Raw genomic sequence first — 288,358 nt, forward strand, 5'->3', positions numbered from 1 at the left:
CCTGACGCAGAGCAGCTCTTATCATCACAAGACCATGCTTTAACAGGAATTTCCTTACAATTTTTCCCCAGAATCAGGCTCAGGCAAGCTTTGAAAGGTGGTGACATCATGACCCAAGTTAGGAGCAGATGAAAATTGCTCTTAGAGAATCACACTTTGCATGAACCTTTTTCCAAAGATGACAGATCAGGTGTTTCAGATGGAGTTAAAAACACTAATTAGAGCAATAGCAGTAGTTCAAAATGTGACAGGCCTTTTATAGCTTGTTTGTTGCCATAGATCACAATGTCAATATTGCAAAAGTATATTTTGTTTCCATCATAATCAAGTTGTCTAGCACTGAATAATGGACTAGTGGAGGCTGCCTCTTCTTATCTTGGCATGCACAGAGCTCAGCACTGTGTGTGTCAACACTGAGAACACTTGAAGGATTGCATTGCTTTGTCTGCTTGGACCCAAAAAACACAAGGGCTTTGGAGGGGATTCAAGCTGATTTGTAAAGTACCTGCTCTAAGCCAGCTTACCCCCTCCTTATATTGGCAAACTTGCTTATCTATGTCCTGGCTTTCAGAAGTTAGCCCTCCCTTTCCTCCTATTATTCACCTGGATAATGAAATCCGTGCTGTGTGGAAGGGGCAGTGATACACTCTGCACGCGAACTGGCAGAGGTTTCCATCAGTGCGTGGCTAACCCCAATTCTTTCAGTATTATATAAATGATATCTTTCCCCAGCCCCTCTGAGCAGGGGCTTCAGTTTAGCTGTGCCAGGTGCTGTACAAACAGCTCAGAGCTTGAAGAAATAATATATTAACTGTGGGACAGAACCAAATACATACACTTAAATCAACTTGCTCCTGCATGACCAAAGCGGAGTAATAGCTCTGGTGAAGCAGGCAGTATTGCGTTCAGTGTCCCTGAGCCTGCACTGGGAATTGCAGCACCTGGACTCCCCTTTGGGACACAACTTGGCTGTTCCTACTGATTTTAAAGAAGGGATACCTATGGAAATGATAGGACAAATAAAGCACATAGAGTCCCAGCACTGACCACAGTCCCACCCCTCTTTTAGTCAGTTAAGCATTTCTTACAGAATAGCTGCAGATGACACATGAAGTGCAGGGCATGCCCTGCTCCCTCCCTGCCAGAGCAAGTAAAGCAGTGCAAGTATTTCCATGAAGAGATTTAGAGAAAGGCTTGTTCGGGGCTCCCCTCTGACATGCGTGATTTTGATTCACGTCTCCTGGACATCTCCTGGGAGCTAAAAGCAGTGATTACAACATCCATGACTTCCCATGGGAGATTCTTGCAGGACATTTGAGTTTTCACTTTTTTGCAGAACTGAAAGTGGTTCAGAAGAAATACTGATAAAAGCTAAACAAATGCTTTTCCTTCTCCCCCTGGAATTCATCTGCAAAACAACTCACAATGCAGCTGATTGAGGCCAGAAAGGTTCCTCTCGGAGTTGTGCCTTTTCCTCTTGAGAGCAATTGAGGTGATTTCCTACGAAAGGCTGTTTCTGCCAGTGTCTGTAGGGGTGTTTTTCTTCTCAGAATAGGTGACCACACACATTTGTGGAGACCACTGGTGCACTTGCTGATGGATGTGCCATAACGCCCAGCCTGGGATGGGACAAGGTGTCCCTGTCCACATGGATGGCACACTGATCTGCTTCTAACACTGCTAACTCAGCACCAGTTCCCTGCATTCCCTTGCTCCTTGGAGCGTCCTCAGCTGTGCAGTCTTTTCCATGTCAGAGATTTCTTTTCTGCTGCTGGATGTTTCTCATGTGGATTTAAGAGGCTGCTGTATACTCAGACCAGAGGAACGGGGGGGGGGGGGGGGGGGGTCAGCTTCCCACACATTATCTCTGGTTGACCAGGGCAGGTGGGGAAGGGAGGCTCTGGGCTCCATCCAGCCCAAAACCTGTGGGATGGCTAAGGATGGTTACTATAATGATGATAATCTACTTCCAGAGAAGACCAGAAGAATGTGGTGGGTGCAATCTGGGACACATTCCCACACCCGCCTCTGTACACTTACACTCATTCAGCTTGAACATCCAATTAAGCTTGATGGTAGCAATTAAAAAAAGCAGCCGTATCTGTTCTTACTCATCTGTGAAAACCAGTTAGCGAGATTTTGTTACAGATGATCAGTCAAATTTTAAGCTGACTGGTGAAGTTAGACTCTCAGGATAATTCTGCGTTTTGGAAACGCTGCGCGTGTGTGTCAGTGTAACATAGCACAGCCCAACACAGGCAGCCTTCCAGCAGGGTGAAGTTTAACTACTCACTACAGAAGAGAACGGGTATCCATTCTAGGAGTAAAAGTGTGCTTGTGCGAGTGTGCACACGTGTAGGTGACATACATACACACACTGGACTAACTTTGCAAGGGTGAATGCCAGAACATTAGAGAAGATCACAGCATCTCCTTGAAAAAGGCTTCTAGTGGTATCGTAAGAATAATGAAAGCTTGGAACTGCTGCCATTTGTGGGGCAATTTCTGTTATTTTTATATGGGATTCCCACTGGGAAAAAGGCTAAGTCCATTTGTTTGTTGTAACAACACAGGAAGGGAAGAGGTTTTCCTTTTATCCTGCTATTACAGCTACCTTTGTCATCATATCCCTTTTCTCATCTGGTTGAGGTCTGTATTCAAACTAGCAAAGATCTTGCCCATAGCTACCATGCAGTAAACAGTAACAAGCTACAGCCAGCTTTTATCTAGATTGAATTAAACAAGCAGCAGATCAAGGCTGTAACATGCTTAACTTTCCTTATGCTAGTGCAGGAAAGGGTGTATTGGACCCCATTAGGAAAGGGTTCCGATGATAGAAACTCATGGCTGCAGCTGATCAAACAGAAAGCTCTTGAGTTCTGAGCTAAAATGTCCTAAAATGTGGTTGACGAGCTTCTGACGACACTAGTAGTGAGCCCCTGCTTCATTTGGGCACTAGCATCAGTTCAAATCCAGAAATGATCCCAATCTCTCCAGACTGTTACTATTTGAAAATGTCATCAGATTTTCAGATCTGGAAGTGCCCCGAGGCAATCCTCGCTACGGACTCTCATCAGCCACCAAAACTTCCACTAAGCCCTTTCTCCTTTTGGATAAACAAACCACCCTTTGCCTCCCTGATCCTCATATAGCAGAACAGTCACTCCCGAAAACGAAAGCAAGCTAATTTACTGATCTAAACTGCTCATTTCCCAACATAATATTCAACGCCGTGAGTCATCCAGAAAGACTCTCCCCTTTTCCGTTAAGGTCAGAAGCAGTTTCAGCGGGGAGCAGGCAGGGCACGCCGCCTGGTCACAGTGCCAGGCTGACCTGGCAGCACCGGTGATGGAGTCCAGGTGAAGGAAGGTTTCCTGCGTCTGCCTCTGCCACAGGTCCTTGCTGGCACCGCTTGGGGAAGTGTATTCTTTGCATCGGTAAATTTGATTATCAGCTCAGTTACACTGTGGCAAGGCAAGAATAACTCCACTGGAATCAAATGCCAGAGGAGCATAAATAAAATCCAAAGGCGACCGTAATCTTAAAGGAGGTCAGGTGAACAAGATCAGTAGCATTGCCTGAACCTTCTTTTTTAACGACTCTTTTCGGATGCAAATAACTCAGTTTAATAAAGGTAGGTGCTGCCCTAGGACACAACGTAATTTGGGTGACAAATGAGGGATGGCTGGGAGGCAGGGAGCTTCGGGTAACTTTAGAAACAGTTTCGTCTCTCTCAGAGCTGCAACAACAAGGAGGACTTTTCTTTGTCTTTCTGTCCTCAGACAAACTTCCTTTGTTCTGGTGCAGTTTCTCCTCCCCTGGAATTTGCTGTCCCAACTGCCTCGCTCAGTCATGCTCAGGCTTGCTCCAAAGCCAGCATCTCAGAAGCCTGATGAAACCTTAATGATCCCCGCTCCCCTCATACGCCTGTACCCAGCCACCCAAAGAGAAGCTGCGGAGCCTTTTCCTGCAGCAACGTTGGCCCAGCAGCACCATGCGGGGAGCAGGAACGGAGGGATCACACCTGCTGGAGCCGGGCCTTTGGGTACAGATATTGAGTGACTCAGATGTCCAGAGTGGTGGTTGACTCACCAGGAGCATGGGAGTCTCATCCGAGTCCCGTCTTCCCTGATGAGTGTTTTCATACCCAGGCACACCTTGCCCGGAGTGGAGGACAGGGAGCCACCCAGAAGAGCCACCAGCCCAAGGTTACGGCACTCCCTTGGGAGGGCGTTCGCAGCCTCCAAACTGACGAGAGCAGGAACGTGAATTAAATCTTCCACTCTCACGTGGACACCCCAACCACCAGCACCTGCACAGGCTGCCTTTGCTCAAGCTGGCCCTATTTTCGGCTTTGAGCGGGGCCGGGGCAGAGGCTGGGGACGTGCCTGTGAGTTCTCCTTTAGGGTGTCCAGCTTGAGCTGCTCCTTTGCAGGAAGTCAGCGCTTAGGTACCTTGGCACAGCCTGGTGAAAGCTTGGGATTCTGCTGGGTACATGGACACCCTTGAGCGAGGAACCATGGCCTAGGAGCCCAGCCCATTCCCACCAGCTGAGACCAGTCGATCAGCAGTCTCAGTGGCTGACTCAGCCCAACTCTCCCATTTGACTTTACTGAGGAGCACCTCTTAAATCACGGTGTGACTTCAGACTCGGGTGAATCAGACACTCAACGAAGGAGTCACTCTAGGATTTATGGATTTGAGTGCAAGCTTAACTAACTGCTGCCTTAGTCTGGGGTCATTGCCTAGAGGGCAACACCAAAATGCAAAGTCTAAGGCAGAAATATGCCTGCTGCAAGCACCCTCCTCCATTTCATTGCTCCTTGTGGAGCTGCGCAGCCATTTCTTCACGCAGAATCAGAGCAGTCTGAAAATCTCCTGCATCATTCTTAACTCTTAGCATGTGCCTCTACACATAGAAAGTCCTTTTGCAACAGGTAGGATCAAGCCTAGAGTCAAAAAGCAGCCCTGTGTTCCGCAAGGGAATTCTCACTGCTAGTGTCAGAGCCATGTTGCTCAAAGGGCCAGTGTGAGGCCAAGTTTTCCACGTTAGATAGGAGCTGGCATCATTGGAGAGACCAAAGTTTCACCCGGAGATGTTGTTTCCATCAATGCTGCCTGCACCTGCCTGTGTGATACCCACTACGAAGTTACAAGGAGTGGGAGCAGGAAGGGACCGGGCTCTGTCTCCAATCGATTCTGTGTCTACGCCCTTGCTTAGCTTCTTGCTTTATTCTGGTTTGCATTTGCTCCTGTGCTTTGTGGGAGCAAAACTCAAGTTTCAGGAAGCGTCTCATTAAATTTTCCGTATTTTGAAATGGAGTGACTCACTCTTACCTAGCCAGCTGCTGTTTTGTCCTTGCTCTGTGTGCTGAACTGAGCACACGACTCGCCCCTGCCCCACGACTGGCCCCAGGAGTCCAGGGAGCCGTGGGTCCGGTCAGCAGCCAATGCTCATCACCTTCCCCCTCAAAAAATGTCCCTTTGTGGCTTTTAGACACAAACATGAATGTACATGAAAGGGCAGTGGGTGGGGGTTTGTGCTGAATAATAAGCAGCAGCCAAACAAGTTGAGCAGGTCTGTGGAAGCAATTCAAGGCAGGCAAGCCAAAAAGATCGGTAAGGTGAGATGTAATTATAATCCCTCTAAGCTGGGACACGAGAAGCCAAAGGATCCACGACACAAACATCAGCCTTGCAGCCCTGTTACACCAAAGGGAATTAGGCCCCAAGTACCAACATGTTTACAACTTCACGTTTATCCTGGCCGAGCCAGCCCCGTGATGACGTAACTGTGAGCACGTCGTACCTTGGCCAGGCCAAAATCTTTTTGGGTGTAAAAGGAGATGGGGAAGAGGGACACAGGGACATAGGGCAATTTTTTTCTTCCTTTCTTATGTCTTATCCTAAAAATATTTAATTGGAGAGCAATTTATTCAGTATTTTCCCCCTGTTTTCCATTGTGCGTCACGTGCTTTGCTGGTGTATTGACAATGAAGGCACTGCAGAGCAACAGCTCACATCCAGCAAAAGTAAAATGAAGGTTCAGAGCCCAAGTGAATGGTGCCCAAACCTCTACTACCCTGTAGATAACAAAGAGGCCAAAAGGTACCTTGGTTTTCACCAGAAAATAGTCTATGGAAGCATCCTGCTCATTAAGCTATCCCTCACTCGTTTTCTTTCTTTAGCTGTATGAAGTTTACAGTCTTTGCTGCCCAGTGGCACAACATGAAAGGACGAAGGGGTGGCCGTTGTGAGCCAAGTGCCCAACCAAAAGCTAAAAGAAAACCTTACGCTATAGCCAAAGACAAAGCTTAACCTAAATGAGCATCATCATCAGAGTAAAATAGCAAAAGCGGGAGAGTTTCAAACTGTCCAGTCACTTCAGATAAGATCTGACTTTCTACAGCTAAAAAAGGAAATAAAATCAAAGAAAAAAAAAAAGAGAGAAAGAAGCTGGGGAAATGCTGAAAGCTTTCAGGCTTTGTTCTGTCATCACAAGAAGGAAAAAAAGAGGGGCACGTTTGCCCCCTTATAAGTTGTATTTAAGAGCTAGACCTTTCTTCATTTTGAGCCAAGGGAATTTTTGCTTTTGAGTTTGAAAAAAACAGAATCAGGGTTATGATTTTAAAAAAGCTTAAATCCCAGGCGTGTTTTAGAAACAAATTCAAAAGCACATGCTCACTGCAATTATCTACGCCTGCGGTATTTTCGGACATGTGGACTTCAGGAAAACAATAGCCAGCCCTGTTATCAGCACAAAGGAGGATCAGTTTGGAATTACTGTACCTGTAATGTCGGCAGCCCTCAGCTCTGAGGGTTTCCATTCCCACTGTTGTTCAGCTGTGAATTTACTTACAACATTCCTGGAATTAAAAAAAAAAAAAAGGGGGGGGGGGCATTCCTGACTGAAGTGTGGAGCAACTGGGAGAGCTGGCACCCTCTAAACAAGAATTCTTAGCACAGGTCTTGCCTAAAACCAGGGGGATATTCTGCCAGTGGAAACTGATGGCTTTTGAAGCAGGAAAAAAAATCAGATGGGGGGGTGGTATCTGAGCATTGGCATGCTCCAGTTCAAATGCAGGCACTGCACAAGGGTAAAGAGGTGATGGATATGTCCCTGGCTGCAATATTCCCCTGTACAGGAGCCAAGACTGTTTCCATCCATTTAAAGCACAGGACCATGATGAACCATTGCAGCCCCAGAAAATGGTTTAATAGAAAGGTTTGGAGATGGTGGCAAATATCCTGATGCTACCCAGTGTGATCACTCAGAGGCACACACATCTTGGGCAGCTGGGTTGGGCTGGTGAGGAAGTATCTCTTGGAAGCCCTCAGCTTGTTATTTAGGTTAACTACATGTGACTCTCGTATGTATTTGAGTTTAACACTCCCAAGGATAATATTGTTGAATCTCAGAAAGCTGGGTGGGATGCAGCTAGGCATGGGCAGTCAAGCCTTAAGGACTAAGCTGGAAAAAAAAAGAGGTGATGGTGGAAGTTTGGTGAGTTTTAGCAGGTTCTGGCTTCCCAGAGTAGGAGCTCCAGAGGAAGCGGTCCCTCTCTGCTGTTTGCACTGCAAACTATGCCATGCAGGTAGTGACGTTGCTTAACAAAAGTGGCAGAAACGTCTTAAAAACATCTTCGAGATCCTGGGTCTCTATCCCGAGGGCTGCAAATCCTCTGTGGCCTGGGCCTCTATGGTGTGTCACCGTAGGGTGATGGGTGACCCTGTGGGTGGCTGCTGTGGGGAGCTGAGCCCGTGGCACCTGGCGAGGGGAGGGGGGGACAGACACCGGTATCTGTGACAGCCATCTCGGCTCCTTTCGTAATCGATGGGGAGAAACCGGGAGGAAGGCATGATTCACCCGACGTGCCTGACACTCCGCCCGAGCGCCGCATGGGTCGCAGCCCTTCTGCCTGGAAACTGCCCTGCCAGACTCTGCCGGTACTCCCCTGCCTGCACGGCATGTCACCCACACCCCGCAGGGCCATGTGCGTCCTCTGCTCATGGCCCCCGAAACGCAGACCTGGGGCAGGAGGCTGCAGCCTCCCTGCTGGCACCTTGTGCCGTGAGTGCCGGGCCAGGGCAGAAGCCACAAGGCAGGGCAGCACCCTGCCTCCTGCATGGGTGATCCCTTGGCACCTTGAAGTAGGAACGAGGCTGTGTCACTCTTATCCCCATGATCTCAGCTGTGTGTTCTGTTTCTCCATCTGCTAGAGGAGGAGCTGAGATTGGCACCAGCTGTGATTCATGGGGACTGCAGCCTATTTGTGCCATTACTATGGGTAAGCCCCGTGGTGACCATTAGCAATCACTTATATAAAACACCAGGTTTCCAGGGTACTGAGTATGCATGAGCTACAATAAACTGCAGGCAGAGCGCTTGGGAGCTCCTGGACCCTTCTGGCAGAGGCACCTGTGCACTCCCCAGACTAACCAAAACTGCGATGTTGTGTGGCAGGGAGCCAAGGTAATGGCCCTGCCAGAGGGCTTTCCCCGTTGTGGGGAGTGGATACTCAGCCATCCCTGGCAGGCTTATCTTGAGAGAGAACCAAGCCGGCAAGAAAGGACTTGGGATGGGGAGGAAGTAGAGGGGGTGATCCTGGAAGGGAGGAGGTAGGACAGGCTGCAATGAAGGGGGCATTTGGAGAGGGGGGAGTGCTTGGAGGCTTGGCTGGGGAGGAGAGGCCGGTGAAGGTGTAGGGTGAGAAGGTGACAGTGGAATGTGGGGACTCTGAGAGCAGCCTCGCTGGGGTGATGGGATGGAGCTGGGGGAAGAACCAGTGGAGCAAGGCTAATGTAGCAGATTGTTTCCTAGCTTTCTGCAGCAAATGAGTAGAGGTGGGAGAGGCTCCGAGGACAGATATGGAGATTCAGCTAATCTCTATCAAGTTAACCCTTCTCTAAAGACTTGCTGAGCAGGCAGCCCATCCATGGGGCATGCAGGAGCCAGCCCTGATGCCTCATCCTTCTGCGTTTGGTGGAAACGCACCGCTCACCGCTAACTCAGCATGTGCAGAGACCGAGTGAGTCCAGGCTGATGGCAGTGGGATGAGAGTGCCTGGTGCCAGGCTCACCCCCCCTCCCAGGCCTTCTGGCAGGGACCACACTGAGCCTTGATGAAGCACGATAACAGGGTCTGGGTGAACTGGTCCTGCAAGGAACCCGGCAAAGCCCAACAGCCGGCTTGTACTGGGCTCTGCTATGCACTGCTTAAAGTCAGCTCCATTCTCGGCCAGAAAAACCCTCTGATAAATAAGTCACCCAGCTGTGTATTTACCTACCAATGCCGGCCAGCACTGACATGCTTTGCAGAGCCAGGCCCAGCTCCAGGGAGAGGGGGAGCGCCCGGGAATGCTGTGGCAGGGAAGCGGGAGGATTTATAGCTGTTTGCAATGGGGGTCGGGTCAGCCACCTGAGCTGAGGGGGCCTCCCAGGTCCTTTATACTCCCTTGCCAAGAAAGGCTTTCCTTGTTTGGCCTCCCGGATAGTTGGATCCTGCAGCCCGCTCCTGGGGTGCGGGGTCACTTCAGAGCAGCTCAGTCTGGGAAATGAACCCACGGGTAGGGCTCACATCTCACAGGGAGCAGGATCCTGCCACTGCCGGTGAGGAAACGGGCTTGGGGAGCTGCAGGGAGCTCGGCAGAGAAATGAGCTGGTCTGGGGTTATGTTCTGTATGGCTGAGCATTCCTCTCTCGCCAGCTGACCACATCTTTGTACACCCCCACCCTTCCTGGCTGCTTCGCACTAAACAGCAAGAAAAAAAAGACATTTTTCAGGTGAAATGAGGCTGATGCCTGACCTGGGAGGGGTGTGCGGGGAGAGGCTGTTTTCTGGGTGCAATGGCTTTGAGAGATTAAGTGTCTTACCAGCCAGCAGAGCACTCTGCAGGGACTGTAGCACCCTGATGTTATACCCCCTGGACTGACACATGTGTAGCTAAAGCTGAACATCCCCCACCTCTGCTCACACCACCATCGGCTCTGCTCACTTGCTGTTTTTTTTTTTAATTTTATTTTTTTTCCCCCCTTTGCCAAGAATGCAGGAACCTGCTGTTCCTGGACGGCTCTGAGATGAGTTTCCGCTTCAAGCGCTTCTGCTTCCAAAGCAAAGCTGAGAGTGCAACCAGCCGAGCTGCTGGAGACCTGCGCTCTGACAGGGAAGCGCTTGGCAGAGGCTGCTGGAGCACCCCAAAGCACCTGGAGCAGCCGGCCTTGCATAGGGAAAGGACGTGGGGCTGGAAGGGGAGATGTGCGGGGAACCCCTGGGGTGTGGTACGAATGTAGAGGACCAGGGGGGCATTGCCCTGGCCACTGCTCTAGGAGAAACTGTGTGGGAGGAGGGATCATGATAACAATTTTCCATAAAACTGGAAAACTTTGCAGAGCGTTTCATGGCAATAGGTGGCATTTAGGTTTTTCTGTTGAGAAAATTTCTACACTTTGGGAAGGAGTTTTTGCAGGAAAAGAAAGGTATCTGAGGAGGGTCTAGCAGGATCTCCCGTAGCCAGACCCTGGGGACAGGGTCAGTCTTTCTGGGTCAGTGAATATTGAATATTTATGCTAATTGAAAAGCCTGGCAAGGCGAAGGCTGCCTCTACAGCTCTGGGTGGTGGTAGTCCCACTCCCCATCTTAAACTGCTCAGAACACGAATTTCAGCCTGTTTTGTAAGCAAATGCCCTGACATTTGGGTTAGTGGCTGTTGGTTTGAGTACTTCTGCTGTTGGCAGGGCTTCTTTTTCCCCATCTCTGGGATTTCTCCCCCTAGTTAGGAAACCGGTTGCAAAGCGTCACCCGATTCCTCCAAACACAACTGTTTCCCCGCCTGCTGAGCCCCGACCTTCCCGTGCCAAAGTCTGTGGCCGGGTGAGGGTCAATGTGCTCCCCTCCACCCCTGCCTTGCCGCCTGCCTTACCCACCACCCACCCGGGCTTTGCAGGCAGGAGGGTGCTGCCTGCAGCCCGCTGCTCTGCCAGAGCCGCTCTCACAGCTCCATCTGCAGGTGCTCAGCCCGGGCTGTGCCTGCACAGAGCTCACTCAGCTCCCCGGAGCGTGGATTTCCAAGCGGGCTACGTTGATTATGCTGGGCTTGCTCAGCCCGTTGCCGTCTGGCCCTTTCCGTCGGGTTCCTGCCCTTGGTTGCGACACCGGGGTGCCGCTCCACCCGGCTGTCCTACTGTCTGCCCCGCCACGCGGTGCGTTCTCATGCTTCGCCCTCCAAACTCTTTGAACCGGTCTAGAAGATCCTTCTTATCCTCCTTCAGATCTTCCCTCGAGACGGGATTTCACTAGGACACTGAGGAGAAATTCATCGTCTAGCTATGAGGAGAGGAAGGGTGTGTGGTGGTATCTTTAGCTCCCGTCCCTGCTGGGACATGAGCTCCTGGTGTGATGTGAACCATTTGCCGACGTCCGTGTTTTTAAACTCTCCAGCAGTTGTTCTGCTCACTGCTGGGTTTTTCTAGAGAACAGGACCACAAAGCCATGGACAGCAAGTCCTGGGAAGGTGGTCTAAGGAGCATGCAGAGTGTCCTGTCCCCATCTGCTCACATTGCCCCCCAGCACATGCACCTGTCCCTGGAGAAGGCAGGAAGGTGTATTTGGCATCAGTGCAAAGTCCAGCAACAGTTAAGCCAGAGTCTGTAACAGTGTTTTATCATCCCTGTGTCCCTTTTCACTCAGTGCTCCTCAGGACATGCACAGGACAGTGGCAGCCTGCTCCCAGCTTCGTGCAGGGCTGTGGCCGGTCCTTCTGCACACTGGCAGTCTCTCCCGTGGAGAACCCACACCATCCACAGACCAGAGCAGCTCTCACTGCTCCTTTGGTGGCTGCAACAGTTGTGATGGTGGCTTTTGTATACCTTTGAAACCACAGCCATAGGGTTACTGCATTGACCCAGATGGTGGATGCTAGGATTAGTACTCTGCAAGGAGAGGATATGAGGATTGGGAAGACCTTAAACACCTTCATCTGCAACTAAAACTGATACCCCAGGAGCAGCCGTGACTGAGGAGGGGCCTTCTGATCTTGCATTGTTAATAACAGCAATGCAAAGCTCATTAACAGCAATCCTACAAAACCTAGTGTGGGGCTTACATATGCAACTCATGTCCTGTTTGCTGTGCTTTGTGAAAGGGACCTGCTCCAAGATGTCTGTGGGCAGAGCTCAGCAAACTCTCCACAGGTGGAAACACTGAGATACTGGAGCAGACTCTCGAAAAACTGCCCAGGAAGAAAGAAGCTCCTCAGCCCAGGGCTGACTCACTGTCGTGTAATATTTCACGGTAGCTGCTGCTGTTGTACAAGATTACAAGATAAACAGAACACTGGCCTACAAGGATTTTAACTTGACGGTTTTCCTTGGTACATGAAAACAAAGATGACAAAATGAGCCAGAGGTGCTCACTCCATTGGGCTTCCAGCTCTGTTTGAAGAAAAGCATTCAGGCTGGGCTGGTCCTGGGATGTGTGTTGATCCCATTAACTTAAGAAAACATGAGCATGGTCCCTCCTGTCAGCCAGATGAGCACTTTGCACCCTGTCTCTTGTGCCTATGTGCACAGTCCTTGCTCACCCATCCATCTGGAGAAGACAGCGGCAGGGACAGTTAGACTGACCACCAGCCCAGAGTCTGAGAACTGCTAGCTCTGAAGTTTAGGCTTGGAGAAATCCCACCACCTGTGATATATAAAATGGGGGTTAATGATGCCTCAGCAAAAGTTGCTTAGAGCTGTTATGGGGATTAACTAGTTAATCCCTGCAAAGTGCTGTGGGTATCTGAAATGCAATGTTAATATTACTGCCTTCCATGCAGGCAAACAACATTCACTTAATTTGAGAACTTAAAGCTGACTACTCTCATTAAGACTCCCAGAAGAGTTTTTGCAACCTTTTGTGTATATGACCTTGTCAGGGCTGATGTGACCAGTCTGTGTGAAATAAACTGCAGTGATCCTGTTCACTTTTTTTAGCAGTCAAGCATGGCTCTTTCATCAGCTCATTTGTCTGGTGCAAAGACCGACGTGTGGGATTTCAGGCCCCTGGACCAAGCCTGGTGCCTTTCTTGGCACAGCAGGCCTGCTGTTGGCCTGGCTTCACCTGCAGGTTTGCAAGTTCTCCATACTGAGTAAGCTGGCAAGAAGCACGTAAGTAGCATCAATCCACTTACGCTTTCACATGTGGTAAATCCAAGCAGTACAGTCTGGAGCAGAGCGCGCCTTGCTCGCTTCAAAACTAGAAGAGGGCGATTGGAAAGATACCACGCGATGGGAAAACGGCTGTTGCGCACAGCTGAGAAAGCCAGCAGAGCAAAGAGGATGTCTGTCTCTGAGAAACCCCAGGGACGTGGAGCTGCTTACCAGCCTCGGGACAGCTTTGCACAGCTGGTAGGGCGGCTTTTTTGGCATTGCCAAGGAGCCGGGAGGGTGCCTAGGGAGAAGCAGCTCGGGGGGCTGCAGAGGGACCCGCCAGCCCCGCTGCAGCGGCCGGGCGCGGAGGTGAGGTGAGGAACGGCCGGTAGGTGGCGGTATGATACTGGCACCTCTCCGTGGCGCCGCTGAGGCCCCGAGGATGGAGCGCTGCGAGCGGAGCAGGAGCAGGAGCAGGAGCCATCGCCCGGGTTACCGGGCTCTCAGCCCAAAATCCTGCCACGCAGAGCCCTGCGCCCTCAGCTACAAAAAGCCCAGAGACCCAGAAGTCCACCGTATCCCAAACAACCCTGACTGCGCGGCTTACAGCCGGTCTTTGTTCTGCCGGGTCCCCGGCGTTCGTTGCCCAGCCTCTAGCAGAGTGACGGTGCGGAGGAAGGAGGGAGGAATTCGCCTACGAGCCAGCTGGTTCTGACCTTCCTACCATTGCCCCTTTCTTCCCCGCTTCAATGCAGGGGTGGCTGCACACCCGCCTTGCAGGGAATGAAAGGTCGGCATCAGTGAATCTAGAAGGGAGGCATTGTACCCTGCTAATCCCCTTGAGCTGACACTTGTCAATAAAAGGCGTGACTTTGTTCTCAGAGCGTGTTTTCTGCCTCCTCGGTATAGCCAGGCAGCTTTGTCCCCAGAATGCTGACTGGCCTTTTCGAGAGGCTGCCAGCTAGAACTTCAGATTTCAAAACAGGACAACCCTCTCTGCCTCGCCTGTGCTAGCGCTCCTCTTTTTCTTTGGGTTTTGTTTGCCTTATACCACATCTAGCTCTGTTACACAAGAATTACGCAAACTTAATCCTTATCCTTCCGCCAAATTAATTTGCCTTTTTATATTTCCCTATTACAGCGAGACACTTCCCAGGTGGCAAGAAGTCGTCTTACTCCTCCAAGAAGGGATGAATTCAGTGCTGAGGCACTGCTGCGTTTCTGTGGGAGTGGATGAGATACCCAAGAGCAGGGGGATGCGAGGAGCAGCAGCCTGTCTCCTGGATGCATTGTTACCGCTCTGGCAGGATGGAGCAGTGCTGGTGGGACAAGTGCATGGGAAGGGAAAGGGAGGGACTTACTACCATGGGCTGGTATTTTTTGATCTTTTATTATAGAGCCTTAAATTCTCCCAGGATGGGAACTTGGGCAAGCACCCCCACACCTAGGAGTGGGGAGGTCTGCCTTGTGGTCACCTCCTGCGTGTGATACCCTAGGTTTTCTGTGTCCCCTCAGGTTTGCCTGCACCCAGCACAACCCTCACACTTTCCTCTTGGCCATCCTTATCCCTCCTCTGCTCTGGCATCAGTTTTCAGCAACCTTCCCTTGCACTCCAGCCCCAGAGGAAGAGCTGGGAGGAGGGCAGCAGGGTGGGCAGACAAGGAGCTGGGGCAGGAGTTAGGGAAGAGAAAGATCAAGGAGACCATAACTTCTCTCCAGTGGTTCATTCTCCTGCCATGCTCCCACAATCACTGCATCCCAAATTTCTTCTGCAATACAGACCCCTTGCTCGCTTGCTACCCTCCATGTCCTCCAGCAACTCCCCAAATACTCCCTATATACTCCTATACCCTCTCTATAACCCTCCTATACTCTCCTTCTTGCCCTACCTCCTGTTCCAAGGAGAGAAGGGAAGATACTCTCACTGCTCCAGTTTACAGGGTGCTGTATCCTCCTTCTCTGCCGTGCACCCGTCGTAGCCAAGCAGCTGAGGACAAGGTGGGTGGGAAGCGTTCAAACTTCCTGGGCAGCTATAGAAATTGTAACATTGAATAATACCCTCCCATGCACCCCAAGCCAAGGGCTGCTCCTTGCACATGCAGCATGCTGAAGAACCTGGCCTTAGTTTTCAGCACACTTGAGGCCAAATCCTTATTTATTTACGGCAGTTTTCCAATCAACTGGAGTAGATCAGGACTTAGACCAAGACACACAATCTTGGTAATATTTCACATAGCTGTACTTACTCTTGCAACATGATGGTCTTGTTAGTAGTTGGAAGGCTTCAGAATGTGCAGAACAGATGCAGGTAATTTGGGGTTTCCAGTCCTGGGAATATTTTGTGCCCGTTGAAGTCAGTGAGAAAGCTACCACTACTTCCAGTGGGTGCTGGAATGCCTCTGAGCTATTTGGCAGAATAAATTTGACTGTCTTAATGAGTAAAGGAGGACTTAGGTTTTCCACTGGATAAAATAATCAGCAGCAGTGAGCTCTGAAAATGGTTGTGTTATCACTTAGGTGTCTTTCATGCAAAAAAAAAAAAAAAAAGTCCTGAATGCAGCAAAAAGAGAAAAAAAGGAAATTTTTTTCTTAAAAGCTCTTGGCATTCAGAGCACCATGAGTCACCTTAGAGCACTGACCAGTTTGGAAATCAGGGTGTTTCTTAACCCCAGTTTGTTACAGGAACATGGAGCCTGGGTCAGACAAGCTGGTATTTCTGTTCTGAGCAAAGAGCTTATCTGGCAAATGAGCCAAACTACCCAAAAGGCCCGTGTTTATCTCACTCCTATGGCGCAACAAGGTCCAAGTCCCACTCTGCAGACTTACGCAGCTGTGTATGCCGCAGAGCTTGTTTGAGGAGGACTTTTGAGATGCAGATTTCCAGCAGCTCCATTCTACCCATGGGGTGCTTCTTTCCCACATCATGGATGTTTCCATGCCCCCAGCTCACACGTTGGACTGCTGGAGGCTGTGTCTCCTCCCCAACTACCCAGGGAAGACTGCAACCTCAAAGGCTGACATAATCAAACCTTTGCTGCATCTTTTCTTCTTCTGGTTTGTTATGCCATGCTTTCCCTTCCTCCAATGAGGAGATTACTTTTTTCCCTCTGAAAATGAGTTGAGAAGAGGGAAGAAGAGCCCTCCATGCAAAAGCCAAACCTCTTGCATGGTGTGAGGCCAATTCGCTGCCTCTTGTTACACTGATAGGTAACAAGGGTGTCACCTGTGTGATGGGGGGGATATTCCCAGGAGAGCTTAGGAATCTTGGACTAGATACAGAAATATCTCAGTATGGAAATTTTGTTCATTCATGAGACATCAGGGGCTCTTTAAAGAAGTCATGAAAGAAACAGCCCTTTGAGCTTGTTGCTCTGGGAACTGCATGTTTTCCTAATGCGGGAATAAGTGACGGAAAAGCCCCCTTTCATTATCAAATCCTTATAACTGCCCCCAGCTAGGGGGGTGTTTTCCCTGTAGCGTATTTTCCCTTTATATTGTGTTATTTAATCACTTTAATATCCCTTGCTTGTATTTCTTCAGTTCATAGCTACAGAAAGTAACTTCAGCTGTAGCTATCCTGCAGCCAAACTGATGTGCTCCACATAGGAGGCAGTACCCTGTGGGTGACCCTATGGTGACTTCGCTTGGTGCCTCACAGTAAGCTATAGATACTGATGCTGTAAAAATGGTTTTGTGAGAGGTATAAATACAAACACCATGAGATCACATATTCCAAGCTATAACTGAATGCAGACTTTTGGAAGAGAACCGACTCAAAGCCCTCCTGGAAAAAGCTGTCAAGCACAGCACACTTCATAAATTTTTCCGCAACCCCAAATGTACCATGCATCAAACAGGCTTCTTTTAGAAAGTGGTGCCCTGAACCCCACGATGCCTGGACATTAGTTAGATTACCTGTAATCCATCCAGGATGGGGAAGGGCTATCATCTCAAGTCCACTGTTCTCATGGTGTCCTGAGATGTCCTCCGGGACCTCCATGGGAACCATTGTGCAAGACCATCAGGAAGGAGTCAAGTGCTTGCTCTGCAAAATGAGCCTGATGGCTTCAATCTTGTGCCATGTGGCAGCTCCCCTTGCCCAAGGAATAATAACCAACCTGGCTACTTGAGGACAGTCCCAGCAGTAAAGCCGGTGACTGAGCAGATCATGAGATGGGCCCACCCAACCCAGCGTTGACCCTGGGTAACGAAGACGCATACTGTGCAGGAAACTGTGCTGAACCTCTGTCTTTCTGGACTCAAGTGCCATCAATGAATTTGAGATTCATATACATACCTACCCACCAGTTTAATTTTTGCTGTCTTTTCTCTATACTTCTAGGCAAGCCAGAGCAAGGACAGTCCAAGCAGGACTCCTAACAGCTTATTACCCTTTCTCTGGAGCCATCATCCTTCAGATTTCGTTCGAGAAGATTAACCATCGTGGCAGATGCCCCTGCTTGCAGCCAGAATAGCCAACATCTGCTGTGCACATGATTTAGTGACAGTTAACCTGGCTGTAAAAGGTACCATAGCAATGACAATTACAGCATGGCCACAGGGATCTCAGAGCTCTTTACATCCCATCTGACACTTGTCTATTAGTGTCTGGTGATGTTGCAAAAAAGCCTAGAGCGGGCAATCAAAAAGAATTATGCATTTAATTAAAAACCACCATGACCGTTTAATGAGGCGTAATGATGCTATCCGACCTGGAATTTGCCCAGCACTCAAACACTTGCTATTTCAAATGAGTAAAAATGGCCAGAAGTTGTTTTACATTTTGGGGGAAATGACATGTCCAGTCCTACCATCCCTCTAAATCCATGCCAAGGCCTTGGTCCAGCACAATCTTTTGTGCATGTCCCATTGTACCGTAGCCGGGCACCGAGCCACCCTAGCACAGCGCCTGCCAGGAGCGGTGGCCCTGGCTCAGCATGCTGCACACCAGCCTCTGTTACACTGCATTTTTTTCAGCATTTTTTCTTTCCGGCTGTTGCTCTTTCATTATTCACTGGAGCAGGGACTGGATGCTGTGACAACAAAGTTTGTGCCACAATCCTGCAGAGTCCCTCCCAAACCAGTAAATAGTTGTTGATATTGAAAATAATCCATCTGGGCTTCTGTTCAGCGTCAGAGGAGGAGAATACAGATGCTATACGGGACCTCCACTGCCACCTCCTACTCATGCTGCTTTTAATGAGGTTTAGCCACGCTTATCAAGGGTCTGTCTCAGCAAGGGGCAGCGGTGCAGGAACATCTGGCTTGGGAGGGATACCAGAGCTTACCCATGACGCAGGACCCCATCCCTCAGCGGGGTCAGCCCCGGTGACTGCTGCAGCGTTGAGCCCACAGGCACCACAGGCACTGAGCACAGACTGGGTGCCCACCTGTGCTTATAGGCAGCACCTCCCAGCAGAAGACCTTCCTCTGCAACTCTGTCAAACACTCTGAGCTAAAGATTTCCATGTGGTCTGTTTGCCTCAGGCATTTCCGTGTTTTTGGAAAGTTTCAGCTATAATTGTCCTATTCTCTGTGGCTAAGATTTGGGACACTTATGTAGTTTTGAGCATTCTTGTCTCTGGTTTATTGAGAAAACAAAGTGCTGCCAATGTCTGGAGGTTTGGCAGGAGGTGCCCACCTTGAGTGGGAGGTTTTCTGCTTTCCCCAAATTGACTCAGTTACAGGTATCTGAAAACCTTCTGGTAGCACTTGCTTAGGGTGATGGTGCTTGTGGATGCTCACTCATGCGGCTGATGTTAATAGAATTTGTGTCCTAGATATATTAGATATGCCGTACCCTGAAAAATCAGCATGTTGATGCCTTGGAAGGCACACCAAAATTTGTTGCTATATTTCATCTTCATTTTGTGTGGATTAATTTTATACAGCTATCATGGAGCTAATGGTATTTCCTTCTTGCGCAAAGAAATTAGTGAATGGCAGAGCAGCATTTAGGGACAGCATAAAATAATCAGAGAAAAGCTTAAAGTGAATTTGTGTCCTCAGAGCAATATTTAAATGCTTGCACTGAATAAGACCTGAAGCTGCATGCTGAAGAATGAGGAGAATACAAAACAAGAAATTATTTCATATGACATGAATGTCTGCTCTGTGGTCTGAGCAAACCATAACGCTGAGGGGTAAGGAGGCAGAAAGAGTAAATAATGAACAATATGCCCTGGAGGCCTCCCATAGTGCATTTATCTCATGGGTACAGCAGGAAGCAAAATAAAGCAGCCTTAGCTCTTATACCCCCTAATTTCAGAGTGTTTGGCAGTACAACAGTCACATTCTCATAATATTTTCCTTTTTTTTATTCAGTGAATATACACAGTCAAAACTTTTTGCCTATGCCTCCCAAAAATATTTGTTTGCTTGTCTGGAGATGTATAAAACCCATTATTCTTCCATTACTACATTCACCCTAAAAATCCACTCTAGGTGTGTGTCTGCAAAGTGGGGTCTCCACTCTGTTGCTCCTCTCCTTGTGAGGGGACCTCGTGACCTGACCAGGTCTCTCCCACAAAGAAGCCACCTTTGCACAACAATAAGCTTATTTTAATAAATTACTCCCAGGCTTTTGGATTACTGTGGGATGGGGAATGGGATGGGCCAATGTAGGAACAGAGAACTTCCTTGCATGACATGATAAAGCCATTTATTTGTGGCTTGCTTTCAGTATCCCCAGCTCTTTAACCTCCCTCGGGCTTGCATTAATCCTGTCTATCTCAGAGGTCCTATACCTCTTTCAGAAACCTGGCCAAGCTCAACCTTGATGTCTTTTCAGCTTTCTGGTATACTAGATGAATGTTGAAAACACCTAATCTATAACTCACTGTGGGGTTCATTCCCCCCTCCCCCCGACATGGCAGGGGAGGGAAGGGAGACGGAGGCTGGGACCCTTCTCCATAACTCAGGACTGGGTGGGGTGATGGGAAGAGGGAGGCTTCCCTTGGTTTGTTTTTCATCATGAACCCATGACTCTGGATAGCAAACCTTTCACCCCCCTTCTGCAAAGGCAGGCCAACTTTTGAGTAAGTTCACATTAAGCTCCTGAAGAGCCTGGGTTGATTTATAGGTTAGTGTGGAAGTCATGCAAACCCCTATGCTTTTTGGCACAAATGCAGGCAATATCACACCTATTGGCTTCCAATTAGAAACAGCATTTAGCACATATGTAGCACCTGCAGCCTTCAAAGTGTTGCTCAAACATTACCAGAGTCTTGGGAATGTGGTTCTAGAGAGGTAAGAGGCTCATGCAGAGACCTGGCCCTGAGTCTGTGCTCTCTGTCTGCTGGCTCAGATGCACATAGCAGACTTTCCCATATAACCATGATCTTCCTCTTTCCAACTCACGCCAGACTGCCTATTCACAGCAGGTGTGGCACAGAGAGCAGCAGTCTTCAGGTAGCAGCTACTAATCTAGTCAGCCCCATTGCAGCAGCTTTATTTGTCCTTTGAGAGTCTGGAAGATCTTCGTTTTCTTTTGTGTTAAAACCCTATGGAAAATTGCTTGTTTAAGACTTGACGTCTGAAGGCTATACTAATAAGTTAGGTCTCATCCTAAAAGTATTCCTAAAAAGATTTTGCTCTCCACCTTTCAGTGTCCTAGTCTGTACATTTAAATAACACCCCAAGGCCAGTCCCTACACAATGCTCTCAACTAAAATATCTGCTCTCACCAGCTAGCAGTCCTCCTGTGAAACCAGACCTGACTGCAGACACAAGGAAATGGGTGCCAATCAACGTGGTGAGTAAATCAGATGAATGCTGGTGTGGGATTTTTTTAGGCATCACAAGTTTCTTTTTTATCTGCTTTTCTCTGTGTCTAGCTGCTTTCTGGTTTTATGTTGTGAGATCCTGAGAGAGGGGACTGTTTTTTTTTATTATTATTGTGCATTTGTACAGCACTTTGCACAAGTCCTGAGTGCTGCTGTAACACATATATGTTCTAAAAACTCCTGTGTATGTAATAGGTTATGTTGCTTCCTGGTCTCACGATGAGGTCCATGATTAACCTATACATCTAACGCTTGGACCAGCTCCATAGCTGATGTAAACCAACATAGCTACCTGGTTCTTGTCCTGTGGTAGCAGGATTACTATATTTAACCTGACAGTCACTGAAATATTACATGTGGCTAGAGATTTCTGTCTGAATTTTCACACATGTACCTGTCACTGTGAGAGATCACTTGGTACTGGGCAATGCTGGCTATCTCTTACCAACTCTCAGCCCTTCAGGGAGAAGTGGCTGCTCCAGGGACCCGATCTCAGCTCTGATTCACCGACCTTGCAGATTGTGCTGGAAATCAGCAGAAACCTCTTTGAAATAAATAGGTAGCACCGATACATGATAAAAATCTGGCTTAAAGATGTTTAAGCCAAGGGACACCTTGACCTTTTCTTTCCTAGCTGTTTGGATAAAGGAGGAGGAAAAAATAGCTATGACACATATGAGACAAATAGGATGGTTGGAGGCATGGGGATAGAAGAGGGCGGTCTGTATTCATGGGTGCCCAGGCACTTCCCCTTTGATATGAGGAGAGGCAGCATCTTAGTTCCCAAAAGCAAGGATTTATTGTCTCAGTGTCAGATTGCTGAATGTCACTGAAATGTCTCAGTCTCATTTCTCTTGTATTTGGGGCTAACTCTGCCCACTTCTGCATTGACCCTGCTCTGTGTTCAGGGCAGAAGGAGCTCAGCCTTGACATAGCGTTTAGGCTGGACACGTGCAAATCTCAAGTAATGCATTCCTGAGCACAGAAGCTCACTCTATTCACACAGAAATGTTTGTGTGTGTGTTGGGGGTACAGCGTAGGGAAGAATGAGTTGCTGTGATGTTTTGTGATGAAAAAGCGGACACACGGTTAAAGAAAAAAGGTCCCATTTTCTCCTGGCCAAGGCTCATTGGGGAAACTCCAACAAAATCAGTGATGTTTGGCCCAGAAAGTGAGCATGTTGGCATAAGCATAAAACGAAGCATCCAAACGCTCACAGATGATTTATGAGAATTCCTAATGCTTTTACTGCCATTTCCTCCAGCTGCCCAAACTCCTTCCACACCATCTTCCCATCTGAGAGCAAGAATTAGCCTCCTTTTTCCTAAATGCTAAATTTGGGGAAGACGTCTGACTGAGCAGGCCCTCTCTGCAGATGCCCATGGGGATGGGTTCAAATATCGAAGGGTTTCTCTTAAAATAATCATGCTAGCCCAAGCCCCCCTGGAAAGGCAAACACCTCCCTTGGGCTCCTTTGGCAGGTGGTGTTTCCCCTCATGGAAGCACAAAGTCTGTGTGTAATGGATACAGCATCAATTAGGGAAAATCTAGCACCAGCAGATGGGCTGCATGATTTGATATCTCCCCCACTGCGACATGGGCAGTGTTATTTTGCCTCAGGTTCTCTACTTGTTTGTTCATCTCCTCCTGTCAATTTGATGCTCACTTTGCCCCAGAGCTGAAGTGTGCTTTTACATAGGTCCTTCTTCAGCCTCCATCTACATCTTCTGTTCTCAGGGCAGGGGGCCTCTGGGGCCTCTGCAAAGCCATGGTTAATGTCCTGCAGAGACCTGCCGCTATTTATAAGGGAGGAAGATGGTCACAGACCTTTGCTGTTCCTGTCAACCTGACCATCATGACCTTGAAAAATCAGTGCAGCCTCTCATTTCAGCTGGGGCACTGGGCTCCTGGTAGATCTTACTGACTCCTCATTTCTGGGGAGCGGCGCTCAAAACAAGCATCTTTGCTCCCATGTAACCTCCAGCTGGACGTGTGCCGTGCTGAGGACAGGAGCCAAAGGTGGTGTCAGTTTTTAAGTAGCTGGGGAGTTGATGGTGGCTTACTGAGACCACAGGCCTGGAGAGATGCCCTTATTCGCTGCTAGCTGGCACTGACCCTGATGTCAATGGCAACCCTCAGCACTGTCATCGCAGCTGGATTTGCTGCCTTCTCTCCTCAGGCTCTGTCTCTAGTTGCTGTGCTGTCCATGAGCCATCCCACCTGGCCTAGGGACTGACCCTTGCATCTCTACCAGGATGCTGCTCTTTGGGGAGAGAGGGATTGAAGAAACAGCTGTGCGCACAGCCTCTCCATGTGCCACTGATATGCAGGATCCCAATCAGCAAGCTGCTTTCATGGCAAGTGAGAGAAAATCCCCTGAAGCCCCACCTGGCAGCCAAGCTCTGGCCAATGCAGTGTGAGCTGTTCTGGTCAGATGGTTAGTTGAGAGGGGGAAAAGTTTCCCAGGGATGACTCACAAATTCCTAGTGATGAATGTGCTGAGGTTTGTCTGAGATGAGGTCAGCCTTCATAAAGCACAAATGCTGCAGAAGGGGGTTAGCTGTTGACTTGGTCTCCGTCCCATATGCGTACAAGGAGGCACCGGCAGCAGCCCCAGTGAAGAGTCCAGCACCGGCACTCACCCCTCTCCAAGGGCTGAGTAAACACAAGAAACTCTGCCAGCCTCTCCTTTGCCATCTCTCCCTACTGGATTAATATCTGCAAACTTGTCTGGAAGCAGAATATGAGCGGTTCCTTGGGATTTGGTCAGTGCTAATAACCAGCAATGTAGCGTGCTTATAGGCAGAGACGGAAGCAGAAAGAAAAACAAGGAAACACTGCAGGCAGTGCTAACATCAGACTTGCTTTTATTTTAGCTTTCAAGGTGGTTTTCCAGATTTAATTGTGTTCAGTAGTTAAAAAGCACATTCATTTCTTCATTACCTGCAGCATATTGGACGCCCCTGTTCTTCAGTTGTTTTGATTTCTAGGTATTTGAGAGTTTAATAAGGTTTTGTGTTTGTTTAAGGAATTATTGCCCACCCAATTGAAAGATAATGGGACGCTGTAGCCTTGCCAAGTGTTTTTATGCTTCAGTAAAGCAACAAGCAATTTACACAAGGCAATAAAACCGTACCCTGTGTCCCCAATGAAGAAACACAAAGCAATGTTTGAAATTATGCCTAGCTCAGAAACTAAATCCACCTTTACTCAATGCACTCCATAAAATTAACTAGGTACAAAATCCCCCATACGGTCTCCTTTTCCCAGAAGTTTGGAAAATTAGCACAAGATGTGCTTAAAAATCCTGTAACATATCAGCATAATTTGTCCCAAGGTATGTTGCTGTCTGCAAAACAGGGGCATAGGTTTGATCATATATTCCACCATCCCTGATTTCTTATTTCTTTGGGGTCTGTCATTTTTAAAACCGTGCCTGGTCGCATGAAATGCTGAAGGACCCCATCCAATGTAATGTTATGCCTCTTTACCCACTCTGCTGCAGGGCTTAGGTATTTGGTGGCATTTTCTACACTGGCATTCAGAAAATTTTGGAGGTTGTGCTGTCCTCCTGCCCTCTGAGCAGCTCTTCTGCCACCTCTATCCAAGGGCTGAAAGCATCCCTGAGCCCTCAGAGTGGCCTCTTGCCTTGCCTGCTTCTTCCATGGTGGCGAAGGAGGATTTTGGAGTCTACCCATGTCACAGTGAGCACTTGCATCCCATGGAGACTGATGCTAGCAGGGAAGTAAGAGCCCTGTTCCCTCAGAAGTGTGCTGTCATGCGTCTTGCCTCAATTTGAGTCTTGAGCTACAAAACCTTGCCTGGAGCTCCATCCAAAAGACCTCCTGGCCATAAGGATGCTCTGCTCTGCCCCTTCAGGGACTGCCATAGAGAAGAGATTTCAAGTTCTGTCTTGACTAAAGTGGCAAGAAGAGGTCTGAGGCCAAAACTGGGTACAAATCCCTTCTTGTTCTCACATCCTGCTTACTCTTGGCAGAAAAGGGTTTCTGCTGGCTGTTCCAGTGGGAAACGCCACAATGAAGCCTGAGCTTTGTATTTTGCCTATATGCAGGGAGTTGCTGTTGGTAGTGCAGCAGGGGCACCACTGATGAATAAAGGCTCAATTTTGTCTTTGCAGGTGCCAACTGAGCTGAGGTCCTGAAGCACAGGATGGCAAAAAGCATGGTAGAAAGTCATAGCAAAACTGCCCTTGATTACAGCTGTGAGCCCGAGGGGAAACTCGCTTTCCAGGGCTGTTTGTGAAGCCCCTTTCAAAAACCATCAAACCCAGCATTTCCAAGCATGCATCGTTTCAAAAGCTTGTAGTCATTCATAACAGCACTAGCTCTATTGGCACAAGGCACCCCCCAGATCAGCATCCAGCTGCGGCCAAGGTCCTCCCGAGATGCTTTTTAGGACTGCATCTTCACCTAACCAGCTGCTAATCCCTTGGAAATACCCTACACCCTGCTTGGAAATGCTCTGCTGACCTTTGCTTCGGGGCACCTGCCAGCCTCTTTAGCAGCTGCTGCTCAGAGTGACCCTCCTGGCTTATAACAACGGAGGCTGTTTAAAGAAAGAAATACACAGTCCAGCTAGTTGCAAAGCCAGGTTCACAGGAATCTCTCCTGACAAATAAGGTCAGAATCTTCTTAAACAGAAACACACCCTGGCACAAAGATTAAAGCTTTCACATATCTCTTTTGCCATTAAAATCCCACTTCTCATGAGAAACCTCCCTCCTCCTCCTGTAAAGGATCCAGCCTGTTTGAGCCATCCGCTTGTCAGAGTATGATGGATTAGGGCAGCAAAAGGTTGCTGAAGATTTTAGCTCTCCTTCTCTGGCCATATACTTCAAAAAGAACCCTTGGCCTGGCATACTAAGCAAATTTTACTCCTAGTCCTGAAGGCTTGGCCAGAGGGATGCTTGTGAGACCAGATCACTGTTCTCTGCAGAAATTACAGGGGTCAAAGAAGTAACCACACTCTAATTTCTAACAGCTGAGATCTTTGATGCAAGGAGCAGATACAAAAGCAGCACTGTCTGTGGCTTACTTATTTTTCACTAGAAGCCATATTACAGAAATGAGAAAATTAAGGAAAACAGAGTCCTTGCTACTGTATTCAGAGATCTCCTCTTGGCTACCCTCCTAAATCTTTTTTTGGACAAGTCCCAAAGGTAATGCAATCTAGGAGAGAGGGAGCGAATGCACATTAGTGTCTATTTTTAGTGATTACAGTAAGGCTGAGATCTGTTCACTGCCCCAATCTGTCCTCAGCCAAAAAAGGCCCTGGAGAAACTGCTGAAGCTGTAATGAACAGCCTGTGCCAGTGACACCCTCCCTGCTGGGGCACTCTCCTTCAGTGCCTGACCTAGCAAAGGGTGTTCCCACATGAGGTCTCAGGGAGGAGAGGCAGGAAAGCTGGTTCTGTCCGGAGTGATTTCAGGCCACCCACTTCCCTGCTTGGGTGCACAGCACCTTGCGTGCTGGGGATCTGCTCCCCTTGGGGAAACAGCCACTAATCACAGCTACGTCAGCTTTCACAGAGCACTACACTACAGGGAACAGAGAGGCAATTTCCCTTCCCATTCTTCAGCAGCGTTTCTCTTCTGCAATTTCTCTAATTATAGGGAATGCTTCAATGAGACAGGATATTTGCTCCTCTCCACTTCATTATCACCATCTGGATTTGCTGTTCTTGCCATATGTTCCCCAGCTGATGTTACAGTCACCCTCTGCAGTGCCACCACCAGCTGGCGTGCAGCTGGCATCCCTGGCGCTTGGCATCCCTAAGAAGGGAAGGAGAGGGTGGCACAGGGGAGCTCAAGGCAGATTCTGATCTCGCAGGTTGATCTTGAGCAAACCGGAGTCACGCTGCATCCTTACACCACTGCTCCACCATATCCTACAGTTTCAATACCCAACTGTTTTGTAATTTATACCACTATGAAACCAGAGCAAATATGCTGCTTCAGGGCGATTTGTCCAGCTTTACTTAGCTTTAACAAAGCCTAAAAATTAGCCATAGGGGAAGAGAAGGAAAGAGAAAAGGGAATGAGGGAACATGCCATTGCTTGGATTGGCAGAATTGTTCCCAAACTGAATGTTTTCCACTGGCTTGCAGCAGCTCTGCAAATAATGATGTTATTCAGCCACCCGTTCTAGCCTCCTTCTTCCACTCACCCCTTCCAGCCCTCCCAGCCCTTCCTCCAGCAGGAAGGGCCCTGCAAAGTACCTGTGCAGCGTCCAGCTTTCCCCAGTTATTGATACAGGTACAAAGGACGGGGTGAGAGGAGGAATGATGGTGCATTCTCCTGCACACCTCAGCTGGCCACAGCCCCTCAGTCTCCTGATTCCTTTTGGTTGGGCTTCTCGGTTGGGGCTGATCAAGTGTTAGGAAGTTTCTCATGGTTTGGGGGCCAGGAGGTACCCCCGCTGCTGTGTGTTACCAAGCTGGTGCCAAGCAACGCAGAGTAGCTGCTACAGACTCACCCCCAGGTGAATCTAGGCTTGGTCCGTTGCACACTTACAGCCCACCTCTGAAATCTTGGTGTTTCCTCTCATTTGCCCCAGGGCCACGCAGTTGGCTTCAGCGCTCTGCCTCCAGAATTACATCTGTGAGGAGAGACTAGGGCCCCCAGAGGTCTCTGTATTACACAAAATGTTTAAGAATTCAAGTTCTGCTTCCTTTCCCAGGGGTAATTTCCCTTAAGACAGGATTTTGCTGAGATGTCCTGGGTTGGTTATTCCCTTCCCACATCTGGGTGGGAAGCAGTGTGCCAGCAACCTGTCTGCCTAGCAGCTGTAGTGAAGTGAGTTTTATGTGTATAGCATTAGCAGAGCATTTTAGGATTCTCTAGGATGAAAACTACTGCCTTATAAACCTAGCACCTTGCAGTAAAAATGATTCTGCCAAATGCACTTCGGAGTATATTTAGTTTTAAGCACCTCTGGGCCTCTCTGCATGCACAGTATGTCCATGATCTGCCCCCAAATCACTTCACCCTCATGAAGAGTTTTGACTTTTAACCAGGGCAGATCTTTGAGGAGATCAGGGAGCAGGTACAGAGATACACCGACTTATACTTAACTGCACACCATTTCTTCCAGTTTCCCTCGTGTTGTAGACGATCGGCCTGTGGATGTTGATTTATGCCTTTTGGTCAGATTAGTCAGAACTGCATTAATATACAAGAAAGATGGACTGTGAAAGGGGAGCCACAGGGAACCTGATACGTGGGAAAGAAGTGAGCTCAATGTCTTTTATAGTCTCTCAACCCCCTGCTTTTTCACTGAACCACAAAAACTAAAACTGGGGAAGACTGGCAACACGAGAGCCCCTGCTCTGCCTCTGTCATGCCGCTGGCAGCGAGAGCCGCTGGTGTTTGCCATGGCCCTGCCGGGGAATGGCAGCGCTCCCGGTTATCACCGCTGGCGCTCAGCCGTGCCTCTTCCAGGGAGCTCCTTTCTGCGGCGTGCATCCTACCATTGCCCAATTTGTTTTCGTTTCCTCAGTGGACTTTCTCTGCCTCTTGGCCTTCCCCTGCAGCTCTCTCCCCTCCTCCAATTTCACAGGCAGGACGTTGGGTTTCCCCCTGCGGCAACTCTCCTTTCTCTCCCGTTGGGTTGCCCTCCTAGTGGGCCTCTTCCCCCTGCCTGGCGTTTCCTTCTTTCTTCCCACAATAAGTCGGGGTCTGGCTCACGTGGAGAGCTCTCTGGCGAAAGGAAATATTTACTCTTGGAGACCCAGTCTCTCACTGCTGGGCAATGCGGGGAGAAATGTCTGTGGATAAAACCTTGCTGTTTGCAAGTTATGCTTTGGGGTGGGGTGCAGCATCTACCTGAGCTGGCTCAGCAGCCCTGTGGCTTTCACATAATCTTATTTTTCAATGTTTTCTAAGTGCTGAATGATATTTTGAGACCAGACAAGAACTGATAAAGGGAATGACAAAAATAACAAATGCAGTAAGGTGCCCAGATTATGAATTAATGCGTAGGGAAAATAAGCATGAGGTCATGCAGAGGAAAATATGGCCACACTGGATTTGAGCGTAGTTATACTGATTTTAAAGGGGGTTCCTTTGACATTTCCACTAAAAGACACAAACTGTTTCAGACAGCTCTTGAGGGGCCCTTGAGTATTTTCCCTCGTCCCACTTTGATGCCCACATCTCACTTTCACGAACTGTGATTCTCCCATGTCACACAACAGCAGCTCAGTCCTCACACTTTCAGCATGAACAGCCCCGTTGCAGGCAGCAGAGCTGCCAGCACAAGGAAACCTGGGAATCAAATCGACCAGATGTTTACCCCCAAAGGTTTTCATGGTCATGGTTTTCACAGGGAGCTCTTACTTGGAGAGATGGTGAGTCCGCAAACATCCATGCCAGCTGCACCGGAGCCTGGGCCACTCCATCCACACACTCTCATCTCCACCAACAACCTGATTTTGGGCAGGAGGTCTGCTATGTGTGGCATGTCTCCGCCATGCCCTGTCTGTCTTCTCCCTTCACACACCACCACAGGGTACTGTAGTCACGTCGGAGAGCCGCATCACCTGTGGCTATACACTTCCTAGATGAATTTCATGTCCTTCAAACCTTACTCAAACAGGCCACTTCAACTAGCCTGTCCCACCCCCACCCATCCACCATGTGTGAGACCTCCTACAGCTATAGCCAGACTCCGGCTGTGTGTGCACACACTCTACGCTTGACCCATCATTTTGGCAATGTCACTGACTTTGGTCCAATTACAGCAGTCATGAATTGGACCCTGTTCACCCTCTGAAACTGCCACAGCTTACAGCTAAAGTTCAGACTGTTACACAATGAAACCATTCACACGTCTCATTAACTCTGGACTATGCATTGAGAATAACTGTGTCATGATTAAATTTTCTCAGTTTATATCATTTATAGGTACCTTCCTGTTCATAACAGCAACTCTTTCTAAATACGTAAAACTTTTTGTGCTGTCACTGTAGGAACAGTGCTATGTAGAGCACACTATAGTAAATCCTTAGTGTTATTAATTGTTGTCATCCTAAATAATATAGGCCATGGAGGTATTTTAAATCCAAGCTCAAAGATACAGGCATGTGGCCAACCCCTCCAAGACACCAGTGTGTCTGTGGTTGTGTATTTTGTACTTTTTGAACTTTATTTTTATTGTTTTTTTAATTTATAACAGCAGTAGAGTCCAAGTTTCCGAGTAAGCAAAGTGTACAGGCACTTGGAATTTAATAAGGTTATACTGTTGCCTACACATGGGAAGACACAAGGATCTTCTGCTTATGTGATTTATATGATTGCATTTCTGCTGAGTGCCAACAGCAAGCTTTGTGTTGTATTTGTCTGGGCTCTTGTATTACAGTTTTTGTAACAGATCCAGCACAGGGGTTTCTGTGTATCACAAAGCGCTTGCAAACTAAAGCACATGTCCAAAGCCTTGAGAGGCACAATGGAGGGATCATCGCAGAGATGGCTTCGGGGAGTTAGTTTTGATTTGTGCTGCAGTAGAGAAGCGATGGTAAATTCTAGAGCACAAAACCTTATCCAAAACCGACAGAGATACAATAACTCCCATGAAATGAAGCAGAGAGATAGGCCAGACCAAGAAAAGAATGAGCTGTCGAGGCTGGTATTAATAATGAAATGTAGCAGAGAGATGTGAACAAGCCTGGGCACGTTACTGGATGCTGCAGAGGAGGATGAGACGACCTTGACAGCGTGTAAGGAAGGATACAGAAGTGGGTTACATACTTAGAGCAACATTGTAAGCAAAGCTTTGCTGGCAATAATTTTTTCCATCTGCAGAGGTCAAGAGGAAGTCATAAAAAAAAGAGGCTGTCATCAGCAAGATATGAGATGGACATGCTTTGGAGAAATGTAAGGATAGAGGCCTGCTAGGACAGAGGACATCCTGGGTTCTCCTGATTGTAGTTTATGGAAGAAAAACATACAGCATTTGATCACAGGTCAGATGTCTGTTTGGGAGAAAACAATAGAGTCAGCTGCTCCCAGGTCCTGAGCCTACAGAAATATTGCTAGAAGGAAGTAAAAGTGAAAAGGTTTAGGAAGAAAAATTAAAGGCCTACTGTTCACCTGTGCTGATCTCAAGTCATCAGCGACCTATCCGGAACAGAGGCTTAAACATACAGTGGAACAGCTGTGGGGAAGCAGATTTGTAAGTCAGCAGCAAAGAAACAACAGGTACAACCTGGAGCGGGTGGGGTAGCATCCCCAGCATGCGCTTTGTATTCTCTCCATCCATATCCTGCTCTGTTGCAATGTGCTACATCTTGCTATAACAAGAATAATAATTTACAGAGAAAATTCCTGCTTGGTCACTCATTTTTCACCCCTTCCAAACGTAGATTAGTTTTATGTGACTCTGATGATGGATTTTTCCTCGAAGGAGAGTCCCAAAATGTGGCGCATGATTATTATTGCAGCACATCTATTTATTTGGTATGAATTTCCTGACATCTACTGACATTCACAATCACTCCCACACCTTCTTGAATAAAAAAGGTGTTGGGTAGATGGAGGCATTCTACAGAATTCAGGTCTGGATTCGGGTCTAAATCATGAAGCACTTCAGTAATGGTTTTGATATATTCGATAAACTTGGACTTTTGTACATGAGGCAAGGACCAAAGCCCTTCAGTGAGGGTATGTTGTACTTTTCCATCTGATTCAAAGCTCACTCTCTCACGAAGGTACAGGTTGAAGAGGTCACCTGTGTTTGATTTGGGAATTATAAAGTTTGCCCATGAATTAAATACGAAGGCAAGTCTACAAATGAAACAGAGAGGGCTTGAAACTTAGGTCTGCTTGTAAAGTGCATGTTGAAAAGCCATTTTGAAAGGCATTCTAAAATTTGCTCTTATCTTGTTGCCAAATCATCAGTGGTTTGACCCACATATCAGAGTTTTCCTCAAGAAAAAAAAAAAAAGCTTCAGATGAATCTATTTACGTAGGAAAAGGTCTTTCAAAACAACTGCACAGGGGCCAGGATCAACATCTGAACACGAGCTGAGTTGTTACATTTTTAGAATTATTCCTTTCATTAGAGGCATGAGGGATATCTCAGGCATCTTGGGGCCTGATTCAGAGTTGTAACATCCGAAACTAGTAATTGCTCTGTTGGGTGAAATCCTGCCCTTACATGTGCAAGGCTTCTAAACCCAGCTCCTTTCCAACTCTAAGGCGGCAAGCCCACCTTGCCTACCATGCTGCCTGTAGCAGCTGCATTGCTGAATTGTTGTAGTTCAGATCTTCTGCAAGAACAAGACCCCCAGTCAGGGGACTGGCAAACTTCTTTCCATCTGGTTGCTGCCTTTTCATTTAGGCAGTGAGCAGGGGTATAAAAATAAGGCTGATTGCTCAAGCAACTGCACTGAACGCCCTAGAGATATCCTGTATTGAGTGCCTTGTATGTGCCAACTATTTTTGAGCTCTTTGCTGCAGTTAGGTAGCGGTGAAGCATCAAGGTGAGGGAAAGCACAAACTTTTGTGAACAAAGCAAGCACGACACTAGGCAGGAGGACTGCAAAGCGGGCGTAGTGGCAGTCTGGTCCTACAGCGAGTGGGTGCCTACAGAGAAAACCCTGGAGGAAGTGCAGCAGAATTGGGCTGCAGGGTGTCAGAACTAAGAATCTTTTCTTTACTGTTTCAAAAAGGTCTTTTAATGAAAGAAACATCTGGATCAGAAAATGCAGCAGTCTGAAATAAAACATTTTGTTTGACTTCATTCTCTCTCCAGTCATTCATGTGCTTTCTGCATTCCTTCCTATGCAGGGCCTCAGTGTTATCACTGCATGTGCAGTGATGTTGCTGACTTGGAAACAATATGGAATTACATACAGCACTTCTGCAAACAGATCATCTGAGGTGCATCCTTCAGCAAGTGCACCCAAGGAGCCGGGTGCCTTATCTCTGTGATCTGGGGCAGAGCTGACTCCCACTCTAAACTTGTGCAGTCACCACTGGCACCTCTGTGACCCTTGAGAAGGTGGAAATAGCCCTCTCATAACGTCACCTCTGTTCCCAAGGAGTGGTGATAAACCTTGCGTTGCTAAAGGCTTTATCTGGACCTGAGAACTCCTATTGCACGGACAAGTGGTTACAGCATGTACCTCTCTCGCTGGAGATCTCCATTCAGGGTGTTTGGTTCCCCCATTGTGAGTACCCTCCCCAGCACACCAGTCTGGCAGGGCAGAAGGATGGCAGGCCACCCAAACCTTTAAAACATTTTGTGCCTATTTGTAAGAAAGCAACAAGGAGGATCGTTAGGAAATCTTTGCCAGATGGGAAAACTCTTCACCAAGAACTCTAGTAAATCTCTAGCCATGCGGAAAAAACCTTCCCTTATGTGAAACTGTTGTCAACCAGACTCCATAATCTGATCACTTGCTCAAAGAGAGGGTATTGAGCCCTGTTTCTGGTCGTCGACAGAGCGGTATAAACAAGGCACAACTTAATCAAAGCCACTAAAGCAGCAGAGGGGAAAGCCCAGCATGACCGTGAGGAACATCTGGCTTGATGCAGTAACAAAATCTGGACCAAATGGGTTTCAACCATCTCCCATGTGCAGCTATTTCAGTCTGTGAAAAGATAGCCAGCATCTATAGAGCTATTCCTGAGATGTCTGAAAACTAAGGCCACAATCCCTTGTGAGAGACCCTACCGAGCACAGTGCTGTACGCACAGACTTTGGAGTACTCGAGCCCAGTAAAGCATCTAATGGGATCCAGGATTTGCCCTTTCCCTCTCACTCAGGAACAGCTGATTTCATCCAAATTAACTGTATTAATATGAAAAACTTCTTGCTGACAGGTGTTCAACACTGAGATTATTTAAAATGCCAGCTAACATTTTTTTTTCATGTGTCACTAGGCTGCATTGCCAAACGTCTCATCACAAGAATGCCTCAAAATTAATGTAAAAAAAAGAGTAACATTTCTGGCAGGGCAGGGTTTTGCAGCATCGGAAGAGAGAAACCTTGGAGGAAGCGAGACAAACACACAGCTGGGAGCTGAAAAGGCTTCACCGGCCACTCACCGTTCCCATCCCAGACGATTTATTTGCAGAATTCCCAGCGGCGGGAGGCTGTCGGGGCAAGAGGGGCTCGGCGGTGGAGAACCCAGCGAAAAATGGCTCCAAGCAACAGCCTCTCAGAGGGACAAAAAAAGCATCCTCCGAATAACGACGCCAGACGTGGGGAAGAGGGAGGAGGTGTGTGGCGCGGCAGGGAGAAGAGGGAGGAAAGGCCGCTGCTGCTGCTGCTGCTGCTGCTGCCATTTAAACCACCCGGGGCGCTTTAACTTTCACGACGTCATTTAAACCCCCCTGGAGCCGCGGAGCGGGGATGCTCCGAGCGGCGCCCGGCCGCTGGTTGCGCCCCCTCCGCGCCACCACCACCACCTCGCCGCGGGGGGGCCGGGGCCGGGGCCGGGGCGGCGGCGCGGGGCCCTTTAAGAGGTGCCGGCGGGACGGGAGGGCGGCACAGCGCCGGGCGTGCATGGAGCCGCGCCGCGGCCCCGCTACCGCCTAGGGCAGAGCCGCAGCGGAGCCCCTCGCACGGCCCCCGGGCCCCGCTGCACCGAGAGCCGTTGCACGGACCCCCGGGCTCTGCCGCACCGCGCTCCACTGCACGGCCCCCCCCGGATCCCACTGCCCCGAGATCCGTTGCAGGGTGCCCGGCTCCCGTTACACGGACCCCCGGACCCTATCGCACCGAGATCCGTGGCGCCGTGCCCGGCTCCCGCCGCACGGACCCCACCGCCGCGGACTCCGCCGCGCGGACCCCCGGACCCTACCGCACCGCCCCCCATTGCAGCCCGCCGCCGGAACCCCATCGCACCGAGCCCCGCTACGCGGTGCCCGGCTTCCCTCCCCCCCCCCCCCCGCTGCACCGGACCCCCGCGCCCCATCGCACGGACCGCCGGTGCGGCGGGCATGGCGTCCGGGAGCCGGCCCTGGGGGGCCCTGCTGCTGCTGCTGCCGCCGCTGCTGCTGGTGCCGGCGGCGTGCCGGGCGGGCGGCGGGTGCGCGGGGGAAGGCGGCCCGCTGGAGCCCTTCGACGCGCTGTACGCCAGCGGCGTGGAGGCGTACTACGGCGGCGACTTCGCGGGCGCGGCGCGGTGCCTGGAGCGGGCGCTGCGCAGCCGGCGGGAGCTGCGGGCCGCGCGGTTGCGGTGCCGGCGGCGCTGCCGCGGGCAGGTGCGGTTGGCGGCGCCGGGTCCGGGCGCCGGCGGCGACCTGCCCTTCTTCGGCTCGGTGCTGCGGCGCGCCGGCTGCGTGCGGCGCTGCGAGGAACCGCGCCTGGGAGCCGCCTCCCGCCACCGCGCCGCCGAGGAGGTGCGCGCCGACTTCCAGCGCAGGGTGCCCTACAGCTACCTGCAGCGCGCCTACATCCAGGTAGGCACCTCCCGCCCCCCCTTCCCCCTCCGAAAGGTTATCTGCTCTTCCGTCCTCCCGAAACCTCCCAGGTGTGTGTGTGGGGGGGGTGTCCCCCGCTTCCATCTCTCTCAAGCCGCCCGGGCATGGTCCCCCTCTCCGTTCTCATCACCGATGCGTGCGGTCAGTGGTCGTGGCCTATTCCCGACACAGAGCATCCTGGATGACAACTCGGACTCTGTCCAGCCTTGGCTTACCTGTGCTTCTCCTGGGTTGTTCTTTGGTTTGGGGGAGCGATGGTTTTGTTTGTCTTTTGGTGCAGCCTAGTATAATGCCGAAAATGATCTGCCTCAGTTTGCAGAGAAAAGCTCCCCGAAACCCCCCAGTAACACCCCGGTGCCCTCTGCCAGAGGTGTTTCCCTTTCAGACAAACTGAACTGATGCTGTGTTCCAGGAGCTGGGAGTGTGTGCAAAGCTGGGAGGTATATAACCTCTGCTGCTGGGATCTGATGGTCTTTATCCTGTCGTGTGATATGAAATACTTTGCATAACACTGTGCGGTCAGTATTTAGCAGCCGCTGACATCTTGAGCATCATCCTCTTATCCCAGTAACTTCTGCCTTGTAGCTGTTACCTTCCCTGAGGAAAACAGTGTTATTCTTTGAATTTCCTTGCTAAAAAGAAGAAAAAAAACCCAACAAAAAACCCCAAACACCCCACGCCAGGATAGTTACTGGTATTTTTCTTTTAGTTCAAGACTTGTGCTCTGTCAAGCCAGGTACCTGTAGTAAGTCTTCCTGTTCATGACTAGTAAGGACAGAAACTGTGGGAATTTTCTTTCATGCCAAGCTGAATGTTTAAAACAGTTCTGGAACATTTCCCTCTGGATTTCTGCTTTATTTGAGCACACTTGTAACCTTTTAGTTGCTGCAGGCAGCTTAATAGGTGAAGACCTGCACAGCAGAGGATGGGGAGGGTGATTCTGCTGAAATCCATTTCTAGTTGGAGAAGCAAACATCTGTCCCAGGCAGTGCCAGTGCTTGTGTGCAGTGCCTACACAGCAGCAGATCAAGGAGGCAAATCATCAGCTACTGCATTTTAAAACCTTTTGGAAAATCGTAGCTATGTTGCTTCTTCTGTACTTCCTTTTCTGCCATTGCCTTAATGTAATTTTTACAAGTCAGGGACTAGAACTGCATTGGCTTAAACTCTGGTGTCCATGTGCTACACAGAGTTCCTGAAAGAAGTCCTGGGAGTGAACTGGGACTATAATTTGGCTCATATGCGATCCCAGTGAAGGTAGCAGAATTTTCCTGTGGTCCTTACCCTGAAGGATGCTCTGTGTAATGTCACTATCTGTGGGAAGTGACACTAAATTTGTCATGCTAAAAAATTAAGTGATTTCTTCTCCTGAATTCAAAGCCTTTCCCAGAGTCACAAAGGTTTGCTCATGTCCAGCTCATCAAAAAACTTTCTTCTAAATTAGGGAATGGGGTTTTTGTCTCCCATTTCAGTAAAATCGATACACAAAAATCCAGATGATTGTGGGGGTATGGTCTGTTCTTCCATTTCTGCTTCTATTGGGTCTGAGGTTTTTATTTTCCTCATTTTAAAATGCATTGTAAACTTATCAAAGTAATGTGTTGAAAACAGTCTTTTTTCTTATGTGTGACTCATCTTAATTTGCTTTTGTAATGTCTGATGATTTTATATTCATGCTAGCACTTTGATTTTTTCTGCTCTCTGACTGAGTAGCGGATGTTCTTGCTATCTGCGTGGATGCCCGGGTTTTGGGCACTGTAGCCAAGGGAAGGTATTCTTTGAATAGAGCTGTTTATGTTTTAATACCTTGTTCTTTAACCCTTTCTGATGCTCTTGGGTTTTGTAAGCAGCACTCTGATCAGCTTTGTCCCACAGAGCAACCCGTAGTGGTTTGTCCACATCCTCACCTTGCTGCTGCCTGAGCATGAGCTCTGTTCCCAGGATTGCTCAACAAGTCTGTGCTCAGAAGAAAATGCCCCACATCGGATTTGCCTGCACTTGCGCAAAATATGAGGTCTAATTTCTAGCACTTACACACACTCGGATGTGGACCATTCCCTCGTGCCAAGGCTGAGTGCCAAGGCTTTGGCATGTTCCCGCAGGGTTGTGATGCATCGGCACACGCACCCTCCAGGGAGACCTTGGCTGCAGCATCTGCTCAGCCTTGTGCCTGAGAAGGGGAGCTGCAAAGTGGGGCTTGTGCAGAGCCCCCCTACCTTGCCGTGGGTGTGTGGGCAGGCTGCACGGCTCCAGCGGCGGCTGTTTGACCCCCCTGTTTTGCTCCTTGAAACCGAAAAGGAAATGAGACGAGGTTAAACATCCTGCTGCGTATCCTGTCCGGCCCCAGCCCGGACTGCGTGGGGAGGCCTGGATGCTGGGCACTTGCGCGAGGTGCCGGCCGGGCTGGACAGACGGCAGGGGTTGGTGGCATTTGTGGTTTGAGAGAGGAGGAACAGCCTGGAATGTGCTTCCCACCTCCCACTCCCGCTGACTTCGTGCTTGTTTGTTTCTCAGGAGGGGAGAAACACATCCCTCCGGGAGGGAGTGACAGAGCAAGGAACAGATAAAAAAAATCGAAGGGTTTGGCTCTTGTGCAGTGCTTTGAAAAATGGTGCTGAATAAACATGAGCTAATTGTTGCAACACTCCTGTGGGGTATGAAAAGCAAAGGGTTTTAGTCCTGCTGGACAGATGCACAGGCCAAATATGTTGGCCAGGACCGTGTGTGCCTCTGCCACTTTTGGGGCAGCAGAGCCACCCTGTGTGCTCTGGGAGCAGGCTGGGGTCTTCTGAAGACCGCTGTTCCATTTCACAGATGTGATCTGAGTGTTTTCGGTGACTCTAGCATGATGTGAGGGGAGAGTGTGGTGCACTGCAAGACTGGGACAGCTTGTGGATGCAGCTCAAGGTTTGTGTGGACTTTGGGCTCTGGATCAGGCCTCTGAGGTTGACTGCAGTCTCTGCAGAGACTGGAGACAAATTGCATTGAACAAGCAGACCAAGTCCAAATGTGCTTGCAAGTCTTTGCAGATTCCAAATATGTATTGTAAGTACGAAGACTCCTCCTTTTCCTAGAAGAGCTGATGTTTTCAGGTAATTTAGAAATATACTGGGTACAGCTAGCTGAGGCAGTTAGAGTGGGATGGGCTTTGAGAAGATGTGGAAACAGAGAAGGTGATGAGAACATGGGATTTAACTCTTGTAGTACATGTAGTGGGCTCTCCAGCCCACAGAGAAAAGGTCCTTCAGTGGGTTTCTGATGTCACGTCCCGTGGGCAGAAGGGCAGTTTGCCTTATGCTGGTGGCTGTCTGCTGTGCGCTGGCTGCTTGGTCTTTGTCAATGAAATACCCTCTAGGCTTGGCAGGTGGGTGTGGGGGGGATCTCTTTGCCCTCTTAAGTATTTTATTAATCACATCCTCCTCGCTTTGCTGCCTTAGTCATCTTGTTTCTGTTAAAACCTAGCCTGCAGGCCATGATGTTTCTGACCCCCCTTTTGGGGGAGTTTTCTAGCTCTGAGAGCAAGTGGAGAAGGAGGAAACAATGTATACCGTGGGAACATTTGCTGGCCACGAGCTGCTGACTCAGTAGCTGTGTTGGAACTTGCTGCGGGCGGTCTGCTATGAACCCTGTGACAGAGCATCACTTCGAGTCCCCATGCTGACTCCTGCAAGTCAGCTTGGTCCAAAAGTAACAAGAAACCTGGAAAAGTTGATCGCTGTATCCATTGTGAAACCAGGTCTTGCTTCTCTTCTACCCTACTAACGCTTCCCTCGAGGTCTCTTTCCCTCGTTTCATCTTTGTTCCCAACCACAGCATCCCCTGGCCTGTTTGCTGGTTTGATCGCTATAGCCCATTTTCATTTTCTCTGTATGTTGGTGTGCTGCTACTGAGCACTTGCTCCCATTTTGTAAATGCTGACTCGCAATGGTCTCATCTTCCCACTTGCCTGCAGGCCCTGTTGCACATCAGTGAATTGTACGTATGTAGTCTGTAACCACCAGCCTTGGATCTAGATGAGGAAAAGCCTTTCGGTCTGTGCTTGGGGTTTAAAACAGTAAATGAAACAAGTCTCCAGCACGTAGGGCATTGCTCCTCTCTTACTAATGTCAGATCATAGGTGGAGCAAAAGGGGCAAGAGTCTGACTATATCTGGCTTATTCTTTGTCTTGAGTTCCCCCTTGCTGTGTCTGAGATGTGCTTCAGTTCTGTTATCATGATTTCATGTGTTACAAGCATAAAACAATAATGTTTAGGTTTTCTGTGTTGTAGGAGAGGCTGTTTATTTGTTCTTTAAAGCTGTTTCTTTAAAAAAAAAATCTTTTTCTGGTCACATAAACTTTGTACAAGCAGCTTAATCTTTCTAGTGGCCTTGTTTGGGGACAACTTTGACTTTGTACCGTTATCTTCTCTGCCGGGCCTTCCACGCTGCAGCTGATGGGGGGCAGTGCTAGAGGCACCGCTGGGCACGTGTCCTTGGGTCGCACCATGCTTTCCTGCCCACCCATGCCACCAAGATTTCTGAAATGCAACACAGACACAATAATGACTTGATAAAAGACCATAGGAGGAAAAAAAAAAACCAGAGTGGGAGTCCAAACTTCAGAAACATTTGTGATACAGATTATTGCCCTACTCCAGTTCTGCCTTTGAAAACTCCCTATTTATGAGAATCCAAACTCAAGGGAGGAGACTTGGTATGTAAAACCAGGCCTCTAACCGCTCCAGACTGATCATTCTGTCTTCTGCCAGTGCTTACATGAGCTTACCACCAGCCATGCTTGGGCATCTGTCTCGCAGCGCCTGTAGCAAGCCTTGGGATGGTTGTTAAGACCTCTCCACCAAATTCTTTCCACCTCGAGTAACTACTCGCTGCTGCCCATCTCTGCGCTGTTGCACTGGGCCAGAGTCTTTTGTCTCCTTGACAGACATCTGGATTACCTACCTAGGGATCACAGTGATTTCACTTACGGTGTCTCATGGGTAGTGACACAGAATAACATGCAAAACCCTGCTACTTAAAAGTCTTTGCGGGAGCAGCCTACTGAGGCTATTTCTCACCACAGTCACTACCTGTCCTGTGGGGTCGGTCTGGTTGGTTGGTCTTGTTTTTATAGGATTTATATGACACATCCTAGACAAAGACCTATAGTAGGACTGTCAGATAATCATTATTATTTGGATTATTGCTATTAGCGGTGTTTATTTATCTTTAATCTTAAGAATTGGTATTACTGAGATACTGGATAAATAAATAGATCCCAGAATTAATCTCTTGGAACGTCTCTTTATTTAGATTTTCTGAGAGAGCATTCCTAGTCCTCACCAGAGGGTAAATGTTAGTGCTCAGAAAGTTAACATTATGTAGACAAAAATAAACTCAGTTTATGGGATGGAAAACTCTGAGTCTTGATGGTTGGGTCAGTGTCCCGGGTTTTGGGCAGGACTAAATATCCTGCCCCAAATCCAGGACACTGACCCAACTGCCCCTGTTCTTGCCAACCACTTCAAATGAAAAGTTTCTGAAATTTTGGGTTGAAAGTATTATCAGAGGGGGAAAGAGGTGACCCAGTGATTCGATACTGACACTAGCAAATGCAGACTAGGCACATGTTTTTGTGGTGAAGGTGAGCTAGCAGTTGAAAACAATGTACCAAGAATTACACTGGACTCCCTCGCTGTCTTCACTGGAGACTCAGTCTTGACTTTTTGGACTTGACTCCAGGCTGGTGCTGTACTCAAAGTTAGACTAGATGGTTGTAGTGACTTTCTGCTGGTTTGGGGGTTTTTTTGTTGTTGTTTTTGTTTTGTTTTTTTAATAGAGCAAATCCAAAAGCAAAACTGTGGTGTTTGCAGATTTCTACATCATTTCAACTGATAGTAAATTAGCACAGCCCTGCTCAGCACCGCTGCAAATCAGGACACAACCAGTTAGCACAAACTGGTCTTAGACCCACTAAGCTCATTTCATACAGGCTAGTAATCAGCCATTTGATGGCCAGGGCTACTTTTTTGTCTTACCAAATTCCTCTTTCTCACCTTATATCTATGCAGTCACACCAGGGCTCCAAAATATACCGGTGGCAGGTCCCAGCCTGTGAAATTTCTCAGTCTTTTGGAGAAAAAAGGTAAGCCTGGATTCCTCCTTATTTCTTGGCAACCCCTGGTGCCATGGCTTGGATGATGGAGAAGACAGTGGTGTGACTCACACAGTTTCACTGGATCTTTTGAGGTCTTGATCTAAAGTCATCCCAGTGCATGAGCTAGGTTAACATCCCAACTTGGGCAAAACTGGGCACCAACAGCGAGGGAGAGTCCATTGGCTTTGGAGAACAGACTCCTGCTGCTGTGCTGTAACCTGGGAACCTGCCCCTTCCCTGTTCTTTTATCTCCTTAGTTCCCTGTGGTTTTTTGCACCTTGCTCTTCACTTGTCTCACGATGGCTTCCTCTGCTGGCTGCTCCTTGGCAGAGCCTTGCTGCTGAACTGCCCCGTCCATGTGCCGCATTGCTCTGGGATTTGTTAAATGGCTTTTTGCGCTGCCTGTTAAATCTCATCCATACGTGCTAGCAAGCTCTGCTCTGGCTTCTGCCGAGTCCTTTTGTTGTCCTTGGCCACAGGAATAACTAATGGCAGCTGATAATGAACTGCATGTGAATGAGCAATGCAATTTAGCCCTGCTAAGCAAACTTATGCCCAGTACTCACTAGCTGTGCCTGAGGTTTCAGCAAGGATTATTCCCATTTCCTCGTACAACTGGTGATTTCATCGTGGATAGCGTGGGCAGTAATGAGAAACCATCGTGTCAGTAACTAAGCCATTTGCTGCCAATCTCCTGAGTGTTGCAGGAGCCTTGCTAGCGGGACTCTGGGCTCGAAGCAGTGTTTGACATCTGGAGCAAGGGATTCAGGGGTTATTTATCTTAGTTTTTTCCTTTGGAGGTGGTATGAATTAGTCATTGTGATTGGGTTTGTTCCCGAGGAGTAGGGACCCCTGTACTCTGCACATGGCATATTTCCATGTGTGTAGTCTGGACCAAGGCCAGGCTGAGTTTGGATAAATCGATATGAACCCAGAGTGACCCAGCTGAGGGCTGTGGCGTTTCTCTGCCTTTACACTGGGGAAACTGAGATCAGGATTTGGCCTGTGCTTTTTAACAGTAACTGATGGCAGGAAGGAGGGTGCAAAGTTCCATGGATGCTTTTGTTTCCAGCCAAAGTATCGGCAATAAGGTATTGACATTTTTATTTCTTGGCCATGAGCTAGTGATGAATAATGAAGGCAGGGGGTCTGGCTGTGGGTGGGTTCAGGCAGCAAAGAGCTGTTCCTTGTCAGCCTGTACCTCCCAACCAGTCCTTCTCCTTTCCATGACAACTGGTCAGTTAAGCAGACCCTCCAGAGCTGACGTCAAGGGTCAGGGATTTGGTCACCAAATAATTATAGCAACAAAAATAGCATCCCCTCCCCACCCCTTCCTTCCCACATGCTCCTGCTGAATCCCGTCTCATAAATGTCCTTTTTTTCCTTTCTTGGATGGGAAGCAAAGCCCACATGTATTAGCTGGAACATATGGCAGAGTTTGGCTGCAACCCATCGGTTGTGAAGGCCAAATACTCACTTGTAGGTTCTTGTTCACTTAAAAAAAAAAAAAAAAAAAAAAAAGAGGAGAAAAACACGTTCTTTCAGGATAAGATGAAGGGCTGAGTCTGTGCTCATGCTGAGATGGGAAGCAGATAGGGTGCGGGACAGCACGCTGACCATGCTGTCTTGCTGAGGAATGTGTCCCCTTGCAGCGCGGAGGTGACAGGCTGGCCATTGAGAGGTGGTCTGGTGGCAGCTGCCACCACCCTCTGCCCCCTGCCCTGATGCTGGTTCTCGGGTCAGGCAGAGTTTGCAGACGGGCTACTTGGGAGAATGTCATTAGCACCAGGGCACAGGGCGGCTGGGAGGTTTTAAATGTGGCGTAGCCATGGACAGGAGAAATGTCTGGCTTCGTAGCACTAAAGGTTTTATTAAGGATGGGGGGCACATCTGGGAGACGGCAGAAAACCCTTGAAGGAGAAGCAAATGAAGTGACGTTGTCAGAAATGGACTGTCTGCACCACCAAAATGTACCTCTGTCCCAAAAGTTTCACATCAAGGCACTAACATCCGATTTGTGCAGTGAATGGTTTCCCTGAATGTGCTGAATGACAGGGGCTTCTACGGGAGATGCATTCAGTGCTTGAAAACTGGGATTTAGGTCCAAAGCCAAACTCGTGTTTGCACCTTTAAAAAAATCTTGTTTCCACTATAGAAAATTGCATCCTTAGGGTATGGAGTTATAATTTGGTAGCAGATCAGAAGCATGTTTTGGGGATGCTGTTGGCTCCAGGGAGCAGTGCGAGGTGCTTTGCTGCCTCTCTCCCGTCACTGGGTTAGCTCAGGGTGAGACCATGCCGTGTGCAGTTGCCCTCCAGCACACATGTGCCCAAGCTATCTGTAGCATTGTGAGTGTGGGTACCACAGCGTATAGTTGGTGTAAGTGGGGTTGGACATGACATGGCCATCGGGAATCACTGTGGCTGCAACAAATGGCAATTGATGGTAACATGGCTGCTCGCTGACCCTCACAAGGCTGGTGGGTTTCTGCCCTGGCAGAGCCAAACCTTTGCTTGCCACCTTGCCAAGCGGCATCGCTTCTTCCTTTGCATGGAGATACTTTGCCAGGTCCTCTGCTCCTCTTTGGTGGAAAGCCACCCTGGGCCTTGCACGTGCTCCTCTCCCTCCCAGCACACAGGGATTTTGCAATGGAATTTAAACAAAAAAAAAATCAGAAAAATCACAAAAATGGTTGTTGGACACCAACATGCTGCTTTTCACCATGGTTTTTCCAAACCAGCTGCAGCGATGGCCTTGATCTCACATCGTGTCCTTGCAGAAAGACGAGCCTGAGACCGTGCTGTGTCCTGTCAAGGTCAGAGGCAGGAGCGCTTGAATCCAGAGAGCCTTCTGTCTGCAGCTTTGCTGCAAAAACAAAGAAGGGTGGGCAAATCCTGGGTGAGAGTATTGCAGGTGGGGCACTGCCTAAACCCACAGCTCTTTGAGGTCCGGGCTGGACGCCCGAGGGTGTGATGGGGAGATGTGCTGAAGTTCATAGGCCAGGGCTGTGGGTGCAACTTCTTTTGAAAATGGAGCCAGCGGTATCCCTTCCCAGAAAAGATCAGTGTGGTACAGAGAGAAAGAGCTTGGAAAATATCCTTCAAAATATTTGCTGAAGGTGTTGCTGTGACTGCCCAGGGACTGAAGCAGAGTCTGTTGGTTCCCTTGCTTAGAAAGTGCTGTTTTTAAAGTGGTTTTTGCCAAGGCACTGCCTGTTCTAAGGCTTATATATATTCTGGGGCATCCGTGTCCTGAGTTACTCTGTCTCTTTGGAAGCAGATGAGAAACTGCAAAGTTTCATTGAAATAGTCTGAAAGGAAGAGCATTGCATTGACTTGCGGTATGTTGTACTGTGCTGGTGCTGGAAAACACTTACCTATGCACAGCTGCCAGGCTCATCCAAAGATCTGTGATTGAGCAAAATATTTCAGTGATGGGGAGGAAAATGCGTTGTGTCTTATCCCCATTTTCCTTACTTATAGAGCTGTGTAATAAGTGGATTTTTTAGTGCATTGGTATTCCTGAGATGCTTCATTGAACAAAACTTTTCATTTTGTTCTTGAGAGTCTTTGTAGGGATAATCTTGGAGATGTGTGGGTACATGATAGGGGATTGCTTTTTTTTATGGACTCTATTAAACCTCATTCTATTTTAAGGAAGCTAGAATTAGTTAAAAACCATTATTTTCAGAGAGTTCACCTTACCCATGTCCCTTTCAGGTGCGTTGCAAAGCATCCTACCTGCCAGGACTGCTGGTCTCTGTATCACAGGGGCTGAGAACAGACAGGAGTTGTCTCACATGTGGACAGCACCGATCACTGCGAAGTGTTTGCAGGCTGTTAAACAAGAGTTGTGAGATGCACTGATCTCCAGAGGTGGGTGAGGGAAGGCTGTTTGTTTAGAGGGGAATCACATCGCTGTTGGGAAAGGCTTTTATTGCTTGGTGGTGTTCCCGAGTCTGGCTGATCTCTCCTGCTGAGAGCAGGACGTTGGGGCAGGGTTTGCTGCAGCCTGAGCGAGTGGTGCTGGTGCATCTTCTGCTACGAATGACCGTGTTGTGGAGTCAGCACACTGTGTGTGTGTAGGCACTTCAGGATGCTGCAGTGACTGCAAATCTCCGTTGTGGGCTGCTGGGGAAGCTGGTCTGCAGCCTGGAACTGCTCCAGCACTCCCACTCCTCGGGCAGGCAGGGGGTACCCATTTCACACAGCTCCATGGTCAGCATGGTGCAGAAGGTGTTAAGCCCACCCAGGTTGTCTCCAAATGGGCTCAGCTGGGGGATGAGTGGGCCAAAATGCAGCCCCCAGCAGCAACATTGCTGGTGTCAGTGCGGACTGGGGTGCCTAACAGCCAACACAGCCTCCTCAAGCAAACAGCATGGCAAGAGTTGATATTGCTCTTGCGTTTGGTCACTTCTATTCCCTTTGCTTTAAATACTAATGTCTTTTGGCAGCTGGTAGTTCCCCTTATGCCTTGGTTGGCAGTCTCACTGTTTCCTTTAACGTAAGCATTGCATCCTGGTGTCCAGATGCTGGTGGCTCTGCTGCTTCTCCAGAGTTGCTGCTCCGGGGTCAGTCTCAGATTCGCTGGCTGTGACTGCCCGTTCGAGTTTGTCTCTTCCTCCAGCCAGCTGCCTTGGCTCACTAGGGTACTGCTAATAAAACTTGATTTCAGACTGGATCCTTTTATAAGGCAGGCAAATAACAAACAAAACAGCAGTGCACTGCTTTAGGAAGCAGTTTGTCCACTCAGCAGCTGTCAGCTGCGTGTCCCTTCTGTACAGCTCAGGCTGTGCTGCAAGCTTCTGGTAGCTCTCTGCCAGCATGTTCTGCGTGTTGTGAGGATGCAAAGGACATCCTCAGGCTCCCAGCCCTCTTTACATCAGGCAGTCAGCTCCAGCAGTGCCCATACAGCTTTGCCTCTCTGATTTGCCTGCATGCTCTGACTGAGCTGCCCACGCATCCTTCAGTCCCCTCTGCCCGGCTGCTGTGGCAGACCAGCAATGCCCTGTTTTATCTGCATGTGCATCCACTGGGCAGTTACTCAGCTCTAGGCAGCTAACCCTGTTTCCCACAGAGTTCCTTCCCCAGGTAATGTCTGTGCCTGGCCTGTAGCCTTCAGTTGGGTTACAGCTGAAGCCTGGCTCGGGCAGGCTTCATTGCAGCGCTTTTGCCTGCATGGGAGAGCTGAAAATGTTGCACCCCTGGCTCCCATCAGCACAATCCTCGCACTCTCCTGCCGCTTCTGTTTCTGTGTGTTGTGCTTTCCTGGCCATCCGTCCTGCTGCTCAGGTTTGCTCTCCGCCACCCAAACTGACTGAATCTTTCTCTCATCTGAGCATCCCCAGATCTGACTCACCACTGTATAAAGGGGCAGATCCTATACATACTCAGTGCTTTAATGTTGGATTAAGGTCTCATTCCAGTAGCCTCAATGACTTGGATGTAACTAAGGCACAACGTGCGACATCAGTGCCTGGTTGTTCCCCAGTGCCCGAGTGGGTAGTTCAAGCCTGGATGATGGGAAGGCTGCAGTGAGCAGAGTGAGAGGAGGTGCCTGGGGGAGGCAGCTCTGCAAGACAGCGGTTTGTAGAGGTCAAGGCTTGTAGCTCCCCAGCTGCCTGGGTTGTGCAGGAGAGTTTTAGTTTTGGCAGCTGGACTCTCCAGTATGACAGCTGAAGCTCAGGGATTTGAACTATTCTATGATTCTTTGAATGTTCCCAAGCTCAGGTCTGAGCTTGACAAAAGAGATTTCCCCATCTTGGGGGACTCATTCCAGCCTGATTGCTGTTTGGGTTTTAGATGTTCAGCAAAACAGTCCCTTGAAAATGACTTTTGCACTGTAGCACAAGGCTTCCCACAGTGGTGTTTTTAACTCCAGATCACTGTTATTTTAATCAGCATACTTCTGTTTTCCAAATCTATTTTTGGATCCTTGCTGTTAAATCTAGTTAGATTATAGACTCCTAAATAAACAATTTTTAGCCTCTAATGTTTTTTGAATCAAATCAAACCAGGTAGAGGGACCTGAATAATCATTTGCCTGGACTTTTTCTTTGAAAGTTACAGCACTTAAAGCTGTCAATGAACTGCCAGCAATCAGTGTGCTCAGTTATCTTGGAAAACGCAGTGTAGAAACCATACTGTCCTTCATGATGCTTTTGAGAATTATTAGATACGAAAGGTTTGCATGCTTCAGGCTTATTGTTTACATTCCTGTTCCTTTGCTGTTATTTTACGCAGTGGAAGTTAGTTCAGCTCCCAAGTGGAACTGTCAGTGGAGTCGGGCGGTGGAGCCATGCTCAGAAAGGGCTCCAGGTCCTTAGGGATCTTCTGTGCTGCTCTTTGGGGTTGCCTTGGTATTGCAGCCAGCCTGTGCTGAATAGCAAAGTCCTGCTAAGTAGGATTGACGGTTGTGCTCTTGCATGCTCTAGGTGTGCATCATAGGCTCTTCTCACACGCACAGATATGCGTGGAGCTGGGGTGATGAAGAGGAAAACCCTACTGGTGTTTGCCTGTGCTGCACACCTGAGGTGGGAGGGACTGCTCAGGTGTAAGGGCCAGTAACGCTTGGCCCTGTAAGGGATTATTTCACTGGGCTCAGAACGTACTCAAGCCTAGAAAGAAGTGTTTTTGGGAATTGATCAGGATTACTGTGCCAAGTGAAGTAGTACACTGGTGTAGCTATCAGTGCTTCTTGGTGCCATGGTACAGCTGGGTCAAAAGTGCATTATATGAACCACCTCACTGTCCATGTTATTTAAGTTACTTAATGCCAGGTTTGGAGGTTACCCTCTACTATTGAAGGAGGAGAGCCAAGCGCAGACAGCTGAACTCTCAACCATATTTAATTTTGCTCTGTTTGCTCTTGGGGCTAGGAAAGATGGAGTTTGGAGAAAAATAAGGAAGGGAGTAGCTGCTTCTCTTTTCATAGCGTTTCCTATGTGTCAGGAGGACCATCAGGCTTTTTGGAGTTTATCCTTGTAGATTCTCCTGTTGCAAAACTGCAGTAGATGTTGGCTGTGCTATACTCTCCCTTTTATGTGCCAGCAAGCTTCACCCTCTGCTCTTATATACACTTAGTGCTTTAGCAGTCCTGAGCATGGGGAACTAGATCTGTTTTTACTTAGCATTAGGAGTTGTAAGGCAGTGCTCAGCTATCACTTGTTTCAGAGCCAGGATGCTGCTCAGTGCAAGCAGAGACTTTGTTCCACCAGTGACCGGTGACAACAGAAGGATGTCAGTGCTGGGGAATTTCAGGCAGAGGTATGTACCAAATGCTGCTGAAAATAGCATGGTTTGGAGCCTTCTGAGTTGCGCACTTTGTTTTTGGTCCACCCTGAGGACAACTGCTCTGGCTGCCAGACTGCACTGTAAGTTGGTGATGGATTTAGCAGAGTGTCCTCACACATGTCTGGATTTGAAATCTGGTCATATTAGCAATAAAACTTGCTGGTTTATACTGTGTAATGGCATAGGTGTATCTGTCCTTTAATCTGAAAGCACTGAGCTGGAGGTTGTTAGTATAAATGGAAGGGAGTGTGACCTAGCTTATGCAGAAAGAAAAAGAGTTAGCCGAGTTAGTACTTATACTTTCTGTGGACTTATTTCAGTTCTAATGGCTCAGGTTGATGCCTGATGACTTACTAAAGCACAACAACTGCATTGTGTGTTGAACCATGTATTCTGAATACAGTGTGTTGGGTTTCCATTCTGCACAGCGCTCAGGTGCGATCTGGCAGACCTCATGCTTATACGTAGCAACTGCCTGATGGTCCCAACTGTGTTTTATTTGGGAGTGTGTCCCCCAGACAAGAGCTACTGTGGCCATCAGCAATAGTTTGTGAGGCAGGACAGAAATGGCTGGGTTTGGTCCTGCCCAGCACTCCATGTCCTGATTTGCCCATCTGCAGAATGAGTTTGATGTGCAGTAATTATACACCAGGCACTTGGCATTGTAAGACATAACTGACATCACATGTTTGGAGAGTGTCAGATGCGCTGCGTGATATCTGTGCACTGCGAGTGAGCTCCAACGGGAATAGCATGCATAAACAGCACATTAATTAAAGATGTCCTGTACTGCGAGAGAAAAGCCCCCTTATGGAAACAGTTTGCTCAGAGTTAGTAGTGCTGCCTGGCTTATTAGCAGCACATGAGCTAACTATAGTCTCAGTGGAAACTGATAATGCAGCAGTATGAACAGTCACAACTGTCCTACATAGGAAAGAGGAGACATATGTGACAGCCATGCGGGTCCAGGATGGGTCAGCTTCAGACATGACCCTTTGTTAAAGTTCCTTCGCAGGGAGCAGTACAGTGACTGCGTTTCAGCAGCCCAGCACTCCATGCAGCAAACATTTGTGGTTAGGTATTCCTCATTACCTTTGCAGAGATCTTTTTGACTTTGGGACCTTCAGTATATTTTATTCCAGATGTTTTTCCCTGAGTTGCTACTGCTGTTTAAAAGGGCCCTCAAAACCTGATGACATCCCTGGGATCTGGGGGAAATTGAGCATCTCGTATGAGTGTGAGCCCTAAATTATTACCAGGCTGCAGAATAATGGTTCTCCTTGTTTTGGGCCTTTACAGCCTGATAGGATCACTGTAGGAAACATGATCCAAGGGGTTTTTTTGGAGTTGGTTCTTGAGTTACAAACACTTTCTGGTTGGGACCTGGACTGAATCTGGAAAGCCAGCTGCCTTGTCCGGGGCAACAGCTTTCATTTCACAGAGCAGGACGGATCTGGCCAAGGATGAAAGGTGAAGTGGGGCTCCTCAATGTCCTGAACCCAATCCCATCCCTCTGCAACATCACCACACCATGCCATAAATCCCATCCCATCCTCACACCACAAATGCCCCTGGGAATCTGCTTTGCACCTCTATTTCTTTCTGCTGAACCTCATCAGCAAAACCTCTACAATCAGCATGAGCTAGTACAAGGAGAGTCAGACCCATCTTCATAGCCCAACCAGCCATGGGGCTGAGCAGGGCTGACAGCTCATCCTGTCTGCAGCTGTGCTGCTCGAGGAAAGTTGCTGAGAGTGACTCTCCCTTTGCAGCAAGACTGCATCTATTTTTTGTATTGCCTTGCTTTAAAATAAAAAAAAAAATCACTGCTGGAAAAATAATTATTTCAACATCCATTGAGAGATTTTTGGAAAGTCGATTATTCTGCTTAATTTCAAATCCATGGAGTGAACTGTAATCTCAGCTCTGGAGCATGTTTCAGTTTGTCTTCCTCCCATGGGAGAGTCAAAAGAGAAATGCAAGAAAAGTGGGGCAGGGAACAGAAATGGCAGAGGAATCAGGGGAAATGAGTCACAGTGTCAAATGTGCTTCGCATACTCCAGTGCCAAACCAGAGGAGGATGTCGTGAGGATGCTGTCATGTTGCGGGGCACTCACCTGTAGCAAGTTTTGAGGAGGATGCGTAGTGGTGGGATCAGTTTGTTTTGAAAGGAGCAACTTGCAAAAAGGTTGGATTTGAACTTCTTTGTGTGGAAAACTGGAGCAAGAGTTCGTGCTGGGACTGTAGCAGCCAGGCAGGCTCTGCTGCAGCTGGGAAAGAGGGAGCTGATGGTAATATCTTGCAGGGTCTCAACCCTGCACAAAGCAAACGGCGGTCATTCATGTCTTTTAACTTGTCAGGTATCTTGTCTGTGTCGCGGTTTTGAAGGCTGTGTAGCTTTGCTTCTACCCCCGTAAAGCCCATGTGCCAGGTGTCTGGCAAAGCCAGCACTGTCACGTGGGGGATTTGGTCCTTCCCCCAGGAGGGACAGGTCTTCCAGGCCAGGTAGCTGGAGAGGTTTAACAAGGGGTTGCTCTCAGGTAGCATGTGTCAGGTTTTCGTGTCACTGAAGCATGTCCAAAATTTGATAATTTATTTTTTTGTGTCTAGATCCCACTAGAAGATTTCATATTTATAATCTTTCTTTTGTAGGGCATTGGTCTTCAGCAGCAAGCGTAGACGCATTTCTTTTCTGAACTACAGTTACATTTATTGTTATAGAGGAAAATTCGCAACAGAGCTTGTTGAAAATATTCTGATAAAGAAATTAAAATCCAATTATATATATATAAGAGTTTGGTTTGATTAAGAAGTAGAAAATTGTGAAACATAGGTATGGGAGTGTTAAGTTTGAAATGTAGTCATAGGAACTTAGAAACTTTAGGAACTGTGTTATGTGTGACTATAGGAACCTTAGTATTGTTAAGTTTGAAATAAGCAAACCATAGAAACCTCACCAGGAAGATACTGGTCTTTCTATGTTTTGTTTCAAAAACTAAGGAAACCGTCATGGACACCAGTTTGCTGCTTGGAAACCCCCTTACCCTTCCCATCTCGTAGAGTTAAGTGAAATTGACCAATGATTGTTTTAACATCGGAATATTAATAAGGTGGTATGATTAAAAGACCAATCATTGAAAAGGAATTAACATTTTGCTTGGAAATCTAGTGAATGTGTATAACAGGTGTGTATTTAACTGTATTGTTAGACAAGACAGGTGCACACGATAGGTGGAGCAATCCCCCGTGTGCCCAGCGCTGCAATAAAGGAGTGCCTGCTTCTTAACTTCTCATTGTCGTTAAGGAGTTTTATTCCGGATTTCGGCAACAAGCTGATTGGTCTTTTGATGGCTCCCAGGTTAGCAATTGGGAGCATCTTAGCCTGTTCATAAACACCCTTTCTACTACAAAGTGAGGATTTCCAGGAGCTTTTGGCTTTTGCTTTAGCAAAAGGGATATGCTTACCTGGCATGTGATGCAGTACCCCAAACTCTGCTTTGCTTGAGACATACATCTTTGTATCCAATTACACAAGTGTTAGTATATTAAACTGCTCTGTGATGTCTTCTGCAGAGCTGTGCAGGGCACCTTGTGGATTTGGGAGATCTCAGAGCTTGCTTGTGCATACACACTCATGTGCACTCATGGGTGCAGAGCTTTAGGAAAGAAGATAGCAGATGTATTCCTTAAATCCTTCAGAGTTCCCCACTGGAAGAAAACTTGGCAAAAATACGGCATCTTGAATTTGTAAATGTTTGCTTCTTTGTTCACATTTGCTCATATCCCCAGAGGAATGAAGTCATTTATTTGATTTGCCCTGCTGCTTCACACTCCTACTTATGAATGGTAGGGAGCAAGACTGCGAGTATGAATAGCCTGGCCGCATGTGGTTTTGAAAGACGTGTTCGCTTGCACATTAGTGTCCGAGTAGAGTAGCTGGCTCTGAAATCCTATCAGTAAGGCTTTTGAGTAACTTAAAACCTTTCTAGTAGATGCTTAGAATTTCTTCCTCTCTGACATTGTGTAAGCCCCTGTTGAAGTTTCATTACCTCAGTAACCACAGAAAAGCAGCCAGCCTTTTCACTGAAACCTTCTCCACAAAGGTCTGGATTCATTTTCTTTTTTTTTTTTTTCCTTTTTCCTTGAATGCAGAGCACAGCTTATTGTAGATTAAATACAGGGTAGAAGGCCAAGATCCCATATGGATCTGGGTGGCAGTTGTGCTAAAGGTGGAGTATGAACGTGTCTTGTCCCCGGCTACGTCTGTGCAACTTTGCACTAAATATGGAAGATGACCCATATAATTTTCAACATAAGTAGGATATTCAGTGCTTTCTTTAGAGTAGCTTATAAAAGACCAGTCCCAAACAGCTGCCGTTTCATGGGCCATTCTTGGTATTTTCCATGCTTTAAATAACTCCAGAGCTTCGTGTCGTGCTCTGGTAGGAGCTTTCCCCACTTTTTCTCTAGAAGTTGTTCCAGAAGCTTCTGTGTTGCTTCAGTGATTTGCCACTGGGTTAGCAGGGCATTGTGGCGTGGGCAGTCACAAGATTTCTCTATCACTCCTTCTCCTGGGTGCAGGTTTCCCGGCAGAGGGACTTCAGCCCTCCCCAGAACGGCACGTGTCCTCCTCGGTGCAAGCATCCCCTTCCTGCGTTCACCACCAGGCCCTATCAAGGTTGCTTCCAACCTGACTCCTCCTGCTACTGGTAACATAAATCAGAAGAATTATCCAGGAACAAAAAATGTATTTTTTTGCCCAGCTTTTTGTTCTGGCTGGTTTCACACCAGCAGACAGTGACAGTGTATGCCACTGCTATGTAGAAAGTTTAAAATCTCGTCTTAAAAATTTTAGGCAAACCTCTGCCAACTGCCAATACATGGAGCTGCTGAGGACTTTTTCATGCAGTGGGATACTGCTAGGACTTGGGAAAGATTTTAACTTTTGCCTTTTTTTCACTTTTTTTTAAGTGGCCTGACCCCAAACAACTGAAATCAGTGGCAAACTGAACATCAAGTGAAAAAGGATTCTTTATCTGAACCCCTGAACTCTCAGTTTAAATCCGGCCAAGTTCCACTTGCTGACGCTTGGAGAGAGGCAAAGGAAAAGACCTTTTTAGACACCAGGCAATGCATTATATGTGCCTTCCCAGACACTCTCATTTTCAGTTCTTTTTTTTATTCAAACACCTATAAAATTAAGGGTTTGTTTTCTTTGGCACAAGATCATGCCTATTTTCGGAAGCATCCAGAGCTGCTCCAAATGCTGCAGTTACTGCTGCTGGGGGAATCGGTGCCAGGCAGCTGCTCTTCATTTTTAGGGAATTTAAGAAAAGTTCATAGTGCTTAGCTGGTGTTTTATGTTTAGTAAAGCCTCTGTTATCTCCCCCAGAGGTTCATTAATCACACCATTTGTTGCTTAAGCAGCAAGGTAGCAATCAGACAGAAATGACTGATGTTATTTGCTCATATCTGATACAAAGTTGTTGGAGTATGAAAAAAAGATGAGAAGATTTCTCAGTCCTGAGAAAGAAAAGCTGTTACTTCTGTCTGCACTGTGGGGGGTCCAAGGCAAGAAGCTTACCTTAGCTGAGCAAATGAGCACACAAAGCTCATCTAACAGCTTTCCTCTTTCACGGTGGGGATGGCTTTTTTTTTCTCCAGCTAACGATTTTTTCGTGTGTAATCTGCACAGAGCCAGTGTGTGATTCTGCTCCGTGCTAGCGGATGGGATGCTCAGAGCCAGTAACAAGCATACAAACTTCTGGAGTTGATGGACATTCATCTCAAAGAGCCTGCAGTGCTTGCACTGATGTGGTAGATAAGTTACTGAGAGTGTTCAAGTTCAGCAAGGTGAAAGGAGGAACAAGAGTTCCCTGCTCTTGGTTTGTGGCTGTGGGCAGAATCTGCTGCACATCAGACACCCACCACCCCAATAAAATGAAAAGATATGAAGAGGCTAGAAGTTTGATCATGTGCTTTGCCACCGATCACATCATGACTTGTTAGAATTATTCAGTTTAGAAGACTAAAAGGCCCCAGTAAATTGCCTTCCATAGAAAGTTAAAAAAAAAAAAAAAAAGCAATGTATGACAGAAAGGTAGCAATGGCAAATGGACTGGCAGGGCTGCTCTGTGCCCTACTCCAGACAGCATGGGTCTCTCCAATGACCTGAAGTCCATCCCTCATTCTTAATTTTTAAATTAATTTCAGTCATGTAGGTACAGCTGTTCAAATTTGCATGCAGGAGGGAAGTTTTGCTCTACATGTTTTCATTGCAGATAACTGCAGAAGGAAGAGGCTTCACCGCACCGTGGGGCTCAGGCAGAACTGTGTGTGTTGGCAGGCGGACAAGAATTATCTCTTCATTAGTGTGGCAGTACATTTGCATCCGTAACAATTAGCAAGCTCTGAATGTTTGATCTAAACTTGTTGTGGGGCAGCAGGTGTGAATTGCCACCTGCAATTCATGTTGTGTTTCTTCTGTATCTCCTTCCCACGCCAGATGCTACCTGGTTCATCAGCACAGCCACTTGTTTCCACCCTGTGCTTCTAGTTAGGCCTAACCAAATCCACAAGTGGGGTGTAAGGGGGAAACAACTCTTGGTCTTTCCTTAATATTCTCAAGACAGAGGTTTGCCAGGTCTTTCAGTGGATGCCAACGTTGCCACCGGGTCCCTTTCTGCGTGATATGCAGTAGACAGGGCAATGAAATCATTTTACCATAAAAGCTGTGGTGCTAGAGCTGCTTCCCTGAGACAGCTGACATTTCACACTCCCTGCTGAGAAAGTCTTGCTGTAATCTGCTAGATAAGGGAAGTATTTTTATTTCACCTCCCTTTCACCTCTGAATACACTGTTTGCTAAGAATCTGGCTGTGCCACAACGGCACATTTTTGCAAGGGGAGGAGGAGGCTCTCCGTTACCACAGATGTTTGTCTTATCCCCTTACAGCTTGCTGAGTCAAGCAGATGCAGCCCAAAGATGACATAGGTTGTATCTCGAACTTTCCAGGTTTTTCCACCCTTGCAGACCTCCCAGCTGGTCATTGTGGTTTCAGCTAAAAATAGAATTAAGGGAGTTGATTCATCCTTCAGGGAAAGAGCAGAGGAAGGACCTGGATTTTCATGCCTTTTCCATGCAGGAAGCATGGTTGATCCTATGGCTTCAGGAGCTCATCACCTGAAGGCTTGCAACGCATGGAATCTGGGAACTGCTTCCAACTCTTAGCCCCTCACTGGGATATGGGGATTGCTGTACTGGCACTGTGTCAACAGAAGTGACACTGAATAGGTCAGAGTAGAAAAACCAACATGGCTTTGTCTGGAAGGTCACAGAACGGATGAAACTCTCACAGAGAGCCATTTGGTCACAACATTTTGAAACCAGGAGCCTGCAGTTTGGCATCTTGTCCTGTAGGAGAGCAACTGAGTAAGTTTTCAGAAGCTCTGAGTACTGACAGCTGCCATGAACCTCACACTGAAGTTCCAGAGGCAAACGTTGGCATTGGCCTCTTGGAGAGCTGATCGCCTTCCTGCTTCAGCCTTGGGGAGTCAGGACACTTTCTGGCTGTGGTGTTTCGGGCTGTGAGGCTGGCTGCTGCCGGCACCTGGAGCTGGGAAACCATGCTGGGCTGGGAAGTTACTCTGGTGCTGATTCAGAAAGGCAAGTGGGCAGGATGCTAGAAGATGCCTGTATTGTGACATTTGTCCAAAAGAGCTTGTTTCCGGGAAAAGAGTTGCCATACTTCTTTCACAACTTCAGTTATAAGCAACCAGCCTGGAATGGAGCCTGAAAATGTAGAGAATCATGGGCTTTTTCATTCTTGGTTGTACACAGCTGCTTCATCTTGGCCCTTGAGAAAGGGCAAAGCTCTGGTTTATTTTCCAGCTCACAGCCAAGGCAGACTAGTCTCATGGAAACTGGATCCTTGCAGAAGAAAAATGTAGAGGTTGTTGGTTTGTTTTCTTTGCCATTTATCTTGCTGGAGAAGAGGAAGTGAAGGACTGGAAACGAGACAGGTATATCATCCCCTGATTAATGTGAATTTTGGGATGTTTTGGGATGAATCCCAGTTTCCTTTGGTTATTTTTATCCTAAAAGGTGTGAAGTGCTAATCTGAATTTCATCAAGTGACTTGTTGATGCTTCTCATGCAACAGATGCTTCAGCTGAAATGTCTCAGCACGAGCAAACAATCAGAGGGTCTATGGGTGCTCTGGGGGAGAGCAGTAAATTAGGTTGAAGCTTGAGGTACCAGCCGAGGAGAAGGTTGATGAAGGCAGTGGTGCGTGAGTGGCTGCCTGCCTGTGCCTGATGCACTGATCTTGCACTACAGATTGATTTTCTGCTCCTGTGTTTTCAAAGATACCCATGACATCAGTCAAGCAACTTTTTTTCATCTTTCTCTTTCCCGGGCCTATACAATAGGGTGCCAAGGAGCAGCATGAAATCAGAGGTGACACACTGCCTGGCTGACACAGGGCTCCTTTGACTTCTGGTTTCAGGAGGAGGCAGAGTTGGAAGAGAAGCAGTTTCCCACCTGGAATTTCCTGTTTGGGTGCTGGGAAAGTTGTTAGGGATTCCAATCTTAATTAGGAATTTTTTGTTTCAATTAAGATCCTTTCCAGCTAAACTCGAGCCTCATACCAGATGTGTCATAAACTCTTCCCTGCAATTCTGCTCCTCTGAAGCTCCTTGCAATAACACACTATGGATGTGCAGTGCAGAAACCACATTTGGATTTTTCTAGTGAGAAAACCTATTTGTCCCAGGCTCTTTGCTATTGCTGTTGTTACTCTTAGTAACATTATGTGCACTAGAAAACAGATGATTAATGGTATGGTGGGAGGGGGAGGTTTGTTTTTGTTTTTTGTTTTTAGGCAACTGACACAAGAGCAGCTGTATCCAGTTAGAATAAAGGTCCCTAAGAGTGGCCGGCACTGGACACTCAAGGAAGGACAGAAGAACAGCGAAAACGTAGTGGCACTTGCCTCAAATGCTCACCCAGCCTCCAGAACTGGTGGCTGTGGGGCAGCCTAGATCTGAGGTTGGTGTCTGTGCCTGTGAGAGCCTCCACTGAATTTTTCCTCTATGAATTTGTCTGCTTGCTTTTGAACTTTCATAAGGGTTTTGCATGCACTGACCATTCGAAGTGTAATGATGCTCTGTGTGAAGACTTGCCACCTTGCCTTTGGTCTGAAATTGTCACCTCCGTCCTCTTGCTGCCCTTCATTGTAATGTATTTGTTTATTGGTGACTCAGTCAACTCCTTCAGCAGTCTAAAAGTTCTTGAAAAAACAGTAAAAAAAGAAGGAGGAGGTGTCACGGTGTAGGTGATGCTAGTTAAATTGTCCTTTCACGCAGATGATTGACATATAGATTTCTGTGCTGTATTAATAATGTCCATGTGTATTTGTGTGGGGGAAGGAGGCAGGATGGGGAGGTTGGTGGGGTGGAGGGGTCACAGGGCAGTGTGGGAAAATCAAAATGCCAGGAGAAGGCTCTGTGATCCACCCGACAAACCTGCAACAGGGTCTGCTGGGAGCTGGAACTGGGCAAGTTCAGAGCACAAATAGGATGCTTATTTTCAATATTAAGGGCAGTTAGCAATTGCAATGGTTCATTAAGAACTAGGGCAAATCGTATGTCCTGGGAAATTTTCTGAACTAAAAGTGCTCAAGATCTTTCAGAAATTGAAATTAATTCTGAAAAGTCATAGATTTGTGCGAAGGTTGGGTTGGGAGGCACTTTAAAAACTTACCAAGTCCAACCACCTGCTGTGAGATAGGTACACGCCAGATATTTGTCAGATGTGTTTTTAAAATCCTCCTGAGAAGGAGAATCCCGAGTTCCCAAAGGAAAATGTCCTTGAAGTTGGGAACTTTTTTCTGATACCTAGATAAACATTTTTGCATGCTACAAACTAAGCCAGTGGATAGACCCTGGCTTCTCATCACCTTTCTTTTTATATATCAACCTTTCATACATTTGAAGGTTGTTTTCAGCTCCCCTCTCAGTTTTTTCAAATCTAGCTTGAGAAAACCCACTATTTTCAGTCCTACCTCCTGGACCAGACCTTCTAGAGCCATTTTATCTCTCCCTTCCTTCCCGCCCCTGCCTCAGCTCTGCTGGATTCTGTTTAGCTTGTGTTCACTTTTCCCAAAGCATAGACCTTGCATTTCTTGCTGCTCATGTCCTGTAGTAGGACTGCTAAAACTGATGTTATTGTGAGATACGCTGTATGCAAGAGCAGCCCACATTCTTCTTATTCTAGCACTTACATTTCTGCAGAAATCAGATTATTTGCCATGCAGGTGTATCCTCCATATTTGTAAGTCCAAGGCTGGGTTAAAACTATGCAAGGCTAAAGAGGTATTTTTTCCTGGAGACGAGTGCTTGTGGAAAGGGCTCTTCCTACTGAGGGACCTGTCACAGATACAGACCAAGGGGGGATGACGCCTACTCAAGAATGCTGACAGCAAGTGCAAATGAGCAGATGTTTCAGAGGTGATAGGACGGACAAAGGCAGCATTTCCTGTTAGAGATGGTTGATTTGCTGAGGAAGTTGGATTCGGGGCCAAAAGAGCAAGAGCAGAAGAACCTCGTGGGTGGTTTCTTGTGGTATTTTTCCAGAGGAGATGCTGATTTAATACTTCCTGTTGTTCAGTGTTGCAGTGGGATTCTCCAGTTCCCAGGGCAAGAGAGTTCACGGTGCTGAGCCCTTGCTTAATGGTATGCAGGGCAATGGCTGCATGTGCTCTGCCATGCCAGCAGACGTGGGAGATGCTGGGTGCTGCTGCCTGTCAATCAGGTTGGAAAACACTGCTGAATTCATAAGGAAGGGTCTAGAGAGCAGGGGCAGAGCTGCAGGGTATTGCTCTGGAAGCAGATGGCATTCAGGGAGCCTCCTGCCTTGCTGGGAGCTGGTTAACGGGATAAAGTCATAGCACGGGGTCTGAGCCAGCTACGCAGCACCATGAAGCTGCAACTAGTGTTGAAGACAGTTAGTTCCTTAGTGTCTTACTGAGTTGCCGGTGGTCACCCTTATAAGCAAATTCCCCTCCACTGGGTAATGAATTATCAGATCCAGACAGAGGAAGTCTCTCATCATTCTTCTCCTCTGAGGTAACTCAGATTCTTTGTAAATTAATTTGTTTTACAAACTGGAAGCACAGGATACAAGAACAGTGGGTAAGAATCTCCTCCAAGTAGTACTTAAGTGGATAGAAACTTAATATAGGTCAGATTGCTATGCCAAATTCCAACTATCCAAATTGGCGAGCTGACTTTCTGCTTTCCTATATCCCTCCTCAGATGTAAACATCAATAAGCAGCTCAACCCATGCGTTTCTTACTACAATCATGTCTATGGATAAAGCCCCACAGCGTATGTGCTCCTTCAGGCTGCAGCTCTTATATGAGCTCTCTTCAGAAAACTGGAGATGTGTTTTCCACCTTTCCTCCCTCACTCTGTTATCTCTGACTCCAGAGAGAGCTGATTACCTGTCTTCCCCTCATCCTGGCTTCATACTTACCATAAACTGCTGGTAGACAATAGCAGGCCAGACCATAAGTGTGCTATCACTCCACAGCAGGGTCATCATCATTCACCACTGCAAAGAGCAAAAGTGATAGGTGTCTGATACCATTTGCTCTTACCACGTCTACCACGTTGTAGTATTGATTTCAAAGAGCTTTACATATGCCCTTTTTATTCTGTATGCATTTGGTTTTACCAGAGTTACATGGTTCTAGTTAAAAAGTATAGAATTTTAACTTCCCTTCCCTTCCCTTCCCTTCCCTTCCCTTCCCTTCCCTTCCCTTCCCTTCCCTTCCCTTCCCTTCCCCCGTCCTTGTCGTGTCCTACAGTGGAGTTAAAGTTCATTTGTTCATGGCTGATCACATTTTGTCAGCCTTCCAAGCAGCAAGTAGTGCTTGGCAGGGTGATGCTGAGACTGTGTGAGCCAAAAATTATAAATACATTGAAATTAAGCTTGTATGCTCCCAATTTCAGTTTTTATAGGGGAAAAAGTATTGCTTCATGTTACAGAAGGAAAGTGGAAGAAGTGGAGAAAATCCAGTGCTTCAAGCAAGGTTTAATCCAAGAAAAGAATCCAAACAAGTGCTGTCAGCTTGTGGCCTCTACAAACAGAGGTAATTCCGTAAGAGGACGTGAGGTCTGCAATGTACTCCTGTGTCCGGGGACTTGGCTCTGCTGCTGCTGGAGTATGGGGAGAAGGGGCCAGTGATAACTTGAAGATGCTGTTTCCAAAATGAGGAAGCCCTTCACACTGATTAGGTAAAGATTTGGGGAGGAGATGGACAGGAAAGGGTGTCCTCCATAGATGACATCTGAGAGTGGTGACAAGTCACAGAGAGGAGGGTGCATGCAGGAGATCCAATCTGGAAAGTTCTTCCTATGAATTCTGGATTGCAATGAAACTTAGGTGGGAGGAGGGCACATGTGTGTGTGACATTCAGCCTGCAGAGTTTTGAGACACTCCAAGGTCATTCTGGAGTGTCGACTACCTGGATTTATGCCTTGGATGTTAACCACTGAAGTTCTTACCAAGCGCATGCCTGTGCTCCACAGTGTCTCAGTGCCTCACTTGTAAAATGAGGCTTGTAGCTGTACATAAATTCATTGTATTTGGAAAGTCTCATAATGCATACATATTAAAAAAGGACAGATACAAACCTGCATTAAATTCTGAGTGAGAACTGTTGGAAAGAAATTTTGGAAGATGAGCAGTGATTTAAGAGAGAGACAATAGTAGTGATTATGGGAGAGTTGAACTGATATGTTCCTAATTTGTTAATTGAAAAAAGATCCTGTGGAGGAAAAACCCACAGTAAATTTGTGTCAGAAGCTGGACACTGACATTTAAATACCCGCTTTGGTTTTGCCCTATGGTGTGAGATAGCAACCCCATTCAGCAATATGTTCTAATTAATGTGTCAGTACCCTCCTCTGGAACACAGAGATCAAAGGCTTTTAGAAAATGCTTCCTTCCCGCATGGAGGGCTATTCCTAGCATTATTTTTGGAACTGGGGTTACCAGAAGTTTTCCAGGAAGAAAATTGCAAATCTCAGTGCTCCGCGGGCCATCTGCTTAATTTCTTCTTTTTTATACATGAGACATTTTGGAGCCTGTACCTAATCAGACAGTGGTGTTGACTGATTCTGGCGTGTCGCAGAACAAACACGTTGTAGCCTGGACCAGATGTGGGGAGGCTAATGAGGTGTCTGTAACCAGAGTGTGAAAACCTGAAGCTGCAGCAAAGGTTTGGAATTTGATACCTCTTGAGGTAATGGAAATTAGTGCTTTAGGCAGAAGAGAGAGTGCAGATTTGGGGAAAAGTGCTATTAAAAGCAATGAAGCAGTACATGAATTAGAAATGAGGGATGTTACTTTGAGAGTTGACTGGCTAGAAAGTGAGGTCCCTGGAGAAGCTTTCATGATGCTTCCTTGTATTTGATTATTTTCGACTGCTGAGAAAACACAGCTTGCAAACCTGTAATTTAAATCCATAGTCTGCTTTCACCTGGAGCATGTTTTTGTCCCTTGCACTGAGAGCCTGAGCAATGCTTGTAGGGATTATGATCTGAGTCTCTGTGCAGGGTCTGGAGCACAGGAGTGGGTGCTGGTTATGGCTGGTTATGAGCTGTGAGAGGTGATGCACAGCCACTTCTCTACGTTGGTCACATGTAGATGGAAATGGGGATGGTTAGAAAAAGAGACTCTTTTGGAAGCTACCAAGGGATGCTGGATGTTCTTCTGCCTTGGCAGGAGCAAGAAAACTCAACTTTCCAGCTGTGTGCAGTCCCCTCAGACCACTATTGCTCATTTTGATGTGCTTTGTCCTCCAGCCCTGTAACTCAGAACTGTTGGTGACCATATTTTTCTCTTCACTTGATCTTTTGACATCTCCCTTGGAGTGTGACAGCCTGTTGGGCAGCACAAGTGGCAAGGGCAGAACTAGCCAGTCTCATAGCTGGAGATGTCGCTTTGCCTTCACCTCGCTGGTACTGGATCCTTGAAATGCACATGGTGGGGCACGTCCCACCCATCCCTGGATAGTGGGGAGTCTGCATGCCATCATCTCAGAGCTAAGGCAGGTCCTCCATGCTCCCAGTACCCATTACGTCCTTGGGAACTGAACTCAAGGAGTGGTACCAGATGGGGCAACCTGTGGAGCACAGGACATGCAGTGCATGCTGTTGCTCACGTTGGCAGAACCAGGGCTGTTCAGTGAGGTGACTTTTAATCTGGAACTTGCTATTTGGTGTTTCCAGTGATTTCAGGCTCTAAAGCCCTCCCCGTTCCCTGAGGTGGGATTCCTGCCCTGGCAGGTGTGCTCTCAGCATAACACGGGTATTGTTGGCTGGACTGGGGAGAAGCCGCTTGGGGCTGTCCTGGGGCTGCCAAACTCCCCTCAGATCTGTAAAACTGTGTTTAATTTTGAATGCAAAATTTTTATGGTGGCATTCTCCTAAAATAGCAGGGAATGTTTTACCACCCCTTGGAAATAAAGGGAAAGCCCACATTGCTTAAGCTATCTTGCTAGCACCCAGGCGTTGCATGCGTTACCACTATCTAGACAGACAGGAATAACTATTTTAAATCATCCTTCTTAGTTTAGGGCTTTTGCTTTCCTTTGGGACATGGCTTTTCATTTATCTTCCTTTGGGAAACTCCATATGTTTGTTTTCCTCTGGCCTGTTTGGCATGTTGAAGCAAAATGATGTGATTGACCTTTAAGGTCACAGATGAAGCCTAGTTTCTGATCCTCGTTAATTTAGGATAGCTGCAGGAAAATCTCAGAAGCACTATAGATATTATAGATGAAAGCAGAAGCTGAGTGTCTTGAAGAAGTTCAGCACTTTGGAAATTTGTAAATATTCAGCTGAGAGAAAAGTGGAGCATGTGTGTGTGATTTACTGGGTGTCCTTGGCAACCTTCACCCTTATTGAAGCAGAGGAGGAACAGCCATTACTTTTTTTTAAAAAACAAAACAAAACAGGAAATCTTTTTAAATTTTGCTTGCGGCTTCCTATAACACATAGGTTAGATGGCCTTGCTCTTACATCCCAGCAAAAGCCAAAGGCATGGAGAGGAGGCAAAGGAGGCAGAGTGGCAGTGCTGCCTGAGGACCCGTGCCGGCGCGGCTGTTCCATGTGGCTGCTTCCCGGTGGATTACAGCTGGAGCCGTGGCACCTCGAACGTCGTCCTTCAGGCATCGCTTACTTTGCAGCTGCTGAACGCTGTCTGTGGGAGAGTCACTCAGCATTTTTCTCAGGGATTTTGGAACATGTTTTCAGCACCATGTGGATCACGTGGAGTCCCTGGTTCCCAGTGGAGTGAGGAGGAAAGCTGGGTGCAATTCCCTGCCAGTGTGACCGAGTCCTCCCCTTCCCCCTGATCTGCTAGGTCCCTCCCAAGTTGTTTCTGAGGAGGGGGCAGCAATCTCTGAATTCAGCTCCAAAGGACTAGGAAAAAACAGCCTCTCTCCTGTGGAATCTGCTGTAATAAATGTCAGCCCAGAGCCTGTGGGACAGACAGGTAAATCCTCCAAGCCCGTGCTGAGAGGGACCACTCCATGTAACTGGCTTTTGCTGGCTGGGTTTGTACAACATTAAATATTCAGCGAGGCTGTTCCTGTTACATCTCCTGGGCTCTGGTTTAACCATCAGACAAACCCCTGCTTCTTGCAGCATCCCTGCCTGCTCACCCTGCCCCTAAGGAAGTTGAGGCTCTAATGGAGCAAAGCCACAGCAATTCACTCTAAGGCATGGGGTAATTAGTGACAAGGCTGTTTACATATCAAGCTTCCTCTTTCTGACCCAGTGATTTGGCACTTTGAACACAGCTGCTGGTTTAATGCTGAAGCCAGCCTTTTTCCAAGGAACAGCAAGCTCGGCTGTGAGAGAACCGCTTGAAAATGTGTTGCCTAATTGCTGTTGCTTAATTAAAGGAAAGAGCATGCCAGCTCTGCATTCTGGCTATGCTAGGGAAGGGAGGCAAGCAAAGCTGGGGGGGGGGAGAAGCTCAGAGGAAGCCTGGAGCAAAGTGGTTTTGTGCAGGTCTGAATGATCTGTCAAATGCTGCTGAACTTTTTCACTGGGCTGCAAAAGCTGTTAGAAATTTTTCTTCCTCCTGTCCCTTCTTTTCTTCCCCATACAGGTCCAACTCTGAAAGCCAGCAGCTTGCTATGGTATAGATTGGAAGGAAAGGTGTTGGGCTTAACAAGTCCTGGAGGTTTGTTTCTATCCCCCAGGGTGCTTTGAGCATGTGGAAAGCGGTTGTCCTGTGGTAGCTAGCATTTGGGCCAGCAAGTCAGCATGGAGCAGTACAGCACCATGCAGAGTTACCTGCATGGATCTGCAAACAGTAGGGTTGTGTTTGCATACTGCTGTGCCCTCAGCTGAGAAACACTCCAGGCAGAACTTGTTTCAGCACAGCATCCTGGCAATGTGCTTATTTTGTCCCAGCTGCATTGCCCTGGTGTCTGGACTGAGCAGTCCCACTGCTTCCAGGTCTGTGGTTAGTGTGTCTTACATATGGTCATGTGTGTCTGCACCCGTGGGATGGACATACCTGGTGCTTCACCATTCTGATTCTTTGGCTCTTAATTTCATAGGATTTTTTTTTTTTTTGGTAGCCTTTTACTACCTTGTGCTACTGGACTGGACTTTGAGGTCTAGAGGTAGGAAAGGCTTGTATAGTCTTGGTCTCTTCACCGCCTGTGGAGGGGTCCTCTCCTGGGAAGCTGGAGGCTGAGCATCATTGGCCTGGCTACGCTCTCCGGTGGGAATTGCAAACAGGAAGGTGTGGATGTTCAAATTCAGTAGCCAGTTCCCAGCCAGCTCGTTTGTAGCATTAACCATCTGCTGCAATGGAAAGGCTGTGTTCAAGCAGAATATCCATATGTGGGTCTTGGATGACAGTGAAATGAGTCAGGGTATGAATGAATGGGTGTACTCTTCTGCTGCCTGGAGGTGAATACATGCAGCTCCTACCCTTGCGAGTTCAGAGAGCAGTTTAGATCCATCTGCAGAAATGTACTGAGCCTCTGCACTGGTTAAATGGCTGTTTAGACTTGGAAGAAAGGATTGGAACATAAGATCAAAGGTAGATGGATGAGGCTGTGGGTCTCTGCCATCTGCTAAATGCATCGCAGGTAGCAGGGCTGGCTGTGCTGCAACATTAAATTCCCAATGCCTCTTGCAGAGGAGAATTCCCATTGCCTGCATTACATCGCAGCCCAAGTACGCAGGCTGCGCTGCGCCGCAACAGCGTTTAATTCTTTTTCCAGACCAGCTTTTAATCCACTTATTTTTCAGTAGGCCTGTTTGAACATAAATGAATGTAATTAAATGTGTGTTTCCCAGTTGGACAAAGGCAAAGTAGAAGGTGGCAGCTGGCCTGGAAGGAGGCACAACAGCTTTGAAACAAGCTGCTGTGAGGTGCTCTGATGCTCTTTTTGGAGTTAGTGAGTATCCAGTGAGGAAGATGCTGGGGAAAATGTGGCTTATACCCATGTGAATTGCCTTGATCAGAATCTTCCTGTTTGTTATGGAAGTGTGTGGGACTCGGCAGGGGAAGTGGTGAGAAAATTAATGTCTTTGAGATCTCAGTTATTGCTATTGCATATATGTGGGGGAGTGTACACGTTGTGCTATTGCTGTAGGTCTGTTGCAGTTGTATCATCTGATGAGGTGCTGAGCAAAGATCTCTTAAGGTCAAGGGGTATTGGTGTCATTCAGTGTTTTGCAGGATTTGACCCACATCAGTAAGCTAATGAGATATACCTCAGCGTGTGTGTCTGTTATCACTCCAGGACACCAATTGCTTATGAAACATGGCCACCAAACTCCTAAAGGACACTGCCAGGTGACAGAGACAAAATGAGGTGAAAAATACCAAGTCAGAAGTCTTAAGTTTCTTCTCAATTATTTCCTCACCCCATTTTTTTTGCAATTCCAGTTAAACAACATCTGAGCTTTCAAATTAGAGGGTTATAGTAGAGTCGTGTTCCCTTGGTGCATGCAAGAATGGGTCTGCACCTGCGTCTGAGCACAAGGAAGAGGCGTAGTCCCATCCTGGTCTTTTCCAAGAACCCAGCAGTTAGCAGATTTACAGGACAGAGGAAAATCTGCTATGGCGAAAAATAATTCCTCCTCTGTGACCAACTGGGAGTGGCTGTCTGGCTGGCCACCACATCACCACTCACACCATTGTTTGGCTTGAAACCTGGAAGGTGGATACGCTGTCAGGTGTCACTCTTTTTGAAACATGAGGGTACTTTCTGTATCCTACCAGAGGGTTCAGCCTAAGCTGAACATCCCTTTGCCTGCCATCTCCTTGAGGATGTGCTGGGAAGTGTGTCTTTTGGTAATGCAGAAGTTGCACACCATGCAAGGTCCTCCTCTACGTTTACACAGGAGTTTTCAGGGGTGTGAGAAGGAAGGAGCTGTGGTTATGCCTTCCCAGGCAATGTTGTTTGGGTCTGTTCTTAGCTGTTAGTTATTACAAAATATTCAAATCTGCTTGCTTCCACCAAGAAAAGGAAAATTCTTGGAAGTGCTGCTTCCCAACTGCTGCTTGCCTTCATGTGGGGGGTATTGAAAAGATTGTGGGTAGGTTGCAAGTTTGTTATTGATGTAGGATGCGGGAGGACCCAATGAAGATGTGAAAGGGAGCATCTAGGTGTGAATGCAGGTCAATTTTAATTCTGACGCTGCTACGAAGGCAATTCTTCATTTCATGTTGAAGTGCGTGGTAGATTGAACTGGACCAGTGGCAATTCCCTCAAGTCCTTTGACTGATGTGATAGTGGATCTCAGTGCCTGCCTGTGATCAGATACAAACCTGAAGCCTGCTATGTGGACCTAGGAAAAGGAGTCCCACAACATCTGTCCATGCAGCTGGAGTTGCTTGAAAGTACCTCCTAGAACTGAATTTTTGGTTTACTTGCCCATCATTTTGGGAGGTGAAGTGGGATGTAGTTTCAGTACCTGAGTTCAGTACTTTCAGAATAAGACTGTGAAGATTTTTTGATGAAAATCCGCTGGAAACTTTAAAGGAAAAAAGCCAAAATTTACTATCAAATCTTCTCCCCAGAACTAGGTTCCTCCCTGCAGTGTTCTCCAGCACGCTCCCACTCAGGTTGGCACCAGATCAGTTTGATGCTGGGGGAGGCTCAGGGTACTGCTGGGAACAGGTCAGTGGCCAGCCTGTGCATGGGGAACATGGCATGGACGCAGGTTCAGCTACTAGAAGGGAAGGTAGCCTGAAGGTTAAGGGATAAATAAACTGTTGATACCCCTAGAGTCCACTGCTGGCTGGTGGAAGATGATGCGTGTGTCTTAAGCTCTGGATTTCTTTCTCTTTTCATGGATCTGATGCTAAAACATTCATGCACACTGAAGAAGCAGTGTTAGGGTCATTTCTCAGGCTGCAGAGGACCAGTTTTGTTTCAGCTGGTGGCTGGCAGCTCCTGCCCATCAGTGGAGCTGGGAGAAGGAGCAGGAGCAATGTTTTTGAGTTTTCGGCGATGTGGAGAGTAGCTGGCTTGCTCCTTCCCTCCCCAGGGCAGCTCAGTGGGGACAGAAGCTGTGCTCAAAGCAGTTTGCTCACCCCCATGGTGGCAGCAGCAACATCAGTCCTGCGTGCGGAGATGGAGAACAGCTGCTCCGAGCAGGTGAAAGATGAGAAAGCTCCTATCACGGCCTCCCCAGGCCTCTCGGCACAAATCCCGGAGCTGCTGCCTCAAAGCAGTAAGGGGGGACGAGGGCAGGGGATGGGGGGTGCGGAGAAGCCATGGGTCCACGAGCTGGGGCAGGGTGAGCTCAGAGCCGTCCTGTCCCCTCAGTGGGAGCAGCAGGGCAGAGAGGGGAGTCAGTATTTCCCGTCTTGGCTTTTACGCTTTATTACAGCTGCTTTCAGCAGACTTGTTTGGTGGGAGGAGCTGTAGGGGGGCTGCAAACAATGGCTGCTCACATTTTCCAGCTGTCAGATACTTAATGACATTAACTCCCCAGCCCCCTATTTTTTTTTATTTATTTAATTTATTTTTTTTCTCTCAGGCACAGCCAGCTGAAGTGCTGCCAGCAGCCAGCTTGACCTGAATCCTGGCTCTGATTGCTGCCCTTCACGTCCCAGGGGACCCCACTCTGCAGGGCTGTCTTCCAGCAGCAAAGGGGCTGCTTGCTTGTAGGGAGCAAAGTGCCGAGCAGGCGAGGTGCAATGGGGGTCCCTGGTCTTTCCCTCCCCTTGAGGAGCTGTAAATGTGCATTAACTAGATGGATGTGTGGGAGGGAAGTGTCTCCTCCTTCAGAGCAAGGAAATAATTTGTTTTGTGTATGGAAAAGGCATCTGTTCTCTGCACAGACTACTGAAAGCACCAGAAGCCATCCGGTCTTAGCATCCCAGAGAAAGGGAGGGCTCAGGGGAGAACTCAGGGGTTTGCTAACTTCATCATCCTGCTCACCCACAGCCACCAGTGTCCCTACCTTTAACCCTTTGTAACCCCCTTCCTGCAAAGGGCAGCAGATTCACATTGCTCATGCGCTGAGCCTTCTCCCACTGTCCCAGGCCCTGCATCAATCACTGGGCTGCAGGTTCAATAGAGCTCTGAGCAGGCTGAGGTTTGAGCCCCACAACCTGGGTGTTTCCAGTCACTTTCTTGAGCTCTGCTGGTGCTAGTTTGGGGTTGAAGGGCAGCTGAGCTCGGGAGTGTGCTAAGCCTTGCTGCAGACAAGTTTGTTCAGTTATTCTTGTGAATTAGCAGACAATTTACATTCAGCCTTTCCTGGGAGTAAGGGTGATGGGGGAGGAGACACTCAGGACAGAAGAAAAGGAAAAATACCTTTGGACTCTATCCAGCTCTCTGAATTCTGGAGCTGAGGTGCATTACACCACCTCTAAACCGATCCTTTCTGCCTAGCTTTGACTCCAGGCATACAGTGTGCCCTTGTTATGATGCATTATATATAAGTGCATGTAGGTCTGTACAAATATTGTACACAGTTTGCATGCTGTCACAACATGCCTGCTGCTGTGTATGAGCATGCTTGTGTGTTTAGATGATAAGAGCTCTAATGCTTTCAGGAAGCTGCAGCCTGGGAACATCCTGAAGATTTGCAGTGCCTTTATCCCCTACTGCAGTGTACCTGCTAGGTATGTGCTCTCATATACGTGCTGCTTCCATCCCATCCTGTGCTCTGGGTTTTGCACAGGATCTGCAGGGGAAAAAAAAAAGCTAATTTAGGAACACTCTACAGAGTTCCAATAAGTTGCTTCAATTAATTCTTTGGTATTCTTGCTTTTATTTATTTTTGCTGCCATAGCAGTAGGGATTCACAAAAGGTCAGTGCTTTAGTTTGTTGATCAGTGTACTCGCATGTTACCAAACCCTCCCTGCCCCAGAGAGCCCAGGCTCTGTCTGGGCTATGAGGCAGGTGGAGTGTGATGGACCCAGCACAGGAGAGCCAAGGCATCGAAGTCTGGCAAAGTCTAAGCTGTCATTCCGTGTAGCAGCAAGAAGATGTTGTCTGCAGGTTTTGATTTAAGAGCTGAGAGCCTACAGGTCAGACTCTTGAGCCACAATTCATTATTGGGGTTAAATGCCAGCCAAAAGCATTTTGGCTCCCCTTTGCACTGAAGAAAGTGCACTTTAAGGGCTCTCGGAGGCAGAAAGTGAGGATGTCCTTCCTCCAGCGCATCAGAGTGGGCGAGAGGACCACCCGGCTCGTGTTTCCCAGGGGCTTGCTGTACCTTGGAGGAGACACTTGCCAATTTACCAGCAATGCAAAGGCAGGAGCGTGGGAGGATTCCCATGCGGTGGTGAGTAGGAGTTGACAGCTTGTACCTCACAGACCTCCTGATGTGCAAGAGAAAAACTCAAGTATTAAGGGCACTTGAAGGCTGTCGTTCCTGCAGACACCACATTATTCCAGTCCACTTCACCTGCGGCTTCTCCTTTTTGCACCATTTCATTTTCTGCTTGACTGCCAATGAAAGCAATATGCTATTTTGATATTATTAGTGATAGAAAGGCCTAATCAGACCTTTTCTTTCCTTGACAATATCTGCTCTGCCTGCCTGGGAGCTGATCCAGCCTGCCTGGCCGGTCATGCAGCGGGATTTCCCAAGGGCTGTGGCACAGCATCATCTTCCCTTTCCTGATGCTTGTCCCACTTACCAGGCACAGAGGGCTGTGGGAAAAAGTGAGCGTGACTTTGTCATCCTTCTTGCTCTGAACTCACACTTCCCCAAGTTATTGACTTGGCTATCAAATCTCAGCCGTGGGCTGAAACTTGGCAAAAAAGGTTTTTGGGCAAAGTGTGTGTGTGGGACAGGATATAATGGTTTTTCCTGTAGGAAGCATCCTGGATCGGGGACATAAGCACAGGCAGAGGGTCAGGTTTGACTTGGTTGTAACTGCTCCAGGATGTGTATCCTGTAATGACTGTGAACCCCAAAAGCAAGGGTCTGCTTACTCCATCAGCTCAGAACTGGTCCAGGCCCATTCCCATGGCCAAGCCCACTTTCTCCTCGGCTTGCAGACTCAACCCAAGTGACTCATCTCAGTTTCCCAGCAGTCCCAGTGACAGCTTTTACCCTAAAAGTTGGCTGAGAGAATTAATAGGAGAGGTTCCGTGCTGGAAGCTCTGGCTGCTGATGCTTAGAGATGCAATTAATTGTTGTGCTTTATTTTGCATGTTAAACTCGAAGTTATACTGGCAAATGCTGGAGTTGTAACATCTGCGTTTATGTTGGGAGCTAGGGCAGGTGAAGAGATGTGGCACTTCCCTGACCAGAGCTGAGCTTACTCTGCGCACTGTCCTCACTGGTGTTGAGCTGATGTGACCAAGTCCTGCTGGAAGAGCTCCTAGGCCTTACCAGCATGTGTCCTGGCATCGTGCGTGCCACAGCTACACTGCTGGGGGCTGGCATCATGCTTGGTGCTGACCGCAGCCATGGGCACTGGTCTCAGCTCCATCCTCACTGAGTCTGTGGACGTGGCTCGGTGAGTCCTAGCACAGTGGTTTCTTGAGTCAGTATGGTGGTTGTAAGACCAAATCACTGGCACTCATATTTTTTTCTAATCTTTATTAGTAGCACATTATAGGTTTAATCTGCCTAAGCAGATTTGGTATGCCTAAGATCAACTTGGCGTCCCAAAAAAACCCAACACAAAGCAGGAAATTATCTTACAAGTCTAATGCCAGCCTGAACCATCATCACCATCCCTCCAGCTTTCTTCACGGCAATGTGATTTATGGGCAGGGCACTCATCCTAGTTTCAGATTTCTTCTGCCAGTATTTGTGGGCTGTGCTTCATGCTGATCTGCTGTACCTCCGACCCCTTCTTGCCAGCTAAATGCATGGTTGAGTCTTGTTAGGATCATTCATTACAGTGGTCAAAGTACAGTAAGAGAAATATGGATTTCTCCCTGGGAAACTTAAAAAGTTTCCCTCTCCCCATCTGCAGATTTGATATAACCATCTAAGTAAGCTGTGGAGTTAATCCTTGGCCACAGAGGGCAGAAGGTGTGTAGGGACCGCTGTGACCCAGCCTGTCCATGGTGATGCTCAGAGGTGGTGGTGTCTTTCTTGGGAGGGTCCCCGCAGCGAAGAAGGGAGAAGCGTGAGCTGGAGGGGAGCAGAGCCATCGGCTGAGCACCACCCAGTCTGCTTCTACGCGCCTGTGTCTGTGCTGCAGCAGGAGTGCCAGCCTGGCTAGCACAGCAGCTAGCTATGTAGCCAGTATGTAAGAAACAGCTGCATTTGATCTGCCAAATTGAGAGAGGGCTTGGGGAGCAGCTTTGAAGGGATAGGCAAACCTGGAGCATCTGGGTTTTGGGCCACTTTACCTGTGGTTGTATTTTGAGCTCCCCTTAGTGTGAGGAGATTTGCCATTGACTGTAGTGGTTCTAAGTCTTGATGCTTTCCTGCACCTGTATGTGGACTCAAAACCATTCAGCCTTATATGTAGTGGTGGGGGAAATATTCGGGGCATGTTTTACTTCTTCTAGTGTTCTGCGGCGGAGGGTAGTGAGGGAAACCCACCCAGCACCAGCATGGTTGGCAGCACCCTACAGAGCATGTTGATATGCCCATACAGTGCATTGGCTCGCATGCTGTGTGCCAAATGGCAGCGTGGCCACGGTCATCGCTCCACTAGAGCAGGTGGTAAAATGCTGAAAAGGGTGTTTTACTCGGATAGAAGAAAAGGTCACTTGGCCAGAGCCCGTCTCTGTGTCGGTGCAGCACCACGCCATGCTCTGACATCTCTCACGCTTTGCATACCCTTTCCTCTTTTTCCCTGCTGGACCCAAGCAAGGAGAGCTGAGGAGGATTTTCTTTCATTTTGTTTCACCAGCTTTCTGATTTAAGTCTCCCTGTCTCTCCAAAACTACTTCTTTGGCAGGGCCAGGAGAGTGAGTCACGGCCATGGCCCAGGATCCTGCCTCCTGCTTTGGCCAGCAGCGCTGCGGCTGGTTTAGAGCAGATCTGCTGGTGATGCTCGTGTGTGCCGGCTTGCTGCAGGGGTTGGAAGTGCTAACCTGGAGAAGGGGGGTCACTTTGCTGGTGTTGAGTAAATGAATAGGTTAACAAGCAAAAATGCTTACCCTGATGTATAAGCCCAGACCGTTTCCTAACATGGTGCTTTCCAGGGAGAGGATTGTGTGTGCTCACTGGGTAACTCCAGCAAACTTCTCCCAAAGGCAGGATCACTCTGAAAAGCAAAACCAGTGGGAGATGCATCTACACAGAGGCCGTCTCTAACATTGTGGGCTGGGAAATGAAACCAGGCTGTAAATGAAGATGTTCCTTAGCGATTGAATGGGTTTTGCAGAATTTGTGCTGAATAGGGGTAGCCTTTCCGTGAAGCTCATAGGGAACATAGGTTTTGTTCTTTCTGCTGATATCTGAGTATGTGTTTTGTGCCGAATCTGCTGCTGGAAGCAGAAACGCAGTTCCAGTTGGCAGCACTATGAAATCCAAGGTTTCCTGGAGATATCCCTCCTGGTTTCCAGCATGGCAGGACCCTGTGGGCCTCAAGGATTTGGCTCCTGCATCCCACTGCTGAAAAAAAGCAGAGAAAGTAAATATGCAGACCCTTAGAAAAACAGCCCAGCGATTTTGTCGGTGAAAATGCCAGTGGCTGCTTCTGATAAGAAAGAGAGGGAGAGCAGCAGGAGAGGGAGGAATGTTTTGTTTCTGGTGCACAATGTTAAAAGCAAACAAAAAGCCCCTCTTAAGGATAAAGGAGACTCTCAAAAGTGCTGTAGCCTGCTTGAGACATGCAGAACTTTGTCCACAACCTTGAGGACTTCCAGGCTAGCTTCAAGCATTGTGTGTGCCGGCCAGACAACAATGAACCCTTTGAATGCATTTTGGGTCAGAGTACTGTTTTCTTGGAGGGGGAAAGGGAAGGGAGGCTGGTGCTTTGGTCTTGTATCAGCAGCCGTCTGTGGTGAGCCCCAGATGCCTTCTGTGGATGGCAGGCTGGCTGTGGCTCCTCTACACAGGCTGGTTCCTGAGGGACTGAGGTCTCCCACAGCAGCAGGACTTCTGCAGAGCCATTGCTCTGCAAGACTTGAAGCTCCTCTGCCCTAGCTCTGCAATTTCGAAGAGGGTTTTTACAATAACGTGGGAGTCCGTGAAGTTATCCTGCTGCAATGTGTCAGCTGTTGACACAGCAACATGACAGTATGTCATAATTTATTTCCTGCTTGAAGGATCCTGAAGCCTTTTTGCATGATTTGGGCCCATCTGCTTTCCAAAAGCTAGGCTTTATTGTATCCTTCCCATCCTCACTGTTCTCTTCCAGACTTGGTGTCTGGCACCTTCCCTTAACCTTGTTCATAAGCTCTCCGGGGTGAGGGCATCTGAAAGCCCTCACTTGACTTGGGCATGGGAGAAGGAGTTACCCACCTTCTTGTACATGTATGGGGCAGCCCTGGCCAGCTGGCACAGAGGGCCCTGCTCTGAGATGGCTCTTTGGACCACTGTCATCAGACACATAAGTAACAACTTTTCAGTGGTGGTAGGGCAGATGAAGAGGACTATTCTCCTGTGCAGTTAATGCGCATGTAAATCTGACCCCTTTCCCTGCATAGCCTGGGACCAGAAGTGCTTGCAAGCCAGCTAACCTGTTGGGCACATGAGAAAAGTGTGCGATATGGCATGTGAGTGAGACACGGCAATTGCTTTGCAGCCCTGGTTTAAGGCATCCAGGCATGGCGGGCAGCCCTCAGCCCATGCCTGAAGGAGAGTTTGAATCTCGAGCTGCAGTGAGAAGTCCACCCTGTCCTGCCCACAAACCTGGGCAAACCAAGGTGCGCAGCTATTAAGAAGCTCAGCTGGGGCTCTGGCCCTTCCTGGTGCTTCACTCAAAGCAACTCTGTTTTTTCCAGAGCAGTTGAAAGCTGCTACTGCTGTTGTTGGTCTGGTGTAAAATCCAGCCTGGAGTTGCCGGAAAACTGGAGTTTGGTGTCATCCCTCCTGACCCATCACAAGACAGTGCTTTTTCTGCCACCAGTGCCCGATAAATCAGAGCCTTTTCACCTTGCTAGTACAAGGACAGGTCTATGTGCAGTCGGGAATCAGATATATGGATGGTCTCATGGTAAACCCTTTGGAGAGCTGCTGAAGATGGAGCTTGGCCCAGGTCTTGTGTCAAGTAGGATGAGGAAGGGAAATGTCTCCAGCTTGTTTGTGGTCTGACAGCCAGAGATCTTTCTGCTGCTGTCACTGGAAACTAGGTTTTTTTTACGTCATTCCTGGGATGTTTCTGCTGCACGCACCTGTGCCGCAGCCATCAGCGTGAGCTGAGCACCCTCTGCCAGACCTCGAGGGCTTGCAGGTACAGCCCAGGGCCCCGAAACAGGCTCCATCCAGGCTGAGCCCTGCCATGCCACGCTTTGCTGGGCTTTGCAATGCAACCAAGAGACCTGTGCCCTCTTCCCTGTTTCATGGGCTTGCAGAGCGGCTTCAGCTCAGTGAGCTGTGCTTCCCCACGCAGGGAGAGGCTCAGGAGCATCCTGCGCCGGGGAAGCTCTCCCAAAGAGCGGGAGGGGAGGGATGCTGTTGTCATAGGAAACATCTGTAAATAATAACCCAGAGGGCTGAATGCACTACTGGTGCTAGCTATGCAAGTGTGTCCATGCCTCTGTTTGCCAACCGAGTCACCATTTAGGTTGTGCGGATTCTGTGGCCCAGATTTATTTTTGGATGGAAAGCCACATGTTTCCAGTGAAGTTACACCTGTGGTGATTTATGTTTTGAATTAACCTCAGCAATGACCAAAACACATTTGTCAAAAGTTCTTCATATCTGTACTTTTTAAAGCATCTTTTACTTTACTTTACTTAATTTTAGAAGTATGCTCTGCTTTTTTAACAGTAGTCTGGTCTGGGAGCAGATGAATGTTTTTCCAACAGCTTCTTGAAGTGAACAGCTGTTGTGCACTAAATCAAACAGAAGGACTTTGTGGAAAGTAAGTCCAAAGTGATTCTTTTTAAAAACAAAACCAAAATTAAATGCAATATTATGGTTAGGTGCATGTGCCAGGAGGCTAAGTGAGTAAATGAGACAATAGACTTGTGACTTGGTCTCCCCCCTCATATTTAATCGATCAGTAGCTGGCTGTAAATTTATATTTAGAACAGAAATGTTGGAAAGTGGTGCAGCTCCTGCACTCTGCAGCATGGGATGCTCCGAGGTGTAGTTAGTGGTGCGTGGTGGTGTGCAGGGCCAGGGAAACATACCATTCACGGCATGGTTGGTGGTGTACCATTGCCTGCTGCAACCAGGATATGGGTTTAGTTTTTTGGGGAAGCCATACCTCCTGGTTAGGCTCTACGTTTTGTGGATTACTCAGGCTGAGCAACTGTTCTTTGGATCTTATGAGAGATGAGATATGAAGTTATAGATGATTTCCTAAGTGATGTCTTAAAGTTAATACTGGAATAACCCCTGAGCTGTTTCTAAGGGGCTGCTGTACTGGAGATGCTGTCTTTGGACTGAGATGCAAAATGCAGATCCTTCTCACTGGTCGTGATGGGATTTCTCAGGGCTCATGTTTTCCACTCAGGTGTTTGGGACAAGCCCCATCGGATGTCATTATATCCTGGCTACCTCGCTGCCTTCTGTGGCTTCTATTTCAGTCTCTGCCCCTCTCAGTTGTGGCCCTGGATCATCTTTAACCAAGTTAAAGGACCTTTGTGAACCAGATGATGATTAGGATCTTACCAATAAGGTTTATTAACATAGATAGCCATATTTTTTTCAAAAAATCTCTGCATTGACACATCTGTTTCTTTAAGCATTCTCTTCCCCATGCCAGGGAAAACCCAGACTTGGAACCAGACAGAGAGAGAGCAACTGGTTTGGTTCTGCTGCTCCAGGACAGGGAAAAGTTAGCAGCATGAAGTCTCCTAAATGGCAGAGTTCCTCTGCCTTCATCCACATCATGTGCTGTCATTGCAGCTGCTTGCAGGTTTTATTTTCTAAAAATAAATAAATAAATTCTTTTTTGAGGGTTCCTGAGTTTCCAAATTGGGTTTTCAACAAAATGGAAACATTTGCAGAAAGCAAGGGTGAATCAACATCTGGCAATTTCCTCAGCCACCAGATATTTTTCTTTCTAGTGGATAAATGCAGAAAAGAATTTAAGTGAAGTCTTTGTGCACATAAAACCCTCACTGTCCAAGTGTGATTGATTAGGGACGCTTGCTATTTTCCTAATTCTCTTTCTTAATCTTGGCATCATCCGCCTTTTCCGTCTTAGCTATTTCCACTGGAGATGAAACGTTTCTTTGCAAAGGGGCAGGAGTCACCCACCCACGTCGGAGGCTCCTTGGACAGACGGGCTGCTGTTCCTCATGGATCGCGGGGGGAGTGGGAAGCCACCTCTCCCTGGCTGCAGCTCAGGGCAGCAAAGCCATAGTGAGCCTGACCCTATTTGACTTTTCCTTTCTAGATCTCAGTCTCAATAAACAGCCTTTTATGGTATTTGCCTTTGAAAGGGGAACCAGGGTGTGGATGGGAACAGTGACAAAGAGCCACTTATAAGGATTGAGTGAGCTCTTACAGGAGACCGGTGCATAATTTTAAGATCAACAGAAAAATCTTGCAATGTCTTAAGGCCTGAAACGTCATCCAAGGTATTTGAATGCTGTCATTCAACTTCCCCAGCAGCCTGGGCCAGAAGGTTCATACTCCTCTTTAACATGGAAACTGAGTCATGGAGATGCTTAGTGACTGGTAGAAGAATTCCCAGTAAGTCAGAACCAGAGCCAGGAATTAAAAGCAGAAACCCAGACTCCCCTCGGAAGTGTTCGGAAGACACTGGTTTCTGGCAGGAGCATGACTTCAGCCGTGTCCTCAGCGAGGGCAGACAGCTTCTCATTTTTTGCATACTAGAAAACAGTTTTGCCCCAGACAGCGGGTAATGTCTCTCAGACTGCCAGGGTGACATCAGTGGTGGGGCTGCAGCTGGCAGCTGGGATGCAGAACGTGTCGGTGCTGTGAGTAATAACAGCTTGTGCTCGGGGGGGATCCCTGCCAGCATCCCTGTGAGAGACACCACCACCCGTGTACACCACTGCACGGTATCTGTGTCCGGCTCCCCGCAGGCTCCAGGCTGCTGTTCATCCCACAGTTGCTGGTGGGGGTCCCTCTCCGGAGGGCTGCCAGCCTTTGCTGGAGCCACGCCAAGCAGCTGCTTTCCCCATCTCAGGCAGGCAGAGAAAAGCAAGCAGTAATGGAAGAAACACCTGTGTTCTGCCTACAAATGACACACGCATCCTTTACGATGTTGCTTCCTGGTGCTGGTGAGAGCTGAGAAACTGAGGAGCCTGTGCTTGGATAGGAGACCACCACCGCGGATGCTTTTAAGCCCCTGATGTGAAGAAGGTTGTGGAGGAGTGTGTCTCCACAGGGTTTCCCGTGAGTAGGGCCATGGGAGTGTCAGAAGTTGGAGCTGAACATTGTATGTGTTTAAGTTTGTCCAGGTTGTGGCTGGCATCCAGCTTGGCTCTATCCATCTGTCCCCAGTACAGGAATCTGTGCAGACCAAGCGTTTATCTATCTGCTCAGAGGTAGATGTCGGTGTATTTTGTCTCTGTGTTTGTTCCAGCGGTGAACACAAGTCTTTCTGAAGCCCTGTTCTGCAAGCAACTGTTGTAGATGTCCCTGTGCCTGAGCAGCAGCCCATGTGGGATGCAGTGTCAGGGCTCAGCAGCCTCCCTGCCCAAGGACTGAGCTCTTCCCCCACCGCAAAGCACTGCGCTCCCAAAAGTGTCGTCTGCCGGCCTGAAATGGGAAGACCCGCATTGCTGAAGGGCCACAGAAGTTGCTACATGCATGGTAGAGCTGCAGGGTCAGGACTTAATACATCAGGGGTAAGAGGTGCTTTGCCAAAGCACCCAGAGCCTGTAGCACTTCCCTGGTGTGCTGGATCTGCAGGGAAAGTCCAGGCAGGCATGCCAAGGAAATACAGGCACAGGCTTGCAATCTCCAAGCCATGTGAATTATGTACTGTGGGTTCTAAATAAACTGCATCACTGGCAACGTGTTTGTGAGAGAGGCCAGGGAGGATGGTGGTACAAAAAACCTCAGCTCTCTCTCATTCAGGCTGTTCAATGCTTCCAGTTTGGTGCTTGGTCACCAACGCTGGAGCGATCAATGGGAAGTGCTGGCTCTGATGCTCTGGCCTCCCTTCTGGATTATACCAGTCCCCAGGAGTCCAGTCTGTGGACTGCTCTTGCCCAGAGTAATAGGTCTGTGTCTTATTTCTAGCTTTTGGCTGGGAGGAGGAAGAAAGGTGAAGGTACATACTTGTAGGAGAGCAACCCAGAATCAGAAATGTGGGATGTGCTGCTGATCATCCCTTTGCAGAGGGCACATCTCTTGGTTGCTTTCAAGGAGAGACACCTGCCCACTTCCTCCTGGGTCACCCCTTTGGCCACACATGCACTGGCCAAACTGGGAGCTGACACATCCAACCCATGCCATTCCACCAACTCTTGCAAAGAGAAAACTGCAGCACTGGGAGGGCCACCAGCTCTGCTCTGCCTTTCTGTAGGCTCTTTCCTGAGCCAGGATAATGGGATTAGTGAGACTGCCTGGAAAACTCAGCCAGAGGAAGCACAACACCTTAGCACAAGTCTTCCTTGCCTTTCTTGCCCAAGCAGGTTTGCTCTAGGTCGCTTCTATCGGATGTGGCACACGCAGCCACTACTTGGCTGCCCGCCGGGACAGGCGGCAGCTCCTGGGCAGCTCACAGGGTAAAACCAATGCTGCTGCTGCAGCAGATCTTGCGATTTGGTGCTACTGTGCATTTGTAGGGGGTTTTTTGTACACTAATTAACCAACAGTTTGATCTGATGGTGATATTCTGAGCTCTATTACAAGCGGGCGATTGTAACTCAACATCCCAGCCAGCCCCGTGGCACAAAGGAGGGATTTGAAAGTGCTGCTCTGTGTGCAGCACATTTGGCAAAGGCTCCTTCATCCCACTGCTGGATCGAATGTCCTGGTAAAGAAATGGAGCTGAGGGGGCTTGTTTTACTCCTTCGAGGAATGGCATTAGGAGCCGGCGACCCTGAGATCTGGTTCTGATTTGCCATGAGACATCGGACTCCTTACCTGCAAGCCGGGGAAAATGATACCTCTTTGCAGGGGCCTCACAGGGCTCAGCTAAGATTAATAGGGGATGGAGGGGAGATGAAATGGCTGTGACATTTTATTGTTGTTATTAATGATGTAGAGTGAAGCCAGGGCATCTCTGTGAATAATCACTGCAATTTGCCTTTTGAGATTTGGCTGCATTTTTCCCTCCTCTACCCTCTACTAACCAGAGCAAAGTTTGACTTTGTAGGAGGAGGGCTCAGAAACCAACATTTCTCAGTGTCTGAAGAAAAAGCGGAGCGTTTCCTGGTGTAATTAGGTCCAGGCTCTCAGGAAATGAAGGCCGTCTAGTTGATAAGTGTTTAGTAATGATTACCAAGCTACGGCTGGGGAAAGCGAGCAAAGTGTTTTCATTTCAGAAGCAGCAAATCCAGCTGAGACTTGTGGTGTGTGTCATGTATGGAGGCAATTGTCCAAGTGGTATGTGGCTTTGCTCGCTGAAGCACGAGCCAAATTTGCCCTGGTGTAACTCCACAGGAGATGCTGGAGCTGCACCAAGAGGCTGAGCAGCAGTGTGCACTTTTCCGTAACGTGCCCCTGGGCTGTCGGAGGTGTCATTCTGGAGGCTGGTGTTACTCTTCTCTCAAAGCCAGCCATTCCTTTCTCAAATTAGTAACAGTGCTTATCAAAGCTTGGGGAGCTGGAGTAGGGTAAGAGTCACATTTGCAAGGGTAGAATTACATCCTCTCCAAATGAAATACATGTTTCTTAGGTAGTGCTGGATAAACTGCAGGTGGAAGTGCATGAAAGTGGGTTCTTCAGCTTGCTTTGACTCCCTGTGTCAACCTCAGCTGCACCAGTCACAAGTTCTTAAGAAAGAGGACCTCTTCTCCAGAATTTGCAGGGTCAGATTTTGCTGAGAACAGGCCTGGCAGTTGCTACACTGTGAAATCAACAGAGTCCATCTCATGTCAGCCTACTCATCCTGCCCACTAAGAGAGGACCCTTGAGACCTGTTGTGCTCTTAGTGTCCTGGATGAGAGGGTGGGTTGTGGGCCCCCTTCCCTGCCCTGTTTCATCTGCCTTCATTTCAGAAGATACATTTTTGTGGGAAAACCCATCCCCATTTTACTCAGATTGGTTTGTGTTTTAGTGTAATGAGTATTGGAGGAACCCAAGGAAGTTTGCAGTGCTGATGCAATGGCTCTTGCTTTCCAGGTGTGCAAATCTGTGTGCAGATGTATTTTGCAGCAACCCCCATGTCTTCTGAAAACTCTATCCTAGCCTAATAGTAGGTCTTTCTCAGCCACATGTCTCTTCCGGTGAAAATAATATACTGATATCTTAAAATCTCCCAAATCCCTTATTTATTGCAGTTTGTATAAATGTTCCCCAGAAAGGATTACACAGCTCCCCAGAGGACAGGTCCATCAGTGGCTTTTAAGCACAGTGGTCCAGAGGCAAATCCTGATTCAGGAAGCCTGTAAGCTGCTGCTTTTGCTGATGATACCCTGTGTGTGAGGGTCACTGTGTACCTGCCATGTCCTTACGCTCTGCCCATAAGTGTCCACCCCTAGCCACTGCTGGGGGAAGGTTCCTGGATTACATGAACCTTTGGCCTGGACTAGCTTGGCAGCCCGTACCAGTAGTGCCCCTTGCAAGAGCTTTCCTTTGCTTTCCAGACCAACTGAGATTATGTTGCAGAACTATAGATATATTTTCACTTCCCTCCTTGTACTTTCTCCCTTTCTCTGCAAGCTTTGCTTCCAATGCAGTGCCTTGATGCTGGCCCAGTAGTGGTGAATCTATCAGATCAGCACAGAAGTTTCTTTTCAAAGATGGTAGCAGTTTTCTCCAAAGTCACCTAAGGCATAAGCTCAGTTTGCTTCGCCTTGGTATCAGTCAGTTCCCCTCATGGTGAGCAAAGCCCACCCCTGATTTGTAGATCTTTAGTCTTTGCAGAATGCTTGTTGAATTGGAATGGTGATCTAATGATTTATTTAATCAGGTCTGCAGTGCCCTAATGTCCATCACAACTGTTTCCAAGCATTCAGCAGTTGCGAGTCGTGATCCATTGGTTTATGACTTGAGCCCTGGAAAAGGTATTCCAGAAACATTGTGTCTGGAAAAAACAAGGTAATTAAAACCATCTTCTTGAAGACTGGCAAGGGTTTTGGGTGAGGGGACAATGCATAGATATGCTATGAGTCTGTTTTCTTCCTTGTTTTCTGGTTTGTTTGCTTCTCCCTTTGCTGTCCCATCATAGCTCAGGGCAGACGGAGATAACAACCTCTTTCTCAGATAGCACAGTCCTGTTTGCAGCCCGCCCTCAGGGCTATGCACTCTGCTTTTCAAACAAACGCTCTGGTGTTCATAAAATAAACTGACTATAATCACTGTCAGAGTCAGTCAGTACCTTCTTCAGGAGATGACCTTTCTGTTGCTGAAGGGAAAGGTAGGGAGAGGCAGTCTTCAGGCTTGGGACAAGGCTTAGATAAGTCATTTGACAGAACTCTATTTACATCAGAAAAGGGCTGCAAAAAAGGAGGATCATTTTATCACCAGTTCAGTGTGGCTTCCTGGCTCCAGGATGGTCATGAGTAATCCATGCGTCCTCTCAGAAGGGCGTTTTCTAGGGGCACGCAGAGCTGTTTGGATGATGTTGAGTAACAGCAGACCAGCAAATGCATTTTCACAGGAACCTTTGGCTCCCAAAGGGCATTCAACAGCTCATAATGTCTGCCTCTTTTCAAAGGTGCTGAGCCATTGCTAAACCCTGGAAAGGGAGGAAAGTTTATTCTGTAAGAATTTTTCTGTTTATCTCAGATTTTTCTGTTGTGTTTTTCTTAGATATTTTAGTAATTATTTCTACAGAGATACCAACATGGAGACAGCTTGGTTAGGAGTCCGCCCCGGTGCCTATGTTATCAACCAGTGCAGCTCAACTAGTTGCAATGTCCAGGGAGGCAGGTTGCTAGAGAAAATTCACATCTAAACTGTAAAGCTGCTGCTTTATGGGTCTCAGAAAGGGAAGATACATAAAAGCAGGAAAAATGCAGAATCTGGAAAACAGAGAATATGTGACAGTTCTGCTAATTTTGGATCCAGTCTCTGACTTCCATTGCTGCATTCTTGCAAACATACTGGAGAAATGCCATCGATCCTTTCCAGGCAGAGGTACTGGTATCCAGAAGTTTGCCAGAATAAGGTGTTGCTTTATTCTTGTAGGCACATGGATGGCATCAGCCTGTCATGAACAGCCCCCAGGTTATTCACCATCGCTTGTGTAGTATTTGTTAATCAATTCAGTCACAAGTGTATAACTTGCATCCACTCATTGGGAGAGGAGGTTGTGTGTCGCTGTTGTTTTAATGAACTCCTGTACTGATGGGAAGTCTTTTGGTAGAGATGTGCTGCAGCGTGCTTTGGCCTTCATCCTCCTTGGAATAAATACTGTTAAGTTTATTTCTGTGCTGATGACTGTTGTGGATTATACTTGTGTTGGGATCTTAGACACCGTGAGACTGTCTGCAAAAGCACCGTGCAGTGATCCTCTCCTAAGCGTTCCTCATTCCACCTCCATGTCATCACTTTGTTTCAGTTCTTTCATCACAGATGAGTTTGCTTTGTTTCTGGCCCAAATCAAATGCCTTCAGGTTCCTAAGGCTGGAAGACTTTGTGGAAACGTAGAGTATTATTATGTTCCCGTGGCATCTCTGCTGCTGGAGAGAGTGGCCTGTCTGCTTCCTCCTGTGACTCACGCTTACATGATGCACCCCTCAACCCTTTTAACTGCCTGCCAAGTTTGTTGTTTTCTGTTTTTCCCCTAAAAGCATGCGATCAGTTTTAGCCTTAATCAGATTGAAGCATTCCAGCCTTGACCTTCCTCCCTTCACGGGCAAAGGGCTCCATTGCTCCTTGCCAGTGGGTTTAGCAAGGTTCACCTCTCTCCTCCCAGGTTATTTCCAAGACTCTCTGCAGAGGACCACCTGCCTCTCTGTCAATTATCAGTCAATATATCAGATGAAAGCTCATTATTTGTCTAACAGGCTGTGGCCCACAGTATAGTCACATACTGCTTGTTCCCAGCTGCTTGATTTCATTAGCTTAAAACACACGGGCTAATCTTTGACTGATACTTTCCGAGGTGTACAATGATTGGGGCTGCCACAGGGATGCTATAACAACAGGAGGAAGGACATGCATGAGAAAACCTCCACTCTGGAAAGCCTGGCTGGCTTTACACCCCCCACCTTTTGGTATCTAGCACTGCTTGTTGCCATTAGTCTGTAAGTGTATTGGCTTCTCCCATGCTACTCATCTCCAAGGCCCACTGGCTCATCTCTAATTACCTCACCGAGGAAAACTCTGGGATATAGGAGCCTCATGGGTAACCATCTGCACAGATTCCTGAGGCCTGAATCCATCCCACCTCTTCCAGTAAAAATTATAAGGGAAGCTCTTACTTAGCTTTCAGATTATGCTGGCATCCTTAAAAATAGAAAAAGACCCCATTTCTAGCCAGACACAGCTTTTGGAGGAGCTGCTCAGAGCCCGTGGTCCAGGGTGCAGGGTGTTTTGCACCACTGACTGTGGCGTGGCCATCGTGTTGGCAGCATGGGTTTATGTTTGCAGCTGGAGGGAAGGGGACAACTGGCCAGCTGTCAGCTGATAGAAATGACTTTTTTTGCACAGAGTAGTGTGCTGAAATCCGGGTACTGCCAGCTCCTGTCTGTGATCTCGGCTGTTGTCTACTGGCATGGAGGGAAGAATCCCATCTACAAGGGGCTTCTCACCCAAGCTTTGAAAACCCAGTTCTAGGGGTTTTGTTTTTTTCCAGGAGAGCCCGCACTGCATATTCTAGGAATTTTGCCTTGTCGAAAATACTGTTTCACAGACAACTTAGCTGTCATCAGAATATGTTAGACAGAACCGAGTGTTTACACAGGACAAAATCTGGCTCAGATTGTTTTTCACCATCAGTCAGATCGAAGGTTCAGTAAACACAAACACATTTCCCACTGCTTGCTCTGTGGATGAATCCTGCGATGGCTCAGTGTGTTTGAGATTTATGGGGAAAGGGTCCTTCCTGCTGGGAAGTGGTTTTGCAAGTCACTTGCTGTGAGTAATGCCCTGCTCCTTGTGCAGTATCTGTTACACCACGTGTGCACTGAAGCATACAATGCACAGCCAGTAATGTGTGAAAATCTTCATTCTTACCTGCCTGGGAACAGTTTAAGAGGAGCATGTCAGAGAGGGAAGGAAGGAAGTGTCACAGACTAATTTGCTTTCTCAATGCAAAATGGCCTTTTCAGGTGGGGGGATGCAGTCAGTCTGCTCGGCACATACACATGTACACTTACATAAAATGCTGCCAGCATGTCTCAAATGAGAGATTGGTTAGGAAATCTGATTTCTGTCTTGGTTAATTGAAAGAATTTGTTCCATGAAGAATATTGAAGTGGTTTGTTCAGTTTGGTTTTAAATTTCCAAGTATCTGCCACTTTCTGGAGACTAATTCAACGTCTAGTCAGGTCTTTTGACCATGTAGCTACCAATCCGCATATGTTTGTGTACTGAAAAATTGTTTGTTGGAATAACAAAAAAAACCCAAGCCTTGCTAAGTTTCCTTTCTCAGGAGAAGTTTCCCTGTGCCAATTCTCTTTGGGTCTACCAGAGCGACTGGTGAGCAGCAGCACACAGTGAGGCACTCTGGGGTGGTCTGAGAGGAACCGTCCAAAGCAGATTGGAGATTGTCAGCTTTTTGCAAATGGAGAAGACCTCTGAAAAGATGCATGTGGAGCCTCCAGGAAGGCATCACTTCTGCCCCTTGTCACAGCAGTAGCAAGGACAGGGACCGACCCTATTTATCTTGAGCTGGAAGACAAGAAACTTGTAAACTCTTTGGAGAGCAGAGGATGGTGTATTAAAGAACTCAAAGGCTGCTTCACATCTTTGTCACTTGGTACCTATTCCCTACACTTGACTAAGGCCCTCTTCTGCTATATGCTTGCCTTGCTCTCTGATTTTAGTGCTTCTGTGGGGTCAGCGGGTGCCGTTGTGGGCTACAGACAGCTCAAGCATCTTTCTGTGAATGTGCGATCCCATCAGCAGAGGGAAAATTTCCTGACTAACTTCTCTGGAGAATTTCTTCCTTCTCTATTTGCAATAATAAAATAGTTGAGACAAGGTCACGTGCTATTTATAGTCATCTCACTGCTACTTGCTTCTACTCACCCAGGCAGTAATCTCTGCATAGACACAATGAGATTAATCCTTCATGACACTGAACCTTTTATTTCCCTTGTTATCTGTGCTTACCGACTCCAGAGCCTCCCTCCTCTGCAGAGCCCAGTGCACTAAGCCTTTGATACAACGCAGCAGCAGTGGAGCTATGGAAAAGTTTAAAAAAACAATATCTGTTCAGCAAACCAGGAGTTGTCTGGGAGGTTTGAGACTTTGGTTTCTAGGTCAGCTGAATGGTTTGAAATTTTTTCTCACAAGCTCCATGCCAAGCTCATGCACTTAGCAATTAACTGAGGTTATGTGCAGGTAGGTCCAGTCTTGGCATGGCAAAAAACGCTGGGGTTTTGAGGGATCTGACACATTTTTGAGTGTTTAAGCCTTACTTCTCTTCCCCTACCTAAAAAGAATTTTCAATTCAAACTATATCTTATGTGCTGAAGATACTTTAATACAGAAACAGGTTGGATTACAGTCACAGAATGCATGACAGTTGCCAATATCTGATAATATGTTCAATGAAATGGGAACTCATTGTGAAAAATAGTCTGAGGTCTTGGTTATGTCATGCCCTGTGACCCCTTGTCTCAGGCAGTCAGAATCAATATTGCTTTGGCTACATTCTCTCTAAAATCCTCTGACTTTTGCACCTCTTTTGTCCTTGTTTTTGCCTTGAAAACTTCAGGGTGAGCTGGGAGCACCTGAGTACCTGTAGATGTTCTGGCTACAGCTGCTTCCCCCCATAAATGGCACTATGTCAGTGTTCAACGACAGCAAAGTGGTGGTGGTACGGCGCACCGTGCCGCCTGGCTGCATGAGCAGACTGTGAAGCTGTGTGATGCTCATCTCACAGACCTGGTACGGCACCTGTTCCACTTTGTTGTCCCCACTGCCAAGCACCAGAGAGCAAACTTTAAGGACTGCAAGTTTAGGGTCATTGTAGCTAAACCACAGTGCTGTTGTGTGGCGTATCTCCTAGGGAAGGGGCTAGGGGTTTATGCAAGCTTGCTGAGCATCTGGCATGAGAGGGGCTTTGGTCAGAATTCAGCCATCTGCAAATAGTGAGGGCAAATGTGAATTCAGAGCACATGCCTGCATGTGGAGCTGAGCCAGTCTGAGCTGGTTTTGGGTGGGCATTAATGATGAGGTGAAGCCGCTGTGTTTCTCTTTGAGGGACGCAGCAGCCGAAGTGATGATAAAATCAAACACCAAGTTAGACATGTTCCAGTGAGGCAGTTTATTTCCTAAGCACGGCAGGTTGGTGACAGCGGTATTACAGGTACAAATTAGATTGCTCAGCATGGAGTTTACTGGCTGATACATGGCTTGGCAGATGCCAGAATGACAATGAACTATTAAGGGACTGTTAACATTATATTACGTGTTTCATCATGCAGCCCATGAAAGCTCCATAAAGGATTTTCTCAATGGCTATCAATGAGAATTGGCATCAGTTGTATAGTGATGCTCAAGATGTTCACTCAAGGTCCTTTCTCCAGCCTGTGTTTGGTCCTGTCTAATGCTCCAGTTAAAACAGCCTTCCTAATCCAAGCCACTACAGCAAGTTGAAAGTCACAGTCCCATTGAAGTCCAGGCCAGCACTGTCCCAGATGGGAATAAAACTGAGCATTTGCAACTTGCTGAAATTCTTTAATCTGAGGTTTTGCTGCTTGAAATAATTTCCCTGTTTTTCTGTGAAATGAAACGCTCCTTACATTTGAATGAGGAAAAAAAATATTTTTCAGCATCAAAACACAGAAGCACTTAAGTGTTGTGTTTTCCCCTTCTTGGCTCTAGCCATTGGCATGGTAAGATCAAAACGGACAGGGTGTTCCCGGGGCTCTCTCAGTGCTGCTGTTCTGATTTTGTGTGTCCTCTCTGGCCAAAATACACAGGGTTTGGTGCAAAGCTGCAGTGATAGTCCAGCAATCTCATTCCAGTGGGGTGAACAAGCAGACCTTAGAGCACGAACTCAGTTTGTGATTCTACAGTTGTCATTTTTTCCTTGCTGATTTTCATTCAGTGACAGTTGTATGAAGATCAAAATCGCCTTGTGTTACGTGCTTGCATATGCTTATGGTCCCAGAGTTGCTTGCCATCTAAATAAACAAAATTATTACCCTGTGGGAGAAATGCTATTATTTTTATTGTTAGTCGTTTAAAACAATGGAAAATCAGGCACAAAGAAAACAAAATGTTTTTTTCCAATGGCTGCACAGTGAGATTGTGACAGGGCCAAGAACTAAGTCCAGGTGTCCTGAGTCCCAGCCCAGACCTTTAAACACCAAAATATCCTACTCCTTGTGAATTCAGAGTATTTTGGCAAAAGTTTCCCCAGAGTGTTTCATAATGAACGTCAGTGCTAGGCTCTGAATGTGTCTTACCAGTTAGGAATTTGCTTTTATATACATGCATCCACTTAAAAACTCCCCAAAACTTAGCAGCTGTTGGCTTCTTTGTGTTACTGGAATGTTTCTAAGGCAAATACGGGACATGATAAATTGAAAAGTGTTGAGTTGAAATGTTCTGCTTTGAGTCCACTTAGCAAAATCCAAAGGTCATCTCTGCTGTGAAGAGCCAGCAGGACTAGACACAGTGTAAGCCTTGTTTCAAGGGTGGGAAAGGGATTTTCTGTTGTGTCTAGAAATCATACTCTTCCTATCTCACAGGTGTGGTTTTTTTCCAGGGAGAATTAAGCCCATCCTAGGATCTGTGACAGTTTCTGACAGCTTTCTGGAAAGGAGCTAGAACCAAAGGAAGAAGGATCATCCCACAACAGACTATTGCAGCTTGCCTCTCGAGGGACCAGTTCCCTTGCTGAGATGCATTTGGTCCCTTTTAAGTCTGCACAGACAGGATGCTGTCTGTGAATAGAAATCTGTGGTGTGGCATGGGAGAATGCAACTCTCCCAGGCAGCTCAAATAGTGGCTTAATAGCAGTCCTCTGGATCAGGTCAGCAGCTCATATGTCTCCAAGAAACCTCTTGCCCCATCTCGACCTCTCTAATTACCGGCTGCAGTGGCAGTCCCACCTACACTCAGCATGACCTGAAAATTCCCATCATGAGACGCTCTGGTCAGTCCTTTATCCTGTATCAGATGCTGTCCAGCTGCAATGAGCTTTTCCAGGATGGGATTAGCTTGAGATGAGCTTTCTCAGGATGGGATGTATGTTTCTGAATAGGAACGTCTCTTTTTAAAAAAAAAAAATATTTCTAGGGGTTTGGGGTTTTTTTGTGCTGTCCTGGGTAAAAATTTCTTACAGTCATTTTGCTCGCCTGCTTGGAAGGCAAGGTGTTATTCTGGAGAGTGATGTCCTTAGGAAAACTCCAAGCGAAGGACTGGAATAGATCTTGTTTTTGCAGTAAAAGCTGGCTTCCCTACATATGTTGTCAGCACAGAGCTAATCCCTAAAAACTTCTGAAGTTTACACAAGGCAAATTTTTTGCGTTTCTGTGGGCATTGCAGCACAGTGGTGCTTTAGTGTTCAAAGGGCAGGTCTGGGCAGTGGGCTGAGATGCCGTCTGGCCAGAGCTTTCATCTTCCTTTTGGAGGTATTCACGCGTGCTTCTTTGGCCAGCTCTGCCCTAGCCTTTCTGGGAACCACACAAGCAATTTTGGTGTGCTTGAGCAGCGGGAGCAGCAGAGAGGGTTTAGGAGAGCACCCGCCTGGCGTGGGTCTGGCCCCGTGGCAATGGCTGGGCTTTTACTCCAAAAGGTCTTCATGTATGGGGGCACCTGCTTTCAAAACGTCCCCATGCCCCGATGAGCAATGTGAGAGCATGTCCGGAATGGCTCGTCTGATATGAAAATGCCAATTTCACAAATCCCCTCATAGATTTGGGTGTCTGCTCCCATTCAGTGTCTCCCTATCAGAATCACCCAGGCATCCCTGACACGCTCAGCCAGTGATTTCCAACAGCCGTTATGTCTCCAGTTGCCACCAGTTTGACTGACGGTAGCCCCCTTGTTTGCTCTGCAGACTAGGTTTGCGCTCATCCTAATCTGAACAGCCCAGATGAAAGTGCTGGGCGCTGCTCTAGGGGATTCGCTGCATGCCGGGAGGCTCGGTGCGTGTCCTACTGTGCTCCACATCTTCCCCGCTTCCCTCGCCTTTAAGCTGGGCTCCCAATCACCATCATCTATATATCTATCTCCTTTTTTTAATGCAAAAATTGTTTTCAGCAGCTTGCTGCACTTTCTAATTCCATCTTGTTTTGAGGAAAAGCCAAAGGAAACCTGTTACAGTAATTTTTTAATATTTGCCACTTGGAAATTGTGTTTGAGACTAGAGATTCAAAGGGCATCAGCTGCTTCCTTCACAGCCAAAACATGCTCCCTCCACGGCGCCCTTAGAGAAGGTTACCTCACAAAAATAATGCATGTCTTCACCCTGTATTTTCATGAGTCTTGCCAAGCTTTACATGCAGTAGGAAAGGAGGCAACATTCTGCCAGTTAAACAACTGGGGTATTTTATTAATGCTGGCAGACAGCTCCACTTTCCAAATAGGAGCAGGTTTGCCGAGTGATTTGGTATGGACTCGATGCTTCCACGGGGACTCTCCTTGTCCAGCCAAATTGAACCTGTCACTTTTGCTGCACTCCAGCTAGTCCTGCTCAGAGCACCTTTTGGCATAAAAAAGGACTTTTGCCATGCTGTTGCTCCAGCCAAGCGCCCTGAGCAAATCCTTTGCATTTTTTCCTTTAGTATTTCACCACAAAGCTTTCACAAGCCGCACATGCAGAATTGCCATAGGATATACATACATAGGGGCATCCTTCAAGGAAAAGTCCCCATGATTTCACCCAGATGTCAATCCCACTTGGTTCAACAGGAGTTCATGTGTTATCAGATGTGTATTTTAATTTTAAAAATGGTTGCAAACACTTCTGCAGAGGTAACAAGCAACCTGCTGATGAGGTGGCTGCTCAGACAATTGACAGTTCAGCCACATCTCTGAAGATAATCATATATCAGAGATGAAACTAGTTATTATATGCCTGGCTGGTGATGAATGTTTGTATGCGCTCTCTGAGCCCCCAAGAAATGCAGGTTACTATGCAGTTCAGAGGGACTCACTGAAAGAGGTTTTGGGTGTTTCTCATGGCTTGGCCGAAAGGCAAGCTATAGTTGATGCTTATTAAGTGCATGCAAGTATTAATCTAGTGTTAAGGAGCCCCAAGGAAGCCGCCGTTGTCTCCTGGGGATGAGCAGGGTCTCGAGGGCAGCCATGGCCTCACCTCACCTCACATGGCCTCTCTGCCTCGCTCCAGATGTAGGATAACAGGGTGCAAAGCTCATGCTTCTCTGCAGGTCTCTTTTTTCAGTTCTTGTCATTTTGCCAGTCAGGTTGTCCAGTGGGTATGTGTGCAGGTTTTTGCAGGTGAGCTGCTGTACCATGACGGCAGCATAGCATAAACATGCCTGAGCTTGCTGGCTCCGATGCCTCAGGAGGAGCCTAGCAGCAGTGGCACAGGGTTCATTGTGGGTTTCGCTATCAAGGAGAACACTTGGACACAGCCTTGCCAGGGCTAGCATCAGCCTGGTCCTGGCTAACAATTTTGGGTGAGCCTGCTCAGACTGCAGACATATCCCAGGTGCCTGACTCTGCACCTTGCTGGTACTCAGTGGTGTTGGCTTTCTTTCAGGAGCAAGTGCATTAGCTATGGAAGTGGCCTCTGTCCTGCTAGGTCATGCAGATGTTTCACCTGAACATCTGTCCTGCTCCCTGAGCTCCCGGCAGCTGCTGTGGGTGTGTTTAGCACTAGTATTTCTGTTTGTTTACGAGGTTTTCTCCAGGGTGAAACTAATGTCTGGTCTCAGTTCTGAATCTCTAAATCCAAAGTAACTGGATATACCAAGATAAACTCCTCCTTATATCTCTGCCACTATCAGCAGAGTCTGGCCTTTTTCAGCTATACACAGCTGAGCTTAATAAATGGTCCCAAGACCCCATTTACAAGCAGAAGCCCTTAGCCTGGACATAGCTCAGCCTCCAAGGCTTGTAGAGAGAGCAGTCTCAGCAGCTGCTTTCCCCTCCTCTCTCCGTCTTATATCTCATGAGAGCATCTCTCCACCTGGGACTGTGCAGGGGGTTGGAGTAGCTGAGTTCAGAGGATGTGCAGCTGGAAAATAGGCTGGACCCCATCATCAGCCGACCATGTTGCAGACAGATAAGTGACCTGTCTGATTCTTGGGAACTCCACCTCTTCTGATTTCCCTTGCACTGGGCTTTCCTCTCATTTCAGCTGTTTTCTTTAGCTTCTGTGTTCAGGTTTTCCTTGTTTATCCCCTCATTGCCCAGCACAGTGGTGTCAAAAGGGTGTCAAAGGTATAGTTGTCAGAGGGCGCAGCATAAACTGATGTGTTCACTGTCCTACATCACCAATTCACTTGGTCTTTCATATCTTGTTACAGCTGAACAAGTTGGACGAGGCAGCAAATGCAGCTCACACCTTCTTCATGGCAAACCCTGAGCACATGGAGATACAGCAGGACATTGAGAACTACAAAACTACAGCAGGGAAGGTCAGCTTGGTCGACCGGGAGGCCAAGCAGCACATGGTGAGTCTGAGTGGAAGAGGTGCCTGGGTTAAGTGTCAGGCAGTCTGGAGAGAAGAGATTTAGGAGGCCAAGAGACCGTCATCTATGAATGGGGAGATTCTTGCCGAGGTGCGCATTGCAATACAGCTAAACAAACTCTCCCTTTCAGCACTCTCCTTTAAGGCAAGCCAGCTCCTGCTTTTTCAAGGCACTCTCCGCTCTTCGTTTGATGGCTATGTCCTCAGCCTGGTCCCTCTCTTCAGGGAACTCTGGGGTCATCCATGGCTGTGAACACACACCAGCAGGCAGATTTGATGGATGCCTCCATGGGCACTGACAGTCACATCTTGGCTTCTGTGTGTTTCATTTGAGCCGGGTTCTCCCACCTGGGCAGGGTGGCAGGCTGGAGAGTGACAGCTTTTTCCACCTCCCCAAGGCGAAAGCCCAACACAAATGCCAGGGCCACCCCCAACTTTCTGATTGCTCAAGACACAAGGAAGCAAGACTGGCTGTTTGGTGTAATTAATGGAGGTGCTCACTAGGGCACCCAGACAGATCTGCCTGGGTCAAGAGCAGTCTTTTCCATTGGCATTCAGCATAGTTGTTGGGTCAGAGGGTAAAAACAAAGAAAAGGAATGTTTTTTCACATAATGCATAATCCAGGATTCCCTAAGTATGGAGGAGTTCAGAAGAGCATTTAGGCAGGTTTATGAGGTTCCACTGGTCCAAAAGTCCATTGATAGCTTAAACATGGTTTGGTACAACTGGTTACATCTGGTAGGTACCTGGGGAGATCGTTCTGTCCCTGCCTGCTTGTACCTTCTTTTGAGAGGCACCTGCAGTTGGCAAGGGCAGGATGCTGTGGTCCGAGCAGCATAGCCCGCTCACAGTCTTGTCTTCTGCTGACCTACTTTGCAGGAGGACTACAGTGCTGGAGTAAGGCACTACGATAAGGAGGAGTATGAGCTGGCCATTGACTTCTTGGAGCGCGCATTGAAAGGGTACTACTCCGAAGATGAAGATTGCCAGATCATGTGCGAGGGCCCGCAGAGATTTGAGGAGCACGAGTACCTGGAATATAAGGCTGGCCTCTACGAAGCTATTGCAGGTGAGATCTTTTTGCATCTTTAGGGTTCTCACCCTTGGCCTTGCAATGTTTTTAATTATTGAGTTTGGGCCTTTGGCTGGATTTGGTGCAGTGTCTTCCCTTCTATCACTGCTGCTGGTGAGTAACTCTGCAGGAGGCACTTGGGAGGCTAGAAAATGCAAACCCAGAGGACAGGGAACTAGAACATCTCATTTTGGTCCTGAATAGAAGCTGGGCTAGAAGAATTGCATTTCCAGATATGTGGAGCATTTGCACCTTTCCGTAAGAGCTGGAAGTATAGGTGCTTTAACATAAACTACCTCGGTTTCCCCCTGTACACAGTCTCACATACCTCACTGGAATCTTAGACATTGCTGACCTCTGTTTATATTGTCTCTGTTTTTCAGTGCATATGAAGAGAGCTGCAGAGTCCTCTTGGCCACACTCCAGATGGCCAGGAAAGTTGCCAAAAAGGCTCAGAACATAGATTACCTCCCCATCCAAAAGGATGAATTTGTCATTAGTGGAGGCCCACCTAATTATGATCTTGACTGAAATCTCTGGAGAGAATTGAACATTGCTACGTAATCTTCAGATTTGCACGTGTGGCTCTGAGCCAGACGGGATTAAAATGGTTCATTCTGAGTATAAATGAGATTACATTTAATTAGTTGTAAGGGAAAGAAGAGCAATAAATTAAGGTTTGTTTGGTGACAGAAATCTTATTTATCTGTTCATGGTCTTGGAGTTGCATCAAGGTTTGCAGTTTTGCTTCTTGTGTGGAAAATACTTCACTTAGATGCAGATTGGTTTTGGGGGTTGCATAATTCTGTTTGTGTCGAGACAGGAAATCTGATTGAAACAACCAAGATGAGAAACCACCAACATAGCAGATGGGAAGCTGCCTTTGTTGGGTTTATTTACCCATGCAAAAAATATGAGAAGTGTTGTAAAAGGGCTGACTTGGTACCAGTGTAACTGTCAGCTGATCATGTCTGCTTTTAAAGCCATGACCAGAACACCAAGGGTCATATCAAGCTCTCCAAGAGAGCAGCCTTCAGTGGCAAAGAAAACCCACCTTCCTTCTCACTGAAAGCTGCTGCTCATCAAACAGGTTTTGGTCTCTGTTAAATTGTTTCTGTGCTGTGCAAGTCGAGTGCAGCCCCAGTGAGCAGAGATGTTTCTGTGCTGGACCACGCAGAGCGCAGACGTGGTCATGGTGTGGTGGTCCTCAACCTAGCACATCACCTGGGAGTGAGAACAAGCCAGATGGTCTCTGCAAGTGCTGTGACTTGGCTTGGCCAGATATGCCCGGGAATAACAACTCCAAACCCTAGGGCTGTTCAGGCATCCAAAGAAACAGGGAAGCAAGGGCACACCGAGGGAAATAATACACGTAATGCAACTGCTTTGCTATAGGGAACTAAGTGGTTCCTTACAGGACAGCATAATCCAGAGTTTACCCCTGGGTCCACGGCGCTGAGCCCCAGATGTTTCAGCAGGGAGTGGGAACACTAACACACCAAGAAAAGAATTTAAGTTTCTTCAAAACTCATTTCTCTTTTCAATCCCAAGCTGATTTGCTGTGCTGCTGCATGGGGTTGAAACACTCTCACCTCTCCACCCCAGGGACAGATGCATTTCAGTGAATTGATTTCAGTCTATATTGCCTGTTTCTAGGGTACCTTGACAGTACCAAGAAAAAGCAGTGCTTCTCAGTGATGGATTATTCCAGGTCTAGGATGATTAAATATGTTTAAATTACAACAGAATTATTTATGTCCTTTTCCTTCTTGCTTTCCTTAATGTAATACCCTGGATGTATATGGTAAATCAGATATAACTACTCAGACTACCTGCCCAGAGCAAATGGGGACTGTTTTGAGTTTCCACTTGATTTCATTGCAAATTCCTCAGGCTGTTTTTTTGGCAGCTCTGAGAAATGCTTTGGTAGCAGAGCGCATGTTTTTTTTCAAGCCTGTGTTTGTTTCTTAAGGTTTTTAATGATGTACAGAGACAGAGCAAGCAGAGTAGATTTGTAAGTACATTACAGCAAAGGCTCCAAACTGGAATCAGATGTCAGCATTGGCTTCGAAATTGTACAGCTGATACAACGCCTGTATTGTGGACTCCTACCAATTAAGAAACTTTGCTAATGGCAGATGTTTACCACGTGCTTGGGTTTCCCTGGGAGATATCTCATCTTTGAGAAGCAGCAAACATGGGGATTTTGCTGCCAATATTTACACCTTAGACCTTTTGGACTTGCGGTGCAGATGCCTTGCTTGGCCATGCTTGAGAAGCTGCACAGACCCCTCTTACCTAAACCTCCCCGTGCCCTCAGGAGCTTTCTTGCTGCAGAAAGGAGAGGATTAAAGACGAGCTGAAGGAAGGGAGTGTGGCAATGGCTTTCGTGTGGCAGCACGGGGCCACCCTGTCTTCACATCTCCACTTGCTTTGTGCGTGTCCTCGCCTTTGGTTTGGCTCTCGGGGTTGAAGAGCTACCTGCCACCTGCACGTCCCTGCACCCATCTGGCTTTCCTGAGCAGAAGCAGCAGTTCCCACCACACAAAAGAGATGCTCAAGCTCCCTCTACAGTTGACAGACGGAGAAAGGCATTTCTCAAGGGGGGGCAAAAATGTGACTGCAGCTCTGCACTGGCTTTGGGAAGGAGCCTGAGCTCTTTCTCTAGGTGCGCACTTGCCTGCTGGGCCAGAACAGCATGAGTTGCATGTCCTTCAGCTGGGGAGACTTAACCCCTGTCTGTCCTCATCTCAGCCCCATCACCATCCTTCTCAGTTCTGACGGTCTTCTCCCTCTTTTCTTGGCAGATCACTACATGCAAGTCCTGGCCTGCAAACATGACTGTGTCCGAGAACTTGCCACACGTTCGGGCCGGATCTCGCCCATCGAAAATTTCCTTCCCCTCCATTACGACTACTTACAGTTTGCTTATTACAGAGGTAAAGGCCGTCTTTCTGTTCCTCATGGTGCTTGCTGAGTTTTGTTACATTTTGTACAAGTTTGAACTGTTTCACGTGGAAATCAGGATATTTCCCCATGATGTCTGTGCTACAGTGATGCAGCGGCATGGTCTGAAAGAGTCAGGAAGCAAAGGACATCATTGGCAATTGTCTCTTCAAAAGTCACGTTGACTGAAATGAAATCAAGTATTTTTGTAAAAGTGTTTTAAATCATCAGTGAGGTTTTAAAAGACCAACCTTTAGCTTAAACATTATTATTCTTTAAATAAATCATGCTTTTTTAGGGTCCTTTCATTTGCCTTTTGATATTAAAGTTCTGGGGATTTATATGTTTCACATTTTCTGAAACCAATTGATACATTTTCTAAGTTAATATATAACAGATACACAAGTTAGCCCAAGCTTATCTCAAGGTGCCAATTTTTGCTAATTACCAAATATTTTAAGATTCACAATAAAGTTGCAGGAGTTGGCAACATTGCAAAATATCAGGAGTTGGCAGTGCTATAAAATACTGCCAGTTGTGTGGATCTGTATGGTATTTTATTACGTTCCGTTATGTAAAAGAAAATCTAGGCAAAATTCTGCTATCTCAGGCTTGTGCTAAGAGCTCTTTCCTGAAAAGGGCAGAATGTGTGAGGGTCAAAATTGCTACTGAAACCTAAAGCTTCTTCATTCATCAATGCAATGGGAAGAAAGCTAGAGCAGTCAGCAGCACTTCGTGCATGGTGTACAGGCTTTTTTATTCCTCTGCCCAATTAGAGGTTTAATGTGGTGGGTAAAACCCTCCAGAGCCCTGAGAGATGCTGCACAGAAGAGAGGCAGTTTGCTGGTGGACAGCATCCACATCCAGCCCATCCAGTTGGATCCAATTTGGATACCATCTGACCTGTGCATGACCACAGAGAAGTTGTGTCTCTCTGCCTCAATTTCCGTGCTGGCGAAATGGAGGGGTTAAGACAAAGTTGCATCAGAAGAGCCTTGTAAAGTGCTGGGCTCACCCTTCAGCTGATGGAGAGCTCAGGCTGTGCCGTCCCTCTCTGCAGGCTCCCCTGCTCGGCTCTGCCCCGCCGTGCTCTGCGTGAGCCCCCAGCACCGCCGGCGGGGCTGTGCCCTCCTCTGCCCCCCCTGACAACTGTTGTGTTGCCTCCCAGTCGGTGACTATGTAAAAGCCCTGGAGTGTGCCAAGTCCTACCTCCTCTTCCACCCGGACGATGAAGATGTCTTGGAAAATGCAGGTTATTACGAGGGCCTGTTGGAAGGTACAATGGATCCAGACACCATCAAACCCAGGAAGGTGAGAGTGAATGTCACCTAAGAGCCCTCGGTGGGAGGCTTTAACAAAAGCATCGGCTGGAAATAAAAGCAGCTTGGCAGCTTTCCCACAGTGGGACCGCTTTGGAAACAGATGTGGAGATGCTGGACTAGCTGGTGATGCTAATTGTCAGGGTGCAAGTCAAGAGTCACTGGCGTAGGGGAGAAGCTGGAGGGCAGGATCGTCTTTAACTGGGGACTTCAGCTTAGCAAAGCCCAAGCAAGGGCAGGGAGGGTAATGACCGAGTGCCTCAACAACATAAACCCTCCTCTCATTCAGTGCTCCGGAGGAGATGTGGAGGAGGAATGCAATGAAGCACTAAGCAGAGGGCAACCTCCGTTAAAAGGGGGCTGAGAAATATTTTCCCAAGGGGAGGTTGGGATGTCAGCGTTACTCTCAAGTCACTGAGCTTGGAGTTCAGTGCTCAGCCTGTTCTGCGGGGGTAGCTTTGCTATCACAGGGTTAGGATGGGGTCAAACAACCAATGCAGAAGAGGAGAAGTTCCTCCCATCCCATCACAGCCCTGCTGAGGCTCATTCCCCATTCCATTCCCTTGGGAATTCCTTGATTTCTGGGAAAATCAAGGTGAATCTGGTAAAATGCTAAAAAAGAAAAGGGAAATGATAGAAAAGAAAACAAGAACAATTATTGTTTCTCCTTGCAAAGTGAATGTAGGTACAAAACTGAAGTTGACAAAAACATTTCATTGTTTCAAGTGTTTTGAAGTTTTCTGTAAAAAAAAAATTTGATTTTTGCTTTGCAAAGTCATTTTCTAGGAGAAAACCCAGTGTTCTGTTTACAAATTTTTCATTCAAAAAAAGTCCTCTGATGGACTATTTCCAGCTGGCTGGGCTTTGTGGTCCCCGTCCGAGCGCCCTGAGTGCATCCCAGGCTGTGATGCTGCAGCCCACCCACTGCCAGGCTATATGGGCTCCGCGTTGCAGGTGGGGAACCAAGGCACAGCCCAGCCAGGGTCCCTGCTCCGCCAGCCTGAACCTGCCTCCCGTTCTGCAGCTGGGGCTTCTCTGGCCAACCTCTTGCCCAGATATTTAGAGGCTTTCCAAGGTGCTCAACACTGCCAGCTATGAACATCTCTTTTGGGGATTCAGGCTTCTTGAATGAGTTGCTGAACACCTCCCCTTCTGTAATGTAGTGAGCGGCTCAGCCCTGAGTCCAGGGTTGCTCTAAGGCATGACCCAAGCATCCCTCGCCCCATAGGAGTCTGCGGTGTTGCGTGAAAAGCAAACCCTTCTTGAAGCAGAGATGTATTGCCTGTGTCTTGTGAAAGCTACACGTGCAACTACTCCCCTTTTCCTCTTCTTTTCAGGAAGCAAAAATGCTGCTGCGGCGCCATAAGCTGGAGTCTCACCTCTTGCAGGTGGCTGCGGCCGGCCTCGGGTACACCTACACAGAACCGGTAATGCCTGGGTCCGCTACGGCGAGGACCTTTAGGAATTCACAGCTATAGGACCAGCTTCCCCCCCTCCCCTCTCCTATAAAGCGAGTCCTGTATAGGTGACTCAGGAGCTGGGTCTTGGCCTGTTCCCTATGGCATAATGGTGATGGCAAAGCAAGGAAGGCAGCCGTTCCCAGGGTGAAGGAGAAGCAGACACAGCCCAGTCCAGCTCCCTTGCCGTGGTGTCTGGCTGTGTCTCAGCCACTGCCATGGTGGTCAGGTGGGACAGAGAAGGCTGGGCAAGCCGGGCTCCCTCTGTACTTGTCATACGATGCCAGTTTGGGTTGGGGTTACATTTTCAATTTGGTGACCCCAGGCAATTGCCCAAAGTTGTGTGGGTTGGATCCATACCAGAGAGGCTGGCTGATGTCCCGGGGTGCGAGGCAGAGCAGGTAGATCCCTGGCTTTGGCTGGAGCATTAAGTTAAGAAGCATGACCTCTCTCTTTTCCCGCAGAACTACTGGAACAGGTACGGCGCCCGCCAGGATGAGCACAGGTGAGCCACCACCCGCCTCAGCTGAGCCCGCAGCTTCACCAGTCCCCTCAGTGGGGTGAAGGGGATGTGCCCATGATGGGGTACCAGCATGCCACTTGGGGGGGTTGCTGCCTATGCACCCCAGAACACCATCGTGGTTGAATTAGGGCCCTTTGCCCCTTACCATTAGAAACATTCCCACAAGCACCTTATTTTAGCTGAGTGCCTCAAAACCAGCGATGGTCTAGAGGCAACTTGGTCTGTGAGGCAAGTGGTGCTGTTCAGGTTTGTTGGTGTCTGTGCTTTGCTGGTGGAAACTGTTGTTTCCATTACCAGAAAAACAGTTTGCCACAGGACAGGGTGAGGCTTCTTCTACCTGTATGATTGTGACATTTGTACAAAGTACCAATTTGCCCATTTTTTACATTTTTCAATTTTTTTCATTGCGCCAGTTTCCAAAGGGTGCAAAACAGTACAACTGCCAGAACTGGAGACCTGTGGCCAAAGTCACAATGTTCCACTTCTCTCTTGCTCCTCAGTGTTCCATCAAGTATTAGCAGTGAACCAGAGGATGGTCCCCGGCTGTCCCTGGCAAAGAAACCCATGCCAAAACCAGATCGAGAGTTGAAAGAGGGTAAGTCTGATAAAGATGTTTCAAAAAAATCGGAAGGTTTTTTCCTATTGCTAGAGACTGCAGACTGCAAAGGCTGGCTGCTGAACAATGAGGGCCAATCCTACCTGAAGGGGTTGAAGTTTTAAGAGACAGAGAAGTCTTCGATGCTGCCACAGCATTTCTGGGCCGGTTGGGTCTGTGGATCCCACCAGCACTGCTCTGCTCTTGGAGTTGCTTTTCCCACCTGCTGAGCTGCTCAGTACAGAGCCCTAAGATGTGGAGCTGGGAGGCTGGGTCCTCCTCACGGTGGGGAAGGTGGCACCAGCAAACAGTAGTCTTTCCCCCGAGGTGCTTTCAAGATTAAAATGTTCCCTGTTGTCCAGGCTGCAGAAGGATGTATGCTGGAGGTACTAGGTTTTGGGAACTCCAGTCCTGATGCTTTGCTAAATGTGCTGGATCACACCATATTAACAGCCATTTCTGTTCGCAGACTGGCTTGCAATTTCACGTCTTGGCTTACATCAAATCACTTGGTTTTAAGGCCTTTCGGCAGATATTTCAACTGATTCCAGCACATTTTTGTCAACCACAGAAAATACCATAACTTCTTCTACTAAAGACAAGATTTCCCCCATAACAATTTTGAAAAACTATATTGTAGCCAAATACCAAAGCATGATCCTCGCTGCAAAACAACAGGATCTCAAGCCAGGAGGTGTCTTGTGTCTCTAGTAGGCCAGCTCCACAGCAGCAGGCAATTAAACCTCCCTGTAATGCAATGGATGGTTGCACTTTTGGGGTAATTTCACAGCTTTCCACAGCCCAGGTTCTCTCCAGCTGCTCAGTGTCCTGTTCAGAGTATTGTTATCCCTTCTCTAGCCATACATAAAATAGGCAAATAGCATAGGAAGATCCTGAAGAGCTTGCTTAAGGCAAGAGCTGGTTGATTTATATTTGTTGGCCTGTTTGCCTTCTATAACCAAATAATTTCAGAGCGTGTCTTTCTCTGTTTTTAATTCTCTCTATGCTTTTATTCTGGTTTAGTTGCAGAATGTTTTCAAGTTTACAAAGAAAACTGAAACCATTCAAAAAGAAAATGGGATTTTTTGTCCAACCAGCTGCTTCCTTTCTCTGTTGTCTTTTTTTCTTTCTCTCTTTTCACTTGGAAAAAGAAGAGAAAAGGCCAAAAGAAAAAAGAAAAGTCTGTTTTAATTTTGTACTTCTCTTCTGTACTTCTCTCCTCCCCCCTTTCTCCTTTCTGCCAATTCCTTCACTCGCAAAAGTCCAGAGAATTCCCCAATTTCTTTGGGGTGTTTTTCACAGAGCGTACACACAGGAAACAGGTCTCCTTCTCTCTGCTGGTGCTTAGAGGCGGTGGGGGCAAGGAAGGCAGCCAGGAGCGCGCTGCTGGTCTGGGACAAGGGTTCAGTGTTCACAGCACAGGGCAGCCCCCCCAGTTCCTTGGGAGAAACAGAAGGAACAGAGGAAGTGGTGAGTGATGCCTTCCAGGTTCATCTCTCATGTGCCTACGGCTGGGGAAGAGCAACATCTGAGCTGGAAAACTCAGCCCTGAGTTGGAGTATGCCAGGAGTTTGGATTTCAGAGACCCATTTCTGATCCAGCTGCATTTATAATAAATGCTATTATCAAGCAACAAGAACAGCAAAGTGAACATGAGGAACGTCCCATCCTTTCCATTGCCAAGAAACCTAACTCTTGAGAAATAAAGTCATGGGGCTAGTGGCAGGGCTCTTCCCTCAGGGTTACGTGTCCTCCATAGGCCAAGGAGACCTTCCAAAAACACACAGTGCACCTCAACAGACAGGAAAAGTAGTAATTATAAAAGCAGTGTAACAGAGAAGTTTCCTTGTGCCACATGGTGAGAGGAGCTCTGTGGCTCTGTTTCCTCTGTTTTATTGCAGCTCTGTGACAACAGATAATTTTTCCCACAATTTAGATGCATTTCACTGTCCTCCTGGAGAAACATTTGGTTTAGGTTTTTATTGTTGCCATTTCTTTCATTCTCTCTCTTTGAGGAGATGGGGGGAAGAGGCTTCAGAAGATGGTGGTGTAGTGGCCTCGCCATGTTTTTCTGCTCAGGCAAATTTGATGGGGATGGATCCAAATCTCTTGTAAAGAGCTAATCTCTCTCTTCTTGTCCGTTCGCTCAGCACGTGGCAAGGCTCAGTTGCCCCATACCAGGCAGGAGCTCAGCAGTGTGCAAGCCCAGCCACGGTTGTATTCCCGTCCCAGGGATGCTACCTGGGACCTCCAAAATGCAGCCAAGCCATTGGCTTCTGGCAGGCAGAGAGAGGCAGCTCAGAGGAAAGGAGCAAGGGATGGCAAGGATGGCCATGGCAGCTCCTTTGCCTCTGTGGAGGAGGATTGTCCTCAGGGTCCTCCGGCTCGCCCGCTCCCAGCCCCCCTTCTTGGTGTAGAACAAGTGATGCTTGCTGCAAGCTCAGCACCACATTAGGTTTTCTATGTGTGTAACCCACTGATGACAATTGGAGAGAGTGGCTTTGCATGTCAAGCCGGCAACATCCACACAGCGCAAACGCAATGGAAACTTACGGCCTCCATTGATGTTGGCTGCTGGGCAGGACAGCCACATTAGCTGGTGTCTCTCATTGTGTCCCATTGGGTTTTGGCATTTTCAGTCTGTGTTCCCTGCATTTGCAAGGCAGCTAATGAGAAGGTGGAAAATGCTGATGCTTTTGCAGCAAATTGATTTCATCTCCGGGTGTTTCCTTTGCTTCTGTTTCTTTTGTTGCTGATATGAGGCCAAACTTTGCTCTCTGCTGTGAAGCTCTTTCCCTGGCAGTGCACCCGGGTGACTTCAGCTGGCCCTCAGCCATGGTACAAGATGTCAATGAGGCCATTGCATGTTCAGCAGGGTTGTTTTCTGTCTCTCTTTCCATCAGGAGGTCCGCTTCTCTACAGCGATGTGAAGTTTGTCTACAACTCGCAGCAGCTGAATGGCACCCAGCGAGTGCTACTGGATAACGTCATCTCAGAGGAGCAGTGTCGAGAGCTTCACAGGGTGGCCAGTGTGAGTAGGCAATGCCCCTGGTGGGGACGTGACTGTCACCTGGGCTGAGTGCCTGATGCTTTCCCCAGCATCTGACTGGTGAGAGCTGAATGTGTGATCAGCCCCTGGAGAGGCTCTGGGTTCATGTCTCACTCTTGAGTGTTGCATCTGTTGCCAGGATGCCTGTGGAGAGCAGTCAGACACTTATCTCCATAACACACCCATAACTGCAGCACAGGAGCTGCTGCTCCATCTTGGGCTGTTCTTAGAAACATGCTGCAAGACAGAGCCCCTGCAGAAATAGCTCTTTGCCACACGTTATACATAATCCCAAAAGATGCTCATCCACAAGCCTGGTTGAGCCTTCTCATTCATTGTCAGCTGAGCCTGGTAGGGGACTGAGGGTGCCTGAACATCCCCAGTAGGGAGGGGGGGTGGCTGTTTTCCAGCATCTCAGAATGGACTGTGTTCATGGACAGCTGGAGTGCCTTCCCACCCAACTCACCTGTCCCGGTGAATGCAGCCCTGGGAGATTTGGGGAAGAGGGTTCCAGGTGCTTCTATTGCAGCTCCCCCTCTCCTGGGGAACCAGTTCACGCCTCACCCGTGTTCGTGTCTTTCAGGGGATCATGTTGGCTGGAGACGGTTACAGGGGCAAAACCTCCCCCCACACCCCGAACGAGAGATTTGAAGGAGCCACCGTCCTCAAAGCCCTCAAGGTACATCTCCTTCCCTCCTCCTCCTCTCCCATGCCCTCCCTCCCAGCTGGTGTGTGGCACTGACCCTCTCGCCCCTTCTCTTTGCCCAGTACGGCTATGAGGGCCGTGTCCCGTTGAAGAGCGCCCGGCTCTTCTACGACATCAGCGAGAAGGCTCGCAGGATCGTCGAGTCCTACTTCATGCTGAACTCCACGCTCTACTTCTCCTACACCCACCTAGTGTGCCGCACCGCCCTCTCTGGTGAGGGCTCGGGGGCCCAGTAGTGGGACAGGGCTGGGAGGGCAGGAGGGGTTCAGCCCTCCATGGAGAGTTTACGAGTGGGGGACCCAAGCCTGAGAGTAGCTCTGTTTTGCCTGATGCTTAAACTGGTGGCTGAGGGCTGGGCCAAGTCACCGTCCCCACAGCAGTAAAGGGTCGGCACTGCTGTCCCAAAGAAGCTAATTTCTGGGGTGTCTCTTGTTTTTCATGTCTCCAACTCTTCCTCTTTTCTCCTCCCTCTTTTCTTGCCTCCTCTCACTGTCCCTTCTCCTTTCCACCCCCCCAGCTCTCCATCTCGCTTCCCTGCAGTAAGGAACAAGCAGGGCTGTGCAGATCTGAGTCCTCAGATGTTGCCTTTTCTCCCCAGCCTTTCCTTTCCTCCTTTCATCTGTAAACACCACCCGGAGTGGGGTCGGGGCAGGGTCCCCACCATGACGGATCCCACAGAGCATGGCATTTCCATCTCATCCACCCCTTCTCCCCCTCCCTTCCTCCACATGGTCCTGCCTAGGCCAGCAGGAGAGGAGGAATGACCTGAGCCACCCCATCCATGCTGACAATTGCCTCTTGGACCCTGAGGCCAACGAGTGCTGGAAGGAGCCTCCTGCCTATACCTTTCGAGATTACAGGTAGGAAGGAAGCGGGGGGCTGCCGCTGGGGACCCTCCAGGCATCCTGCTCCACAGGCTGTAAGCCCTAAAGCTGGTACATCCCAGCCATGGCAGAAGTGAGATCCAGCAGGTAGTTTCTGGTGGCAGCAAGCATCGTGGCTAAGCTTCAAGCCAGGTTTAACTGTAATGGCTCTGTGATATTTTAGGGTCAGGAGAGTCCAGCAGTGGCCCACAGGGCTGTGTCTCTGTCAGGTGTTTTTGGTGCAAAACAGGAGGGTGAGAGCTCGTGGGAACCAGGGGATATTTTGAGAATTGTACCCTAGCCAAGAAGAGATCTGCTGGTTCTCAGCTGTGGCTCCAAAATGAGGGCAGTTTGGGTGGCCCTGACAGGCCCCACAGCAGGACCTCCCCTGCCCAGCAGCCCCCAACCCCCCGTCTCAGTGGAGCGATGCAGATCCTGCCTCGGAGGTGGGGGTCAGCCCCGAGCCCCCCCTGCTGCTTCCCTCACAGGGGGTCTCCTGCTTCCTCCTCCAGTGCCCTCCTGTACATGAACGCAGATTTTGAAGGAGGCGAGTTCATTTTCACCGAGATGGATGCCAAAACTGTGACGGTAAGTTGGTGCTGTCAACCAAATGCCCTTCCTCAGCAGCCTGTGCTGGGGCTCTGGGCTTCCCCAGGCAGCCTATGGCTCCTACCTTGCAAAGAGCCCATACAAAATCCTGCTGGCAGAGGTGCACAGACCTTCTGTGCCCTGCCCAGAGACTGCGCAGAGCAGGAAGCCTGCAGATCAGAGGGATGGCTGAGAGTTGTCCCTGCCTGGAGGACCACTGAGCTCCCACCCCATCTTGTGGCCAAACATGAAGCAATGCCTCTGGACCTATGCAGTGTCTGGCCCAGAGCAGTTCATGGTGGTGGACATCGGTCCCTGAGAGGGATGGGGCTCAGGTAGAAGCTCCCACCTCTGCAGGGGGCCTTTTGGGAGGTTGGGCACCCCCTCTGTGGTTGGACAGAGCAGCTGGGCACCATGCTGGGGCTCTGAAGTCCAGTAGATGCTGGAGGGTACATTGCATCTACCTGAGACCAGTGCCAGAGGGTTGTTTTGGTTCTGCCCCTGAGGTCCTGTTGGATACCAGAAGAAAGGCATTTCACAGCCTGTGCCAGGGTTAGCCTGAACCTTCCTGGAGCTATGCTGTGGCCGTTTTGCTGTAGGTGGTCACCTACAAGCTTTGCAAGGAGTCCATGCTGCCATCTCCTTTCTGCATGATGGCTGCGCAGCTGGACCAAGCCTCACACCTCCCTATTTACCCCACACAGTTTTACAGCCATGCCCAGAGCTCTGCATGGCCTCCAGAGCATCTCACTGAGTCCTGGGGTGATGCAGGAGATGCCCAGTAAGATTCCAGGCCCTGGGCCACGACAAGCCCAGACACGGCCAGTGCGTGCAGCCATGCTGCTCCTTGCCACCCTGGTGTCACCTCTTTTCCCACAGGCCTCCATCAAGCCCAAGTGTGGGCGAATGATCAGCTTCTCGTCGGGCGGTGAGAACCCCCATGGAGTGAAGGCGGTTACCAAAGGCCAACGGTGTGCTGTGGCTCTCTGGTTCACCTTGGACCCGCTTTACAGAGAGCTGGTGAGTCCCTCCACCGTGATGTGAGGGGAGCTAGGGGGTACCCAGCATCCTGGATGAACCTGGACCATCTTCAGCCTCCAGTCCCGGCACATCTATTCTCCCCCCCATCACACCCCATGCAGCAGCGTTCCCATCTGCTGCACCACAGGGACATAAGCTGGTGGCCCCGGGACCAAACAGTTTTCCCTGCTACCCATGCTCCTGGGCACCATCACCCTGGGCCCATGGGGTGCAGGGCCGGCCTGGGGTGCTGAGCGGGGTGCGGGAGGGCTCTGCACAGGGCTGGGCTGGCCATTTCTGACACCTAGTGGCAATAATCTGAGGAACGGGGAAGTCCTCCACAGCCATCCGCAGCTCGGAGGCCAGTGATGTGCGGCTGCTGCCAGGTCCTCAAAAACAGTTTGGCAGCCTGAAGTCCATGCGTCTGGGCAGCTGGATGCCTTGGGAGATCTGGGCTATGGTGCCTTTCAACAGGCAACCTCCAAGCAAAATTAGATGCAGGGAGAGAGCAAAACCCTTGTCCCTTTGCCTTGTGAAGCAGGTGGGCTGCGAGGTTTTGGGAGAAGCTTATTTTCAGAGAGCTTTACTGTCTCTCTGCTTTTTGGCACTAGCTGAAATACCTCTGTGTTTGGTGCTTCTATGGTAGGAGATCAGCCCTGACCAGGGAGCTGGAAATCCACGTCAAGCGGAGGGGACAGGAGGAGGGTACGCTGTGGCAGTGGCTGCTAGTGAAGTGTGATAAGGGAACAGCAATACATCAGCTCTGCCCCAACCATTGCAACCCCTGGAGGGAGGAGGGAATAAGGGATTGAGGTGCAAAGTGATTTGATTAATTTTGCCCAGCAAATCCCCAGCTCAAGTCTCAGGCTGTCCCTTGTCCTCTCAACTACACTGCTGGTCCTTGGATGAACTGCTTGTTGTGGGTCCTCCCAGCAGGCTGAGCCGTGCTGAATAAGCTGAGAGCAGGCACTGAAGCTTTGCTGTTACAGTTCCTTCCCTTCCCCTCTTGCAGGAACGAATCCAGGCAGATGAAGTGATCGCGATGTTGGACCAGGAGCATCTAGGACCCAGCGAAATGAACATCAACCCAAAGGATGAGCTATGAACTAGGACAAAGACTTTTTCTATCAAATATTTATTTAATATTGTTAATCTTATTAGAACCCTTCTATTTTTGTACAGAGCCGCTGTATAAATTAACAAGTTAATATGATTGTGGAATGTCAGGAGTGCCTCTTCTGTGTTTAGCCCAGCTCTTGCTGGGACCCCTTATCTCTGTGCCAGCATCTCCTGCTGCGACTGACTCTGCCTCTGGGATTCCCTGTCCTTCCCTAGCACTTCTCAGGACTTATTCAGGCCCACTGTACCCCCTTGGAGAACCCCTTTTTTTCTTCCTCAGCCAGAAATAGCTGCTTCTCTTCAGACTCTGCTAGAGAAATGCCTCAGGTGTGATAACAGACCAGTCTTCCTGCCCCCGCTAAGTGCTGGCTGAAGGCCCGGGCAGTGCTGCCCTGGGGAAACCTGGAGCACAAGTAGCACAAGTCAGTTATTTCCATCTTAGAGCCCTTCACCATTTGAAATATGCTTTTTAGGGGAAAAAAAAAAAAAGCAAAACGCAGGTCCTAGAAAAATGCATCTCTCTCTGTAGCTGTACAAAGCTGACGTTTGGGCATTAATTCTTAGCAGAGCTTCCAGAAATCACCTGCTGGGCAGGGGCTTGAGCTGTGCATGGGCAAGAAGGGGTTTGATTTGCAGCTGGCTCTGGTGAAATAGGGTCTGTCACTCATGTTCAGTCCCTGCTCTTGCTAATGGCTTGGGATGCATGAAAGAAACTGCTTCACAGTGCATCCTTTGAGCTTCCAGCCCAGTGCTGCTCCTGGAAAAAAACAAGGTTAGAATTCATCATTTCCAGGTCCATGTTGGAAAGCAGCTGAAAGGCTCAGGGATGTTACAGTGCCACGGTGTTGGGTGATCATGGAGCAGCTTTGTACTCTGGAAGTCCTGGCTGTATCCTCCCATCCTGACAGTGCAGGAGCACGTGTTCATGGTGTGTTAGTACGTATTATTTCCTCAGTATTTCTGATCCAGTCTGAGGGTGTTGCAGTGAAAGTACATGCTGCTTATCGTAAGAGATTTACTATGCCAGTAACTGCTGCTAAGCTAGTACATCATCCCTCTCCCACCATTGAATTAACTCTGGCACCTTAGACCTTCAGACTTGCTGTGCCAGTGCCTTGCTTGGCTGTGCTTGAGAAGCTGCACCTACCCCTTTGTGTGTGGGATCAGAGCAGCCCCTACCTCAGTCAGAACTAACACTGAAGTCACAGAACTGCCCACATCCCACAGCCCAGACACAGGGACAGCTTTTATCTTGACCCAACAGCTGCTTCTGCTGCTAGAAGGCAGTTCCTAAAAGGCAGGTTGCAGCAATCTTTGCTGGTGAATTTATTGCAAGGCTGCTGTCTTTCCAGAAAGCACTGCAGGGAGCTTGGCTGGCATTTGCATCCCTGAGCGGCTTTTCTCAGCTCGCTGCTGCACTGCAACTTTCTCAGTCCTTTTCTGCTCCCCTCTGCCAGCTTTGGCATTTCCAGGACTTAAAATCTGCAATAGGGAATTGTCTTTTCTCTTTGTTCATGCAGCTTGTGCCTACCCAAATCTTCCAGGCTCATAAGAACTCTCTTCTTATCCAGTCACTGGCTGCAAAGGCCGCAGACAAGGATGGTCCTTCTGTAGAGATCTCCTCAAAAGCTGATCCTGGGTGAGATAAAGGGGATCTCGGTGCATCTGGAAAACCAAATGCCCAGACTGTGAAGGGGGCACCATTACTGCCTAGAAAATGATGAAAGGGTCATTTGCTGCACCTCCTCCAATGTGGAATCTGCAGGGGAGAAAGCTCTGAGTGTTTCTAAGCCACCAGTGTAGCTTGTTTCTTGGAGGTTGTATCTCCCTTCCTCATAGACTGTTGAAAAGATTCATTGTGTTGGCTCCCCAAAGAACTGCCCACAGGTCTCTGCTTTCAGAGACCCTTTCCTGCTTAAAAACACACCTTTTTTTAAATAGCCGGAGGAAAAGCTGGAGGGAAGAAGTGGAGGGCAGCAGGAGAGCTGAAATGCCAGTTGTGTTGTCCCCCGTCTGCACCACGCTATTGCATCCAAGGCTTGACTCCTACATGCCGCACCTTCAGCGTGAGTTTGTGCTGCCATCCCCCTGACAGCCACATCTGCCTGAGCACATCCTGCAGAGCTGCCCCCTCTCCAAGCAGCTCGGTGCAGACCCTGCCCTCCCAGGGGCTGTGGGGATCCCACCAGCAGGTCCTCCTGCGGGAAAGTGGGAGGGGGCATGGCGGGTAGTGGTTTGTTTGCTGCTGTGGTGGTTAGCCAGAGCTGTGTCTAAATCCAGGGGAAATAAACTAAACACAACATCTGGGCCTCTGTTTGTCTTTCTTTAGCCAAATACTGGGGGGGGGGTATGCAGTTTGTCTCATGATGGTGCCTCTCCCTTTGGGGTTTCCTGCCCCAGTCTCTAGAGCACACGCACACACACACATCCCCCATGCTAGAGGAGCATCAGAGACACTGATGTGGACAGGATTAAGCAAAAAGTCATGTGTGTGCATTTGCCTGCCTGTCCATCTCCTTTGCTCTGCATCCAGCCGCCTAACAACTTACACACCACTGGCACACTTCAGGCAATTTGGAGAGCAGGAGGAGGGTGTCACAGCCCCTGTGTGCTGCTGGGGTGTGCAGCAGGCTGGGGAGCGAAGTGGGGTGCTGGCCGACTTCTGGTGAAACAGCAGCTTTGGTGGAGAAGCCTCAGAAGGATGCAACATTTTGGGACAGTTGCAAACACAACCCCCAAATCCCCAGTAAGGGGAAAGACTCGAGACTGCCTGGGCTGTGCTGCTCACCGCACTGCTCTGTTGCTGAGACCTGCCTGCGGTCCATGCCAGGCTGAAGCCAGGAAACAGGAATGCAGTGAGTCAAAGGCGCTTTTCCTGTTTGTTTGTTTTTCCAGCTCTCTGCTCTGGCAAAGTCTAGCTCAGACGTGGATTTGTATTTCTGCTGCAACAGCAGAGGTGGTTGCCAAATTTATTGGCACACTGTAGACTCAACAGGAGCAAGTTCTAGAGCTCTTTGGGATGTGCACCAAAATACAATGTAGGCTTTTGGGTCTCTTTTGTATCTGAGTGGGATGGGTTGCCACCAAGGTGGCTTGGCCTCTGAGAAATGAATTTTAACTCACATTTGATGGAGGGGCCTGGCATCTGCCAGAGCTGTCAGGGTCACATCCAGACTGCCCAGAGGGCACCCACATCACTGGAAAAAGGAAGCTAACAACAATACCGAACATATACACTCCTCTTTTTGGTCAAATACGCCCCAGGAACAACCTTGCACACTAACAAACATTTTTGCTTCCTGCTACATTGGCTCATGTTGGTTATTCCTCTCTTGCCCCGCAAGTCTGGTAATTGCTGCTTCCCAAAGCCTCCACATGAAGGAGCTCCCCAAGGAGGCAGTGCCTGAAGTCACACCACTGTGAATAAAGCTGATGTGCATTTCAGAGCAAGCCTCATGGCTCCCAGGCCAGCTCTGCGCTCCTCTAGCCAAGGCTTGGCCACTGAAGGGAGCCACAATCTACTTAACGTGTTGGCCATTTGTTATATGTGTCCCAGCTCTATCACTGGCAATAGGAGCGGTTTGCAGATGGAGATGCTTGAACTGTGTCTTAGTTCCTTGTGAACTCTGGTGTGCCCCTCCTAATACTAATAATATATGCAGGGTGGGATTAGCAGGGTTGATTTATGACAGTCAACAAGAAAAAAAAGAAAACAACTCATAAAGGAAACATAATAGAATTAAAAAGTATTTAAAACCAACTGAAGTGACTCTGTGTGTGTGTGTGCACATGCGCGTGTGCTTGGGTGCGGCAATTGCTGTGAAAGCGAAGCTGTACACAGTGTTATGCAATGCCAGCGGATCTTTACTAGCAAGGAGCTTTGCTTTTGTTTTGACATTCAAGTGGGCCCAAGCCAAGTTTGGTTGCCCCTTGCACAAGGCTGCTGCTAGGAGTTGTGCGGGGGCTGGAGGAGTCCAGTCTGTGCCATAGGCACAAGGAGTCATTAATGTTTCCGGAAAAAGTACAGATGAAATGGATGCCTTGGTTAAGGAGAAGATGAATCATTGCACTTCACAGTCAGGGATGCAGCAGCAGAGTGTGCAGAGCCGGCGGCAGCGAGGGCACTGGGCCGTGGGGAGCAGCACCCAGCAGGGGCCATGGTAGCCCAACAAGGCACCTGACACCTCCTGCAGAGGGTAGGAGCGTGGAAAACACCTTGTACAAGCAAAGAACCACCAACAGGGGCCAGCAGAAAGTCTGAGGCTGAGCCCCTTTGGGCTGTAAATGCCTTACTGCAAGTGGCTGATGAAAGTTTCCCTCCAGCCAAAAGCTCACCCCTGAAACCTCACCTGAAAATAAGACTTGTGGGTGTTTACAAATCCTTGAATCCACAGTCAAGGCTAAAATACCTAAAGCCCTTTATGTCCAGTGGCTACAGAGTCTAATAAAACCTGGGCATGCCCGTAAGCATTAGCCTGCGAGACTTTTTGCAGCATTAATTTTAAGCAACTGAACCTCACCAACTTTGCTGTGGAGGCTTAGGGCCATGTGGACAAGTCAGTCTCCAGCAGCTCCACTGGATGATGACTAATCCCCATTGATTCCAAGCTGGGGCGTGGTAAGCTTATAAAATATGGTGTATTTAGACCTTGTATGTCCCCTTTATTTCCCAGGAGCTAGACTGACAGCCCAAAATACAGCAGCTTTGATGACTCTTGGTGACCCAGTGACAAGCCCTGCAAGCAGCCAGCCTGGCTGAAGAGCCTCTTCTGCCACTCCATCCCACCCTGCAGCTGTGTCCCTCTTGCTGTCTCCTCACCCTGCTGCTGCTTGGTCTCTGCCCCAGTGATGGACAATTTGGGTGGCACCGTCCCTGCCAGCTGCTGCACCTAAGGTCGGCCAGTCCCTGTGCAAGGGTCTCCCCACCTCAGAGGCACTGTGGTCATGGGTGGGAGCAGAGCCTGGACTAGTTTGTCACCTTTGCATTACAGCTGCTGGCTGCCGGTGAACTGCAGTGACTTGGCCAGAGGAGAGATATGAGCGGAGGAAGGAGATGGAGTTTACACTGGGCACTGCTCATCCCTCCTGGTTAAACCTGGGCAGAGCCAACCTGAGTACTCACAGACAGCTGAACAACTTCCCGTGAAAAACTGTCATCATAAAAAAAAAGGTTGTTTCCTCCTGTCCACACCCTTGCCCAGCCTGGGGAAAAAAAACAAAACAAGACAGCTGGCTCTGATAGTGCTGGCAGTGAGATAAAAATGGGCTAGTCCTGCTTTGGGGAAGAACTATATTAAAAAAGGAAAGAAGCATGCATGTCTTTTGTTTCTGCAACTGCTCCTATGCCCACACCCCACCAGAAGAGCCACCTTTTCCTGCGGGAAATGTTGCTGCTTGTCTATACATCAGGGTATGACCGTGGCTGGATCTCACAACATTGTGCTCTTTCCCAGGTGTAGATGGGCACATGTATATGTGTGCTTTTCCTCTCGCTACCCCATTTCCAAAGCGGGCACCCAGGCCCAGAGTATAAGGTGCCTTGGTGTCGGCGACAGCACCAGAACCAACAGAGTGCAGCCAAGCGTGAGGCCAGATCCTGCACCATTTTCACCCCAGGCACAGCCCTGCCTTCACTTTGGGCCTGGGTGGTCCACATGGACAGGTGAAATAGATGTCACTGAGAACAACAGGGCCCCCCCATATCCTCCCGGGGCCCAGCATAGTCATTCATCTGTCCTCAGAGCACACACCGCACCAGCAAACTGCTGTCTCCACAGGTCTAGTGGATGCCATGACCAGCCCAGCATTACTTTTATCTTGTTTTAAACACACAGTGAAAGCTGGCACTGAGTTTGTTTCCTTCTCATTTAGCAAAACATTGTTATGCAAAAAAAAAAAAATCATAAATGTCAACATGTCCCAACCCCCTGGCCACCATCCAACCCTGCCAAAAATAAGTCCAGCGCACTACAGGAACTTGAGAAAGCAAAATAGGCAACTCGGAGAGCTGCCTGGCCACCCTCACCTTGTTTCTGGGACAAGGAGGAGCGCCGGTGAGCTTCAGGGGAGCGGGGTTCACCCTCGGTCCGGCTGGGCGGCAGCGGGCAGCATGCGAGGCCACAGCAGGAGAGCGCGGGTGCAGGCAACCGCAGTGCGTGCCATAGCAGGAGCAGGCAACAGGAGGGCCCCGTGGGCAAACGGAGCCGGGCTGGCGAGTGGACACACTTGGCAAAGGAGCAAGTCAGCTAATGATCATTTCCAGGGGTGGTTTGGATAACAAGAATGGCAGTTCTAGTAGGTATTTCCTGAGGTTGAGCAGGGCAGGGCAAGGGGAATTAATATGAGCTCAGCTTAGCTTCTACCCCTCCTTTATTTGTAATGAGATTAACAGCAGAGATGGTAGCGGCACCATCAGTCTGCTGCCACGATGGGGTGAGCCGATAAGCAGCTCCCGCGCTGCCTCGCATGAAAGCCCAACGGCTCCAGCACACAGGGAAAACCACCAGAAAAAAATACCCCTTTTATCACACATGGCTTTTTTACAATGGCCTTAGGGTGGCTTCGCTCCCAAGTTTGGGGCAATCACATTGCATTGGACTGGCCTGGCTGCTCCCGGCAGTGCCAGGAGTGTGGCTGACCGACCTCTCAGCATCATCATCCTCTCCTTGCAGTGCTTCTGCGCCTGGTGCCGGCTGAAAGCGCTGGTCTAAAGGCTGGTCCCTGCTTTGTCAGTGAGAAATGAGGTCACCGCTTGCCACCAATGTGCTTTGGACAGCTCCAGCGCGAGAAATAAAACCAGTTGATTTGACTGCAATGAGGCAGAAGCTGGAAAGAAGTGTGAATGCCCTGCAAGGCACCTCCAAACTGCTCACGGGGCTTTAACTGGACCGTAGCAAAGGTGGAGAAGAAACTCTCCTATGATCTCCCTCATGAGAGGAGAATGTGGACCCCTGGCAAGTTTTGCAAAGATTTTTGTTGCACCTGTGACAAGGTTTGTTCGTGGCAAATGTAGACCCACCTCTGAGTGTACATAGCTCTAGTAGGGGAGTATTGGCTGGAAAACCACTGAAACAAAACCCCTGTATTTTAAAAGACTCATATTAGTTGCAGTAACCAGACACACATGGGCCAAGTGTGCCCGTTCAGGGCAGGGGCCCCAGCTGCTATGGGGCACCTTGGCACCAGGCTCATCCCTGCAGGTCTCTCTGAAGCGGCTGGGCACAACCAAGGTGATGCCTGAGCCTGACGTCCCCTTCATCACGTTGTTAGTCACTGGCCGCATTGCCCCACGCCAGGATGCCCACGAAAACCATCTGTGGTGATGTGTATTTCTGCATGAAGCCCTTCTTGTGGAGCCCCATCAACATGTGCCCATGGCCCAGGGGTGGCCAAGTGCCATGGGGGGCAGCTGCCCAGTGCCAGGGGGATTGTGAGCGGCTGCTCCCACCACCAAACAGGAAAAAAAACAACCCACCAGCATCTTAAAACCAGTTTGCTGCCCCCAGGCACCTGGGGGTTGTTTGTTCATCTCCTTTCGTTTCGACACCTCGTGTGAGAGGCTGGGAGCTGGCATTCACTGCTCCTGTGGTGCCAGCTCCGAGATTGTTTTATTTGATTTGCCGGCCAAATTGGGTGGATGGGTGGAGACTGATTTTCCCCTTTATTTTTGTTTTCAAAAAACCCTTCTGGCCCTGGGTGAGGCAGGAGGAGCTGAGTAGTTTCACGTCCATCTTCTCTGTGACAGTTACCTGCCTACAGCAGTGGGGCCACAGCCCAGCTCCTCCGAGTGGAGGAGCTGGGTGTGGGGGGACAGACTTGCTGGCGGGGTGGGGAAAGCCCTCAGCCACCTCACATAGCAGTTTTTTATTCCTGCCCCTCCCCAAGCACACTGGAAAAAGCTCTACTGTAAGCCCATCCTTCCTTGCTGTGCCCAATGGGTCAAAGGAAAAATGAAGCCTTTAATATGGCCAGCCCGTGGCACTGGGAGAGGATGGGGCAGGCAGTGAGGTCCTCAGCAGCAGCGGAATGAACGCTGAAAATCCCAGCCTTGTAGTCTGGCCTTATTTCACACAGCTGTAAGGAAGGGGTTTGTCACCGAAGGTCCCCAGGGAAAGCCCTGAGCCATGTGCGGTTGACACCCGGAGGTGCTCTGAGCAAACACTTTCAGAATAACCGTCCCCACATCGAAACATGGCCCCGGCAGCGACTCTTACGGATGGGATGAAGTATATACAGACTTTCTCTGGAGCCTGGCTGTGCCCTGTGCTTCCCCAGGTGACTCACCCAGCCCTCGCAGCACCTCTGCAAGCAAAGCAGCCCAGGAGGGTTTTTCCCATCTCACTCACGGCTATGAAGAGAATGATGTTCACATGCATTTTCCAAAAGCTCAGCCACGAGCAACCGATGTGCTGTGCCCAGCAAATGGCCAGGTCCACCCTGCCAGTCACAAGCCCACGGTGCTTCCACCAGGCTTTCCTGGCAGTTTGGGCTTGCCCACCTCTCTGGAGCCACCTGAGAGGCTGCAGGGAAAGTAAACGTACTCGCACCAAACCCAGGCATTGCATGGAGTGAGAAAGCCTGGCTGATGAGCACATACCCTGCCCTGCTCAGCTGGCACCATGCACGTTCCTCCCTGTTTGCTTGAACATCTGCACCGGGAGCTGCGGCAACCGTGACCCGCACTCTGCCCTGAAAGCAGCCTGACTGCAGGATTTGCATGGCCGAAAGCTGCCAGCACACCTCGGCTGCTGGGACCGATCACGCTGGCTGGAGCTGCTAGCATCGCTGCTTGGGGGAAATCAGGCCAAATCTACAAATTGCATTTGCTCCGGGAGCATAACGAATCTTTAGCAGTTCCCCTTGAGCTGGAAGATGCTACATCCTTTCTCCCCTTTCAGACTAATTACACTGAAACAAAAGGTGAGATACAGCATAACAGGAACGTTACCAAGCCTGCGAGTCCTCCACCCAGCGGGATTAGGTGGGAGCTCCAGATGGCACGAATACAGATGCCGGCAGCCAGCCTCCTGCTCCTCTTGCTCAATTGCTGGCGCCACCAGACAAAAGATAAAAAACATCTCTCCTGCTCTCGTGATGGGCCTAGCAGCAAAAGAAAATTTCCAGGTCAGAATCTCCTGCTGGATAGCCCATGCTCCAGGCTATGCGGAAGAGCTGCCATCCCTCAGCACCTCTTTGCCCCAGCTGTGAACGCTGTGTGGTACTGGCAAGTAGGGCAGACCTCAGTGCTGCACACCCGAGGCACTGCCTTGGGTTCCTCCCTGCTGTCTTCAGACTGCATCTCACTTCCACCACTTCCACTCTTCCCAAGGGATGACATGGCTGCTGCCGATTCCTCCTAAATACCTTCCAGTTTTCAGGAAAACCCAACAGGATTCTTTGCTTTCCCCTCTCTCGGCAGCTCTACAAGTCATCAGTCGCCATGCTGCCAGGCCATGGTAGTCTGAAAGCAGCTCTGCCTTGCAGGCAAGCTTGGTAAAGCAGGTATTAAGGCATCAGAGGGATCCTTCTGTTCTAACCTAGGAGGCGGAAAAGGGCAGAGTGCTGCCTGGAAACACAGGCCAGCTCTGGGAGCACCACCCAGTCTTTCTCCCCCCCCCGTCATGCCTGGCCATGCTGGTCAGCATTGCTCTTCTCTCACTTGCAATGCGGATGCTCACAACCAGCTAAAGCAGCATGAATGGGAAGAAAATCAGGCTTAGGAAATTTGCCTGTATTAATATAGACGTCTGTCTTGCGCAACCTTTTCTGCAGCCTCACTGGGTTTGATTTGGCTGTCTCAACTGGCTGAGAGCCTTCTCAAAGGTATTCCAGATGCCCTGGCCAAACCAGGCATGCAAGGGTTAACCAGCATGCTCCTTGTGCCCAGCATCACTTCAAATGAAGCAGAAGGAAGGCTCTACTCGTTCCTTCTGAAGATGTGAAAAAGAGTCAAGTGCTGAAGTTTGTGCACCACGTCTTCCCAGCCAGACTCTCTTGCTGGGCTTCATCTCCAGTAAAATGCTGCAGTAACTCTGTGCTGCTTCCTGGCCATGGGGGCACCACTACAAAAACAACAGAAAAAATTTAAAAATCAAATTTCAGTCAGCTCTCTCTGCTCCTGAGACCCCTCTCAGGAGCTGCCAGTCACAGCCTGTGTGGGACCCAGAGTGCCTTTGCCTTCACCTCCTCACCTGCCCATCTTCCTTGGGCTGCTGGCATCCCTGGCAGGGCTTTCAGTCATGTCCAATTTCCTCACCTCCAAGGCAAGGCTGAAATAATCTGAGACAGCTGCTGCCCATGGCCTGACTGTAACGTACTTGCCTTAATGGTTACTTGCTAATATTTTACCCTTGGGTGAAATGATAAGGTTCAGGTCCAGGTGGAACACGTTCAGCCATCTCTTCTTTGGGGCAAGCTGAGTCACTGCAGTTAAGTTGTGCAAATTGAGTTTGTGTGTGGTTTTAGTGCATGTGTTTTTACCGTGAGCCCTTAACCTTCAATGCACAGCACAATCCTGCCTGCTGATAGCTCCTAAACACTAGCTTCCTTCTGTTCAAGTCACTAATTAAGCAGGAATAAAGGCTAGTATATAAACTACAATAGAAGTAACTGTCTTGCTACCCATAGCACTTAAAGCTGGAAGAAAACCTTTCTATAGGAAGAGCAAAGAGTGAGGTCTGTGTCCTCCAGCTGTCACCCTCAGTGGCAGGCAGGCACGCACCATCACAGGCTGCTCCTCTAGAAAATGGAAGCCCCGCTCAGGACTTTCAAAGGATGTTGTGGGTTTGAGGCTCGGGCCAGAGCCTAAATGCCAGAAGGGAGGGGGACTGGCTCGCACGTGCCGATGCTTAGGGCTGGGTATTTGCTCAGCATGCAGGAGCTCGGCATCACCCTTCAGAGGGCCAAATACTGCCCTGGGGGAAGGGTGCTGGGCACTGTTCTAGAGCTGGGCTTCATACACATGGGTATTGCAGTACCTTCTAGGCACATTGTGCTGGAGGTGACCCGTTACCTCCTGTTTCTGTGAAAAACATCTCCATGAAAATACTCATGTTCTCCTTCAGGTTGGCAACTCTCTCCAGGTTCAGTATGGGCTGCTTGACCGTGTCCTTGGAATAAGAAATCAATGCATTTATCTCGTATTTCACCATGGTGAGTGGATAATTTGATGCAATTGTGTAGCCACCCACCTTTAATTAATCAAAGAGCTTTTCACGCAGCACTGTGCAATATTTTGTTTCCTAACATCCCTGCTACAGAGTACTAGGATCTCTTGTAACACTTCTTACCCAATTCCAGCACTGAGGGCTACGCAGCCAAGAAGATGGATCACATGTAGAAGTCTTCAGCATTCCCTCCACAGGCAATTTCCAAGGAATCAGAAGCTGAATTAATCAGAGGCTCACAGAGGGATTTGGGAAAATAAAACTAAAAAAGAACCAGCCAACAAACAAAAACAACCTTAGGAAGAAAATAGAAAGAAGTCAGCAGATTCCCCAGTGTGCCGTTTAGGAAGCCCAGGAAAAACTGGAGGAAATCAGGGGCTCTCCTAGAAAACACCTTGCCAGAGTTCACCGTTCTAGGACAGAACTGAAAATCCCTTCCAAGGGACCACCCCAACATCTTCCCCTTCAGACCTGCTCCTGCCCAGCTTCATGCTGCAGCTGCTGATGGGGGAACAGAAAGTGCAGGTAAAGACTGGAGATGGCCAAGTAGGAGAGCGCTTGGAAATGCTTGGACTGAATGCTAAATAACTGAAAAGAAATGCCTGTCCACACCAAACGCTTGTCCACACCTGAGAGCCGAGGACTCAGCTCACACCTTTGTGCGCAAATGAGTGGTTTGGGCACGCTTCCCTCCGGACTCCCTGCAGACCGTGGTGACCCCAGCCAGGAAAGCTGGGCTGGGACCTGGAGGCCAGGGCAGGGGTGAGCAATGGGGGCATCTCGCTGCCAAGCAGAGAGCCTGCGTAGGCAGAACATGGCCCTGGAGCCCAAATCCCACACAAGCGCTGCCCGTGGCTCCACCATGGCGCTCCCCTCCCCCCCTGCCAACCAAGGTGGGCGCCGTCCTCTCCAGCTCCCCAGCTTCTCCTTGGGAGTTGCAAACTGTCTCCATGGCCCAGCCCTGAACCGTGGCGGGTGCCTGCCCAGTGCTGGGGGCTGCTCTCACGTTTGGCCTCCCGTGGGGCAGAACCACATGTGGGCCAAATGAGCGGGGCGAGCTTTTAAAGCACGCACCAGCAAACTGAGCAGGAGCCAGCTCAATGCCTCCGAGCCAACAACCCGCGGGGAGCCCCAGGGGAGAGCCCCCCTCCGTGCGCAACACCCTGCGGAGCCGCGCAGGTGCACGTCGGGGTGCCGGGTGCCGCAGGCGGGTCGGCCCTGGCGGGGTGCCGGGCTCCCCACCCAGACTGGCTGAGCTGGCTGCCGTGGCAGCGTGGGAGCCCAGAGCCGGCCGCCGGTGCTCCAGCCAGGTGCTGCTGTGGGAGTTCCCGGCTGCGGTGTGTGCTGCCTGCAAAATACCTGGTGGTATTTTCTCAGCTGGAAGGAGAGATGTGTATCGCTTTAGCAGGGAAGACTTTTGCAGCCAAGGCTCTGTGTGTGTGCATAGAGGGAAGGTGGAGCACCTCTAATGCCCTCGGGCAGGGCACGCATGGTGCTGGGAACCCCAGGGTGCTGCTGCACACTGGCCATGGGTGCAGGGTGTTGCAGCACAGAACAACCGTGCAGGGCTGCTTGCCTCTAATGCGCCTCCAACGCGCCTCCAACCATCCTCCTGGGGTGGGTAGGCTCTGGCTCTGGAGACATCTCTGGGCAGAGGTTCACCAACCAAGGGCGCAGCTTCAGGTTTTTTGCACCCAAGAGCTGCCTGGGGTGAGAGCAGTCGTCTCTCCCAGTTTGGCAGGTGATGGGTTTTGGTCTTCGTCTTCTGAATTTCTCATTTGTGCTGGTGTTGGTTGGCATGGGCACAACACTGGGGATTCCCTGGGTGCACAGCAAAGGGCAGGAGAGCAGTCGCTTTCCCAAGGGGCAGCTACAGTAAAAGTTGCTCTGAAACACCAATAAGTCACTTGCTTATCCAACCCATGCAAAATAAACAAAGGAGAGCTGCTGCTGCAGCTCTTACATGTGGGATGCAAGTGCAAAGGTGTTGAAAAAGGCAGTTTTATAAAATTCATGCCTATGCTGTGAGCACAGGAGCCGTTTGGGAGGCTGAGGGGGTCACATGGGCTCAGTGATTCGGCTTGCCCTCCCCTGTGCTGGGGAACATGGAACCACAATGGCAGAGGAGGAGGGCTGGCACCATGAGCCTTCATCCGCCCCGGCCCCGCCAGGCCAGCCACGGCCTCAGCCACAGCCACCCGGAGCCACAGCAAGTCCCTGCACCCCTATTTGACGCTGCCGGCGGCAGAGCAGCCCCCGGTGCTCAGAGCGGGGCCGGGCCCGGAGCGGGTCCCGCTAGAGGGCAGTGGCTCCCCGGGCAGCGCGGCCGCCGCCCGCCCGGCGCGGCTCGGCTCGGCTCGGCTCGGCTCGGCGGGGCTGCTCATCACCGCTGCCCTCCTTATTTTTATACTTTTTTTCTTTTTTTTTATGAAGCCAGCATTACAAATCCCCTTGACAGAAGAACCAACGCGGGTGGGAGGTGATGTATACGGACGCTCCTTGGCTTCAGTGCAGCCATTTCTCCCGCTGTCTCGATTTTAAAATATTTTTTTTTAAGGCCAGGTTGGATTTATAGTCTTTTTTTTCCTTCCTTTCTCGCTCTCTTTTTTTTTTTTTAATCTGCTGCTAGACATTCATTTCGAGAGTGCTGGCAGGTAAAAATAAGAGGAAAAGCACCATCTCTTCCCCAGGTCTGCCGATTTATTTTGTTTCAGCTTTTCCCTTTTTCCCTTCAGACCCCGTACCGGTTTCTTTGCTGCACACAGAGTGCTGCAGCTGGTTACTTGCCCCTGGAATGCACATGGCTGTGCCATGAGAGTGTCTCTCGCAGTGCAGCCACAAGCCTTAGGAACTCGGCAAAGCTGATTGCATGGACAGAGCCATCCTGCTTAATATTAACGAACAAGCTTAGTCTTCCCTTGGCCTTGATGCAGGCAATAATGAGACCACATCTTCCAGGGCATGATTCAGAGTGGGAGGCTAATATGCTCTGAATGGATCCCCAGGGACTTTCTTGCCACTCATGATGCAGGAAGCCTAATCTCCTACCCTAGGCAGTTGGGAGAGACAATGTAAGCATCTCCCTTGCATTCTGTAATGGTTGGTATCAGCCCAGCTGCCTATGAGCAATTGCTGAGCACGCCAGAAGGCACCCACCTCCTGTTGGAGCATGTATCCCCATCGTCTGGGGAAGTGGCACAGCCAAAAAAGCCACTGGCTGCCGTGCTCACATTTATCACTGCACGCAAAGGGCAGTGCACTTCAACGGCAGTGAGACAATCAGCTGAATGGTGCATGGGGACCCTCACCAAACACTTAATCTTAGAGCTATCAAGTTGAAATTCAGTTGCCCACAGGCCTGTGTCTGACGTTGCTGTGGGAGCGGAGCGAGGCACGATACTACTGTGACTGCAGCCACCAAGGCAGAAACACGCTGGGTACGAGCAACATCCTCAGGTGTGTTTGGGACCGTTCAGCCCTTGGCTTCAATGCTGCAGGCACACAGTCACTGTACACCGTCCCTGGAGATGCCCCTCGGTGCTTGCCCATACCCTGGGGCTGCAGCTGCCGCCCCCTTGTCCCACCCCAAATCCTGCGTCTCTTGCCCCTCCCAGTCCCACATAGCCTCTCCTTCACTCACCAGTGGCCCCAGGCGTGTGGCTCACTTCATGAAGGCAGAGCTGATGTTTCCTGAGAACAAAACATATGACATTGTACGAGTGTTTACAAGGAAATCAAAGCATTTTAACAAAACCAACTGATCCCCCCATCTCCCCCAAAAAAGGACTTTGACTAGTTTGAGCCGAGGAAGCACACAGCCATGCTGACCTAGCAGCAGGGCATGGCAGCAATGGGCAGCCCTGCAACATCCACAGGCAGACGGAGGGGGCTCCAACTCCACACTGAATGAAAGGCACCTACTAATAGAAACACACAAAACTAAAAACACCTGGTTCCACAGCACTGATGTCAAGGCCTTGTGCTGAAGGGGTAGTATATATGGTTGGGAGAGGCTGGGCATATAAGGAAAAGGGATCAGTCCATGGGTCCCAAATCAGGAGAGCAAAGCTGTAGCAAAGGGCGACCACCATGTAACTCTGAGTAAAATTTTGGCTCCTTAATCTTAGGGAAGCAAGCTAGGAGAAAGCTGCAACCAGACCTTGCCAACAGAGCATAAAGATTAGCTTCCTTACAGTTTATTTGACCCTCATGGCCAGGTATCCAAATAGTAATAATAAGGCTCCAAAACTCCAGCCTCCACCCTTTGCTCTGTGCTCGGGAGGACAATTCACTGCTGTCATGGGTCGCAGAGAGCCAAAACATCTCAGGACCTAGAAACCACCAGCTCGAGCCTGGCAGCCAGGTGAGGCTGTTTGCCAAACCTGCCTGGCAAAGGCTCAGCACAGGCACAGCCCATACCCAGGTGGCCACACTCCACATCTGGGTAGCAGCTGTGCACTGTCACCCCACGGAGCAGACCACACAGGGGAGCTCTGCAGGGCCTGGCTTAGCTCCTCACTAACCTTCACACAACAGTTGATAGAAGCTACACATTTTATAGCTCAGTAAATCAGAAGGCCAAACAGCCCAAGCTCCTACCTGGTGCTAGGGTTGGGCTGCCCACATGGTTTTCCTGCTGAGAAACAACTTGCAAAGAGGCAGTGTGATGCCAGGTCCTGCAATCCTCCCACCACAGCACAAGCAGCCACTTTGCCATCAGGAAGGAAGGGGTTTCTGCTAAGCCATACAGGACTGGAAGAACATGATGAGCAAGACACCCTTCACAGGCTCCACTCGGCCATTTGCCAAGTTTTGCTGTGTTTCATTCCAGGGGACTGCTAGCTTCAGCACACTTAGAACTAAGAGCATAGAAGGGCATGCACGTCTTCAGAGGTCCACCCAGGCTTGCAAAATACAGCTGGAAGCTTGTGATGGATCCCTGCCCTGAAAACTTCGTGCGTGCATATGAAGCATCCCAATATCCAAAGACAAAATTCCAACGGGTACGGGTGGAGGGCAAAAGGGAGAGCGCCAGCTTGGGATTCCTCAGCACTGAAACCCTTGCTGTAACATAAGCAATGCAAAAGTTCCCTACTCCGGCAGTGCATCACAGCAGACAGCAATTGCAACCATCAGCAAACATTTCAAGCCTACCTGGTTAATGGAAACTGAAATCCTATTTTACTTGATCCAATTTGCTCATCTAGAGGCAAAGAGACCATCAGCTGAAACAGCAAGTTCTTACAGCCACTGCAGTAGCACTTCTCTCTTTGAGGGCAACCTACTAGTTTTTAAGATCACATTCAAGCAATCCCTGACTGCCAGAGTGGAGCCAGGGGACTGATGCCTCTGGATATTGATATCCAGAGACAACTGCTTCTCTAATTCTTCGGCAAAAGGGAAAAGAAACAGTCATCAGAACCAAAGAAATCAGGCAGGCATTCCCTCCCCTAAAGCTAAATGTGAAATTAACTCCCAAGGGAAGCCATGGCCTTTTCTTCTTCTGAGATCTTTGTGGGTTTTGTTTGGACTCTCCCCATTCCCAAGGATCCTCCCCCAACCATAACCCAGGAAAACTGTAAGAGGCAGACATGGGCCTCACAGAAACCACTGATGAAGCTGGGCTGTTAATGTGGTGGTCCATGGACAGACTGAAGCCCCCGGCTGATGGAGGTGACTCCATCAGTTTCAGGACAGCCACCCTACTGGCTCTGAGCTGCTCTTTCAAATCCTTGGAAGAAGAATTGAGATGCAAAGGAAAAGGAAATGGTTTTGGTAGGAGAGAGGATGTATGGGGTGATGCACAAAGCCTTTGGTGTAAGTTAAATAAGGACGACAAACCTCCCAAAGCTCCGAGGGGGATGGGGGTGATGGCTGTGCAAGGCTATTTCACAAGTGTGGAGGTAGAAAAGGGCAGCACTGACCCTGCCTGCTCAAAGCGCACATTCCCTCCCCCCGAGCCAGGGCACACAGCAGGCACAGCTCCATCATGTTTGAGCAGGACATTGAATGCGGGGCACTTCCCGGTGCCCCGCTCAGAAACAGAATAAAGAAACCTGATGAAAGGGCAGAAGAGAGCCATGCAAACAATGCAAAAGCCAGAAGACTTCACAGTTCAGCAAGAGGCTTACAGGTGCTGACCCATTTGATCTGCCAGAAAGAAGGCAGATGGGGCTGCGACGGCAGCTTATAACACACCCTTGTGACACGGACGGTGTGGGGATGAGAAAACTGCACACGTGGGCAAAAGCGACACTAAGCCCCAGCTGCTCAGAGGAGGAAGCAGCAGCAAAGACTCCTGCTCATTTCCAAGAAGGCGCACAGGCAAGAAAAGAAGTTGTTTGGGTATTCAGTGTCATTTTCAGTTTGGCTTTTATTTTCATTGACTTCAACAACAAGGTGTTCCAAAACACACACAGGTCTTGGTGCAGGCAACACTGTCATTGCTACAAGCATTGGCAGATTCTCAGCTCAATTAACCCATACGCTTTGATGTATCAAAACAAAACAAAAAACAAAAATCACAGCTCTACAGGGGAGGGTAAAAGCTACAGCAGTTCAAACTCACTTGAAGATTCCAGTATTACAGAAGTGGGCTCCATAGTGGTATACAGTAGAAAGAAGGTTTTCACAGCATATATTTTAATCATTAGTGATGCAGCAGAAAAGCTCCATCTTACTGCTGAGCTGAAAAGCAGATACTGAAGTTCTTGCACCCAGACTCTGGGCACAGCATTAACTGCATTAACCTTTTTAGTCAGAAGCTTCCTAGTTCCTAAAATGACGGTATTTTTGCATCAATATTTGTACAATACTGAAGCAGCTCAGAAAGATTACACAATGGAGATGCAAAACCTTGGAGGTGAGAAGGGCACAGCCTAATTTACCTCCAGGAATTTGCAAAGTACCCGCACTAACACTTTCCCCGCACTAACACTGCCCCGCTGAATTAATTCTTGCATTGAGTCAAGAGCAGGATGACTCGCTTCTTTTGTAGCATATAGAAAAAAAAAAAAAAAAGACATAGTAAGTTTTCACACTGAGCATGTTAAATACTTTGAAATCTAGGACACTGCTCTTTGAAGTGTTACAAAATAAAATGATAAAACAGGCTTTCAGTACCTGCCCCCTCCCCCCTCAACTGCAAAGTAACACAGGAATCTCAGTATGAAAAATACAAATATATTTCTCCAGTGGCTAGTCGTTTGTTACAAGGTATACTGTAAGCGTTCTGCATAAAAATAATAATTAAAAAAAACAGAAAAACAAACAACATTTCATTGTGGTTCTGTCAGACCCGGTAGCCCAAGAAGAAATAAAAATTGGCATGTTATGCTGTAAGGAAACAAAAATTACACATACAAAAAAATATTTATATACACACACTTTACAGGGTAACCATCTTGCATTACCATTTAGAGCTGTCCAAAATAGGCTTGCACAGTTACCAAAAGGCAGTCTTTGAATGCAATATAGACCTGGCACAACAGACAGATGGAGGAGGATGCTAACAATATTGAACCTAGAATGAAATACATGGCACACAGCAGGGCCCAGAAAACAGCCACTGCATTGAAACGAGATTAATTGGTTGTAGCAAGGTAGGATGACAAGTCATTTAAGCTGCTTTTTTCATCTTTCCCCAGACAAGAAAAAAAAAAAAAGTTAGGCTTACTGTTAAAAAGAGCAAGCCAACCTGAAAGCAGCTGTGCTGAGCTGAGCTGCTCAGTTTAGGTTTGTATATGTTAGAGTCTCACTACCTTGGCCAATATAAATGTGAAAACATGCGCTCTGTTCAGTTACTTGTCCACAGGATACTGGCAGTCAGAGGAAATGCCTCAGAGCACAGCTGCTGTAGAACCAATAAAGAAAAAAACAGAGAAAAATCAATTTCTCATGTAAACATGACTTTTTTCAGTAGCAACACTCATATTACCAGGAACTAGTCCTTGTTCCAAGGCAGCTGGAAATTTCTTTCTTTTTTTACTCTCTTTTTTGCTAGTTGCTCATCACTTAGTCTATAGTCACCACCAACAAACCGCAACAGGCTCCAGCCTATTACAGAAATATCTAAAGACAGTTCTACTTGACTTGGCAGGAAACCAATCTAGCATGGTCTAGATAAAAGATTTTCTGGGTTCAGGATAGCTGAAGCCCTACAAATCAGTGTGCAGCTCTCAGCCGATCCTCTGTTCAGCTGGAGGCTAGGCAGGCAAATCCTTATGCTAAACTAACCAGGCTGCATATGTGGCAAAGCCTAATTCTCTAGCTTAAACGTCAGTAGTAGTACAGAATGGCTAAAGGTTGGGTGGGGGGCAGAATTCAAGAGTGACCAATGGCTATATTTGCATTTATATCCTGAAACAAGCAAACCAGGACATACACATGAATGTAAATTCAAAACAAGAAGAGACAGCAGTTTTGGTTTTTCCCAGAGAAGGCGAGGGAAAAGGAAAAAGTGGGTTGCAGGTGGCCCTAAGTGCTGGCCTGCCCAGCAAAGTGCATGTGCTGTCTCCGCTGGAGAATATTACACATGAACAGAGCACTCAGCTCCGTGGGAAGAGGCTGTTTAAGTGCAACGTTCAGCAGACCAATTCCCATTTATTTTTCGGATGAACTGCCAGTTCAAGGTTTGGTGGCTTTGGGTTTTTTGCATTTGGTTTGGGATTTTGGGGTTTTTTTGGCTTTTTAAAAATTTGTTTTAACCTTCCCGCTTTCAAAAGCGGGATCGCTGGATGAGAGAGACAAGTTTGCAGGTCAGGATGCCCACAAGGTGTGTGAGGATTCAAAAGTCAAGAAAAGAAGCCCTCTCCCCAAAGGAAAACATGAAACAAGAACAACGCCTTCTTGAGAAGGTCAACGGCTTTCAAGGAAATACCACCCGCCTTCCCCCTTTGCTCAGCTCTTCCCCTTGAAAGAGCTGGGGTGGAGGTCGCAGTCCAGGAGTATGGCCTAGACAGCATCAAGGGTATAACCTAGCATGAGTGAGCAAGAAGGTTCCCTCCGCCCTTCGTCCAAGGGTGCAGTACCAAGCTGAAGGAAGACAAATGAAGGGCTGAGCAGTTTGTGGCCGAGGCGGGGTGAAGCGGGGTCCGCGGACCTCACTCCCCTTCCTCCTTGATGCGTTGCTGTTTGTTGCGCCGGGCATCCATGTCAAAGTTGAAGTCGTTCCACTCGTCGCGGGGCGGGAAGGAAATGGTCTGCCGGAGTGTGAAGCGGACCGCGTCAATGACCCGCTCCCCCCGGGTTTCGCTGGAGCCCACGCTGACGGTGGAGGCGCCGCTGGGGGTGCGCAGGAGGTGGGGAGGGGAGGAGAAGTCATGGAGCTGCCGGTGGTCCAGGATGCCCTTCCAGATGGCGTGGCGGAACTGCTCCGGGATCTTGAGGCTCACCAGATCCTGCAAGGCAAGGTGGAGGGCTTAACGGGGCAACCCCTTGGCAGGATGGGCTCCGGGAGCAGAAGCAGCCTCTGGGCCACCCTGCAAATACCCGTTAACCAACAAAGCTGCTAAAATCCAGGTAGCCATGATGCACTGTAGAAGACAAACCACTGATCCTGAACGTGGTGGTTCGCTTCTGAACAAGCATGTGTAGCCAACGAGGCAGCAAGGACTAATCACACAAGGTCTGTTTTGAAGTTACACAAAACACATATTCATGCATAAGATATGGTGACCTAAAACTAGATGTTTAACTCGACTGCAAGGCCTCCAAGACAACCTCAGGGAGATCTGCTGGTTGTCTGTGGTGGGGGATGCTGGGCTGCAGAAGTTCAACAGCTTTGAAAATTTCCGTGTTTATTTCAAAACCTGCAAAAGGATTTTAGAATCCAAGTCTGAGCTCCAGTATTTGAAGCTCTGGGTCTGACTCTGTAGGAACTGCCTTAATTACTTGAACATAACCAAAATCTAATCTTAGAATAATCTTAGAAAACTCGGACTTTGAGGCCCCATCATCTCTGGTGAAGTACCTGAGGGTAGCATTACCTAAACTCTGGGAAATGTGATACCAGCTTCTGAAAAAATTAGCAATCAGCTTTGGTTAATTTGGATCAGCTTTTCTAATTAGCGCAACAGCAGAAGGCAGGCAGCCCACACTAGGAAGCAAAAGCGCCACAGCCTTGCAAAGTCTCGGGGCAAAAAAACAGGACAGCCAGCTCTGTCTGAGGAGAGCAATGGCACAGGAGAGGAAGCAGAAACCCTGCAGCAAAAGCCATGCAAGAGGAAAAATCCAGCTGGGCTGAGATGCCAGCAGCAAGGGAAGATCGTTAAGGTAAGGCCAGAAAACAGAAGCAGGGAGGGAAAAATACAGACCACTTCTGGACAGCCCACTTGTCTGCAGGCGAGTGCGTGTTTCAGTGTGGTGTAAACTGAAACCAAGCCTTGCAGAATTAACAGGCGTGTGGGCTGGGGCCACTTCGGGGGCTAAAATGCACAGTGGTGGGGACGGGGAGACACTCTTTCTCTGTGCCAGGCAAGGCAGTTACAATGCTGGCCCCAAGTCCAGCCTCTCTTCACCTCACAAGAAGTCTTCTCTGCGTGCAATAGCCTTAAATCAAACTAATCATATAAAAATAAAAATATACTGAGACTGGGTTTCTGACCCATTCCTACAGCAGGGCCAAGAGTGCAAACAAAGGAAATGGTGAGGAGTTACTTACATCCATGGAGTAATGCTCAATCTGATAGATGGTGGTCAGCCCCTGGGTCGTGAAATAATCCACACAGGATGAGCAGCCCAACCTCGCTAAGAAGCTGCAGAGGAGGAAGGAAGGAAGGAGAGAGAAAAAAGGATCACCCTGGCTGCAACAGCCCAAACCACAGAAAAACCAAACACTCAGCCAACCTGCAGCAACAGGAAACAAAGCTTTCACCCTTGGCTTGACCTTCTCCAAGACATCCCAGGCCAGCAAGCCACATCGCTGCCACATCAAACAAATGAGGGAGTCCTTCAGCTTGGCTGCTAGCAGACAACCCTCATGGCAGCACCTTGCCTTAGTCAAGAGCCGGTGCTACACAGCCTGGATCTTGGGGCAGGAAGGCTCACGTGGACCCTCCTGCCAGGTCACTTCACCCAGAAGGTGGCTGAGCCGGTGGCAGCCTGCTGCATGGATAGAGGGCTTCAGCAAAGTGGTGGGTCTGGGGGTCAGACACATCATGCACACAAAGTACTTCAAATCAGCACATTCCTCCCTAAGCGTAAAGGATTCCTCCTTTATGGGCAGCATCTTTCAACCTGTTTGACCTCACAGAGGGCAGAGGGACTTCTGACCCCAGCCATGGCTTGTCAAGTAGCCAAAGGGGTGAAAAAAGAAAAAAAAAAAAAAGAAATGTTTGCAAGACTGCCTGGTGCCCTCACGCTCCACCAGTCCAATAGATGCTGTATCCCTCGGCTTTCTTGCAGTCCTAACGTCCCTGTTTCTCTCAGGTGCTCAGAGGTGGGGGTCTGAGGCTCGGTGCCCAGAGGGTACCAGCCCCAGGACTACCAAGACCCATTGGGATCCAGTGCTCCAAGAGAACGGGGCAAGGGACCTGACAGGACCCTTCAAGGCTCCCGACACGAGGCCTCCGCTCCCTGCGGGTGGGAAACGTGTGCTGGGCAGCCTGCTCCCGCTCACCTGACGATGCTGCAGTCTGTGGGGTACGGAGGAGGGGGGGTGCAGTGGGATGTTGAAGGCATGGAGAGGGGAGGAGGCAGCGCCTGTGTGGGGCTGAGGCCATTCATGTCGCCGGTCATGGCCATGTGGGTGCCCATCATGGGAACTGGAGGAGAGAAGGAGGAGCACATTGTTACCCAGGCATCCCCAGACCCCCGCTTTGCCCCCACCACAGCACCAAAGGACAGCACCCGCAGCTGAAGCAGCCTTAAATCCCCTGCAAAGCCCCTCAAGGAGCAAGCTCACAGGGAATTTCAGGCAGGGCCACAATGACTGCATGAGGACCAGATGACAGACAGTCCTTCAGGAGCTCTCCCCTCACTGGACCAACTGTCGGCAGCGCCGCCGAGTCACCCTCCCTTACAAACAGGCTCAGTAGAAACTTAAGCAAGCCGCAGGCGTCTCGGCTTTCCCTGCCGCAGGAGAGGAGCGGGACAGAGCCAGCAGCGTAACCCAATACAGAAGCCAAACAGCTTTGTTTTCAGAGACACCGAGAGCACCCGAAGGGGATCAGCAACAGGTGTGGGCAAGAGTCCAGCACTTTTGAAATTAAAAAAAAAAAAAAAAAAAAAAAAAAAAAAGACACACACACAAAACTCAGCCCCCAGAACCATGTCTGTCATCCCGGATTTACAAGGCTGCTGGGCACTCTTCAGCAGCCAGAAGGAAGCAGGTTACCAAGCTGCGAGATGCAGCTATTTCCTTTGAAACTAAGAAGTGTCTTAATTGAACCGAGGGGAAAAAGTTTGCCAACATTTGCATCTCCTCTGCTGGGAAAGGAAGAAGAAACAAGTCCTGAAAGACAGATGACAGTGCAGCCAGCCAGATCTGCAGCAAGAAGTAGCTCTGCTCACCCCTGTGAGGCTCAGAGCAGGATGCTGAAGCCTTGCCCTGTGGCACAGCAGCGAGCAATATTTGGCTCCAGGTTCCCAGTGAATTACTCTAGGCTCCCCAGCCTAACACTAGCCACTTGGAGATGCCAAATCTCCTTGCCCAGACTAGTGGGGAGCACACATGGAACAGAAGGAGTGAGGGTTTCTTACTGTTGGTTCCCATGCCGTCGGGGATGGTGGTTGGGGTCAAGGCATTGCGCTGCTGGGGGTTAATTAGCTGGCTGACCGAAGGCAACTTGTTCATGCTGTTCATTTTGCTGAGTGGTGGAGAGTTGGAGCCGTAGGATGACTGTGACTGCATGGAGGTCCTGCAAAGCAAGGAGGTGTTAGGACAGGAATCACAGCAATTGGTTGGTAGGAGTGCGCATCCAAGGGCCTACATTTTCTGTTTGTGGCAGTGGTGAGCTACTGTTAGTGAAATCACTGACACCATGGGAACATCGCAGATAAAGATCATTGGAGAGACAGTCAACAGGAAATAAGTTTCCCAGATATTCTGGGCATTTAAAAAACAAATGGTGAAACACCAACAAAGGGAAGCTTCACTTTCGGTTCAAATTTTTTATTTAAGGAAAAGTTTCTACGTAAGTTTTTCGGTTGAAAAGAACATAGGCAAAGCCAGCAAACAGCTGCCAAAACATGAAAAGAGTATTTTTAAGTTAAGCTCTCCTTGTGGTCACAGACTTTTTCTTTTTTTAAGAACAAGAACTGAGGAAACCATCTCAAAACCATCCTGACTACCCCTAAAACCTGACTGCAGAAACAATTTTCAGATCGGGTCACAGTTATCAACCTTGGTGTCTCCAAAATTCCTAGTTACGCGTATAATCAGGTTGTTATCAGGTGTATATATATAACAGCCAGAGGCTCTTTGCTCAAGACAGACTCCATACACCTTAGGGACTACTGAGATGGTCAGAGCTGCCTGGGCGCTGACATGCAGCTTTTGCTGGTGTTAAGGAGAACCTGGTATCCAAAACCCACAGGCTGCTTGCAAAGAGTATCAGATTCCTACTACCACTCGACAACAGCACTAGCCTCCCTCAAGTCCAGACAGCCCCAAACTCCATCCAGCATATCCATGAACCAGGCCAGAGACGCTTGCTGGCGAGCTCCCCCCTGCCCAGCCCCGAGGGTCCCAGCTGCAATCCCGCCTCGTAAGCGATCCAGAGTGCAAAGACCAGACCGCTTCTGAATGGCAGCCCAGTTCCCAGATCGAGTTACAGTTGTGGCATCCCATCTGGAGTGGGGTCTTATTTGGGATATGCAGAAAACGATCATTAAAGCGGGTCCAGCAGCACAATTGGCAGAGCACCACCATGCTGCGAGAGAGCAGGTTTTTCTCTCTCCGACACCAGGAGCGCTTGCAAGACTGGGCAAAGGCAATGGGGAAGCTGGCACGCTTCCCAAACACGACGTACCCTCGCAAGCCGTGCTCGCCCAGCAGAGTGGAGGTCGCCCGGCTCACTGCAGAGCCCAGCACTCATTTGGCAATATCACGGTGACCCCACGGTGAATGTGCAAGGGCACATTCCCATCTTATTTCCCATTGGGAAACTTGTTCGTCTGGGTATAACTGGTTACACCAATTCCTGCGAACTGGCTTTCCTTCTATGCAAAGACAATAGTTATTACTTCAAATAAGTGAAGTGTAAAGGAAAGAAAGGGCTTATTCCTAGATAATTTATTAAAACCTTCAGCACTCAAGGTCAAGTTTCATACAATTACATTGTCTCCAGCTTCCTGCACTTTTAAGACTTGCAGTGTTGGGTGGAGAAAGCATCTATGCTAACAGGCTAGAGTATCTAAAGCCCTGAAGAACTGTTACCTAATTACACAATTACAGGAGGTACAGAAGGGTGTGAACTGTCCTTTGGCAGTGAAGATGCAGGACAAGATCCAGCAAACTTCATAGACTCAAGGAAGTGGAAAGCACAAGAAGCTTCACAAATTAATATTAACGATGGCAGCAACTCCCAAGGGGAAGTGAAACCAAGCCATGAAGTTCAGACCCAAATTTTCAGGGTGAAGGGAATGATTCAGATCTGAGGTTTCAATTCACCAATTATAAAAGTTGAGGCCAGCCATGAAATTCAAGTCAGGTTGACACCACCCTTAACCTAAGAGGCTTCTGGATTTAGGACCAAAATGAAATTTTTCTACTTTACAGGTTCAGGCACCTATCCTAACTATGCTTCAGCTGAAATTAATACACACCTGAGTAGTCTCTTAGAGCAAAATCTGCATGATATGCAAATGAGGAGGTCACCACATACACAGTGAAATTCCAAATCAAATTAACAAAGACTTCCCAAAAAAGATTTAGTTGCATTGTTTAAGCTCAGGACAGATTTTATTCAGAAAGCTCATGACTAGAAACTCTTTTTTTTTTTTTTTTTTAAAGGATACCTGTTGCTATGAAACAAGATCATTCAAGGAGGTCAATAGTGGGCCTAACTTTGCTATCTCCACCACCAACAGTGATCTCAGAAAAGCTAGTTAGGAGACTACAAAATACTTTGGGGATTAAAAAAAAAAAGCAAGCAAGCAAACACAATGCAACCCAAAGCACACTATAACAGAGAAAACAAACGCATACTTTAACATATAGCTTAAGGACTCCATTCTTATCTCATTCATACTCATAAGAATCAAGATTAAGACAATCAAGCTCAAGTGAATAAAACAGGAAACAGCAGCATTTTTCTTTGTACCCATACGTGTTTCAACTGAACTATTCCATCATATGAGCAGATGTGTAAAAGGTCTAGAGGAAGCCATCTAGCCAAAGAAAAGTAGCAAGATAAACCAAGATGCAAAATTTTATTGAAAATTAATGTCACACATCAATATAGCAACAGCCTCAGAAACACAAGAAAATGCTTTTGGTATTAAACACACGGACTACATGGTGTTTGAGGATTCATTTAAAATATATTGCTTTTTTCTCAGGTTTTTTTTTTTTAAACAGGTACTATAAGAATGTCATGCACAGTGATTTTCATTAAAATTATACTTACTATGTCTCAAGAAAGATTAGAAGTAGAAGCATTAACATTTCTTTGATATCAATGCCAATGAAATGCATTTTAATATCAAGGTATAAGGACTTCAATTAAGAGACTATTATACTTCTTGGAACAGTCTGATACGAAAGGCACTGAGTCACGTTCTGCAACTGATTTTTCTCTCAAGAGACTATGTAATTATTTAGCCAATAACATTTGTAGTTATGCAAGCTCATATGAGGGCAATCGCCTCTCATGCTTCAAGGCATATACAGATCATCTCAAGAGGTCAGGAAGGAACTTCCTTCTCCCACATATGAAGCACAGTTCAGTTCACAGGTTATGTTGTATAATTCTGCACTTTCCCAGCTCACTGGATATCAGCCCTTCACCAGAGGTGGGAAACTGCTTGGAGAGACCAATTACCTGATTCAGTAGACAAGTCCCACAGTTGTCATTCACATTAGATGGGCACACCATCATGTAAGCAGCCTTAATGCAAATGACATCAAAGGTTCATTAAGTGCAAGAATAGGGCAGCTCAGGCTCGGAGAGTTTAAGATTTCACCCAAGCCCCTATGCCTACAGTTTGCTATCCCTGAAGACCTAGAGCTAGTCACAATGCAGAGAGACCCAAGTGGAATCAAAGCTGTCCAGTTCTGGGCCTACCTTTCCTTACAACAGCCACAGCAAGTGCAGCAAGGATTACATCCCAAGTTCACACATGGTCAATGTGCCCATCGGCAACGTTTTTTTCAAGAAAGATTGCCCACTGGGCTGCATAACACTGGGATGTCACTGATGTAGTCTAGTATTGGCACACAAGTGACAGAGATGATGCTCAGTTGCACTCATCCACTTTTAAGGCACGTGAAGCAGGACACTAAAAAACAGAGAGGTGCCCTTGCTCTCCACATCTCAAACAGCTGCTATTCTAGAGCAAGCAATAGTGCATGTTTTCAAGAACGCAAGTGTTTTGTAGGCTTGGTAAATAACTGGGAGCATGGAAAGGAGGAGCCCTGATTGTCACTATGAAGACAGCAACTACAGCACAGGGACAAGGGTGGCGATAATGACTCCCCTTAGATTTCAGGTATGGGAATTTCCCAAGGCAGGCAGTGGATGAAATCTGCTCTCCAGGGAATGGAGCTATAATAAAGGGAGTGGATATACATCAACTAGTTGACATAGACTGGTATGACCTGACTGACTGATAAGGCCCAATTAGTCCACTTGATTATTCCTTGAAAGGAAAAGGCTTACTTTTCTGAAGCCCCAGAACTGACAAAGAAGCAATCAAAAGACAGTTGGGAAAAGGTTTTCTTCTTTTATCTGCAGAGGATGGACTATGCAGCAACTCCAATTGCTTCCAGCTCCAGGTTATTTGATTAAAAAAAAAAAAAAATTAAAAAAATGCACCTTCTAAGATAACCACCTTGTAGCTGGGGAACAAATCAAGTCACCATTAAGACCAGTTTCACAATCGTCATCCTCTTATAGGTAAGGAGGACAAGTCACAAAGCCTTTCCAGAGGATAGTGGGATACAAATTATTTACATTCTTGTTTGGTGGAAGTCCCAGGTGCTGTATTGCCCATCATGGTCCAAGAGATTTCCTAGATGTCAGACCAGATGATGATGAACTGGAGCGTGAGCTGAAAACTCCCAGTGCGGGCTCTGGATGCCTTGTATCTTCTGGTGGGCTACCTCCTCTAACTTGCTGGTGGACAGGACCTGGAGCAGAGCTCTAGATACAGATTAGCGTGTCCCTGTTGCAGTATTTCTGAATTGCCATCCACAAGCAGACAAGACCGAGATCCAGGAACAAACCTTCATTGGAAGGACAGACTGACAGTGCCAAGCATAATCCTGCATCTGGGCTGCATTTGCAGTTCAGATTCCCACCTCTCCCAGGGAAAGGAACAGCATTGTCTGTCTTCTCCCAAATAAAAAGGCACAGAGCAATAGTTATCTGCTTTGTGATCTCGAAGCACTTCCTGGAGTTTTCAGGCAAAGAGGCACTTGATTTGGTTAAATTTACACAAGGAATGATGGTAGAGCTGCAACTGTATGAAATAATCACTGCTAGTGTTTAATTAGTTATTCTTTATACTTAATCACAATTTTGGAGGCTCTTCTCCATCAGCCCTCCCCCACACTGCTATGGAACAACAAGTCTTGCTAAGACAATGAAGGAGATATCCAGAGATGGGATATGGCTCTCAAAGGAGATGTTAGTATGAGTCATCACCTGCTCAGATCACAGCTCTGCTGCCTGGAAGCGCATGATGTGATGTTCAGAGATAAGAGTCTGCTCCCACTGCATCAGGCTTTTTTCCTTGGTGGGTGGCCAGGAGGCCCGCTCTGCATTTGGGAGGCACCTTCTCTTCAGGCTGTGCCTAACCACAAGTGTGTCAGAGCTGCGTACACACCTGCCCCAAATAAATTCAGCATGGACTGCACTGCAGGCACAGAGGTCCCCATCAGTATTGATCCAGCCCCCTGTGTTTCTCAGGGGCTGCTGATCACTGGCATTTGCAACCGAGTTCTGCTCCCCAACCACCGCTGATCTGGGCAGACACCAGCCTGCAGGGAGCACCATTCCGGGTGTACCTTCAGTAACTTCTTCACATTTCTATTTCCTGCAGCCATGAACATCAGAGGGTTCCTCAGGAGAGATGCCACTGCCTGAGAGCATGGGTTGAAGGACATTTCTCTACCAGCATTAGGGGCTGTTCATTATGTAAGGATGTTTGAGCACCTCTCGGTGGGGAGAGCCACAGCAGGCATCGTGGCCACCCTCATTACCAGTATCCACACCTAGTGCCATGCTCAGCAATGCCAGGTTAACTCTACAGCATGTTACTTGCCTGTTGATCGCTCCTCCTTCGTGCTGGTCTGGGCTTGACACTTGGAGATGGAGTTTCCAAATGACTCAAATCTTCCCTGTCAAGCCCCATACGAATGGCTTTCAGAGGTGGAGTTTGAGACAAGCAGCGTGAGGAGGATTTACAAGTCCTTGCTGAGAAACAGCCTTCTGTGTGAGAATTGCTAAGCCAGGATGCACTTCACGGACACAATAAGCAAAAGCCACTGGTTGCAGGATTAATGCACAGGGTGGGCATGGCCTGAGGCCACTCGGCTGAGTCAACTGCAACATATGCTGGCACCACTTTCCTTTGAACTACGAGGTTTGTAGTGATGGGCTAAAATTAGTAGGGCTGATGAAAACTCTAAGGCAACATCTAATAACTGCTGAACATCTGCAAGGAAAGGGGCAAGCTCCAACCCCATTTCACAGGTAGGGCAATGAGCAGTTTTGGACACTGCCCTTTACACCCTCAGCTGCAAAGGGACAGGGACACTGGGCACACATGGATGTCATTACACAGAAAGACTCAACCTCACATTCAACTTGTGCAGCTCAGCCCACCAGCTTGGACCAAGCCCACAGAGTCAGAAGGGACCTTCCTAAGTTCAGTAAAGCTGGATTAATGCCAGCAGTGCTGGTGCAAAGTCAAAGCCACCCAGTCTTCCCTACAATTTTGATGTATTTTAGATCAGAGCCTTTAAGATTAGAAATAAGGGGAAACAATTCGTGATACCAAATTAGCAGACATTTCTACAGGAAAGAAAAAAAAATTCTTACTAGTGTCAATTCATGTAATGATTACCTCCCTCTGTCCAGCAGTACAAATACTTCAACTACTTGCACTATTACTGCATGACCAGCATTAAAACAGGCCAAATTGACTATCACAGACTGTTTAAACACACACCCCCTTCCACCCCCCCAGCCCATGAACACATTTTTTAATTTAAACAAGACAAGAGGCATTTTTAAAATTGAGACCCGCTCAGAGAAACCCCGCTGAGTTTCACAAATACAGAAGTAAGAGGAAAGAGTATCAACACGTTACAAAAACAGGAAGAAAACGTTACACCAAGACAGACGACATTGTGGTTCCTGACCTCCCAATGCTATGGGCTACGGCTAAGAGGTCTGTAGAAGTGTCTGTTGTTTTTGCAAAGTTTGAGTCCCTTCAGAAGATTACTCTCGCTATTTACTCTGTTGCTATCAGGCTGTGTATTTGCCACTGTTCCTAGTCCTGCCAGCTGGGCAAAATGACCCCAGCAGCTTGGTTTATGGATATACTGATGGGTTTGGGGGGCTGGAATGTTTTAGGATGGCATCGGTCTGTTTGGGAGGGTCTCTCCTTGAGTCCGTGAGTTCACTCCTGAAGCAGGCCGAAAGGAGACTGTAGAGAAGGAACCAGAGAAAAGAAAAAGATGAATGTACAGGATCCTTCACCAGCCACCAAGAGAGAAACAGTCACTTTCCACCTTCATGATCACAGTATGGGCTTTGAAGGAGGGGAAAAGCAGATGTCTTAGCACCTACAGTAAGGGTATGTGACAGGGAGATTTAGAAAGCTAGAAAGCCCCAGGTACAAGCGAGTACTTGGCAAGGAAGAGAAAACAACTAGTTGATAGGGTAATCCAATTTCTGCATCCCAGTCTTATGGGTACAAATGGTGCGCTGATACTGTTCCCAGTGACAAATACAAGAGGAAAAAAGCACTCAGCCAAAGGGGAAAGGAGAGAAGCAGCTTCCATTGAGCCCACTTCAAACTTCAATTACTTAAGAACCAGAAGCTGGTGCTAGGGAGAGAGGATGGTGCCTACTGTGAAAGGGCCATATTGATTACATCTCAACTACTCCCCTTTTCTACTCCCCTTTTCAAAGCCGGGGGACCCTCTGCACTAAAGCCAAGGAGTCCCTAGGGCTGCCAGCCAATGCAGAAGACACTGCTCCCTCAGAGCCAGCAAAGCAAACACAGCATGTCTTCATATACCTAGTCACACGCTTTTTCTTGCTCACTTTCATCTTGGCAATTCTCTAGTGGGAACACTAGCTGAGTGCCTGGAGTTCACAACACATGCAAGCACAGCACTACAAAACCAAACCAAACCATGCAAAAATCCAGTATTATCTTCCACACCAAAAATGAGAATAACTAGGTGGAGATATGAAGAATACCTTTCCCACCAGCCCCCTCCCTGCGACAGCAAGTGCCAGGATCGTTGCAGCTCCCATCTCAGCTGGAGCACTCCAGCCACTGGGTAGCTCGGCTCTGTCATACCTCACTTAGGAGGTTAATTCCTTCTCATTTGGGTAATGAACTGTGCTATTGACTAAATTGAAAGGCAGCCAGTGGGCTGGTGGGCTGGTAGCTGCTGATATGAGAGAAACACTTGCCAGGATATAAGATCCCACTTGGACATAAGAGCCCTCTTCTTGGTAGCCCTTGGAAGACTTCGTGAAAGCCCTTCAATCACGGGAGTTGGACTTGATGATCCTTATGGGTCTCTTCCAGCTTGAGATATTCTATGATTCTATGCTACAGCCAATTGAAATAAAGACTGTTCTGAAAACAGTGCTCAGCAGGGTGAAACCCACCACAGGCAATTTTGCTGAATCTGAAAAAGTGTTTTCCAGTGAAACCCTATGGAGATACTCCCTGGGAATTTTGATGGTAAATGTATTTCACAGCAGAGTATCGAAGAAACCTTCCCTCCCCAACAAAGCACAGACCACCTCTGGTATCCCTGGCAGCAAGGATCTTCTGGCAAATCCATGTTTTGAACAAATGGTGGCAGACCATGAAAAGGAAGTCTTCTAAATAAATGTGTGTGCTGCTGTTCAAATATGGGCCCCAGGATTTGGCAGTGAAAAAGGAAGAATAGAAACTGCAGCAAAAAAACCCCTTCCCACCTGTGATCATGAAGGTATTTGGCATAACAGTAAATAAGAGAAAACCATGCACAAAGGAGCAAACAGAGAGAGGAGATGAGACAGAGAAAGATTGTAGTCTGGCACAACGTGGAGCATTGCAGTATTTTGGTCATCTTGTGGGACACAAAGCTTTCTGATTGTCACCAGATTTGTCCTTTTTATTCCAGAACAGTAAGACAGTTGCATCTGCTGGCCTGCCAAATGCAATGCTGGTCTGTATGTGCATGAGAACAATTATGTAGTTGTTTTCCAATATGACAGATTTATATTTTTAAAACTACCTTTCACCATGATAATCTCATCCTCGCTTTTCCCACTCTTCATAAAAGATGAAGCTTTCCATGCTGTAGGAATGAAAGGGAAACTTCTTCCCACACACCTAGATAGCTTTTCTACATTAACCATTGCTCAGAAAAGTGAACCGAAAAATCAAGCAATTCCTCCATCAAGGCTTGACTGAGGAACACATGTGGATGCAGCTCCATTTTCAGAAGAAAGAGCAAAAAGCAGCTCACAAACATCCTGGTCCCACAGAGCCTTGCTAGGATCTACAGCCTCCTACACATTCGAACTTGGTCACTGCGTATGCACTTTCCTAGCTCCCAGTTCTAAAGTACATTTTGAACGAAAGCAAACCGAGACTGAGTTTTGAAAGTACATCCCTACTTAGAAAGTGAAAGGCATTTGCTTCTAAAGCCAGAACAGACTTGCAAAGGAGTCACCATGCTGCTGAGTTTGGACAGCCTGACAAGGAAGCAGTAGCAGGACATCTCCCAGCAACCTGTTTGCATGCAATGTTGTTCTTACCCAAACCAGTTCCTAACAACGTGTCTTCTCTCCCCATTCTTACATCGAGACCTGAAGCCCGTTTACAATTCTTTTTTGGGGTGCAGTTGCGTCTATGAGCATTTTTCAGCCTAAATGCCCCTTTGCCCTGAACATGTTTCTTCAGAAATGAAGTCATACCCTGGATTATTGAGGAAAAAGCACCAGAACCCAACTGCACCTAAGAAGAATTGCCTGGACATGCATTTCAGCACAGAGGACCCTGCTTGATGTCAGGCTGTCAGCAGAAACAACTGCAGCAGCTCTGGACAAACACTGAAAGTTATTTTTCTTCCCACTCCTGGCATCCTTAAAAGCTCTTAATCTTTCTCCCCAGTATCTGAGCACACTCAGCAGCTGAGAAAAATGAGTATATAACTGGACAAGTGCCAGGGGACATGCCGAAAGAAGTTTCATAAAATTAAATGGCTGGACATATACATGCTGGTCTTAAAGGTAACACAAATACCAACCTCAGTTGCCAGGAACCCATCCTATTGATATAGGAAGAATGAAAACAGTAATTATGGCAAAGCAACTGTCAGCACCAAGTGAAAGCTGTCATCTGCTGCCATCCATTTCTGCTTACAAAACCATTTCTCAACTGAAATGGCTGTAGTTCAGGTGGAGCTTTGAAGACACGCAGCTGACCGCACAAAGGCCGCAATGCCTAGGAGCTAGTAAATACAAGCTATACGATATACAAACAGTGCAGATGACTGATAAAAATAAATAATAATAATGAGAATTTTAAGTGCCCCAAAAAAGAGTTCAGAGCCCCTGGATGCTCCAGCCACTCTGGCACAAGGCTTTTTTCACACCTCCACAAGACTCCAGCTGACACTAAAAACACACAGGTCGAAATGTGAACACATGCAGAGATCTGGCAGAAAGCCGTGGTATTGCAGAAGTCCTGAGACAAGGCCAAGGCACCGAAATAAATCCCTACAGGCTCAAGTGGGACTTATGTGGTGCCTTGGCCTCGTGCTAACCTCTGCAGAGGAATGACTTATACCCACAGCCTCTTGACGCGTGAGCTTACCAGCAGGAACGCACGAGATCCTAAGCACTACCGCTGGCGGCTACCTACAGCCTGGGCGGCTATTTTCTGTCACCCAATACAGCAGGTGAAGCAATGTCCATGAATGATACTGCTTACTGTCCGTCTGTAAAGTCATTCACTGACCCAGTCTCTGTAATTGCAAAGCTTTGGGAACAGAGGGGAAAATGGAAACCAGACACTTATTTGGCCCTTCTTCACCCCATCCTCCTGGCACTTACACCACCCAAAGTAATTCTGGTGCAGCCCTGCCAGCTAAGTTCAGATAGGGACTACGTCTGCCCAGATGGAAAGTTTCTCATGCGCAATGTGGAGAGTCAGTGACAAAGTACAGTTTTTAAAAACACTTTAAAAGGGCACGCATAGAGTCTTTCTTTGAAGCGCCCACTGGTCACAAAGGAATTCTTAGGTGTTTCACCCTCGCTCCTAACTTTCAGCTTCCCATTTTATAGCTGAGGAACCTACAGTGTTTATATCCCACCGAGACACCAGCCTTCCAACAGCACCAGAGACGTGTAGCAGTGGGGTCCAGGCACTCAGCTAAGCCGGTGCTCACAGTCCCAGCTTCACATGCTCTTGGCAAGGTGCTCAGATGGATGCCCTGGAGAAGGCATGGAGATGGCTCTGCATTTGTTGCCATTCCCATGGAGCAGACAAGAGAAGAGCACACCCACCCTGTGCTCCCCAGCTCGGGCACGCACATGCAGCAGGTTTTTGTCTGCAGGCTGTTCAATGGCACTGCCTTGCCGCACTGCGCCTTGGGCTCTGGCTAGAAGCCAGAAACGAGGCACTGACCTTGTCCTCATTCACCCTCCAAAGCCAAAAGGTGAATTGTGTGGGATCGGAGACTAGAGAGGGACCTGGCAAGCAGTCAGGACATGCACTTGGGGAAGGAAGACTGCTTTGTCCCGTCACACAGGTCATGAAATCTGGATCTCAAACTTGGAGTCTCTCAAGTTCTGTACAGAAACTTGGCTTTGGCCAAACTCCTGGTGTCGATTTCTACCAGTTCTGACCACAGGCTTAACAAGCAGCTATGCTGTTGGAAAGGATTTTGCCAATGCAGTACTCTACAAGTGCTTGGCTCTTGGTTGAGCACCATGTCCCTACAAACAACTGTGCAGAAGCCTTCTGTGTCTCTCTCCTCTCTCCCCCTTCCCCACCACCCTCACTGCGCAGGTCACTGCAGGCACACTCATACTCACTGCTTCTGGAGCAAGTGCTGGTGCTGCTGCTGCTGCTGCTGCCGGTAGGTCTCAATTGTGTGCTGGGGAAGGTACTGCATTAGTTCCAGGGACTCTTTGATCTTTAGTAGCATTTCATATGTCTCCCGTCCCCTCACCTGGATCATGGGAAAAGGAAAGGGGGGAAAAGAAAAGCCTTAAAGGGCTGCATCTGTAGACCTTAGTGACAGCCACCTTAGCGAGTTTTAGATAAAGTCAGGTAAACAACCACAGCAGGATGCAAATACTCTGTTTATATACTATGCATACGCAATAAAACCGCTAAGCCTTGTGCTAAAAGTACAGCAGATAATGTTGAAGAGCGATAATCTGACACTACAGGCTAATGAACATCTTGGGGTTGTCATCGGCTCAATGTAAATCTGTGCCAACCAAAAGCAATATTCTGATCCAATCTGTTAGACAGAAAATGTCTTTACCTGCCTCAGATGTAAGCAGATCTGGTGCTGAATCTTACATGCCCTGAGGAAGAAGCGTACTTGAATTTGGGTGTTGGGTTTGGATCTCCCTTCTCCTCTAAGCACACCATGGTTTGTGATTTATCCAACTAAATGTGTCTCACAGGGAAGCAGCTGAATGGCCAGTTACAGATACTTCTTGCCCTTTCTGATCCTACATTTAATACAGTGTGTATTTCACTTCTATCACTACATTACAATGATAACACATATAAAAGCCACAGAAGCATCCACCTTCGTAAGATAACACCGATTACCTCTAGAGAAAGCTCAAGTGCCACAGACCCAGAAATGATAGAGGAGAAAACCCTGTTAGGTCTCTAAAACAATGTTTCCACCAGGACAGACAGATATCTTGGGATATTCTCATATGCCTTGCACAAGCCACTCTCAGTCAGCAGCTAATGGGATTTTTCTTTTTTTTTTGTTTTTTTTAATATGTATTTAAAATAGGTAGCTCTGGGGATTAAAAAAAAAATTAAAAATTTCCACATCCCATCCCCATCTTCAGTTCTCTCTGACGTCTAGGTGAGCAGCTGACTTGCCTCAAGTCACTGGGGAAGATATTAAACACAGGGTAAACACAAAGATAGAGAGAACTCACCGGCAAGTATAAGAGCTCATCATCTGGGGAACGTCTTTTTTTGATAGATGTCATCTGTATGCCATGAGTTCCTTGTCGAAAAGCTGGAAGTGAAACCCCAAAAGCATCCCATTAAAAAAAAAAAAAAAAAAGGCAGGGGGGAAGAAAAAGAAAAAGGAAAAAAGAGAGGTACAAGAGAGACATGAAATGCATGGCCAGCTCAGATCTTCAGATCTGCAGTGCTCTGAAAGGGTCTCTGCCTGAGCCACCCCAGAACTGTGCTTGCAGCTCCTGGCTCCATAAGGCAGACGCAACTTTGCAGACATTGGGTGGTCATACTGCTTGGGGAAACACATCAGCCAAGGAGCGCTGGATATATGGCAAAACCCCAGCAAGCCATACCTAGAACAAGCACTGGCTTTTTGCAGGAAAGACTGCGAGCTTTGGTATTACAGCGCTCTTGAGCTGTTGGTGGATCAGTGATCTATGAAGGTGAGACAACAGGCAGGGAGCATGCAGAATTCACTGTGAAAACAAAGCCCCCCTCCAATCTGCCTCCTGTTAAAACCTGCTGCCTTGCTGTTAAGCCTAGTGCCATCATCGAGCGTACGCAGGAAACTAAAGCTGGGTTCCCACATCTTGCATGTCTGATGAGTACATTGCACTCTTTAGAGCACAGAGAGAGGCCGCTTGCCAGACCACCTCCGTGCACAGCAGGGTTTACATGCAGTCTTAATCTAGATCCCTGTGGCTGGAAGACGCATGCCACAGCACAAGACACAGCTAGAAGGAGCAGAGAATGACAGCACAGTCCCAAACAAGCAGTAAAGGTTCAAAAAGTGGTTACAGAGTCCCAGCCATGTACCTTGAGGGTGGCAAATAAACACCCCCTCCAGCCACTGCTAGCAGGGCTAATCTAACACAGACAGCACTGCAAGGGAGCCCGCAAAAGCAGATTGTCAAATGCTGTTTTGTGAACACCAGCTCATTTTTCAGGCTGATTCACCCTGGGAGAACCGACATCTAATGCGTTCCTGCCTCCAAGCCCACGCACGGCACTGCTCCGTCCCCGCGGCACAAGCGCCGGGGTCACACCTGCAACCGGTGACAGCACGATCTGCAATCTGCCCAGCTCTGCCAGCTACTTACGGCGCTTCGTACCATCACCATTCTTTGTGCTGTCGGAGACTTGCTGCTTGCGGATGCTGTCCTCGTCTGCTTTGCGATCTCTGCCTGGGCAAGCGCAAATACGGGCTTCGAAACATCGGCGGCCCAAGACTTGCCCACTGGGAAGAGAGGTGAGAGGAAACGTCAGCTGGCAGCTCAGATGCAGGCCAGCAGCATCCCTCAACTTCACACCAGACTATGCACAGACCAACCCAAGCCTCCCATTTCCCGATCAGGATGCCCCAGGCGTTGTGCAACTCCCACCTGCAAAGATTTGAAAAATATCCCGTGGCCCCTTACATCAAACGGTCCCTATGGATATGCAATGCTGCGCTGAGCAGAAGAGGAGCCAGAAGGCCACCTCTCAAGCAAAGGGCTACACGCGTGACGCACTACTTACTCTCTGGTTTCCAGTGTGACAATGATGAGGATCGGGCGACGGTTCATCCCTCCCACGCAGCTACTGTTACACATGAAGTTGTACAAGACTGTCGTGAACTCCGTACCAACCTGGATGAGACAAAGAGGACGAACAGAAGAAATGGTGGATGAAAAGCTCTGCTTTTTCCAGGCTCACCTCTTGTACTTCCACAGCTGTGCTGCAATCAGACTAGCATGAAATAGGCCCCACCACAAGGCTTCCTTAAAAGAAATTAAGGACTCTTGCTCCCAAGGGTTAAAGAGGGTGTTTAAAAGCTCATTTCTGACAAAGAGGAAGAAGGGCTTCATTGCGATGAGGATGGAGAAAGCATAAGGTCCCGACTCCTTCGACTAGGGTTACAACCCCCACCCCTTTGTGTGCCGGGATGCCACCACCCTGAGCTCACAACGTACCTGGGGCGGCTCGTAGGGGACCAGCACGCTCTGCCTCCCGGTGATGGGGTCTTCTACATACTGAGCATGGCTGTTCCCTTCCACCCTGATCAGGTGGCTGGGAGGCGCAATCTGCCCTGCAAGGGCAAGGAGGCAAAAAAACAAGAGACACCGTTCAGCGAAGCAAGGTCACGCACAGGGCAGCAAGATCTTCCACCAAGGGAAACGCCCGCACCTGGCCCCAAAGGTCTACCAGAGCACACGCGTGCCTCCCAGCCCTTAAAGCATCCCTTCCAAAGGTTCCGGCTGCCAGACATCAAAGGCAACACAGGCTTCCTCAAACTCACACTGGACACCTGCGAGTAAACCTGAACGTGGGCTTCCTGAGATCCCAGAGTTAAGCTAGCCCGAATGTCAACTGAATGGCAGCTCACAGCAACTCTTCCAGCAGATAACTCCATGTGGATTTTCACACCAGCTGAAAGCCTTTCTTTTCCTCCCCCTAATGCATACACAAAGCAAATTCCTTCGAGTCTCAATTCCTACTCTTTTCCCCATCAATTGCTAGCCCTCTTCTGTTCCCTCCCATCAGTCTTGATCCTAAGGAGCTAAACAAGATTCAAGCAGCAAGAGAAATATGCATTTAATTAATGGTCAACTTGAAAAATCACGCTTGCTTACAGCAGTGGCGGAAAGGAACATTATCTTCTTTGTTTCTAGGCCCCTTTCCAATAATTAAAAAAAAATAATTTCCTTCCTGCAAATTTTCTTCAGTGTTTCTACCACACACAACTAAATTCTGATGAGTGAAGCCTTTTATGGGTTCGTCTTGAGAATTTGTTTTGTGTATGAACTGTTCATTTCTTATTCAAAATACAGCATATTTCTAGAGAAATAATTATTTCAGAATAAGAATTTATAGTTTTAGGTTTTTTCTTTCTTAAAACTCCATTTTTGAACCAGGTATCAACCCTCAAAAAATGCGGTTCTGTCAGAAAAGCAATTTCTAATATGAAAAACTATTTCAAAGAACTGTCTCACTCCACTCTGATTTTACACACCCAAGTCCTTGCTTATTTCGGGGCTTGTCTAGCTGGCTGCACTGTAACCAGCAAAGGTATCCAGGCTTCTAAGACATTCTGCTAACTGACACCAACCGGGTTTTTTTACAGTAGGAGATAAATAATGCATGCAGAATAAAACAGATGCTCATCTGAACTTATGTGAACTGAAGTGGCCAAGGCAAAAACAGAGCCCAGCCCATGAGTTTGCAGAAAACCCCAGGACGTTTTTAAAACAGCCACTACTTCACTAACACGAGAATAAGCAAGGAAAAGATTAAAACATTAATACTGAACCAATAGCGTTAAATGTACAGGAAGGTTGCCTACAGTTGATGCTGGCACTTAGCGTTATCCTGCTAGAGATAAACAGCCCCTCCGTCTTTGAGGCGTGGATTAAGGACTGGAGATGATATTGCATCCTGTTACTAGATCCCTGTCCCAGCGACGTGGAAGCTCATTCCTGAGCACAAGAACAGCTGCTTCTCATTGCAGGAGCAAAAGCAGAGCAGGGACAGGCTGCCAGAAGGGCATGGCCTGCCACGGGGACAGACGTCCATCCAACCTGGGCAGGCGTGAGGTTTATTTCGGTATTTTCTTCCCAAGGACACGCTTGCACAGGGACAGCTAAAGTATAGTATGAAGCTTCCTGCTAAGCACAGGAGATAAAAAGCTGCACAAGATGTTGCAGGGACGTCTGCTTCCAGCAGGTTTACTGCGAAGCTGCCGTCAAATCCCCACACTGGCCACTCAGCAGCCAGGCAGCTTTGGAGAGGGACTGACAACAAAGCGCTGCCCTCCTTACCCTCGTTGAACTCCCGGCTCAGCTCGTGGTTCGGGCAGCGTTTGACCACTTCGGTGACATGTTCAGCTTTCTTGTAGACTGGCATAGCCCTGATGACAGCTCCCTGAGGTGGCGGGGTCATCACTTTGATCTGGATGGGACATGTCTTGGCGATCTGGCAGTACAGCTTTTTCAGTTCAGTGGAATACTGGAATGGGGAAAAGAGCAAGAGAGAGTCAGGATGTTCAACTAGAGATGGAGGCATGCCAGAAGGATGGAAATGGGTTTGCAGAGATAACTGAATGCACCAGCTACTGTATGTGCATTGCACTTGTTCACACAACAGGCACACTTCCAGACAAGCAGCAAAAACCCTGGACCTTTACCTGTTATTAGAATAGCAAAATATAAATCTATGTCTTAGCTTTCCCAAAGGCAAAAAATCTTCAGATAAAGAGCACTGCTTTTACATGAACACAGACAGTCTTTATTTCTCTTGGGCACGCCCCCCCTCTTCCAAGGGACACACATTACCCACCTAACAAAAAGGACACTATTCTTCTCACAGCACCCTGTAATCCTGGAAACACTGGAAACCACATATATAAAGTGTTTCATCCTGTTTTCTAAGAAGCCCTCCTACTTTTGCAGAGGGTTGAAATAAAACCATGAACCTTGGAATTGAACAGTACTTGAAAGCAAGACCCTGATCAATTTGAGAGTTGTACCAAATCTGACATCTGTCATCTTTTAAAAGCATCTCACACCTCTGCAGCAATCTCCACACTTCTAAACTCAAAGCATTATGTCCATGAAAGAGGTAAAAAATAAAGTAATAAAGGATTTCTTTTTTTTTAAATAATCAAAGGTCAGAAGAGTTGAACAGCCCAAAGACCAGGTCCATGGTGAGATCTAGAGCACAACCCAGTAGCTGGCTCCAAAGGGGATGTTGTGACCATGCAATGAACACCTGGAGCAGAACAATATTTTCTTATTCACTGTGCTAATTTGGAGCATATTAGATTCCCTCTTTTAAGATGTTCCCCACTAAAGCAGTAACACTGGTGTAGTATTTTCCTGAAGTGTGTTCACATCTGGAAACCTTTACTCAGCAAAACATTGAGGCATGGGCTGAAGTCATTGGTTTCTGTTCAAAAACCCTTACTGAAACAAGGGCATGTGCTTAGCAGGAATGGTTGCAAGGAAACTCTTATGCGGTTTAGTACAGTGTAACCTGAACCCATTTTTCTGGATGTCCCCCATGAAGGAGACTCTCCAGTCTCCTCTGCTGTACAAGGTTGTTCCAAAATATGGCAGTTTTCATCAGTACCCCACTCCAGAGGCATTCAGTTTTCTCCTGGTGCTCAGACATTTGTGAGCACAGAGCTCTCTCAGTAACTCTAACCATGTAGCCCACAGGAACTGCTGGCATTTCCCCACTTCCATCTCCAGTTCTTGGAGAGAAAGGAAAGTAAAAGCCCCAAGGTGGTTGTTTTCTCAAAAAACATTTCTAGCAGCCATGGCCGATATGGCCCTGGTCCCAACTGTTCAAACAGAGCACTGACAGGTTTGTACTGGTCAAGAGCACAACTTGGCCATCCACTCTGATGGGATGGGAAGAGCTGGTGAATGCATGGGTGGGTGGCGGGTGATGTGGCAGCATAAGGATTAGCTAGCAAAATTCAGGGATTATTTGCATTTCAAAGCGTAAACATTGCCAACATAGGAAAAAACAAAGTTGGGAGAGACACTAGGGAGGAGAGAGGGATTAAAAATAAGGCAAGCTGGTCCCTTCCCTCCTCACTCAACACAACCCTGCCATATGGCAGAGAAGATGCTACAGGTATTTAAGCTAAGGAAAAAAAAAATCTTTATAATGCAAAGGCCAAATTGTGCAATGTATTTTATGTGCCTGCAGGCTAGAGATTAAACCCACAAAGGATTTACCCAGCCCGCGGAAATGGGGAACATGCCAAACAATTAAAAAAAAAAGTTGCGAAACAGATCTAGATGGTGATTTATATCGTATATCTTTGTAACCTGAAATTCCTTATTGTTTTTTAATTAAAAAGCAATTCCTTACTGACGGTAAGAGTGAGATCACTATATTGTCTCTTCATCTCAAGAGGTAGGAAAAGAATCACTTACATTTGAAAGAGGAAGAAAATTTAGAAAGCATTGTTTCCCTCAAGACATCAGTTTGTGCATAGCATTATGAAGGTTTCAAGGACAGAAAGCCTCAAAAATCTCAAAGAGCCAACTAATTGCTTGGATGCCTTAACACCATTGGACTGTAAAGAAATTGGGCACCCAAAGGCAATGGGCAGAAATGAAAGCATAAATATGGAAGTGCGATGGCTCAGGGAGGGCACAGCACACACCAGGAGCCGTGTCCGGTGTCTGCAGGCATTTGGAGAATTGAACAAATGGAAGGAGATACACGCCCCTCAGTCACAGATCAGGAGTCTTGGTGTTGACTGTAGTTTTATGTATAATATCTTCAAAGACAGAAAGCTGGGGTTAAAAGAAGGGAAGAAAAAAAAAAAAAAATCACTGCTTTCAGAAGGACAGAAGAGGTGCCCAACACCAGCATGAATACCAAGGCCCCAGACCAAACAGTGTGGCCCTTCTTCCAGCAAAGGAAGGGATCTGGTCCTTGTCCACCCTTCAGCACCCCAACTGTCAGATCCCTTTGGCTACAACCAGCAAGGAAGGCATTGGATCTGCAGCTTAAATTCACAGAAAGCAAATGGCCAAGGGCTAATAGGTTATGATGAACAAGCCTGTCCACCAAAGAAATATATATATGTCCCCAAAACACAGGGCAGACTCAAGAGCTCCAGGCTCTGGCCAACACCTTGAACTTGGCGTGTCAGAAAAGGAGGGTGACCAGGAGTCCACCTCTGCTTCAGGGCATGGTCAGGGCACAGGGAGGGAAGCTGCAGTTCCCAGCAGAGCCGGACGAGACAGCAGGAGGGCTGTGCTGCCTTTTTGTCACCCGATTGCAAAAGGACTTCAAGCCTCACGGGCACTACACAGGGCTCAGAGACATGGCATACAGCCACGATTTCACATCTACTCCAGGCACAGCCGCCTGCAAGCGTGTAATCACTGAGCGGCTGGTCATTTAACACCGGTGTAAATCTGTCTACGGGGTACCTGCTGTCAGACAGTAAGGGGCTTGAGTTTCCCACCCTGCCAACTTTGCTGCAACCGTGGGTAACCTGACGCCCAGCCATCTATTGGCATAAATAGATGCGAACAACTAGGTCATGGTGACTTCGTACTGAATCAGTGATAATCACTATATCCACAGAGCAAGACAGGATATTGTATATAGATTTCAAAGCAAGTAAGGTTCAGAAAAAAAACCCGAGGCAGGAGCTGTCTGTGCATTCAGAGAGCGCCTGCAAGCAAGGTTCACCCCTCTCAGCACAGGTGCCTCCCTCCAGTGGTCCCCAAACCACCCCACCTTGCAGGAGGTGACAGTGCCCCTTGCCCACCATTTTCCTATGGGAACTGGCAGATGCTCACTGTATGAAGGGTAAGATCACGAGACAAGCAGGTCCCAGAAATCCAGAGCACAACTATTAATCAATGCACTTGTTACTTGTTTCAGTAGGAAAACTAAATTAATTTGGAACAAAAATACCAAAAAGAGCTTGACCCAATCAACAAGGCTATCATTTCACAAGGCGACAATAGTCATTATCTAGCAGCAGGAACAAAAGTTGTGCCAACAGCCTGAGGAACGCAAACATTGCTTCTACCAGATGTACAGACCACAAAGTTATTTAAAACAAAAGAGCAGAGCCTGGTGATGTGTTATCCATCTAGGAGGGAGAGGAAAGAGCTTTGGCTCAGACTTTTCTTTGGGGTTCAAGTGCTGCATGTCATGCCCAAATAAGCAGACTTCAAGAGATTGCTAAGAACAACAGTGAATTTAGCTTTTTGCTTAATAATATGTTTTAAAAGGAAAGAAGAAAACATTCCAGTGCCTGCAGCTCTGCCCTCCCCACCTGCCTGTGCAGACATACTGTATTACCCACTCTTGGCACCCTGGCTGGTAATTCAGTATCACAATATACACATGCCAGCTACCATCAGGCAACACCTGTCCGATTTCTCAGCAAGCCCCTTCTCCAGAAGGTGTGTCAACAAAGAGTTTAAAGGAGAAAACAAAACACTTTTCACCTCTCAAAATGGAGAATTTTTGCTAGAAAGGACAGAAGTCTCCCAGAAGTAAGCGCTCAGTGCAATACAAGCTGCAACAGCTTTTCACTGAGCATTCAACTGCCCTGCAAAACTCTGATGCAGCAAAATCCTCCAAACACTACTTTGGAAATCTACCTCTAATATCTGTTTTACCATCTGATCTAGCTGAGGGATTATGGTCCCTAAGTCTTTAAAAGGAGCGAGGTTCAGTCAGCTCTACAAATGCTGACGGATGTCAACTTGAAGGTGATCCCAGAGGTTGGCTTATGGCGTGACAGCTCCCTGAGCCCCTTCTGCTCAGATCAACAAGTCTTTCAAATGTTTTGCAAACTTCTTTCAAGTAGTCACGTTTTAGCTCAACTCGGCTAAACACTAGATTCATTTTGCTTGACATTTTCAAAGCCATCAGTCAGCTATACTTTCTTCCCTATCAAACTAACTCCAAGAAGGAGAAAAAAAGAACAGGTTAGAAGAGTGGGAAAGCAACATTTACTTACACCAAAGTGTTCACAGATGAGAACAAGGAGAGTCACAAAGAAATAGAAAATCATCTGCATAAGGTTTATTCATTTAGGAGAAAAAAGGCAGTGGGAAGAAAGGAAGCTACCTACTAAGAATAAAAAAATCTGAGATTTACACATGCACCTTAAAAGTCTTTCCTTTGATGAACAGTGATTTAACTTTTCATTCACGAAAAACTGTTGGGGGCATGGGGGCGGGGGACACACCAGATACACACGTGTGCACATGCACACACACTCTTAGGAACTGACTTGTACCCAGAGGACACTCAGCAGAGGAGCCCAAGACGACCTCTACCAGGAGCGCTGTGGACATAGATGTCTCCTGCCAGATTTAACCTTCAGCTCAGCATAACCTTAACCCCACCAGTTACTAGCTGACTTGTTGCAGCTCCAGTTTGAGGTCCTCTATCTCATCAGGCTCCAGAGAAAAGCAGACCGCTTGCTGCTAGCGGCCGTAGCAGACATTGAAACCACGGGCACGACCGGTAGGTCCAGCAATCATCAGCCCCAACGTGCCTACAGATCCACCACGCATGACAACCACCGTCAGACTCGCAGTCCACCGCACCAGCGAGACGCACCTGTGAGCATCCCCCACCTGCAGGGGAAACCACCATGCGACACTGGGGAGGCTGGGAGCGGGAGGAGATGCTGATGCGTCCCCACCAGTGCTTTGCAGACATTTACCAAACTTCTCCGCTCCGGGGCGAAGGAAAAACCACGTCTCCCTCTTGAGGAAGGGCAGCGATTCACCCAAGGGCATCCGCCTTTGCAGAGACTTAAACTTCATTTTCCCCTTGAGCTGCTCTGCCCCCCTCCCCGTCCCTGCCAGGCGCGCACGACCGGTGCTGATGAGCTATTAAAATCCTTCCTCCGAGCGCTTTTCCCCAGGAGCCGCAGCCAAAGGCCGCCTGTTGCCACCTGTCAGTCGCAGGGATTAATTACCTGCGCCGGGCTGGGAGCGGCACATTCCTCCCCGGCCTCACCCTCCGAGATGTTGACATCAGGCAGGTGGGCCCCGCGTCCCCCCGGCCGGCATCGCGGAGGGGACGGCGGAGGGGGGGACGCGACCCACGAGCTGCGTGGGGACACGCAGCGCCGCGAAAACCGCAAGAGAAACGGGAGAAGCGGGGAGGAGCGTGTCGGTGCAGCTCCGGGCTGCCCCGGGGCAGGCGGCACTCCCAACGCCGGACCGGACGCCGACGGCAGCTGGTGCTGCGCCTTGGAAACCTTAGTGGGGGGAAAAAAAAAAAAATTTAAATAAAAAATATATATATGTGTGTTGACCTGCTTAGGTAAACGGGGAAGCGGGAGGGGTGGCAGGGAGGAGAGCGGAGAACCGTAGCCTGCGGACAAGGTTTCAGCGGAACGGTGCCTCGTGTGCTGGATCCCCTCCTTGGGTGCAGCCCCGCGGCGGAGCCGGCTCGCCCTCTCCCCACCGGCCGTGGCTAACCGTGGGTCTCAGCCCACGGGCAGGGGTTTGGGAGAAGCGGTGCTGCCCACCAAGCCGCTGAAAAGGGACACTTGCGCTCGGCTGAGCTGGCACGGCTCCTGCGCCACGCTATCGCGCAACGCGAAGGGAGGGAAAAGCAGTTTTTTCCCTTCTGGCAGATGCAGAGCTGTGTGCACAACCACCTACTCGCTTTGGTGGAGGAATCCAGCTCCGTGTTCCCCCCTCCACGTACGAATCCCCACGACTTCCTCTGCACTGCACTCCCGTCCAGTTCCCTACCACCACCCTGCAAATACCCATCCCCAGCCATGCACCCCATCTCAGAGGACAGGGCTGAAGCAGGCTGAGAAGAGTGTGCACGGGGACATGCATAAGTAGTCATGCCGTAGGAGACCCCCTGAAATTCCCCAAAATATCGCATTCGGCGCATCCCCTAGATTCTCCCATCTTTAGGAAAATGAGATCATTCATTCATGCGACAATACTTCAGCATCTCGCTTAAGGCTCCCCAGAGATTTTAATTCAAAACTACCTGGTTCAGGATTATCTGTTTAGGAGTGCTCCTACCTAGCAATGAGAGCAAAGCCACAATGATAACAGAAATAACACTGATATTTTCCCACACTGCTTTTGCACTGTGAAACAGTTGTAAATTTGAAAACTTTATATTCGAGGGCTTTTACATTTCAGTTTCATATCTACAGACTTATTTCATCAACAAATGAAGACCTCTTGAGGTTTGGCTTGAAAACACTTTTTTTAAATCAACAACAACAACAAAAAAAAGAATTAACTGAAAAGTGCCTTGTTTCAAGAGAAAAAAAACTCTGCTGGAAAACATCAGAGGGAAGCTGGGAATTATTTTACGCATGTTTTTTGATACGAAGTGATGGCTGTAAAGGAAGGCTTTACTATTGGATTTTGTTAGTTAACTTCTCTTCCTGTGCTACCCTTTTTTTAAAAGGTTTTGAAACTAGTTTCTTTACAAACCAAAACCATAAGACCACTACAGTCAAGTGACCTTACCTTGCCTACCCAGCTCACACTCTGCTCGTGTATCGCATCCAGTTTCTCTACCAGTTTCTAAACTGAAACTGTAGCAGTACCAAATAAGTTTCAGATGCTAACAATATCTAGTAATTTGCATTTCTGATAGACTACTTTGCACCAGAAATTTTGCAAGTGAGGTGAAGATATGAAACGAGAGCAAATGTGCTGAAAGGCAAAGCTGAGAAATGCTGAACAACATCTTCCCCTGTGGGTCGCAGTAAGTGCCCACTGACAGCGGGATCCCATGTTACAAAATAACATGGGAATTTTCACTGAATGAAGTAACTTCCACAGGGAGCATTTATTTTATGTTATTATCCAAAGTCAGAGGTACATTCTCAGATGCCTTCTTGCAAACACAAATTTACACACATACACAAAACACCTGAAAATTATCCTGACTGTGGCACAGTTCCCTCTGATGCAATGTAACTGGCCAAAGCACATGTGCTTTGCAAGCATACCAGGCTCCGGACGCCACGTTGATTCCTGTAGGATCAGAGTGACTCCCAGCTTGTGACCCTGCATATCCCTGTGATGTTATTTTCATAGGCTCTGCTGATTAACTGACATTAACACAGCCAATTCAGAGGCCATCAATAAAACACTAACTGTGTGGTATCTCCTTCCTTGAAGGACTTTTCTTTAGGATGATTTTGCAAATAAAGCCTCCCGTGCATGGGATCTCATGCTGCGTTGTTATACTTTGAGCATTGGGGGGGGTTTGGTGGTTGGTTTTTTTGTTTGTTTTTGTTTTTTTTGTGGGTGTGCGGGGAAGGGCTGGACACGGGCTCTTTTTATCCTGTTCAACTCTCAGCCTCTCAAGCTGATATCTAGGCCTCCCAGTGACTTCTGTATTACAAATGCACAACAACATAAGCAGCCTGTTTGACTACCAAAGAAGATACAACACTAAGAAACATACACTGTAGGAAGTCCACTCTCATGGTACCCAAACTCGCCTAAAGGCTATGAAGTGTTAAAATTTTGCAGAATAGTGAGGAGTGAGCAAAGTTAGGCTGAAACATTAGTTAATATTGGATTTGAAAAACATCCACTTCAATTATTGAACATTAATTAGTGAGCCAATAAAATTTGACAGCAAAATTTTTAATCATTACAGTGAGTGCAGAAGCAGCTCTGTGAATAACTCCATTGCATTTCTTCCCTCCTTTCACAGCTCCACTATCCTTGGCTGCTTTACATCCTCCTATCAGGAGGGGAACCCACCGCAAACTAAGTGCTACACTGAAGTTACAAGTATTTGCATCTACATAAAATACACGCACCTACTTGCAGGTAATGCAAGTGAGTGTACAGTACATATATGACCACATGTGTTTGCTTATATGAAACTGAGTTGATTAGCATGACAGCGTCACACCAGCTAGACACTGTGACAGTGACTTAACTAGCAATAGTCATTCCAGGCAATTCTACTCATTACACCAGAACATATACACCAAGGCTGCGGGTAAAACTGCAGGTAAAAACCTCCGAGACTTGATTTAGCAAAAAAACCCCTTCAGCATATGCTTAACTTTTGGCAGCACTATTAACCACCACGTGCTTAAGTCAGTATGCCTCTGTGTAAGGCCATTTGTGAAGCTGAACCTGAACTTAAGAAAGGTCTGATTCAACTTGTATTTTAAAGGAAACCAGAATTTTATTTTAAAGGACTCCACAGATGAACTGGAAAGAACATATTCAGGCTCCCGACAGCAAACCCACCCCAACATATACTGCTCCCTACTCAGGTGCCTCAGCTTCAGACATTGAGCACCAGAACCTGTTCTGTTCATGGACTGCTTTAAGTAAAGCCCAGGTTGGCCATTTCAAACCTCCTCCTAGCTTGGCATGGGGGATTAAACCTTACAATCATCTGTCTCAGGTTCAGCCAAAGAGGAAGGCTGCTGTTTGTTTCCTATTAGCCTCCCAGATCTCACTCGTTTCAAGTCCGCATGTTCCAGCATGCTCCATCCTACCAGCCAAACTCCAAAAACTAACCAGCCAGAGGAAACATTGTCTGGAGTAATCAGACACCAGCTTTCAGTGCATCTCCAAGTCACTTTTGTCCCCTGCTGAAAGTCAAAGGGTGATGAACTCAACCATAAGGAGGGAAGAACCACAGCAGCACACAGAGGTTGTCCCTACTGATTGTTTCTGTGCATGCTCAATTAAGATAAGCAAATGGCAAGGCAAAAATCCTGAAGCTCTCCAAAATAAGCCTGCTCCCACCAAATCTAACCTGGTTTCATGAACATGAGTCAGCTGTACAAGTCCCAGATGAGGTCAAGCCTTGCAGCACACCCCCCCCCCCCCCCCCCCCCCCCCAAGTAGACACAGGCTTTGGGTCCTCAGCAATTTGGGATATAGTCACAAGTTCAGATAGCTCCACACCAGCTGAAGATCAAGGGGAGGAAGCAGGGTACAAGGAAATGCCAGATGTAAGACATAACTCCAAAACTCTTGTTAGTTCCCTCATCTACAAATAAGGGGATTTCAAGAATATCTCAGAGGAAAGTAAATGAGTCCTTAGTACAGTATCTGTTACACCAGAGGGAAGCCAAGCTGGACAAGAGAATACAAAAAACAAACAAACCAACCCACCCCAACAACACAATGGAGTTGTTCTGGCAACGTAGTCTTTTCAATCAGCAACATCCCAAGCCTGCAATTTAGGGGCAGAGTCAGACCCAGAGGTATCAGGCACTCTGCCACAGACTGCACCAGCCATTCAACACCCTGGAAAGCAGGACACTTTGCTAGATGGTGACAGGTTTCCACCCAAATTCTGGCTCATGCCAAAGGACTGACTGACTTGCAAAATGCCACAGGGTCGGCATATTACAAGACTAAGAGTATGTGTGCAAATATGGGCCCATTTTCCTAGTTGGGTCACTGGCAGGCTCAGAGGAGATGCAAGCTGGTCATCTTTGCACACTCATTCTGATAGGTGGCTACAGGAGAGAAAATCCAAGCGATTCAAAGCTAAAAGCAGGTTTAATGTCTTCTGACCTCTCATACTTAACACCTTTGCCTAGATATATTTTCTTTCATGTTCACTCTTTCTTAACTTAGGGTTTAGGTTCAATTGACTCTACTTAAAAGACAAATAACCCCAGAAGAATTTCAGATAGACATGGCTTGTATTTTTTCCTTGCCTTCCTAAAGCGCTACTGAAGACATCATTGGACTTGTGTTACCTATTAAGCCTTGTGCACATGGCCATAAGAGATCCCTTTTTCATTCCCCCATAACCCATGTGGAGGATCAGCTTCCCTACTCATTTCAGATGGCCCAGCAACAACCCTCCTGCTGGGGAGCGCATTACCAACACAAACTGCAGGACATCTCCAGACAGCATAGTTCAGCGCAAGCAAGGGATGCCAGATTTATTTCAAAGGGAGCAGTTTTCAGCAACATTCACCCAGAGGGAAAGCTGGCAGGTCTGTCCGAGCACTCCTCAGATGGTGGAACACACACCGTCAGATCCTGAATTTGTGCACATGACAGCTCAGATCTCTCCCACAGTAGCTCTCTGTAGCTCTTCATCCAAAGTTTCCATCCAAAGATATAGGTCGGTCAGAGCCAGTGTGAGAGCTCTGGGATATCACAGCCCAGCTCATCTTAGAAAACGTGAAAACATCCGAGACCACCCCCTGTGAAACACGGGGTTTATTACCTATACTAAAATCCACAGCCAAAACACATTAGGTCTTTCCTGAGCAAAGAGCAAGACACTCTGCCTCTTCAATGGACTGAGCAGGTTGATGACTGCGTGGGTAATTTCTTGGCTGGGCATGCCTACTTCAGTGTCGTGCTGTGACCAAGTGCAGGACTGCTGAAGTGGGGAACCAGCCACTGCACCCCATGGAGCAGGGCTGGTAGCTAACCAGGAGGCCAGCGGTCTCAGCTGTGAACTTGAACGCTCCGATAGAATAAGGGGCCACCAGCCAAGTCAGTCAACGAGTGCTCTTCTGTATGTGCACTCTTGACAAAGACTGAACGGCTCTGATGGAAAAAGGTGATCCCCTTTCTCTCCTGCTCACCTTCCTTTTCCCCCGTTTATTCCACCTGAAGGAAAGTACAGATACTTCTCCACTTCATCCTTCTAATAATAAAGTATTAATCACACCTATGGGAGGCGATGGAAGGAAAGACAAAGTATTAAATCTGACAGGCTCTCAAAGCGGCAGTGCCAGTGAAATGCATCATTAAGGTGAGTAATTTTCCTGTTTACTTCATAGGCTCTGAGCCCCCCCGCCCCTTCCTCCCCGCCTAAGATGTGGGCAGGACCCATCAAGGCAAAGCTTTGGAAGCGAGCAGCAGCGTCCCCAATTTCTACATAAATGCTGCAGGCCAAAGAGCAAAGGCAAGTTCCAACTGAGCCCTTGACAGTAATCAAGCACTGCGGCGCCTCTGGTCTTGTCTTGTGCATACCTTGCAAGTAGCATCATGTCTTCCCGCTGAGATTTCACTGGCAGCGCACACAAGCGCCTTGTTCCTTGGCTTCTATCTCAGAAAAAGAAAGTCCTGAACACACACACACACACACGCCCCTGCCTTTCTGCTCCAAGGGAGACCATTTCCCTCTAAATCTTCACCGTACTGTGAGCAGCCCTTTCAGAACAGATTTATGAATTTGCAAGAAATCTCTTTTGTTCCCGTGCAGAAAGGTTAGCACCAGTCCCTTGCCAAAAGGGCATTGAGTTTTCTCTATTAACGTCCAGGAAACTTTCCTGAGTCAGATCTTATTACATTTGAAACAAAGTGCAGGTACCAGCAAGTCTCTTCCATGATAACAGCCCGGGCCTGTCCCATTTCCTGATCACATTACGCTCAATTTCCAGCATTACATCTATGCAAATACTGTTCTCCTGCTTGCAGAGCATTTCATTGATAATTACAGTGAAAAGCCAGCAAAGCTTTTCTGGCCAGGGTGGTGAGTGAGGCAACAAACTAACACACAAACACCGAGCGGGGCAAATTTTCTTGCTCTGTATGAGGACCATCTAAGGGCCCTCTCCTCCTAGAAGACAGAGAATCCAAACTGAACCAAACCGTTTCTGCAAACATCCCTCTGTTTTCTGGATTTATCAACCCAATGAGGTCATACTCTAGTTCTGGGTCACAGAGAAAACAAGGATTAGGAAAGACAAAAATGACACCTAACTGAGCAAGTCATAGTTTTACTGAGAACATAAAGATGTAGTAACTCAGATCTAAGCCAGATCAATAAAGCATGACAGCAGCTCCAGCATACTTAGGATGAATGGTGACTAAGTCAAACATTTAAGCTTTTTATTCATACAATTAAGCTTTGGGGATGAATGGCAAGAAAGTCAGACAAGAACACAGTCACTAGCTATTACCAGCATTTGCAAGGTTCTGGGATCTGTATTTCACCCAGATCCTCCTCTCTCTCTCAGCCCTTTCCTTCCATCCTCAGTGACCTAAGCACAGTCCTTGAGTCAACTCATGTGGTTTCTCCTGAGCCTACTTTCAAAGTCAAGACATGATTCAGCAAGGTGTTTAAGCAGATGCCTACCTTTAAGGATGGGAGCAGCCTTGCTGACTCCAACAGAACCCAATAGATTTCACAGGGAATATTCACGTGCTAGAGGTTATGCACTCGCTTGAGTGCCTTGCTGAACTGAGACCTTGATTTTTCCTACATACCGTGGGAAACGGCTTGTCAGGAAGCACACTGAGGAACGTAGTCGCTGCTGCAGCCATCAGGCCATTGAGACATCCCCAGCTCCAGAACACAGCACCTCAAGCCCCAGGCAGCTAGTGAGGTCAATGCTGTGGCATCTTCTCTGCTAGGAAGAGCAACAAGCCCATCCCAGGCTTGGGGCATTCGTCCGGTTTTTCTCATGCTCTCCAGCAGCCCTGAAGCAACTGCAGTGGCTAAGGGAAGACAGCCATTCTGCAGAGCAACATTTAGAAAGGGAGGAAGGCTTGCAATGAGTTTGGGAAATGTTAGCAGCAGTCCTTCCTATCCCTCTTGTAAAAATCAAATTCTTCAGTTTTGCATCTTATACACCCCAAGAAAAGAATGGAAAACCACGTCCTAGTTGACATGCAAGCCAAAGATGTGCAATATCATATCACATGAGAAATGGAAGGCTTGAACACAGCATAGTCCACACCTGTTTTAGCTGATTCTTAGGTTGCTTTATAATTTCAGCAACAATACACAAGTGCATAAAGCAAGCTTGCATGGACCTGGATGCACTTTACAGGCAAATCTACAAGCCTGCTAAGTAAACTCATCAGGAATAATTGCCCAAACACTCCATGACATAGTTACAGAACTATAAATTACTGGAAACTTATTACAGCGAGTCTCTCAATACCTAGCAATTGATTTATTTCACTTGGTAACTGAAAGATAATCATATCATCTGCATGACCTAACTGGAAATATGGCAGGAATAAATGTGGATTTAGATGTAAATCCTCACGACCACAGTCTGAACATGGCTTTCCAAGAAAAACGCCAAACAGCTCTTTGTCCCTGCAGACCTCACTACCTCTGCACTGCTCCATTTGCAAACTGCAAGTTCTGAAGCCCCTAACCACGGATGCTTTGCAAGAAGACCTATCCCATTCAAAGCAAGACTGCTTTCCCAAACAAAAAGCAGTCTTCGTTACTGGATAACAATGAGAAGAGGAATAGTTCCCTGGGAAACATAATTTTAAAGTCAGATTTCCCAACTAACCACACCCGATTAGTAAGTAATGTCATGTTTTTGAGTGATTATGGAATCCCAGCAGATTTTTCACCAGTTTCAATTCTGTGATTTCCTCCATCTTCCCAACAAAAAAAGCAAGCAAAACCCCCTCACAATCTTATATGGGTTGAAGGTGACTAAAGGCAAGGCCCTTCCTCCCTAAAAAGAAATAAAACAAAATGGAGCAAAACAAGACAGAGTTGCAACATCAGAAGAAGTTATTGGCTCACATTGTCCGGCACTCCCATTTTCCTTACAGCTCATACATGATGCATCAGAGAAAGGTGCAAAGCCTCCATGGACAGAACGTGCTGTTGCCCTGCACGATGCTGCGTAGATGAAATCCTGCCCTTGCAGAAAGCAAGCTTTGTCCTGAGATAGCTACCATGAATCTCATGAGCTAGCACCGCTGCAAGTGCTATCAAGGGTAAGACTTAAAAACATCCCCTTCGCAGCTCTGAATTTAACGCTATCCAAACAAGAAGGTGGGAGGAGGGTTGGGACAAACACTGACAAGCCATTTGCAAGTGTAGCCTACTGAAGACAATCAACTGGCACTGAAGAAAGCAAGGACTTTGAACCTGCAGAAGCTAACTACCCCTCCAGAATTTTATCAGCCACCACTATATAGAGTAAGACACCACTAAACTATCAGCATAACCCGAAAGACTCTTTCCATCCACCAGCTTCACAACTGAAAAACAGGAAAGAGTCCACAGGGAAACAAGTATTTAGCTCTCCAGTTGCAGACATCAAAGTGCCAGGGTGCCCCCCTCCACCCCCCACCCCTAAATAGGGTCAGAGATGACAAAACACACCACAAGGATGTGGCTGTGCTACTGCTATGATGGGCATTAGGGTCATTATCATGTAAAGTAGCGTGCAAGGCTCCTCTGCACAAAGCAGCAGGTGAGGAGAAATAAGCCCAGTTTTACAAAGTGCAGAGGCAACAGATTGAAACAATCCAGAGGGAGACACTTGGGAAGAAGCAAGCTTGTGAAGGAGGAGAAGCTGTGGTCACAGCACACCAGCTACCTGACCCTGGAGGACAGCAAATGATAGAGGCCCAGCTAGACTGTAACTGTTGCCACATATTTCTTATTTAAATGCAATTTGTTTAATCTCAGGTCAGATTCAACCATCAAAGGCTCTCTTCTGTAGCACACTGACAGTTCACTCTAAATCTCTGCACCTTTAATCCTTTAATTAGCCAAGAAAAATGCGATCTCAACTCTTCCACCAACCTAAGCTAATTTTCTGCATGGAGCTTCCACCTCCTGTAGGTTACAGGCTTTAGCTGCTCAGGTAGTCAAGGGGAAAAAAAACCAAAACACACACCACCACCCCCTTCATTCCCACACAGGCTGATGTGCTGCCTCTCGAAAGGGCAAGCTCCTTGAAAAGTCCTTGCAAAAGCAAGAGGGGCCCATTTTCACATTGCAGTAGTGGGCTGGGGGGCATAATTACATCACACAATTCACAGAGAGCAAACAGCAGTTTCGATATGTTGTACAGGGGTGGCTGGAGGAATCTAGGGACAAGGCAATGTTTGCACAGGAGAGGGGTAATACCAGAGAGTTAAGTCAGTGCTTGAGTGAGAGAATGTCATTCCCACCATGTGGCTTTGGCTACTTTCCTCAGTGATTTTGGTATAGGAGCTCTGAAGCAAGCAAACAAAACCCTGGATAGCTAACCATTTTGGAAACTCTCTCTAAAAGAAGATTTCTCCAGAGAGGAGCTCTGCTGTTACTCAGGAGTGTCACGACAACACAGCTCTGAAGGCAGAAAAGGAAGATCGCATGAGTCACCAGCACATCAGGACAGAGACCCATTCAAGCAACTTGAATTACACGTCAGGTTTTTCAAGCAGTCCAGCAGAACTAACTCAAGGAAGGACAAGAGGGCCACCTAAAGCCCTCGTCTAAAGCCCTAAGCACGGGGAGTGAGGTACAATCTGCACCTGAACACAGCCCTGACTGCCTCTCTAAGTCAGGATGCTCCTTTCAGGGCCAGGCAAAAGCAACAGGTGCTCTTGCACGAGGCCTGCTAAAGGCATGCCCATAGTGAAGCTGCAGGGACTGCTGGCTTGCCACATGCTAACCCAGGGTGTGACACGCAGGAGAAAGGAGTTCAGACACGGCCGAGCCGTCTCTACATAGTCCCCAGACCGTCACACTCGATTTGCAACAATGAACCCGACCCATTGCTGCAGCACCACACAGACACAGCAGTTCTCTTTCTAGGTGCAGCCTGGCAGGTCCATGACGTGTGGCATGGAGCCTAAGGCTACCCCTAGCATGGGTGTCTACCTGCTGAGCATGGACAAGCCACAGGAGGCCTTCCTGGTAGCCAGCCAGGGAACACAGGTGAACAACAGCATGGAGAGGCACTAGGGACTTGACAAATGCACGAAAACACAGGAGAAAGAGTAACGTCACTCTGATGAGCAAATGCACAATGGAAGAGCCCTGTCTACATCAAAGGCAGAGGACAGGCAATTCTGCATCTTGCAGTTCCTTAATTCGTTTGTGTGTTGGGGCCTTGAAGAACATTAGCACATGACCAGGATTGCCTTGCTTAAGCAAGCACTTTTGGCAAAGATGCAGCAGGATTTGGTGCGAGGCAAGGGGAGGGAAATTAAAAAAAAATTTTTAAAAATTGTAGCCTGCTGGTTTTAAGCACTGGCAAAATACTACCCAGGTAGTATTACAACCCCATCTATGTAGAACGGCACTTTGAATGCACGCCCCTTTCCTCTGGTAGGATTTTAGAGGTACTGTGTTCACATTCTCTACCTTACTCAGCCCAAATCAGTTCCCCCCAGCTCCCCAGCAAGGAATCCAGCCCATAAGACAAGGAAAAAGATCTGAGCAACAGTTGCTACACTCCATTGACAACAGATTCCAGTCACACGCAGTCTGCACATTCGAAACTCACATTAGTTATATACGCAAACCTGAAATACAGCTGCATGTGCATCTCAGGGGTCGGCTTAAAAAAAAAAAAATAAAACCACAGAGCTCAGTATGATGATGAGAACCATCAGTATGACGATATGAGGACCTCAATATGAGAACCTCTATTACCAACCTCACCTCTTCAGCAGCTCCTGAGTCATGTAACTGTTCTATGCTGCCACAGGCCTTGAGAAAGAGACATTTCAAGTGCACAATTAAAGGCAGGCAAACAAGCTCTGCAAACTGCAGTTGCTAGATGTTCATTCTACATTCAGTTCTTACAGAACAAAGAGGATGGGAGTAGCTGGCAAGGAGCATTTGACTGGGAAGCTGCATTCTGGTGTCCAGGCAGTCAGCCTGGTAACTGAACGTCTGCACATTCTTTGATCAATGTATTACAGAACATCCTTCCACTGACAGTCCTCAGGGTGGGTACGCAAAGGTAGCAACGGTTACCAGATTTGCTCCAGGCCAGAAAGCAAGCTCATTTTCCAGCACCAAGATGAGGTTTGTTTTTTTTTCTCTTTTCTTTTAAGAAAGAAGGGGGGGAAGGATTCAGCAGTGCTCTGAAAGCAGCTAATCAAATTATTAAAGTGCCTAAAAGTTTAATGAAGAAATCAAAGCTATTAAGCAAACATTCAGCTTGATGTCTCCTTCCCTTCTTACCCACCCTTCCTCAATGCATTCAAAACCTCTTTTTGCTGTGCTACAACATGTTTGAACAGGTACTGAGATACAAACAAGTCTTGGCCCCATCTCATATAGAATGGATTGGTTGCAGATGTTCTCCTGCAAGCTACATCTTGCCTCCTGCAAGAGCATTCATCTCCAAAACACATCATTTCACCTACTTTGCCTGAAGCCAAAACTCAAAGGTTATTTAATTTTTATTTTTTTTTTTTTATTAACTCTAACATACCTACAGCTGTGCAAGCAAAACCCCATCTGGTTTTTCAAGGCGCAAAGAGGCAAGCAACTAAGTTTAGATAAATGTAACCAAGTTGGGGCAGTCATCTTTCTGTTCACCTCTGCAGCAGCCAACCGCAATGTCAGGGGTGCAATAAAACAAAAACCTGCTATATTTCAGAGAAGCCTGACATATTTCACTATCTTCCTAGGACAAGTCAGACATGAGCTCATACAGTGGCAGGTGAGTCAGTGACGAGTCAGACAAGAGCGCCTTAATTAAGCTTTAGGGGCAGATGATCCCTCGAAGGTGTAATCAGATTGGTATGGCCAGTGGAAAAAGAAAAAAAAAAAAAATTTAAAAAAAGCTGAGTGAACTGTTAACACCCTTGCTGAGCCATGCCAGGCAGGCTGAAGGCAGCATGCTGCACAGAGCCGGAGAGCCCCCAGCACGCAGGAATACCTGGCCATCCTGCATCACTCCCTGGCAGTCAGCACCTGCCTGCATGCTCAGCCCTGCTTCTCCCAGGAGCAGAGAAACGCTGACTTCCCCAGCGAGCAGGTTACGCTGGGGTCACGCTGTGGATGAGGCATGATCCTGGGGGTCCAGGGTAAGGTGCGCCCCAGGAGTTTGACTTTCAGAGGCAAGGGGGTGGTTGGCAACAGCTCAGACCTGTGTGGCAGAGAGGGAAGTGGTCACAAGTTAGTCATTCCCAACCACTAACCAACAGAGTCAATCTTGGCTATGTGCTTTATCAACCCTTAAAATCCTTCCAAGCTACCCCACTTAAGAGAAAGACCCCACAAGTTCTGTGTTTAGGAAGCTTCCCCAAAATAAGTTGTACAACATGAATCAGAATATCAGTGTTTGAAACAAAATAGCCCCATTAAACTGATTGTGATCAGCAGGGTGGCTAACAGCATCAGAGCGTTTTTGCACTCGTGGTGTCAGACAGACATTCAGCATGGAAATGGTTTTCTTCCAGCGTGTCCCTGCAAATTCAGCCTGGAACCCAGCTCCCCTACGAAGCTGCTCTTCCTGTTAGCCAGGGACCATGCTGCAGCGCTCCCTCCGAACGCCAGCAGCACCAGTGCAACCCAGTTCTCCCTATCTTTATCTTGCACCGATCAGTTTGCTGGAAAACAAACCCAGAAAGAAAGTCTTGAACCTCAGTAGCCCTCTTGAGGGGCAGGGTAAAGGAAATTGGCAAAAATGACTCAGAGAAGTCAGCACACAAAGAGGATGCCAAACAAAGGTCAAATTTATTAATGCCTTATAGAATCTGTATTGCAAAGCCATTGTTCCACATGCTTTGTCTTCGTTAAACCTTACAGAACTAACGATGACTCTTCTGAAGCTTTTCCTAGGGGTCTCACCACTTCCTTTATGAGTGTCAGTACTGTAAGAGATTTTACTAGGATATCTGGAAATGCATGGACTAGTTTTTGTTGGAGTCCCCTTTGCTCATATGCCTACAAGAACACACCAAGTATGGGTCAAAAAAAAATGACTAAGAATGAGTAATATGAGCAGTTTGCAGCAGAAGAGACAGGAGACAAGGAACTTATCGCAAAACCAGCCACCACCTTGCTGATTAATGAACAGGTGTCATTCAGTGCTCAGCCACCCAGCAAACATGTCACAGGAAGACTTTTTCTCTCCCACCCATGGTGATGCTGACGCTCAAATGCAAACAGAATGGGTGTGCTGCCTGCCCCGCTGCCGGCTCCACGAATACCCTCCAGGCTGGGCACCAAGCCCAGCAGCCCTGCTCCTGTCCCCTTCCAAGGGAATCCCTTCCAGGCCCGCATTTTAAGGGGGGGTCCAAGGAGCTCTAGGTGCAGGTTTGATAGTAAACTGGGGCTCAGTCTGCTCCCATTGCAAGGAGGTCAGGAGCAAGTCAGCTCCCAGTCACAGCTCATGTGGTTGAGCTAATAAGCCCTTACAAGCAGTGGGGTGAGTTTGCTGAGGCTCAGCACCGCAGCTAACATAGCAGTGCTGGTACTGCGTTGTGCTCCGGCTACATAACAGGAAGAGGCTTTCCTTCATGCCGTAAGCCCTCAAACAGCCTCTGCATCAGTAATTTTCACACCTGGTGGGCCTGACACTGGTAAAGCTTGAGATCTCAAGCAGGGGAAGCAATAACCCAATCGGCACTCGCACAGTTTCAAGCTTTAGCCTGGAGATACGTTTTGGTTCCTTCAAAAGTTAGTTTGTGAAAAGACTTTAATGTCCTCTAAATAAGTCAAAATAAGAAGCCTGAAAGCTAAGGCTAGTGATATAGGATGCACAGCAAGCAGCAGTCCCCAGCTGTCACCCCCAAGCATTTCACATCAGGGGTCTAAGTGCTTTACAACACAGGATCATGACGACACAGTCCCAAATCTGAGGATGGGTGTGTGGAAAGGGGGAAGAGGGAGAATGGAGGCAGAGGGAATGACTTGCACAACATTACCTAGATTACATCTAAATCACAAGGCAGGAGGAGCTATGAGGCTGGGCTCAGGGCCAAATCCACTGCTCATCCATGCTGCTCCCTAGCAGGGCATCTCCGGGCAGCACGGCTTCTCTCCCCAGGAGGAAAGCATGGTGCACCCCAGGGCACACAACAGGCAGGGAGGACAGCCCCAAGGCAGCATGGCCATCATGGCTAATGGGGAAAATATCAGAGCCAGAAAATTTAGACCCAAGTCCCATCTTATTCGTTCAGGAAAGACAGGTCAGCCTTTGACTGCTGCTTTCCTGCGTTTCCTCTAGCACATTTTTCGGCTTTCTGTAAAGCTGAATTTCAGCAGCTAACGTGTATCAGCTGATCATAAAGCACTCCTTTTTATCAGAGAAGTAATATTTTGCTCTTCTTAAAAAAAACAAAACAAAAACAAAAAAACCCAACAACACAAAACACACCTCTTAAAGAATACATCTGAAAAAGTGAGAAAGTAGCAGCACTCTCCTCCTGTGGCTCCACCAAGTTTTGCTCCAATGTTTAAGTGTTATCTTTAACAACTGGAAATGATAAAGTTTGTATCAATACTCAAGTCTATTTGCAAGAGGATCTAAGCTCTTATTTGGGTAGCTATCCTACTGTGTTTACAATAACAAATCGGACACACCTGCACATAGCAAAACCTCATAAAAAGATTTCCACTGAATAATAAAGTTCATGCTCTTTCTAGACAGAAGCCATCCCTACCCAGGATGCTTTTTTAAACAAAGTAGGAATTTCTTCATAGTGTATGGTCTGCCAAGCACTGGATCTGGACCCTCAGCATACAGAGCACCACCAATGCAGCACACACAAAATTATGCTTGCTTCAGCACACCACCAAACTGCTGCTTGTTCTGTATCAAGTTGGCAGGGAAATAATATCTATGACAACTGCAGTATTTCAGCTGATCTAAGGAAAGGAATGATCATCTCCAAGGGCAGTCTTTGTCTGCAAGGTGAGCAATACATTTTGCACCAGCCTACCTGAAAACCTTCACCCAAAAGTTACTTATTAAACAGTCACTCAAATATTTTTTGCACAACCTTTTTTTGTAGGGTTGAAATATCTTCTAACAGTGCTCAATTGATGCTGTTTAAGTTATATGGCTCAACGGTATGGGGGAAACTGGCAACTTTTTAGGAAGCCCTCCTTGCCCTGGAGCAGGCTGCCTCCCTTCTGGCCCAGCTTGCCATGACCTTTGGAAAGGTAAGGAGGCGACTCTGCCGATGCCTCGTTTGAGCTCTGACGGGCTGCTTGGCATGCTTAGCACTTATGAAATCCAGGAGAGCTCAGCAGCTTTTACAAGCCAGCCTAGAGGCAGTCCCCATGCTGAACACTACAAAAAACCCAAAGCATACAAAAAAAAAAAAAAAAAAAGGGAGGGGGGTGGGGTGCAAAAACCTCACTCCAAAAAACCTACTAGTTCGGAAATTTTGGCACTTCTGGCACTTTGGTTTCCCTTCTCTAAAATGGGGACTACACTCCTGATTTGCTTACCAAGCAAAGGTGTTTGCTGATTAGGGAAGTAATGTTTGTGCAGCACTTTGAAGATTTAAAGTACTACATTAATCCTACATGTTGATCTTGGTAGAAGCCAATTTTTAACTAAGAGGAGGAAAAAAAAAAAAGAAAAGGTAATTTAAATAGTGACCCTCCCCTACTTCAAGATGTTCACTCATCTCCCAACATCAGCTATTCTTATCTGTAAATGTTTTTTTAACCCTTCCTCCTCATAGTTCTCAGAAACCACAAGTCTCATTCAGCTTTTATTTGAAAAATGGCTTGTTTCCAGGCTGTGGCTGTTTCTTGTAAAGTTAATTCCTTTGGTAATACTGCTGGAGGCGCATTGGTATGTTTGGTGTGTGTGTGTATACATATATATTCTCCCCCTTTTCACACGGTGTTGTTTTTATATATGTGTAGTGAAAGATACCTAATCCAGGATTATGATTCTCTTTATTCCTTTCTCATGAAAGTAGGTGGGGCTTTTTTGTGCAAGTTGCATTGATGAAAATTATCTTTAATTAACATTTTTTCCTCTCCATGTAGAAAAAAAATTTCTCACTAGGAACCAAAAAAAAAAAGTTTCTTGCACTTAATTCTCTCCCTCTGAATTTTTCTTCAGAAGTAACTAAAAACTTAAAACAAATTTTCTGAACAGGAAAAAAAAAAAGTAAGTAAAAAAGTGTGATGCCAGTACAACTAGAAAGTGCTTGTACAAAACAGCTGAGGGATCTTCTGCCCCTGTGGAGGACACAACCCCTCCCCATGACTACTTTCTCCATCCTCCTATGTCTGACCCTAATGTCTCAGTGTTTTTCACTTGCAGATCCTGGGAGACCTGTAGCGAGCTCTAACTCATCTCCTGTTACACTGGGAGAGAATCAGTCACAAACATAGCAACTAAGAGGCTAAATCTTTATTGAAAGAGAAGGACATTCACACCATCTGAAGCCTGCTTTCTCTCAGCAGGTCAGGCATGCTGGGTGCCCAACACTAACAGGGCTGTTTGAAGAGCAGAGCACACACCACTGCAAGGCCAGAGACCCAAATTTTCTGTTCCCAGTGCTGGCAAATACCAATTCATATAATAAGTAAGTAACTCTCATCCTTCCTGGGCATCGCTAGCTGTGTGGGGTACAGACTGCTACTTACAGTGTGCTCTTACACCACAACACAGCTCTGTCATCATGGAGCGTGCTGGTCTAATACAGAGCATATAGCAAAACTCCGGTTCATATAGGGAGGCTATATTGCCTTGGTAGGATTTACAAAACAATAAGGGATACAAAAAGGAAAAGAAAAAAATAAGACAGCTCATATCGTAAGACATTTTCTGGAAACTATTACACAGATCTGTACAGCTGCTTGTAAGGAGTAACAGAAGAGGATAACTGCTAATAAAAACAAAATACACATGACAAAGAGATTAGGGGGAAAAAAGCACAATCACATTCTAATGGGAACCTAATGCACTCAGATCTCCTTTTACTCAAGCATAAAAACCCAAACAGAAGCCAGCAGGCCCCTCCTGGCTGGTTCTCACAGGTGAGCTGGCTCTTCCCAGCTTCACTAGCTTGAAAACACCTCCCTGCCGTGAGAAAGGCACCTCCTTCAAAGACAACAAACCCAGCTCCTCTCTTTCCAAGTAGATGACCTAGGACAAGTTACATATGCGTCAACAGCCTCGGTGTTAGGCCCTGTAATATCACACAGAGGGAAACACACTCCACAAGCTCTTCAAGCAGGAAAGCACGATCACAGCCTCTCTGTGCACGAGAACGATGGTGGCAATCAACACCCGCCCTGCCTGCTCCATGCCAAGAGGCAGTGTGTGCTGGAAAGAGCCTCTTCAGGCAGGCACGGCTGCAGAGAGCTTGAGGAAGCCAAATCTTAACCACTTCTCACCTGAGACAAATGCCCAAATATGGAAGCGCTCCTGCTTCGCTGAGATCAGTGAAGAGCCAAGCCCTTAGCTCACACCATTGCATCAGCTCTCCTTACAGCACGTGCATCCAAAGGCTGCAACCCCGTCTCCTCCTCCACTGCCTTCTCCTTCCAGACGGCTTCTCTCCCTTTCGATTACAGGCATCATTTCCCTTCCTCACTCCTGCTGTAACAAGGCAGGTTATCACCAGCAAAGCCTACACTTAGAAGCATGAAACGATTAGCAGAGTGGCCAGCAGGTGACCAATTTTGGTGCTCGACAAGGTCTGCAGGCCCTCCGCACAAGTGACCCTCTTAGAAGGACCCTTCTCAGCTGTCCCATGCAAACAGCTAAGGCCTACATCATTGCTGACTAGGAACCTCTGAGGACAGAAAAATTCAAAATCCTGTAACAAGACCACTCACTCCCTTTCTCCTGATAGCTTTAAAAATAATGTTAAAAGGGTAAAACTGGAAAGTTCAAATTGCATGGACCAACACACCACCAGGGAATAACAAAGCTAAGATTTCACATGAACACTTAGCACAGCTCCACATGTATGTTCATTGGGAAAGTCACCAGACTAAAAAAAAAGTTTTCATGTATGATGCAGAGAGACAATCAGCAGCTGGGACAATACTAGATGTTAGCAGTGTTATTGAAACAATTATTTAAGAGAACACTGAACACATAATTAAGGACTGTTGAGTCAAGGCGATGCGCACATCTAATTGCTCTCTCACTGCTTCACTATGCTTGTGCACGGTCCTCTAATTCATTTTATAGAGATTGGGAAAAGATTCCCAATTTTACCAGGTGGTTCAGGACACAGAATATATTTAAAACAAAAATGGAATTAATCAAATCTGAAATAAAAAGACTGAGATAGCCCAGCCAAGGAATCTGTAGTCTCAACCACAGAAACCTGTTATTGCTCGCGTGGACTAATTTAAGTGCATTCCTTTCACCTTCCTTCAAATGCAGCTTTTCCAAATCCACTAACCCCAGCCAGCACAATCCATTTACTTGCTTTCATGCATGTTGCACAGGCTGTTATCCAGCTTTACTAGCAAAGACTCTGAAATCTGAGCATTTTCTGATAGCTGTGGGTACAGCTGAGTTTATTGAGAACAGGAGAACCAGTGAGCCTGACTGGAACACAGATTGCAGCTTTGCAGAGCTCCACGTTTCATAACAGAGCCCTGCAAGGACCAACCCAGCTCAGCTCCAACCTACTGCAGGGCATGAGAATAAACTGCTAAACTCAGGTATTGCCAACACCTGAATTATGCAAGTCTTGCAGGGCTGGGTGTCTGTCTTCAGAAGAATCAAAAATTTGCAAATAAATTTCAGGTTTTATTTAAAAACTTAAAGGAATTTCTGCCTTCTTTTTCCTTAACCCTCGTGAGCACCAAAAAAAGCTTTAAAAGATTTAGTAGATGCACCCTAAAGGCTCAAAAACCTGCGGGATAATAAGAAGAACCTGTTTGTCTTTTAAAAAGAGTCTCATGACTTATAAGGTGGTATCTTGCTTATGGGGATGGGTGGATCCGATTCATTTTTTGATAGCTCGCATTTGGCAGTAATGTTAACTTTTACTTACCTTGACATACAATTTTAATTTTTACTTTCCTACTGCAGTCATGTTCTTCCCCATGTAACAGGTTCTGCTAGTGACAGGTGATTGCCAAATCTTTTTTGGGGGGGAAAAGCCAGTGCAGTTGTTTGTTTATTTATTTGCACTCAGAGTGGGTGGGGAAGATCGGCACACAACTTCCACAAAGAAAAAAATCTGAGGTGGCACACTTTTGAAATGCCTTGTTTTCTTCTGCTGCAGAAACGGGAGGAGATATTGCAAGGCATGGGAATATGGGAATTCTCGCGGAGGAAATATCCCACAATAAGTGAGACACAGTTCTGCATAAGTTCTTATTTCACCCAATTCATAGGGCTTCTCGTTCTACCTCAACAACCTACTCTCTATCTCAGCTTTACAAATGATAACTGCTTGTTCCTTCACAGCGTGGTTTTCAAGAAGGTTTTCTAGTATTATGAGTATGCAGGTGAGAAACTTTGTTCAATTTAGACTATTAAGGCTTTTGTTTTTAAATGCTTCAGTACAGTTTCAATCGTTAAAGATTTTCCTTCTGAAAAGACTGATTAACCTGCTTATATTCTTACCTGCGTTCTCAGATCATTAATAAAAAAAATAATCAAGGATGCTTATAAAGTCCTCTGCAATCCAATCTCAATTTGTCATCATTAATTAGTTCAACATTGCATACAAATGAAGACCTAACCTGATTAGACAGCATGTTTTACTGGAATTCCTACTTAAGGTCATGAAAGACTTCAGAGGGAAAATTTGTAATATTTTCGAAGTGAACTGCTTGTAGATATGAAATCACCTTCTCACCTAGCAGCACCGAGTGTTTCTCTCTGCAAGTTTTGGCCATTTCCCCCCCCCCCCCTCCTTTAACTAGGAGCCCATCAGAAACCTGAGCAGAGAAGTAATCCTGATGTTACACTTATCTCCCTTCCAGCCTATCCTGTACAAACACTGCTGATTTGGCAAAGGGCACTCACTGTCCTAGGACAATAAACCTGCCCCATAGAAAGAGTCTGCAGAACTTGGGGGGGGGGGGGGGGGGGCGTAGGAAAAAATATGATTCCAGGGCTGTTTTCAGAGACATAGCATTTAGCTACTCAGCAAGTACCCTCTCTCCTTTCCCCCACATCCAACAGAAGTAACTTCAGGATCTACACGTGATTCCGGATTGTTGCCTCTAAAGCACACAGATTGGGAGCTAAACGCACAAAGTGGCTGAGAAATCTGAAGCATCTTCAGAGGTCTCTAATCCTCCCATGAAAGAAGCTCTTGCTTTTCAGAGAAATAACCCAGTCCTTTTACCAAGCCCACAACCTTCGCTCCCATGACCTAATCTGACATGACTCAGCCCAGAAGCTCAGAGGAGCTCCAGTGAAGCGCACTGTCAGCCAGGACAGCAGATCCCCTGCCAGTCACCACCGAGCCTTCCCAGCAGGGCAAGGTGGGTCAGTCTGGCTCATCCTCTCCCAAACAGGGGAAAGTGCGATACAATGGATTTCCTTACTTAATACTGTTACCCTGGGGAACTGCAAGAGGGGAAAAAAAGAACTAAGAAACAAGGCTTTCAAGTTTTGGACTCTTAATAAGGGTGGGGCCATCAAGTAATTAAACTTTTAATAGGTCACTGAAGTGGAAGAAACTCTTCCAGTTGGGTAAGTTCCTAATCCATCATTAAAAAAAAGACGACAGGCATTAATCAAAGCATATGAAGTCACATGGGGGGGGATGAGCAACTCCGAGAACTTGCTCTTGCTGAGAGGATGGGGCAATCACTCCTCCTTTCATCAACATTTCATGCATGTTTCCACATTTCTCAGGACGGCAGCGGGAAAGAGAGCCTTCACGTCCTTCCCCACCCACCCCACTGATAAAGCTGTCGAACGCATATTACCAACCGCTCAAGAGCCCATGTGAAACGAGTTGGTGGATTAATTAGCAGAAGGGCAGAGCTCCGAAGATGGAAAGATGCTCTACTGTGAAAGGCGTATTGATTGAAGGTCCCCAGCCACCACCGCAAGGCTGTCATCATCCAATGTGAACATACAGCACACTGCCAGCTCTGGCACGAACAGCTAAATCTAGGTCACTTGTCTCAGCACAGGGACACCTGGACCACGCTCACTCCTCCCTGATCAGAGAGCCACTGGGGAGCCCATTCCTTTAGTAAAATACATGGACTTATACCTAGACAGACTGCAACAGGTACAGGGAGCACACCTTCATCTGTTGGTAGCGTGGTCCACATCAGGGCAAAAGAAAAGGAGGGAGCCTAAACGTGCCTTCCCTCATGCTGCACACGTTTGGTGGCTGTAGTCACCAAGGAGTAATTTTATTTATTTTTTAAAGCCAGCATGCAATCTGATCTTTGACTACTACCCAGAACCACATTAAAACTCAGCCTCCACTTCTACCCCAGAAAGCCACTACCACTACAGTGAAACATTTCAAGTGCTTCCTTAACTTTAAGCTCACAAGTAGTTCACTCGTCTTCAGCTCTGCTGGAACAGCCTACTACATACGTTCAAACCTCATTTCAAAAGACCACTTTTCATAGTTGAAAGGACACCATCAAACGCTCTGGTTCCCTGCAGCTGCGATAGATAATTCTTTGTACCATACGTATCAAAAGAGAACACCTTTTCATATCTCCTTCAAAGGACCCTGTCCAGAACAGCCTGCAAAAATCCAAGGGCAGCATTTTCTTGCTCTGAGAAATGGAAAGTAGAGCTGACCAACGATTTCCTTACCTAAAGGGAAGTGAAAATAAATACTGTGTGTAGCGTAAGGGGAGAAACCTGGACATGAAAACAAGCGTGAACTACAGCAGGGCATCACTCCCAATGCAGATAAGGAAAAGGTGCAATTTCAACCTCACTTAAAAATCCTTCACCCTTTTATATATGTAAGTAAATGAAAGATTTGGTCTCGAGCAGACCTATCACATTTTAACCCCATTTAACACTATTTTCTGAACAAAGTTATTGTTACTAGTTTTAGACAAGTTTTACTGGAAAAGACTTTTAAAATATAAAGGATGCAAACTTACAGTGGTTTATTGTTATGTGGTATCTTTTTCCAGAGTGGAGCACATGAGCTCTGCTGCTTTGTTGGCAGCAGTGGCTGGGAGTTTGTTAGTTGCAACTCCAGCTAGATTATATTTAAATTTGAGATTGAAGTAGTTCCTCGGATTAAAAAAAAAGAAAAAAAGCCCACATTATTTTAATGCTCCTAGCTTTTTTGTAAAAAGTGTATCTTTTTTGCTTTTAAAAAATAAATAATAATAATAATAAAAAAAAATCGAGTCCCTGCTTTTATTCAGGTAACATGGGGTAGACCATAATTCATTGCACCTACTCCAAGTACCTGAAGGAGAGGAAGGCAAATACTGGACATCTTTAAGACAGCAGTATTCTCCACTGCAAACATCTGTACTCTAGAGCCCTAAACCACAACAGGACATACAGCTCCAGCAGTACTGTGTCCTGGGCTACAAAGTTTCTAGAGCTTGAACAATGAAGCCCTGCTCTTGATTTTTGGTGGAGCTGGCTTGAATGTTTCAAGATCCATACTTTTTTTTTTTTTTTTAAGAAAGGTACTATTTTGAGAGCAAGAGCAAAGCATTAAGTAAAAAAAAAAAAAAAAATATATATATATATATACACACACACACACAAATAATCCAAGTACCGCAGGGCTGACCTGAGCTGGTGAGACTGGGGTTCCCACACGAGCTGCAAGAGGGGAAGGACATGGAGAACGAGAAAGCCCCACACTCCATGGTTCAGAGCAAGGAGCACCACCTCTGTCCTGCTGGTACAGCCCCGCATGCCAAACCTCACACAAACCCATGGATGCTGAAGAAAGCCAAGGGAAGCACTGAAGCCATGCTTATGCCCACCCCATGTTTTACTCCAGCATACCTGCTAGACCCAAATGGAGAGCCAGTTTCATCACGCATGGTCTTTAGGCAACTGTCATTTTGCAAGGCATTTTGCGCACCTGGGATTTAGTGATATTATTGAGGGTTAAATTCCCACCACACCCTCCCAGAGCAGCCAAGACAGATCTCTCCTTTCTATGTGACATGTCACGCACTGAATAGGACACGGGTCACTCCATTCTTGCGCAAGCCTGGACAGGCATCATATGAATAATGTCACTACTGGCATTGGGACCAAAGCCAGAGAAGGAGCAAAGTGATGCTGCATCCTTACCGTCCACGTTGCTGACTTTGCTGTGCTAGACTGCTGAAATGATACATCGAAGCTGTGAGGTCCTGGGTAGTCTGTGTTGGAAGGGATGGCTGGGGAGGGCGAGAGGGCGTCAAAAGTCGAGCTGGGCTGGGCATAAGGTGAGGGGGCTGTGACGCTGTTCTGCGCGTGCTCCGTGTTGTAGGGACTGGTGGAGGAAGAGCCATTCTGGATCTGCTGGTCCATGCTGTTCAGGAGCCCCAGGTTCGTGTACTGCGGCTAGAGGCAAAGAGATGCACAGGAGTGTTACAGAAGCAACACTAGCACGGGCTGGCTAACAGTGGCATGGCCTTCACGATGGAGGATGCACAGCATAATCTCAGGACCACCGTACATGTGGCACACCAGGAGGAAGGAGATTTGCAAAGAACATACCCCTCTTTACATTGGTGACTGAAAGAGAAAAGTAAAGCTTCTCACAGTCACACAGTGAGTCAGTAGCCCAGTTGGGGAAAAGAGCTTGCATGTAACAAGGAGGCAATTCACAGGGCAGCAAGCCATCATGAGAACACAGGCTCCCTATGCCTAGCAACACCCAGGCAGAGTCTTTTTGGAGGGACTGCTATAACCTGGTAAAAATCACTACGTTCATTGCAGTGCAACCGGCTCTAACTTGTACAAGGAAACATTGTCTCTGACGGCCTTGCGCTCTACACGACTGCTCCTCTTCTTGTGGATCCAATCCTGCTATGCACGGTGATATTTGGGACCTCTAGCTCAGGTAGTAACTGCACTAAAGTGTGACTTACTGGAGAAAAGGTTCATAGCATTTAACCACGTTGCACCATGCACTCGATTCCCAGTGACTGGTCACAGACAGTAGTAGAGAGGAATTAAAGGTCTCAACAAGTAGCATGAAAACTCACAACAAGGAAGGCATCCTCACATACTTAAGAAGCAGCAGTTGCACGGTGTGTAGCACTTAAGTGATCAGACGTGGTTGTGCCCCAAAAGTAGCCTCCAGGTACAAACAACTGTCCTAGTTTTGGTTGGGATAGAGTTAATTTTCTTTCTAGTAGCTGCTATAGTGTTATGTTTTGGATTTAGTATGAGAATAATGTTGATAGCAACAACTGAAAACATCAGAGCATTGAGTAGTGTTTATACTGAGAAGTCAAGGATTTTTCAGCTTCTCATGCCCAGCCAGCAAGAAGGCTGGAGGGGCACAAGAAGTTGGGAGGGGACACAGCCAGGACAGCTGACCCAAACCAGCCAAAGGGATATTCCATACCATGTGATGTCATGTCTAATATATAAACTGGGGGGAGTTGGCTGAGGTGGGGCAGATCGCTGCTTGGGAATTAACTGGGCATCGGTCAGCAAGCAGTGAGCAATTGCATTGTGCATCACTTGTTTTGTATATTCCAATCCTTTTATTATTGTCATTTTATTATTATTATTTTCTTTCTTTCTGTCCTATTAAACTGTTCTTATCTCAATCCACAAGTTTTAGGGTTTTTTTCCTCCCAGTTCTCTACCCCATCCCACTGGGTGGGCGGGGGGGAAGTGAGTGAGTGGCTGTGTGGTGCTTAGCTGGTGGCTGGGGTTAAACTGTGACATATGAAACAATTGAAGATATCAAAAACAAAGGCTAGAGAACAGAGTACAGAACGGCAAAGGTTAGGTTAGGGAGAGGTTCGCAGAAAAGTCACATGCCTAATGCCCTAAGTTGTATGTGTAGCCCTGGTCCCCCACCTCAAAAAGACAAGAGAGGAACAAAGTTCAGAGAAAGGTGACAAGAATTAGCAAACTCTTTCAATGCCTTCCTGTAATACGGCAGTAGATGACAACTTTTCAGCCTAGAAAAAAGAGACAATGAGGAGAGAGGCAGCACTCAGTATGTCAGTGGTGGATAAATTCCTAAACGATGTGGAAAAAAGCAAATAGGAAATTAATTTTCACGCTCTCTTAATAGAGGAGTTGGGGAAAAAGAAAACATCTCGAGCAGGATTTTGGTTTAAACACACACAGAGTGGTTCTTCACAAGGCCCACAAATAAACATGGATTTTCTGCCACAAAATGCTGCGGATACTAAAAGCCTACGTATGTTCAAAAAGGCATCAGACAAGTTCTGCTGGAGAAAAATCCATCAAGGCAAGCATATTTGATTTTAAAATTCTGAACCACAAACAGTTGGAAGCTGCAAAAGTACTCCAGGGAAAGAGTTACACAACTACCCTGCTCTTTTAATCTTCCAAAGGACCCAGCATTGGCCACAGAGACAAGGCAGCAGGCAAGCGGTACAGGCGGTTCAGCCAGGTACCCGTAGTCTCATCCTTGTATGGCATTGTTTGCGCCCAGCTTAGGGAGAGCAGCATCCAAAAGGTTTGTGGTACCCATCCCCAACAGCTCTGGGATCAGCCAGGAACACACAGCAATAAATGCACTTGGTTCTGCTGTTAGCTGCTGACATGGCAGAAGGGACTCAGGCTCTTCCCTTTATCCAAGGGTCCAAGCACCTCATGTCCCTCCACATCCTATAGCTTCAATCCCACCCAGAGCCATCAAGCTCATTTATCTCTCAGTATTTCAGCCAGTCTGCTCCTGACTTGCCTCTTCTTTCCAGCAGTTGCTCCTTTTCCAGAGACAACTTGGTATTATGAGCCAAGAAGTGAAGGTTCCCCGAGTCAGAGCACCAACCGCAAGACCCATAACAAAAAGCTTTCCCAATACTGGGAATCCCACCAGCCCTACTGAAGCTTCAAGCAGCACATCATCGCTCCTCCAAGAACCCAAAAGGGAATGGCACAAGCTATCTGCTGAGCTCCCCAGGGACTTTGGACAACCCATTTAATACCCAGTTTTGCCAGTCATTTCAGCCATGGAGGAAAACAGGCTGGTCCCTTTGCAAGGATGAAGTGCCCTCCCTACACCCAAACGCTTTACGCTCTCAGCTGTCCTTCCACAAGAGGACCAAGTAGAGAAATTTAAACCAACAATTAGATCTCTTCCTTAGGTTTCTGTCTGTTTCACTGGAAGAGGCTGATATTTTATGGGGTTTTAATTAAAAACTCAAGGTGGGGCTGGTGCTCTGGGGTCTTCAGTGAGGCACATGGGACCTTCCAGAGGTGGATCAGCTTGCTACTATAAACTGTGCTGGGAAGGAGGAGGTCTGGCGGGGAACAGCACAGGGGACTTCATTTTGGGAGCTGGGATGGTCTGCAGAGAGAAGGGAGAGCTGTTTCCCTCCCTTGCTCTGTAAGTGACACACTGTGTCCTTGGGCAAGCCACCTCGCCTCCCCCTCCACCCTCAGCCTACTTCAGGCAGCAAGGTCTGCAGGGCAAGGATTGCTCCTCACTGTGTAAAAAGCACTCTGCTTAATGGGCCTCTGTTTTGTCTGAGGCCTTCAGGCAGCAGAGTAATAAAAGCAATTACACATTGAGTCCTAATCCTGGGTGAACCAGTGACTCTCTGTGTTGCCTCAGGTTAGTAATTTGCCCTCCCTGCCTCAGTTTCCCCATCTATAGCAGCAGGGATGTTATAGATTCCCAGGAACCCTGTTAGATGGGCAAGCAAGTATCTGCGATTGGACTCAAAGCATGCTAAATAGTTGACGCAGGAGAAAGTGATCCAGACTGGTTCTTCTTCTCCAAAAGGAGATCAGAGCTTTGGCAATGCAGATGACAGTTATGTCTCATCTCCTGCAGGCTATTCAGCCAACCAAGACCTATTTAACGGACTTTTGGTACATGTTTTCCCTCGAGGCTAATTCTGTATGGAAAGAGCCAGAATGCTGACATACTGCACCAGGAACAGTCTTTTTCCTGCTCAATAATTTTGTATTTAATCAAAAACCAAACCTCCCTTCCCTCCTTCCCCAGAATACCCTAATAAGACCTGAAGACTTCTCAAAAATGTAGAAGTATCACTCAGTTGTTTCATTTCTCATGGAGATTAGCATCAGACACACTCCCTAACCAGCAAATGATGAAAAGACGGCTGTGATGAAAACAGTCTCCTAAACCAGCTCAGACATACAGACAGCAAAACAAGAGTGTTTCAGCTTTCACTTAAAAACTTTTCCCTCTAATCCCAGGCTACTTAAGATGATGGAGAAAAATGGCCAAACAGGCAGTCAGCGTTAATAAGAAAGCACAGTCTGGAAATGTTGAAAGTGCTGCCTGGAAGTCAATTTAAAATAAAACAAAAAAAAAAAAAGAAAAAAAAGTTCTTCATTAAAATTTAAGATATCCTTAAGAGAATCAAAGATCCTTTTCATTCCTTTCAGTCCAGGGACCATCTGTCTAAATGTTACCAGCCGAGCAGCCATTCCACCACATTTATACACTCACATGCCACAGCTGAATGCCATGTCCCCATTTGCTCTTTAAATAACTATTAATCTCCTTGCACTTATCCTCGTGCTGACACAAGCAGCTGTTGGACAAACCTTGTCCCCCTCTGAGTCCCACCAGCCTTTCACCTTCCCTGGCCCCTTGCTCCCCTCCCCAGGCAGGTGCTCCATCCCCGATGACAAAGCCAGCCGCCGGGTTTGTGCACACACACATATATACAAGCACTAAATCTCTCGCAGCTATGCCCCAAGGCAGGCAGAGAGTTGTTTGTGCTCAAGGGGTCAACATCTGAATTGCTTGCAAGGCTTTTGGAGGAATCAGATAAGGCTTTCGGAGGCACACGCCTTCTGACAACACAACAATTAGAGGGGCAGCAGGCCCGGGGAAGGCGCACGCAGGAATTCGCCCACCGCCACAATAAAACCCCTTTGCCCCAGCCATGCTGCGGATGGAGAGAACAAAGAGGGCAAGGGGCTGCGGACACAGCCGCAAGGCATCGCCCTGCAGGAGGGGTCTGCAGGGTGCGTGTTTGCACACACACAGCCTCCTTTCACCATTTACAGAGAGGAACACAACAGCATTTAATTCAGAAATTAATTCTTGCCAGGTTGGTAGCCCAGAATTTAGCACATGCTCATGTTTTGTCACTGGGCTGGTTTAAACAACTGCAGGATGTAGTACCACCACCGATTCCTGGCAGGAGAATGCTATTTGGTGGAAAGAAGAGAAATGCATGCAAAGCTGAAAGAAGGGATTATCTAATTTTCAGTGCCTTTGTTCTCTATTTTGTTCCCTCCATCAAGTTTCTGAAACTATTAATATCGCTAGGGCATTGCAAAAAACCTTCAGGCGAGTTTAACTGCAAATAATTAGAGAGCTACAATTAGATCTTAGACTATGTATTTTGGAACATCGTTTCAATAACTATCTTGAACTATCAGTTTTGCTGCCTACATCCCATCAGCTTCACTTTCAGGTTTTCACGCTAACTCACGCTTCTAGATTAGGAGAGCCATGGTTTCACTGGAGAGGCTGCCAAATTAAAAACCAGACTGAAAACTGCAGAACTGTTTAATCATGGTTCTGCTGCCAGGAGGACAGATCTCCCCAACGAGTGCTGCAGACAAGGTAAGGCAGAAAGCCTCCTGACTCCAGAGGCTCCGGGGCCCTTGCCACAAGAGGGCAATGCAAATGCTCCGCCACACACGGCAGAGCTGATGCGCTGGGGAAGATTCCCCAATCCACTCAAACTGGGGCCAATCTCACCCTGCCTTGCAGCAAGAACCCACCCCCAGTTCTTTGGCCACAGCCTGCTTTTAAGCCCATCATGTTAATTGATAAGGTTATGAGAGAGATCTGCAGAGAGACCCCCACTATGAAGGCATGAAGTAATGCAAGTAAATAAAAGTTCTCAAGGGGACTTCCACGCAAAAAATCCCCTAAAATACACAGCTCCAGCTATTAACTACCCAGTTATCAACCTTTCAGAGAAAGTTTTGCGAGTTGCTCCACTTGAGAAAATAAAGCAAAAGTCACCATCTTCAGGTGTAGAACACCTAGATGCCTCCACCCCTATCAAAACCCTTCTCTGTATCTCCAAAAGAACGTGCATTTATGTCATGCACATGTACCGACAAAATTTTAATTTTCACCGCTGGATCCATGCAGCTCAAGAGCATTGTCCAGCTACTCAAAAAGCCTTGCAAAATACCACCACTGGTGCTTATTCTCCAAAGATATGAGAGGACGAAACTAGCAACTGTGGTATTTTATTAGCAACAAGAAGATTTTGCTAGGCACTTTGCTAATTCTGTGCTTTGCCCTTAACTGCACCACAACTAATGCACCAGGGCTAACAGTTGCAGGACTAGTAGGAAGCAGCTTACAGCAATATTTCAGTGCTGGACCAGGTAAAGATTCAGATTCCTGTTGGAGAACAGCTCTCTTAAGAGCATCAAGATAAATGTTTTCCAGAGTGCTCGATGCCTATCCAAATCAGCAGACAGACACCTCAAATGTATCAAGAGAGATTTAAATCAACCTAGTTTTTCAAACCTTCCTAGCAAAGTATTTTAGTAGGTGGAAATAAAGCATTTAAGCTCAACAGAAGTGCTTCTATCATAATTATTAATCAAGATATTGCTGACTGCAAGGCGGCGCAGCTTCACCAGTTGCTCCGAAGGCAGCTGATACAATACCCCATGTAGGCGCACTGCTTGTGCCATTACAAAGAAGTGCCAAGAAATAAAGGGCTCCACCCATGCCCCTCAGCTAAGATCAGGGCTGAAGCCGAAAGAGATATCTAACTCACTCATCGCATTGAAAGGTGTGATTTGGTTTGCATCTCTAGCCTCTTTTCTCATTTAAAAAAAAAAAAAAAAAAAAAAGAGAGAGACTGAAAAACTTCTTTATGCGTCAGACTTTCCACTCGGCTCACGTACATCTGGACTGCACTCCTTTCAGAAGGAACAAGCTCAGCTTGGACATCACTCTGGTCCCCTCCAAGCCATGGGGGGGAAGACGTGTACAGTCATTTCAACACCAGCTCAGGCCCAGGTCTCCACAGAGAGCTGGGGTGCTGGCAGCAGGTCTCACAGCCTCTGCACTCCCCCCAGCTCCATTTCTAAAATGGAAACAAATCCCATGGGTCTATTTTGAAGAGGTTTTCCCCCAGAGCTACTATGCAGCTAAATACATCAAACAGTCGGAAGCCCACAGATAAAATGATAGTGTGCGCTATATACTCAATGTGAAGAGCGAGGGAGCAAATAACTTTGGTTGAACAAAAGATGTCAACAATTACCAAGATAGGTTCCCAGGCAGTACAGCTCCTAAGCTCTAATTACGATGTGTCATGGCTTTTAGTACTATAACAAATCAATCTGATTTGAGTAATCTTACTGTTGGGTCATTGCTTTTTCCAGGAAAAGAAAAGACTATTTCACATCCCAGTAGCATTGCAGGTTCCCAGCGTGATGGAGTGCGTTGGACTAGAAGAGGCCCTGGAGTCAGTAATCCTGTCCTGGTTATTAGACCTGCTGCAGCATAACCAAACAGGTAATGTCTCCTCAGCTCAATCCCACCTGTAAGCAGGGAGCACAAATATTTCTGCATACTGTCTCCTGTATTATTTAGAAGGGGAACTATCTGAGATCTACAGGGCTATGCAATAAGCACGACCACAGTAATTTTTAGAAACTAAATTCAAGAACAAAAAAAATATTCTTCTTCCAAAGGGGGTGAGCATCCTGTTTAAAAAAAAAAAAAAAAAAAAGTGTATCTTTCTCTCTCTCTCTCTCCACAATTATCCTGCACAGATATTTCATGTTAAGTAGTAAGATAACCCCAGCTGGGGAAAGGAGGGAAAAGAAAAAAAAAAAAAGAAAAAAAAAAGGAGAGAGAAACAAAAACAACTTCCCCCCCCAAAACCCCAACAACCAAAGACCAACATAAGTGACAAACTGAAATCATGCCACCATGTTTAAAGTTGAGATATGCAAGCTTAAAAAATTGCCTGCTCTGCCTACTTAACACAGCATCCCTTCCCTTCCAGTGGTTGCCAATCAGCCCTTTGGCCACAGCCAGCTTGGTAGACAGCACACTAAGTATGCTAAACAGGAGAAATCAGGGCACAGCAGTAATTTGCAAACACACACCATTACACTTGAAAAATGCTATGGTTTGTATAGCGGTGGGGGGGGAAGTCTGGGTGATTTTCACTGGGATTGGCTAGTTCAGTCTGCACTTCATGCCACATCTACACCATTTAGGTTTACACAAGCAACACAATTTTAAGAGCCATACCCAGTAAGGCTGCAGCCCGTGTGTTTTCACTGTTGAACTCAGCAGAACTTTAAAGTCCACATATGTAGGTATTTGTAGGCTTGAAGAATAAGACAAATTCGTGAAAAGCAATGTGAGGGCAAATTTCTGTTCACCCATAAAGGCTGTAAGCTTTGCAGGCATCTTGTTCCCCCTAGCTGTAATTGTTTTCCATTTTAGCTAAACTGAGTTTTGCCCCTTGGTTAATTCATTTAACTCAGCAAGAAGTATTTTTCAGCCAGAAGCAGGGTACCTTTTAAAACAAGCACAGCCCAAAGCAGGAATGCCTGTAATTCCTGACTCCTACCACCTGCCACAGGTTCACCTAAAAGAGCTTGTCTAATTCGAGGATTATCAGAATGACAGTGCATCCCACTTCACACAAATATTAAGTCTGGACATCCTACATTGTGTAAGTATTTCTAAGTATTTTCCAATGCATATAAAAATAATATCACTGACTTCCCTAGAGCTGTATTTTAGGCTTTTAAAAAAAAAAATAAAAAGAAAAAAATATTCTGAATCGGGCTCTTGAAAAAAGTTCTCCTTGCATAGAACACAACTTCATTTCTGAAAGTCAGACCATTTTATGCAGGCTTTCATCAGAGTATCTAGGCTACGCTTAGTTATTTTGAAAATTCAGACAGTTTAAACCAGGAAAAGTCCAAGATCCACGCCCCTGCACACAGTCATTTCTTTACTCTGAGCTTGTGCACAGCAATTATTTGACATGCAATTGGAAAACATATAAACAAAAAGAGAGGAGGGGGAAAAAAAAAAAAGAAAATCATACAATATCACCTCTATGAGATGCGAGAAACCACAAGACATCAGAACTCCATGATCTTAAAGCAAATTGATTAATAACCCAAACACTCAGCTTCCTAAAACTAAAACGGAGGCCAAGATTTTCCTATGTTCTCCTATTACCAGCTGGACAACACAATGTCAACAAAGATCTGAAGAGCCATAAAGTACAGACAATTTGGAAAGGCACCCCCTCATGCTCCCAAGAGATGTAAACATAACTGAAGACAAAGACCTACATCAGGAAAACCAGAAAAAGACTGCAAGATTTCAGCAAGGTATTTTTGCCTGATTTCAGTGTTTGAGAAGAACTGTAGGATCACAGCTCAGCTGGGTGCCCAGAAATACTATGTGCCAAGTTTGTACAGCAATGTTGAAAAGTTGGATTAAAAAAAAGAAAAATAAATCTTTAAATACAAGAGGAAACAATTAAAATACAAAGGGGGATGTGGGGAGAAGCAGGAACTGGAAAGGAAAACTCCAGTAGTTGATTAAAGCTGCCTTGTTTCTTGAACTCTTTACTGGACGGTAACCATCGATGGTTATCAGTCATTTCAGACATGCAGCATTTTATTGTGTTGAGAGGGCAGCATTAGGCTGGACAGGATATCTGTGTGTCATCCACAGTGAAAGGCTGCAGACACTGTAACCACCAAAGTATGGCCACAGGGCACAAGGACAATGAATAATCAAGGTCAGAATAGCACGAGGAGTTGAAGTTAGCTCCCAAATTCATCATTATGCTCAATAAAATCAGAATACACCAGCTTTCAGACACCGAGGTAAAATACTCTAGTTAGGTGGCATCTTAGTCAGAACAAGAAATTCAGATCATCTGCAAGTTAAATAAGTCAAGCAGTTACACACCAGAAAAAAAAAAAAAAGAAGAAAAAGAAAAAAGAAGCCACACACATAAACCCCCCACACCTACTCTTTGAAGCATGGTGCAGCTATGGAATATAAGAATTCATAAGAAGAGTTATAGGAGGGCAAAGGGCAAATTAAAACACGTTAGAGCAAGCAAAGGAAAAGGGTTACACTGCAGCACGAGAGTCCCTATACATTAAAAGGAAGATCTCCTGGATTTTCTATTGTATTTGGCCATTTCATCTGCCCAAATTAGGGAAGAAAATTCCCGGATGATGTTCTCAAAAGCCTGAGACACCAAACAGCAGACTGAGAAGCTTTCAAGATTGAGTAGGGAGTCAAGAGGACTGGCAGCCAAATTCTGATTATGCCCCAACTTCAGAGAACAAAAGGAGGCAGGGCTTTGCCTTCCAACACTTTATTTTGTATATTAAAGCAGCTCCTGACCTGCACCAAGCTGATGTTGCCTGCACCCAGCGATCTGTTGGGGTTCAGTACAGCAGCATGCACAAAGCTGGGAAGACCACCCTAACCACCCTCCCGCTGTGGCACACATCAGAAACACAGCTTCACATCACTGCTGCAACCTACTCCTAAGAGGTGAGCAGGAGTTTTATATGGTGTTTTCCAAAGATGCCAGGCTGTGCATACATCAGACCCAGAAGCTGGTCTTTGAGAGAGGAGGGGGTGTGTGTGTATATGGACACAATGTGCATGCAAAGGCAGGGCTTCTTCTGCAGTGACTTCACTCCATCAGCCTTACAACCATCAAGAATATTTTCCCCAACCATTTAAATCATGTTATCACATACGCTGCACACCCAGGATTTCCACAGAGCTTTCTGGTATGGGCCCTCCAATGTCTAACAGCACAACCAAACCCACTTTTCAGTACTTCCCTCCCTCTCCAATACTGCTGGCTTCAGCAAACACTAAAACCCATAGTGCCATCCGCGGTCACTTACACAAGGCACAGCTTTGGAGATCGACATTTGAGGTACTCAGCTGGTCAAAGCTTTCACTATCCAAATTGAGACGTTGATAGATTCATTGTTTGATATGGAATCGCTCACATTAACAGAAAGACAGGAACACTTTCTGCTCAAACAGACCTTCCATAATTTTAATGGTTGCTTCTTGCAATAAGCAAGTTAGCTAAGCTAACTGTAAGGAATTTCTAGTCATTTGCCCTTACAGTTACCCTGACTGCACGTGATTTTAATAACCAAAGACAGAAAGGGGTTCCTTCCAGATTTTGGGGGTAACAACATACCTCCCAATACCACATTAAACTCCCTACCCCTACCAACTTGAACATTCGCAGTTCCTTTCAGACACGCAGCACAGTGGACTGAAAGGTTCATCTCAACAGCTTTCCCACCTTAATATTCAAGAAGTAGTTTCCCATTTGCAAAATACTAGATCACACCTAGCCAGTGTATGTTCTAGTTTCCTTTCTAAGAACTTTTGCACACTTATCTGCTGCGGAAAGAGGGTGAAGGGTAATGCACTCATCTATTTAGTTCTAGTCAACCACACCAGCACTTCTGACGGAGTCAATTCTTATGCTATGGATAAAATGCAGAGTAAAACTGCAGCAGTGAGAAATCACAATAAAGGCTTGCATAGGCTACTAAGGATCTCAGAAACACAACTTAAATCTGCAGAACCCAAATTTTACAGAGCAGTCAGTCAGAATTTTATTCTTTTCTTTGAGCAATCACACACCCAAAAAGCATTTTGGGATGCACAAAGATGTCACGACACTACCTTAAAAAAAAAAAAAAAAACAAACAAAAAACCACCCCAAAAACCAAACCACCAAGCCAAATGATTAAATACTTTAAGTCATTTCCCATGCAGCAGAGAGATCCACTTGCTGACTTGACACTTTTGTTGGCAGCATGCTTAAGTCCTATAAAGCTACTGGCTCAGAGAGCGCATCCACCTATTCCTATTGTTCTGTTCACCTCCGCTCCTGAGGCATCGCACACCAGCCCTGTGCATCAGATCCCTTACGCAGCTGGACTGCAGCTCTGCAACACAGGGATTTCTGCCTCAGCAGCCGAAAAGCTCAGCGCTGCACCTCCTCCTCTCTCCCCGTTCCCAGAAGTCGGCAAGATTCTTTGTATTTACTTCCTAGATGTGGATTAAAACTGAAAGATTCATATCTGCCGAGACACAATCCATCCCTTTCATTCCCAGACACTACCCCACCATAAAATATTTCCCCTTCCCTCCCTAAACTGGGCGTTTCCTCCCACTCTCTTGCCCTTGGTAAAAACATTCATCATCTTGCCATCTTGAGGAAGTTGGACTCATCTCAAATTTCACCAGGTCCCCTTGTATACCACTTCCCAAAGTCCTTGGGGGGAAGTTTAATCCGGATCCAAACTCTGGAATCAATCCCAAGAGGCTGCTGGGCTCCAATCAATGCATTAATTTTCAAGCATGTTCAGCCTTGCCACTTGGGTCCACTTCCAAACAGAGCGGACGACTGAGCACAGGCCCAGAAATACATCACACCTCGAGCCATCTATTCTGGATACTAACACGCACACCCTGGTTAAAACACTGCTCCTTTAGTTGTACCATTAAGACTCCAGGTGAAACAGCAGTGGCAAGGGATTTTCAAAAATACAAGATATCATTGAGTGTTCTTGGATCAACTCCCAAATCACTCAAACCAAGTACAAATTAAAAAAAAAACAACAAAAACCAAAAAACAACCCCCCCAAAACAAAAAACTCCCGACAACCACACACATCCCATGTTTTTGTTGCTTGCTTGTGCATGGAGCTCATGACAATGGTCAGTAATTTCAAACAAAATCATCAAGTTTAGATTCAAGTTCCCAAAGAGGATTCAAGTTTACCTTGCCAATGCCAAGGATGTAAAGCTTTCATGCGTCTCATCTGAGACTTCCTGAAGAGTCATTTCTTAATGATTTTGCTCCTTATATTAGAAGCCTTATAGAAATAAACCCCCAAACATCTGAAATCTCATCCTGCTCTATCTGCTCTTTGCTCAAGGTAATTGCAAGCGGCTAAGCTAAACCTGGAAAACCTCTCATAGGCTCTACTTTAGAAGAGAGTTGGGACTCTCCCCCAGGAGCCAGTCTGTTTATAATATGTTCACCCCTAGATTTCACTGCACTTCCTTCTCAGTAGCTCGCAGCCAAATCACAACCTGCAAACTCTTGTTTGTCCTGGGCTGCTCTACTAAGGCTTCATCCCGTGGTTTGCCCTTGCTGGAAAGCAGCTCTTTAATCCCTCTGACAGTTACAGCATCTTCTGCCCGCACAGCAAAGCTCTGATGGGAAGCTCCATTTGGAAAACTAAAGGCTGGAAGATTTCTCAGAAATCATTTCACATTATAACTGAAGAAACAAAAACAAAACAGGAAGTTTTTGAAGAACAGCACGTTTATTCACTTAGAGAGATCCACCCACATGCCTAACCATGGCTGAGCTCACATATCACTCTAAAGATCATGGCCTTGGTTAGTTGTCAAGGGACGGTAAGGCAATCATGGCACCGAGACAGCAGGGAATCTAGAAGACACGTGTGAGTGAAAAAAAAAAATTGAACTTCAACACCCTTGGAGAGAAATTATTTTCCTCTTAATTCCACTTGATACCAAAAGTGACTTGACACTAATCCAGGCCAAGTGGCACAAACAAAGAGCTTGAGCTCACTTCTCTGCTGGAGAGGATGGAGTGGAGTGTTGCTGTTGGTATACGAGAAGCTCCTCTCCTTTCTGATGATTTATGCAACCTTGTTTTAAAAGAGTTGCATTCATTTTATTGCCTACTCTGCACATTCTCAAGAGGCGTTGGAGGCAGTGCCAGAAAAATAACAGGGCTTAACAGTGTCTAGCACAAATCCATCAGTGCAAGAGCTCCTTTCTGAAGCGTTTCCAGATTTTTTTTTTCCAGTGGGAACATTTTGTAAATAGATTTTAAAATTTGCCTTGAGCCAGGCAACACCCGCTTTTATTCAGCCCTTCACGATAATGAAATAAGTAGTTTCTCCACTAGTTATAGCCAATGACTTCCAGAGGAAAGAAAGCACAGAGCACGCGGTTTACACCCTCTCACATCCCACATCCACAGCTTTCCTGTTGCAGATGCCATATCTTCCTCATGGAACTAGTGAAGCTTCTGTCTCACAGAAAACAGAGCCACGATTGGAAATAAACCCTTCCACTAGGCATAACTTGGCAGACACAACCCAAAAGGTAGCCACCAGATGAGTTGAAACACACAAGGCAGACAAAGCTTCCTTCTGTTGTTTCTCTACGCTCAGGGACAGGGAAAAAGAAAAGCAAAGCAATTTCACTTGACTTAAAACCATTACTTTGTTATTAAAAAAGACAAAATAAGAAGAAAGAAAAACAGCTCCTGAGGGAGTTAGGCAATAACATAACTGTGCTTGTGTCAGAAGAAATCAGAGAATTCAGGTGTTGGTGACATTGTGGAAGATTCAAACCATCAGACTGGTAAAAATAACCAGTCAAATAACAGTTCTTGCATTCCCCAAGGAATAATCCTGAACAGAAAGTATATGGATAATTTCATCCTGTCTCAACTGAGGCCAACTTAGAGCAAACAAAAATGCATCATCAGTTACAACCATCAGTTCAAGATGTAAAACGTCCTCACTGCACTGCAATGGCAGCTCTTTTCCATCTCTCATAGTGAAAACCTCTTCATTCTAGAAAATATCTAGTATTAGTTTCTTGCCAAATGAAGCAAGCTAGCAATTCTCCAGCAACTGAGAGGATCCCCTGTCCCTAGATTCATATTGCTTATTAATCCTCCTCTTGAGCACAGAAAATTATAAAATGGCAATGCAGGTTCCAGTCTGATGTCTAGTGTAATTGCATTACTGTGCAAACCACACAAACGTGTTACTGAGCAGCAATGACACTTTACACACAGCCAAACTATCCTGATTTCTGCAGAAGCATTGCATGCCACACACTGAGAAGTTAAAGCTGTGCAGATGGACAGAACGTCATCAGGTTTCATTTTTGTCTATTAAAGGACACACTCATTCATTCTTTCCACCCACATACAGGTTATAATCACTTACTTCTGGGCTACACCCGCAGCCATAGACTGCTGAGGTCCAGTCCCTCTATCTAAAGCAAGGAGAGGATTTCTCCAGGTAACATCCCCAATTCACTGCTCAACATGGGGGTCACATTACCTCTACTATCAAGACTGATATCACCAAAATTTTTCAGTACCCGATTATGGCTTGACAAACCTGCTCCAATAAGTGGTTGGACCCTTGTTGGAAACACACTCAACTCTTGCCTTTCCCTGTCTTTCTCCCCCAGAGTGCTCCTCTTGTTTCAGCTGGGAGAGAGGTGGGAGCACATAGCAAGAGTCAGGTCTCAGCTCCCTGCTGTTCATCTCTCTAGGCTACTTCTGTCTCTTCATTGGCAGACACAAACAGGGTGGTAGTATCCACTTAGTCTCTCCAAACAAAAGATACAGGCATATCTAACCTTAAGCTTTTCTATTTCAGGTTAAACCTTTGCAACTGGACTACAGATTTAAAACCTCTGAGGAAAAGGTACCTGGTTGTATAGGGCCTCTACATCCTTGCAGAAGACCTTTGCAGTGCAAGGATAAGACATGTGCCTCACAAGCCTGCACAGATGTCACATGACAAAAAGCTTTAGTCCCTTAAGTGCAATTACAGCAAAAACAAAGCTGGAACTGCAGCTGGATGCTGTCAAGGAACACAACCCCCAGTGCATCTCCCTATTTCTTGCTCCTAACGAGAGACTGTGCCCAAACATGTGGCATGTTGATAACATTTCAATAAAGAGAGGCCACTGAAAGGCACAGCGCTCATACCTGAGCCCTGCACAGCTCAGGGAGAAGTTTCCTCCTAGGGATTGGGAGTTGTTCGTCTACTTGGAGCCAGCAGAACCCCAAGACATCATCGCAAATGGGAGGAGGAAGGACCAGGAGAGAGGGCCAGGTTTAGCCAAAACCTTCCTTGAGAAACTCATTAGGCTTCATATAGCATCTATCCAAGTGCTTTCACCTTGGGGTAGGACAAGATGCGGGGGTGCTGCACAGATGAGCCTTTCTCCCTGGTGCCTCCAGACTGGAGGAAGGGAGCAGATGAGCCGCTCTCCGGGGCAGTGACCAGGCAGCATCCCCCAGAGACCGCTTCCTTCACCCCAGGTTTGGCCAAGGGCCACAGAGAAGGGGCTGCAGGAGAGGAAGAGCCTTTGCCGAATGCAGTCGAGGTGACCGCTGCCATGTGGCAAAACCAGCTAAGGAAAGTGGCACCAGAGGGGCCATGGCTTTGTCCTCTTTGGTGGTTCACAACCAAATCCAGGCTGACAGCAAAGATAATAAATCCCAGTCACACTTTTGCTACACACCAATGAAGCTGATGCTCAAAAATGATCTACAGCTCAATTCCCAGATTCCTTAACCTTAAACTGTTTGCTGAACCAATGTCCCAGGTAGGTGCAAGAACTATTCCTCTCACTGAGGAGGTCCAGCTCCCTCAGGACATCCTTCCAGACCACCCCAGAGACGCACATGTCTGCTCCTGCAAAGAGGAAGGACTCGCATCCAGGGCACCGCAGCTCAAACAGATACATCTGAATTATTATTTAAAAAGCTATAAGGGAAGAGAAAAGCAAAACCAAAAATGCACCCTTCTGAACAGGCTATCCTAACCCCAAAGATATTTGCAGCAATCTGTATACAGTTTTTCTTAATTTCCAGTATGAAGGAGTGCTGCCAAAAAGCCATAAAGCAGAGCACAAGAAGTTGTAGTATAAAACTAGTTTCCCCCACCCCCCTCCCAAAACTATGATAAAAATCTTAACAGAAAGAGATTCTTTAATTTGTGTCTCTCCCACGAAGAGCAGGAAGATCTTTGGGAAGGCTGAAGGATATAATCAAAAGTCACAGCACACATTTCTTATCACTGTTTGAACAAGATGTGTTTATTCTTTTGGCAATGCTTTAATTTGATTTTAGCAAACACTCCAAACTCTGCATCATCATCTCAGCCAAACGGCAGAAGAATCCAGAGTCCCCAAAGGGAATCTCTATCGCTCTCATCCTCCCCTCCCAGCACCCAGGAAACTTGGACAAGACTGGACAAACTTGCAGATACTCTCTTCACACCCAATTTTGTGCATGCTCCCCCGCAAACATTTGTGCATAACACCTAAAATTCCAGATGTGGAGATGAGGTAGGAAGACACAATGAGATCCAAAGGGTTCCTGTTCAACAGCACCTCATCACCCCATTATAACCGCCCCGACGTCTCTCTTCTTTTTACATCTCCTACTCATAAACACACAGGAATGGATCTCCAGGGTCATCAAGTCCAGTGCTCTGCCAACAAAGAGCTTAATCGTTCTTATAGTCAACCCAGATCAAATGCTGGTTACGATTAAGCTAGAAAAGTGGTTGGGGCAGGTTCCACCTCCAGCCTTTCAGGGCTGTGATTCACTTCAACACCCTTCTCCCCTTTCCCAGCTTTTCTCAGCCAGATTATGCTCATTTGGGAGGAACTCCTCATCTCACTGCGGCATTTGGCACGGCGCTTGCGGGCATGGGCGCCATAGGGCCATGGGCGATGGTGTGAGCTCACCGCCCTGGCCATGCAGTCTGCGCTGGGGCTTGCCCAAGGGCCGGTTCCCAGGCTGCGGGGTGGAATGTGCCGCACCACCAGCAGGTGCGGAGGACAGAGCTCGGCATCTGCAAGCAGGCAGCGAGCATCCTGGGGCAGCTGGGCAAAGCATGCCAAGAAATGGGCTTCAGGTGGGAGGGGACTCCCGGCTCTCCATTTTAAAATTTGATTTTTGTGTGTGTCTGTGTGTGTGTCTGTGTGAGAATTGACTTCCCCCCCTTAAGTAAGTTCTTTTGTCTGTTTTTAAACCCAAACTGTAGTCTATACCAAGTTTTCCATGAGCTGGTATGGCTACCTTCTGCCCAATCCGTCAACAGCTCTAAAATCTAAACTCCAGCAAGCACCAGTTGCAACAAATTGCTACTTCTATTTCCACAGAAAGCTGGTTTTTTTTTTTTTTTAAATTATTTTTTCTTTTTTAAGGAAACCATGCCAAAGCCTACATCTTCTTTTCAATCTTAGGACAGGCGATGTTCATCATTACCAGTATATTTTAACTGAGCATTAACAAGTCTGCCTCTCTTTTGAGACAAGTCATTAGAAAGACTGCTCTTCCTCAGAAATAAAGTCAAGTCAATGCTAATCGGGTTTTCCTTCTCCAGTGTACAATGCCTCGCTGGATGAACAAAGTCGGTGCACCATGTTCAAATCCAAGAGGGAAAGGAGGGGGTGGAGGAAAAAAAAAAATAATAAAAAAAATCAGAGCTAGAGCCTTTTAAAAAAATGACTCCCCTGACAGCAACAGTGATGAGCGGCATTTAAGCGGAGCAAGAACGCTCCTGAGCGCATCGCTTCTGACAGATGAGCCCAGCAAGTCAACCATAGGGACTCCACAGCCCCGCCGCTGCTATTCAGCGAAAGTTGATCAGATAGCAGCAGACAAATAACGCCAAGCAAACACTCCAAGAAGTGCTCTCTCTACATTTAAGAGTTTATAATTAACCTAGGAAAAATAGAGTCACACAATTCAGGTCTTCTGCGCGGCAGCAGCAGCTAGGAACCACGCACACGCTGGGTGTTTGCACTCCCTGCAGAAGGGGGGACGGAGAAAACACGCCGGTTTCAGTTTACCCCTCGCTCTCCCTGAGTTGCAAACCTGCCATCCCAGGCGTGCAAACCCCAAGTGTACTTTTAACAGGCTTTTCCTCACCAGCTATCACATCTCCTAGCTGCCCTCTTGCTCTTGCAATTCCTATTTTGTTTTCTTTTCCAAGTGGCTGAGCTTCTGTCTGTTTCAGGTCTCATACCCCGTGCCCTGCGCTTGAAGCATTTTCACCAGGAATACACACACGCGTGCACACTCACACATACAGACAGAGGAGATTCTGCTGCATTGCCATTCTGACGAATGTCAACACAGCTGCTGTCTCCGCTGGAATGTAAACCAATATTGTCGTTAGATCTCCCTCAATCCCAGGTAACTTCCTCAAAGACTTGCACAGCGTGTGGCAATTCTCTTCACTGCCACCTTACAAAGCATCAACCCAGTTGGTTAAAAGCAATTAAAGAAAAAAAAAAAAAATCAAAGCTGCATCTGAAGTTTGCGTTCCACTTGCGCCCATGCGGTACAAAGGGCTGTAGAAAGCAAAATGCATCCATTGTACTCACGTTCGTCCTCCTATAATATGTTTAGACAACCACCCTGTTTAAAATATCTTGTTGCTGCTGCAAGTCATGAGGCAAGGTATTAACAGCACTAAGGAAAAGAGTTATTGGTGTGGACGCTAATGCAACATTTGCAGCAGAGAACCTTTGTTTGCGTATAGTTTTACTCAAAAACGTAACCTAAGAAGGGGTTTATAATGCATTTTTGGTTATTTCCTAGATACCGTCCACTTTTAACAACGAGCAGCAATTTTGGCAATAAAAGACTAGTACATGTGTTATAATGCAGTCAACACAGATACGGTTCGGACTGCTCCAGCAACACAATCCGTATGCATTGCCCACAGTAAGCGATGGCTTTGCCTTCTTTCTCTGATGAAAGAAAATTATGTTTGGCTGATCAAGGTTCCCAAAACAAATTCACTGTCCCAAATGTAAAGACTCAAAGTTCACTCTCATTCAGATATTTAGCCCAGCAAACTCCACTTCCCATTATAAAGTGCAAAAGTTTCAAAAAACAAGTGCATATTCCACACCTAACTTCAGGACTACAGGGGTGAAGAAATCACACGCATTCACTAAAAATAAAAATATATTAAAGATATCATAGCTCAAACCTAGAATCCTTACCTCGCTATACTGGGACTGGGCATTGTTTTCCAGGTACAACATGTTAGCAGTCAAATTGATCAATGCTGCTGTTCTTTCTTCTGGCTCCAGGATTTTGACAAACACCTCCCACCCCCTAGAAGACCCTAAAAATATGTGATGCTACTTGGAAGATAACAGGACTCGGAGTGTGCCTTTCTGCATAATTGAAGTTTCCCTTATATACCTAACTACAGGCAAGGAGGAGGAGGTGGGGCTCTCCTGCCTTACCTGTCCAATCTGTCAAAGTGCCACCTGGAGTCCTCCACTCCAATGGAGAGAGGCCTCTCCCAGCTCATTAAGTAGTTAGAATTCCTTATCACCAATCTCCAAAAAGCAAAGGGAAGGGAAGGGGGGGAAATGACCAAAAAAAAAAAAAAAGAGAGAGAGAGAATGAAAAGAAAGGAAACTATAACTTTCCCCTGTCACTTTCGTACAACTTTGGGAACTCAAAAGGCAGCCATGGAGTTACTCTAAAGGAGCTGCTCCAAGAAACTTCTCCTATTTATTTATTTTCTGAGAAGACTCCAGGGTTTTTTTCAGGCACAGGCTTTGCTGCTACAAAAGCCCAAAACGTTCGGGAAGGGATTGAGATGCAACGCTCTAGACTGGCGGTGCAGTAACACAGCCGAGCCTCTGGCTGCTGCAGCATGCAGGTTTGGGACAAAACCCGCAAGGAGCTTTCTGAGAAGCAATCACTGTTCATGCACCATAATCCAGCTACATTCTCTGTCATCTGTGTACTCTCATCCATGCTCACAGCCAACAGGTCCTGCGTTCGCAGGACATTACTCCAGCTACATTTTTTTTTTCCCCTCCTTTGCAATTCCTTCCAATTCACGCCACAGTAATAAGCCTTAAAATAATCTCGCTTAAAGCAGAAAACGTTAAAAAAAATCATACAAAAAAGCAACTCCTCCAAAGGGACTCATGATTTTGAAGTAACGTATGGGAGAAGTTCTTGGGTGCTGCTCAGTAAAAACCACCTGGACACTGTGCCCACAGCAAACTAAAGCTTTTGAAGAGATAGGAAAAGCGCTTCGTGGAGACTCGGTCTGTGGGAGAGCAGAGCAAGCAGACAGGCCCGTCAGAACGGCCCTACCGTGATTTTGCTCCGAAGGCACAGACACCCCCCCTCCTGTCCCGGTGTCCCGAGCGGAGCCCCCCGGAGCGTTGCCGGCGGCCTGAGGCCTGGGCTGCGCCGGCACCGGCCGCCCCCCCCGGAGCGGAGCTGGCTCACCCCCAGCCCCTCTGCAAGGCGCCGCTGGAAGGGGTCGGCCGCCGTCCCGCCGGGCAAGCGGGATGCACAGCGAGAACAAAAGCCGGCTCGTTTCGCCTGCTCCCGAAGAGCAGAGTAAGCGCCATGGAGCAAGGGGAAACAAAACATCTTTTTAAAGGGCTGGGGGGGGGGGGGGAGAGAGGAAACCGAACATCCAGATCAGAGCGCGGCCGCCTGCCCTCCCAGCCTAATGACACCGCTTCAGACTTTTATTTGAGGACCTGTCGTCACGCAGACCGGTGCCTAATTGCCGAGTACCCGCGCAAACTGCGAGCGCTCGCAGCCAACGCCAAACCTCCCGCCGCGGGTGGCGAGCGACCCACCCGCAGGTGCTTTGCCGGGGGGGGGCGGGGGAGAGGGGTCCCCGGCAGGGCTGAAACCCACCCGTGGCCTCAACACCTCCGTGCAGCTGAGCCTCTGCCCAGGAGCTGCTGCTGCTCCCCGCCACATCGACTCCCTCGCCTTTGGGTATCATTTAACCCCGACTTCTCTGGGCACACAGGGAGGGGACTCCAGGTTCACAGGGAGATGAAAGCAAGCAGGCTGTGCTGCTCAAGGTGCTAACAGCTCTCTGGGCTGCCTTCTCCAGCATACAGCAGCAGCAGGAGCCACCGCCGACTTCCTGCCAATCTGCGAATTAAAGGACATTGCAAGCTCGCACCAGCTACTCTCCAGGCTAGAGACAGGCAGCACATTCAAAAGACTGTCACTAATAAAACGGAGCAAAACCATGTTCAGGCAGGAACCAACACAAGAGCAAACACAGAGCAGAGGATCGCAGTGCCCTCCCTACCCTGCAACAGCTCCTTGCCACAAGAAGCAGGATAAGTGTCTCATTTAGCTCTGACCCTAGGAGAACAGCTAAAGGGAGGACTGCTGGGCACAAGAGGGAAAGGTTGGAAGCACTTCCAGTGCACCTTCCCCATTCCTCCTCCCTGAGCACGATGCGAGGAGGTGCTTCCAAGAACAGGCTGCAAAGAGAAGCGCTGAACCCTCCCCAGCCAAGGGAGAGCCCTACCTACCACCTACAGCAACATCCCAGCTCACACTGGGGCCACACGCACCTTCAGCGCTCCTGAACTACCAGCAAGAGCCTCCTGAGCACACAGCAGGTTTCCTACATCACCGGAGCAACTTATAGACCACTGCTGCAGCCTCTTCCCCTCCTCTCCATCTTCTCCGGCACCACCTAACAACAGGGGCTACGCCTGGTGCGCTTTCTTGATCTCATCAAAGATGGGTACAAGCCAAAAAGCCACACAAGCGCTAATCTGGAGATACAGGCAAGGTTTGCAGGGAGCAGCCACAGCACCGTTAGCCAAATGGGTCACTTCACAGCACCACTGCAAAACTTGTGTGGAGCTGGACATCAAGCTAGAAGTCACCTGTGGATTTTCTGTTGTCTAATAGTGAGGAAAAGGTATGCTGTGCTCAGAGGATCGTTTTGGCCCCTGAATACTGTCAAGCTTTTGATACTGGCCCATGAGTTCAAAAGCTATGGAGGGGAAGGAAAGAAGAGGAGAAGGTACATACATAGATCTCCCAACCTCAGCAAGTCATTGCAAAAACCTCTTTTACTGGCTGTGCTATGAAACTCAGAAGGTCCTCCTTTTCCAAATCATTAATGAAACACTGTTGTGTTAAGTATCTGCTATCTTCTGTCCCACAGGTGGCTGGAGGTGGTTGTGGGTGAAGCAACACCCAGATGCACTACACAGAGATATGTGGAAGTTTATCCAAAGAGATCTGCATGTCAAACATGAGGAGAGGTGTATATAGCATGAATAAATTGACATGTCAGCACAAATCCCTGCCCTCTGTACACACAGACCCGACCTGGCTCAGTGTTTCAGAGGCATTAGCCTGTGTGGTCGCCTTGAAGTGGATGCTGGACAAGCGGCTTTTTGCAAATCAGTCATCCACAAGTGACACAAAGGAGGCCACCACCACCCTGACAGGGGTGGTAAGAGGTAACAGCGGATGCACCAGACACTGCACCCACAAATGCTGCTACAGTCCAGGCACAAGTGTACCCCTCTCATCGCCCCAGGGCTCCAAACTTTGTTTGCCTGGCTTCAGACCTAAATGCACCCCCCTCATAAGATGCTTTCCCCTGCCCCACAGGCTGGTGTCATGCCTTGAATATTCATACCGGCACCAAGGGCGCAAGGGAAGAGGTAAAGGCTTGATCACTATTTTACCATGAGAAAGAAAAGCTCCCGGAGTCTCATTTGATTCTCCCCTTTTGCAGATGCAAAAACCTCACATAGATGAGTCTCTAACAACAAATAGCAGCAAGGCAGCATCTCTTAGAGGCTCTCAGAGGGAAACTTGACTCCCTGAAATAGCGTATGTTTAAATGGCTGAGTCACAAAACCAAAGGGACACCCCCCACCTCCTCAAACATTTATCTGAGCCTTCTGGACAGGTCTCCAAGGGAAACACCAACATCAGTCCTGTTGCAACTGTGATGGTCAAAAGGCATGGCAAGACAATCTTTGTAGACTGAGATTATACCTTATTATACCAATTAGCCTAGTCAGAAAAAGCAAACAGATTCAGGCAAAGGCCCTCCTTTCACATGTTATAAAGACTTACTTCATATTGAGGCCAGATAAACAAGGTTTAACTCTAGTCTTCTAGTCCAACAAGCTCGCCCCCACCCCAAACAGGAAAAGAACAAACTAGAAAATAAAGAAATCAACCCAAAGCATCAGGAGTTGTACAAAGCCTGGCACTTCAAGCTTTGGAAGCTCAGCTGGATTGAACTGAAAAAAAAAAAAAAAAAAAAAAAGCAGCAAAGCATCTCAGCGTCAGGAAAGGAAATCTCTTTAAAACAATTTACGTCCAATACTGTAGGAAACTAAAAATAATAATTGCTAGTTAGATTTGAGAGTTTCAGCTGCAACCCTCCCAGATCTGACTCAGATATTCTAGAAAGCTTCTGGTAACACTTTGTGGCTCCTGCTGGTATGTTGAAGAACAAAGTAATACGCAAGCAAGACCCCTAAGTTTCCAAAATGAGGCATCGGCCAAGTCAAACTGCTGATTCAGATTCTTTGTTTGAATGCACTTTTCCCTGTGCTGTTACATGGTTTGTCCCAGCCTCTTTCAGCGGTACCACTTGCAAGTTCTCAACCTTTCCTGGATACAAGATAAGTGCGCTAAATCACGAGGATTAAAAAAAGTCATTGCCACAATTGTAGTGTTAACTAGAGATTGTGTAATTTCTTGTAGAAGGGGTGTGAGTGTGTGCGCGCACACACCTGCCTGTGCATTAGGTGGTTCATGCAGAATTTCCTGCAGATCAAAGAAAAAAAAAAAAGCTGCTCAGACCTTTCCAGTCTTATAAAAATAGCATCTGGATCAACCGCGTCTCCACGGACTGTGACGTTCACTCAGCTTAGAAATGTTTACAAATGAAGACTGAGATAACAGAAGGAGGAGGAAAAAAATAGAACATGGGGTTTGTTTTGGTGTTTTTTTTGTTTGTTTGTTGTATCTGAATAACTGCTGAATGCTCAAAAAACCAGCCTCTGCCAATTGGCTTTGGGAGTCTTTCCAGTGAAGATTTTACAGGGACAGACATGATAGACTGCAAAAGCAGGCAGCTGGGTTAAAGAGCAAAAAGAAAATACTTTCAAGAATGTAAGTGTCACCCTCTTTTCTTGAAAATTCATGCAGAGCTGGTCTTCATTGTTCAAACCACAAGGAAGAGGGGAAAAAGAACCCAGCACATATCGAAAGAGGGACTTTCCCCTTTTATTAAAAAAAAAAAAAAAGACAAACAAAAAACCAAACACACACACCCCCCAAACCCCCCAAACCATCTATGGCAAGATGAAACAAATTAAAAAAGAGAGGTGCTGCTGAAAAGCAGCATCCTCCCCGCTGCTGACTGGATACAACCTTGTGTGCATCCTGGGGAGGCTGCTCCGGAGCACTGCGTGGGACGTATGGCTTGAGGGACAGGCACCCCCGGTTCTCACAGCGTTAACTGCTCTGCTGCACCCAGGAGCAAAAATTCGATGCCTTCCTGGCTTCCCCACTACTGACCCAGGGACAGGTCTTGATGCCCAGGACTTCCTTTGGAAAGCACTCAGGTGTATGTACCTTCAAACTAGAAATACACCCTGGCTGCAAGTGCTTAGTACTGAGGATCAATCCCTTCTTCCAAGGACTTCAAAGTGCATTCCCCCCCCCCCCCCATTTTAGAAGTGTAGGGTAAAGAGATGGACTCGCCGAGGGCAGGAGAGCCCAGCTCCCGGCTCTGCTCACACTCCCCCAAGGAGCATGCCCCCCCCAAGGCAATCGCCTGTCACAACAGCCCTGCCCTCCGACCCTGGGTAAACATCTGCACACGCTGCTTATTTGAGCTCCTGAAGCCTCCTTATCTCCCTCAGAACACCCCTAGGGCTAATTAGAGAGTTAATGGCATCATGTCAGGAGATAACGCTACAGTGGGGGGAGCAGGGAGAGGGAAGGTGGAAAGGAGTTGTGAAACAAAACCAGTTCCCTTCACAACCGCTGTGCAATATTGGTTTAGGAAGGGTGCACGCAGTCCCCGGGGACTCTGCCCTCCAGCTGCCGAGCTCCATTTAAGGAGAGAGCAAGACGCTCCTCTGGAGAGATTCAGCTCTCCAGCCAAGATGATGCAAGGTCCCCACGCCTTCCCTACCCTCTACACAACCAAAATCCCTCCAACCCCATCAAGGAAGGTCATTCCCACCAACGTGCCAGCAGGGAGGGACTTGCCTCCCACAGCTGGTGTACAATGCAGGATGGGCACTGAGCATACAGATGATTTATCAAAAAGCATTATTCCTGGTGCTCCTTTTATCTAATTTTTCCCCCTTTTTTTGTGTCATGGTGACTCTCTTTAAAGAACAGTTGCTTTCACCGAAAATGCTTAGAGACAAAAGGAAACAACCGTCTTGAGGCAGAGACCTTTGCAAAGCAGAGATCTTTTGCAAAGCTGCAAAACCACTGGCCAGCAGACACTTGAGCAGACACTTTTGCACTGATGAGTGCAAAACCACAGGTCAGCAGACACTCACTCATGGAGACTTGACCAGGGGACTTTGGGGGTTCAAGCCTGTGCTATCAGCACCTCTTTTGTCAGAGTAACAACCCTCAGTGTTTGAACGGCATATTTGCCTGATGAGGGTCTTTGGATGCTCAGCACAGCATGCTTGACCTGCCCCCCCCCCCCCCCCAACATATTCGTAAAATATTTTGTAAGGGAGTAAGTGAGAGAGAGGAAGTTACAGAAGAAAACTCACAAGAATTGCTTCTGAGCAGCGTGAACAGCCCCATCCCTCCAGCTGGAGGTGAGACAGGGTCATGGCACAAACCTGCATCCCAGCACGAGACTGAGCACTCTGGCCAGGGAAAGGGAAAAACAGGAGATAGCAACAGATTAGACAGTCTTTGTTTTTAATTACAAGAGAGGAGCAACTGTTGACAGACCAGGGTAGTTCTTGCACAAGCAGCTGAGGGGAAAGTGTTGTTCTTCTCTTATCTTGTATAAACTACAGATTGCTCTCGGGACATGCACAACTGTTCATAAATGCACAATCACAGCAGCTCTTTCCAGCCAGCCTCTGCTACACTACCAACACCCTCCCACCCAAGCCCTTGTACAATAATCCAATATTAAAAAAAAAAGTTATCGGTTTGCAGTAACTCAAGAACAGTCTCCCAAAACTCTGGTTAAACCCTGACCCTGCAACTGACAGCAATTCACACTTCTCATGTAAGCACATTGCTGTTATCCTATATTGCCCTGGTATGTTGGGCCACAACATACACCCCAAGGCAGCCAAGGAGCCTGTTTGTTCCTTGTTTCCTATGCAGAAATGTTGTATTTTGCAGTGCTGGTCTTTGTCTGGGTGCCCTCTGCCTGCTCTCACAGGCCACGTCCACCACCAGTATGGCAACAGCCATAGGGTTCAGTTATATGGCCAGAGACCTTCCCCAGAAGACTGATCACTTTAGTTTCTGAATTGTTTAATTTTAATCCAGTCTGGACATCACCATGAGGTCCACTGTACCCATCCATGCCCTCAAAGAGAAAGAAGGGTGCTTCAGGGTACATTTCCCCTCTGTTTAAGCAGGCTGCAGATAAAAATCCATGCTCTTAGAGTGACAGTTACATTCGTTACTGAAAACTCCTTTGATCTTTCATTAATCTCTGCAAATTCAGATGCTGATTAGCAGAGAGTTCATTCAGCAGTGAGCAAACTAACCCAGGCCACAAACCACTCCTTAATCTACGCTTCACAGAGATTGATTTAATTTTCTGTGACTGCCTGACAATTCACTCCCTCATTAATTTCAATGCTATCAAATCAGCAACAGTGAGGTGGAAAGCAGATGGTAGAGACATTCAGAGGAAAACATTACCTAGTCCAAAAGTCTCCTTGTGAAATATTGGAGGGAAAAATAATAGTCATTAACAGGACTGTGGGCAGGATCTGCAGAACCACAAAGCAACATATGTAGTGAGACTTTGGATGCATAAGACTTTCTTCAAAGCAAGAATCCCAATTAATGCAAGAGAGGACTTTAAAAACAAAAGCTACACCCCACAGCTTGCTGCAGCACAGACACTTTGGCTGTGTTAGACAAGGAAGAAGAGTGGGACGCTCCCAGGGCTGTGCTCCAGGTTTGTCTTAGCCTGAAAGGAGCATCCCATGAGCCTGGCCACCCCTCTCAGGCACGTCAGCACTGCAGCTTGCAACAGCACTGTGAGGTGCTCTCCATCCATCTCACTCCACAAAGGGGGATACCATAAAGCTCAGCAAAGTTTTCATTTAGCTGGATACGGACAGCTCAATTCATCACCCTACTTCCAACTAACAAGAGAAGAGGGCTTCATTTCCCTTCTTCCAGCAATTTGGTCAAAAAAAACCCCCAAAAACCAAACAAAAACAACCAACCAAAAGAAGTCCAGAGGAAGGTGAACTTTGGGTATGGCCACACCACTCTACTTCTGTTGGTGTCCAAGCTGTGCTTTGTGGCTTGCTGAAATGCCAGCTGCCCAAGGGGTTTACCACTTATGGGCTCTAACCCAATCAAAGTGTTCCCAATAAATATGGGAATTATGTTTATAGGTTAAGAATGAAAAATGAAAAAAAAAAGGGGGGGGGGGGAAATCCTATCAACTTGATAGGAACATACAGTGAAATCTCATCAAGACAGCATAAACCTTAAACTTGCTCTAGAGGCAAAAGTGCCTATGATCTGTTGCTCCAAGATCAAGATGCCTTCTAATTAAGTGTTTGTAGAGACCTTTTAAAGATGTAAAATAAGCACTAACACATTATTGCTCCATACTTAAGCAAGAAGCACGTGCAGCACCATGGAAACCTTTGGAGGCAGGCCTAGCTGCTTGGGGAAGATGTTTTCTGAAGTGACTGCTTCTTTTGTTTGGAGGTATTTGCATGTAGGCAGATGACAGGACTCACAATTGCAACACTCTTCTGCCTCAAGCGCTCGTAGCAATACCAGCTAAAGCCAGCCCTCCAGAGGAGCCAGGCCAGAATGAACACAAAACACCCCATCTCACACATGGCGCTTTTCCAGTAGGTTTGTGCTTTTTGGCTTAAAATTAGTTTATTCCTTCCCAAGATGAATGTAAAGCAAGGTACTGAAAGGGCAGAAATATTTAAAGGAATTTTAAATATGCTTCCAAAATGATCAATAGCACAGCAGACAGATCACCCATTGGTTTTCTTCAATACCATTGAGAATTCAGGGAATTGGCATTAAAAATAAAACATTTGGTGTAATGATATTCATCAACTGGCTGCATTCCTACAAAAAGAAATGCAGCCAGCCCTGGTGCGCAGCCAGAACCAGGACAAAACAGCACAGGAAAGGTAGCTAGTGAAAAATTATTTTAAAGCAGCATAAATATGTCTTCAGAGCCCTACTACACACAGAATGAGAGAAGTCTTCAGGCTTTGGCCAAACTGAATGTACAAATGCATTCTCTATGTGCATCCTTTACCTGAAGGAATTGACCATTTCTGGATTTGGATCTGCAGCCCCAAATTTGATAATTAGATCATTTGGAAGGACCTACACTGCAGAAGATTAAACATTCAGCAGGATTACAAAGCCAAGCCTAAATTAGGAGAGCCTACAAGTTCAACTGCAAACAAGAGAGGTGCTGGAGGGAAACTTCCAACAGAATAATGCATTTGCTCATTATGGAAATGCCTTTGCATAATCTCAACTTTCTTTGCACAGCTATGGAACGAACAAATACCCACAAAGAAGAGAAACTTGGCAAGCCTCAAACTCTCTCAAGCACAAACCAGACAGTAATAAAAGCTTTGATCACATCCCTGTGCTGTACAAAGTCCTTCCTTCCTTTCTATGGTCAATCTGGGAATACTTAGGCATGGAAACAGACAGCCACACAACCCACTTCGCTGCATCTACTTATCAAATCGGCCTTATCCTCCAGGTGCAAAACCATTTCCCAACAAAATGCAGGGCTGCGGCACCTGCCAGAGCCCTTAGTCAGCCCCTGCACTGGGACTCTCTTCCTGCACCACTCAGCCACACCATGCATACCACGCCAGCTCCCTGCCCTGCTGTCAGTACACAGGGATGTCCTCCCTGTCCTGCAGTCCCACCACCCCTTAAGCAGCTTTCACCTGCTTCCTCAGCCATTACCTTGCAGCAAGTGGAGTTCTCTTCTCCTGACCCAGAAAAATACTTTTAAGCAAGCAATTAAAATTTAACGGAGATCAGAGCCTGCGCTTTAATATTACAGTGTTGGATAGGATACAACAGGCTTCCTGCAGGATAGTGGCTTGGGTTTTTGTTTTTTTTTTTTATAACAGTCCATCATATTGCTGCACACCTGATCCTGACCACAGTCCCCAAGTGATGGGCTCCCAGGGACCCAGGAATTCAGTGCATGGCCACCAAATACAAATTACTGAACTGACTTACACAATGCTAAGTCTGAGAGCATGCAGAAGAGAGCCAGCAGCCACCTTGGGCCAGGATAGCTCTGCAGGGGCCTCAGCCCTGCTCCTCTCCAGCTCGCTGGGCGGCAGCATGGGAAGGTATCCTGTGCAAGGTGGCTGGGGTGGCTCCTCCACGAGCCTACAGCAGGTTAAACCTGGGAAAGGTTTCTTGTTTTCATTGGGAAGCATCAAATACCAACTCTGAGATGCACCATTGGTGTGAGGGCTGAGGTCAAGAGCCTCGACTTCCATATCCCACATGGGCCACATCCAGTCTCTCCTACAGCCTAGTTTTATCTCCACCTCTGTGTATAAGGGAGAACAGCAAAGTTACAGAGCTGAACCTCTCACTTTTAAAACTATGAAACACACGTTGCACCTCCAAAATTTCTGTAGCTGCCAGGCTTGGGACACCCACAGCCCATGAAGCTGAGGATCCAAACCCAAAAGGATGCAGCTCTGTCTGAAGCACTCACTCCACCATCCCCAGGGCAGAAACCCACCCCACAGGGAGCTCAGCAGTGCCAAACCAAGCCACACACAGCAAATCCCCACAATGATTTGCAGAAGATGAGGAAGGACAAATTTAAAAAAAAAAAAAAAGGCAAGGAATTCTCTCTCCCTTTTGTGGGGAGGGACAGATCCAGGTTAAGAAAACTCTGACCACGGCGACTGTCTGGGGAAAGGCATTCCACTGAACTGGTTAGGCAAGGGGCTGCGGAGGACAGCTCGCTCAGGGGCATGAAATAAGGTATGTACAGGGGGAGGGGGATGAGCTGCTCCATCACTGGGGACAGCACTCCTGCTGCCGCCTGCAAGGTTCCCGGAGCCCTGGACAGACTGCTGGGATGGTGGTAGAAGACTTCCAGACTCTGCAAGCCCCTCAAATAACACTTTTATCAGGATGCTGCCCACTGAAGTCCTTAGCCCAAAGCAGCTTTGTTTGGGTCCAGACTAGCATATCTTAGCATCAGTGAGCAGTTTAAAGGACTTCTGAGGGCTGGTGAAGGAAAGCAATTTTGCACCTGGTATGGCAGGCTGACAACACGCTGTGAAGGCTCCAGGGCAATGCAGGGGTTATTGCACCGCCACATGCTCCTTCCTAGAGACAGGTCTCCAGACCCCTCCTCCCTGTAGCTCCAAGGTATTTAGTCAGTCAGAAAAAAACAAGAAAATACCTATAGCATTTCTAGCACTGCAGGATACAGCCTTGGAGACCAGCTGAATGCAGGGAGCTGGCCACCACCCCACCACAGACCCCACGGTTGCTGGCTACATTTTTGGTCAGGAAAGAGGCTGGGGACCACCTTTTTTGGTAAGCCTAATGAATGGCAGGTGGCCCACAAGGACACACATTCAACTTACCTTCCTGGCCATCTGCAGCTCCTTCCCACACCAGGGCCATGGCAGAGACTAAATGTTCTCCACACCCACAGGGACCACCAGCCCCTCACTCCGTCTATGCAAAAAGGCAGATCTCTGCTGGGATTTCCCAGCGTGACTGTGGTTAATGCCATGGGAGAGGAAGAGGCACAGCCAGCAGCCTCACAGATGGGCCACCTAGGACATTGTGAAAGAGCCGGTCACAAGGCACACAGCCAGGGAAGGCTGCTGACTGTCTAATGTTACACCAGACCCACAAACCCTCTTCCTGTCCCCTCCAGCTCTTTGCATCCCAAGGTAGTGTTGATCACCAGTTTCTCTTACCCCCTTCTTATATGGGACACGGGGAGAATATTTCTTCCTTAAAAACAAGAGTGAGAGAACTGCAAGGTTTTGGCTCAGCAAGAGACAGAGCTGTAGCTCAAACAAGAGGGGTTTCTTTGCCAGCCAACATTCTTCATCTCTCTCCTCAGATACTTGCATTTTCAAGGCAATGAACGCAACTGATGGGTGTTCAGCAGGGCAGAACTCATGCTCATTTTCCAGCCCACCAGTGGGACAGCTTCTTCAGGCACTGCTCTGAACACTGTAGCTCCTTCCCCACTGCCAGCTCTGTTGTGAACCAGCAACTGTACCCCCCCCAAAATTAAATAATAATAATAAAAAAAAAAAAAAATCACAGCTCTCACTGACACAACTCCTGGGATCAAGGATGGACATCTTTCAGGGCTGAAATCTTCATTTTTCAGCCATAAGTTGCAAGAAGGTGCAGAGCTTATTTTAAAGGCTGATTGGGATTGCCTTGAAGTCCACATAAGGACAATTTCTTTAAATAAACCAGTCTTAATTGCTTTGCACCTATTTAAATCTCACATGGTGGTACATTTTGGAGAAAAACTGGCCTTGCTCTTTTCCTAAGACAGATCTAATAATAAAAAGCACTCTGCCTTGATCTCACTGTTCATCTCGCAGGGCCCCTCTGTTTCTGCTGCATTCCTTTGTGTTTATCTGCCCTCTTCAACTCTTTGCTGCAATCAGCTGCGTGCAGCACCTAGTGTCTAGAAGTGACATGGCTGAGGTTACAGTAGAGACAGGTGCAAGGGGAGCTCTTGCCCCGAAGCTATCCAAAGGAAAAGAGAAGCTGGAGGGGAAGAGGGTTGTAAGGTATTTCAGATTAAAGCCGACAAACAGCAAACACCTTGCCCCAGGCTACACATTCTCTGCCAGTGCAAGCTGCAGCGGCTGCGAGCCCCAGAAACAGCAAAGCAAACACAGACTTCTCTGCAAGGGGGAGTTGTCACCTGTCAGGGATGTTTGCAAATTTATAGGGAGGTGGTGGTGGTGGTAAGGGGAGTAAAAAGAGCTTTCCTCATTTTAAAAGACGGGCTGTTTGCACAGGTTTGCGATGCATATTTTGCTCTGTAAAGGCTTTTGTCCAGCATTCAACTGAGCGAAGGTGCTGTCTTCCACTGAAGACAAACTGGAACATTTATTAATGTACATACATTAATGTACTCTGAGCCGCTGCCTTACAGTAAGGGCGAGGATGGGGTGGAATTTCCCTGCTCCCCCTTTGGCTTGTCATGTCAGTGAAAAACACTTTTTAAAGAAGTCACCGTGCAGCTCAGCCTCTCCAGAAATGCCTCTTGCAAGGCTGGGATCAAACCCATCATAAGCAAGAGGTAATTGCATAGCAAAAGCTGCCTGTCTTCCTCTCCTAGCCCCAGTGCTCACTTCAGCAGTACTTAGAGAGGACAAGAAGGGATTTTCTATTCATATTTCACTGTACCACAGACTGGAGAGGGAGACTCTGAACAAGGGCTTCAAGTGAGCCAGCCAGCTACCGCAGTGCTCTGCAGACAGCTCAGAGGAACTGGAGATGGGGAGGCTTTGCTAGCACTCAATGCAGCAAGTCCAGGTTTGAGCATGGAAGGAGCAAAGTTTCTGCTGATGACCTTTAAACTGTTGGGGATTGTTTTTTAATAGGACAGAGTTAGTTCAAACAGAACACTACCACCCACTTTGAAAATTAGGAGCCCTGCTAAACATGGAGAATGTTTTGGACTAGCTGTTGAAGAGACAACATTTTACTGGAGCTGTGCTATGGTGTTGGAAAAAGCCAAGATCCAGATGCTGATTGAAGGCTTGCACACCACCTCTCTGTTCCCAACCCAACCACAGAATCAAGCAAAAGATAACCAGACTTGATGTCAGTCACCTCTCCTTGTGCACTTGGATTAGCTTCACTACTTCAGCCAAGCACATACCCCACATTAGCCAAGCATATACCCAACCTCAGAGTGCCCTTTTTACCCTTTGCAATCTTGCAAGGAAAGAGAAGAGCACCACAGTCTCCCCAGCAGTCACACCAGAGCAATAGTAACAGGTCAAACCTTCTGTCACTGGGGACTGCAACCAGTGTGACCTGGGAGCTCTTTCCTTGCAGATGTGATCCTCCAGGTTACAAACACTGCCAGGATGCAGACCACCAATACACCATTGTTGGGCACATTAAAAATGGTGGTTGATTAACCAAGGAATTAATTGACATAGTTTCTCAGGATGGAAACACAGAGGAACAAGAAAATTTAGAGACACCAACACAAATTTCAAACCATGCATGATTTTTACCCCAAAGTATAGAAAAAACAGGAAGAATAGAAACAGGACACGAAAAGCTCGAACTCCTGAAATACCTCCTGCTCCAGCCTGCAAGAATAGCACCTGGCTTCTTCACCAGAGTTATTGCTAAGAAAGAGCTGGTCAGTTTGTGCCAAAGGCAATGAACCAGCAACCACCAATGCCTCATTTGCATTCCATTCTTGAGCCACTGGTGAGACACTCACAGCAAAAAACTTGTTACAAACACTCTCTAGCTTTGCCTATCTGGAGACACAGTAGGAAAAAAACCCAAACATGGTCTGAAACCAAGTTTTCATTCATATCTGACCTTCAAGAGAAGAAAAACCAGTGAAGAACTCCTGCCCTTGGTCAGCCAAATTGCAGCTGTGCCCAGAACACTAACTATTTTAACCCTGAGGCCACATACACTAGCTCTAAGCAGAGAGCGAGCAGGGATGGTTGAGCAGCCAGGCAAGTGCAAGAGACTCCTCAGCTCTTCTGCCTGTTTAGATGCCTCATCCCTCTCTCCTGCCATTGCTGCAGCGGGAAAGGAGGAGCAGGTGAAGGAGCCAGCCTGCTTCTCCTCACAGCCCCAGGGAGGCACAGAGGAGCGATGCCTTTCCACGGGTCACATGCCATCCAGTTCAGCCACGTGTACAGAAACACTGTTCACCACCACCAGAGTCACTTGGCAGAGCCATGCTCCCAACCAGCTTCTGTGGGTGGGACACAACAGGCAAAGCGAGAAGGAACTTCCCTGGTCAGAGGCAGTGGCCGCAACTCCTCCACCAAGAGAGGGAAGATGGCCCCGGGGCAACGCAGCAAGTATAGCTCCTGCAAAAACTCCCCATCTGTCCCCAAAGGTTAAGGAAGTTCTTCTCACTACTCACCCACATTGGGTCATTCAGCTCCGTGTCCTGCACCCGGACGCAGTCCATGCTAATCTCTATTTTGTTTGTAGGGCCATTTTCAGATGGGCCATCGATGAAGTTTAAATCGATTGGTTGAACCGAGCATATTGGCCTGAAAAGAACAGAGCGATGCAATTAAAGTTGGCCAAATTCTGTTTTCCACCCCCCCCTCGCCCCATGCTAGGGTGTCACCCAGGACTTAGGCATGACCACGAACCAGTCTCAGGACAAAGTAATTAATTACTAATGAACAACAACCTCATCACCCACTATGCTAACAGCAGCCCCTGCACAGGACAGGGCCTGGAGGGACATTTCACTTGCCTGACCATAAAAATGAGGTAAGAGCGCAGGAGTTAAATCACTGAAAGACAGAACTCATGGAGGATTTATAGCAGTAACTGTCTCAGCATCAGTCACGGCAAGTCAGGAATGGGAACAGAGTCAGTTTTATTTCCTTCAGTGGACCTGACAGGATGAATTCTGCACCATCTCCACCTCCTCTCCCTCCCTGGCATCAGCAAAAGAGGAAAACATGCAGCCTGGACACAGAGTAATGACCCCATTTCCTTAGGGGAAAATGCCAACCATCCACCTGCTGGAAAGCAGTCGGCTCAGCAACAAAAGGTCTTGAAGAGAGTCAGTGTCACTGCTGATCTCTGCATCTGTTCCCCATAGCCTGGATGTAGAACCTCTTGAAAGCTCAAGAGCTGTCAGTCATCACAGACTCACACCCACATCTTCTAATCAACAGGTACAGAAGACTCCAAAACCCCCAGCATCAGTCCCCTGAGCAGCCTAATTAGAGGTGTCCTGTCCCAAAACACCTTCTTCCACGGGTTCCATGTAAGGGCTACTTACTGTTCCAGGAAGTCCCAGATATGCTGGAGCACCTCTGGGCTGAGGAATTCCCTGGGCTGTGAGCTCTGGGACATGGCTGATCGGTAGTAACTCTCCTTCCAGGAGAAGTGGCTCGGAGTTTCTACAAACCTTAAAAAACAAAAGCAAAAAAAAAAAAAAAAAAAGAAAAGAAAAAAAAAAGAAAAACACACACACACAAAGATATGTTGAATGCATGAGCCCAACTTGATGAAAACCCATAAATAGAAGCTATTGTGTGAAAAAGGAGACACGCTGAATGCCTGGAACATTCACAGCTGTACAACACACATTCCACACTGCTGCAGATGCTGTATTTAGACGGGAGAGAATTTGGTCACCCTGCCCAATAAGTTAAATATCCCTCAGAGTCCACCGGGATGCTGTGTCATAAGAATCCCAAAGGAAAAAAAAAAAAAGCCACCTTCCATTTTACACCCAAATAATCAACTTTCCATATAAAGCAGGTAGTCTTTCCAGCAGGTGAAGCATCTAAGCAGTGTGAGATTCCACTGTCCCTGGCTGGTTGCCTCTCTAGATTTCGTGCCCTTGGATGATTTAGATGACTTCTCCTACACTCAGCCACTGCAGCTGAGGTCTTTGACTAAAATATGTATTTAAAAAAAAAAAATTGAATAATAATAATAATAATAATAGTCATCATCTTCTTTTTGCTTTATTTGCTATGGAGATAAGTTCCATCACATCAGATTATATCTGCTTGTCTATTGCCTCCTCACCTCCAGTAATTTCTGAGCCCAACTGGCTGATTTCCACCAGATCTGCTAATTACCTTGGCCATTTTTATCCCCTTAAGCTCCCAGAAGCCTCACAGAAATAGGTGGGCCCAAGAGGAGCAGTGACGAAGCTGGAGCACTCGCGCCTTCCACAGCTGCACATTCTCATCCCACTGGCCAATTTCTAAATTCAAACGCAGCAGCTTTTACACCCATGTCAAAATGCTCAACGGCTGCAGGGATGTAAGGGGGGGGGGGAATTTCTCGAGTATATTTGCAGTTGACAAAACCCCTCGGTTCAACTTAATCAGAGTACAAGGCAGGTGACTGCCTTTCCTGCTACCAGGGCAGGGGCACCCTGCAAAATTTTCACGTAAAAGAGTTGTTTTGACACAATGCAACTGAACCACCGTGCTCCCTGCCAGGGGAACGGCTGTGGCAGGAGCCAGGGCTATAAATGGATTCCAAAGACAATTGGACTAACATTTGGTTTGGCACATTTTGATGCTGTTTAACACAATGGCCTAAACAAATTGCATGGAAGACCCTAATTTATTAAGCTGCCAAAATTAAGAAAGAGTGTTTCAGAGGGAGTATCACACTGCAGTTGTTCTTTTTGTCTACTTTTACCTGAAGCATCAGTTTCTGGCTGCTGTCAGAGAGGGATCTAGCTCTTTTTACTGAATTTGTATGGCTTCTTATGTTTTGAGGATGACTCTGGTCTGCAAAAAGCAGGGCTTTCCTCACCTCTGTTGCCTACAGAACTGCATGCTCTTTGGAAAGTTCAGTTTTCCTAAGCTAACAGAAATCAAAGGGGTTTCAACCCCCAGAGCCATAGCTGAGCATGCCTCAAAACAGGTGAAAGTATCACTTCAGTTACTCATCCTTTTTGTGATTAACAAAAAAACCCCAACATCCTTTAAAAGTTCATGAACAGCCAGAGACAAAAATAAAATTCAGAAGTGTCATAGCTAATAGCTCTGTCTCACAGATGCAAGCACATACCCACACTACATGTGAATAAATAATCACAAATCCTCTGAGAACAGCAGTTATCCCACAAAGTGCCAGAAATTACTCCTTTCAGGCTTTCAGTCTGGTAAGGCACTTTCAAGAATGCCATACTGAAACCCAGAAGAACAGATCTGGCCTAAAGCCTGCTATATAAGGTGCAAATCAACGCTATCACAACCTTTGTAGGAGAGCAATGGGGAGTGCATGCTCCCCAACCCACTCTGCCACTAAACCCGGGGACGCCAGGCACTGCTCGATACCGGTCCTGACCTCCGAGGAACAGGCAGAGAACACCCCCAATGGGTTCTCCAAAGCCATCACAGCGCTCGCTTTTAACAATTATTTACCACTTATCACAACTGCCCTTGACTTGAACACTAAAAATCATTTCTTAGGAATTCATTACCAAGGTAGCAACAACTGTCCACACCAGCTCATTACTATGTACACAGGAACCAACTTCACCAAAAAGAGTTACTACAAAACAGACCTTCCTCAGAGACCTTCTTTCCTCAGTGCAATGAGGTTCCTGCATGCCATGACATGCCCCAGCTTTGGTTCACAACTGCACAAAGTCCTAGGTTTCAAGAAGGCAAAGCAACCCAGTTCAGCCCTGCTTCTTCTGGCCCTTGTAGTCCCACTCAGCAGCAAAGCAGAAGTTGCTTATCATAAACCTACCCCAACCAAGCACTCTTCACAGTCCCCACAGCCTGCAGCACAGGAAAGGAAGGAGATATTAGCTGCACAGACTGATAAAGGCAGGTTTGTTATTGTACACCTCTGAAGCTAACAGAGCTGTTGGAAAGAGTCACACCAGTTAAGGACACAACCGGTGTATTCCTGTACTAAACACAATTCCAAATTTCTCCAGAGAGAGGTATTTTCCAGCTGTGTCATCTTTATCCCTGTACCCAACCAAACTCCTGGCTTACTGTTTCTAAGAAAAGCATTATCAGATTTTACCTGACGGCCAAAAAGGCATGTTTCCCTATACCAAGCAAGTTCCCTGGTTAATGCTGTCACAGAAGCGAAATTTGAGGGACTCCTTCAACACTCTATGCAACACCTTTACTACCCATACAGCACTATTTCCAAGGAGGCTGCAGGATTAAGTGGCCAACCTTAGCAAGGCATCTGTGAGAAGGCTAGAGCATTACAGAGGTAGTGAGCATTGCTTTTTACTCAGTTTGGTGCACCCTGCTCTCAGGGAAAGAGCTGTCAAGCCCCAAGAAAACCGACTTCAGTTCAGCACAAAGCTACATGCAAGCTAAACCGTCTCCTTCCCTGTGATCTTAAAACCTAAACCTAGTGCCATTTTCCTTAACAAACAGCCTTCAGCATAGAGGAGCAGCCTCTGTCTACTAAACAGCATAACTAAGTGCCCAAATTTGCTCTTTCATGAGAAAATAGCTGCCAAAGCCTAAGCAAGATCTAAGCACAAATTTCACTACTCTAGTTAATTGCCTTTTCCCACATCAGCAAATGCTCTAGCTTCAGTAAAATAATTCCCGAGTGCCTAAAGTTAATCACAAGATAGCAGGAGTTTGCATTGTTCAAATTGCTCCTACCAGCAGCTTTTTTTATTAACAGACATTTAAACAACATCCCTTTTACCCACAACCACTCATGCCAAAGCACATCATAGCAGATAACACTACTGAACACAGCCTATTATACCAAACTACTGACTATGACGGGACAAAGCATGGTAGTAAGTCTTGTCTAGCTTGCCCTCTGCTTTAACCCTACAAGCTAATTCCTTGCATTAACTGCTGAAATAGTTGGTAGGCAGCTTGCCACAAGCAGAGAGCACTAACTGCATCGGGTTAGAGCTACAGAGGGATTCACAGCCCCCATCAAACTGCAAGCTGAATAAGACATTGAACCTGCAAACCCCTCCTTTAAAAACCACCAGGGGATTATTAATTAACAGAAATAGCAGGTTAAATCTTTTCTGAAAAGCAGCACCTCACCAAGAGCACAGGTTTTCCTGGCACAGTGCTAGGACACTGCTCCTGAATCACTGAATCCCAGAACAGGTTTCAGCCAGCAAAGCACTCCCACTAAGGTCTAGCTCAGCTCCATCCTATTTATTTTGCTGAAGCGAGAGCAGTCCAGACTCCAGGTGAAAGCACTTTTCCAGATTCACTTAGTAGGCTGAAGCCTTGGGCACACTGATTGTTTTGCTGCCTCCTGATCATTTCCCCAGAAGTGCTGTGTTACAGCCCACCGAGTGGGACTGGATCCCAGCTGATTCAGTTTGCCATCACACCAATGAGTGAGATATCTGCAAAATATGGCAATGAGAGCAATCTGACTCTGGAGCTGTGCTCACACAGCACCCAATTTCAGAGTATCCCAGAAGGCTGGGAATGTTAAACATCACAAAAAAAAAATCCCAACAAAACAAAACCCACCCCACCAAAACCCAACAATCAGAAAAAAACCCCACCCCTGTCAAGCACAGCATTTGCTTTTCATAAGCCTTAGCCCATCTGCATTGCTGTTACCTTTCCCTGGAGCCAAGGGTCCCAACACAGGTGGAAAAAAAGCCCTGACTGCTTGGCCCAACATTACATAAACTGGTGGCAAACAGGAAAGAAAACAAGGCATTTCTGCTTCCACTACCTCACTCTAAGCACACGCTTCCACTCTTCACCACGTTTTCCCCCTTCCAACCTTCACATCAAAGACATTAAAGAAAAGCAACGAAACAAAACAACCCAAACCACTTTCCACACCAGAAAACAATGACAGAAAACTATTAAACTCAACTATTGCAATGCTTCTTACCCAAAAAGCCACCTTTCACTGCAAACAACCTTGCTTAGAAAGGGCTAAACCCAAAACACCAAGGCTTGACTTACTGCTGGGGAAAAGACACGAGCTCCTGAGGAAAGCAAGACCTGGGTTTGATACAGAGCATGCACAGCCCCTCCTCTGTAGCTTTAACCTTAAAGGCAGATGCCACCTGCTTTCACTGATATAGAGTCAGATCTTAGGCAGGGTGCAGCTCCACTGGGGTGCATGTGTGAGTCCAGCAACCTCCTTCCAAAAATAAGAAAGACTATTACAGCCAAGAGGTAGCATGGTTTTCTTTGGGTTTTCATCCAAAACAGGCTTAGAGCTTCAACACTCTGAACTGCCCCTGGGTTAGTAGCAGAGTTTATACGGAAACCAGAAATGAATAAGGTATCTCAGTGAAGCTACTGTGTTGGGTTTCAAGAAACCCAAGCACCTCCAGTTCTCCTTAGCTTCCCTAGGAAGCTGGAGCTCTGGGGTGATTTGTGTTTCTCCTGCACGGTGTGCAAACTCTTGGAAACTATCAGTGTGGTTTATAGATGCTGAACTTCATGGTTTGATGTTGGTGTAAAGCCATGGTGTAAAATCTTGTGAGAAGAAATCTTTCATACTAAGGATGAGCAAAAAGATTTGGAGCTTTTTCTTTTGCTTGTTGCCAAAGTTACAGGATGTTGTTTTCTATTTCTCCCCACCAAATGTCTATCAACGGCATACAATTCTCTATCACTGGCTCTGTAGTCCTCAGTCAGTGGACAAGCAGATGGGGCCAGAGAAGTCTTTCTTTGTAAGCTACAGATCTGCTGTTGTTTCACAAGATATATTCCTCTAAAGGACCTGCTAGTGGAGTACTTAGGAGACCTTGAGGTAAAGAGAAGAACATCTACTCTTATGAAGAAAGCACTTCCACATTATACAAATGAACCCGAAGAATAATTAATAATGTCTAAATAATGATATCTAATATGGCTCATTTTATTCATAGCTCTCAAAGTGCTCTACAAAGGAAGACAGTGTAATTACTCCCATTTTACCTGTGGGAAAACTAAGGCACCAGGAGGTCAGAGGATTACTCATTGTTACTCAGCAAGCCAGTTGTGCAGCCAGAAATACAACCTTGGTCACCTGAGTCCCAGTCTGGTGCTGCTCAGAAAGGAACTAGTGATTTTGGGTGTCAAGATAGAGAAATTTAAGAAGACCTTAATTTCTTCAAGTAGAATTGCACTGCAGTTTCTAGAGAAAGAAACCCCCCAAACTTCATTTATATTTAGGCACCAAAATGCTGATGCCCAGGAATGAAAATCGAAGCTGCAGAAATGCTGTGACTGGCTTTAAGCCACACTCAGAGTTCAGGGTGGAAGTAGAATTTCAAACCCAGATGCCCAGACTAAAAACTAATCTTTCTTCCTAAATGCTTACAGCAGTTAACCACTTAACAGCCGTTAATTCCTTCATAGATTAATATATTAGCCCTCAACTGTCACAGGGTGTGGGCCAGATAGAGATGTAAGTCAGAGAGCAGAGTTGTCAGCATCTCCATCAATCCCAATGCACGTGCTGGTCCCTGCCTTCTCCAGTCACATCTTGAAGTACATCAAAAGCAATGGTAAACAAATGATTTAAAGTTTGTGAGTATTATACTTAATTGCCTGAATCTTGGTGTTAGTTGTATTTTTAGTTCTTGAGTGGGGAGGGGGCTCCTTTTCAGACTGCACCGTTAAAACTCGAGGAACTTGGCAGACCTCATCCTGCTGGAATTCCCCCTGCTCTGCATTTTAACACTGCAGTGATTTGTAGACATCGCTACCTTATGAAGCTCACAGCTGTGCAAGAGGAGAAGGAAGCAGGGTCTAGCAGCACGGGACAAGCGTGTGCCTGGCAGGCAGTGTCATCTGGAATTCCCCGAAGCGTGGAGCAGGCTTGTCCCCCACGGCCGCGTCAGTCACCCTCAGCCTGCAGAGCACACCCTGGAAGCACCCGTTAGAGACCGTTGGTCATCAGACAGGTTCATTGTCATAAATAGGGGGGCCAAAATAAAAGCCAAATGGTAGACAGGCAGGCTCTCATTCCCTTCAGAGAGGAGATTGCTGTTGAATTTCAGGGATCTGTATTGCACCTCTATCTATGCCTCTTTCTGTGTCTACTTCATCAACAAGCAAACCCCCTTCCCAGCATGAACTGCACTGTACTACATATTTTCCTGTTTCTTCCTCTCCTAATGCCGTATTCCAAGGTCTTGGCACTTGTGAGCCCAAAAGAGACTGACTCCCACCCTGGCAGAGGCAGGACCTGCTGAACTGCACTCACAAGTATTTATTCTCGTTTAGATTTCCAGCACAGCTTTCAGATTGAGCTTTTTAAAATCTAGACTTCCAGCAACTTCTTTAAATCCTTCAGATTTTCCTTCCATATAAATCAAATCAAATCATTAAGTTTGGAAAAGACCTCTAAGACCATCAAGTCCAAATATAACACTGCTCCTATGTGTTAGTCCTAGAAAACATCTCTGGAAGAAGACTGATGGATGCACGGCTTTTGAAGGGCGAACGTAAGGAATAACAAACACTGACACTTAGGATTTTTTTGAGACAGAATATAACTTTCACCTATGGTTCAAATGTCCATTCTTTTTTCCCAGATCCCACATTTTTCAGATGTTTCCCAGATCGGATATCTCACTAAAAAACACGTGGACAGCAGCATGGGTTAGGGGGAGGGGCAGCGAGAGAAAAGTGGTCCAACGGCACAGAGATGTGCATTAGAAAATGAAAGAAGCTAACAGCCCAAAGGGTGAACCCTGATCTCAGAAGTAGCCACCAACCAAGGAGATACGGGCAATGCAAGAAGGAACTGGGAGTGACGGCGGTGAAGGGCTCTGTAACACTGCCGGTGTCCTATGTTGAGGACAGCCTAGGCAGGACTGCTAGCTTCTTCCTATTCTCTAGGCAAACGACACTTGTGTTGCACATGCCCTGTTTCAACTGTGAGATATATGAAATTCAGAGGAATTAAAGCAATTCTGTCTCAGAGGAATCCTGACTGTGTTGCTTATAAAAACTCTGTGTTCTGCTAGAGTCTACTGTAACAGTGCATCCTGATCTCCCTGTAACTTAGATTTCTCTTTTGGAAGCCTATGTGTGAGCTGAATGGAAAGGGCAGGAATGGATGGTTCGGCTTTCTGGTTGCTCTTTGCTCGAGCCTTCAGTGCACGGGCAAGACTGACCTGTATCAAAGAAAGTGAAACTGGCTGCACAGAATGATCCTAATTCACCGTGCTGCAAAACACAAGGGGGATTTTTTCCCATTCATCGTCTTCTTTCAGTTACAGTCATCTTGAGTAAGACTATGCCTACAGCATATGCAACATTTGCAGCTTAGCGGTGGCCTCTCAAAGCATATTATATCACTGTAGCCCTGGGCCCCATGCCAGTGCCCTGCTCCAGTGCTAGCAGCAGAGCTCCCTTGGGAGAAAAAGGCTCCCTCTGCGTTCCCATTGCTATCCTGCCGAGGGCTTCCCAGCTTGGGGACTGCATGGCCTGCTCCCTGCAAACAGCTGGGAACAGCTTCTGGAAGCAGAACGAGTTCAGAGTCCTGTCAGTAACCCCCGCAGCCAGGAACCTGCTGCATCTCCTATCTACATCTCATCACATCTGCTATCTACATGTCATTATTATCAGCCGGACAACAGTGACCGCTTCAACACAATAGAAGCATTTCTTTGTCCTCAGGGCTTCAGGCAGCTAATCACTCCACCCTCACTAGAGGCACCATCCCCTAATTGTTCGAGCAAGTCACCCCTAATTTTTTTTTTTTTCCTCCAAGGATTCCTTCAGCACCTTGTGAACTTTCCCGGACCTCTCTTATCTCCCACTCAACCTTGGACACCCCCTTCTCCACCCACCCCTTCTCACCCATCCTTGGAAACTACCTCCTCACCCAACTGCGGACATCCCCTCCCCTTCTGCTCAGCCCATACACCCACTCCCTTTCTCATCAGGAGCCAAGAGAGATGGAGTTCTGGCGAAGGTGAAAGCACCGCCACAGCAACTCCTCCACCTGCCCGCTGCAATTGGTGCTTTCTAGTCTGGGGTACAGAGCCCTTGTATCCTCCAGAAGACTGCCCAGGAGCCTGAGCAACCTGTGTTGGGAAGCCCCGAATAAGAACGCAAGCTTGGAGCTCAGGACACCCAGCTCAACCCCTGGCCCCTGGGTCCATCTTTGCGCTTCCATTCCTGAGGTACAGCAGTGCCGCCAACTTTGTAAAGCACACAGAGACCTATTCACCGTCAGTATATCTCCAGGGAAACATGGTCCCGAGACTTTCCAAATTTAAATAATAAAAGAAAATTTAAATCTCCAGCCATTTTTAAAAAACATTAAAACAAAAAAGAGCCAATTAAAAAGCAGTTGTTGCAATTGTATTATTTTGTAACTCATTTTTCTGGTCAATCCCTTCCCCAAACATATTTGCAGCGATGGTTAAAAGCAGTGCCCATCTGGAGAGGGAGGAGTCAGAGCTGCTGGGCAGAGGTGAGAGCTTTTACTGCAGTAAGTGAGAAAGTCTTCTCAAAAGCAACATGAGCGGAAAATCCAGGCCCAGCCCTCAAAATTCTCAGGTATTTTTGAGCCAAGTCCTAAAATAAGTATTGTAAGATAAACTTTACAGGCAAAAGGTTCAGAAGCCACAAAGCATTTTCAAGTCCATCTAAAAAAAAAAAAAAAAGGCTTTGGTCTAAATAATAGACATCATTTGCTCAGTTTTAGATACCCAACTGAAAACACACATTTGGGTCTACCTTTCAAAGTTTACACATGACTTTTTGCAGCCAGCCAGCCAGCTCTGATAGTTTTACAGCAGGACAAATGGAATGATGCCTCCTCCCCTCGGTACAGGAGAGGTTGAGCACAGTTCTCTGCTGAGAGGTCTGCTGCTGGATCAGTGCTGCCTCCAGCCTTGCTGCCACATGCCAACCTCTGCTGCCCAGCTGCAGCTACAATTAAAGACAACAGAGACCATCTTTTGTGCCTCCCGGGGGACTGCCTGACCCCAAATCATCCCATGACCCACTCATGCACCATCTGTAATGGTTTGCAGCAGGTACCTGGGGGCACATCCACAAGTTACCAAGGAAGGAGACTCGGAGATGTCTGCTGTTGCATTCTGTTGCACAGTATGGGGAGACCCCTCATCTTTTCTGGAGGAGAAGGGGGGAAAAGGCAGGTGTTAAATGCCCAAAGCAGCCTCAAACAGCTGACTGCATCCTTTCCAGTTATCCAGATCTCTGCAGCATCAGGGAATATTAAAAGAAAACAAAACAACAGCCCCAGAAATGAAAGCAGGTGAGGTCATTTTCAAAACATGACAGTCATGACAAAATACAGCTATTACAACTCTTCTGTAGTGATTTTAGGTATGTAATAGGAAAATTGAAAAGTTCTGAAGAGGCAATGGCCAGAAATCTGACCTTCCTGAGGCTTGCTGAATCGAATTCCCCCTTTTGAGATTTGCTCGTCAGTATTTTTCTTGTGAGCACAGCATTTACCGAATAACAATATCTACAGCAGTTCATTGCTGTCTGTTCTTCACAAGGAGCTTGCTTTCAGTATTTCCCACAGGAAATGGGAATCTTTTAACTATTGTCTGCTGAAACTCTGCAGTGTGGAGTGCAACCAGCATCTCTCAAGTTTCACTAGTCTACCTCCATCACACCAATACAGAGACCACAACACAGAATGAGAAATTACTTTATTTATTGCAGATGGTAAAATAATTCAGCCAAGCACATCGGAGCTTCAGAAAGGCAGTCAGAGTGTCAGGAACTGGCTCTTATTGGATACTACAAAGCTCTGAAAGAGGCCAGAACTAAGGGAAGAAAAAAAAAAAAAAAACAAACCCAGCAGAAAAGTTCCACTTCTAGACAGGCTATAGCAGCAAGGAAAGACCTCAGCTACATCCACACTGCTGGTCTGGCCCAGGTTCAGGGTCTGGTTTGTATATTATCCCTTATCTACATGCAAGCATGTTTTTTAGACGTGGCCCTGGCCTGAGCTCTGGGCTGTCTGGAGAGGAAACGACTGTGAGCACTGATGAGCCTAACCTCTCATTTTACGTAGTGTGGACAAGCTAGGCATGGTCTAGGTTGAGCTTCCTACAGTTCAGTCCACCATCAAATGTCCTCAGCTCATCTCTTTCTAAAGGCTGTGCACCATCAGAACAAGCACCAGCCACAGGCAGCACATCACCAAGCAAGTCTGAGAGAAACCCCCAGACCAAAGGTTAGCCATTGAGCACAGCCAGTCCTCCAAGCCAGGGACAAGCACTGTGCTGGGTAGCTGCCAGGGAGATCTCTTTGGGTTCCTGACTGGCTTGCTTGTTAACACAACAAAAATGAGATTAAGTGGTGCAAAAAGCAACTGTTACAGTCTAGGGAGCAAAACCAGAGCAGTATTTCTCCCAAAGAGTAACAGGGTTAAACCAGGAGAAAAAAAAAAAAAGAAAAATCAAACCCAACACGTTAGTTTGTACGTCTTTTAAAAGACACAGTCAGAACCCAACACCACCTCATACGCAATGCTCATGCCTGCAGAGATGAAATCTGGTTCAGTGCTTCTCCCAGGGAGTGCAGGGATGAAGCATCATGTGAGGAACTCTCACACTGCTGATCTACATGCTCCAGACCATGGTATACAGATAGCACCCAGTCGAGTAGATAATAGGTCATTTCAAGCACAGTATTCTCTATCTAGTGGCAGATATACATAGAAGTATAGTGTATGGGAACTGACAGAGTGATTCTACTATTAGATATGGTGCATTTACGTGGAATCCTTCCAAGGCAGCTCCACAGAAGCTGTGAACACTCGGTGCATCATGCAGCTGCACCCGACCATGAGATATGCCTCATTCAGCCTGCTGCTGCGAGGCTTAGTGGAAAAAGAGGAGACTTTTGCAGCGTGTGACCATGGGCTTTGGAAAACCAGGTAAGCCCAGCTCAAATCTCCAGGTGTCCTACTGCCCTCCAAGTCCCCGGGATGAAGATGCTGGCTGTAGATTTGTGGGTCAGGACCGAGGTGCTCAGAGGGCTGTGCTCTCAGATCTGGTCTTGGCAGTGGGCTAAACTGAGCACCTGTCCTCACACTTCTGCACCAAACACCGTTTCTGGGGTGTTTCCAGCCAGCAGGAGAGAGACTGAGGGCTTCTGCCTCTCTTCTCCCTGACAAGGAAGTTTCAATCCCCTCCAAACCTCTCCTGAGCACTGACACCACCCAAAACCCTTCAGAGACAAACAAAATGAGAGATGTGGGATTCAGCTCCCTCCCACCTCTGCTACAACTGTATCCATTGAACTGAGTGCACTTTTCTGGACCAAACCAATGGGAATACCCAGACTCTGTGGCATGGCAGAGGCACACATAGCATGGGCTTTTCTGGCTGTGCTTGCAGCCCTGCCACATGCTCTGAGCTCTGCTTAAAGCCTGGCATAGGCTTCCTGCAAGGAGCCTCTTCCCTGCTTGCATCATATGTCCTTAATGCTACTGGTGGTGATAAGGTCCCCAGGATGCTAACACACTCTGCCAAGAATGAAGTTTCTTTCAAACTTGCTGAGATTTGAACCTTTTTGATGTGTGAAGGAATCAAATACTCTGCCAGAGTCACCCGAACAGCTCCTGGGGTTTGTTTGCCTAAGTGCTTGGTGTGCTGCAGCTACAACACCGGGTAAGGCACTGGGCATCCCTGTGTGCCGAGCAGCAGGCGCCAAGTTGCTACTGTCCCAGTTCATTCAGGACAGGCATTCCTCAAATTTGGGCACTGTGAGGAGGCGACAGGGAGAGGCTGGTGAGGGGTCATCCCACACGGGTCTCAACATGGCCCCCCACCAGAAGGAAGCAAAGAAAGAGAAATGCAGCCCACGCTGATTTTCAGCTCTGGGATACTTTGCATGGCAGGGCATTTAGTCGTATAAATATAGTCAGAGAGGAGAGGGACAGCTTCCCCAGACAAAGAACATGAAATACGTGATTCTTTTTTAGGACAGAAAGGTCTCGGACTGTCTGCTGCAAAAGACTTGTGACATTTTGAGTTGAGCCAGGTAAGACTTTTGGCTCCCTAAGGCCACTTTTTTTAGGAAAGCTGCTTCAGTCTTTAGTTACACAAGTTCTTTTCTCTATGAACTGCTCAGGGGACTTACAAAGTCCCTCTCTCAAACTCTCTCGAGAAGGTTGCATTTTACAAAAATATAAAATAAATCATCATGATAATACAGAAAGTCCCCAGAACTCTTCAGAAGCAGGAAACTGTAAACAGCAACATCCTGTGTTTCAGTAAATAATTAAAATGCAGAACAGAAACACCAGCAAAGCAGATGTTAGGTGCAGATTCCTGTAATATGAATTTGGTTGAAGCTCCCACTTGTTACCCACACGGCCATTCCTCACCCCTGCCACCAGTGATACTCCTATGGGAAAAATGAAGTCTTCTGCTAGATACTGTGCTGGCTGCATTTTTCAGCACATACGTACTCTGTGGCAGGCCAGCTACTGCTAAAACCAAGGGCAGAGAATCCTTCTCTCAAAAACAAAAGCACTTGCAAAAACCTTTCTCTGTGTCACAAAATAGCTGCAAGACGGGGCAGATGAAGGACAAAGAATTAAGAGCAGGTTGTAGTCCTGGAAGACAGGAACAAGTGAACTGGTTATCAGAAACGCTGGTGGTGTGTAAGGGAACACTGCCTGGAGTGCTCACAGGATATTCATTTTTGCAACTATGCCTGGTGCTAAGAAATTACAGGGTTCGTTCCCTATAATTTTATCAATACGTTGCCACACCTAATGTGATTTATGATTTTTGCTTGTGATTATCTAAAGCAGTAGCTCCTGGAGTGCTATGAATACATTGGTCTCCCATTCCATTAAAACCGAGAATGATGTTTCCAGCCTGTATATTTTAAGAGGAAAATTCACAAATATGCACAACCAAACTTGGAAGACAGTGTAAAGGAATTGTGTTGTTTAAGATTTTTAATCCTGTAATATTTGAACACCTGATGCCCATGTTAACTCTCAGAGCCAGCTGAACTGCAATTTCACAGCTGTCACAGCCACCTCATAGACCCCATTGACAGCAGGCACAGCAATCCCATTATTTTGCCCCACCAGCTCTGGCTCCTACTTCTGAGTTTAATGGCAGACACTGCTGGCAATACACAGCTGAACAGCTGCTGCTTGCAGCGTCCAGCTCACCAGCACACTGCAAGCTTCTTTCCGTGCATTTTTTCAGCATGCATTGACTTAGGTGCATATCAACAGTGCTAAACCAGACAGGCATTGAACCTCTCCAGGCAGGGTTTTGTAGGCAGACTTATTTTTGTGCTGCCAAGAGCCTATTGAACCCCCAACCACTTACTGCAGGGTTTCCCCCTTCTCACTCTTGGACGTGGCTGTCCTCTTTATAGCTCTATGCACTAACCGAATTCCCCTTGCTTACCTGCCTCAGTATTTATCATACCAGACCCGCTGTGGCATTCAAACACCTGACTGGAGATGCCTCAGCAGCAAAATTCTGTGGGGAGATGATCTGCTACACAGTAGTAAGTGATTACAAACAGGCACCAAAAACTCCCAGGTAAGCCGCAGGAACAGATAGAGATGTTTTCATGAAGCTAGCTAAGCAGAAGGAAGGATATTATCTATCTATTATCAGCAGACCTAGTCAAACAGACCTCAGAAATCTATTATAGTGAAACATTTTCCTTCTGATTATTTCAGTTTTGATCATGGGATACAAAATTTTAAACTAAATAGAAGTCAAAATTTGTATGGCAGTGTAACCATTGGCTCCCACCACAATGCCCACATTCCCATGAAGGTTTTCACAGAAGTGCAAAACCAGCTTAGAGCCAGACACCAAATTAAAAGCTAAGTTTCCTTGATTTCTTCCTCACCCAAGACCCTCCTCCTTCCCCCATGCCCTGTAACACCTATGGTCTTTTTTTTTATAAGGGTTGAATACTCCTTTGGCCACTTGTTGGATGTCAGAGGGTTTTATTTTTCCCAAAATCAAAGCTGAGCCCTTTTGCTCTGTACCAGGCGAGAAGTCCTTGTGTTTGTTGAGAGGAGCTGTTACAAGTTATCTTGTAGCAGAAGGTACCACGCAAATCAGCAGGGGAGTATAACTTATAACATGTACCATGAACATCCTAAACATCTCTGAACAGATGAGCTATTGAGAAGTTGCTGCTTTAATTTCGTCAGTATTTTTGGAAGTTGAGCAAGATCCTATGAATCAGGTATTCTCTCCTCATAGTAAAAAGGACCACGTGAAAACTTCACATATTCTCTTTACAGTCCTTTGAGATCTGGGAAGAAAACCAGAAAATGGTCGATTTGGTTCCACTTTAATCCTTTAAGCAGCACTAAAAGGACCTCCAAGCAGACAAATATTTTCTTGTAACACTCTTGAGGGGCCTACACCATTTTGAAGAGGAAAAAGAGAAAAGTGCTGTCTTTGGCAATGACTGTGAAGGGGTTGTGACATCCTCAGCACAACGTCTCTTTGACATAGAGCCAAGAGGTTTAGCGGGGACAAAACAGAGGAGGGCAGTGGGGACAAGCAGAGTGCAGGGGCTCTGCCAGGAAGAAAGAACTGAAGAGGCTTTAACATGCTGCTCTTGAGCAGTGTTTTGCAAAGGTCCTATCTTCTAATCCCATCTTCTGATGAGACTGCAGTATAAGAACGGGAGAGCAACCAAAGAACAGACCCCAAAGACGAGATAAATACCCTCCCCTCGCCACCACCAACAGCACACATCCTTGACAAAGTGCAGGGGGGCAGCTGAGAGGTCCCATACTGGCAGCATGTCCTCCCTGCAGAGCTGCACTGCAAAGCCCTCCTGCCCACAAGGCCACCCTGCAATAGCTGTCTCGGCACACTGCTTGCTGTCCCCTTGTGCACATCTGGCTCCAGCTGGGGACCCCTCCCCATGGGATTTCTACCAGGGGTGACAGCACATCCATGAAGGTGACTACCACCTTCCAGGAGAGCTCACCGAGACCAATAAAAAGCACCTCGCTGGCTCCCCTCCACCTTTGCTTCCTGCGTGGAGCAATTCTGCTTCTCCAGAAGTCACTGGCTGCTCTGAGCACACCACGAGCTGCTCAGAACAATTTCTGGCCCCTCTCTGAGTCTTTGGAAAGTACCTGCTGTATCACTGGCTGTTTCTGCAAATAGATCTATACCAAGTCACGTGGCTTTCCTTACTTGGCTTCAGGTCTTTCTGCCAACACGACAAATTTGGGCTCCCATCTCAAAGGTGAAGGCAGATGAGATTTGTCCACCCTGTCATAGCAGGAGTTCAGTTATTCCTCAGCAAACATAGTACAAGGAAAGAGAAAGAGCGTGCAGTTGTCCAAACGCAAGGATTCTGCAGAGCCTGCACATAGGATGAAACACTCCTGCAAGACATTACCCTATGACAGCTTAGGCAAAGCTCTGTCACAATATCACCCAGCTAACACCAGAGTGAAAGGAAAGCTGCTTACGCCAGCATTGATCCACAACCATGAAGGGGCACAGCACGCTGCTGCCTGTGATCAGGAGGGTAGCCAGCACATTTTGCCCAAATGTGCCCCCTTCCAACCCAAAGGGAAGAAACCTGCTGTTTCATTACTGCCTATTAGTAATGATGAGCACTGGGTACAGTGAGTTTTTTACCTTTGTGCTGCATTGCAAGCATTAACATTGGCGAGACTCCTATCTGATAACTGCAGTCCGTTTACCAGCTGTTTGATACATGTGGAACCAATGAAGAAAAGTAAAGCAACATGTGCAATGCTCCTGATGAACGATCTCTTTGAACCCAGGAGCTCTGGCTGGCTGGAACTTAGACCCTGCTCACCAAAATCCATCCAGATACAGCACTCAATAGATGATGCTTCCATGGCCCATGCCCTCCCCTCCCTTCCATGCCTCAACTCATTTCAGACAGTTTCCCTCATCCCCTTCTAAAAATAGAATTTTTTCTACATACCTGGTTGCAGGATATTTGTTTGAATTTTTTTTTTTTCTTTTGGCACCCTCCCCAAAACCCAGGACCATGTCTGAGAAACCAGGTTTCCAGCATGGTGCTGCAGAGACCAGAGGATTTCAGGGTTGTTCCTCAAGCTTCTGTAATTAGTGAGATTTGGGAGGTGGGGCCGTATCACTTTGGGCTGCGAATACAAAGCCAGAAATGAAAGAGCAAAGAGCAGCTTGTGTGAGAGGCCTTTCATTCAAAAGGGAGGAGTAAGCCCCAGTGAATGCCTTCAGCATATCATCGATGCAAAATCCTGAGGCCACCAATTAGCCTGGGCATGGGGAGAGGGGCAAGCAGAGCAGACAGGACTGTAGTCCTGTGCACCAGCAGGTGCATTCCAAACAGCCCCAAAAGAGGAGAGCTCCTGGGTAAAACACAGCCTAATGACCATTATTTCCAAGAACACAAGTAACATATCTGTAAACATCACTCCCCCAACCAGGCATTAGCTGAAGAAAAAGCAGCTTTGGAGAGAGAGACTAATTACATAGCTCTCAACAGCTGGACTTTGATCATAATTACAGTGCCTTCTTCATCTTATATTAGTGACTTTCAACAGCAGCTAGGTGGGCACTTCTTGGAAGGTGGAAATCCCGCTCATTTCAGATAGCTCATTTTATGACTCAGAGCTAGCCTCGGTTTTCTGCAGCACAGGATGAGCTGCCACAGTACCATCCAAACAAGTAATTCGCGGGGGTTAGCGACTTGGCACTTCAATGCAGGTGCTTCTGTCCTTACAGCAGCACCTTCCCTTGCCCAGGAGCCAGAGCACTGAGCCTGCTTTATCACTGATTTCAAGCGTTTCATGCAAATTCCTTTCATAAAGAAAGCAGAAGTAGAAAAAACTTTGAGGTTTTTGCTCAACTCTGTTATTGCTGAATTTTAACATCTCTTAGCTCTTTCTGTTTAAGAAGAAGAAAGATGAGCACATGCAGGATATACCTTTCCAACCTCACTTCAGACATTCACATGCTACATTTGCATCCCTGACTTCTGCACAAGGATGTATGTCCCCGTCAGTGCCCGGTGCCCCTCTGCCCCTCTCTCAGCTGGGCTGCAGCTCCAGCACTGAACTCCAGTGTCCGCAGCAAAAAGTGGGGCTGTGAAGGAGGACACTGCTGTCCTGTGCCCCAGCTGAGTTGTCTGTACTTTTGTGTGATGCAGCGGGTGCTTTGCTTTGATATCTACAAGAAATAAGTAGCCTAAACAAGAGAGCTGGCCTGTTGAGACAGAGGCTGGAGTGACCTAAACAATAACAGACAGCACTGGGAGTCTGGGCACCCAGCTATTTTTCCTCATCTGTGGCACTGAATTACTGCATTGGTTTGAACATACCATAGCAGCAGCACATAGTTTCACTGCCGTGAAATGACAGTTAGTAGTATACAAGCATTATAATGGCATATTAGTTAACGCTCCCAAGTGTGATCTGTGTTCACCTCTTGACAGAGGAAATGTTTTAGCTGGCTCCCGCATTGTCTGCCTGCTGGACACCCCCAAAGTGAAGAGATTAATAGATGAAGCAACGGCAGAGGGTAAATCTAAGCCACAAATCTTAGAGCTAACTGGGATTTATAATTGCTTCCCCCTCCACGCTGACCTACAGGGAAATCTGTGTCACACACACACACCCACTCACCCCCCACTCCTTTTTAACAGGGCTTCAAACACTTTTCACTATTGTTATTTTGCCAGCATGCCTCAGCTCAACGTTATCACTTTGTTTAGATTGTTACTAGATGTAATTTTAAAGTTGCAGAGAAGAACACTGGTTTAAGCTAAAGAAAACACTTTGACCACATCAAAGCAAAAGTGTTTCAAACTGTGTAAAATAAATGTAATTATGAAACTATTCAATTTTGTTAAATCAGTCACACAAATGTCACCCAGCACATAATGAATATCCAATCAATGGAGCTTAAAGCTGAAGACCACCTATGTCTTCAGACTGAGAAAAGTATCTCTGGGACCAGCTTTTAGCTGATTTTGAGCTGTAGCAGAGCACAGCCACTAGTAACTGGACAAATGCCACTCTCGGCTCATGTAAACAGACGCGCATAGCAGCTGAGAGACATTATTACTCTAAGCTACATCTCGACCAGGTTTTGACTGAGGGGTGTCACAAACTCTATCTGCCCCAACCTGTCCTGAGGCTTCCCACACTGCAATGGTCACTTAAAAACTTAGCACACTGCTAAGGCATGTGGCAAGGAACAGCATTTCTAGTGAAAGGCCTGACTTGCTGGAGGATGCAGATTTGAAGGGCAGAAAGGCCCATTTAAAAAGCTCTACAGAATACAGCCAAGGGAATTTTTTTTCTTTAATTCCTGCTCCAGCTGGGGTTTTTTGCCTGAGCCACAGCACCAATTTTATGAACCTGTTCTTTGGCATGGGATGGGGTGTGACTGGCAAGAGTTCACAGGGGCTGGAGAGCTGTCCCAGAGCTTAGGTACACTTCCCAGCGCATCTTTACGCTTTCCAGTTTGATTATTTTTTTAAATTTTCTATTTGGGAATTTGCCTGGCTGTGGCTTCCAGCCACTGAAACTTATTTGTCTGCTAAAGACCCTACCGCTGTCAGCCCGAATCCACCTTCCCGGGCGGGCACTGCTCTTGTACTGCTCTTCTCCTGGACACACGTACATCCCTGCCAGGGTCAGCGGGGCTGGGTGGATTTGCAGGAGATCAGAGTATGGCTGCGTGTGCCCAGCCAGCCCTGGGGCTCGTGTTGTGGAAGGTCTTGCTGGGGAAACCAATACCCCCAGCTTCATTCCATGTTCCTCTGCCACGGCAGCGCAGCCAAGGACTGTGCGCTATTTCCCAGCTCCCCTTCTCTCCTTCCCCTCCGCTGGCCCCAAACGCAGCCCCTTGTCGCTGCCAGGTCTCCACAGTCCTCCCCAGGATCTTCGCACAGTGGTGGCACGGACCACCCAGCAGATTAAGGGGGGATAACCCCCCCCCCCCCCCCAAACATTGCAACAAATCATGGTAGTGGGAAAAAAAAAAAAAAAAAAAGAAGAGATCACAAAGCTGCCTGTAATGCCGTGGGCTGGGTGACAGCGGCCAAGCCCTTTCTTCAACGGGCAGCTATGCAACACAAGCAGCCTTCCCCAGCACCCTGCAGAGGATGCAGGGTTAATAGTTAACCCTTCCGGGGACCGAATGCCTTTGTGAGACAACAGTCAGGGCTTTTTCAAAACACAGCCAGAAACTAGCCTTAAAGCAGCTCGACAAGTGACTCTGCTCGGAGGATTTCACCTCTCTGATCTTTACGACTGGAAAAATACCATCTACATGTCATTTACATGCTTAAATATAGTATCTTCTATTGGGAGAAACAAACAAACTGACAATGTGATACTGTGATACCTCGTGCGGACATGCTCTTTTATCTGCTGGAAAGTTATAAAACTCAGTGTAACAACAAAGCTAAAATAAGAGTGGTTGTCAGGCTCTGAGGTTGGCTGTTAGACAGAATGAAAAAAATATTCTTGGAAAAGTGCTCTCTCTTGGAAGGCAGTTTTTTTCTTCTCTGAATCTTTTAAATTATTTATTTGTCCTTTAAATTCCAAGATCTCAGAGCTTAGTAGTTAAGCTCATATTCTTTCCAGGAGCTTTTTCATTTAAAGGAACAAATAAACACACTATAGAAAGTTAAAGCAATTCCTGCACTACCCAAAGCACTGAGTAACCTTCTGCTCAAAAACACAGGGAAAAGATACTATCAGTTTTCATGTTATTTATCAAATTTTTTTTTCTCTAATGCCAAAGAGGAAAAGGGAGATATCTTAAACGGATGCCTATAATTAAACAGTAACCTGTTAGAAAGCCAAAAATAATAATAAGCTCCACTGAGCATGAAGAGAGCGGCACATTTTTTCCGCGTGCAGCCCAGCTGCCACCGGACGATAGCAGAAAAGTTAACAATTACACAAGACACTCAGATCAAACCTGCGATAGGAGAGAGTTACGTCACGCTCAGAGACTCACCGCTGGATGCAGGGATCAGGGTAGTACTGCAAGGTGGTGAAAGGTGCTGGTTCAAAATTCATTTCCTTCGAGCCCCTCTTTGGGTACAAACCAAAATAAAATAAATAAATAGATATAAAGCCAGCAGGCTAAAAGCAATAATGTCAAGTGGTACACGAGGTACAACTTTAGAGATTTATTTTACACTTGCGAATGGGTGGGATCTCCCAGGGACTTGGCCAATGGGATTCATCAAGTGACCTGAGCATCACCACCAGTCCCTCCTCGCCAGCTGGGCATCTTCTGCATGGATATTTTCCCCTCCTCTCAACATCCTTAATAAACTTTGGTGTACGCCAGCCACACTTGTTGTTGGGAGCTCATCTGGGGCATCTCTGAACTTCTGATCTCGCCCGTCATTGGTTGCCTTCCCGCCTGACTTCACAGTTTAATTTTGGCAGCTCTTGCAATTTTGCAAACTGCTGTGGCCACTGGTCATCCTCGTCTCCAGATGGCCGGAGTTTCCTCTGCTGGGTGCAGCGTCCGTGCTGAATTTTGTCATGCTTTAAAAGCCTTCCTTGTCAACTCTGTGGCTAGTACCTGCGTAAAGTTGCCTGGGGAAATTTTCAGTCTCTCTCGCGCCACAGTTCAAACAGTCTGTTGTGGTCACAGTTTCAAAAGCTGAATGACAAAATATGGGGAAATTCCTCAATTAAAATTAACTCTGAACTTTTGCTCCTCTGCCTCCCCTTCCTGCCCTCCTCCCCCCAAAGAAAACTATCAATCAGATGTAATTGTTAATGTTTTCCTCTATATCTTTTGGTCTTTTTTTTTTTCCAAAAGAATTGAGATTATATAGAAATCTTTCATTGTTTTGGTGTTCTGTAAATAATATATACATTTTCCACATGAAAAACTCCAATATTTTCAAATATCTTGAGGAGAAAATAAAAGTGAGAAAAGAAAATACGAATCATATTTTAATCATATCTTTTTCAGGCCACTAAAGCTTAAAGAAACAAGAGTGAAGTGAAGTCCACCAAAACAAACTACCGATGATGAAAAGCAGATTTGATTTTCCTGAAGGAAAATAAAAGCCAGGAAGGAAGGCATCCTCCCCTCCCCCTTCCTTTTTTTTTTTTTTTCCTTTTTTTTTTTTTTTTTGAGTCACATAGAAAATCATTCAGGAAAGCAACCTGTTTTGTCCCCCTGCTTTCCCCCACCCCACGGCTCATCCAAATAGTACAGGCTGTAAACCTATCCTGGTTTTGTGGTTTTGGAGAATGAATGAAATATGAATCAGGAGCTAAATTAAAATGGATTCCAGCAGGAAAAAATAGCGTCCATGTATCTATGCACCAGTGGGATTGCATCTTCAAGCGGACGTATATGTTTGTGTGTACGAAGAGAGGGGAAGGGGCTGCCCTATAGCTCACCTATAGTGCATCTTTTGTGCTGATGTCAGCACAAATTTCAACCTCCCTAGCAAAAGCCAGGAGCCCTCTGAGACAGCAGTGATTGCCTCTTATTTTTCCCCTCTGTGTTTTCCTTGTAGGAAATTTTGGTTCGAAGAATGTCATGTGGAAACATTTTCTTTGCTGCCTGTGCCAGGGTGGCAGGGGAGCTATTTCAGACTTGACATTCTCCACCCACACTCAGCCTGATAGTTCCTAACATCTGTGAATTGTGAATCCTGTAAACTCGCAGGGCTGATCCCTGGCCAAGTCCAAGCAGCTTTAGCTACGATAAGTGGCATTTGCCAAGGAAGAGAGGCTGGAAGTGAAGGATGTGTTTATTAACTGAAGTTAAGGGCTCCCTCCCTGCTGGACACTGCTTCCCCTGCCTGGCCTGTGGAGGAGCAGTAATGCAAACCACCTTTCTTTTCTTAGGCTTAGCCCTGGAGTAAACATCAAGCCTTGTAGCCTGCATCATTGGCGAAGAAGTGTGGAAACGTCCCAACCAGGCTCTGCTGGGGAGGGGAGAGGGGAAATCACACCAGGGCTTGTGTACACACGATGCAGCCCAGGGAGCATGGCTGCAGAAAGGCTGCATCCCCTTCTGCAGCTGAGATCAGGGCTGTGCTTACCCCTGTGCAGCCACCTCTCCCGAGGCAGCAAATACCTCCAGGGAATGGGCAAGGAGGGCCAGGGGCCAGCACAAAATTGTGGTCCACACTGCTAGCCTGGCTCTGGTCCAGGCTTTGAGCATCCACCCTTTACCAAAGACACAGAGGGCAAGTCCTCTCCCTGCACAAGCCATTTGAGCAAGAGCTTGGGTTCATGCTCTCTTGCTCCAGGACTCAGTTTCAATCTGCACCCATGAGTGTGAGTATGGATAACCAGCCTGGCTGGGGAGGTGTACACACGCACCAGGCTGCTGGGCTGTGGGTACACTGCTGAGACCTCATGCTTGCTCCTAGAGACACACCAGAAGTTTTTTGGATATCCTCTACCATGCCTGTTGTGGGACTAGTTGTTACCTCTGCAGGCCTGGCTTCATGAAAGAGCAGCCATGCATTGTGTTCTCTCCCAACAGCCTGGAAGAGTTTGTCTTTCCTGATAGATTTCAGCCTAAAAGGCATAAACCTCATGCAAAAGAAATGCTGTGTGAAAACAGCTGTTCTTGTGAATCCTGCTCTACCTAGTTCTCCATGGGAGCTGGAGAAGAGTCTTTCCCAGCATGGCCTGGGTGCCAGGGCCAATGCATTGGGAGCAGGGGAAGGCTGGACAATTCCCACCCGGAGACTCACACTCAGCCTCCTGGTTTTGGCCGGTCTCCTCACCTGGCATATGCCCAGATAATGCTGTATGGCCAGACCACGCATCCCAAGAGCTTTGTGAAGTGCAATAGGCAGCTCCTGGAATTGATGCTGCTGGGCTGGCCTCTGCCTCCAAGGGTGAACCCAACCTCTGGTCTTATGCTACCTTAACTCTGCACAGCAGAGTACCCCTTGGTACCTCGGACACATTAAATATAAGTCTGTTACAGCCCAAACTACCAATCCTGTGATAGCTGCTTTTAGTGCTGAACACATCTAAACAGCACTGCAGTCAAGAAGAGGTAGTTAGTCTCCAGCTTGCAATTCACACCAAAAGAATAACTTCTCCTGAAAAACCATAATTAAATTAAAAAAGAAGCACCACATAATTATAATGAGAAGTAGTTGCTTGGAGCAGGGCGCTCTTCTCACTCACAAGGCACCAATGGGAGGGGGTGTCTAGAAAGGACATTTCCATAAAAACTTCAAAAGGGGCCACCAACTGCCCAAGGTCCTTACCAGCCCTCGTGCCTGGGGCTGGGCAAGTGCAAATCACTCATGGTTTGGCTGGTTTTGGCAGCGTGTACAGCACCTGGCTGCTTTTCCCAGAGCGCTGGACATTTTCAGCCTCCCACAGAGATCTGGACATGTTCTGAAGTAGCTCAGAAGGTCTATCTTTTGCTTTTCCCAGCTGGAAAACAAAGCCGTGGAAACCCACTGATGATAGTGCACAAAAACCACCTGCAAAAGCCAGCAAGTCTTCTGATTTTTCTCCCCCAGCCCCAGCTTCCTTCCTCCCCCCTGCTCACAGCCAACATTTAGCTGCGGGTTGATTCACCATGAATTTAGGTAGAGATATCTACCATTGCAGTTAGATTGCGTCAAAATCCTCTCAGCTGCAAGGCGCTCCTTTGCATAGCACAGTCTGCAGTGGAAACACAAGCCACAGGGTGTGTGCATGTGTGAATTGCCAGTACCCCATGCATAGCTGGGAGGCTCTCAAGGCTCAATGGTATTTGGCCAACCTCATTTGCACTGCCTTAAAGAAAAGCTACGAGGAGATTCAGCCGGAGACACCCAAGAGCTGAAGATTTCAGAGCGGGTCTGAGCGGGTACGGTACATGAGGGCTAGCAAACTTCATCACAGCAGCCTGGGAGTACAGGCAAGGGGGAGCTTCTCACAGTAGCAGACCTCAAAGATAGTCAACTCAAGAGGAAAAGGGGCTTGTGATATCCTCAGTGTTCACAACCCTTCCTAGGAGGTTTCGTTGCTGGTAGCGAGGGTGATGCTAATCTAACGGCAGCAGGCACGTGTCCTGCAGAAGCAGGGCGGAAGCCGGGGTGTCAGGGATCTGTCTGGCTAGCGGATTTACAGCCGAGCCTCTAGTGCTTGTGGTAAGCAGGCAGCACGGGGATATGCGGAGGAAGCATGTGTGTAGGTGGGCAAGAATGCAGGGCATCGCTCCGCCACTGCTGCTTTCGCGTCTGGGAGAGAAAAACAGCCAGAGAAACAGCTGTGGACTATTCTCCCATTACCCCTCCATGCACCCTCTCTCTACGGCTTCGATTTAAGCTGTCACTGAAACAACCACAAGATTATGTTTTAGTGGAGGCAAACATTTATATCCTCAGGAGGAGGCTACTGGGGATTTATAATGGTCTCCCTACCACCACCCAAACTCAGTGTCAGGATGCCTGTGTGCCGGCCCCAGTCCTGAACAAGGATGAAAGGGAGACACACAGTTTCCAGACATCTCTGTGGCTCCAGTCCTGATCTATGGGTCTGAGGACCTCTGAACAGCTTGGAGCTAAGGAAGACAGGGAAGGGGAGATGCCAGCTTTGCTCTGAGCTACCTTTGCAACTGCTGGCTTCAGGATTTGTCTGGAATCAGCCCCACCCTTTCCAGCAGGGGATGAAACACTTCATTCACAGCTTGGGGTTTCCAGGGGAGTGGTTGTGGTCGTTTTGTTTTTTGTTTTGTTTTGGTTTTTTTAAGTTAAAATGAATTTCTTTCAAGAGCAAGAAGTCTGTGGGATATTTGGGGATTTTTTGTTAGAAAAGTTGAAGAGAGGGAAATAATTCCCTCCCACCAGCAATAAAATGTCTTTAGCTTGGCTATCCAAGAGAACAGAAATACACAATGTCAGTGTCCCTTTTGAGCACATTTTCCAATTTCAGCTAAATATTACAGATGTTTAAAGGTCTAAGATACTAAGATCTTAGGAATTTTGTGAACAGAAGCAAGCAGAGGAAAGACAACTTTTCAGTAACTCCAGTGAAGTGAAAGAGACAACAGGAGCATGACCCTCACAGGCTTTCGAGGATCTACCCAAATGCTGCGATGGTGAGAAAAGCTTCCCTAACAATTCATGTTTTTCCTCCAGCCAATCTCTGATCCTACTGCTCCAGAAGCGTCAGATTTCTGGCTTTTGGCTCATACAAGCCTTCCCCCCCACCCTCCATACTGAGAAACAAGGGACAGGGAGAACAGCAAACATAAAATAAATAAGTAAAAATACTGCCATTCTACACACAAGACTTCCCCATGCTCCCAGCACCTTTTGTGCCTAGTGCAAACATAAACCAGTAAAAAAAGGGTACTCATACCCCAGCCCTTCCATGCTGGCACCGCTCTGCACGAGGAGCCCAGAGCTGCTGGTGGGGACATGAGGGGCTGAGCCCTGACAGCAGCTCCAGGACTGTGTTGCGCGGATGCAGCTGAAGCATCTGCAGTCCAGGGCATGCTTGGTCACCAATGGCCAAGTCTGGGCCCAGGACTGGTGACAACTCAGTAAGTGAGCACTCCAGCACAACCCTAGGCACATCTGAAAAGAAGCTGACAAAGGTGTCTTAATGTACCGCTCCCCACATCCTCCTCCTCCAGCTAAATCTGAACGTATCAATGCTAACAACTGTGGATTTTAAAATACATGCCAGCTTCAGGCTGCTCTCTGCATGTGATACCACACACCTGGAGCTCTGCACTGTCCTCATGGTGGCCATCAACTGTTATGTAGAGCTAGAAAGAAACAAAGGAGATGGCACTGTTCCAGCCCTGCTCAACAGGACAAAGTGAACTACTTTCAGAGCTGTCTGGTTGCCTTTGGCGTCTCCTCTGTCACATCTGTAGTGTCAGACCATCATCCACCTGCAGTGAAGGACAGTATCGCTTGGTGTTGTCCTTTGCAGGGACAACAAATGGTTTCATGAGGCAAAAACCACTTCTTGAGCATTTGTCCCCAGGATCTTGTCTCAGCAGGGACTCAGATGACAGGGACTGTAAGACTGACTACCCCACAGTGGAAAAGCTGAAGTCTTCCATTTTTTCCCCCCTCACCATCACCTACTTTGTAGTCATTGTCTGTCAGGACATGCCATAGTCATCTGCTTGAACAACCCTGAAACTATTAATACTTCCAAGTCACCCAAAACAGCTACAACAGGAGCTTCCCACTGCTTCCCTTTCCACTCCAACCCCACAGCTTCCAGCAAAGCCCTTTTTACTCTTCTCCAGTTGTCCCAAATGTTTATGGAAACTTCCAGCTCCCACAGGACTGTTAGTGGCTTCCCTTGTTTGCTCCAGGCTTTCCCACCTCCCAGGTCCCAGGGCAGAGACTGGTGCTAGGTGCAAGCCCAGAGCACCCGTCTCAGCAGGCTAATTGGGACTGTGCTCTGGGCCTCCCACAAGTGCCATCTCTGCATGTTTCCTTGGGATCACTCTGAGCCAAAGAACCTGCCTGAGGCTGGCTTCAGCCTTTATATCTCACTGACCACCCATGAAGATCCTTCAGAGATGTAGTTTCCTACATGACAGTCTGGCGGTAAAACCTCAGTGCAGCTATGGATGTCCCCTCTTCCGGACACATTCCCACCACAGAGGGCCACATTGGGTCTTTTGTTTTGTAGAAGTGTGGGCAGTGGGAAGGTTTGCCCCTTGTTTTCACATAGCCAGGAGTAGATGGTATGAAAGCAGGCTTGAAGCTGAACATGCATTTTGGAAGTTGCAGTCTCCATCTTCTTGCCATTGAGGAGTCAAAACTAGCTGTAAGGGTAATACCATCAGTGAAGAGCAAATATGAACACTGAAGGGATTTCTTTTAGCTGTTACTAAACACCAGGGCTCTTCTCTCTGTGAAGAGAGAGCAAAAGGGACCAGGTCTGAGACCAACACCAGGACACCAACATCCCAAGCTGGAATTTTACTCCATCTCCCTGGCATGCCACTGAAAAGAAAAACCCAAGCCTTACAGTATTCATGCACATGTGAAAAAAGTTAAGACACAGAGAGGAATGACTATAGTGAGAAACCAGAAACAAGGCCAAAAGGAGGCTCCCCTCCCACAGTCAGCTCCCGAGCAGTGCTCCAGTCCCAAGAGAGCCTGCCCTGTCCTCGAGAGTTGGCAGGACACCATGCAACTCCCACAGGAAACTCCCGCCACCCGAGGCAGGGAGGGAGCGATGGACCTGCCGGGCAGAGGGAATTCCCCTCCCTGACATCAGTGCAGCTGTGCCACTGTCTCCGGGCGTTCCCGAGACATAGCGGGGCCACAGCCTGGGCTAAAGCTGGGCTGGAGGCTGGAGCACCCCAGGACAGGTGGCAACACCCTGCCGTGGGGTCAGGATTGCATATCAAAGGGGTGGCAGGAGCTGTGTAGGTGGAAGGCTTGGCCTCCCCGTACAGCTGCCATGAGACATGTCTGGCATTCTGGCAAGAACCACGCCACAAATACACATGGTGTCATCACACCCTGCGGGGTCAAGCCCAGGTTGGGGACAGAAACCCCAGTGACCACATCCTTATGGGTGAAAGCCTGCTCCAGCTCTGCTGTGCGGTGGGGTGGGCGGCAGAAGAGGGCAGGACCAGGAACTCCCTGCATTTTCCGTTCAGTTTTCTAGCACAGGTTCACACTCATCCTCTCACCCCAGAACCATCACAGAATTTTCACACATTCTGCTCCAATATCCCAGGCTTTCACATCAGAAGCCCCAGAGATTGGTGCATGGGCATCGAAGATATCAGCTTCTGAAGTGCTGGTGACAGCCAGCAGCAGCAGACAAGCAGCAAACGAAAGAAGAGGTTCGCTCTACATGAAGCAAGATGACAGCTTTCAGCAAGTTGTCTCCACGGAGAGATTCACTCGGAGAGAAAGTCACTAGCAAGGATGGTATTCAATGTCAGCCTCCATGGAGGACACAGAAATGCAGCAGACTGAATATTGCTGCATGGCTCGTCTTTCACTCCTTCTAACTTTTCCTTGTGAGTCAGAGATGAGCTGAATTGTAGCAACGTCTTGCTGCTGTCATCCCCTGCTGTTTTCCACCTCTTGCATACTCCACACAAGCAGAAACCTCTCTGTCCTTTTGGCAGCTTCAGAAAATAAATCCTCCATGCAAAAGCATTGGTCTTGAAAGAATTTCTCATTTCCAAACAGGATACAACAAAAACTCACTGCTTGGCTGGCACGGCTCTAGTTCCCAGCATTAAGGCTATGTCTCTCCTGCAGTCCAAGGTACAAGCACAGCTCCTGCAGGCATACCCAAGCTAATGGGATTAAAGCCAGTTCAAGAACCAGTAGCAATTAAAACAAAAATCCCCAAAGTATTAACCACTAGTGATGGAAGCCCTGGTTGCAAACCTGCATATCCTCTGCTGAAGCCTGCACTTCCACACCTCCCCAGCCAGCAGTACCCAGTTCACCCAGATTACCATTAACATGGGTGTGTTCACACAGGTAATAATTGCCCTCCTGACTGTGCTGGAGATACAGCCTGAGAACACCTGCATTTAGGGGCACCAGCCTCCTTTTCCAGGCTTACGGCTTGAAAAACAGTAAGAACAGGACACGCTCAGCTCTGCTAGTCAGTCCGTCCTCCTCAGGATGGAGCACAAAATCCACTTAGCCAGTGACAGCAAAGTATGTGGGCATAAAGCAAGGGTTTGGTGCCACTTCAGTAACATGTGAAAGTTAATAAAGCCTTTCCCCCCTCTCCCAGAGCAAAGCTCAGGAAAGCTGAAGAGCCAGTGTTTCATGTCTTTATGGAGAAGATAATGAATTAAGGAGAGTCTCTTGCATTACCCCCATACTTGCACTTTGATGTTAATAGCCCATGTACGCACCCTTGAAAAAACCCAAACCCTCATACGCAATGATCAAAACTTCGCACCTCACTTTTTCCAAAGTGAAACAATTTATGCTGTGACTCAACCTAAGCACGTCACAGGTTGCAACCTTGAAGCAGGCAAAAGATTAACCCTCTGTCCCAAGCTCTCAACGCAGCCTTCAGCTTTTCAAGGCAGGGTAATTTCCCTATTGCTATGGGACAGCAGAAGCCAGCATTGCTCTTCACTAGGAAGCGGACCTGCCAGAAGCGACACGCCAGCTAAACGAGAGGTACCTAACACACAGGTGACCCTAGGTTTTTAGAAACCCAGTCCCTCCTTTGGGGGATCAAACCTCCCCCGAGCAGCAATGCTGGTACCGAGGTGCCGCACACGGCGGGCAGATTGACAACCAAGAGCTGATTTCCAAGAATCAACCTCTAGCGACGTAACACGCGTGGAGGCAGCGCACATCTGCCGCCCAGAAAAGCGAGTTATTGGGATCGCGCGTAACAGTGCCACCTGGTGCTCCCTGCCCGGGCCGTGGTGACAGCCCTGCGCTCACGGGCAGCCACCCAAACCGCCTGGTGCTCGTGGGAACGGCCCCCGGGGGCTCTCAGCAGACGCTGCTTCTTCGCAAAGTCGTGCTGCTGAGCGCTGCTGCTGTCCTCTCGTGGGGTGGCAGGTCAGAAACACTCGGTCTGGGAGTAAGGATAAGGGTGAGAGGAGCTGGGTTTGGGTTTTGGGGGTTTTTTTTGGTTTGTTTGGGGTTTTTTTCCTGCCTACCAGCTTTCCTGAAAAGTCTTGCAAGCATGAGTTTTAGTGGAGCTGAGCTAGGTCCCTCCATTCCCCATCCTATTACCATCCTTCAAAAGGCTGAGCGAGCCAAATCCTGCCTTTCACGGTGTCTCTGCAGCCCCCTGACTTTCCATACCCTTTTGCAGGGACTGTTCCAGATTCACTTAGAGACCGTGGTCTCTGTGGGTGTGAAAGCAGAGGTCAGCTCTGTCTCGCAGGGGTGCACTAGCCCTAGACAATAAGGGTATTTTAGCCCCTAGGCCCATATTTGAGACAAATGCAGAGCTGGGAAGTGTTCCTGCTTTTTTTTTTTTTTTTTTTTTTAAAGTCAACCTTCTTAAAGGTAGGGCTCCAAAGCATGGTACAAGTTGCTCAAACAGCATCAATTCAGAAACCTTAACGCTGCCTGCCTCCTGCTCAAGGATTCCCGGGCAGCATCCACAGTCTGCATCAACTCTGCTAAAAGTAGCAACTTCTGCAAATCCTGTGGGCCCCACCTACCATACACACAACTCCTGCACCCAAATCTTCTGCAGCTTAAGACAGCACCAGAGGGACAAGCAAAATGTGTGGGATGCTGTCACACATTAGCCATGGAGCAGTTATGGGCTGCCTGCATGCCTATAATCCACAATAAGTATCAGGTAATTGGCGTTCCTTTCATGCTCACTATGCAAGAGGTGCCACCCAAGTCGTCCTGGGACAGGTCCTGGATGAGCAGGGGCCACCCAAGGCTGATCTCAGCCTTGAGAAAAAACCTGTCACTTAACACAGCTCTTTCCAGCCTGCTGGAAAGGAAGGAGGGAACACCTCCAAAACCTCTCAGGCATCTGTAGCCCTGGCAACTGCATCGCTAATCTACTAATGGATGTCCCAATATCCTAAGTAGATACATGTGAATCTTTTCAGTAAGTCATCTGAGAAGACGGGGAAGGGGAATGCTCATAATAGCATTTTCTCTTGTGTCTTCTCAGTCTCCAGGAACGGTCTAGAACCGTGCTTGTTCTCCTTCTGGGAGAGCTGGCATCTCATACCTTTGGCAGGTTTTATTACAGACATCCCTCTGCTCTAAATACGAGTAGAAAAAAACCCAAACCAAAACATAAAAAACATTTCCACAGTCTGCAAAGCTCACAGTAAGAGCTCTCCATGTTTCTTTGCCTGATGCTAACTCCTAGCCCTATCTCCTGTCTCCCAGGAAATGAGAAGCTTATTCAATTGCTTCCAGTTCTAATGTCGTGAGGTCTCTAATGATCCATACTTAAAAGTGGTGTTGAATATGCATTGAATGATATTACTGATAACACCATTTAGAAGAGCTTTATAAATAAAATGTGTTCCTGTCTAAGAGCACCTAATAAATGCCTCTTTCAAATAACTTATCCTAAAGCATTAGCAATCAATTACTAGGCAGACAGGCTTTAAGAGTCTCTTCTAAAACAGATTGCAACATGTAGCTTTTGTGTTGTTAAAACAATTCACATGCCTTTTTCACACATGATTTCAAGTTACTAAGGTAAGCAAGACCACACAATATAACTTAATACATAGCAATCAAAAATTTCCACACAATCCTTTAATATAGAGCCATGTCCCTATGTAATAAGTGATGCAACAGACTTTCCCTGAAGTCTCAATTCCTGCAATTGAAGTTTAAGCCCAGCAAAGAAAGAATTAAAATTCTTTGGTTGCCGCTGAATCACTGGCTGCATTGGGTTATTTTACTGTGCATTAGACTTTAATTATAACTAAGCTCTAGCCATCTGTTCTACTCCCTAATTATAGATGCAACAAATATTTCACAACTCCAACCGTTACAGAGATCTAAGAGAGCTCAGTCTATGGCGTGCAAGGTTGGCTTCGTTAGGACCCTTTGCACTCTTTTTAAAAGCACTGGGGAAGGGGAAATAATACTCTGTACGTTAAGCTCACTGTTGTTATTAATCCTAGGAGGCCTTTGCTGCATCAGCTTTCACACCTCTTGGAAGGACTGCAAACTTCCCTCTACAAGAGGGCCGTGCTAGTGCTACCTGCTGGTGGCCTCTAACCCAGATATTGCTGGTGTCATAAGAGCTTGAGAGAGGGATGAGCAATTCAGAACACCTGCTAAAGGCTCATACCCTGAAGCATCAGCAGTTACAGCATTTAGAAAGGACTCTGGCAGATAAGTTCTGGGCTTTTTTGCTGCGGATGCTGAAGGTGCTTTCACCCCTAGCCGTCCACCTGGCTCCTCTTGCTGTGGTTGTTATCACGCCACACACATCCTGCTAGGATGAGTCCCTGCAAGTGCTTCAGCTGTATCACTTCATGGACCAGCGTCTCATCAACATGAAGAAAGGTGGGACTGTCTTTAGACATCTTATTGTGAACAGCAGCAGCTGAAGACAAAGCCCCCATCCTGTCCCCTTCATGCCTGCTGCAGCAATAATTATCTCGGCATTATGGCCAAGCAGGGAGAAGGATTGGATGAACGTGTGACAGCACCCTAACCAGCCAGAGCTACCACGCAGCACAGCTTGCTTAGTGTGAACATTGTTAACAACTCTCCCTGCAGAGCCAGGCCTGGCTGCCCTTGCCCATAGGCTGGTTGATAGCCCGAGAGGAGAAACTTGCTGCAGACTGTGGAGCCCCTCTGTCACCTTCCCAACAGCTCTGCCCACTGTCACGAGACACAGCCGCAGCTGCCTGACTGTGCCACCACCTCGTCCCTCCCCTGCCCACAGCACTGCCCAGTCCAGAACTCCAAGCACACTTATAGCTAGCTATAGGGTGTGCTTGTGCCTACACAAACCACCTGGACAACTGCCCAGTGTTTTGTAATTACGCACACCACCACTGACCTAGGCAATCCCTTGACCGATAATAAATAGTCAGATGCCCAGTGAGCTCCAGACTGGTTATTCATCACAAAAAGCTTTTGTTTCACAGTGGCTGTCTGCAACTGCGTTCATACCCAGGTGTGGAAAGGAAGGTACCTCCTTTTCAGGTACATGCCATGGGCTACTTTTTGTTTGTGTGTGTCTGGGGAAAGCATGAAGAAAGTGGGCAGGAGAAGAAAATGTTGAATTCACAGAGCTGAAGTTTGAATGTTTATATTTGTTAGTGTACCAGGAAAAATAGAGCTTTGTAGACAAAAAGGAAAGCTAAGAAAGGGTAGAGTAACCCAGAAGCACATAGAGTTTTCATGGTGGGATTTCACATAGTTATATTTTAAATTATCTCATCTCCTGCATCCACAGTACATTTTCAGATGAAATCCAGTGGTTTCTCACCACAATCATATGTAAGACCCTCTTTACATTTCAGTCCATTTAGGTATATGCCCAGACTTTCACTCTGAATGTAAAGTTAAAATGAATTTAAAAAAAAAAAGTAATCAACCAACGCTCTTCTGCTGTGCTTTGACAAGGACCCAAAACCACCACGTTTCTTGTGGTTTTCTTCTAAAATCATTATGACAGGGTTGAGTGGAATCACGAGGCAGGTTTGCTGAGTGGTTTGGTTCTGAGAATATAATAGAGTCCAGAGTCAAAGCATTTATCTCTGACATCAGGGCAAGTGATCACAGTGTTTCTGTGGGTATTCATAACCATGTGCTTGCATGTCCTAGCCTCTGGGTGATTATATATCACACAAGGTGATAACATGCACACTAAGAATAACTCTGCAGGAGACACCATGCATGGAAGGAAGCAACTCTCCATGATTTTCTTGAAGTTTGTCCCAGAGCTAAAGCCAGAAAGTCCTGCTCTGTCATTCTAGTTCAGCTTTAACGCATAAGGAAAGCAACAGCAGAATAATATCAGTTGCTTCCACCGCAAGGAAGAAGCAGACTGAAGTCTAGCGTTTTTCAAAGACCTCCTAAAGCTTTCCAGAGCCATATGCAGAGTTCCCTTGGTCCTCAAGCAAGTCACAGTCTTAGTTATCCCTGCAAAGGTCCTGGAAACTGGTGGCTTCCCTTTCCATCACAGACGCCTGCTTGGTTTAGACTTTGATTTCGCATTCAGTAACCATCTGAAGCGACTAGAGCCAGCTCCCACAAGGGCAGCCCATGGATGAGAGTGCAGCCTGAAGTTCAAAACCCAAATACAGGCAGAGGTTCAAATGGCATAAAACCAATATTAACAGGACACATGGGATCCACATCTGGGCTGAAAGTCTGTCCTTATTCAAGTCACAACAGACTTCTCACTGACTTCAGTAAGGTTTTTGCCACTGGGATATTATTTTCAGTTTAATTAACAAGCTACAGCTATATCTTTCCCCTTTTGGTACTTTCCCACTTTTTGTGCCCTGGGGAGTACTCAGCAAGCAAGCAGCCTGGGGAACAGGTATGCAGAAATCCCTCTTAGCACAGGAGTCGGCATTGTGAGCAACCTTCCCTGGGCTAAGAGGCTGACATAGATATTGTGAGCAAATGCCTGTGAGGAAGCTAGATTAGGGGATCTGCCTAAGGAGATTAAATAATTCAGTGGCATTTTTCAAGAGCTAAGTTAAAAGGGAAACAATCTCTTTATTGGAATGGTTCCCCCCGCCTTACCTAAAAGGATAAAAACCTGCTTACTTTTCTTCCCATCAATGATCAATTTTATTCAATATGTTTTGTTTCTGATCTCCCTTTTTGCCACCCAGTCGGTTTCTGCATCCACCCAGAACAAGCCAGATCAATACTGTAAGCACAGAGAAAGGAGGAAAGCAGCACAGGGAAAGACTGCAGTCCAAATGTGAGCCATTTGCTTTGAGTCAGCACATCAAATGTGTGTTTTTACTCACAGATGTTGTACAAATTCTGAATCAAAAGCCAGTATTTTCCCCACCCACCACTCTATATTCACTGAACATCGCCAAGCAATAAATTCAACACGTCGCATGGGGAGATTAAATTATGCTCCCTGCATAGCAAGGACAGCTGCAGTGCACTGAGGATACACTAACAATGTAGAATTTTATTGATTTTGGCTGATCTCAACACTGTTGACCTCAAGACATGTGATGCTAGATGAAGATGAAGATTAATGGTGAGGAATCTGGATGGGATCGACTACTAGTTTCTGTAGACACATGTGGCATGTCTGTGGGATAAGTTTGTTGAATTGCTCTGCCCTGCTCTTCTGAGCAGACACACAGCAAGCTCTGCCCTAACCAGATAAGATTCAGCTCAGGACCAAAAGCCATGCAGTTATGAGAGCCTGGCTGAAAGCCCAGGCCAATATACCCAGCACCAACATAGCCACAGCCACATGGCTCAGACCAGCACTGGCTTTTGTCCAGTCCAAGCAGGGGCTCACATCTGCCTGCAAACACTTCATTGCCATCCTCTCCATCCAAAGAAGTCTGATCCTGCAAGGCTCTGTGCTCAGGGTGTGCCTCATCCCTCATGATGCATCCAGCATCATCTCAGGTCAGACCATCCATAAACTGTAGGAGAACCTCTCCCGTTTCACAGCAGCCAAGAACTGTACAAACCAGGCTGGGGAAGGCATTCAGCAGATTCAGGCTGTCCTTAGATGATGCAGCTGACTGACCTAAAGCAAGTGATTTGCAGGTGATTGGATAGTAGTAAACAAGTCATCCTGCCTGCAGGGGCAGAAAGCATCACAAATATGCAAGTTACAGTAACTTTCCAGAAAAGGAGAAGGAGGAATAAGTGGAGACCTGCTCGGAGATGAGTAACTGGAGAGAGTCATCTGCCCTAACCGTGGTGCACCTGCTCTCAGGCTCTCTTGCTCCAGCCCTCAGCACCCTCACCTCACCTTCCCCGCGCTGCCACATCAAGGCAAGCACGAAGCACCTCTCCATGCCCGAGGCGGCTCAAGAATTCCCAGCAGTGCAGGAGCATTAGCAGGGAAAGGGGCAGAGCCGGGGCAGGGAGTTGGGAAGGGTAAGAGAAAGGGCGAAGAGCACTGCAGACGCTGCTTCTGTTGCCACATGGAAAGGATCAAACGGAGCAACAGCCCCTTTCTGAAAACATCCCCTGCACAGCAAGAGCCGTATGGGCCAAGGTTTCCCCCCAGCAGGCATACAACTGGTACAGCCACCAGCATGGCTTTCCAGGGCTCCAGTCACCATGAAACGGAGAACAAATCTTGCCAGGACTGCCTTGCCATTTTGGCAGCCAGCTAACATAGGCAACTGCCTGTGGTTAGAGAGCCCTAGAGGTAAGAACACCACAATGCCTCTTCCTAGGAGTTTCTGAAGAAAATCAGAGGGGTTTGGACCATCTAAATGGTGTAGAAAGAGATGTGTAATGACTCTGTCAGGGAATAGGAAAGCAGCCCTGAAGCAATGAAAGATAGAAAAGCGTGATTATACCAGAGATTGCATCCAGCACAGGCTGACCCCAGAAAAGAGGATAGGCTGGAGTCCCAGACTTAAGGCTGTAGGGGCCTTCTGAAGACATGTTTCAGCACAGGTCTCCTCCAAAGCTGAGTATGTAGGTATAGAAATGGGCTGGCAGAAATGGATCAACAGTGCATTCCCTGTTTGTGCAACCTCTGAAAGAGATTTTTGCTGTCAACCTAGAAAGACACTGGAATGTGAGACTGGATCTCCACAGATATGGATGGGAGGGAAAAAAAAAAATTTTCAATCTAGGGATGTGGCAGGGAAGTGTCCTCACAGGGACATGCTATCATTGCCCTAGCTTCTATCTATTGTCAGTATAAACTATTAGTTTTCTTTCCAATAAGGGTTAGGTTGTACAAGAAGTTACAATTTTAATTCTTTTGGATTAATGGGCCGAGGTGAGGTAGGGCAAATGCTGTAGTGTTGGAAGTTTTAGTACACATGCTAGACCAATGGCTTAAACTGGTCATACAACCATGATCTCGTATCAACCCACAACCTTCAAAGGATGAGCTTTTGCAACAGGCTTCACCACAGAAAGCACATGCACGTAGATGAAAAGTCTTGTAAATGGCACATGGTTTTCTTACAGACTCAGACGGATGCACCCATAGGTATACATGACGTACATAAGTGTTCAGTGAGGGAGCAAAAAGAACTCACAAAATATGCAAAATGAGGAAGGTCCTGAGAAAAATCATGAAGAAAGTTCTTCTCAGCTGTGTGCTAACTCAGATGCCAGGAACCATGAAGCTCTCTGTATTGAACTTCACAGATGAATGGGATTTATCAAGAACATCCTAAGAAATGCTGGGCTCAAACACCAAGTTTGCTTTCTAATGGAAATGACCTGCTAGATATTGAACATTGTGGGTTAATTGCTGGTGCCAATGAGGAATGAGTCACACTAGACTACTCCAGAAACATCAGAACTCAAAATATTAATCCATGGCTTGCAAATGAATGTCACTTCAATAAATGAGGTGCTGACTTGTGTTTGTAAACGTTGGAGCCCCTGCGGCTTTTTTATGGGAGTGAGGAAAAAAAATGGCCAAGCTGTTCTGATCCAGTGCAGTGCAGTGGTGCACACAGGGCCACTACAAATGAAATAAGAACAGACAAAACCTCCTCCTGCCAGAGACAGCAGCTAAACATTGTGGTGACACCGTACTGCTCTGGCAGAACAAGGTGAGGATAAGCCACATGAAAGCCAACTTGTCTACACTGGAACACCAACTTGAGCTGGTATTGGGAAATGCTGTCACCTGCCACTCTGCAGTGGCTCCCACTCAGCCACTCCGTTCCTGAGCAGAATAGCTTTAGCTCAGAGCAGTTCAAAGACAACTCACCATTCCTGGGCAGCTTGTCTTCTGTTTTGTACCCGTGACCACATCGCAGAGCAATTCTGGTCTGGTCAGTGTCCTCTGGTAGACAAAGCCCTGGTACTTGGACAAAGTCTGCCATTCTAAAGCAAGATAATTATACCCAACATCGTTAGCAACAAAACAATTAATTCCTAATTCCAAAGTGCTTATACAAATAAGATAGAGATAAGAAAGAGAACAAACCCTTTGCAAATGCAGCAGAGCATAGGGTGTCTGCATACGCCTCACTTAATTACTTATTCAAAAGGAACAAAGCATCTTTTGTACTGTGACTCCAAAAATTAATTAGTCTCAGTTCTCATTAAATAATGATCCAGTTCAGCTCTAATTAAATTAGGCTGCCTTTGACAATCAGCTGCAGTCTAGCTATTGAAGGTAACCAGCTCCTTTTCCCTGCATCTCTCCCAGGTGTCAGCAGAGGCAGGGATGCTGCCAGCATCCTGCAGCCCCAGCCCTGCCACTGAGCATGGAGCATAACCAGGATGCCCACAGGCCCTGGGAGCAGCTGACACGCAGGAAACCTCCTGGACTTCACATCTTCTGTCACAAGAACTAATGCTTCAGGGAGAACTAACTTCTCTGCAGCAAGACTACATGCATTCAGCATTGTATTTTAGCATGATCTACTTTTTGTCACTGCTGAGTTCAGCCCCAGGTGTTCCGCATACCCCTGCAAACTCACTTTCTCTGGCTGCTGGAGGAGACTCAACCTGGCTCAGCATTTGTCCTCTTCAAGGTTTCCCAAGGGCAAGCAAAAAACCCCATGCTCTGGGCTTCAGCTAGAGGATGAAGGACATGGAGCCCAGTCAGATCCACCTTCTTCTAAAAAACAGGAGGGAGGAAGATGTTTATTACATCACCTTATCATCACTGTTGCTGGCCCAAAAAATCTGCCCTCTGAGGGCTCAACCCAGCCTTCAACACAGGTTCCCCTCCGTATGGCTGCTCGAGGATGGTGGGGTCTCAATCACAAAAATATCTTTCTTGCTGAGCTGGTGCCTTGCAAGTCTCATTATCCTGTAGCTGGAACAGGACAATTCACCTCCCACATTTTCTGCTCTTCCATCTGACCCTGAACAGAAGCTTAAGGGAGAGGGACCAAGCACGCCCCTGGGTTAAGGGAGTGGGTTACAGCATACCAGTCTCACCAGGTCCCTGCCTGCACCACTTCACCAGGCTTCAATGTTATCCAGCTCTGGGAGATCCCAAGCCAGAGATGTTCATGTTGCATGTGGCAGCCCAGTCATGTATCTTTCCCTAGTTATCCAATTTTAAACGGGAAGAAGATTTTTGTACCCACAGCTTCCTCTGGTAACAAGTTACAGTGTAACTGCTCAGTGTGCCAAGACGAGCAGCTCAGATAAGGGGAAAGAACATGTACATCTGCGAGTTTCATACACCGTCTCCTTCGGGTTGCTTTGCACTTGGCAGCCACCAATCTACTTTTATACTCCAGCTCCTGAGAGTAAGCGAGTATGAAGGATCTAGATAACCTTCTCCATGCCACCCACTAGTTAGTTGACTCCTAATATACTTCCCCTCTCCCTGGAGGCTGGAGTCCTCACCTGCTTAGCTGTTTCTTTTATGGAAACTACTTCATGTCTTTGTTCATTTGTTGATTCTTTTGAAGTTTGACTGGATTACTAGAGACGCAAACACTTCCCCCCAAACCACTGGGAAATACAGTGCGCAAGGAACTCAAGGTGTGAACCACCACACCAAAATAGCTTTTTCTCCTGTAACATTGTACAAATCCAAAGAGAAGGAAAAGATGTAGAGGCAGGGAGGTTATAACTGTTTATAGATCAGCAGTGTCAAACCACAGATAAGCATTTCAGAGAGTTTGCATAATAATCTGTGTGTCAATGTGCTGCCAAAAAAACATGACTGAATAGCAACTTTGTAAAATGAAGTCCAACTGTCCAGCAAATAACTATATCAACCTTCACAGACATCATCACTCTTGAGTCCAGACTGAAGTGTCACCTTTGCAAATGAGCTCATGCCCATCTCCCTGGCACACTTGCACCTTCATTTCTCCAAGGTGGCTGTTAGGTGTCAACCAATGTCCTTATTCATTCAATAAATGCCTGCTCTAGGAGAAAGGCAAATGGACGTGCTTCCTGCCCCACCACTCATTTCCCAGGCAAGTACTGCAGCTCCAAACCTCACCAAACCTCCATGCTCAGATCTGTGGAAACTTGTAGTGTTCCAACAAGTTAAAATTACCCTGAACTCCCTGCAATCTGAGAGCTCCCAAAGTGCCCCCACATTAAGGAGATTACACAAAAATGTGAAATGCTCAAGTCATTTGAAATTGCCATGTGATCAGCACAGCATAAAGGGACATTACTGGACTGCTTTGGATGGTTCTGTAAAGCCTTGTAGCTTGGGATTCAAGCAGCACTAGGAGATGTATACACATCCCTTAAGAGTTATCAGACAGAGATGGAAAGGGGCAAAGAATAGCTGTAGTAGGGAGAGACCCCTCAGCTCAGGTAAGGTCTGTATGCCAACTGTATCCAGATGCTGCAGCTCTTCATACTTCATAAGACCTTCTGGGAATCAGTGAATGGAAACCATTCTGCATAAGACACATGTGGTGGTGCTAGTGAGGAATGCAAGAACATGGGGAACGGGACAGGAAATGTAAGCCGCTAAAAGAGAAACAGACCTGCAATAACTGAGCCATTTTCTCAAGCATAAGTAAAAAGAAGTATGTGTTCACACAGGCATCCCTATAGCACACGTACAGAAACCTCCAGGGAGCTGTTAAGATGCCTTTCTTCAGGGTCTGGTTCACTGTAACAGCGTCTAAATGCTGTGTTCCCATCTCTCCTCACAAAGGTTTCAGCAGAAGGTAGTACTGTCTTTGCAAGAAAGCTTTTAAGAAGATTTTGGTAGCATGCTTTCTTTTCCTCCTCTCCCTCTACAACATCCATACTCTCCTTGCTTTTGGAACTGGCCAGTTCCCACCACTGCTGACAGATGCTCAGAAAAATACTCAATTCCTGCAAATTTTGTGCCACCTGGTGGCTGGGTAGATAGAAAACACAAGTGCCCTGTGCTCTTTGAAGGGAAGGCTACAAGAAGTGGTCCAGCTTTTACCAGATTTAAGAGAATTTTAATGAGAACACTTAGAAGACTAGGGTGTAGGAGAAATACCAATGGGGGAGACTATTTTATTAAACAGCAGGGAATCCATTCCTCCATCAGGGGATCGCTCTACTGTGGATTTATAATGCTTATTATTGCATCGCAGCCTCAATATAATGCAGTAGGAGAATGAAAATTCTGGCAAAACAAACAAAAAAACCCCCATACCCTGCATTAACCACCAGACAAAGCCCTAGGAAATCTGACTTCACTGTCTGCCAATCACAGAACCCATTTGCCTGTTGTTAAAATTGAAAAATTTCATTATTTCCAGCATGGAAGGAAGAGAGCCTGGGAATACACTCATTTTACAAGCTTTTTTCCCCCACTTTTGCATGAGAGGGAAATGGTGCTGGTGGTTTTGCTTCAGAAGGAAGCAACTCTGGGCTTATACCTCAGAGCCCATGCTTCAAGGAAAGAGCTGGCCTGGCGATGCACAAAGCAGATGTGCATATGCAGGGGAAGCCCTGCAAAACCCAAGTGACACATGATGGGTTTTAGCTGCTCTGCAGCTCTGATTGCAACCACTTCCACATTACTGCAATGAAACTACCTACCAGAGCTGGGCTTTTGGAGGGACACATATCTGAATAGGAGCTGAACATTGCACTGTGCTCCAGGGAATGGCCACAAAGATGTACACCCCTGTCACTGAAAAAAGTCATCAGTGGGCTGTAGGATTAGTTGCTTTGGAGATGTAAATTTGGATGAGCTACAGTATGGGTGTGTTATTTTGGATGCCAGGTATCTTTTTAAGTTAGTATAATTTCTTAATGTTGCATTAAGGGAAGACAAGGAAGGAGAAGGAGGAGACTGAATCCGGCAGCTGAAGTAGAAACACAGCTTCTCAAGCTGCAAAATGAAGGAGTGTGCAGCAAGCAGATCCCAAATTCAGAGTGGGCTGGGGGGAGCACTGCTCCACACTGAAGGCTCCTATTTGAGTGGGGTGGGAGATGCACAGTGGACTTCTGTCTTGGACCATGAGTCAGAGAAAGGCCATGTTGCCAAGGAAACCAGCACACAGCAGAAGCCTTTTTCCCCAAAAGCAGCTCTTGGATCCAAAGCCTTTCCAAAGCCAGTGGAAGAGGTACCTAGAGCTCACATTTATGCAGTGATGACAAGTTGCAAGAGAAGGATTCCACTTCTTACATTGTACATATGAGGATTTCAAGGGCTTTTGACTTCGTCTAATCAAAAGCCATTTTCACCACAACACTCAAAAACTTTGTGTGAAATCAAGGTAGTTTCTTTGCCAAATTTTCTCTGGGTAAACTATTGCTCCTCATGTGCCAAGTTGAGTAAAAAGAAAGAGTAACAAGTTTTAACATTTTTCTCTGCTATTAGTCAGAGAGGAGAGTTAAACCGCTGAGGCTTAAGTTTTCCACAAAGTCAGTCTAATTAAAAAGAGAAAAATGCATAGGAAATTTTACCAGGGTGCCTGAAAACAGGGACAGAGAATAGAAAAGCTAAGACAACTCAAGCCAAGTCAGGGTCCTCTCATCTCCCAGAGCAAGTTATGTCTCTGCAACTGAGGTGTGGATTTTGCAGAAGTTCAGTCTGAGCTGCAGACTTCACAGAGTTCCCACACAGTAGAAACAAAAGCAATAATCTCTCACACTGCTTGTGAACATTTCTGCAAGGCAGTGCCTCACCCAGTTCTTAACAGGAAGCTTCCCATTAACAATAAGAGAAGGATGACGAATGAATGCTTAAACACTCTCCAAACACATTCACTTCTAATTGTTTTGTGATATAGACCATGCTAGTCACACAAGTGTTTCAGGGAACTTGTATTCTATGTGTTCAAAATGAACCAAAATGGTTCTGTGACATATCTTGTCCCTGCACTGTACTGCATGCTGCACAATCTTATTTGCAGACAATGTTGAGATTGTGATCCAGCTGGCTATCACAAACAGCCTACACATGCACTGTGAAAACTCAAGAACAGATCTGCATCCCATAGCCCCCCTTTTCACATAGCTTGTGTCAGGTATTGATAGAAAGGGGTGGGGGGGAAGTAATCAGTCTTCTGTTTTGCAGAGATGAATGCAAAGTCACATCTGATACGCCATGACTAGCCCCCAAGAGCAACCCTACACTGAGGAGCTTGTAGGAATTTCCCACTGACCACCTGCTCTTGAAACTGCAGGGGGAAATCCCACATGCTCTGGGATGAAGGGAGTTCAGTTAAAAACAGCCCTGAACAATTACAGCTGCAGGTTATTTTTAATTGAATTCAGACGATGAATGTGAAATAGATGATTTCAAGTGAGATAAGCAGGGAGATTCTTACTCTTGTCAAGAAGGTATGGAGCACACACTCTCCCCAGCCAGCCTAGAGAGGAACTTTTTAATCACCAAAAGAGAAATTATGGGTCCAAACTATCAAGGTCTTCAGTGCTCAAAATAGCCCTAGGGTGAGTCAACAGGAGGTGGTGGTTCTTGTCTCTGGACAGACCTAGAGGGCCCCGATAAGCTTTGCCCTTCAAGGACTGACCACAGAGTTGGTACACAGCTCTCCCTGTCATATCAACAGCATGGCTGTCCTCAGCTCTGGAGAAGGGAGAGGGGGTATGTTCTCAACACTCACTGCTCTGCAGTTCAGAGCTGGCCACAGACACCTCACACAACCTCAGATGCATTGTTGAAACTGTCTGGGCAACAGCTTCCCCACCAGAAAAAAAAAAAAAGACAAGATTTCCTTTCTCCCACTCTTTGTCTTATCCATCTAGATGATAAGTCCTTTTACACGTAAACAGTGCTGTGAAACAACAAGGCAGAGTTTCTGATAATGTACGGGTACCAGTAACTAAACCATGGCTTTGGTCCTGCAGTACTGCCAGCTACTTTCACTTATCACTGTGCATTTGGATGGGTAATTGGATGCTGAAACAGAAGCTCTGTAGGCACAATGGATGCCCCTCAGCATTGACAGAGAATAAGTTTGAGGTATTTTCCATGGAAGCTGACAAAAACATTCATTAAACTAGAGACACTGTATGTCAGGCTGAATACCAACAAAGCAATGTGGACATGCACATGAACTACCAAGATGGACATTTCCACATGATACAACAACTTTTATTTAGATTCTGAGCTCATTTTATCCATGCATGTGGTAGAACTGTAAAAAGTCTTTTCTAGGCTATTGTTACATGGAAATACAAGCAAATTCACTCCAGCAGAACTTGATTAACGCTCATTTCTAATGTAATGAAGAGAGCACACATGCAGCTCCTCCCTTTCCCTCAACCCCAGATCTTTGCAGGACATTATTTCCTTTAGAAAAAATGAACTATAAATGCACGTGTGTGAAAGAACAGGATGAGCAGAGCTAGGGAAAAAAAAAAAAAATCACGCCTAAAAGCCTACACAGTGTTTCACAAGATAATTGCAGAACAAATAGAAAGCAGAGCAGAGCCAGATAAATACAGACAGCCTGTACTACATTCTCGTGACCATCTCAAGAGCATTTTAAGGCAAAGGGAAATGGAGTAGATAGACTTTTACTGAGCCATTTCCTGGTATCTCAAAGATGACTAAAATAAAAATTAGAGTAGAAGCACTACTGAGTAGGTACATTTCTTGCATACACTGTGCACATTCAGTGTCAATTCCTGTATACTTGGAGCAAGGCATAGCTCAGCACAAGATGGAACCAACCTATTTCTTAAATGCACTCCACAGCTGCCACATGGCAAAACAAACAAACAAACAAACAAACAAACAAAAAAAAACCCCAAACAAACAAACCCAAAACCCAACAGTTATGACTCAGGTGGGATTTGGGCTGGCAAGACCCCTGCAACACTTTCACAAACCTTCACTACAGCCTGCCCTACCATTCGCTCTGTGTAAAGAGATCCAAGTTAGCTGGATAAGTTTTATAAAATCATGCAAAGAGGAAGAAAGGAAATTCAGCAGTTACCTGCCACAATTTAAATGCAAAGTAAATTTTAGGAAGCTACCATCCAAAAGAACCAGAGGAAGAGACAACCTGAAATAGTGCATCCCATGGACCGTCCCCCCCCAGCCCAGCTTATCTATTGGGCAGGTGAACAAAGGGAGCATCATTGCACTCCACCCTGGCTTAGCCTTGGGCTCCAAGCAGCTGATCACTGTTACCTTCCCAGGACCCTTTCAGAAGTAGTAGGTACTGTACTTCTATCTGCAGCGCAGGCCGATTTGTTAACCAGCTATTGAAATTAGTAATCCTCAGTTGAGTCAACAGTTAGGCAGTTGCTTATATCACCTTACAAGGAAAAAAATATTGACACTCTTATACTGTCAACAGATCTAGAAGTAGGCAAATATAGACAGAGATAGAGTATTCAGATAACCTGCCAACCCCTGCCAATCGCAAGCAAAAATATAAACAGAAGGCTCGCTGCTTTATGAACATTTGCAACAGGGCAGCAGCTACACGAGGAGCCCTGGTAGCATCTTCTGAGCTGAGCTTAAGGCCAGAGAAGCATTATTTTGCTGTCTCAAGAATTTTTCTGCTCAGGAGAGCTGCTGATGTTATGGGCTTGAGCAACTGGAAAGCAGTGCCTCTATCCCCTTTGGCAGAGGCAACAAGGGTTTACAGATTCAGTTGCAGTTGCCAGATAACCCAATAGAACTGGAGCAGTCTGGATTTTGAGCCACTTTAAACCAAAGTCCCTAATCTGATTTAAAACAAGTCTTGATGTTGTCCTGCTCATTGTGGCTTACTGACAAAATGGACACAGGTATCATCAGTCTAGAGCCCATCCCAGATTTCAGGAATATAGTACATAACCCTGCTCTTCATCACTCACTATTTTCACCCAAGGGAGATAAATGTCAGAAGACGCTGGTCCTGCAAACACCTCGGATTAGCCTGCCTGAACCTTCTTCTCTCTTCTATGCCCCATTGCTCTGTCTCCTGTAGCTCTTCCTTCCACATGTATCTTAGAAGTCCTCCTTCAGCTACTTCCCCAGAAGGTCCTTTCCTTGTGCACAGCTCTTTATATATTGCTGGGCCACCCTATGCTCCCCTTACCATAGGACCTGGGAGGGACTGATGCTTTAACAAGTTACTCCTGTGGAAGTACCCCTCAGAAGATCTTTCCCTGAAAGTCCAAATGTCCTTTTGCAAAATCAGGCTAATTGTTCTTCCTTCTAGAGCAGCTGGGACAAGGGCTGGGTGAGCAGCTAGTAACCCTTTCAGCAATGAGTTATGGCTAATACAACTGAAAACGGTAGAGCTTCTTTGTCATGCAAAGACCTATTCTTTACAGAGGTATAATTGCCAAGATAGCTTTAAGGGCAAAAAGAAACCCCTCCATCTCTACACTCAGCCCCTCGCTCTATTTTTCCTGAGTCAACTCAGAGGAAGACTATTCAATCCCTTTCCTCATAGAAACCACACAGACTCTCCAACAATGACAAGTGGCTGCTTAGGCTAACCACATGCATCCCCACAGCCCCTACTTTCTAAAACATTCTTGGCAAAGCCAAAGGGACACATTGGTTTGTGGTCCTGTGGGGAGTAAATCTCTAATGGAGGCCTGAAGCCCACACCAGTCTGGGATTAGCACGCATGGAGTAAATACTGGCTGATGTTCAAATAATTAACCTCAAGGGAGAGCAGAGGTGCAGACGTGCAGGAGAAAGATTTTAAGATATCAGCCATACTTTTCACAAAGTCTATGACGGTTCAGCTCTGAGGACAGGCATGTTCCAGGTTTAGGTTTGTGAGGTGGAAGAAGACAAAATTTAGGCTCATCCCATAAAGAAATGGGCAAAGGTTCAGTCTGAGCTGCAATTTCTTCTACCTGAACCAGTTTGCCCAACCCTGGAGATGCTACTCAAGATATTAGCTTTGGTGAGGTTCCCACCTGACATATTTCAAGGAGGGCAGAAGGGCTCAGAGAACTCAAACTCCACCTTGGCTTATAAACCTGCCAAACATGTTTCTTGGCAAGGTAGCAGAGTCATTTCCCCAAAGGCATGGTGGTTTTGCTTTGTCTTTTACCAGGTTCTAGCCCTGTGGTGCTAGCAGTTGTCACTGGGAGACAATCCTAAACCAAAAAAGCAAAGCAGAAAAAAAAGTAAATAAATAAAAAAACAACAAAAATGTTAATACCACAACTACACACAAAAAGGACATGCTGTTGAGCAGACAAAAGCCAAGATGGATGAAAAAAAATGACTCACTTCTTTTCAAAAGTTTTTTTGCATGTTCCAAAGTAAAAACAAATGGTGGAATAAGTCATTTCCATTGTGTTTAGCTGCTCTCTGTGGTTTTTACCAGTAGCCACAATTGTCTGTGTTGACTTAAGTATTATTTATAAGGTACAGGGAGTGAGTTGTGGAAAAGTCAACCAGGGATTTGACAAACTGTAAGAAAGAGCTTGGAAGTTTTACTGGTCTTCATTATGACTGACACTCATCACCACTGGCCTCTTTCTGTCTCTTTCCCCTTTTTTGCCCTTGATAAGAGAGTTTTGCCATTTCTCCCTCTTCTGTATCACAGGTTGACAACACCTCTACAGGAATACACCCAACACCAGCAGTGACATGCGCTCTTTCAGCAACAAAAGGGAAAACGCTGGCACCTCATTTGAGAAAACATTGGAAATGGAAGAGGAAAGAAGATTAATTGATTGTTTTGGAAGAGACCTACAACCATCCAGGCTGCAATGAGAGTGTTATCTCCACAAAACACAAAAGAAACAGAGATGTGTGAGTGCAATAGGTGCAGAGATGTCCAAGCAGGCTCTGCACATGGCAGCCTTGGATTGCCAGGATTGATGAGGGCAGCACAGCTGCTTCTGTGCTAATGTCACACAAACCAGCTTGAGTCTGGAAACGACCTGGCCACATTTCCAGGTACCATTGTGCAAACCCAGTCACTTTGTTTCTGGATGAGAGTAACATGCTGAAATGGCACTTTTCTAGCCTGCACACACTTAGTGGCTCATATGTCCACTTGACAGATCCCTATTTTATGCTCTGCCATGGCAAAATGATCTGGTTCCTCCCATGACAAAACTACCTGGTCCCCCTCTCCTCACTCTTTCTCTTGCCTGTCTTGGCTTAAATGTAGTTCGAATTGAAATTTCTAAGCAAACAAAAAAAATTTCATTTTAAACCAACTTTTGAGAACTGCTTCAGAATACTCAATACCTGCAGACACAGAAAAATGTTTTGTTTCAATCAAATGCATTACAGAAGTTTTATTCAATATTTCCAGGCCAACGTACTGTGTTTGGTTGCAAAATAACCCCATCATTGTTTCCTGAATATCTTGACATTATTTCTCCCTCTTAGGTTGAATGCAAACATATCTTAGAGTTTCCCAAGGGACAGAAATGTTGTTTCCTCTCCAGTTCTGCTCTGTTAGCCACCAGAATACGTTGGCTGCATATTGGGGCCTGGAGCTGACTATTTACTGGGAAAGTGCACACCTTTGTTAAAAGGTGCTTCTCATTAAAAATGGAAACAAGGCAAGGTGGGATGAGAACAGAGGAATCCAGTCAAAGTCCCATATAAACAAATGCTCTGAACCTGACTATTAGAACATCACAGGCTTGCAGAGTTTGTAGGAACCTTTTCTCGTTTTGGTTAGCACAAGATGCACCAGCTGCTTCCCTTGACTCACCTCCCAACATACCGATTTTAGTCTCAAATCAGGGCAGAAGTCAAATACAGGCAGCATGATTCATGTGCCTCTTACTTCAATCCACCATCTTCTTGGAAAATGAATTGTCATTTGCTTTGAAGTTATATTTCTCTCAAGTTAACTTCTATAGGAATTGCAACCTGCTCACTGAGTCGTTTTAGCATAAATTTTTCTATTACTGCAGTGATCTCACTGCAGAATGCAGCAAGGTGGTGACAAGAAGAGATTTCCTGTGGCAGGGATGTGCGGTCCTTGCGCATTCAACTCACTTAGATTTGTTTTATACACACCACAGGAACTCTACTGGCACATGAGCAGAATCAGAATAGGGCCCCAGATTGCGGAAAGCTTTTGACCTATGCAGCCTTGTCTGCTGTAGAAAGGTTGACTCTGGATGTCTTAAGTCAAGGCTAAAGGCACTGCAAACTTGAATAACCTCAGAGTAATTCTTATCCTGTGTAAGAACTGTAGCTAATCTCATCTCTTGTAGATTAAAACAAATGAGAGAAAAAGAGGCCCAGCTCCGAAGCCAAGGAAATCTGGACTAGTTAAACACAGCAACTTAATTTTCTTTGCATCTTGCTGTGTCCATACTGATCCTCTGCTAAGTTGTCTTGGCAAGACTTCTCCAAGCCCAATTTTAAGTATATTCTTCACTATTCTGTCTTTCTAAAGCAAGATAACCTGCCCTAGGCTACCAGCCTCTTTGATTTGTACTGGTCCCTCATCAGAATCTAGTGAACTGTCATCAAATTCCCTGGCTCCCTCAAGCCAGCCCTTGATATTATAAATCTTGGACTTTTTGAAATTGCATATGAAATCTTCATTGGCCCAGCCATTCTTTAGCCATGATTAATAATCAAAATAATAAAATGTAAAAAGAAAAGTTAATTACACCCATGCTGGTAACTAAAGTGAATAGATCTCTTGCACACAAAACAAATCCCTGTACATTGACTTCCTCTGAGTCACGCCCCAATACACCCACGCCTCGCCTCACTAAGGTATTTCTCATGTCATCGTAGCCTAAAGCAAACACCTACACTCTCTCAGAGCCTACAGAAGAGAGAACCCAACCTTGCAGCATTGGGATCAAAGGTGCAAACGCCACCGTCTTCCCCAGGATGTCCTGCAATTAGCAGGCGATAACATGGAGATGGTGGCTTGGCCTGAGGTCATTTTTCTAAAGGGAAAGGGTGTGTGATGGCTTCTGATGTAGCAATAAGCTCCAGACATTTGGTCCAGGTGCAACAAAGGAGGACCCAGCTCCTCTGGCCTCATTCTGTGTGGCCCCTCTGAGGGCCATAGTTTGGATGGAGTGAAATGAGGCTCTTACACAATGTGCCTAATTTCAGATTGGGGCTTGCAGAGATGCTTGGAAAAATGTGCATGGCTCTGCATTCAAAAAGCAGGGAAAGAGGGAGAGAGAGATTGAGAAAGGGAAGAGAAGACAGATGCAGTGATGAGAGGAACAAGGGAGAAGAAAAAAAGAACAAAAAAAAATGAAGACTGAAGTGTTGGAAATACTTTCAAGAAAACACAGTCTTTTGCTCCTCTCTAGTCTGTTTTGTTGCGTTTGCATTTGTGAGCACATCCCCATCTGACAGCTCCAGATTGCTGCTACAAAGCAACCTTGGGCTAACAGTTTTACGGGGTTCCATTGCACAGGCAGGGTGTTTTACAGATGAATGCTCTTCATACAACGACCCTCCACAAAACATCCTTGCATCAGCTCTAGCTCCTGAAGAGTGGCGTTTCCCACCAGACATAGAAAATTTAATAAATATTCACACTCTTGGGTTAAGAAGAAGGGCAGGTCATGTTACGGTCATGCAGTGCCCTTAGCTTGCTGTGAACCAGCCTAGTTTGAAAGCCTCAGTAAATCTCAGCCGCCACAGAGTGACCTCAGGTGCCTCTGGGCTGCAGCTGGTTCTCCTCACCACCGTGTCATGCAGCCTCAGCTCCCTGGCAAGCCTCCTGCCTGTTGTGGTTGTCCTTCTGCCAATGCTGCAACATGGCTGGGCAACAGTTCCCAAAGCTGACAGCAGAAGCCGTGGCCTGGCCTGCCACCATTGCACTGTTATCACACAACACACTCTGTGCTTGCCCTGTGCCGGCTGCAGCTTCACCAAGAAGGTCTATACATCCCAATACCAAGTCCCCACACCGGTCATATCTTCCAAATACCTGCTGGAGACAGAGCAGAGGACACTGTGACTGTGTTCTCCCTGGGACCACCAGGAGGAGGACTTCACTGGGTCAAGTGCCCACCACCACCTTTGAGCGGCTGCAAACCCCTCAGACAGGCCTGGAGCTGACCCTCAGTTCTGACTTTTATCATACATGTGCTGTGGGTTGGATGGTGCTTGTCCTGGGCTATTTTGGGCAGCTCAATCATTATTTATTCAGGGCAAGACTCTTGTAACATCCAAGCCTGAAGGAACGCCTTTCACGCTAGCAGGGCTAGCAGTAAAACCAGCTCCAAAACCAGGGGCATTAGATACAGAAAGGACACTAAGTGATCAGTCTTCATGGCCATTGTATTATCTGCAAGGCTTTCCAGCCTCAGAAGTTAGAAACAAAAGTTAAAACTGGGGTCCAACAGAATGAATGAAGCAGCATTTTCTTGCCACACACTGTCTTCTCACAGCTGTGACCATCAAAGCAAAGGCTGGGGCCACTGAACTGGATTTTCAGCAATTGTGCCCTTGAGACAGATGAGGAGTTGGGAGGACCCTCAACTCCTTTGCAGCTTACATGGACATCTACTGCATCCCTGAATTTACAATGGCTGAAAATCCCAGGAGACTGAGAGTGGTGATGTGGGGAGCAATTACACTGATGTCAGTAACTGTGGGCTGAAGTACTTCTGTACCTGTCTATGCCAACAGTGTCCCTACCTTTCCTAATGGTATAGAAAAGGAACATAATTAGCAGCATGCAGCACGCTGATGTGTTTAAAAATCTTTGCTGGAATACCAACACCCAGCCAAACAAACAGAGCAGAGCATGCTGCAACGAATATCTGCCCCATCTACAAACAAGAGCTTTCCCGATTTCAGTATTAGTAACCTGCAGTGAAGAATTCAGCTTATGGAGCTGCCAGGTCTGTGCCAGGCAGACACACATCAGGGCTTCTTTGCAGCAACCAAACAGACAGAGACCCATGAAAAGCTGATAGTGGTGGCACAGTTGGATAGTCCCGAAATACCAGTTTCCCCATAAATACGCAAATCAATTAAAGGTTACGAAATGCAGTAATTTCTATGGGTGTAGCTACATGCTTCTGAATTTAATGAGCAAGTAAATGAAGTTGGAAGAGAGAAAGCAAAAACACACTTTGGGCTTCTACTGTTTTGTTCCTCAAAACCTGCAAAACTTCACAAGCCTTAGATCACACCTGGTGACCCTTACAGGACCTTCCAGTTCGTGTCATCCTGCAAACAGTCACTCCTGCCTGCCATCCCCTTGGGCCTGATGAGTCTTGGTAGGAGGGAGAAGTAGAATTGCCTGTCAGGCACAGAAAGTCAGGTACTTAGATGGGATATGGTCCAAGCAATTTTACAGATGGTGTGGGGAAAAGAAAAGGGCTAGAAAAAATGTCAAAAAGCAAAGACCTGCAGAGAGCATTAGGACTGGAAATGGACTAAGTCCAATATTGCCCCATTTTCTGTCCTTTGAAAAAAGTTTTAGCACCTTCCCTTTTCCAAAGCCATATAAGGCACCTTATGCATCCAGAGAGGTTTTATATCTCCTGCAGGAGGATGACCATATCCCTACAAAAGACATACAAAGACATCTGTGTATGCTCCTCTCTCTCAAAAAGCAGAACAGTTTCCCAGATGAACGTCAGGTGAACCCTTCATAATGCCCCAACTTTGCCTCTTAGCTTATGACCTGGTCTCCCTGGTATCCTACCTTTAAAACTAAACAATTCTTTGGTGCTTTAGGGGCAAGTGTTCACATATACTTATGAGACTTTTGGCTTGTTTGCCTTGCTTCCTTTACACAGTGAAAATTTCTGCTAATTCAGAGCCATGACTGAGAACTTTGCCCTCATTTCATTCTCTGCTGTATTTTTGGGGGGGTCATCCTTTGCAGCAGCCCATTTTTTATGAAGAGGTAATATGGTGAGTCATTCCACTGGCTTCCCAAGGCTGGGGGAACAATGAGAACTAGCCCATGCACAGGCAATAATAGGCTTTCTGAATCATTCTGCAACAATTTCTTGGCATTGCACTTGGGAGATGAGATACACCTCCAGATTTCTCCACTCCCCAAAATAGAAGATACTGCCACTTGGGCACATTTATTGATAGAAAAAGTAGGAATAGAGTTGCTGTGCCATTAGAGCTGGTCACAGGATTTCCTTATCTTAGTTTTTGGTGCACAGTCTTGTATTTCGTTGCAATTTGCTGCTTGCAAACCCACTTCTGGGACTGCATGTGTCATGCTACAGGCCTTAGTCCTAAATGCTCCAGCCATGGTCGAGGGCTTGGTCCCAAACTCAGGAACTGATGCTCTTAGGCGTGACCAGAGATCTGGCATTCTTTCCAGGAGAGGGCAGCAGCCCTTGCTCAGCCCAAGGTCCAGAACTGCTAAAACCACTGCTTTCTGGTCACCGGCAATTTTAATAGTCAAAATAAGAGATTTCTGCTGTGCTGGGATGCAGACAGAAGCACGCTGCTTTCATTGAACAGCAGGTATGGAAAGCAAACATTTTGCTTCTGATTGAAATGTTCTGGTTGACCAGCAAGAGATTGCTTAAAAGAATACAAAAGTTCAAGCTCTACAGTGTAAACTAAAGGGAGAAGAAAATTGTTAGATTAAATATTCTTTTAGCCAACCCCCCCAACTTTAAAACCCTTATTTAGATCTCCTCCAAGCTTATTCATTTTACAGAATTAAAAATAAACAACTGAAAGAATTCAGTAGAATTGAATATCACAAACCAAAGAATCTACAATTTTTTCATTAAAAAACAGGGGCAAACATTTTACCTGGCTTCTCAATCATTAAAAAAAAATCTGACTTCCAGCACTGCTGTATCTGAACAGGGTGTTTAGCTAACAGATGCATCAGTAGGATCAACATGACAGTATTCATGTCCTGGAATAATTTCTGTTTCACTTCAATTACAGAAGGGAGATCGTGAGTGTAATTGTTAACCCAAGACTAGTCCTCACTAACGTTGTGCTCTCCCAAACCAGATCTAAGCTTTGTACATTGCACTCCTCCTGAGGTCAATTTACTGCTGCACAACCATCCCATTCTCCATGTAATGGAGCAAGGGGAATTCATTTTACTTCTAATAAAGAATCACTCTACAACCCTTATTTTAAATTTGCATTACATAGAAACCTTTAAAAAGAAGGTGTCGTTAGGCCAGAGGAGCTGGCTCTGCAACATGCTTCTTAGGTAATAATATCTTTCACATTCTGTAACTTCTGAAATATAGGTATGACATAAACCCTATGGAGGCTCATATCACCCAGATACTGCTAACTCGAGCCCTGCAGCCCTTCTCATTGGGTGCAGAGGGAAAACACTGCAGCCAATCACCCTCCCATAGTAAGCAAAGATGCTTGGATACTGTGCTCTGGAGTCACGTCCTGCCTTCAGTGGTAACCCTAGAAAGAGTATCTTTTCAGTTTGGTCATTAGATAATTTACAAAAATATCCCATGCTGTGATCCCAGCACAAAGGGCACACAAGAGCACAGGTGGAGCTCTGCCTCGCCTCAGGAGGATGCTAAGTTAAAACCAAAGTGCAGGTTGGTGCCGCAAAGAGCAGTATGACAGCGTTTGGCCTTCTGGATAAGAGTCCTGGTGTTTGGAGAACATTTATTGTCACTTTGGGAGACCTGAGCTCAGCTCCCTGCTTTGAGACAGGCTTCTTTCCAAATCAGTGGCATGTATGTTGGTTTTGTGCTAGAGTGAAAAGTTTTGAGGAAAAATAACTTCAAGATAGATTTTCAGCTACTGTGGTGACGCACTCACACAAGGATGCCAGGAAATTAGATGGTCTACTTCCCGTCCTCCTCCCACACTGGTCAGGATGCGAGGCTCCAGTGTGTGATGAATTTGCTATTGCCTAATGAGCTATTGCACATCATCTGACATGGTGCAAGCGATTATGTCCTGGTCTTTGTCTGCAGCAAATGAAGCTTGGCTTTCTTTCCTCACATGTTAAACGTAATTTGCTGCAAAGTAGGTGTCCGTGTGCATGCTGTTATCATACGGCAATGGATATTGTTGAGCTGCAGTAATGTGAACAGTGCCTATGCCCTTCCTGGCACAAAGAAAGGCAGGCTTGACTTCATAGAGCACGTAAACACATGCTGGCTGACATACAAGCTGGCCAACTGAAGTCAATAAAACTGCTTTTGTGGCCACATGCTTTGCTGGAGCTGGGTCCCTGTGTCAAGGGCATGAACATGAAAGGTGCTGGCACCTGCATTTCACTGGGCTAGGTAAGCTTTATGAGAAATACCACCTGGCGATCAATTCACTGTGAGGCACAAGACTTACGTACTGTGTAGTTTGTAAACAGCTTCAAATTCTGGAGGTAGCACAGCTTATTCTTATGCTTCTTTTTCCTTTCTCTTCTCCCTATTTATATTAGGTAAAGAGCTGAACTGGCTGAAAACTATTTCTTGCTTTCCTAGAGAGCTGCATTTGACACAGTAAGCGAGAAACAGATCTCTTGAACAAAAACTCTGTAAAATGGTGTGGCTTGTAAGACAGGATGGAGTTGGACAAAAACCCAGTCAACACTATGGAAAAATAAAGCTTGAAAAGAGCAAAGATCACTTGCACAACTTGGGGAAGGAAAAGTCCTGAAAATCCAAAAAGCGGTCACCTAGAGATCAGAAAACTGCTTGTGTATTGAGAATCTTTTTAAGTTAGACACCTCAGTCTCTCTGCAACTCAGTCACGGGGTTGTGTGCCTAATGTCTAAAACTTAGCACTTGGAGCCAGGCTCATGGGTCATTGTTAACCCCAGCTGAGCAGATCTTTCATGATTTTCAAAGGAATGCAATCCTGCAAATCATAGGCAAGACTACACGGAAGACTGGATGCATAAAGCAGGACAGAAGATCAAGCTGCAATTCCTCAGAGGCATTAAACTCACAAACTCTTAGCTTTTCGTTTGTTAAATACTCTAGCTACAGAGAACAATATGGACTAAATAGTATCTCAGAAATGGGCTGTCTTCCAAACTCCATCTCACCTCTCCTGAGAGTCTGACTGACAAACCCCTGATATTGCAGAACAAGAAATGTTTGAAGGTTGGCACCTCTGGGTGCTCCTATGAAGCCTTAGGTGCTTAAATATCTGCATCTGTGGTCTTGAATAAATACTAAATTTCATCGAACAATTTTGCTTCAAGAGCATTTACTTGGATAAATACTAAATTTCACGGAACAATTTTGCTTCAAGTGCATTCACTTCATGTGAGGGGGGGAGGGGGGCATTTCTTTTAATTTGGGAAGGTCCTTGGAGAAAGACAAGGAAGGTCACAAACACTCTTCAGTGAGGCACATTCACCCTGAAAGTGTTTGTGTGGGCATCATGAAAACGTTGTGGGCTTCAGCTAGCTGGGGAGTGGAAGCTATGCTCTTCAGACAGGTGACTGATGAGACATACCTCACAGCAGCTGATGACTAGTGCATAGTCAGAACAATCGTTGCGGTGAAGAGCATCTGAATAACCAGCAGGGTGGGTACATGGCCAACAAACTCAGGGTGAATAATTTCACGCAAACAAATTTGTAAAACTGGGTTTGCACAACATGAGCTCATACTTAAGGACAAAATTTTGTGATAAATTTTGTCTGTTGAGGTGAGAAGTGATGGTTCCACTGAATTTCAGAGACAAAAGGAAATGTTTTGTAAGAGTCCCTTTTCTATTTAAGGGCCCCCCTTTTCCTCTGCTGAGTCCTGACCTGACAAACCTTGACCTCAGCACAGCTCTGACTGCCGTTGGGATGGAAAGGGCCATGGTCTGCCAGGTAAGAGCCATGTTCCGGGGGTACACTGCCTGCAGCAGGTCCTGAGCATACCGACTGCCACGGGGGACTACCTGAGTGTCACAGCAGGACAAAGCACACTTTAAATAGCCTAAGCAATACATGGAGAATTCCTCCCAACTGGACCCAGACAGCTGCGAGCTTCATAGAAATTTTGGACCTTCATCCAAAGATCACAGCTCATTCTTGTCTCAGAAAGGACCAAATCAAAAACCACATACACTATGCAAACTTGGTAGCCAGATTTAGGTGATGAGCTGTTATAGAAACTTGTGCTACACCAGGCAGTAAATAAGTAGAGGAAAAAAAGTAACTGCTTATGAACTCAGCTAAGGTGCAAGAGAAGCAACGGGTAGCCGCAGGCAGCCAGCAGGAAGAGGCAGCCAGCAAAGACTTCTGCATGAAGAAGTGAAAGTCTTCATGCCAGATTCAATGCTTTTAAAGCAAAATGCGTAAGCAGGAAGGAGGATCTCCTCCCTCCCCTCTTTTGTCCTCTTTATCAGATTAAAAAAGAGCACATGCACGTGCAAGAGAGAGACTTCCTTAATCTCCGCTCCAGAAGAGCAGGTAGGTAGCGGCAGCTTTGAATTCTGTGCTTGGGGCAACTGCTGCTCTGATCTCCAGTGATGCCTATTCTCTGTCTGTCTGACTGTGGGACTACAGAAGACCATACCATTTTTTCCCTCCTTGTCACGTACTTTGAGAACTCCTGAGAGGCATATGTTACTCCTTTCCTGTGACTGGATACTAGTTGCAAATTTCTTAAAAACTGCCTGCCAAGCAGTTATTAGCTTGGTTTCTTCCCCAGTATGAAAAGAACTCACCATCACCTTAGGAAAAATAACCTTCATCTTGTCAAAAATAAAGAAAAAGATAGTCTTTGAGAAAGGGAAAAAAAAAAAAGAGGTACAGAAGCATAAGAAAGCTCATTAAAAACTCCTCTAATGTGTGTCAAAGCAGATACAAATGGAAGTTATCTCTTGCTCAAAAGCACAAGCAGCAAGGAGGGAAAGCACATAGTGTCTCCAGTGTGAGTATGTGAACACATTTCCATTTGTCAGCCATAGCAGCAGGTTTTCTGCCTTCCAGAAAAACTGGCCGCTACGTGAGAGGAAAGGAGATCTGTGGACTCTATGTAACCACATCGAAACCTGAAGAGCAAGGGTAGTGGCACGCATTAGGGACATCATGGCTGGCTTTCTGCCATGGTGAAGGCTCCCAGCGTTACAAACCATGGTACTTTTGACCAGGTAACTTGGAAGCCTTGCAGATGAGCTCTCTTTGCGTATTCATGGAAGCACAGAGGATGACAAGCTGCAAATTCACAGGCAGGGAAAACTTGTTAATCCTACCGCCCACTGACAGGAAAACACATTGCCACTGAGGGGCAGCTGGAAGAGCAATGCAGCAGGAGACACGAATGACATGCTTTTCTGGCAGCTCTGCACCAAGCGCATCAGTGCACTTTCCTGCTGATCAGTTTCCCAGACCCTTTATTGAGCTTGTAAAAAAACCCCAAACCCACAAACAAGCATGAATTGTGAGGGTGGCAGGCCTCTGAGGGCCAGCAAGCCTGTTAACACCCTGAGGGACTGTAAGTGCCTTCATTAGCTTTTTTGCCAAGGCTGCTTCTGCAGAGGGTCATCCAAGGAGCAAGGGGAATGACAGCACGGTGTGAAAGATGAGAGGGAAGGAGAGGAGGGTACGCAGAGGTGCCTGGGCAACGCTGCCATCCATCAGTCAAGGCAAGCAGCTGCTGGACCCCTGAGTGTAAAGGGAAAGAGCCTTGGGTAGCCCATTTGTTTTTGCTTCCACCACATTCCCTGTGCAGGCTGTCATGGTCCTGTATTGCCATGTCCCCTCATCTGTGATGAGCTTATCTAACACCCATTCCTGATGGATGCAGCCATCCCCCTCTGTGCTCCTCAGGGTGACTGATTTAGGGCACTTACCATGGCAATGCAGCTACAAAAGAGAGCCTCTGAGCCTGAGTGGCACGGCCTGAGGGCACAGCGTTTGGCATGCCCAGGAGGAGAAAATCCTTTCACCCCGCAGAGGCCCTGACCTGTGCTAAGAGCTGGCCAGTTCCCATGGGTCTCCAAGGCTCCCAATTCACCCTCAAAACATGGGTCTGTTCCTGACATCCCTAAAGTGTAGGTAAGTTCAGTGCAGAAAACAGCACATATCCGTCCCTTACACCCAAACCTGTTAGAGTGAAGCTCACAGCCAGCCTGGACAGGTTTAGAGTTCACCAAACACTTATTTGTGCAGAAAGCCCACACAGATGTGCTTTATAATCCCACATCATATACGAAGACCTCCTCTGTCACACAGACACGTACGTAAACCCTTCACATAGATACTGGCCTGAATTTACCCCATCTCATTCACATAAAAGCACTGGGTTCCCCATTTTCATGCTTTAAGTGGTGATGAGTCCACAGCATTGGGCACACCTCTGATCAACCCTCTCTGGCTTCTGCCATGGAAGAGCAACCAGAAACTCCATGGGGCCCTGGGGCACCCTGCTGGGGCCAGAACAGAGCTGGATTTTTCTGTAAAATTTTCTGTTTTTTCAGAATATTAGCATTCTTCACCAAATGTAACACACAATTAAAATCTAAGTTTTATGAAACTTTCATTGGGTCGGTCAAGTTTCTGACATCCAGAGTGGGATTTCTGGTAACTAAAGGAGGGAGAACATTAAGAAAGCAAGCAAGCTCCTGCTGCGCAATGGCAGCACGATCATGTGCAACACTGAAACCCAGGGCCGGGGTCAGCTCAAGGAAAGACCAGTTAGGTCACTAAAAGCTTACATGAGTGGAAGAGGTGACTGAATACAGTCATGGAATTTGCAGCTATTAAGTATCAGAAAGCATCGGGATGGTCTGGGAAAGCACCTGGGGCAAGCACCACTACTTGTCCTGTTTTCAGACTTATTCCAAGCCATAAATGGGTACAGCCAGAGACAGGGTTTGGTCTACACAAATCCTTAGCCAGTATAGACATTTCTTCATGGCTCTGTGGACTCCTTCTGGAGTTCTCCTCTTGGAACTGCTTCGCTTCCATATAAGTGCCTAAAAGTTCATTGGATTAAAGTACACACGTTGGATGTTATAGTTCACTGGTCAGGGCTGGCAGATGGTATGGAAAGCTTAAACACAAGTTCCCTGATTCTCTCTTGGGTTTCAGCATGTGAAAGCTTCAGATGTCATTGCAGTGACAGACCAAATGACACAATCTTGAGAGCTCCTCCAAAATTTGATTCCCCTCCAGCAGCTCCAATTCTATGAAAAGCTGAATTTGCAAAAGGTGCTACAATACTATAAGCTGATGATATCACTCAAGACACCGGCAAATGGCTCAAAGGTCCCAAGCTCTGCTTGCTGGTAACCATGGCACTGCAAATTCTGTTTGCTAAATACTGGCCCTGAAAGGGAAGGCAAAGGTGAGAAGCTCGCAGAAGGCAGACCACGGTGCATGTTGCTAAGCCACTGAGCAATAATATGTTGTGTGTCTCATGGGTGTGATGGCATCAGTCAGAACAGGCATGTGACTCAGCCCTACCAACATTGAATCAAACCTTGTAAAGCACATAGCTAGATTTCCTTTCTACCTCTTCTCGTCTGTATGGGATACCAGAAGAAGAAAATAAAAACCCAGCAAGAAGACCCTTTCAATTTAATTCTGTTCATAAAAACAGCAAAAGACCAAACTGCCAAGCAGGCTAATTTTGCAAACACTGGATACTTCCTTGATGCAAGATACCTAGCTAGGCCTTTTTGAGCTCACCCGTCACTACTCAGTCAGTGGGAGTACAATTAAGTTCTCAGTCACCAGGAACCACCACTCTTAGCCATCCCAAGCTTTGGAGATGAGGCTGGTGTTGGAATAGGAAAGCCAGGAATGAGCTGGGCCCCGCACCCTTGGGGCCTTAGGAGCCCAATTTCCATTGATGTCCCACTGAGAAGCAAAGAGCTTTGACGTGCTCAATAAAACTTAGCACAGAGAACTCAGTGCTCATGAAATAACCAACTGGAAGTGGCCTGGCCAGACTATGCCAATACTGGAACCCGAGCCCAACAGTACGGTAGCTGGTTCAGCCTCCCTAAAACTCTGCACTGCTCCATGAAGATTGTCCTTTGGCCAAAAAACCCCTTATGACCCCATTGGGACCACGTGCCTTTGAAAACGTTACCTGTCTGTCCCGCAGCCAGGGAAAGAGGGGGAAGGAAAGCAAAGAGTCACCAAGTGTTGCAGAGTAGGTGCAGTCAGCAGCCACTCTGCTGAGTCACTCCAGTTCTCTCCAGCACATTGGCGTTTTAGGGCAGGATAAGGCACTCTGCATTCACCTCTCCTGGCCACCCTATGCAGGTGTTTCTTGCAAGTATGAGTGTTGAAGAGCCTTAAGTGCTTCTGTAGACACTAAACTGAATGTGGTTAGTCCAAGTCATAATTTACCAATACCAGCTGGCTCCTGGGATGAGCAGAAACATGCTGGGGTCAGGATGTGTAAAGTAAGCCTATTAAATTATTTTTCACTGGCTGCCTGTGCTCGTGCTCACGAATGCAGTTTGCGTATAACTCATGAAAGGACCTGTGGCGAGAACGGGTGAAGGAGAGGATGAGGTTCATGCTCCCCATGATTGCAGTGTGGCTAGTCTAGGAGGCACCATGGCAAGTCCTTTGTTGGGGAGCAACTCCTGCACTGATGCTCAGAGTGGAGGAGAACACTCACATCAGGAATCCCACTTCTTCTGGGAGGTTCCCTACCTTACAGCTGGCTACCTCTCAAAAGAGACAAGGTCAAGGTTCAGTGAGTGGATTGGGATGTAATAAAAGCAACCACTATTGCTCCCTTCCCCCAGCTCCCTGCAGCACATGAAACTGTGCTTTGGAAAAGTCTAAATTCACACTCTCTAATTCTCTTGATTCCTACATGCATCAGCCCTGTCCTTCAGCACTGTAGCATAACCTCCAGAGACCTAGTTGTGTTTTTTTTTTTCAGAAACTCTGCTCTCACAGCATTTTCAACTCAATTTAGGGCACCAACACAACCGGCTCCTCTTCTTGCACCCAAAACTGTTAACCAGCAAGCTTTCTACCCCACATCTGTGACAGTTTCAAGGGATAGGTCAGCACCAAAGCTCTGGTTTGGAAACTGGCTTTTTTTATAACATATGGCTCAGACTCAAAGGCCTGCATAGAGGATCAAAGCAAAGTTTGGTCCCATTATGTCAGTGGCAGTATTCTCATGCTTCATATAGGTTCCCCAAGCCCTGAGCCTTCAAATGCAAGTGTGCTACCCACTGCATAAAACCTCTGTCTCAGAGGTTCAATACCCTGTTACACACCAAATGTCTGAGGGGCACTTACTGCATCTTCCATTGGCGAATGCTAGTTATGTGGGATTGTACTGCTGCACATATGGGTGCTATTCACAGCTTTCTAACTCCCCTTTTTCATTTTGTTCTCTGCCTCAGAAGAGAAGTGGCCTTTACCATCAATAAGCGATGCCTGCAGTTCTCTGTAGCTTATAGATAATGCAGGTACTGAGCAGAGTCTGGATGCCATGAAGTTACTATGCTTTTTCAGAAGATGCTGTACTGAAGTTTAGATATAGCAAGAAAGCGCCATGGACATTAAAAAGATGGCAGATAGCTCTTCTCAGTGTCTGAGAGAGAGACTATTGGGTCCTTCAACTCCCCACCCTGCTGGCAGCATTTTCTGTGGCCACTGCTTGGTCACCTTCTTGCACAGATCCACCTGGTAAATTGAGTGTTTGCAGAGGGAAGGGTAGTGCAAAGGACATCCCACAGTCTTCCCTCCCAATTTATTTTCAGGACCAAGTTCAACCATAATGCTTGTTACTTTGGACTTTAGGGAGAGAAGCGTACTTGGCACAAATTCTGCATATTTTCCAGTCTCTGGATGTTCTCCACCCTCCATCAGATTGCACCCAACATCTGGATTTGTGCACTTTGGAGCAGGGACTCATTGCTCACATACATATAGCAACTAGCATTCACCATCCCTGTCGTACTGCACTCTCAGTAACAGAATACAGCAGTGATTTTAAATGAAAACCAATTACAAACCCGCTTAGTTTTCCAGTGAGAGTTTCACCAAATTAGGACTGCAGGATTCACTCCAAATACAGTGTATCTTTTGCTAACCACACTAAGCTCTTTTAGAAAATAGTTTCTATATGATGAAAAGCCCTAATTAAGCACACAGCAGCCGAGGCAAGTTTGTTGTATTACCTTGTTGAAGGCACACTCAGTTAATCCTTGCGGAAAGTCCCCTCCAGTCCCCTGAAGTCATTGTAACATACACACAAGTGTGCGTGCATGGGTATAAATAAAAAAAAGCATCACGGACCTCGGTCACCAAATCTGGCCTTATTTGTAAGTGTTCTCCTTGCCACAGCCTTTTCTAGCCTTGACGCGATGGGGAGGAGGAAGGTGTCACCTGTTGGTGTCCTTGACAGATGTAAGTGTGGGCATGTGAGGGGAGGCACTTTAGAAACAGGGAAGGAGGGAAAACCACTCTCGGCAGCAACGAAGGGTCCAGCAGAGCCCCCTGATGACAGGTTCAACACTGAACAAAAATGAAAGCTACTTAGAGTAAAAGGGAATTAGGGGCTGGAGAAAATGCAGAGCAGTGCATCTCTGCTCTGGGATCAATGGAGAGTGGTACTAATGGCAAAGCATATTAGCACGCAAAACCGGCCTCCACGTAACCTGCTCAGTCTAGGAATGATCAGAGCTTGCTAAAAAGTTTCTAAGAAAACATAAGAGAAATATGGTTTTTGGACCACGCTCATGACAAAGCTGTCACACAATCACCCCTGTCCTCCATGGAATGTATTTCTCATGTAAGCTGCAAAAATCTGAGCTACTTTCTGGTGAAATTTTAAGATTTGATGGTAGTTTTTGTTTATAATTGTTTGTGCTTTCCAAGAAAAAAACCTGGTTATAGCGATTTTCCCTGAAAATTTGAAACAGACAGGAGAATTTGTTTCTTGTTATGCTTCCTCATGTGCCTGAAATTACTGAGAGGAAGAACATTTTCATATCATTTTACAGATACTGCTCTCCTCCTTCACCTATTTCATCATCTTATGTTCTCAGGCTTGCATACATGTGTAAACTTCACTATACACAGCAGTGAGCACGGTCAGACCGTCCTGGGTTCTGGGCACTGCTGTAATGCAGCCACTAACACACAGTTCAGCATCTGGTCTATCCTCTGTTGAGGACATTAGAGCAAAGGAATGGCTCTGTGAGCTAATATATTAGTTAGTTATCTTTGGCTTTGGCTTCTTTAACCAGAAGCAGTTGTATCCTTGAGCATGGTGAAAGAATATTGATTTAAAGTGTGTCTTTATGCACTCACGTACACACGCACGTGCATGTGTATAGAGCCTCAAACAGAACTGCAGTGAGGATGCACACAAACCCCATTCTCCCGTGTGTTAGCAGTGCCAGAAGGCCACAGGGAAAGAAAAGCATTCTCTACTTAACTGAGCACTGGGAACCTGTATTTCAAGTCATTTCTGTTTGCAGAACTAAGCCGAACTCCCCTGCAACCCAGGTGGGAGGCCGAGCAGCCCTGGCTCCCGGCAGGGACGCCAGCTGCGGAGCTCCCCATAGCCCCTGCGCACGCAGAGGGCAGCTTGCAGCACAGCCAGCCCCGAGAGGAGGAAACCTCCACGGCAGGCAAGGGCAGAGCATGTGCCAGTTCCCCAAAGGCCTGACCCGCAAAACATCAGAAAGAGCAGCTCTGCTAACCCTCGATGAGCTGAAGGTCAGGGAAACAGGAGTTTGGGAAGCTGCTGCTTAGGAACCGGGGAACAGGGATGGGTCCTTCAACCTCTGATGCCCAGGGGCATAAAAAGTGCCCCATACCTCATCGTTATTTCAGCAGCGTTTGGGCGGCCAAGGATGTTCCATCTTGGAGCAAGTTTGGACAGGAGATTGCAAGTGTTCCCAACACGAGGGATGTCCCATTTTCTACACAACCACACAGCTGCCATACCAGAACTGGGCAGAACTGGAAAATTATACCATATATTAATGCGGCATGTGAGAGGGTTACGGTTTACCTTTTGTTCTTATTTAATGAGAGGGCGGGAGAGGAGGGGGTTAAGGGAGGGGTGAGATCATGATAGATGAAGAGAACTTGCTTGGCTAACTCTCCATAGCCTGTAGCTACTGCAATATTTATGAAAGGGAAGGTGCACCTTGGCAAGCTAACCTGCCTGAAATTGGAAGGTTTCAGATGAAAGGGAAACCCTGTAAAGTAAAGCTGAGCTGTGCTTGAGAGGAGCACAATGGCAGGGAAAGCAAGCTATCTCCTCACCAAGAGTTTCCATTTCTGAATGTTTCACTTTGTCCCCCCCCAAAAACACAAAATAAAGCAGCCTGGCCAGGCCTACCTGCTCCCAGAGCACAGGAACCAAAACGCCTACAAACATCAGACTCCCTCTTCTCCATTCAGCAGAAGTCCTCTGGCATGTGCTAACACTGCACAATTGCACTGCCTGAGAAGGTGGAAGGGCCCCATCCTGACACTGGCTGATTTCTACTGCATTTTGCTGAATTTTGAGGTTATTTGCACAGACAGGGCAGAGCCCTTAGGTGTCCATTACAGGTCTGCTTTTTCAAGAGGAAAACCTTGAAGATGCTATCATTAATGGCATTTCCTGCTTCTCGTGCAATTCTTATTGACTTAGAAAAAAAAAAAAAAAAAGAAAAAGAAGTTTCTGTCAATGTTACCAAGATTTCTTATTTACCAAACACTGCATCAACATAGGGCTTGGACATTTTTAGACCAAAAAAATATCATTTAGATGAAAAAAGTATGAATGTCAAGATCCTGCAAAATATTCCCTTGAATTCTTTTTAGCACAAGACATGGAAACAACTTTGAAAAATTTCAGAAAAATATTTGATATAATACAGATAAATTTTAATTAAGATCTTGCCTGTGGGCAGACCCACAGCCCTGGCATCTCGACTCTTATCTACCAGCACAAGGCACTCCCAGTAACCTGTGCTCCCATGGAAGGAGCAAGCTCTGTGCATGCAGGGGTGGGTTTATTTAGTTGCTTAACTGTTTCGTCCAGAGAGATGGCTCCAAAGTAAGGTGACAAGCCACTGTTGGAATTGGAGAGGGATTTATTTTTCAATTTGGATGAAAAGTCTAGATCTTTCTCCTTCTCTCCTCCCACTAAAAAGAAGGGTTTCAACCAAACTGGATGAGTGGCTGTCTTTCTATTGCTTTAATTTCTTAATTATAATTTCCCTAATTTTGATCTCAGCCTATCAGTAAAAACAAAAGAGCGGTCTGAAAGCTTCAAACGAGAATGGTGCGATTTTTCCTGCAGTTTTTCTTATTGTCCCTCCCTTCCCACGCCAGCCCTGGCACACGGGGGCAGGGGAGGGGAGTGCTTGGCACTCTGGAGGTTCTCACACCCCTCTCCTGTCTAGACCAGGGCTACGTCTGATTTTCTGTCACCCCAAGGCTACAATTTCCAGTGAAGAAAATATTAAATTCAAAACCATCTGCACACCTCGGCTCCTTCTGAAAAGTCAAAACCCGTCAGAGGCCAAATTCCCACGTCTGGCATCAGAAACCCTCCTGTCCATTTCGCAGCTTTAATGTTGTTGCTCAACCCATGACGTCAAACGCTCACAGAATGCGTTTGGGGCAGGGACAGACATTCATGTAAAGCAAGGATTTCACGGGCGCACTAAGAAAAGAGTGGATATAGCATGGGGCAATGGTGCTGGCAGCTGGGGAGGATTTAACCAATTTATGTTTACTCCTCATCTAGCTTTTACTGCTGCCCTCCGACCTTTCCCGCTGGAGACCTGTGGCTCAAGCTTGCCTGCTGCCGACCAGGCCAGGGTTTCATTTGCAGCATTAATCACAGCCAGCCCTCCCTGACATCTTGGTGGCAAGCCGGGGTCAGCACTGGTGTGCTGGGAGGGGAGGAGGAACAAGGCTAGTCAGTCAATCTGCTGCCTGGTGTCACGAGTGATTTATAGCCCACTTCAAACACAGCCATTGATCTGTCCTGCTTTCCCCAGCATGCTTGTCAGTGTGTAATAAAGCCAATGGGAATTCCTGTGTGTTGAGTCAAAGAACTAAAGTATGCTCAGGTTTGCTTATTTAGAAAAGCACACCTGAAGTCTCCCCATTTGGGAAGCAGCTCAAGATTTACAATCCTGTAGAAATTTGCAAGGGTAAGAACAAGAAATACAACCCCAACCAGCCCTTCAGGCAGCCGGCCAATTAATCTTCCCTTTGCTGTCTGCTGCTTGTTCACCTTTCTGCCTTCAGCAGTTTTGGAAGATCTAAGCCAGGCAGCGGCAGTGACTTCCTCCCGCCTGGCCTGCAGTGAACCCCCGAGAGCCGGCCCAGAGGTGAACCCAGCGATTCCCTGGGCTGCATCTCCCGTAAAGGGCTGCTCTGGAAATCACCTGCCGCTCTCGGCGCGGGCTGCCCTCGAGGCCAGGCCAAATGCCGTGCGCTCCCCGGTGAGGCGAGGGGCTACGTAGCCACCCGCAGCTTACAAGCCAGCGTCCGCAGAGCTTGTGGATGGCTTGAACTCAGAGGACCACCAGCCTCATCGGCTCTGGGACCTGGGGACTTTTCTAAGAACAGTTCTCTCATCACCTGGGATTGCTGCGAGGAGGGAGGAGGTACAGAGGCGAGACGGGTCAGACAAAACACGTCTGTGCCATTGGCACTGCAGGGTGGTGCATGGTAAGGGACAGCATGGAGCACTGATTTCTCTCCCCACTGCTCCCAGAAGGCTGCCTGAAGCCACAGCCCACATGTGGGTTTGCATCCATGCAATGTAGGTTGAAGGAGAACATGGGCTGAAGGGCAGGCGAGGCCCCTTGCCCAAAAGACAGCACACATGATGTCACCAGCCATGAGGGGGTTAATACTGAAAGGGTAACACTTTTCTCCAGTACAGTGAGGGAAGACATCTTATTCTCTTTCTTTGCACTTGATTAAAAAACCGCACCCCAAACAAATAATAAAAAATCCCCAACAAAACAAATCCATATTTTCTCATGCAACATTTTAAAATGAAAAAATTTGCATCTCAGATCAGAAATATGATGTCAGCAAACTCCCAAAATTCCACTTGTCAAGAGTAGTTTTCCTAAATGTAGCATTTCTAATATATATTTTTTTATCAGAAAACGTTGACTGATGAAGCTAATCAGAAAGGGGTTGATAAGCCCCAGCAATTTTTATTCTGACAAAATATTCACTTTCTCTTCAAAGAAATTTCCCATCAACAGTTACTAGGCAGTAGAATAAATGAGGCTGCAGAGCAGAGCTGTTCCACAGATCTCATTAAAACTGCTAACCTAGGAGCACGGCATGCTCCATTTCGGAGCACTCGTGAATGCTCTGCTCCTCTGGAAAGGCGGGGGTGAACCATTCGCATCAGATATCTCAAAAGTCACAGAATTCCCAATCAGTGGCCATTTAGAAGATGTTGGCCCCAGTTCAACGGATTTTAAATTTCAGCTACTGTACATGTCGTAACAATCAAACTGAATGAAAAGAGACACAGAAAGCAGCAGGTTCCTAAGAAATATTAGCGCCAGGTCTTGTTGAGTAATGAAGGAAAATGCTCACCTATGGGACTTTCCACAAGTCTTATCAGTTGTCAAAAACCCCCAAGAGACATACATTCTCTGGTCTCATTTTTTTTCTGGGATGAACTTCCCAGCACTCTGGGGAGGGGGGAGAGGAGCGGGAGAAATAGAAAATCCTTCTTGAACAAAACACTGAAGTAAATGCCATTAAAACATTGATATTTAAAACACCCGCTCACATTCGGACAGCCTGGGAAGGTCAGCCTGCAGTGGTGCTGGATTCCCCAGCCCAGTGCATAGAACAGCTTCTGGTTTTGTCCAGCTGAAGCACTATTTCCAATAAAGCCTGTCCTCATTATTGCATCTTCCCATCCTGACACACAAAGGGACAGGGAGAGTGGGGCGGACATGATCTCATAGGAAAAGAGGCCATTTTATGGCCAAAATCATAATTGCTAGAGCAGAAAGAGGGATTTGTTGCTTTCTGTACTTCAGTTTTTACTTGCCCTCCCCAGTCACAACACAGCTGTCACTTCAAGGAGGGCAGAGACATTGAATACCCTAGCACCCGGAGTGCCAGCATCTCTTGTGTAGGTTAACACCACTAACTCCTTCTCCTTTCTGGGGCAGCTTTTGTGGCTTTTCTTGTCCAGAAGGCAAGTCTCAGGGCAATAAAACCAGCCAGCTTGCCCTACTAGCAACACAGACACTGCCTCATCTCTGTAGCAGAGGGAAGTTTTTCCCCAACAGACCCTGCCTGGCTAAATCCTACTGTAGCAACGAGCTGGAGTCTGCCTGTAAACAGCACACACATCCGAAAGCAGCTGGGCAGTTTGTGTAAATGCTGGCATTCACAGTCAAGCACTCGGAGCCCTGCTCAAGTGGAAAAATTGTCTGCAGTGCAATCCTTGCGGTAGGGAGTTCTTAGCTTTGTGATCAAGCCCAGGAGTCGTTTGCCTGAAAAATCCATAGACCAGCACAGATTAAAGTGGCTGCAAGGGAAAGGCTTTGCTGGTACATCTTGGCCCCTGACTTCAGTGTTAACATCCTCCCAGCTGAGCAGGAATAGGTCAGGAGATATATGGCATGCCCTCAGTGGGAAAAGAAGAGGACAGATATATGGGGATCTGGGGACATTGGTTTATACTGGTTGAAAATCTAGCCCTAAATATCTTACAAAATTTGGTAGAAAACGGCGCAGACCACTGCCAAGAGGGATGCTCCATCCCAGGGCTTCAGAGAAAAGACAGAGGCAAATTTGAACCTGTGATTTCCCCCCAAATCACCCAGAAGAAACCCAGCAAGAGAAGTGCTGCATTTGAAACGGGCTCATATAGTGCCAAACACTCCCTCCGACTCCCGCAGATAAAGGGAGAGGAGTTGTTCTTCCACCCCCCAGATCAAGCCTTGAACAAGGCAATTAATTTGAAGAGGGCAATTTGATTAGACTCAAATTTGCCTGGGGTAAAAAACATCCATTAACAAACACCAACTAATGGGAAGGTGCTCAAGTTTCCCCTGGGCTTTCTGGCTATGTCAGTTGGGAACATGTACTATGGTGGATTCATCAGCACTAAAGGTGACAAGTTGGGGTTTAACGTGAGATACTGTAAACAGTCTTTTTCAGACTTCACATAGGAAACAACCCCAAGATACTCAGCTCTTCACAACACTGACAACCAGAAGGGGTGCACGGGCAAATAACACACAGACACCCGCCTGTGTCCCCACCACCCCAGACATTGTCCCAGGGCAGGAGCTGCCACACCAAAAAACCCAGTGGTAAAGTCGCCTCCAACAAACAGCAGCATAAAGCCATCAGTGGCGGGTGGGAGCTACTGCCATGGTGGGAGATGCTCCCATGATCAGGCCACAGCTAGCTTGGCTCACTGGCTCAAATACCAATAAATCCCACATCTCTACACTAAAGGTTGACCTTACAGCCACAACTTCATTTTACCAGTTTGAATGTGGTTCATTAAACCTATCTAAATGCCAGATGACAACCCTTCCTGGAGGACCACACAGGCAGAGTTACAGAAACACTAGGTGCAGATGCAGAGCCATTGCTGTTCTGGTGCTGTGCTTGCTCTCAGTCGAGGACGCTGGAAGGTGTTCTGTACAGTTATACATAACTTCCTCGCTCAGTGACTGTGTGTGCATATCCACCCACTCATGTGGGCTCATTCATGGCTCTGCAGTATAGTCTGGGCACAATCTGATGACAACATTGTCGCGGCCTGAGGTCCTGAGGTACACTGCCACCAAGCATATGCATACACTTTTAATCTCACAGCAGAAGCAGCAATGTCTCTTGGGACACTCAATACAGACAGAGTCACTAAGGGGAAAACCAGCTACGCCAATCACATGGATGCCTTTGAGAGCATTTGTCAGTATTGTCATAACACGGTATCTGCTGGTTCATGCACCGGCAGATTCATTTAGCGCTAAATGGGTAACATTTTGACTAACTCCAGTTGTTTGAGCCAAGCTTGCAGAGGACACCTTATGTAACCATGGTACACCTCACTACTGCACTCCCCTATTGGGCTTGAGTCCATGGCAGACCCCTTGGAAAACCCTGGAATATCTGCTTATTGCACAAATTTTAACAATAGCCTTTGTGCCCTGCCTGTGTGGTAACGGAGTGTTTAAGCCATTGACAACGCTGAGTTCCTTGAAGTTGCTAATGGGTTAAAGCTGGGACATCTGGTGAAACACTAGCCTCAGCTGTTCCTCAAATGACATCTTCTTGGGTCAAATTTATCTCTTCTTGCCAGTCCATCTGCTCTCAGCCTGTCAATGGTAAACACTTGAGAGCCACAGAGCAAGCAAGGCGGCAGACAGCAGTGAAGGACAGCATCTTGGAGTCTAACTAGATAGCGATACAGGAGCAAAAATAGCCCCCATGCTCTCCCCCTCCCAGTCATCTTCCTCCCGCTGCACTCCAGGGTCAGGGTCAGGCCAGGGAAGCAGTGTGCCACCCCGAGTACAGAGCCCAGACCAGGCCACCCGAGAGCTAACGAGAGACTTGTTTGTTCCCTAAGGCAACAAGGAAAAAGCCACCACGCACAACTCAATACACTACTGTACTTGCTCATTCTTCAGATGCCCCAGGGGAGCAGTTCACACCCATGCTGCCAGCTGGTGAATGGTCATTTCTTTCAGCAAGGCACTCCAGAGCCTCCTGGTCTTTGCTTGCCACCCCTGGGCAGTCCTGCCCACGTAGCACCAGCCCAGAGCAATGCAGCAGGAGGCACACGGGACCTGGAGGCTACCAGGGAAGGCACAAGATGAATGTGCTTCTCAATTCCCGAGGAGTTGGTACATTCAAGGGCAATTGCCTCCTTGCCCATGTCTCTAGGAAGGACACCTTTCTTCCAGAAGGCAATGACCCTCACTGTAGCCTATAACCCTGCACAGACACACACACTCCTCTCTGAAGCACAAACTCAAGAGCCCCAGAAAAACAACAAGGTGGGAAACGTACATGGCTTCCCCTGCTGCTCTTAGGAGATTATGTATTGGGGGGGGGCATCGTATAAAACCCATCCAAAAGATGAAATATTGCAAGGATTCCTAGAGGTCAACTGGTGTGCAAGAGTGGGCAGGGAGTCACCTCACAATTAGGGTAATCTATGAAAAGCAAATTAAGCTGTCCTTGGTGTCACCTGACCAGCAACAACCTCTGAAGATGCATTAACCTGATGGGTCACAATCTGGTGAATAAATCTTCTGGTTTAAAAAGGTCAGACACAGCACAAAGGCCATAGTTTGTCCCATGGGTTACAAGGGGATATTCACAGTTAACAAGCACTCTGTGCTGTTGTGTCTTGCTACCACAGTGGTGATGTCCTGCAACTAGTGAGGATCAGTTTCAAGTTGGCCCTTTTCTACGCAATGAGAAATTTCTACATTGAGTCACTCGGATTCTTTCACAACAGTGTCATAACACTGCACTGTGCTATTGCAGGGCACCTGCTCGTGGCCTGATGCTGCCCAAAACACGGCGAGGAAACATCATCGTGACACCCATGAAGCAATGAGGCTTCTTAGCATGCTACAAATACCCTTGAAGAGAAAAAGCTCTTTCACCCTGCCAGTGCTATGCAATTGCTCTAATGAGCCACACGACTATAAGAAAAGCATTTGCCTTCTCCTTCACAGACTTCTCCATATCCCCAATTAACTACATTAACATCATAACTAACCCTCTGTCCCTGGCGTGTGCTGGCAACTGGCAAAGCCCATGTTTCAAGACGTGCTTGATGCATTACTGCACAGTGGATCAGGAGACAGACATTTTAGTGTGCGTCAGACACCGCATTTCTCCATCCTTGAAACTGATCCTGCCGGAGTGTGCTCTCTGCAGAGCCAGGACTTTAACCCGAGAGCGCAGCTGCATTTTTAAGTATCATGTTAATACAGTGTCGTAGTGGGGATTTTGTTCAAGGGTGGATGGCTCCACTCTGACCTTTGGCTCCAGAGGCACGCTTTAAAATTAAAACCTTGCTTATTGCGTGACCCAGCACTCATTTCTCTCCATTCATGCAGTAGTATGATTTTAAGAACTGGTCACATTCTCATCTGGTAGTGTGCATGGCACTCTGTATGTGCCAGCAGAGGCCAAGAGAAGAGCAGTACGTACTCTAGTGTTTTTAACCCAAGAAGTCTTTTATGGATGTGTTAACTCAGAAAACAGAGAAAGACCTTGGTATTGTCCACCTGGCCTGGTGGTATCCCAGCTCTGAATTTGGGTTCAGAGCCACAGCTCGAGAAATTACATTAAGCCAACAGTAGAGGCAAGCCAAAAGGCTCCTTTCGGACCCTGGACTCTGGTGAGGAGGGAGCAAGGAGGATGGTGGCCAGGAAGAGCAGGAGCAGCACTGGGAGCCCTGCTCGACTTCTGCTGCCACGCGCCCCTGCTTCACCATGGCAAGTCCTCTCCTCACCATGAACTTGCTTCTGCTCCTGCACTGCCCCATCCATCGGGCAGCAGGTAGCCTGGAGGCACTGCCTGTCCGCAGGGTCTGCGGAGCTCTGACCATCCCTGCTGTGCATCCCCCAGCACAGCCAGTCCGACTTCAAGAAATGAGACCTCCTTATGCTTTTAATTGTGCTACCCTCTAGTGGCCAATCCCATCCCCTTGAAGCTCAGATCATTGCTCCTGGCAGAGGAGAGGCGTTGGACTGCAAACCTTCAAGAGCAGAAGCCAGCTTGGTGCTGTGCAAGAATGACTTGCACATTTCAAAGGAGGCAGAGACCTGGCAAGGTCAAGTGCCAGCGCAGGCAGAGTGCGCTCCACAACCCTCTCTCTGCTTTGGCCTTAGGAAGGGAAAGATCCCCCTGCTCGGGCTGAGAGGTCTTGGCAAGAGCAGGGTGCCAGTTCAATATCAGGTGCTTGCAACACAAAAACCACCACCAAATTTGGGCTCTTGGCAGGCTTTCCAAGAGAACA

At 47.2% G+C, this 288,358-nt stretch overlaps 2 protein-coding genes across 5 annotated transcripts; one reads left to right on the top strand and one right to left on the bottom strand.

Moving 5' to 3' along the window:
* The first annotated feature begins 34,848 nt into the window (after window positions 1-34,848).
* P3H2 (prolyl 3-hydroxylase 2) lies at window positions 34,849-110,830 on the top strand. Of its 2 annotated transcripts, XM_052804423.1 has the most exons (15): window positions 34,849-35,343; window positions 93,107-93,253; window positions 94,151-94,340; window positions 97,151-97,282; window positions 98,458-98,600; window positions 99,946-100,035; window positions 100,530-100,570; window positions 101,089-101,183; window positions 104,087-104,214; window positions 104,816-104,911; window positions 105,001-105,151; window positions 105,681-105,798; window positions 106,314-106,389; window positions 107,269-107,409; window positions 108,422-110,830. In XM_052804423.1, the coding sequence occupies exons 1-15, from the start codon at window positions 34,882-34,884 to the stop codon at window positions 108,512-108,514; spliced, it is 2,103 nt and encodes a 700-aa protein (XP_052660383.1). In that variant the 5' UTR covers window positions 34,849-34,881; the 3' UTR covers window positions 108,515-110,830. The 2 variants fall into 2 exon arrangements, with proteins under 2 accessions (XP_052660383.1, XP_052660385.1); XM_052804425.1 differs by lacking the exons at window positions 106,314-106,389; window positions 107,269-107,409; window positions 108,422-110,830 and having other exon boundaries at window positions 105,456-105,709.
* A 15,241-nt stretch (window positions 110,831-126,071) lies between these two features.
* TP63 (tumor protein p63) lies at window positions 126,072-235,410 on the bottom strand. 3 transcript variants are annotated; one of them, XM_052804491.1, is made up of 14 exons: window positions 235,063-235,395; window positions 214,435-214,563; window positions 213,553-213,685; window positions 178,627-178,881; window positions 149,063-149,249; window positions 147,218-147,333; window positions 146,784-146,893; window positions 146,366-146,502; window positions 145,238-145,320; window positions 144,137-144,273; window positions 132,393-132,550; window positions 131,311-131,455; window positions 130,354-130,447; window positions 126,072-129,091 (listed from the first exon to the last, which is right to left on the bottom strand). In XM_052804491.1, the coding sequence occupies exons 1-14, from the start codon at window positions 235,122-235,124 to the stop codon at window positions 128,795-128,797; spliced, it is 2,043 nt and encodes a 680-aa protein (XP_052660451.1). In that variant the 5' UTR covers window positions 235,125-235,395; the 3' UTR covers window positions 126,072-128,794. The 3 variants fall into 3 exon arrangements, with proteins under 3 accessions (XP_052660451.1, XP_052660452.1, XP_052660453.1); XM_052804492.1 differs by lacking the exons at window positions 213,553-213,685; window positions 214,435-214,563; window positions 235,063-235,395 and adding an exon at window positions 198,374-198,712; XM_052804493.1 differs by lacking the exons at window positions 126,072-129,091; window positions 130,354-130,447; window positions 131,311-131,455; window positions 132,393-132,550 and adding an exon at window positions 138,073-139,508 and having other exon boundaries at window positions 235,063-235,410.
* Window positions 235,411-288,358: the final 52,948 nt, after the last annotated feature.

The sequence above is a fragment of the Harpia harpyja genome, chromosome 12, assembly GCF_026419915.1.
Source record: "Harpia harpyja isolate bHarHar1 chromosome 12, bHarHar1 primary haplotype, whole genome shotgun sequence".
Classification (NCBI taxonomy): Eukaryota; Metazoa; Chordata; class Aves; order Accipitriformes; family Accipitridae; genus Harpia; species Harpia harpyja.

Excerpts from the sequence above, each read along its gene's own strand:
- TP63 (XM_052804491.1), bottom strand. The coding sequence starts at position 235,124 with ATGAATTTTGAACCAGCACCTTTCACCACCTTGCAGTACTACCCTGAT. Across the intron at positions 214,564-235,062 it reads CCTGATCCCTGCATCCAGCG|GTTTGTAGAAACTCCGAGCC; the intron begins GTGAGTCTCTGA and ends TTGTTTTTTAAG. Across the intron at positions 132,551-144,136 it reads CAGCACTTGCTCCAGAAGCA|GACCTCCATGCAGTCACAGT; the intron begins GTGAGTATGAGT and ends CTTGCTTTGCAG.
- P3H2 (XM_052804423.1), top strand. The coding sequence starts at position 34,882 with ATGGCGTCCGGGAGCCGGCCCTGGGGGGCCCTGCTGCTGCTGCTGCCG. Across the intron at positions 98,601-99,945 it reads ACACCATCAAACCCAGGAAG|GAAGCAAAAATGCTGCTGCG; the intron begins GTGAGAGTGAAT and ends TCTTCTTTTCAG. Across the intron at positions 105,799-106,313 it reads TATACCTTTCGAGATTACAG|TGCCCTCCTGTACATGAACG; the intron begins GTAGGAAGGAAG and ends TTCCTCCTCCAG.